The sequence below is a fragment of the Camelus dromedarius genome, chromosome 4 (genome assembly GCF_036321535.1).
Source record: "Camelus dromedarius isolate mCamDro1 chromosome 4, mCamDro1.pat, whole genome shotgun sequence".
NCBI lineage: Eukaryota > Metazoa > Chordata > Mammalia > Artiodactyla > Camelidae > Camelus > Camelus dromedarius.
Window position 1 is genome coordinate 41,250,448 of NC_087439.1, and position 216,719 is coordinate 41,467,166.

The following is a 216,719-nucleotide window of genomic DNA, read 5'->3' on the forward strand; positions in this document are numbered from 1 at the left end:
ATGTCCAATATTCTAAAGGTGGCACAGACTTTCCCCAGAAGGGACGATGTGGCTCAGGGAAAAGAATTAAAGCATCATTCAGCATTTTTTTTCCCATCCAAATGTAAAGAAAGGACTATGACTTTTAAGATCATCACATGGTAGTAGCCATTTCTAAATCATAAAATGCCTGTTCATCAGTAATCAGCTTCAGTCTCAAAAAGAGGTCATAGAATGTTCTAACTAGATGAAAAATAAGAGATTAGTTGGTCTATTTTTTTTCTTTGTACAAATGAGGATCCTGAGACCCAGAGGGGTACTGACTTGCCCAAGGCCAAACAATTAATTAGAACTACTAGGACTAAGCTCAGTTTCATTCTTCTGACTTTCTGAAGAGAATTCTTTTGAGCATATTTCCATTAAGAAATATGTACTGAACATTCTTGTAGAAATACGACTGGGAATTTTAGCACAATACTGTAACGGAAATGACTTCTTGAAGATCCCTTGTCTTGTTTCTTGTTTTCCTTTCTCAATGACTATTGCAAAATATTACTTATAATCTGTTGTGTGCGTGTGTAATGCAAATTGTAGTCTGCTAGTTTCTTTTAGATATAACGACTGATAGAAATGTGGTGCCTGTCTTTGGAGGCTTTAGGCAAAGTCACAAGTTCAACTGAGATGCAAGTTAGTACACAGAAGAACCAAATGGGTGTTGCCAGCCTTCCCTATGAGAGTCATCAGTATAAGTAATGGAGGAAATAAGAAATAAACCTTGATGATTGATGGTATGTCATGGCATAAGTGGCAACAGCTCAGGGAAGCCAGGATGTGTAAAGAAAAGGAGTTTGGCTAGACAGGGACAGAAGGGTAAAGAGATTTGGGCAAATAAACAGCTGAGGTAAGGTCAGATCCTCCATTGTGACCTGATTCTCACTTTCAGTATCCAGCACCCTTTCTTCAGTATCCTTCTCTATAGTCGCTGAAGATGTTTAAGTGGAGAAGTGACATTATTGAAGCAGTTCTTTGTGATATGCAGTTTGCCAAACTGTGCTGAGTGTCCAGATATAGGGTGACCAGTTTGGAGGTTAACAGAAGGGTCTAAACCCAAAGTATTGAGGACAGAGGGAAGTCCAACCACAAAATCTGTGAGACTCTGGTGATTGACAGCCCTCTTCTCCAACAGCGAGAGTGGAGCTCCTCCTCCTCTATTCACAGGCCAGTCTCACCGGTATTCTCAATGCCATTTTTTCCCACTTTCTCAGGAACTTTTCTTTTTGTAACTTTCCTCTATCCTCTCTCATTACTTCCCCTCTCATTATTGGTCCCCTCCTTTCAATAGTCTCAAATCACTCTCATCTCAAAAACAAAATTTCCTCTCCACTGTAGCCCTGCCTTTTTTTCTCTACTGCTAAACTTTTTCCAAGTTTCAAAGTTTCAAGGAAGTATCTAGGCTCACTGCTTACATCTTCCCAATTGTATAAAATCAAACAGGTTACTTTGTACTTCCTAACTTTTTAATAAATTAACAGATAACTCCAGTCTGATTTCTACTCTGACTTCTTTCATGCAGTTACTCTGGCTAAAATCAGCAGCACCTCTAGAAGACATAGTCCAGTCACGCTGTTTTCTGTCCTGACTTGCCTGACTGACCTCTGATCCACCTTCAGCATCGTTTACTGCTCATTCTATCTGAAAATATTTTCTTCTTTGGTTTCTATAATCCCACATTATCCTCATTTTCCTCATTCTTGGGTTTTAGTCCTTCATTTTTTGTTAATCTACTCTGTTTATCCAAGCAATCACTTCCTTTCTAACCACTTCAATTACCATCTGTAAATTGGCCCTGAATGTATACCTCCAGCCAGGATCCTCTGTTTCCACTCTAAGAAATGCATATCCATTCGCTTAAGCGACAAGTCCACTTCAACATCTAATAGGACTTCAAACACCTGTTCAAAACTGAACTCGTGATGTTTTCCTGCAGATTTCTTCCTCCCAAGTATTTCAGTAAATTGAGCCACGATAACCCAGTTTTTCATGTTAGAAACCGGAGTAATCACAGATCTTTCTTGACACTCTTCTTTTCTGGCATCCAGTCAGTTACTGACTCAAGCTGATTCTGCTTCCTAAAGATCTTAAATCTCTCCCCTTAACTCCATTTCTGCTGCTGCCACTTTAGTTTAAAAAACCACCTCTCACTTGAGCGATTGATGATCTGCTCACTAGATAACCTCTCTTCCACCCCCAGTCCGTTTTCCACATAAGAGCTGGAGTGTTACATAAAAGCCTGTGACAATCACTAGTAATTAAGAGAATCTGGGTATAATGTGATTCGTGATTGGTTGGTATTCCCCATTCTCGAACAGAGGTGGGGTAGAGTTCTCATCTTTTGTTGGAGAGGCCCAAAGGAGATGGCCCACGGAGGAAATTTCAGGAGCTCTTATTTTAGAAAGTGGATAAGGAACTTCCCACTCCCCCAGTTTTCTCCCAGTCCTGTTTCCCTGGATGGTATCAGCAAAACAAGAGACTTCTGCCATTGCTGCTCCTGTCGTGTAAATCTCATCCATAGCACTCAGAAGCATCCCTACCAATATTTAACCTGGAGTGGACAACCGCCACTAGATGGTGCCAAACCCAGGCTGGGACACAGACCCCGCCCGAATGGAAGGAATTTGGACAGCTCTTCTGGGCTGGGCTCCTGCGACGGCCTGCCTACTGTCTCAGTAGGCCCGTCCAGGTCACTGCATTAACCTAACTGTAACATAACACCACATTTAATAGCAGTGGAAAATTCTGGGCCGCACTTACTGTGTTATGAAAAGGCTTTAGTGTATTTTATAAACTTAAATCAGAATGTGTCACTTCCCTTGTTAAAAATTTTCCACATTTGTTTTTCCTCTTAGAATAAAATCCCTAATCACATGGGTTTTAAGGCCAGATTTCAATCTCCAATACTTAAGGGGAGCAGGTGTTGGTCATGAATGTATGATCCACCTGCCTGTAAGAGTGTAGCGAGTAGTGGGGCCTGGAGGCATCTGTACCTGTATTTCCTGTCTAAAGGCATTCAGATTCAATTAAAAATAGAACAGGGGTGGAAGGCGTAGCTCAGTGGTAGAGTGTGTGTACAAGGTCCTGGGTTCATTCCTAGTGCCCCCGTTAAGGGAAAAAAAAAAAAAAACAAACCAAAAACAAAACAGGAGCAAACTATAAATATGCCAAAGGAGAGGGAAAAACCAGCACTGCATTCTGGCCACGGCTTCATCGTCTTGTCCTCTTGCTTCCCTTGGCCGTGCTGCAGTCTCACGATGTCAAGCTCCTTCCCACCTCAGAGTTGAAGAACTGACCATTCCCTCTCATGGAATGCTTTCCTCCTTCTTTTGACCTGATTAGCGATTTCTTATCTTATAAACATTAGCTTAAAGATGACTTCATCATGGAAGCCTTCCCCTTTTGTACTCCTGACACAAAAATAGATTTCATCCCCCTGGTATACCATACTTATCCCTTAGCCTTTTTTCCTCCCAAATTATGATGATCTAATGTCTGTCTTTCCTTCCCCATCCATCCACTGAATCATCCATTCTGTAAATCTTTACTAAGCATCTACTTTTCATCAGGGATCTTCAACTTATTGTAAGCAAGCTCATGGCAGGGTTCCTAGCATTGACCGGTTGGAAAATAAGTATAGAGGAGAGAGAAAAGGGGATTCAAAAAAAGCTTTGGGGTGGGAAGGCTGGAAAATGTTAAGAATACCCCCAAGAATGTAGGAAGATCAGGACAGAAGCTGGTTTTAGGGCTGGGGGAATTATCTTTCATTTCAGGATTGTGGTGAGACAGTCAAAGATTAGTGTCTAGTTTACAAGAGAAGCTGAAGACCCATTTGAGAATCACCTGCAGAGGTATGATGCATGAAGCTATGAGAATACTTCCAATCTCTGAGGCACAGAATAGGAATAAAGAAAAAAGAAATGGCATATTTGAAGGGCACTCTAGGAAAGTTAGCTCAAAAGGAGTTTTTTCACATTATGTCTCTAATACAAGTTGACAAAAATAGCCTTTTTAAAAAAGGAAATAAATATATTTAGCTCAAGTCAAATAGGACAGTTAAAGTCCATGATGTATACTGTTCCACTAGCAAAGAATGGTGTTAACACTTCTAAAGTGGAAAAAAACCCAGTAAGGTTTAGCTCTGAGCAATAATTGTACAAGTTGGAGCCTTAATTAGCCAATTAAATCTTGCTTTCCTCATCCTTACTATTATCTAAATATATATTTTGTGTTGTTGGAAAAACTCCTCTCTTTGAAACAAGCCCTAGAAATATTATTCGATAGAAACCCATCTGCACAGTGATTGAGTCACAACAAATCCAGATTCCTGGAATCTGTGAGAAAGGCTTGTGCTTGTCACATCATCCTCTTCTAGTTCTACGCCCAGGACCTGGCAGGTTTCTCAGAGAACACATTTTCTGTGCTGCTATGCTCAGTTAACTCGCATGAGGGCAGCAGAGAGGCAGAGTAGACGCTGGCACTGATGAGCAAATTAGAGAAGCCTGAAGCTCTAATTTTGGGCGTAGTGTTTTCAGAAACACCCCTTCCAAAATTAAATTGCATCCTTTACCTTTTTAAACAATTGTCGATTTACCTGCCCTTCTCCTTTAAAAGGACAATCAGACCTGCGTCTAGGAATAGGTAAGTAGTTGTGAATACAGACATATGCAAGCACTGTTTGCTCAGAATACATTTCCTAATTTTTCCCGGGGAGTTACAATTTGACAAAAGATTTACTCAGTAAATACTTACTTGTACTGTCTTACATCCTTAAGAATGATTATTTTGAGCACCGTCCGAGCCCTGTCTCCTGTTTGGAGACATACGGAAGCACATTTTGATTAAATATAGTTTGCATAAAGATTGGTGAAATAGAACAGCTTTTGTGTTAGATTTGTGAACTGTCTCTAGCTGGATCCAAGTTTGCAATGAAAAGTTGTTGAGTTAATTTGACTCGTAACTGAAAACTTACGAATATTAAACTATAAAGATAGAGGTTAATATACTCCCCGGCCTCAGGATCCCTATCTCTTGAGAATGCCTTTGTTCTCTCAGCCAGGTGCCTTTTCCCCACTGCCAACCCACCTCATTTTGCAGGCACTTCATTCTTTTGCCTAAATTCTCCAGGTTCTTCAGGTCCAGGCAGCCTGCCCCACTGCTTCTCGATTTTCTTGGCCATTGTGTGCCTCTCCTATTTCCTTCCATGGAGCCCTGTAAGCGCCTGATTTTATTTCCGGAATCTAGCTCTGTGTACTTAGTAGGGGCCCAACTGAAAAAAAAGAACACTTAGAATCTTTATCAAGGAGGTGGGAGTGAAGGGTAAGAGGAGGAGAGGACTCTTGACACTGTGAAGAAAAGGTTGAAAGGGGATTTGCTACCCTGCTTATTGTAGGGTGGGGTTATGGGGTGTAACTTTGAGGCCATTTGGTGGGTAAGACCAGATAGACCTGAGGCCTATAGCTAGTCAGGTCTTTTGTCACATGAGTCAATACTGATGAGAGCCAGGGACTTAAAAGAAACAAAAGCGTGTTTGTGAAAATGCTTTGTGTGGTGCTAAGAACTGAGGAATGAGCACTCTGTCATCGGTTGTTTAAAAACAAAAGAAGCTTAGACCTTGTAGTGATCTTAGCAAAATTCTTCTCCTGTAGCTTTCTGGTTGTTAAGGTGGTTCTCTCAAGGGCATCAGTTTGTGCTAGAGGTCACTGCAGTGCGGTGGGGAGAGAGAGAGCTCTTTCTGGAGAGGACTCAGCTTGCCTTCTTAGCATCTTGTTGCTAGGCAATGGCTCCTCCGGTGAAAGCTCATCTCCCTCTTTAAAGATGGAGTGAGGTCTTGGTGAGAGAAATGCAGTTTGTATAAATTGGACCATACGCAAACAGTATTTTGCTCTAATCCTCAAAATTGCCTTATCCTATAAGGAAGACAAATAATTCCTACTTAAAATCCTGTTACTTAGCAACCAGATACTATAACTCCTCTCTTTTTGTTGCAGAGCAATATACTTCCTTTTTAATCTTATTGATTTATTTTTACCTTTCTACCCATATGCCTTTCCAAATTGATTTAATGAGATTCAGCAGGGTATTGTTTTGTGATAGTATTTCCCTAGACTGCTGAATTAATTTCCATTTGAAAAATTACTTTGGATCTGCAGCTTTGAGCCAGCACCTAGCAAATTGCTTTTAGTGCATATTACACTATGATAAAGTATAATGAGTTGTCAATTCGAAGGGCCAATATTTAAAGAATATGATTGGTTTATTTAAAAAGCAGTGTAAACAGGCCAGTGCTATTTGTATATATCTAAAAAACTTACACATCTAAAATTTCAAAAATCAATATAGAATAGTTATCTTTCTCGGAACTGCAAAATATCCATCAGACTCTAAGAGCCTTTTGTATTAACCTTTCAATATTTCAAATGGTTGGTCAATTTAGAGAGCAAAATTTGCAATTTGCTTTTATTCTCATCTCACAATAATGTTACAAACTGTTGGAAGCTAGTGGCCAAATTAACATAGCCACATAATATCAGTTTTTTTTTTAAATAAAAAAGTCTGGAAGATTTCTGAGTTCATAAATAGAGAACTTTAACTTAAAAGCAAGAAATTTTAAAATTCTCTTCTAATAGTTATTGTGTGATTTATGTAATAGATCCATGTGTTCATTACAAAGATTTTTTTTTTTTTAAGTTCAATCCTGGAGGTTTTGTTACTGAACCATGTTTGTTTGCCTAACGTGCAGGAAGCCAAACACTGAGATTCCAGGTTTGCAGCAGAGAAAGGGTTTATTCACGAGGCAACCAAACAAGGAGACAGGACAGCAAGTCTCAAATCCACCTCCTGGAAGGCGAGGGGCATGGGATATTTATGGGATGAAGAAGCAAGGTGGCCTGGGGCATGGGGAAAGATATTGGAGATAAGAAAAAGGTGAGGTAATCCTCGTTCTGTGCTGATGCAGCTGAGCTTCATGCTTCTTCATGGGAAGTGTGCTCAGAAAATGGCTGTGTTAATATGTTCTGAAGGTGTAGTTTTTTGCCCTCTGACGTCAAAAGGTCACTGATTGGACCCTTGTGCATGCCCAGTTGCAAGGTCGGTGCTCCCAACCAGTCTTAACTGGTTTAAGCTCACACTAGACAAAGACTGACTCCAAGTTCCTGAAAAACACCTTGGGGAAACGTCTTAAGACTCCAGTGTCAGAGATACTATCTATAGGGGCAGTAAAATGGTCTCGTTACTTACTGTTTAGGCTGTGTGATGCTTGCCAGGTATGCAAGTCTTTGTGTAGACGGTTATAGTGAGCTTGAGCAGTGAGGGCAGGTTAGAGTTTATTGTTTATTAAGCAAATTATAGTTTAATGAATCTGACTGATGACTGCCCTCACTTTCAGTCTGACACATGATTGCCTCCCAACACTAATAATCCTGATTAGAAGTTGGGAACTTGAATCCTCCAGTGAGTTTAGTGAGGTTGAAGGATTTCCTGCACCATTTGACTTTTTAATTTTCTTTCCTTCCTTCCCTTCATTCTTCCTTTATCTGTCATCCCACTTAACATTTATTGATCTTCTTCTCTGTTATCATTTTTTTGGTCCAGCTTGAACCAGCTTAAGCAAAAAAAAAAAAAAAAAAAGGGTTTGTCCATGGTAGAGCTGAACCACCCCACACCAGGGTCTGCAGTGCCTCCAGAATGCTTTCTCTCCCTCTTCAGTTCTGTTTCTCTCATCATGCTTCATCCTCTAAACTAACTTTATCTTGTGTCTGTTCCCATGACTTCTGGTAGCTTCCTGGACCATATGTCCCTAGTTTAAACAGAAAGGAAAGACCTCAAATTTCCAATATTTTTATCTTAGAAAAGGACTCCAGAAGGTAATTTTGAGTCACATATTTCTTCAAAAAGCAAATCCTGTGGCCATAAAAGTAGAGAAATGCAAGAAAATAATAGCTCCAAATATTGGAAAAGGAGGGGTGGGAGGAGAGGAATGGTGGTGCTGTTAATTTCAAGGTGAGGAGCAAAGAAAACTAAAAATGACCACTACCATCATTTGCCATGAATTTCAGGAAAAAAAGATGAGTTAGACCTACTCTTGGCTTATTAAAAAACTCACCATCTAGTGGCACAACAGTTTTAGAAACTGATACCTTGAAGGCAGTGTTCCTCATGCTGTAGTAAAAGCTTCCACACGGTTCTCTAGGATCTTAGAGAAGGTGAGCCAGCTTGCCTAAGAATATGGACATAAGAAGTAAGAAGAGCTATGCTTGGTGAGTTATGGAGATGGTTGTCACCAAGAAAACCTTTGCAGCAATACTTACGTTTACATTGAATCTTGAATCACGTATAGGCATATGCCAGGTTACCAAAGGTAGCAGACGTTTAGGCAGGTGAAACAGCAAAGAAAAAGAACATGGTATGTTTATGAAGTGTTAGCAGTTCAGTATGGATCAAGCAATGAGTAAATGCTGAGACTTGCTGGGAGACGTCTGCAAAGAGAAGCAGGAACAGTATCACAGATGATAAAGCTGTGGTAAGGTGTATCAGTTTATCTCATATGTGAAATGAGAGATTTTAAATTGAATGTAAAAAATCTGGTTGGGCATTTGTACAGGTAAGTAAGCATTATTGTGGATCAATGTTTAACATGAACATGGAGAATACACTGGAGCCCTCATTTTAAACCTGCCTGAGGATATATAGAAGTGGACCCCACAGTCCAAACACCTTAATAATTATTAGTTTAAAGTAGTGCTTCCAGTCTTTTCAGGATGTTGCAGACCTGGAAAATATTAGTATTCATACAGCAAACAGATAACCTTAGGATGGTGTTTCTAGCCGGCTTACCAGCACAGGAGTCCTGGCTGCTCTAGGTCCCTGTCTCTCAGCCATGACAGGTGAAGACATAGCTCCACTTGCTCAGATGGTAACCTGTTTGCTGCACAGTAGTTGAGAAACTCTAGTGTAGAGATCTGAACTAGAGTGGGGACATGATACACCCAGAGTAGCAGTCACTTCTTTTGAGGGGAAGTACAAATAATTATAGAATCATTGATGACAATGAATTAAGATGGGAAGTGTTTGACCCCTTCAAACCTTTCAAAAGGTCACATTAGGTGCTTCTTAACCAACAGGCAATTTCTGCAGAGAAAAACGTTAGTGAAAAATGGGTTGTTCTGTCTTCCTACCCAGAGCTCATGGGTGTTCACTGATGTTTCCTTCTCAAGTGGAAGGCCAGCAGCCTCTTCAGTCACCACAGCAGGAACTAGACTGGGGAGAGCTAGGGCCTTAGGAAAGGTGCCTGGCCGGGCTCTGACCTTGAAGTCAGATGAGGGCTGCACTACGTCCCACTCACAGTGGGGTCCCACTCACAGTGGGATCCCACTCCTGCCCCTCTTGCCCAGCCCTGCTGACACGGCTACTCCTGCTCAGGACCCTAGTTTGGTGCTCAGTCCATGACCCTCTGCTGGGACCACGGTCTGCACCGTGCTCTACCCTGCTAGTGGTAGATGTGGAATCAGGGATCCAGCTTCCTGTTGCGGTAGAGGAAGCCAGTGACCTATAAGTACTTTCAGCCAAAAAAAAAAAAAAGAAGTAAAATATGTGAATAAGACAAATGCATTATTGAAATGGGAACTTTTTATATAATCTTACCTGTTATCATTCCTAGTTTAGGTGTGTACTGTGATTATCTCCCTGCAGTGATTTTATTTTTCATTTTGCCATTATTTTTCAGATTTTCTAAATAGTACACCCATCTTACATATCAAACAGAGATATAGTCAGAGAAATGCTCCAAACAAATAGATCTTTGAACTTAACTCAGATGTTTCCATTGAATATGCTACTTAAAATTCATTTATTCAGTCTCTAAGGCTGTTTAGCGTAGTGGTGCGAATATGAGATTTGTCAGTTTTCTAAAGTGTAGCTAGAAACATTCTGAATTTATGATGTTCATAATACTTTCACTGGCAATAGATATGCACCAGTAAGCATATTATAAAACCCATTAGAATTTTGATTCCATTTATTTATTAGAAAGATTATAGCTCTCCCGACCACAATTAACCCATGAGCCCTTCTCTGTGCTCTTTTTCTTTCTTTCTTTAAAAAAAAAATTACTTATATAACAATCCACTTAATTAAAAGAAAAAAAGAATTAAGACCTTTATCATAGGCTTATTATCATGATTTATGTTGTATTTGTGGTTGATGTACTGGGAGCTCAATTAATGGAAACTTCATGTTAGTGAGATGAGAAGTTAAAGAAAATGCTGCCACCCTCGCCAGGGGAGTACCACCTAAGAATGATATTAGGAAGTAGGGGTCTTTAAATAATGTACCTTAAAACCCTAAGTTAGATGTCTGAACATGATTCCCAAGAAGACGAGATTTCATCAGAGGCCCATTCGAATGGCAGTGTAAAGTGAATTAGCAAAAAGTACAGTTATTTTAGAAGTACGTATAGATTGAATGGTAGGGGATAAAAAGGAAATTACAGTAGTTTTAGCACAGTACCTCCATTTATGATGAACCTTTAAACTGAATTTGTTTTCAAAGCTGCATGTATAATATTACTAATGCAAATGTTTTATCTGTAATGGCAAGGATGAAAATGCCCTGTTAGATCATCTCCTGCCAATGCAAAATAGACTCCTGAAGTCTGCTTATGAGGGCGGGGTCTGTACTGCTTTGACACTGTTGAGTCAAATTTAATAGTGCTGGAAGAATACATTTTAATATAGAAGGTAGTTATTCTGATTTGACTGTCCTATTAAAAGAGAGCAGTAGAATCAAATATCACCATTATGATTTTCAGTAACCCAATTGCATATGAGGTGACTCAGCAGAAGTGTCAAAACCAAAAGCAGCCATGTCTGATAAACTGCCTGTACAACACTCAGAATGCTTCAGAAATCTTTGATGCTATTGAGGTTGATATGTAAATTATCTAGCCCAGCGTGTTCAGAGTCACGATGCAGCAACAGCAAAGATCAAAAGCAGTGTGTGTTGTTATTCTATTGAACTTCAAAGACTAATAGAGAATCATGAAGGAAGTTGAATGCAAAGTATTTTATATTTAATACCAAGAACTCTTAGAAAATATAAGGCATAAAGTCTTGGCTGAACTAAAGATTTTCTAGTGGATTCTTGTTTAAAATTTCTCTAGCTAGTTCTCACTGCAACCTCTCATGACTTCTGAAAACCTACGGAGATGCAGACATAGAGGAATTCTCTCAGTGCCTATAAAGACACAAAGAAGTATTCTAACAATACAATCACAATATGAAACTGAAACTTAACCTATTTGCCAAAATTTGAGAGGAATTTTCAGTGAACCATACAAGAACCATAAAAGCGAATTTAAAGTGCATAAAATAGACTTTTAATCTTATGCTGTTTTACTATGTTTTTATCTGGTTGAAAGGAGTTTAAAAATGTTATTTTTTTCCTCCTTTAGGTCATCACATTACGTTTTCCCTTCACACACACACACTTCAGAAGGTCTGAACCAACAAAAACCTGTAGCAAAACTAAACTATTATTTGGTCTTCCCCCACCCCAAACACACACCTACACATAGTAAGGGCTGTGGAAGGGCTATTAGGCAGAAGGAGCCTGGTGGTGTATCTCCTGGAAGTAGTACATGGCATTATGGCCGCCATGCTCCGCACAAGGCAAGTACTGCAGAGAGGATGCCCAGAGCCACAGTATCCGTCATTTCTGTGCCTTGTAGTGTTCCTGACTTCACTGTGAAGAGGATCAGAGAGCTACTGAGTGAGAGTAGTAGAAGGTGCCACTTCAGTGCAGAGGAACCTCACTAGATGAAAAGCTGCTGGTATATTGAGAGTGGAGGGTAAGAACACGTTTATATTCTTGTCATAACACTGTAGATTGTAGAGAGAGATGGTATCAGAACAAGGTGGACAAAGTTTAAGTTGCTCATTTGCTATCACTAAATGTTTTCTGTCAATAAATGTTGAGAGTCTAGACAGGCATGATTTACTCAGTGTTGAATAATGGAAAAGAAAAAAATCCACCTTGAAGACTATGAAAAATTACCTGGGAAAGAAAGACCTGGGAGTTAAAAAAGTAGTCCATTTAGAAAAATGATTGGCATCCCTGAAACAATGCCAAAAATTTATATATATTGTATCTATATTAGGAGTTGAGATGATAATTCAATATCTGGATGAAAATTCACATTAGAGACAAGATTTGACATTACAGAAAATTGATCAGTAATGTGAACACAATGAGTATTTCTCTCAGAATGTAGAGGAAAGAGGCAAACTAAGGAAAAAGACAAGGAGAACAGTCATAGTTATGAAGAGCCCAAAATGGAAAGTCAGTCTCCAAATTATGCATGTTCTAAGGGAGAGACTAGAATAATTGGATCAAAAGCACCTGTCAAAGATTAATTGATGAAAAATGTCCTAGGTTGATGATGCAGATTGAAAGAGTTTCTCTATGTTCCAGGCAAAAATCAGTAGAAAGGAATGTATAGTTAGGCACATCTTGGTAATTAAAAAAAAGTCAAACAGAGTTATAAAATTTTTCAAAAGCATTGAGGCCATAAAAAATAGCTTCTTTGTAACAGGATAAAAATCATGATGACATCAGATGAGTTCTCTGCTATGTGTACGTAGGAAGAAAGTGAAACAAGCATTTTGTCCTGACTTTCTATAAAATTTTGAGAAAAATATTGTAGTTAAGGATTTTATATAAAACCTGTTCTTTCATAAATAAACACAGCAAGAGTAATTTTTACATAAGCAGATTCTCAGAGAATACATTACCCAAATATTTTTTAAAGTAACATGAAAATGTACAACAGTGAAAAGACAAAAATTAAGAATTCAAGAATGACAGTGGCATATAGAAAGTATTTAGGGTCCCGCCCTTCCTTTTTGTGGACCTCAAATTTTATAATCTCATGGAATTAAGTGTTTACAGGTGGATTTGGAGTCCAGGTTACCACCTCAGCTTTTCCATACTTTCCCCGGCTCTTTTCAGCCCCTTCATGGCACCAGGAAATTTGAAGTTCTTGCCACATTCATTGACAAGTGGTTTAGAAGAGCTACGTTAACAACAGTTTAACAACACTGAAACTGGACTGCCTTGGGTAAGGCCAGTTGCTGAAAACTTGCCTCCATGAAAAAGTTACTTACCCTATCTGTGCCTGGTTTCCTTATCTGTAAAATGGGAGTAATAATAGTACCTTCCTTGTAGAGTTATCAGAATTAATCCACATATATTGATGTTAGCTATTATTATTTCAGATTTTGGAATAACACTTCTCATTATATATTTCACATGTGTAAATTGGAGAAATGAATAAAAAACCAACATAACAATCTTCTTTGGTGGAAAGAGAGTAATAATATACTGTCTGTACTGTGTAATACAGACCAGGTACAACATGAATCCTTCTTTGCCACTTTTTAGTAGTGTGAATTTGCACAAGGCTCCCTGAGCCTCAATTTTGTTTTTTCATCTATTGAATGGGATAAATAATATTGGATGTGGAGGTAGGATGTCCAGCACATCCTGGTTTGCTCTGGATGCTTCCAAGTTCTGAACTTAAAGTTTCACATTCTAAAAACTCAATCCAGACAAACTGGGACCAGTGGTCACTCTATTATAGGGTTGTTGAGATCTCATAAGTGCTTAGAATATGATCTTAAAATATGTGTTCAATAAATGTTTTCCATTATTTATGTTCTCTTTTATAATAAGTCTTCAAGATCCAATGTGTATCTTATACTTACAGCACATAATTTATACTTACCACATTTCAAGAGCTCAATAGTCACAAATGGCTAGTGGCTACCATGTTGAACAGCACGGCTTTAGACTGATGCTGGAATCAAGTGAAGAATATAGGTACCTCCCCCAAATTGATTGTTTTCTCTCTGCCAAGAAGATGATGGTAGTTTCTTATCTAACTTATTTCACATACTCAAAATTTCCAAATTGATGAGTTCTTTTGTGAAGTCAGATACTGTAGTTAATGATGAAGTTAAAGGATATTAGTTTATGTCATATTTGGGATTATCCACAGCATTGATTAAATAACTTGGTGTATGTGTAAGATTTTACCCAACCACTTTCTGAGAGAAACCAGACCAAAATGCATTGAGCCTGGAAAGCCTATGGCTTATTTCATTTTATTGCTCACTTATTTCTACATGGTTTAAACTTAGCCAATATTTACAAATTATTCTGGGCTAGAGAGCAACTTAAATACTTGGTCATTCTTTTTTTCTGAAAATAATTTTTGCCCAAGAAATTATTAATCACAACAAGAAATACAAGACAATGGTAGCTAAAATTTAATGCTTCCAAACTTTTATATCAGTTGTCTACACCCCAGATGACCATGAGTAGGTCATGAGAGATATTTGTTTTGTCATCCTAATGGATATCAGAAACTTGTCAAGCTTTTCCTCAGACATTGCTAAATTTTAGACATTCTGCCTTAGACTTGTGGACCCCACATAAATTATATTGTCAATAATATTATAATTAAAAAATGAAGTGAAGGCAATTGGATTTTATCTTCCACTAGTACTGAGTCTTGGTTAGAAAATGAGAAGATAGCCTTTTAAGAAATTTCTTAATATCATATAACCTCTAATTATGTCCATTAAATGAAACTAGGAGAACTAGCTTAAACTAGACTCAGTCTTTCCTACATAATATTTCTGGACTTGTTCAGTGAAAATCAAATCATATGACCATGCAAAAATCTATTCTCTGGTTATTTTAGATAAAAGCTAGGAGATAGACACTGAGACCATCTGGCCCGGGGTAGCAAGTTCCATCTCAGATGCCAACCATAATTGATTATCAGTGGATGTATGTGAGGCTGTGCTGAGGAGAACTGTGAGGTCTGGTACAGCTCTTGGGAAAAGATGACCAAAGTGGGAGGACATACGGGCATCCTTACCTCTCATTAACAGCAATCTTCACAGAAAGGGAGCTCCTTGCCTAGTAGGGGAAAGGTGAGAGAGGTGCGATCATTATTTCAGCAGACTGTCTAGAGCTGCAGGCAGTATTGCGTGAGAAACTGGGTCAGCCAGATGCTAAGCTTAAGGGAGAATTTTGCTGTTGGAATTCTGCAAAAAGAGGTAGAATCCTGGTGCAAATGCTCACAGGGGCCATTTTTAAGGAAGTAGCTTGCTTGAGCAGACTGTAAGTGCCAGGATGCTTGTTTATGTGATCACCAGTGGGCATTAGCAGAATATAGAATGATGATGCCAAAGAAAATCAATATTAAAAAGTGTAAGTCTCCTCAAATATGTATAAAAACAATATCAAAACAGTCTAAAATCAATTTTGTCAGCATTTTACTGGAGACTAGTTTATATTTGAATCTTCTTACAAAAAGATAATTTTTAAAATGTGCAATGATAGACTATAAGAACTAAAGGTAATTTTGCTTAATCCAACCTCATAAGTTATCACATACATAAATGGTCCAAGGAAGATAGGGCAACTCCAAGGCCCAAGAGTTTGTGTATATCAGAACTGTGTCCAGAATAAGGTCTCCTGGGACAAACAGGGTATTTGATTTCAGTAAGGGATCAGGATCTGAGCATCAGAGGCCTGCTAGGACCCCTCAAAGGTTATTTATTTCATTTTACTTGCCATGGGTAGAAATTTCCTAAAATTATTTCGGACATGTAGCTTTTCTGTTGTCTTTATAGAGTCCTAGGAAATTTTGTTATTTCTATCACCTAAATATAAAAGGGAGGTAATTTTCTTTATCTCTTACCCATCTTCCACTTTACTCCTTTCCTTGAACCACTTTTTTTAGAGAAGATAATTTAGTAACATCTTTCATCCATTACCTCATCTTTTAAAACATATAAGTAGTTTCAATAGACTCATATTTTAGGTAAGGAAAATCCATAACTAGTGAAAATTGTCTATTTGTAGCATATAATTTAGAGCTCTCTTTGTTCTATTGCACTTTATGTTTTGTGACTGGATGACTCAGTGGGGGGAAAAAACAACATTAATTATATGTAAAATTCAATTTTAGGAGTGCTATAAAATGTCTTGTTTTTACCAGAAGATAATATGTTTATTTATCTGCTAAACATTTTGAATACCATGTACTTAGGTACTGGGTACAGTGAAAAGTTGAACATGAAATGCCCATAACATAAGCATATTTTGAGGGTGGGAATGCACAAAGAAAACTTAAAAATGGTATATTTCATATAAAGGATACAGATAAAATGCTATTGGAGTACAGGAAATATAGTCCAAGAAGGCCTCATGGATGAAATGACATTTGAGTCTTTTGAGAATTTCCAGGGCAGACAAGATACTGCAAAAAAAAGGCATAAACAAAAACAAGGAGACAGTGCTATCTGCCACTTTTAAGGAACAGTGAATAGCCCATGTCGATGGGAAAAAAAATCAATAAACAATCAATAATAAGAATAGAGAAGAGTTTAATTTGAGCCAAACTGAGGACTAGCCCAGAAGCCTGCTTCCCAGGTTGCTCTGAGAGACTACTCCAGAGAAGCATGATTTCCAGCAGTTTTATACCTTGTCAGAACAAAGAACATTAAACAAATCAGGGATACAGTTCTTCAAGGTTTCAAAGCAAATAAACAAACAAACAAACTGAGTCCCAAGATGTCAAAGCATCATAAAATAACAGGGGAAAAACCCCCCACAATTAAACTACTATCTCATGAGGTAAATCTTATTATTATGCAAAATTTCAAATGAGCATGGTGGCTTGGAGAGGGTAAGTGACTTTTCCAAGGGAACACAACTAGTAAATGGTCAAGCTGGATTCAAACCAGATAGTATGACATCAGAGACTCAGTTCTTTAGTGTCATACTGTACTTCCCATATCCATGTGGGCAACTATCAAATAAGACCAAAAAACCTAGATAATAAAAGTACACACAGAACCAAATGGCCAAGAGCTGAATTAATGAAACCATGAGTATAAATGCATTTAGTTCAGTGATTAACATTTTGGCGAGAGGTGAATAGGTCTTTAGATCAGGGAGAACTTTTACTTTCTTTTTCCTCTTACAAGGAAGTCTTCACAGATTATGGGGTTTTGTTTTTAAAATGAGAAGAAAGATGGACACAATAAAGGCCATATTTACATCTTCTAAATTACTTACTCTATTGAATTGTGATTTTTTTTTTTAACATGAGTTTCCACATTAGACATTGGCCACGTATGGCAGAGACTTATTTACCTTAGTATATCTGCCCAGTACCTGCCATACAATAGCATTGTACCAGAACGCATTAAATGTGGAGACTCTGATGGTGGAGTAGTTATATGGATAAGTAGGTGATGACATAATGATAGATACACACAGACAGATGGATACAAAGTGCAGGACTTTTGAATGGCCTGACCTGAATTGCTCTGAACTCCATGTTTTACACTCAAATTTCTTCCTTATGTAATAGCTACGGAAGTATTATCGAAGTGAAATAGGCACTTTAGAGAGGCTGAGATTAGCTCCTGATTGCACTTGGGTTATTCAGCAATCCAACATACTCCCCAGATCATTGTTCCCATGGTCTTTATTCATTAGTTATACAACTGGGAGCTAACAGTTAGAGTGGCCCAGCTGTGCTGAGGACAAGCTCAAAGAACACAGAGAGATCATGATGGGAGACAGTTAAATATTTAAAGGTAATAAGAGGAGCAAGGATTAGTATTGCAATAAAATGCCATTAAACTTTTTTTTTAAAAATCAAGTCAGCATATTTCTCCATGTGGTTGGTGGTTCATTTTACATCCTTTGCTCTGTAGGATGAGATTTGTTTCTCTTGGGAGAACACTTCACCAAGCATACTAGAGTTAATTGCATTTAGCTATTTTAGATTGTGAAATGAATGCACATTGAATATTAAACTGTTCATACCACAGTCTTTTGCAGAAAGTGAAAAGCAAAAGGGCATATTCCCACATGTTTGTTTAAATTTTAATTGCATTTTGAAAAAACTCAGAACCTCGTAGCCAAGATTTGCAGATATGAGAATCTAGGTCGTCATAGTAGTACACAGACTCTGTCTCTGGGACTCTACAACATTGTTTACAAGAAGTGATTTAAATAATTTTTTTCCTGTTGCTTAGCAAGTTGATAAAATATTTCAGAGAATTATTATGCTAGATTAATGGATTAATCCTCTTCATCACATTCTATGGATTATTTCTTTTTGGTGCCTGCTTTGGTCCAGGTGGTTTTAAAAGCAGGTTTCATGAATAATTGCTAGAGCTATTAATTTAAAATGTAGACTTTGGACTCGTTTCCCTTATATTACCCTGCAGAAGGCTACAGCTTCTAGCTTCTGCTTTATAATGAGCCAACCCAATTTGATGGATCATCATTTTTATTTTACAAACATCTATGGGGCAAGAAGAGAACAAAATCAAAGATGTTTGTTGCTTTTTGTGATGTATGTTGGACCAAACTACACATAGCCTATTATTTTTATTATTTATTAGTTTTTAATATTTCTTTGCCTGTTTTTATTCATTAGCAATGACTGGGGGATGTGAATTTGCCTGAGTCCCCTGTTTACTGGAAAAATCTTTTCAGGAGGTAAGCTAGAGAAAGTTGCACTATAATTTATTATTTCTTTAAATGATTTGAACTTTTATACTTCTTTTCAATGAAAATTTCAATAAGAAGCAAGACATTATAAATTGGCTAGCTAAATATAATTTAAAGGGATTTTTCAAAAACTTTTCTAATTTATACTAGTAATTTAATTAAAAAACAATTTACTGAGAAGCTACCATGTGACAGTCATGTGCCAAACTGGTACTACTAATCTGAATAACGCAATGCTTCCAAGGAAAGATTGACTGTCATTTATTTTTAGTTATTGAACTTTATAAATGTGAAATATGAGCTCAATAAAAACTAATGATTATAAAAGTTGGAAAACTTCACTTGAGCCACATTCCTAGATCTTTTATTTGAAGGTTTATGTTTACCTAATACTCCTGTTTCTAGAAAATAATAGAAATACCATATAAGAAAAAGTTTTGTAAGATTAACTTCAATCTATAATTTCTAGAGTTTTTTCTTCTGGTTCCACCTTCTGACCTGATAAGCTTTTCATTGTCCTTGAATATGGACTTACTTTAAGGTAAAAGAGAGAGTATTGTTGAGCTGCTTGCTAGGGCCAGATTTTAAAGAAGGCTTATCATATCTCTTGTTGATCAAAGTTATCAAAAGTTGGCTTTGAGCAATAGAAGTACAATCTTGATGTGAAGTTTTACTGTAAAAGTGTTGTAAAAGTGCTGTAAAAGTGTTCTCACTTTTAAGAACAATTACAGCAAACTTTCAATAAGCTCTTCCTAACTTTAAGTCCATTATAACCATCATCATATTTAATATTGACAATACCATAGGAGGTGTGGCACAGTTTAGGGGTTATGGGCACACCCTCTGGAGCTAGTTGGTTGGAGTGTGAATCTACCAGGGTATCCCAATAATATCCCATATACAACATTTTCTAAATGGATCCTGTTGCTTTCACCATAGTAATGCCCCTTCTATATATTTGCTATCTTAAACATTGGTACTGCCATCTTTAGCCAGTCACCAACTCTGAAATCTGAAACTCATCTTCAAGCCTCCACTTCTTTATCTCCCAATTTCTAATACGTATTAACAATGAATCCTTCCTTCTCTTCCAGCCTCTCCCCTCCCCCGCCCCCACTGTTGCATTCATTGCAACTTACAGCATTTTTATGCTGGACTTTCCCATAACCCTTGTCTCCAGTCCTGTCCTTCTCCACAGAACCATCCTACAAATCTAATTAAGCCAGATACTGCTCAAAATCTTTGATTTCCCTTGGCTTTCAGTTCATTTATAGAAAACTTTAGGCGATAGATCTGTATACCAGAAATTAAATCCGGTGCTGGGCCCGTTCACACATCCATAGTTTACTATGATAGACATGTGATAAAATTATAACAATATAATGTGATTAGTGCAATCAAAAGTATGAATAATATACAGAGATAGCATATTGCTTGTCTTTGAAGATATTACACTATGGGAGAATTTTCAGCTGGGTCTTTAAAGATTAGCTGGAGTTTGCCAAGAGAATGGGGTCAGAGGACTCTTTCAAGTATATCCCAGGCAAATGCACTAGGATAGGCAGATAAAATTCCAACCCTCTTCATAGCATTCCAGATCCTTGCCTTTATGATCTCCCGTCTTATTTATTAAGTAGTCTCCCATATAGGCAGAATGAACCAAGTTTTCTCAGATAGGCTGTATTTTCCATTTTTCCTTTTTTTTTTTTTTTACTTTTTCATTAACCATCTAGCTAACTATAAGTCAGCCAGTAGTATTTCTAAACTCAGCAGTTTACTAACTACTCCCTCTCCCCCAGCCCTTACTCCCAGGATAAGTTGTTTTATCTCCTCTCTGTGTGTTGATTTTTGTCCTAGAACTAGTTCTTATGATCCTAAAGAGGATATTTCACATCCAGGTGTGCTACCCAGATAGAACCAAGTCCTCCAGATGAACCTTCAACAGTAGTTCTTGTACAACCTGACTCTGTCCATTCAAATAAGATAATCTCTCTTCTAGAAATGGGGTATTTTGAACTATGGAAGGCAACCAACTTAAAGGGAGATTGCAGATTTCTGCTAAGGAGGTTACTAGGATGTCCTGGTTTCTTTATTTTCTGAAACTTGCTTTTTCAGGCCTTTTGAATTTTATAAGATACTTCACCATGCTTCCAATCAATTCCCCTTTTTTGCTTAAGCTCTCTGAATTTCATTGCCATTACTGACAACCAAAAAACAAAACAAAACCAAAAACAAACAAAAAACCCTTAATTATGAAACTTCAAATATGCTGTGTAAAAACCATTGATTTTCCTTGTGTGAGTCCCTTATTCACTGAAGAATTCAGTGATGCCAGTGATTGACATATAATAGGCCCCCAATAAGAGCTGAATGAACTGCAATGGACTATTTTTGATTCAACTCCATTAGTCTGGGGACACATAATTTAAAATTGAGAACCAAAGTCATCAACAAATTGAAATGTATCTATTACTTGAACCTACTGAGTGGTCAACAAATGCCATGTGAGCACCTCAGTAGCTCCTTCTCTTCGCCGGTATTTTCTTTGAGGGCCTTGGACTGACTGCATGGTGAAGGCAGAGGAAAGCTTGTGTATTGTGGACACAAACACTGCAGAGTCAGGATGGAGGGCTTAGGCTCTAGAGAAAGGATAAGAGGAAGATAATTTACCTGGAACTAAAGTAGGAATGGTAAATTTAAAATAAAACAACAATAATAACAAAAACCCAACAACTAAAAAGTGAAAAACGGTGACAATATTTTTGACAGATAGTAAGCTTTTGTCCATTTTTGGAAGTAGTTTTTGTGATATTGAGTGTTCTTAAACTACCATGTTATTTTTACTTTTGGTGTGATGTTCATAGAGCTGTAAAAGTGTTCTGAAATGTTGTATGTCATTTTAACCAAATATATTTACATGAAATTTATCGTTATTTTAGCTTTGATCTAGTCTTATACATTATCTTCTTACTTCACTCCTCTCACAGCCATTTCCCCAGTGAATCAAGAGCTGACTATGTTACTTTTCTAATTTTTGAGAAACTTTAATTAAAAAATTTGGCAATTTAATTTTCATTAAAATTAATATTTTTAATGAGGAAATTAGTCTTGGGTTTTATTATTTCAAGTGTTACTTCCTTAGATAATCTGAGCCATGTCATTGTTGGAGCTATTTAACATTCCCAGGGAACCAAATTTAATTTCCAATATATATGTGTGTATATATGTGTGAAGGAGTAGATGTGAGGGAAGGAGGGACTAAAACTTACACTGAGCTCAGAGAAACATTAAGGTTATATACAGTAACATTTTTGTCATTAATATCTGGTTCTTTTCAAGCACAAATCTAGTTTGTACTTTCTCATAAACAGCATTCTTCCATTTATGAAAAAGAAAAAGGGAAAACGCTTTTTAAATTACTATAGCTCTTAGCCTAAAGCCTTCAGTTCTTTAAGTAAGTACACATTTGAAACAGAATTGATGATGTAGTCATGGGAACTTTTAAGAAACATAAATTATTTGAAGGTATGTCATTCTCCATATCTGTGAAAGTACCGTTAGTGAGAAATATTCTTTACTTACCAGAGAAGTTAGCAAAACATATATTTAAAATGTTATTTTGTCTGTTTTGGAAACCGGTTGACAATCTTCATGCAATCAGGAAAAAAAAAAAAAAAGATTTGACAACATTTCCTATAAGCTCCTCAGAGAAGGAAGGCATTACTCCAGTAGCATTTGAATTAGCATGCACGTATGCATTTATATTGAATATGCACTTGAGGTGTTAATTCTATTCCCCCTGATTCACACAGAACTAGAGACTGCATCTGTTTGCCACGGCAACACTATCTTGATGAAATGCTCTGGGCTCTTTATTGAAATGAGTCATGCTCTGGTAGTGACAACATGACTCTCTTTCCAGAGCACTGCAGCAACTGATTCTTGTGTTAGGAAAAGAGGGGATGTTTCATGTTCCATGAGTGTGTGGGCTGTAAACAGAACAAAGGGGTTATCTGTAATTCAGACTAAAAATAAATTGCAGAGTTAGCAACAGCATTCTCACCAAGGGCCCTGTTCCAGAAGAGCTTCAAATGAAAAATTTATTTTGAAATTTTCCTACAGAAGAATCCAAGCATAACACAAAATTGCACATTTTCTAATATTTTTCTCTAATTAATTTTTTTTTCATATAGCCTATTACCGGTAGACTTATTCCTGCCACTCGTGTAATAATATTTCCTAAGGATATTATAGAGCATTAAGTGCCTGAACCCAGAGAATAGTAAAATATCTCTACATCCAGGATACTGACAGTGACACTTTTTTAGGAGATATGCTGTCAACCTAAGAATAGTATTGCTGTAAATGTGTTGCAGGGGTTTATTATTCAGCTTTCTTGCTTAGTGACAATAAAACACAACAAAAGATAAAATTTCTGTGTTAATATTTGATAACTCTATGACATAATACTGTATGTTTCTGTGTGTAAATATAAATTGTGAAGTCTTTGTGTATAATTAGTACACATTGTCATCCTTAAATAGCATAGTTAAATGCAACAATAAAAATCACTACTACAGATGTGTCTCTAATATATGACCATCAGGCCATTCTACATTGAATATACTTGTAATTTCTCTTATGATACCATCTGTGGATGATTTTTGATAGACCTGTTTCTGATTCTGGGCCTACTTCTTTACTCCCTGAATCATATGATCTTTTACCTCATAATAAATGCTTAATTAGATCAGTGCTTTTGTGTATGGTATGTGAAGTGATGTTTTATTTTAAAGCAGTGACTCTCAAACTTTTCTTTACATTCTTAAAAAAATTATTGAGAACCCCAGTGAGTTCTGCTGGAATAACAAGCTGCTGGAAAACAAGCCACTGGAAAACAAGCAACTAGAAAACAAGCCGCACCTGAATTTCCATGAGCTTAAAATATTGTATTCACACTTACTTGCTTAAAATGCACATGCTTGCTTTGTTTTAATGTTTTACACAGTAGCTGAAATTTTTGAGGAGAAATCCTGAGATTGACCATAAAGGCATGAAGGAGGGCAGATATTTCCTTAGGGTAAAACAATGGTCGGTCTTGGAAAGCCAGATCATCCATTAACAGAACTTTGTTCTGGCATGAAAGCATGCTGTTGAACCCAGGGGAAGAATCTGCTATCTTGAGATGTCCTGGAGGCAATGACAGGATAGACTCAGAAATTTTGCATACCCTGAGGAGGGTGATTGTTCCTGGAAGGGATAGACCTGAAATTAATCAGTTAACCAGCAAGCAGAATTTAGTGCTTATCGCATGAAATATCTAAAGCCCCACCTCTTTGATCGAATTTTTTTCTAAGCTGTATACTCGTAATAAATATGATGTCCACCAGGCTTTCGGTGCTCTAGATCCACGAGATCTTGAGTCCCCAGGTCCCATCTTTGCTCTCTACTTTGTCTCTTTGTTTCTTAAGTCTTGCGTCGCCCGTCCTCAGACGCGGTCCCAAGCTGTGCTGGATGCAGCATTTTGGTTTATGTGGATTATATGTGTTGCTATTATTGTATTAGAAATTAAAATTGAGAAATTAAAAAATGTATTTGTTAATTTATTTTAAAATAACAATAAGATTATTACATGGTAAAAAATAACATATTTGTGTGTGTGAAAACTCTATTTTCTAAAACAAAGGAAATTTAGTGAGAAGACTGACACTGTTTCAAATTTATGCAAAACTCTTTAATGACTGATTTACTAAAAGATAGCTAGATTTCTGTACCTGCTTCTGCATTCAGTCTGTAGCAATACGTTGTTTTGGATAAAGTATATAAAGAGAATATGGCCTCACGTAGATAGGTAATTGGAAAAGAAAGAAGTATTAAATAGCTTTTCAAATATGTTCAGCTATATTGTGGATATTGTTCTTTGATACTACACTAAAACTCAACATGTGGGTGTTTCTTAAAAGTTAGTTGCAATGTGGAATCTATAATCAAATCAATAAACTTTGAATACTCTGTGACATTTAAAATCTGTTGATCTATCTTGCACTTTGAATGGATCTTAACTCCTATGTGATTTTTTTTAACCATCATAGTTTGGTTAATTGGAAGATAATGCTTCACTGAGCTATGCTGATCTTCCCAATGTTAACACATTTCATTATACAGGGCAAAAAATTACATTTGTTAATATCATCACTGAACTCATCAAAAAAGTTTTTAAGTATTGGGAAGCTGTCAAATTCACTGCAGTGCATACAAGTTTTCCAAATTTTTATTTTTACTTGAAAGTTCAAATTTTATCACTGGCAAAAATAATGTCAGTTGTTTTCCTTGAAGTGACAGGATTATTTCGTTCATTTCCCAGAAAATGCCTGTCAGATACCCAAGTCTGAATAACCATAGCTTGTCAGTCAGTTGTTCTTTCAAGTAAAAGTGCTGTACCATGAAAGATGCAGGTAGTTTGTCTCCAAACTCAATTACCTATTGCTTTTCCTCAAAATAGCAGACAGGAAAAAAAGCAGAAGGATTTTGTGTGTGTGTGTGTGTGTGTGTGTGTGTGTAGTCTCATTTTGTCACACTACTCAAAATACATTTACACAGTACAGGTCATAGTTTTATAAAATTAGTATTTTTTTTTCCTGCTTCATCTAGCATATTTTTAAGTAAAATTGGATTTTTAAAAAATACAATGCCTACTCATACTGTTTGGTGTCACTGCCTTGACTCAGACTGACATCCCCAGTTTTGTCTACCAAAGTTTTTGCACCCTTGGTGTAAGTGTCAACATGATGAAAAAGGCAAATACTGTCTTGTATTATGGGTGACATGGTATTATTATGAAGATAGTAGACCCCCTGCAGAGGTCTTCTATGCTACTATATAAACCCTGGTTCTACCACTTAATAACAATGTTCTCCTTATCTATTGCCATGTAACAAATGACCTAAAAAATTAGTGTCTTAAAACAACAATTTATTATTTCCTCTCATAATTCTGTGAACTCATTAACTTCAAAAGGGTGGCTTTTATTTAAGATTTCTAATGTAGCTGAGGTTAACTGCTAGGGCAGAGTCATCTAAAGGCTTCTACCCTGTATTAGCCAGGTCTCCAGGGAAATCATGAGGATATATATCTATATGTATATGTAAGAGAGGAGATTTATTATAGAAATCGACTCCCATGGCTATGGAGCCTGAGAGTCCCACAATCTGACATCTGCAAACTGATTAACAGCGAAAATTGGAGGGGGCGGGGAGATGATGATATAAGTCCTAGTCCTAGCCCAAAGGGCCAAAAACCAGAAACATTAAAGTCTGAGGGCAGAGAAGATGCCTGTCTAGGCTCAAACAGAGAGAGATAATTCACTTTTCCTTCACCTTTTTGTTCTATTCAAGTCCTTGATGGATTGGATCATGCCCATCCAAATGGGTGAGGGAATCTTCATTACTCTGTCTACTGATTCAAATGCTAACTTACATTCACATAGAGATATAATGTTTTACCAGCTATTTGGTCATCCCTCAGCCCAATCAAGTTGACACATAAAATTAACCATTGCATTCCTTCACACGTCTGCCTGGGGTGATGGGACTGGAACAGCTGAAGGATGACCAAGCATCTTGCTCTCTATGAGGTCTTTCCACTTGGCTAGCTTGGGCTTCTTCACAACATGATGGTCTTGGGGTAAATTGGTTTTCTTACATGGTGGCTGACTTTCGCCAGAGTTTTCGAAGAGGAATGAGAGTCCCAGTTCAGAAACTGGCACAGTATCATTTCTGCTGAAATGTATTCATCAAAGCAGTCACAGATTCAAGGGGAGGGAACAGAGACCCACTTCTCAATGGGAGGAGTGAAAGGAATTTGTCACCATCTTTAATCTGCCACAAACAATGTGATCTTGGAGAAGTCACTTTCTTAGGCTTCTCCTAATCTCATTTTCCCTGATTGTACAATGGAAATCACAGTAGATCCTATCTTACATCGATCGTCTCCATGAGGATTCAGTGACCCAGTTATACTTCCCTTAAATGGTGCCTCCAAACCATAGAGCTCATTAAGTATTAGATAGTTCTATAATCATTATTTTATACTATTATTTCACAGCAGGCAAAAAGTATCCAATATTCCCTGTGGTTTCAGTTCAGCTGATCCTTTTAGAATTTCACCAGTTTGAGCTTCTTGGGAATGAACTTTTTCTTCCTCTGTTTGGCTATCGTATTCACGTCAGTTCTCTGAAGAGGCTATTCCAGTGGAGGTAGAGAGTGCTGCAGTGTCAGAAAACAGGCTTTGCTCCAGGCTGCCCTTCACTGCTGATGAGCTTGCATTATCGTTTAGTTGCAAGTGGATCTCAATCAAAAAACTGCTTGACGAGCTGGATGTGATGCCTAGGTCAAGTCTCAAATCATAAACTCTGTTATCTCTTGGTAGACTGGATGGCCAGAGCTTGTGTATGAGGCCACTTGCTCTCCTGGTACAATCCTCTGAAGAATGCCCTTATCATTATAAATTTTTTTAATCCTAATGTTTACTGTACTCATCAGTACGCCATTTCACCATGTGATGCTAATGGCCACAGCACAGCAGCACCTTTCTGCTCTTTTTTAACTTTTACTGCAGAACTCCAAAATCAGATGTGAAAAAAGTCTTGCACTGCATGTGAATGACAAGTCAGAAGTGATACAATGTTTTCCCCAAACTGATAAAGCATAGGAAATAACTAAAAGTTCTCTGCCAGATAAGTCACTTTTATTACTTTAGTTGGTAAATTTGAGTACTTCATCTCTAAATACAGTAAGTTTGTACCTTTTCTTTCATGAAGACACAAAGGAGGGATATAAAGGCTGAAATTTACAAATTCTGTAATTTGTAAGCAATTAAGAACCTGTGTCAAATAAAAGTATATTGCTATCTTTTAAAAAATATGCCTCTGTGAATACAGGCTTGTGGTTACCAGGGGGGTGGAGGGTGGGAAGGGATAGACTGGGATTTCAAAATTGTAGAATAGATAAACAAGATTACACTGTATAGCACAGGGAAATATACACAAAATGTTATGATAACTCACAGAGAAAAAAAATGTGACAATGAGTGTGTATATGTCCATGAATGACTGAAAAATTGTGCTGAACACTGGAATTTGACACAACATTGTAAAATGATTATGAATCAATAAAAAATGTTAAAAAAATACGCCTCTGTGTATCTTCACTAACCTTGGTCTAAATAGTAAAGATAAGTGTGGTTTAACAAGCACCATCCTCTCCAGATCTCATTTAGTACTTCTAAGGGTAAAGTGTTTGATTTCTTGCCAACTGGCAAGGCAGCACCCAGCCTCTACTGCAAATTTCCTTTCCTGGAATAGAATTTTAATGAAAATGTCATTTGTATGCATTGGTATTATTAGTAATTCTAATTTTCAAATTTGTCCCTGTTTAAGTAGTGAAAGACAACCAAAATTAAAAATTTACAATTTATAATTGTTAATTTACAATTAACAAATTTAACAACAACAAAAAACCCCTTCCCTCAGTTAAATAAAGCACCTTTAAGAATTGTTTCCCAAAAATATAATCTGTTTCCTTTTTAACAGTCTCATCAGTTATAATACTGTCTTCCACTGTTTGAAAAGTAGCTAATAAATCTTTTCCTATTTAGATGCCAACCTTTTGACATTCACAATTAGCCAGAAACCATCTGTAGGTATGTATCCCATTTCTGTTGCTATCTCACACTCTTGGGCATTTAAGTATTACCAAGAGATCCCTCATACTTGGGAAGTTGTTAATTAGGATAATAGGAGTAATGAACTTGAGCAAATGAAAGAGTTCTCTTAGAAGATAGGCTCTACTTCCCTCACAGATTATCTTCTCAACTACCTTCTAAGAATATGGTTTGGTCTCCACTTAATATATAACAGACTTCTGATGACTTCATTCTGCTAAGACTAGATACTTGAAAACAATCAAAGGAAAAATCTTATTTAGTAACTTCATGTATGTACTGTACATACAGGGCAAATCTGATTGAATCAAATTAATCTAATCAGAATTTTAGCCTTTATTTTAAGATGCTAAATTTAATCTTATTTTCCCTTTTAAATTGGATATTTAATTAGCATAATTTTAATATACATTCATTAAAATGCAGAGATAAAAGCAGAAGTTATCTTAGGAGGCATAAACTATGTACTCCCAAGCATAATTTGGTTTACTTTATATATTGTCAAATTTTACAGCATTATGAGGAAGTTGAAAGGTATAGTCTAGTCTTGTGGTTAAAATGATGAGCTCAGGAGTCACCTAGATTTAAATACCTGCCCTCTAGTGGCTGTGTTGCCTTGGTTCTATTTTGAAACCTATGTCTCAGTCTCCACATCCATGAAGTGGGGCTAAATATAGTGTGCCTTGTTCACAGGGTTGCTGGGAAAATGATCTGATATATTATGCAAAGCACCAAGTATATGAATTTAAGGCCTATAAATGTTAGGTATTTATACTTACAAAAATGTTTTAACATTCAGGTATTTTGAAGTTAAATGTGGGATACCTCCAATTATACACTTATCAGAGATAATTTTTTCTTTCTTTTGTACAATTACAATAATCATTGTCAGAACAAGAGGCATTCATATTACTTAATTTAACTAAAACCATAAACTTAAGTGCCCTGAATATGTTTCTTCATTAGCAAATTGTGCATAATGATTTATCAAAATAAGCATGTGTATTTGAATATATATTCTGTATGTGTGTGTCTGTTTCTTGAGGAGCCTTATTAAAGGAATTTCTTAAAAATCAGAAACATGAAATAAACATGAAAAAATAAAATAAAGAAATAACCATTATTAACCTGTGCTAATATTACCAATCTCTTTTAAACTCCTACCCATAAATATCCTCACATGCATGTGAGTTTGTGCTTATGTATATGTTTCTATAATGCAGAGGTATAAATTGTTTGTATACTTGTTTGCCAGACACTGATCATACCATAATATTATTTTATACTTTGCCTTTTCTTAATTAATAGCATATGCTGCCAGGAATTTATCCTACAGATATCCTGCAAAATAACAACATTACATATGTACAAGATTAATCATTATGTCATCGTTTGTAATAGGAGGAAGACAGCTAATTATTTTGAGTTTAAAATATCAAAAGTAGAATTAAAAAATAATCTTTTAGTAGCCTGTCTTCAAACATAAGCTCCTAACACTGGTTTATCTTTCCTTTCTTGGTGGGATTCAAGATTGTCTCCCTCTTCATTCATTCAGTTGGTCAGTTTGGTAAGTCACAAAATGTTTATTGTCTATTCTTTGCTGGGAATCTGCCAGGCTAATGGTATTAGATGGTCCGTTCCGTCAAGTGGCTTATAGCCTTGCTACCTGGTTAATTCCTTTTGTCCCTCAGGTTCACTTAGATATCCTGTTGTACAGGAAACCAGTGAAGACTGGGTTAAGTGCCCACTTTTCTGTCCCCATAGCAGCCTGTATGTCCCCCTTTTCTTACCCTTGACACACAGCATTGACAATGCTTGTTTCTTCTCTGTGCCCGATACTAGTCAGTTAACTCTATGAGCAGAGTGTGTACATTCTTGGCCAATGTTGTTTCCTCAGAAGTTAGCATAGTGCCAGGCATGGTGGGTTATCAATAAATATATTAACTGGATCAATGATCATTTTGCCTGAATTTTGCTTTGACCTCTCTACTGTCCCTATTTATATTCTTTGCTGCATTTTTTAGTGCTTGTGTTTAATTATTTCTTCTATGTGTGTCAGTGCTGCCTGATCCTAATTGGGTAAGACATTGTCTATTTAATCAATCTTTTTCTATATTCAGAACAGAACAGTTCATGTGATCAAGGCTTTAGACTCAAAACAACTTGTTCTGAAATTAAATTATTTTAAGCTCAAGGGCAGGAACTACAGAGTTTACTGTTCTCTCACACCTTCTGATTCTTTACATAAAAAGGATATTAAATAAATATTAAGTAATATAAAATGTGATTTCAAGGAAATATTGACTAAAGATAGCAGTGGAATAGTTAACATGTCTGATAGTCTTAGAGAGGCAATATTCTAAATAGGGCTTGAATTTTGGCAGATTTGGCACCAGCCAGATCTGGATTTGAATATTGGCTCTGCCATTGATTTTGTGGTCCTGAGTCTCACTTTCTCCATTTATAAAAAAGCATTTATAAAACTTGCCTTATTGGGGTCTTATGATGGATAAATAAGATAAAATTATATAAACACCAGGCACATAGTACAGTGGTCTATAATAATTGTTGTACTCTTTTTTTCTGACCTCTTATAGGCTTTATTAAGATTAAACAGGAGATTCTTTACATTTGTATATTATGCCTACATATTTATTGGCTGTTTTCTTCTACAAAAAGGAAATATTTTAAAATGAATGTAAAAGCTTCTGGGTCTTTATAATTCTGGGTACATAGGAGCGCATGCAGTAAACAAATGAATTTTATGTTGCAGCTCCATGGATGGAGAAATTTGGAGACTGGACCAGAGTGTCTCTGCATATAGCCTGCTTTTAATCAGCTGGCTACTAAAAAATTCAAATTTTAAAATGAGCTGTAGAAAGTCCTATTTAAGTTAAGGAGAGTTGGCCGCTTTAAACTGGAATGCAGGATGTGTCATTTTATTTTAAAGGAAATGATTACTCCTATGATATGCTTTCAAAGCACAATATTAAAGTTGAAAAGAAATCTTTTAAAATATGTATTTTTATTTTTTAAAAGCAGTATTGAAATCATGCTATTTGGAGTAGAAACTAGAATTGGGAATGAGTTGTCTTAAAATCTGGTTCTTGAACTCTATCATTACATCTCTATGCAAATGAGGGAATTATAGCTGAAAATAATCTTGCACATAGTAGATGCAAAAACTGTAGCCTAATTCTAGAGATTTCTATGGCATCCTCTGTTTTAGATTTAATTAAAAATAGTATCTGGGAGAGTTGATTAAGTTCTGCTGTTTTGTTCTCTGTATGATAACTACAAATTGAGAAATCATTATATATTTGAAGCTGGGTTAACTTCTTGAAGTAAAATTTCAAGAGTAAGAAAGGGAAAATTACACACACAGGGACACACACACACGCGTATATATTTAAGATTTAGGGAGGCCAGATTTACTTCCCTTAATCATGGGCACAGCTGCACACTCTCAGGTCTTTGCTGGAGCAGAGCTGGCCCACAAGGGTTACTGCTACTCACAGCAAATATGAATATTTGTCTACAGGCAGGAAGACCAAAAAATAGAGCCCAGAAGGTGGAAGCCAAGTTTTCATGGTTCTTTCTACTAAATCCCTTAGCAGGAATATTACTCCTCCTCCCTATGTAAAATAGTTTTCATGTAAATTTATTGTTAATTTTATTATTAACTTTTTCATTTACATACTCCTTTTTCAGGTTTGCATTCTCTGCTAAAAGATACAGGGTGTCAACATAAATTGAAGATGTGACCATAGATTTTCTAGAAAAGTAGCTGTGCTTAGAATTTAATAAGATTGCAGAATAAAGAAATGTCATTTATGTTTGTCCTGACAGTTGAAGAATAAAGAATACTGTTAAATAACACTGACTTACATTTTCACTTTTAATTATAATTTAAAATTCTAGTTGAACTAATTTGCTGTTTTATAATATAAATAGGGCATTTTTATAAAATAGACATTCTTTATAAGTACTAAATAGATTTGTATTTCTATTTGTGCCTGTTTTAGTCATTTTAAATTTTAAAATATTTGTGTTTATCTTTCTATATACATTACTGGTATTAATGAAGGATTCTAGTAACTAAACTGGTATATAACTTTCTTAAAAAATTTATATATTCCAGTTATAATATTTGTTTTTCTTCTCAGTAATAACTACTGTTATTACATAGAAAGACTGAATTTCATTGAAGTAGTAATAGCTATGCCTTTATGAAACATAAGAAGAAATAAACTGCTTTTCTAACAACAGCTCTTTGATCTATTTAAATTTTAGCTAAGTAGATAGGTGATCAAAGAGTATCCTTATTGTCCCTAATATCATTGTGTTGGAATGTGTATTTGTGGGGGAAAGGGGTGGGTTTGCTTGTATTCTTTTTTCTTTTCTCTCTTTCAGTGTACTAGGTCATTGCTTGATGTCCACTGCAAGCAGGAAAAGGCTCACCACTGTGTTCCCAAGCTTGCACCAACCAGCCCTGCTGTTTCTACTCCGAGGACAGAGGAGGAGGCCTCTCCTGTCTCCATGACAACCATGTGTCCTCCGGGAAGCTGCTTGTAGCTAAAGACCTTCTGAGAGCAGGGGGAAGGGCTATTTCTGAGGAAAATCTCACCTCATTTCTCCTCTTTGCAGCACAGAATTCTTAATTGTGTCTTTTTTTTATTGTGTCTCTACATAATGCTGTACCCAAAACCCACACACCCAAAACGTTATTTCATAAACAAAAAACAAATCACAAGGATTTTTCTAGCATCTGGCACTTAGTTTAACAAGCCCCTCCCCCTCTTGTGTTAACTTTAACTTTGTCTCTAATTCTCCAATTCCCTGAAATGATTTAAATATTAACATTCATTGGAAAGCCAAACAAACACTGCCTTAGCCTGGGAGTATTGTTGCTATACATTATGAATATTTGAAAGGACAAAAAAAAAATTTCTTTCTTTGCTTTTTGTTTAAACAGACTTAGTAATATAATTTAAAATTGTAGACCAGACAAAAAACCGTTTTATCATTAGTCAACAAAGATGTGTGCTGTATACATTATGCAAACCTAAATTTACCAGATTAATTCATTGGCGGGGAGTTGAGCATTTGATTTGAATTTGCCACAAATTCTCAGCAATTATTTTACACATACACTTATTCCTTTAAATAAGCTCTGTTCCTAGAAAATATGTATTTTATTTTTTTATTTTGCCCTGTGGCTCTACTTGGTAATGGTGTTGGGCTGGTACAGTAATTTTCCCAATGTTCTCCACATTTTATTTCAAGGCAGTCTCTTCCTGTCTTGTGGCTTCAACAAGCATCCTGAATCCAGTGAGTTACGGTCGTGTCAAGAATGCCTTAGCCCGGAGCCTTCCTTAGCCCGGGATGCTGGCTTCAGGTGGAATGAATTTAGGGAAGCGGGGTGGGGGTTGGGGGTTGGGCGGGGCCCGGCGGAACCCCTAGGTTTCCCAGAATTCCCTTTGCGGTCTGGCTTCAGTTTGGCGGTCTCCACACGCGGAACAGAAGCAACTGCCATATTTGCCGCCTGAGGGAGGCGCGTGGCCCCAAGCAGTGAGGTAAACTGTGCCTGCAGTAACTTGTTTTGTGGGCGCCGGGCAGCCCCGGGGCTTGCGGCTTCTCTAGCTCCCGCCGGAGCTCCTTCCTCACCTCTGGCTCCTGGACCAGGCCGGGTGTGCGGCTTCGCGCTGTCAGGGCCCTCCTCTCCGTCAGGTCGCCCACCCTCTGCATCTTCTCTTGGCTTCTCCGCGTCCTGGGCCAGGTGCGTGCGCAAGAGAAACATGACCAAATCTAAACGTGACAAATCCACAGCTGTGTGGGAGATTTTAACCCACTTTGCTCAGTAACAGAATAAGCAGACAAAAACTCCGTCAACACAGAGGTGATTAAACAGATAATATAGATCACTGTACCTCACGATTGCGGAATAGACATTGTTTACAAATACATGCAGAATATTTCCTCAAAAAGACTATATGCCGTCCTGAAGTAAGTTTCAGCAAGATCTTATTTTTTATTTATTTTTAAAATTTTATTTCATTGTAAGAACGCTTAATAATATCTACCCTCTTAAAATGCTGTGTGTACAGTTCATGTACAGCAGCTCTCTAGAGCTTATTCATCTTGCTTAACTGAAGCTTTATCCCTATTGTAAGTCCCCATTTCCCCCTCCTCCAAACCCCTGGCAGTCACCATTCCCATCTTTGAATCTATGAATTTGGCCACTTTTAGATACCTTGTATAAGTGGAATTATGCAGCATTTGCTTTTCTGTGACTGGAATATTTCACTTAGTATAATGCTCTCTGGGTTCATTCATTTTGTCTCATACTGTAGAACTTCTGTCCTGAATGGTATTCCACTGTATGTGCATGCCACATTTTCTTTATCCATTCATCTGTCAGTGCACATTTAGGTTGTTCCCACATCTTGACTGTTTTGAGTAGTGCTGCAGTGAAAATAGGAGTATGTTTATCTCTTTGAGATCCTGATTTCAATTCTTTTGGATTAAATAAGCAGAAGTGGGATTGATGGATCATACGGTAGTTCTGTTTTTAATTTTTTGAGGAACTTTCATACTGTTTTCCATAGTAGCTGTACTATTTGGCATTCCCACCCATATTGTGCAAGAGTTCCAATTTCTGCACGTGCTTGCTAACATTTTTAATCTTCTTGTATGTGTAGCTTAATGATTTTCATCAAATTTGGGCCGTTATTTCTTCAGTTTTTTTTTTCTTTTCTGTCTCTCTTCCCTCTTTTTCTACTGCCATGACACATGTTGGTGTGCTTAATGGTGTCTCACTTTTCTCTGAGGCTGTTTATTTTTCTTCATTTTTTCCCTTCCCTCTGTTTTTCAACTTGTGTAATCTCTGTTGATCTATCCTCAACTTTGCTGACTTTTTGTTCTGCTAGCTCAAATTCATTATTGAACCCCATAATGACATTTTCACTGTAGTTATTGTGTTTTTCAACTCTGAAATTCCTCATTCCTTCTACCCTTCAAGATGGTGGTTATTATTTTCTTGCTTGTTTTTTTTAACTTTTAATTTTTATTTGTTTAGTGATTTGGCTGAACTAATTGTGTGAAGTCTATTTCCTCTATAGTGTGCAGCTTCTAATTTTCTTGCTAAGATTGTTTTCCTTTCTTTTTCTCTCTTAGCCTGGATACGCTTGGGTCAACATTAATTAGCCACTTAATTGGTTAAAGCTTCTACTTGAGCCCCCTTAGCCAGTTCAGTTTTTACCCCTTGCCACTAGATATGTGTGTGGCTTTAAGACTGTTATCCCAGGCCAGGGACTTTAGGTTTTTCAGCCCCATGTTCAGCCAGGAACTAGTAGCTTAGAGTTGTGCTCTTTGATTGCTCCTGAGGGAGTACAACCTTGGACATGCACACAGTCTTTCAGACTGCCAGGGTTGAGTCTGAACTTATTTTTCATCCTAGCTTCCTAGGAGTTACCCCTTGGGCAGAGTGTTTCTTGTTCAGTCAGTGTTTGGTCAGAGGCTGGATTCAAGCCCTTTATGCAAATGAGCCTTCCATCCTATTTGATGGGTTTACGTGCAATTCAGGGAGTGCTTTCACATCTGCCCCATCTCTTGTTCTGATTTCTCCTGAGTGGATGAAGCCCAGTGCGTATATATAGCTTTCTTGACCAATAGAATTGACTGTGACCTCAACAGGGCTCTTCTGGCTTTCTTGTTCGTTGGTTCATTCTATTGATGTAATGGCTGCTCTGCTGTTCTTGTATCATGGAGCTACTAGCCTCCTCTTAATTAATGTCCACCAAGATTGCTCTTGTTTTCGTTAACACCCTTAGACATGGAGTTCTGCACTTGTTCTTCCAAGTAAAGTTAATCAGAAACATGGTGTACTCCATATGAAATTAGTTCTTTGAAGTTTTTTGACACTTGCTTTTTGATCTATCATTTGATTTATTTTAGTAAGTGCAACATGTACACTTGAAAAAAAACAGACTTTTTCAAATGTTGCAGAGCTCTTTATGTGTCTAATAGCAAAAGCTAATTGTAATCAAAGATTACATATCCTTATAGGTCTTTCTGTCCACTTGAATTATCAGTTATTCAGGAAATATGTTAAAATCTTTCATTGTATGATATATTGTCTGTTTCTTCTTGTGATTGAATAGCTTTTTGCTTTATATATTTTAAAGATAAGTTCAATAGATGCATCCAGTTTAAAATTTTCTTAGAGTTATAAAATTAATTTGTCACTAATAATATAAATATGTGAGTATTCGTTATATTAGTATTTGCCTGATAATTTTCCAATCCTGTTACTTTTAACCTTTCTGCATTTTTGTATTTTAGGTTTATTTATTTTAAGTAACTAGATTATAAAAATCAACTTGATATTCTTTGCTTTTTAATTGGATAGTTTAATGTATTTACTGGTAATTACTAACATATTACTGACATATTACTGTAGATATCACCAATGCCATGATGTTATGTTCTGTGTTGGAGCTGTTCTCCAGAGTATACCTTTTTTATGGAATATAGTGTGACTTTTATTTCCCTCTAGAGTTGTGTAACATAGTCATCCTGGACAATAAAACAGTATGATGCAGTAATTAAGATATTGGCAGCCTGTTTCTCCTGGGGCTGGGCACTAGGGACAGAGGCAGTCCTGCCTTCTTAGAATGCCCCAGATAAAGTTTCTGTAACATAGAACTGGGGGCCGGAGAAGAGAGTGAGTTGTGGCTCAAATGCCACAGACCCTCATTGTTCTTCCTCATATTTAGTGGATTTTCCTAAAGGAATGTTTCTCCATTTGCTGTATGCCCTTAGGATGATTTCCAGAGATCTTAAATAATAGATCTTAATAATTTTGACCTCTTATATAGTTGTTTTGCTGGTGAGAGAGGATATTGGCTTTACAGCCAGTTTGCCTGGATTACTATCTCTATTGTGGTTCTTCCCAGCAAAGCATCCTTGGGCAAGTTAAGAATATTACTTGTATCTCAATTTCTTCATAATTCTTATCTTTGTAGGGATAATGTGAGCATCACCATGCAGAGTATTTGAAAATGATTAGATTAGAACATAATGAGCACTTGTCCATTACATGCTGACTATTATTAATTTACACCAAGTTGTTTTGTACTTTGCTTTATTTTTTCTGTTTTCTCTTCCCTCTTGTGCTTTTGAATTTATTAAGTATCAAGTTATATCATTTTCCTCCTGTAATGATTTTAACATTTTTATTCCATTTCTTGTCTTTGCATGTATATTCTTGAAATTTTAGTTAGCATTTTAAGCAAAATTTGAAGTTAATGTCTTTATCAAACTCCTGAACAATGCAAAAGACTTTAGAATTCTTTTTTTTTAAATTGAAGTATAGTTGATTTACAGTATTATATTAGTTTCAGGTGTGCAACAGTGATTCAATATGTTTATAGGCTATACTTCATTTAAAGTTACTACAAAATAGCTGTATTTCCCTGTGCTGTACTGTATATCCTTGTAGCTTATGTATTTTATACATAATAGTTTGTAGCTCTTAACCCCATACTGATTCCGTGCCGCCTCTTCCCCCTCCCCAGTGGTAACCAATAGTTTGTTCTCTATATCTGTGAGTCTGTTTCTGTTTTATTATATGTTTTCATTTGTTTTATTTTTTTAGATTTCACATACAAGTGATAACATAGAGTATTTACCTTGGTGGTAGTGTGTAGCTGTGCTGTAGAGCAGGCAGAGCTTGTGTGGGTGCTAGGCATGGGTTGAGGCGTGAGCTGTGACTGGGTGGCTGCAGTCAGAGACCCAGACCAGTTCTGATGTACTGCTTGTCTAAGTGCCAGTAATGTCTGCCTCTGTCCTACTAAGATGCTCTGGGTCTGAGCCACCTTTGTGCCTTACAGCTGAGGTACCCTTCTGCCACAGCAGCCCTAGCCACACTGTGGAGCTGTGTCATGAAGCAAGCAGGGCCTGAGTGGGTGCTCACTTCAGGCCAGGGCATGTACTGGAATAAGTCCAGGTGTGGGGGAGACTGGCAGAGATGCATGCAATTTCAGTGCATGCTCTGCACACTGTTTCAGGAGGGCAGATCTTAAGTCTTCCTTTTTGTTTTAATTTCAGTTATTACCTTTATTTTTATAAATAGCATGATATTCTTCAAGTGTGCCTCATAATTTTTTTTTTTAGGGCAGTATAAAATTCTCCAACTATGTTCTTTTGTGTCAAGATTGTCTTGGCCTTACTTGGTTTTGTTTTTAAATACAAATTTCAGAATCAGGTTGTCAATTTCCATTAAGGAAAAACCTACTGGGATTTAAAGTTTTGTTGAGATTGCATTATACATATCTGAGATAATATATATCTCAGTCTGTGTACATGACTATCTAATAATATTGAATTTTACCATCCATTATATCTCTCCTTTATTTAGGCCTTCCTTAATATCCCTTAGTGATGTTTTTTTACTCATAAATTTATTTACTACATTGTTACTCACAGTTTACTTTTCTAATATTATTAAACATAATTCTATCCTATGTCTGAAGAGTTTGTGAATATGTTTTCCCTTTTTCACTCTGCAGCTTTGTTTTCTCATTGTTTTGTTATTTCTCTTTTTGTTAGTTCATGTTTCTTGGACTTTATTTGTGGGAAGTCTTTAAGGCCTCACCCGAGGTGTGGTCTTTTAGAAAAGATTTCAATTAGTTTCTACCAGAAGCCTGAAACCACCGGCAACTTGTGCGTACTTTAAATTGAATTTTTCGCTTGCAGTATTTTGTACTAGGCATATGGTATAAATTTGGATCATAAATCCAAGTGAATTCTAGGTCTAAGACTATAAATCTTAAGAGAGACTTTTTCTGTAAACCAGAGCTAAGACAAGGCAGAAGAATTTGCTTGCTAAGGTTTCTTTCTATCTGCTTTTGCAAGGTTGATTTTTAAGAATACTTTCATTAAGTTGGTAGATTTTTGTGGGTCTTGAATTTATACGGGATCTGTAACTAATATTCAGTCCAAATCTTCGTCTTCTATTTCTGTATGGAGGCAATTTGAAACCAAGCTATAGGTCACTGGGATCAATAGGTGCCCATAGAATAGCCTCTGACTTCGGTACTTGTTTACGTTTCACTATCAGCCCTAAGGAATTTCCCTTGTTTTCTAGTAAGGCCAACCATATATTAAAATGGTCTTTTAAAAATATTTTGTTCTCTGTGTTTAGATATTTTATGACAGAAAGATTTTACGATAATTGTCTCATTAATGCTGGAACTATGTATTCATCAAGCAAAATCCTAGTTATCAGTGTATTACTAGTGTACCCATGAGTTACTAAGGTGAAGAATATGTACCTGATTAAGGATGTGGAATAAAACCTGAGTATATTGTTACCCATACAACATATTTCTAATTGAGGGTGACTAAATAAAACTATCCTTTCACTGACAAATTAATGAAATGAAATTTTTTGTTAGACATTTACTTGAAAACTCTTGTTACAAGGAATATAGTATTTCTAAGATACTTGTATCTCTTTCAGCTAACTGGATGGTGATTTAGCTGAATTTAGATGCTAATAAATTTGAGAGTCATCCTCAGTAAGGGCTGGAAAAAATTTACTGGTATTATTGTTTGTCATTTAAATATTTTTGTGTGTTCCTGGAAGAATCAATTCTAACAATGTATCTGAAAACTGATAGACACATACCCTGCTAGTCATTGCTGATAAAGGATAGAAGGGTGAGAAAAGTAGTGAGTTTCATCCCATATCTTGGATGTACTACAATCTGTTAGAAGAGATAAATGCAAGGGAGGTAATACAGCACAGTATGGTACATACCATCATAGATGCGCAGTAGGAAGTCTGAGGAGAAATGATTTGGGGAAATCTGAGGAAGTTTCCTACAAGATGATGATACTTGAGTCAGTTCTTCAAAGATGAGCAACAATTTGCCAGGGGAAAAAAGAGAGGGGAAGACATTTCAGGCAAAGACTGTAGCATGTTCTAAGACAGAAGAGATGTAAAAAAAAATTGTGTAATTGGAGATTATGGGGAGAAGGCATGAGTTGTGAAGTGGTAGCCAATGATAGATGATAGTAATGGGATAAGTAAGGGGCAGGTTATGTAGGATTTTTTTTAACTCCATAATAAGAAAGGAAAATGAATTATCTGAATAATAGGGTGCTGTCAGTTTTAGATTTCAGATATGTACTTCAGTATGTCAATTGGCAGAATTATTGGAGACAGATTCTGGGGAGAAGAGCAAAGGAGAAATACTGCAGATGAAAGGACACATAGGAGTCAGTTACAACAAAAGTTTGGTAACATCAAATCATTAATGTCTTTCTTTGTAAAAAGAATAAAACATTTTAGCTGTTATTCTAACATAAGAGAATGATGTACATCATTTACTTTTTTGTAATGAAAATAGTGCTCTAAGGAATACAAGATTTAAGCCCAACTTCTTGAAGTTTTGTGGCGAATGTTAATGACAAGAAGTAAGTACACTTTTGGTTTAAGACAATATTACAAATAACTAATGATTCCTTTGTTTTAATCTCTTTTGTTATTACTAAGTGTTGTCTTTTAGAAAGCTGTAGCATCATAAAAAAGAAACACTAGCCATTCTTTCAATTATTTAAAACATCCTTCAACTTTGTGGTAAAAAAAATATCTTCGTGGACAAGAATACTTTTTCCTTAATGGGGCTAAAGTCAAGATCAAATGTATTTCTGTTTATTTAGTTATCTGAGTAATATTTTAAAAGGTGTATTGACAGTATACATTTTTTATTATTACTCATCTAAAAGGGATTACTCATTTTGAATAGGGAATTTGATTTTGAAGATAAAATCGTTGAGTTAAAGTACTACTAGACAACATCCCTAATCCAGCATTCCCATTCAATTGATGGGAAATCTGAGGGACCAGAATTTGATTTGCCTGGATTACATTGCTAATTTTTTACCAGAACTGAAACTAAAAGCCAGATGTTTGAACTCTCAGTTCAGTTCTTTTTACTTTTTACATTTCCACAAAAATGGTCAACAAGAACTTTATGATTACTACTGAGTGGTTTGAAATACATCAGAATGATTTTCAAGTTATTTTATTGTATTCTAATTATTTGAAAACTAGTTAAACACAGACATTTATATAGCTATAATCTTTTAGTTACATTATTTGAAATGCAGAATACCCATTTTTCTCTCCACACAAATGGTTTTTCTTTACTGAAGGGCAGCCATTTAGTATCACTCATTGGTGAATTTAAGCTTCTTTAATTTCATAGTATTGTTATTTCTATGTCCAGCTTCATTAATTCTGTTTTTAGTAGAATTCTTCATGAGGTTTAATAATAGGTTTTTTCTTGTGAAAGTAATCATTTAAAAAAAATCCATGAAATTACATTAGCAAATCTGTATTCTGAACATTTTCAGAATATCCTTTAGCCAGATATATTTTTTTAAAGTTTTGTTTTTTGTTTTTGTTTTTTTGCAACTGAAGATACTCTTCTGGACATATGATCTTAGATATAATGCATATTAATTCATAGGTTACTTGGCTAATAATTATATAATAGATGCATAAAAAGGCTAAGGACTTTGCAAAGTAAGAACTTTGACTTCTTTATGGTGTTGATCTGAAATTTGATCTGAAAATTGACTTGAACAGAAAGAAGCCAATTAATTCCAATTAAGTCATCTTATACTGTTTACATTGGGGGAAATTATGAAATACACATATTTAGTTCCAATTCATCTTCAAAAATATAAGCATTACAACTGGCATTTTCCACCGAGAATAAACATTTGGTTTTGATCTGACATAAATCCAAGGGACCCTGAAAAAAATTCTCAATCACTGCATCATTAATATTTATGTGTAAATAGGAGTTCATAAAATACATTTAAGTAACAAACTATGTAACATTTATTTACTACCAAGAAATTTGGAAATGGTATTAATTACACTGAAAGGAGTTCAGATTAAAATATTTATAACCAAGGAAATTAATTGAAATTGACAACCATTGTAGATGGCTACTATTATTGTTATTGAACCTGCGAGTTGAAACATGTGGGCTTGAACTTTTGTGCACATAAAAGTTCACAAAAACTGCTTTTAATAGTCTTTATTGTGTATTACTGCTTGGTGCACTATGCACTAGGTTGTTACAAAATTCGTATGAACTTTTATGTATACAAATGTCAGATCAAGTACAAGTTTCATTAATTTTATATATTTTAAACTTCCAACAATAAAAAAACAGAAGCCAAGAAATTAAATACAGTAAAAAAATGAAATATTTATTCTTTTGGCTCAATAATGACATAGCTCACCATTCTTTTTAGTAATAGCAATTCCTTGCATGCAGTTCATCAATACACTACGCGTAAATAGTTTTGTAAAAGGAATTAACAGTAATTTTTTGGTTTGTGCAAAAAACAAAAACTTATATCATGTTAGGTAATTGCACAACTTTGCCACTATGTTCATGGCTAAAAGGGACAGAGCCCAAGTTATATCTCTGATAGCTTTAGTGCAGCAGGAATTAAAAAAATAAGACTAGTCTGCATAAGCAAATACTACAAAAGTTGAGTTAAAAAAAAAACCTTCCATGAATAAAGGGTTATATTGAGGCAACCATAGTTGGTAGAAAATGATCAAGGCTTAAATTTTTGACCAATGTATCTCCTACTGGAATGGTAGAAAATGTAACAAAGAAATCCATAAAACCTATTGTCTAAATTTATTTTAGGAAGTTTCCATTGAAAAGTGTTATGGATTCAAAAGTTTGGTGTTATGATTAAAAATAAAAAGCAAAAGCATAAAATAAAATAAATTGCCATGTCATCAACCTGAAAATAATTTTTTATGTACAAAATGCAACAAATAAAATTGATCATATTTTACATTATTTATATTTAAACAAGTTTTAGACATATTTTTAGCAAAATGTGAAGTATAGGTTTTGACAGTATGCAGTATGCAGTATGTTTCCTTGAAATCTAGAGAGACATGATATGACACTCTAGTTGAATTAAAAATGCAAAAGGAAAGGGGCTTTTAAATAACTGCAAGCTATTCTGCTTAACATACTAGACATAGAGCTGGTTGAATTCACTCTACTACCAACATGTGACTTCTTCTAACCAAGACTTGTGAAGAATGGGTTGAGTAAAATAGAGCAGCATAGGCAATTAACATGCATTAGTGATAGTCTTCAAACTATGTTTAATGAATGATACAGGATACATCCCTGTTGGAAGCTCGCAAAAGACATACACACTGTGGTACATATTTGATTTAATATAAGTTGTTTATAAGAAGATATATTTATATATATATACACACACACGTGTATATATATATATCTGAACATGCACCACAGGATAAAATAACTATTTACATAACAGAGGATGTGTTTAATTGACATAAAATGTCAGCTTTGCTGAGAGCAGAAGATGGCAAAGCAATTCTGCAGCAGAAAGTGGAACAACTATTCTAAAGTGATACTTTAGATATACTTTTCTAGAACAGATTTCTTAGATTACTTTTTTTGGAAAGCATTTAACCAAAATTAAATATAGTGCTCTGGAACTTAGAATAAAATTTGCACTTGCTGAAACAGAATACTTTGCATAAAAATAATCCTTTAAAAATTAGAGGAGACTTTACAGGCACATAACTGTAGATATAAACATAGACTAAAACACTTTCAAAATTAAAGCCGTCTAGAAAATGGAGATACCTGAAATTGTTATTAGAAATTTTTTTCTGGGTTTGAGCAAGAATTTCATCTCTTGGGCAAAACCCTTTTGTCTGATTATTTGAGAGACTTGTGGAGTAGTATCACAGAGCTCTTATATACTATTTTTTCTCAACTTAAACCTCATTTATAAAAATAGTGACATAGTATTATGAATAAACTATGAATTAGCGACCAGGGAAATCCACTAGAACAAATTTTGTAAAAATATGGCAGATATGGAAGTTAAAAATAGAGTGGATGCAAGTACTGTACTAAAAGTGTTTGGTGTAGTTACAACAATCACTTTGCACAACTATCCCTACAGTCTAGGTAGCCATTGAGTTTCTCCTCAGCAGTGTCAGCTGGTAATGAAAACAGCAACCTCTTGTCAGTGTTGATACCCTGACTCACAGAGTTGTAGTGATGAAGAGGTCACTGTCTTGTTATAGGCACTGACCATGAGTATTTGTTAAAACAGTCAGTTTGGCATAGACCTCCTCTGAGAGTCCAGTTGACACACAGACTTTACCTTCTTGGGCTGTAAACAGTTGATCACAAAGATAATTCTTTGTTTCTATTTACTTTTGATTTTCCCTGACCTCTTTCCCTTTGCTTCCTTTTTCTGGTTTGTCTTTCTCAAACTTTTCTTTGTCTGGTTTTGTTACACTGTCATAAGAAGGAGGAGAGGTGGTAGAGGAACTTCCATCTGTTTTTTCTGGGGTGGAGTTCCCATTTAATTTGTCAATAATCATGTCATCTTTTATAGGTAAGTCAATCCTCCCTTTGATTGCCTCTTTATTATATTCATTTAATACCTTTTTTAACCTTTGTTTTAAAAGATAACATCTGAAATTACGCTGAATGATAGCAGCAGACACCTCTTCTTGTTTGCGTTTCAAAGTGGTTGTAATGGGCTCATAAGAGACTTTGGAGGGGTTCGATGCCATGAACCTATCTTCCATCTGTATTCGAAGGGCATCCATCTCTCCACTTTCACCCAAAACACGCTTTGTAAAGGCAAATAAGATGTCAAGGCAGTGAATCCTGTCCCCACTGACCATGGGCAGATCCATGGCAATGAGCTGGACTTTGTTTGGTTTTGCTATGAGAAGCGGAGGATCCAGGGCAGCCGCAAAATCAGAGAGCTTGGAGAACTCTATGAACTGGGTGGCATCTGGGTCAAACTTCTCCCAAACCTCATAGAACATCTCAAAGTCATCCTCACTCAGGGGCTCTGCACTTTCTTCAGTAGCAACACTGAAGTTCTCCAGGATGACAGCGATGTACATGTTCACCACAACCAGAAACGATATGATGATGTAACTGACAAAAAAGAAAATCCCAACAGAGGGGTTCCCACAGTCTCCCTTAACAGAGCTTCCGGGGTGAATTGTGTCTGGGTCACAGTCAGGTGGTGCACTATTGAGAATAGGTGCTAGTAGCCCATCCCAGCCAGCAGAGGTGGTGATCTGGAACAGGCAGATCATGCTGTTGCCGAAGGTCTCAAAGTTGAACATGTCATCGATTCCAGCTTCCTTTTTAACATAGGCAAAGTTGGACATGCCAAAGATGGCGTAGATGAACATGACCAGGAAGAGCAGGAGGCCGATGTTAAACAGCGCAGGAAGGGACATCATCAAAGCAAAGAGCAGCGTGCGGATCCCCTTCGCCCCTTTGATCAGACGCAGGATTCGGCCAATCCTGGCGAGACGGATCACTCGGAACAAGGTAGGGGACACAAAATATTTTTCTATCAGCTCAGCCAGAAACATACCTATGGAAAAATTAGAAAACAGCTAAACAGTGAATATCTTAGACTTATATGAATGTTTTTTCTTTGCAAGGTTAATGAAAACAACAAATTTGTTGTGAATATAAACTTCTGCTAACTATTTGGATCCACTCCCTAATATTACCAATTAAAGATTACAGAGTTTTAGTCAATGATTCTATAATGTCATAAACCAAAATGGACTTTTGCAAAATCCAACAAATTAAATAACCTCACACAGTGGTGTGACAAGATTATATATACCCAATTACTATGAATAGTTATCCTCACATATGAAATGTGCCAATTGCAAACAAAAATTGTTTCTAAAATCTCCAAATATATTTTCTATTTTTGAATACTGACATTCTTCAGTTAGTGAGAAATGAACAAGAGTGTTAAACTTTAGATCTACACACAACATGATTCTCAGATCTAATTTCCATATTACATAGCTGGCAGGCCTTGGAGGACATTTCCTACAACTGCACTTCTTTGTAAACAAACGATTCTTACCTACAATGGAGAGAATCACCACCACAAAATCAAAGATGTTCCAGCCTATGGTGAAGTAGTAGTATCTGAGTGAGAAAAGTTTCAGCACAAATTCTCCAGTGAACAGGACAATGAACACAAGGTTGATCCGAGACAAAACTAGAGTCATATATTTACTTTGGTCATCAGTTTCTACCATCATGGTGACCATATTCAGGCAGATGAGGATCATGATGCTGATATCAAAAACTTGTCTGGTTACAAAATCAAAGACCATTCCTTGGAATTTGTTCTAGAGAGAGAGGAGGGAGAAGGTTAATAGGCATATTTCATAAATAATGATCCAGTAAAATTGCAGATGAAGTCCTTCCACATATGGCTCTGGAGATATGCACCCTTCTCACATTACCCCAAACAAATCTGTTAAAAGAGAAAGAAATGAAAAATGTCATATGACAAAAACAAAACATAATTGTTTTATTTGGGTCCCATGGGAAGACAGAACTGAATTAGACATAAATTGGTGGCAACTGGCTGATAATATGCATGGGCTTTGCTTAATTTTAATAACTATGATAATTTTTATAAAAAATAAGGACAACTAATAATGAAGATTTACAAAGTAGGGTAAAATAGACAGACTTTTAGATGGATGAATATGTCAATTCATTTGTCAACACTTTGGGAATTTTGATTTATATCTTATTTCTGTCTCTCCATCCCTCAAAATATGTCAGTCATTTACTATTTAATTCTGCGTCTTCTAACTATAATATTTAAATGACCATCAGTAAAGCAGATTTACGCCCTTTTGTGTACCCTTCCCTACCTCCTCCCTCCCACCCTCTCCCTGCTCCAATTACTCTTAAAAATGTGTTAAAGTGAAGTTATTTCTAGGATTCATGAGACCTTGTGAAGTCCCAGTTCTAGAGATTACAGGCTTTGTGACTTTGGGTACCATATCTTTGGGCCTCAATTTCCTTTTTCCTTACCCATCTAAGAGGGTAGATGATTTAGAGTACAGCTCTGTGAACATAATCCTCCATTTTTATGTCTTTCCACTATAATGAAGCTCTATAGAGTATGCATTCTGAATGTCTTTTGTGTGAGTGTATTTGGTGAAACAAACTATTTTGATGACACCCTTTTCCTTTCCTCAAAAGGTTAAGAGTATTGTCTAGTAGTCATAAGAATAGAGAAAACCAACAGCATAGAGGGAGGCCATGGGTGTAGAATGGAAGTCTGGAAAACTGCATCTACCTAAAAGGACAAGAGGGTGCCATATAATAAGAGCAGAGGAGCAGGAGCCGGGTGCATTGTTGGCAGCAGTAGGTGGCAGCAGGAGCATGAAGCTTGTTTTGGAAGCAGTTATCGGGAACCCTGACTTGAAGGTTTTCAACGGACAATCTAAAGAACATTGCCTCATTTTTAAGAACTTAATGATTCTTACTGAGAACAGTAGTTGTGAATTGTGTTACACAATATGAACTTTACAATTAGGACATACTATATATTGGTGATATCACCCAATATGTTCTGATCCAGAGCACTGTCTAATTTCATCATACAGAAATAGGTCTTTGGAATGTTAAAGGAGATGAGTAATTCTTACTGCAGGCCGAGGTATGGGTTTCTGAGGTTTCTTGGACCCAAGTTTCTTCATTGCATTGTAATATTTTTTCTGTTCCTCTGTCATAAAGATGTCTTGACCTCCAAAGTAAAGACATAGTATAAAACTGGTTACAATCCAACATGTATTACCACAGTACTTTTACAAAAGTATTTCTGAGTCTTTCCCTTAATCCTTTTTTCAATTTTTAAAGCATATTATCTCATTTTGTATAGATTTATCCTGCCTTTTCTATTTATGTGAAATTCTGAATATTTTAATATTATGTAAAACCCATAATCACATAAAACTTAGATTAGTACAGGATTCTAATTTGATTATATTATGTTTAGGAGAAGGCTTAGGGGTCTCAAATATATTTTCATGAAGGAAAAAGTCTTTTCCTAGCTATTTCAGTGTTGACAGTTTTACTTCTTTATTCAACAATTTTTAAGCACTTCCTGTGTGCTAGACAATGTACCCAGTATTGGAATTACATAGGTATAAGGCACAGTGTCTATATGGGGGACAAAAAAAACACTGCAGAGAAAACAATAAACTACAAGACTCAGAAACAGGCTTTATATAGGGGAGTACCCCTAAGCTAGACCTTAAATAATTATTAAAGGTTTGTTAGGCAAAGCATTTTAGGAAGAGAAAATATCCTATGTAAGGTCATGGAGGGACAAGAGCATGCCTTGTTCAGAAAAGGGCAGAAAATCCATGTAGCTATGTGTGTAGCAAGTGATAGTATTAACGGTGGGTGGGTGGTGACTGCGGAGTAAGGAAGTAGGTATAGAAAATGTGGTGTGGGAGAAGATGAAGCTGAAAAACTGGGTAGAGATAATCCTGAAAGGTTCTGTAAGCAAGGATAAAACATTGAGGCCCACTGGATGTTTTGAAGCAGTGGTCGAATTTTTGAGTCATAAAGACACTACACGAGATCTGCAGAGGATGAACCTGGAGAGGAGCCACCGATAAGAGATTGGAATCTTCTGCAACTGAATTGACCACATAGTGAATGGAAAAGAATCTAAAAATGATCTAAGTCTGTCATGACTATGAGTATCCTGGTTATTTGGATGTATAACAGACAGAACCTCAGAATGGAGAAAGGTGAGAGCTGAGGAATACTTATCTTCTTTTTCTGTTGGTTGAAGTTATCTATGATGACACCAATGAATAGATTCAGAGTGAAGAATGACCCAAAGATGATAAAGATGACAAAGTATAAATACATATACAGATTTTCTTCATATACAGGCTGAAGTTTAACCTAAATAATATTGAAAATATTAAATAATATTTAAAAACACAATAAATACTTGAGCCAAATAACAAATTTGGTGAGTGTTGTTACTTACTATAGAGCTATTTTGCCTTGACCTGAGATATTGTTCTGCAAATGCAGTTCTTTTTTCAAAGTAGTATGGTCTAGTATAATGAAAGTTTGTTATTTTTATGTTTGGTCTTGAATCTGTTTTCCCATTGTGGCTTGCCTGTTCATATTCTTTAGGGTAAATAACAGTGGTATTAACAAGGCAAACATTTTAAACCTATTATTAGTCTTACTATAATTTTTTTGCAGTGTTTTCAACTTGGGTTTGGAAATGCTAGCTCTTGGAGATATGGCTTTAATAATAGAACATCTACTTCTCAGAGGAAAATTCAGCATAAACAGATATGTTCTGAGAAATTATTTTTATTCCTGTTTTCTAACTTGAAAAACTCTGGAACTTGCTTGCTTTTTATCATGATATTTTTGGGAACTGCTTCACAGACTGGTTTATCATACTCTTGAGGAATAAGGAGAGACAGGTTACTTCCCCACTGAGCAGCTTTCCCAATCTTAAAAATCTCATTTACTGGACCAATCTGATTTTTATAATCCGTGCAGTTAGATACCCTTTCATATTAGATATATAATAGGTACGTATTAACCAAAATATCATTTATATTGAAGTGAATTGACTTGAAAAGATAATTTCTACATGCAGTTGTAAATGTTCTGATTGCATTTAACACAAAATTCTGGGCCTTTCAGTTAAATTATCACAAATGTTCACTATGGAAAAATCTAGTAGCTATAAATAGTATTTGAGTGATACTTACATCTCGTGAATCAACAGCTGCATACATAATATCCATCCAGCCTTTAAATGTGGCCTGTAAACAACATATATTTGAATTCTGCATAAAAGCCTAATCCCAAAATATGCATTTTACTATGTGAAAATCTGGTAGTGTTATTAAAAATAATTTTTTGTACAATATTATGAAATATTCTATTGAAATTAATTGAATGAATAGTGAAGTTGAAATAGGACAAGATTTTATTTCAAATCTGGAACTCTTTTTCTTTGTCTTGGAAGATATTCTTGTGTTTTTTCTACACTAAAATTTAACTGGGTGAAATTTATCTCAGTCTGAAATCCCTTTCATACCAAAAGGTAAGCTCTATGATTCAAACCTATGGTGTGTTTAAACACTACTCAATCATTTTCTTTAAATGATTATTGATTAGTTAATATACTGTCAATTAAGTCAAAATTATTAAATATTACACATTTTGATATTCATGCCGTAAGATTTGCATTTCCACACATAGTAGACCCATACTCCTTAAATGTTGGTACAATTATCTAGCTAATAATCCATACACTTAATTAATCACAACAATAGAATGCATTATTTTAATACATAAAATTGCTTATTTGGCAATGATTGCTTCAGAAAACTAAAAACAGTAATAACACAATAGCACTCAATAATATAACAAGAAAAAACAAGCAGAAATATAAAATTGCATTAGAACATACGAACAGCTGAACGCTGGGGAAAATACATTATGAAATCACTGCAAAATATCTTTACAGTCAAGACAAGCTAATAGTAGCAGTATCATCATCAGCTACTTTTGTACTGTCAGATATTAATCACTCAAGCAGAGAAGAAAGAAATGAACTTACTTGAAATATTTTGAAAACATTTTCAGAATGCACACAGTAGGCACTTACCACTTGAAGCAATGCGAGATAGCCAGCACCAACATTATCAAAGTTTACTTTCACATTTTTCCACCGAGCTTGCTTGCCGAGAGCCTGACAATCACTCAGATTGTTAACGTCACTGACATCAAACATGTCACCGGTTGTTGTGTTTACGCAATGGTAGAACTTTCCAGCAAACAAATTCACACCCATGATGCTAAAGATTAGCCAGAAGATGAGACAGACCAACAACACGTTCATGATAGAGGGAATTGCTCCAACAAGAGCATTCACAACCACCTAGAGGAGGAGATGAGGATAAGCCAGCTTACAAATCATTAAAATGGAAAACATTTCTTCCATCATTTATTTAATACTAAAATGGCTGTGATATGAGTTAAATAAAAATCTAGGTGGACATATTGTTTCTTCTGATATTTCCTGGGACATATTCGATACGGGAAAACAAACTGACACAACTAAAATGTTAAAGGATTTAAGGAAATGAAAATATGCCAAAGTGTGAAAAGAAATAAACAAAAACCTGATATAGTAAGATGCAGTCAGAAAATGATTGTATTCTAGGGAGAAAAAAGAAAAAAGAAGATGCATTTACTACCAACAGAAGAAATAATCATTCAGCAATACATTCTGATTTTCAAGAGTGTTAATGAATGAGTGATGATTTGAAAACGTAGTTAAACAAACCTTTTACAAATAAACAAAGTATTAATAATGCCTTAAATTTGTATCCCCAGATCAAGTTAACTTTTTATGACTATGAAGAATAGTATTAGGAATTTACAAGGTTCTTTTTTCCCCTATTACTAATTCTCAATTTTAAAAAGTATATTAAGTTAAGAAATGAGATGGAATTTATATCTGGACATAAAAATACTGAATGTATTCCCATTGTTATTATTCTAGATCTCTTAAATATTCACTTTGGGTCACATGTTACTTCAACAAAGCAGGCCAACCTATTTCATGAAGGAGAAATTCAGTCACCTTTCCTCTAATTAAATTCAAAAGAGATTAATATGTATTTTCAGATCTCTAGTGATTTGTATCTTCCTTTAATTAATCTGGTTCATATTTGGACAATTTTGTTAAGCACTTAAGTGAAACTATTGTTTTATTTTAAAATACTGTAACCATTATTTTAGAAATCAACACCAAAGAATTTTTAAATTAATATCAAAGCCTGAAATCCAAAGTGGTAAAAATTTTATATGCTACTCAAATTTTATTTCTTTTGGAAATTTTCTTATATATTTTACTTAAACCAGTTTTTCCTCCCAAATTTATATAAAATGACCTCCACAAGTTCTTTTATCATCAAATAAATTCATGATACCTTTTACCATATTTTATACCTAGAATGTTAATTCTGCCATATGACTGAATTAAAAATGCCAAACTTAGATTAATTTTCAAATTAGAGCAAACTTACAAGTTTTTTATTTTGTTCAATTGCTATCTCCCCTCAGAAATGAATTACTAATATGAAACTGTGCAACCAGATGAAGGCTTATGTAATGTCAGTAATGGTAAAAGATTGATGTGAAAAAAACGTGAAATTACATAATAAATTTTATTAATTTTATCTTGTGACTTTATTAGGTAGCAATGAGATAAAATTATAATGTAAAACCAAATATTTCTTTGCATACAGTGCATCTGGAGAGTGATTTTATTCTCCCTGGTGAGTGAATCTCAAAGTTAAGGCTGAAGTGTTTTTATTGCTTAAACAAACCACCTCCTAACGTAAAAGCCCTATGGCCTAGAAGAAATTCAATATCCATGTGCATTTGCAAGCTGGATTAAACAAAGCTGGCCTTTGTGCTAAATAATACTTTGAGGGGCGTGGCAAGTGGGTGTGTATATAAGTGTGTACTTTATGTTTCGATGCATAAAATATACACTAAGGAAGCGAGCTGGAGAGGAAAATACAAGTGCTATTGGAAAAAGTGAACCTTATTGAGAATGCTCACTTAAAAGGGAGATCTACAAAACAAACCCCAGGTGTTGCCTGCAATGCTTAGTTAATTATCCTAACCTCTACTTTGGTTGTTTAGGATATATATATTTTGTCAGAGGCTACAATTTAGTGTTGTTTTCTTGTACAACAACTTTTTATTACTGATATTAACTGAAAAAGTAAAACACAAAAACCATTTTACCTTTCATTCATTACTAGTAATTTTTTAAGAAATCAAACTATCTATTGAGAGGAGGAAACTCTCCTAGGATGAATGCCAGTAGTAGTTAGTCATTTTAAAGTATATAAACAATGAAAAGAAATAAATGGCATCACTTTGTTTTTAGATGTTGTGGAAACATCCTTGAGTTGTCATCGGAAGACCTGGATTCTAGTTCTGTTCTGCCACAATTTTTGAGGGCCCTGTTGTAGTTTCATGAATCTAGGCTTAGTGATCTTTAAGTTTTCTGCCCTGAAACTTTGTAATTCTTATGAAATAAGTATCAGAAGCGTATGGCACCCCTCTGTACCTAAGTCATTACTTACGTTTAATTTTGACATGAATCATCAGAACTTTTATTCTTACCCTCATGCCTTCAAACCGGGATAAAGCTCTCAGAGGTCTTAAAGCTCTTAATGTTCGTAGGGATTTGATGGCACCAAGTTCTGAGTAGCCAAGAGCATTGGCTACTAAGCTAACCAAAGAAACCTAAAAAAAGAAAAAAATGTCAATCAGTTCACCAAGAAATAAACTATTGACTAAAGGCATAGGGTGTAATATCTATTCTTTAGTGGCAACCAAGTATAATTTCAGACATACCTTGGCAGCCTTCATTTTCTACATAGTGCGATCATCTTACATTGCCAGTCTCATCTCATATTATTGCTTTTCTTACCAGTGAAACTGGAGACCTTGCCCGTTTATATAAACATCTATAAACCCCTCCAGTTAGATATTTCACCCATGGAGCCCTTTTCAACCTTTGCATATACCACTGATAATTTGGGATTTGATTCAAAAGCCATATCCTCCATGGATCTGTGCTTAATATCATTGATTAGAAATCACTTTTCTCTTCCAAATTTATGTAGTATCTTGGTTATGTGTTTTGGACGTATTTACCATGTAATAGAGTCAATTGGTTGGATATCTTCTTTCCCCTTCCAGGTCACATTAGCTTTTTATGGGCTGAGATGAAACATTCTTTTAACATTTCTAATAATCTCTAGTTGAATATGCTTTAGTCAATATATGTTAGATAAATAAAAAAAGAAGAAAATATTACCTCTAAAAACATTTTATCAGACCGTGTAGTTTCATAATAATGAAAAACTTTTAACTTAAACTATTGAACTTATGATTTAGAATGCAGTACCTCTCAGAGTGATAATACATCTTTCTAATATTTACACACATGTTAAATTTTACTTAAATATATGAAAAGTTAAAGAAGACATGTCTTTGGGAGGAAGAGACTATTTGCTTTGATTTCCTTTCAGTGTAATATTTATTGAAAATTTACCATATGCTGGGTTCTATTCTGAGTGTCTTATATGTATATATCTCAAGAAATAGGTACTATTACTTTTGCCTTTCCACTGATGAGGAAGTTGAGTTCTCTGCTCCCCCAACCCCCAAAAGGGAAAAAAGATGCACAGGCAAAAAGAGAAGAAGTTAGAATCCTAGAGATCTGACTTCAAAACTGTGTCTTAACCTTTTGTACCCATTATCAAAAACTCATTCTTAATCTGAACCACAGAACACAGAATATGACTTGAATGATTATCTTCTCAATTCTTGTGAGGATTGTATATAACTAGTCCATTTCTTGATGCACAGGAGAGAAGTTAAATTATTACAACCACTAGATGGCTTAAGGGCCATAGTATAAAGGATTACATAAAAGACAGAACCAAAGCTTTAAAGGCAAATGGAACCACTGTCCTCTCATTGTTTAATTTAACATGTATGTCACAGAGTTGAACAGAAAAAAAAAAAGACTTGAATGTTAAACTTGACTAGTGGCAGTATAATTTATTGAGCTATTTATTTCTGTCTAGTATCCACTGCTACAGAAGACTGGAAAGGTTATTAGAGAACACACAGGCTTCTATATTCTGGGTTCCTCTGCCTCAGGAAGCATTCACAGCTTCAAGTTTTTGAAGCTGCTTTCTCAAGACTTCACTCATTTAAAGAAGATGGCTGCAAATTTCTCTAGACCCTGGGCATTTAAAGAAAATAGCTGCAGATTTCTCTAGACCCTGAAGTAAGGAAGCTCATGCTTTGAAAGGCAAAAAAAAGGCCAGAACCAGAAGTTCTGGAAGGACAGCAAGTTGTGGGTTGAAAGCTGGGAGGCATCACCTGCATATAACCACCCCATCACACTGGGGGCCCTCTGTGTGTTGCTAGAGAATCTGGGCATTAGTGAACTGCCTGCCTTCTCAATGGTCCTCCTATCATTTTGTGTAGGACAAAAACTCATTTTATTGAGTTAACTATTGTGAAAAACAATATGCTTTAAAGGCAATTTTGAAATAAATAATTTACAAGAGTTGCAATATACTAAAAATTTGAAGATAATACCTTATATTGGTAGAGTGCTTTACAACTTACAGTGATCTTTTTCACTCATTATCTGTGTCTCAGAGTAGTAAATGACTAGTCCAAGAAAAAGTAGCAAGGGGGAAAGCACATAACTGGAATTTCTATTTCCGAGTCCAGTGTGTTTCCCACCTCAGCAACTTTGTCCTCAACCTTTCAATATATAGTATTTTAATCTTCCTCTCTTTTATGCTAAACACAAAAGGCATTCTTGCTAATGTATGCAAAGTGTAACAAAATCTGCCAAAAACTGAATTTTTAGTACAAATTTACATGATTTTAAGTACCTCACTACCCAGAAAATACATGAAACTGACTGTGCTAGAGGCTTCAGGGGCTTAGTTGTCATCCGCACCTTTTCACATTCCTGTGGCAGCCTCTCTTGAGACTGAGAAGGAAAGGAATAATGAGAAGGAATTTTTTTTTCCAGGTTCATAATTTATTGTACAAATTGAGTATCACATGATGAGCTGACATTAGCTTCTTTAAGCATGGGAACTTAACAGATGAGGTACAGTTTAGGATCTGTTTATGTTGCTTTCACAGCTGGAGTTTTTTTAGACCTTAACTTGAAGTATAAGACTATCAAAGCAATGCTTCCATATGTGGCCAGAACACAATTCATTCTCCCTGTGAGAGTGTAAGAGTTGAAATATTTTTTGATGCCAGTGAAATGGAATTGGGCATCAGTTTCTGGACCTGCCATGATTTCAGTCTTCCAAAAGACACCAGCTCTGCAGCCTGTGTCCTTCAATGTACGCAGCTGCCCCTCGGCCCACCCAGAAGAAGCCGCCTCCTTTTTTTTTTTTTTTTTTTTTTTAATTTAGGAACTGGATTTATTTTGCTCCTGGATGAACAATAATTGGATAATCAGTGTTTTGTTTGTTTTACTTATCTAGTGCAAACACCCCGAAATTCCCCCAATTCCCATAGGTTTTTTAGTTTTGAGAATGGAAGAAGACCCTGGAAGTCCTGTGACTGGTTAATGAACCAAGTGATATGAATTTATTTCCCTTAAAAATGGCTAATGATGATTTTTTATGTTTGGTATAAACAGTTAAAAGATTGAAACCATATGGTCACCTGGCTACATTTAGATGATATATTTCAGTGCAAAAGCTTGCATAATTTTTGATGGAGAAATTTAGGAGCATTCCCATTAAAACCAGAAAAAGAAAAATGTGCCCTTTACCAACATTATTACTTAACAAGAAATAAAGCTATAAGAAATAAAAGCTATAAGAATTAGAAAAGTGGAAGTTATTATTTATGCATGTTATTGTTGACCTAAAAGAAAAACAAGGGAATAAAGAGAAAAACTATTATAATAATTATTTTAGGCTCTGACTAATATATTTTTCATATTATTTTTTTTAAAGTTTGTACAGGTATCTTTTGGAACTATACAAACTTAAAAATATTAACAAGGAAAAATAAAAGTATAAGAATAATCTAAACTATTATTGTTTTAATAAAAATAGCAATCAGAAAGGACAGATCCCACATGATATTAAAACCAATTATAAATCTAATGATTACAGCTTTCATATTAGTAGACAAAAAGTGAATGAAGCAAATCCAAATTAGACCGACATACCAAGAGTTAGCATGAAGATAAGGGTAGCATTTTAAATGAGAGGTGAAAGAAACAACTTAAATGAGAAACCATTTGGAGGAAGATAGTATTGGAGCCTCACCTCACACCTTACACCAAAATAAGTTCCGGTGACAAAGGAGGCAAGAATATACAATGGAGAGAAAAGACAGTCTCTTCAGCAAGTGGTGTTGAGAAAACTGGACAGCTGCATGTAAATTTAAAAAGTTAAGACACTCCCTCACACCATACACAAAAATGAACTCCAAATGGACTAAAGACTTAAACATAAGACAAGACACTATAAACCTCCGGGAAGAAAACATAGGCAAACATTTTCTGACATAACTCACAGCAGTGTTCTCCTAGGGCAGTCTACCTAGGCAAGAGAAATAAAAGCAAAAATAAACAAATGGGACTTTATAAATTTTTTCACAGCAAAGGAAACTATTAAAAAAAAGAAAAGACAACCTATGGAATGTGAGAAAATATTTGCAAATGATGAGACTGATAAGGGCTTAATTTCCAGAATATACAAATGGCTCATGCAACTTAATAAGAAAAAACCAAACAACCAATCCAAAAATGGGCAGAAGACCTAAACAAGCAATTCTCCTATGAAGAAATACAAATGGCCAATAGGCACATGAGAAAATACTCAATATTGCTAATTATCAGAAAAATGCAAATCAGAACTACAATGAAGTATCATCTCACAACAGTCAGAATGACCATCATCAAAAAGTCCACAAACAATAAATGCTGAAGAGGGTGTGGAGAAAAGTGAACTCTCTTAGATTGTTGGTGAGAATGTAGTTTGGTACCATTATGGAAAATAGTATGGAGATTCCTCAAAAAACTAAAAATAGAATTACCATATGATCCAGCAATCCCACTCCTGGGCATGTATCCAAAGGGAACTCTAGTTGAAAAGACACATGCACCCTACCCAGTGTTCATAGCAGCACTATGTACAATAGCCAAGACATGGAAACAACCTAAATGTCCATCCACAAATGACTGGATAAGGAAGATATGGTGTATTTATACAACAGAATACTACTCAGCCATAAAAAATAGTAAAATAATGCCATTTGCAGCAACATGGATGGACCTGGAGATCATTATTCTAAGTGAAGTCAGTCAGAAAGAGGAAGAAAAATACCATATGATATCATTTATATATGGAATCTAAAAAAAAAGACAAATGAACTTACAAAATAGAAACAGACTCACAGACATAGAAAACAAACATGGTTATTGAGGGGAAAAGGGGATGGGAAGGGATAAATTGGGAGTTCGAGATTTGCAGATAAATAATATATATAAAATAGATAAACAACAAGTTTCTACTGTATAGCACAGGAAACTATCTTCAATATCTTGTAGTAACCTATAATGAAAAAGAATATGAAAACAAGTATATGTATGACTGAAACGTTATGTTGTACACCAGAAATTGATACAACATTGTAAACCGACTATAATAAAAAAAGTTTCAGATTGATCAGAAATTAAAACATAAAAATGGATGGAGAAACAAATAAAACTCAAATACAAATGGAAAAGAAACATGAGAAAATGTTTAATAATCTTAAAAGGAAATGGTCTTCATAAGCATGAGAAAAACCAAGAAGGGAAAAAAGGACTGATAAATTTGACTAAATCAATTGAAAACATTTTTACATAACAAAAAACTCAAGAGACAAAAGCCCAAATAGGCAAGAGTCATACCACATGTGACAAAACAGTAAATTTCCTTAATATGAAAAGAACTCCTACAAATCAGTAACAAAAAGGTCATTAGCAAACAGTACATACATGCATAGAAATTCCCTCTAAACTTTCATTTTAATGTATTTGTTTGAACAACATAATTATTTATATTCCCTATTAGAATTCAACTAGAAAGAGAATGAAAGAATACAAAGAGAATGTGAAAGGAGACAAGGAAGAGAGTTAAATTCTGGACTGTAAAGCGCACTGGAATGATTACTTTCTCAGCAGAGCAGAAGCAGGATCATGAAACCCAGGTACCTGAAGAAGCAAGTCAGATCGTTTCAATGGACTCTCAAGAGGCTATGGACCTGGAGACACCATGTTTCTCTAAAACAGGTGTAATGGATGGCACTGAAAACAGAGTTGATTGAAATTCTCTATGTAGGAAACTGGACACTTGAGGCCCTTCATCCACCCCTCTCCAGCCCTGTAGGAGAGCAGGATGGAATAATACCTTTACGGCTTACAGAATAAAATCTATATCTGTTACAGAGGTCAGAACGTAGAAACAATAATCCACATTGTGGTTGAGTTTCCCTGTGAGACCAGAAAAGCCTCTTTAATGTATCATGCAATGGAGGGTTTTCCATTAATAGCACCTTAGGGATTAAATGGCATGTGGACTCAGTATTTCTTAGGGCAAGGCACCTAGAGCTTCAGATTGCTAAGCGCACACTTCCTCCCTTCCACTTCAGAACAGTCCTGTTTCCTGTTGTCTAGGCAGCTTCTAAAAAGGGGCTCAGGTAGTGGTGAGGGCTAGGTACAATGCTGCCATGGAGGTGGTGGCAGAGGGATTTTAGTGAAGATGGGAGGTTAGGGATACTGGAGATGGCAGGATTTGATCAGCTGTGATGGGTGTGGTTTACAGTATGTAATGAAGGCTATCCAGTGTCTGAGAAGTGTAGAGCAGTTCTTATCCAACGTCAGTCAGGAATGAGAGTTCTAACACTTTTATATAAGGGGAGTTTGTAAGTCAGGGGTGCCTCTTTGCCTTTGACATTCTGCTTCTGCCTTCGGCTTTTACAGTTTATTTATTTGTCTATAACTTTTGATATGATCAGAAAATTCACAGTGCTCAAAACACATGTGAAAGCAAACATCTTTCGGTCATTATGGTATTGTTTGTGGCGAGGGAAGCTAGATATAATCTAAGTGTTCATTCCTGGGGAACGTATGAGTAAATTCTGCTCGTGCATCACTGTGGACTGCTATGTGGCACATAGAAGCCATGGGTTCAACAGGAATTTCATTTAAATATTCCAAACACCATTTTTCAAAAGTGAGGACTTTGAATCAAATGATTTCTAAGTTTACTTCCTTGCCTGGAATCTATCATTCAGTAATTTCAAGATGATTAAAGCAAAATAACACTACATTATTCATGCTGAAAAGATATAGTATCTTTATTAATGGATGCATCATCTTTAATCAAGTATACTATAGTGAAATACTTCACGTTCTGGTCTGATTGATAGTGAGCATGATTACTTCTGTTTATGGGGTATGTAATTATGAATCTATCCTTAGATTTAATGAGCTGTTTTTGACATTTTACATAATGAACATATGTAGAGCATATATAGTCACTTACTAGCTAAGTAATTACTCTGTACCTCAATTTCCTCATCTACAAAATTGGGATCATAGCAGTGGATGCTTCAGTGGTTGTTGTAAAGATTCAATGAATTAAGACAAATGTTAGTTGTTATTAATATATATGAAAACCCTTATTTGCCTTCACTATTACTTCTTAGAATCTTAGCAGTGATGTACTGGTAAGGTATCCCATGGGAAGGCTTTAAAAAAAAAAAAAGAAAAAGAAAGAGCTGTGTGGATCTTCCTAACGGAGGTGTTTAACGAGGTGATGACTAGAGTCAGGGAGAAAGTTTAGTAAACCATTGCTTGGTCCAGTTAGTCGTTGTGGTGTTGGTGTGATGTTGAAGAGGAGTGTCCAATTCATTTTTTTAGAAGGTAAAATGGAGTAGAATTTGCTGATTGATCGATTGTGAGGGGTGAAGAGAGGGATAAGTTGAAGATAACATTTAGTTTAGCTTCATAGATATACCACCACCAGTTTCAACAGGAAATTCAGGAAGAAATGCATGATTGCAGGGAAAAAGTAATGAGTGTACTCAGACAGGAGGAGTATCAGTAGGTCTTATCTAGGAAGCAATAAGAAATGTTAATGGGAGTTTAAGGAAAGATCAGAATTGTGCTAAAAGTCATAATCTTTTAAAAATGGAACATAGAATTTATGCTGTTAAGTTAATAGGATTATATTTTTAAACCTGGCCAGTGAGAAATTTTTCTTATTAATAAATTGATGATACTGAAAGAGAATTAAATCCTTCCAAAAAAGGAATAATGTGAATCATTCCCACTAGGAAACATTTGTAGAAAAAGCCAAAGCACATACTAGACTGTTTGCATGGAAGTATGTCTTGAGAGAGATCAGAAATTGATATAAAGTGACAATTTATAGCTATTCAGTTCCTTTATCTCAAAATTCTTTTAATTTAATCACATCTTTCCACAAGAGCCCCAGGTAAAATTCAGGGCAGATGTGTACATATTAGCAAGGCATCTCATTGTTTTCATTCACTAGCTCCAAAGGCAACCAACTTCAGAGTGTAATGTAGGAACTCTTTGACTAGTGCAGTATGATATTTCAGATGTATCTGTGCTCTGTTGCAAAATATGGGGGAAAGAGCACAGTGCTAGATAGAGGTAGCTCTGCCACCTAACAGCTGTATGACATCTCTAAACCTCATTTTATCAGTAGCAAAATAGAGATAATAAGAATTACATCACAGGATTGTTAAGAGGATTAATAAATAATCTATAATTAAAAAGCAATATCAATAATGAGGTTTGTAATGTAGGGGTTAGGAAGCACAGTCATTAGAGCCAGATTCCTTGGGTAAGAAATCCAACTTAACCTCTTATTAGCTGTGTTTACTTGAGCGAGTAACAACCTTTCTTTGCCTTAAGTTTCCCTATGAGAATAATTATGGTTTATAACTCAAGAGTTCTGAAGATTAGATGAGTTAACATATACAAAGTAATTTTAGCAGCAGCTGTACACAGTAAGCATTAAATCAGGGTTACTAATTTTCTTTATTATCAATTAGGTCAGGCTCTTAATTAGTACCATTCCCACAGTAAGTGCTCAGAAAGTGCTAGGCATCTTATTGTGGCTGCTAAAACTAACAACAATTCTGGCTTCATTACTTGAGAATGCCAGTATGTCAAGAATGGAATGTCAAGAACTAAGGCAGGGGCCACCAGATTCTAGAGGTTGATGGCAATTTGAAATACATATTAGAATCAGAAAATGTCCCTATTCTGCTTTTGTTCACCTCAACAGAGCAGCTGATGAGTGCTGTAAAGAGCCCTTAAGCAAGAAGGAAAAGAGTTTCTGAGTAGCAAACATCAAGCATCTCATTTCAACCACATCAGCAACTTGTGCTGTCTGTAAAGTGGAAATCACTTGTGGGCAATAACTATTTCATGATGGTTGACTCTTTACCAAGAGTGTGTTTTGCACACCTTAGCACTTTGGATAATTTAGAACCAAATTTGAAGTTTTCATGATAGTTGCTCAATGAATTTTCTTAGGGATGACATTTATGCAAAAATCCATAAGGACCCCAAAAATGTGAACTTTTTTCAATAAATTATGATTGTATGTTTAGTTCATTTTGTGGCTAAAAATAGCATCTATAGTATAGTCTGTATAGTTATAGTATAGGATAGTTTGGTTTTTATATGAAGATAGTATCTTTTTGACCTTTAGATAGGAGAAAAAAATGTTTTACAGAATCAGAAAAAGTGGTCCATCTAGTATAGTATTCTGGCAAACAAAATCATGGGTTAAGTTGTTCTACTTGATTCCAGCCTGAATTATCATACTTGCTGTCTCTATCTCCATCTCCATTCTTTCCTAAATCTTTCCAGTATTTCCTGTACTTTATCCCCATCACTTCTATGAGACATCTCTTAAAAATGACACCAATGATGTCCATTTTATCCAATCTGTCATTTCTCAGTACTCATGTCACTTGACTTCCTTGTAGCATCTGACAAAATTGATCACCCCTCCTTTGGAAAAACCCAACCATCTCCTCTGGGCTTCTGTGACACTATCTATATTCTTGTTTTCTTTTTCCTTCTGACTGCTACTTCTCTATCTAATTTACTGGTTACTTCTCTTTTGCTCAACTTCTAAATGTTGAAATGTCCCCAGAGTTTGGTCTAGGCCCCCTTGTCAACTTGCATTCTTTGCCTAGGTGAGCAAATCCAGGTTCATGGCTTCAAATGTCATCTGTTTCTTGACTCCTAAACTCATAATCAGGTCTTGGCAACTCTCCAAAATTGAGACTTGCATAAAATTCAACATCTTATCTTAAATGTCTAATAGGTATCTCAAACTTAGTACATCCCTCTCTCACCTACCATCTGCTTGCCCTGTCAAACCTGTTTTTTGATCTTCCCCATTCCAGTTAATGATTTCATTCTCTACCTGTTTGTTCAGGTTGAAAGAAAATCTATTTGTTGAATCCTCCCTTTTCTTCTATACCACATTTCTAGTTCTTCAGTAAGTTTCATCACCTTAATCTTGTCTTTCCGAGATTATTAGTCCCTAATTGATCTCCTGGCTTTGACTTTTTGCCATTCCTTCCCCATAGCCAGATGTGATCATTTAAAAACAGTAGATCAGATCCCTGCTCACCCTCCCTTCCCTGAGCTTCCCATTGTAACTCCAATCAATATATAATAAATTACATAATATATGCAATACATAATAAATTACAATAAAACATGAACTTCTTACCATGGCCTCTAGGTACCTCTCTAAATTCAGTTTCTATTACTCTTGCCCATGTTTCATCATACACAAGCACAACAGCTTTCCTTCTGTCTCTTGAGTGTCCTGAGCTCATACTCACTTCACAGCCTTCAGATTGTTCTTTTCTGTTCCCTCAGGTCTTCGATGGCTGACCCATTGTTATAAACTGAATGTTTATGTCCGCCCAAAATTCATATGTTGAAATCTAACGCTCAGTGTGAAGGTATTTGGAGGTGGGGACTTTGGGAGGGGATTAGGTCATGAGGGCAGAGCCCACATGAATGGGATTAGTGCCCTTATAAACACCCTAGAGAGCTCGCTTGCCCCTTCCTTCATGTGAGGACACAGCAAAAAGGCTGCTGCCTCTGAACTAGGAAGTGGGCTCTTGCCAGACTCTGAATCTGCTGGCACTTTATTCTGGGACTTTGCAGCCTCCAGAACTGTGAAAAATAAATTTCTGTTGTTTATAAGTCACTAAATCTATGGCAGTCTTGTTACAGCAGCCCAAATGGACTGAGACACTCTTTCTCATCATTTACCTCCCCAAAGACACCATCCCTAGACTCTTGCTAACACTCTCCTGCTGCTCCCCATTCTGCAGTCATTCTCTATCCCATTCCCTTGCTTTATTTCATAGCAGTAATCACCATCTGCCTTTATCTTATTTTTCGATTTTATTTGTTTAGATCTTTACTGTCTGTTCTGCTCTCCCATAGATCAAACAGGGCTTGATCTGTCTTGTTCATATATCCTTTATCTAAAGAACATGTGGCCCTTATTAGGTATTCAAAATACTTATCAGGTAAATGAATGAATGTTAACAGAGGTTGGACAGATAGTCCACTACTTTTACTTTCAGGTAGGGAATTGAAGAGATTACATTTTTATATAGATACATTTCTCAAGATTTAGAAGCATATTTCTTCAGGTTTGAAGTACTTCACTAATACTTCATTTTTTGGGGTATGGTTTTGTTTTGTTTTTAGCTTTTCTGCGGCTGTTGTTTACAGCAATATACCTGATAGACTGTGAAACCCTTGTACTTTGAAAAACAGTTTTAACTCTACATTTACTTTAGCTTACTGGACCCAGTGGTCTGAGAACAAGTTGTTAGTTGAGGTTACATTAATTCATGCATTTCAGTCCCTGCTTTGGGAAAAAGAAGAAAATAGAACCATTGAAGATTACATAACTGCCCAAAGGTAGAAGGCTTTAAGTAACCAGTTCCATTCTATTAATTTAGACCCACTAAAGGGGAATTAATTTTGGGAGTGCCATTCTTTGTCATTAGTTTATTCATTTTGACATTATTCAGTAGATAACTGTTTGTATTAGGTGTCTAAAGATTCAAACATTATACAAAACCTTGAGAGATTTTTGCATTATGTTTATTTCTCCTATATGAGGGAAATACATGGAAATACTTAAAGTACAATGTAGAAAGTATTTCAGTGAATGTAAATTTTTCAGTAAATGAAAATGTTTCAGTAAATTTCAGAATTTTCTGGAGAAGTTGTATCACATTTGTAAGCAATCTTCATACATGATAAAATCTTTTTGAACCAGGGAAGATTCTTATGTATTCTGTGTTCCATCATTTCAGGGAGAAGCTGGAGATTATAAATGCTAAATTCCAAAGCCAGTATGAAAATGTAACATTTGTACCAGTTAGATAATAAATCTAAGGTGTAAAGGAGCACTAAATTGAGAGTTACAGAATTAGGACACTAATCTCAACTTTGTTACTAACTATGCTATCTTTGGAAAATTCCTTAAACTGAGGCTTTAGTTTACAATCAACTGTTTAGAAAATGGTCTAGGATAAAGTTTAGATATTCTTTAAGGTCCATTTCAGCTGCAGAATATAAGAATATTAAACTTCCCTGTTTGGAAGCTTTTCAGGACAGTATTGAGATTCATCTCTATTATTCATTAAAGACCAGTCATGGAAATTGCAAGTCATTTCTAATCTATTAATAGTGACTTGGCAGCAGATTTCTTCTCAACTCAAAGGGTTAAACACATTTTGGTTATAGAATTATGAGTGTGTATGTGTAGGAGAAAGGGGTGTAGATTTAGATAGGCCCACACTTGTCAAAGATGATATAAGGAATGAATGCACACATATGGCAATCATTGATTCATAGTGGCAAGTGTTAAAGCTAAAAATGAAGTGCTTTATGATTGTGGGAAAACAGTTAGAGATAGTGCTTAAAGCACTTTTTTTTTTTTTTTTTTTTTTTTTTTGGTTGGGAGGCTGAGAAGCCTTGTGCAATGGAATATCACAGACTACAAAGGACCAGCTGACTGTCATTTTGCCCCAGTGCCTCTCCATTGCTTGGAATAAAAAAAAAAACAAAAAAACAAAAAACCAAAAAAAAAACCAAAAAAAAACCAGACTGTAAGTCAGACAGATCTCAATATTGGCAGTGTTTCCTATGACTGCTCACCTCAGGGTAATCAGATTCAGAACAGCTTTACACCTAACTCTGCATGGTAAATATCTGATTAGCTACTGAGATATCTAACTAGTGATTTAAGAATGGTAATGCATTTTATTGTCTCTGTGGGTATGTGGCTGAATGAGTACAGTAAATAGGTTATTTTAACATTATTTAGTAACATGTACTCTAATAAGGGTTTAGAATGCAATTCTGACAACTCCTGGAACCAAATCTGTCTTGATTTTACCTCCTAGAGATTTTTTTTTTTTATTGAGCTGTTAATAAGCTAAGTGCTTAGATCTGTCAATTAACAGATTTTTGACTATTCCTTACCCTGAGGTCCTTAACTTTCAGAAAAAGAAGAGATGTCTGCTTGTGGCATAGAACAACTCTCTCTCTCTGTTTTCTCTTACCACTGTCCATATTTTTAGGACCTCTTCTATTGTTTTCCCATGGGACTTTCCTTGTTTTTGCATTTATTGTAGGTTTCAAAAAGATAATTGCATAACTGTGTCAGCATTAGTGAAACTAGGTTCTCCAAAGTCAAGGTTTTAATTATTGAAATACATGAAATGTCAAAAAATAATTTCATAAAAATCACTCAGGATACTTACATCGACGATCAAGAAATCTAGCCAGCACCAGGCATTAGTGAAGTATGTTTGAAATCCATAAGCTACCCATTTGAGAAGCATTTCCAGAATGAATATATAAGTGAAGACCTTGTCAGCGTATTCTAGCATGGTTTTTATAGTCTTTCGCTGTTCAATGTATATATCTTCAAAAGCCTGTGAATCAAGAATGCTTTTATTTTACTTGAATGGCTTGCCGCCACCAAATACTTTATAAAATTGCTTAGTATAATACTTGGCACAAAGCAATAATTAGATAAATATTGGCAAATATCAGACAAATAAACATGAAACTAGACAAAATCTAAAGACTAAAACTAATGAAAAATGTTGATAAGAAAATGTCAATATCTTTACTGATTTAGTATGTCCTTTCTTCCCTGCCACTCACCCCCAAATCTCTATCTCAATTACTGCTATAAAGACATGCTTTTGGAGAAATAATGTGAACTCAGAAAATAACTAGAAATTCTCTTAGTGTGGGATAGACTTGACCTATTCCAACCTTACTTTTAACGATTCTCTGAATGATCTGGCTCATTTTGAAAGAATAAATGGATTATGCATAAAGAAAACAAAATACACTTTTGGTCCATAAATGTTATTCTGATTATTAGGGAGGACTGGGTGGGATTTGACAGGGAAGGTAAGGAAGTTACAGAATGTCCCTGTAAATATTTGTCTCAGTGAGGAAAAACATCTGCTAGAAAAACACGAGATGAGAAATTCCATCTGGCTACTCATGGTTCTGAACTCATAGTTTTTCTGAATTTTGCATAGTTAAACCCTAGGCGCTAAGCTCTGCAAGACACAAATATACCTCCAGTTTTTCCTCCTTAATCTAAATGTGTACTTTTGGTGTTTTCAGAGAATAAGCTGAAAACTTAGGTTTCACTAGAACCTGATTCTTGCCAATATGCATTTCACTTACCAAAGCGCCACTACTGAGAAGGATCATGAAGACAATGAAAGTCTCAAACCAGTTGTGTTCAACAATGCTGTAGCAGGTTTTACGGAGATTCCACCAGATCTTTCCTTTGCCTTCTTCTATACTTACTTGACAGAATGGAAACTTTTTAATACATCCTAAAAGTAATATTAAATATAATTAATTAGAAAAATTTATTTCAGTCTTAAATAGGAAGAAATAAACTTTCTTGCTCCCTCCCCATCCTAGTCTCAGATCATCATTTTATAGAGCAACTGGCTACTACATTCCCTAGTTATTTTCAGCATCTCTCCTTGTATAATGCATCATTCTCAGACTTAATATCAGCCAGCTACCTAGAATTCAAGGAATTACTTTACCAATAGTTGCTTGAGTATAAATGGTTTCATTCTTTAACACTGTTTAAGATCTCTCTTTGCCTTAAGGCCAATGATAGACAGGAACACCTCTCAGGTTTGGTGAAAAACTACATGTTCAAATTGTTCATTTTTTCATGTGATCCTGGATTTGTGCTCACTTCTTTTCACACAGAAAATACCCCTGTCTTCCTAGGTATCATCCACTGTCAGTTTTCCCAAGCTAATTTATTTTCAGCCTCCGTGCTTTTCTTAGTCACATCTATGACTCATCTTGTCAGTCAGTATCTCTCTTCCTGTGTCCTCCTCCTCTTAGCTTTCACGTTATTTCTAACTTCCATCTAATCTTCTGCTCTATCTGTTACTACTTATCAGATTCAATGCAATCACATTGAATCAGCAAATCTTTATTGATTTGTGTGTTAGACACTGTACTGGTCTCTGTGAGAATAATTACTGTTCTCCCTGCCAAGGCTCTTAAACACATCATAGCACAAATTAACCACATTTGAAACTGTAAGGGATGGGGTGTAATTATTGCAGCATCTATAAATCAAATCACAACATTGCCAGTGAGGTCTGAGGGGATTGCTTTATCAATAATGAGATGATGTTCCAGAGTTCCATTTATCTCCTAAAGTTAACTTCTCCACATTCTGAAGGATGAAAAAAAGGACATATCAAATTATCTTAATTGTCCAGGCATAGTAACTGCTATAGTAAAGTCAGGAAATACAGATAAATTAACTTTTTAGAAGAAAAGAGGAAAACAGATAAATATGCCCTCACCACTTCTTTGAAATATTTCTTTCAAATGAGGTATATTTAGTCTCTGGAATGGAAGAGGGGAGATTGCATTTAACTGTATTAGAGCTCGTTTACCTTCAGTAAAACAAGCTTCTGGTTTAAGGTCTTCCTCGGGTTCAGTTTCAGCTTGTTCACCTTCTCGGGGTGGAGCAACATCGACTGTACTTCCTTCAGATGAGCTGGTTGCATTTAGTTTCTGGAAACAAAACCCCATTGCAAAGATGTGATTTTTCTCCCCTTTTATTCAGCTAATTTGGAAATGCTCTGTCATGGTGTGAAAAAATGGTAGTAGTAGTGATAGTATTTGACTCTATTAACATTACTGATAATTATATACTAATAATTTAACATAATTAAAAGTTCTACAATGTAACTACTGACTTGATTCAGACAAAAAAAGGTTAGACAGCATTCAACTTTGGTGATTTGGGAATGATGGATTATATCGATTAACTTGTTTATAATCTCCATTTGTTTATGGATGCCATATGAAAATAATTTAATACATTAATACTTAGGCCAAATCAAGAATGGTTTGATGCAAGTTTGGTATACTGACATTCATTATGGATTACAGTAATTAAAATGCTTCAGATCAAATTGTAATTTCTACTTTTCCAATGGAAATTTTCAGAGGGCAAAGAACATTACCAGTTGTCTGTAACTACTGTCCATGTTTCTGTAATTTTAGAAAGGAAGAATGGCACATTAACATTAGTCACAGTCATTATATTTTAACTTTGAGCTATATTTTTCTCTGGCTTACATAATTTCCCTCTCACTTTACTAGCAGAAAAATGATGGCTCTATTTCTCCCCATTTCTGAGCTGCTTAAATGAATCCAATACTTGCCAAAGAATTCTAAACGAAATGGAAATTTCTTCATAAATGACATTGTCCAGAATCTGCAGACTTTCATTAGGAGCACATTCTGAATTCAACATGTGATCAGGCTGTGAATTTTTCCTTTAAATAAATCATTGTGACATGCCACATGGCTAGGAAGAGCCACTTCAATGTTGCAAAAATAAATATCTAGTAAGTACTCTGATATTACTTGGGAAGACACTATAGATGTGCAATGTTTTATGAAAAGTGATGCAGAGACATGACAAACAGCACAACCCAGGCAATGTAAAGCTTTTAGAATGAAAGAACATGGACACATTAATGGTTTCCAAGGCCCCATTAACTTTAGTAGCTAAGTAGTTGGGTCACTCTGCCCTAGCCCCTGAAAGAGTAAATGTGTTATTGAACAGTGCCTAGATGACTCCCTAAATGTAGGTTGTATTGGAGGAAACTTGGCTCAAAATTCTTGATTTATTGAAATCATAATGCAAATGTAGTTTAGTACTTTATAATGTGAACTGTTTGAAGAATTGTATCCAGATGATACTTTCTGTGGTATTACCTTGAGGGTGAGATTAACCATGTCCAACTAAATATATTATGAAAGTTACCTCAAGTCAAAATATAATATTATAATAAAATATCTTCTAGTCTGGAGTATACTAAAGAGAGGCATGAGGCCAAAATTTCTGGCTGATGGTTCTTAGGATCATTATAGTACGAGAATTTTTACCACTAAATTCTGCTGTTTTTTGGAGAGGTGGAAGACCAAGACATACTTTTCTCTCTCAGGATTTTTCTGTTTCTTACAGCCAGAATATCTTTATTCTTTTAAGAAAATCCCAGGAAAGCTACTGCTGGATACAATTGTAGCAGCTTTGATATAACCAAGAAAATACTAGATAATTGTTTGGACTCGGCAATGAACTCTTCCCTTCTAATTTCACTGGTGGTTTATGGGTTAGACACTATGACATTTGATAAGTGGCAGCAATAATATCCACTGCATAAAGAAAACCAGTGAGAAACCAAATTATTTTGAAATTAGTTATAAAAAGCTTCATATTTCTTCTTCCTTTTGGCCGATCCAAGCTGAATAACTTTTTTTGAGCCTTGTCATGATCCACTCCTTCATGAAACCTTTCTTTCCTGCATGATTTCTCCATGCTTAATTTTATAGAACATTTAGTCCATAATACTTGTTTGTGTTGACCAAATATTCTCATAAATATATTTATAAATTATATATGTACATAAAGTTATATGTTTATGTACATGTAGATATATAAAAATGTACACACATACACATATATTATACACCAAAAGATCCAAGCACAGAATAGACACTAAATAGTTATGTGATTTTATGAAAAGTGAATAAATGAATGGTTGAATGCATTTTGTTATTACTGTTATAGAGAGAATTATAGTGTTTAGATAATTTGATCTTTTAATTTTGATACATAACTCAACTGTGGTCTTTACAGAAGTCTGTTTAATTGTATTAGAAAATGCATTTTCTTAACTAATAAGAATTATTTAATTAATAATATTTTAGTGATAAAAAAACATATTTCCAAAATGTTTCTCTAAAATATTGGCAGACAGTCAATAAAGAAATCTGAAGGAAGAAAGTAATAAGTGTATATGTATATAGGGCGAATACACATATACTTTTCCATTTGAAAACTTTAGAAAGTATACTCACCCTTCCCTTCTTATTTTACCACTGCTAATACAGTTGTGAGATGTTCAATTTTTTTGCATTATAATTCTCTGCCATATATTATACAAATGTCTTATGTTTAAATACAAATACTTATTTAAAGCAAATCTTTCACAGCATAAGTAACAGTAGCCATTAATCTGAATGACACTCTTCACCAAGTATCGACCTCTGGATGTGTTTTTGTACTGTCTTTAGATTATAAACATTTGTGAATGTGGTTAACATGTTTAAAATGAATAATTTCAATTTTCTAAATTGCTATGACTGTCATATACATTGTAAAGCAGAGAGTGTCAGTATGTGAGTTAGTTTGCCTCCATCTGCCTGGCCTTATGAATCATAGTATGTTTTTTGAAAACAGATAAGGAAAAAAACTCTGCATGTTTTCGCTCTTCTCAAATGAGCAGAATCCATTTTACATGGAGAACTGTTTCACTGTTATCCAGGATTTTTTCTGATCATAGGCTAATAAGCTCATTAGTCTTAAGGAAGGTAAGCTCCTTAAGGAATGTTTGGAGACTTGTAGACCCTCATGCACCGAAGCTAAATAATAGTTGGTAAGCTGGTGTTCATGTCACTAAGATGCGTTTTTGGGTGGCTCCTTTCCCTTTAAAGGAGTTTAATACAGTTAATTCTTCCTAGTTGGAGGATTCAGGCTTATTAATGGTATAATCTTCATAGGCCACATTTTTGTCATAGGAAATACGATTTATTTTAATACATTTTATTCTGTGAAGTTATAAAAATATTGTATCCACTACATAATTTTAAAGTTGTGAATTTACCTACATTTATAAATTAAAGTTTAGACTGTGTTCTTATTAAGTTACAGCAACTTACCAATTATGATGTACTGCCTCATAAGCTGTAGTCACTGGATATGTAAAGAATTTTACTGCTGTATTTAAAAATTTTTAAATTTATACCCTAGAAAACTACTTAAGCATTTAAAATTCTATACATAGGTATAATACTATATACATAATTTAAACTTTTGGAAATTAAGTCCAACATTTTGGCATTCATATTCTGATAGAGGGTAGTTTGTGATACATTTTATCATAGCCATACCAAAATGACTTCCAAATTTATTTAAAAGCATGTAACTGATTTAAAAGCAGGTGACTGGTGATAAATACAAAGAATAACTTACTTTCTTTAAATTGCCATAGCTGTGATACTACAACGATAAAAAAAAAAAAAGCAAAGAAACTTGAAATGAAATTTTCCACATTAAGGAACTTGATGACTATGCTAAATAACTAAAAATAATACTTGTTCTGAAGTAGTTAGAAAAATATAATTAGGTATATAGGCATAACAATAGAAAGATTGCATATAAAATCACATAGTACAAGCTCATCACTTATCTTCTTGTACTGTTTTCTCCCTATACCTCAATATTTTATGGCACTTAAGGCTAAAATCTTCCATCCCTTGTAGAGATTATTGAGTCTACAGAGGGATGATGGCTTATGCTGTACAAATGCATATTGGAAAGCAGGTTTGAAGATGCAACATTCTCCAGGCCTAATTCAGCCACAGAAAACATGCCTGGCTGTAGCAGAAGCCCGGCGCAATGCTGTGGAAGCCGCACGTTGATCCAAGAACCATGTTCTCAATGACATGGTACCTGAATACGAAGTTTTCAAGAATGTCAGCTGCAAATACCACTCATAGGAAATGAGAGAATCAGTACCCCAAAGACCATTTTCCCCCTAATAACATGGACTTATATAGAAATTCCCCCTTATGATGAACGTGGCTATTGATTTTTATCCAATTAAATAGTGAAATTTAACTTTCAGAGTCAGAAGAGAATGTTAGCAACTGGCCTACTTCCACTGAAATGCGCTCACATTTCATTTATTTTCAATCAGCTATCAAATGTTTGACTCTCACAAAGTGCTGTATGATTCAAAAGGCAAAAATAAAAGATTCAGCCATTACAGATTGCCTTTAAAATCTAGCCATTTCTTTCAGAGCTTCTGGGTTTTGTCTTGCAAGTAGAAGACGAAAATCTTTTGGTCACATATTCTATCAGGGCCTTAGTCTGATCTTTTGGATATGTCTATCCATATCTTGACTTCAAGATATTTTACTTCAAGACTAGGTAGCTGCATAGTGAGTCCATTGGGCTGCCTGTCCAAAGCAGGAAGAACAGGACTAAAACCAATAGCTCTTTTTTCTGAACCACATATTAAATGGTTAAACACATAAGCCATTTCTATTCGGTTTGACTTCAACATACTTTAAATATGTAACAGCCCTGGTGCTCCTTTTATTTTAAAAGAGCCTTATTGAGAATGCAATATATGAAACTGAAAATAATTAGATGGTAGTTGAAGAATAAGCTTAAGGAGCATCCAGCAGGTAAAAGAAAAAGTTATCTTAAGACACACAAAAATTTCTATCTACACTTGCCTTAATTGAGTTTTATTTCAACAGAAGTACACTAAAGCAGCAAAACAGTTCTCTAAAGGTTGAGATGGGTTTAAAATGGCTACTCACACACCCATCTGGGTCTGGAAGAGTTGTCTCACATTCAGTTTCAAAAGAGCATTTGGAAGATACTGAGAATGTAACAGAAATTAGAAGCTAGAGGTATTCTCCCATTGCTCTCTAGATCCTGAAAACACAGCACAGGGCCTTTTCTACAGAGGGGTGAGCTTGGGACCGTAGTCAAGCATCAGTTTCAAAGTTTCCGTAAAGGCTTTGAAAAGGAGGGAATCCTGTTGTAAACATTAAATGAAAATTTTCCAGCACCGTTTATTTCTATCTTGCTTGTGAAAAAAAAAGTCATATTTTCTTCAATGACTAATAATATTGTTTTACTCCTAAAACTAAAAAGTCATTGGTAAGTTAATTACATAAATCACCAGGACTGTATTTTTTCTATTTTTATTAGTAATTTTATGTCTGAATTTGTTGCATTCTACAACTAATTCTCACTTATCCGTAAGAAGAAGAGAGTATGTATAAATTAAACCTAGAAACAAACCTCAGACTCTAATCAGGCATTTTTTTTTCACCAAAAGCCTTGAAAACTGCCAATACTCATGAACTTTTCACTTTTGCTTTATAATTTCCCTTCAAGAACTCTCAGTCTGGCTGAGATTCCAATAAGCAATGATATCAGATAGGAGAAAGTTGTGTCAAGAGAATAAAGATTTATTTAATCTACAAACCTATAATAATTTTGGATATATCCTTAACTCCTCATAAAACTATAATTAATAATTGATAATCAAAAGTAGGGAATTCTCCAAGTCCCTTTTTTGCCTGCTCAGTTTTGGGTAGAACATTTAGGGAGAAATTCATAGATCAGGGATATAAAAATAGTAGGTACACTGAATGAGTTACTTAATAATGAAGATGCAGTGAACTTTTCCTATCTCATTTCAAGATGCTTTTCATCTTTTAATTACTTTACAATGATCATTTAGGGTTTTGCAGACACATGACTTAACAACTTTCCCAAACTACGTGAAAATCCAAGCTATGTGGTGCCCAAATGCATACAGACTATGGCCCTTCATATCCAAAAACTCATGATCACGTTACTCTTTTTTTTTTTTTTTAACAGAGGCTTTATCCCAAAACTTTAAAGCAAACATTTCCATCTGGAGCACATAAATTGGATGGATTGAAAATTATATTCATATATCTGAATATAATGGTCTGAAAATGGCAGCACTGTGAAAAAAAAAAAAACCCTGTGAGGCTCATTTTGGTAATACGACTTATAAGGGCTGAATCAACAACAACAAAAATTTGTGGTCTTATTTTAATGAAAGTAAAAGCAGAAAAGTAACAAAAAAGCATGCTCTCAAGTTCTTGACTATATTGAACTTTAAACATTTCTGTCATGTTTTAAAATAGATATAAGCCCTATAGAGCATGCAATGATTACTTTTAAAAGCCTAAAAAGGCTAAACTGGAAAATCATTAGCAGAATCAAATATGGTGTTGGGGCTGCCCGTCTTGCCTGACCATGCTGTGATGTGTCACACGATTCAGCAGAGAGCAGCTGGGCACGTCTAGCACTTCCTTGCCATGGCAGGGGAAGGAATATAGCTGAGAAGCATGCAGGCCAGTCAAAATTTATTTAGAAAGTGATTGTACATGTACAACTTGCTTGGGTAACCTGGGTAAAAGTGGTGGCACGAGCCTCTGGCTGGTTAAAAAACACCAGAATTGCATTCTTGATGGCGCCAGCTTGATTTTACTCCTGTGAGAAGTAAGAATGGTAAGCAGTGAAGGTCACAGTATGATATTGCTAGATTGTGCTTTGGAATTCAACTTCAAAAATGATTCTTAAGAGCATTTATTCTATGTCTTTCACCTAGGAAGACCATGAAACCTTCTAAGAATTAAATTATAAAAATCCATAGTTATATAAAAAGGTCAAGAAATCATGTTTATGTGAGCTTGAAATATATAAAAGCAGACAAAATTCTGCCTTATGTCTTTTCACAAGATATGTATAATTCCAAGTTTTTCCAGAATATAAAGATCATTATCTTGAAATCCATACCTTCAATTTTCTTATTTTTTCATGCAAAGTTTTATATTTATTTCCAAACCAATCTGTTTATGTTAGTGGTCCATATAATAGATATGTATATATTATATAATGTATATAATAACAGCAATTCATATTTTTAGCTCTAAAAACTTCTAGAGATCATTTTCCCCAACTGTGCTATAGCTAAATATATTTTATTATGAAAATAACTGGAAGCAATAGAGTAGCTAGAGTTTTCAGATATCATCTAAATTAATGATTAATTTACTGCCTCTTCTTAAAGCAGAAATGTGTTGCAAATTTTTTTTTCTTTTCTTTCTTCCTTCCTTTTTTCGAAATGTATCATTCTGTTAGGTTTAGCTTGTATGATTTTTCACTTTGTCAGCAAAGAGAAAGGCTATTCTGTGGGCTCCTCAAAGACCAACCCAATGTTCTTTTTTTACTTGTGTTCAAAAAGCTAAGAAGCATGACCCAAAATGTCACTTTATGGATATATTATTTTTAATTTGTGTGTGTGCAATGGCTATTAAAAAAGAATAACCCAGCTAACATAAATGTGAATCTGAAGTGTGACCTGTGTTCAACACCAGCTGTTTTCAGCTCTAAACTGAACTTTGCTGGAATTTACCTAAATTTGCTCTATAGTGCTGTATTTTGCTTTTATTTTTAAAATCAGTGTACAGTTGACCCTTGGACAACACAGGTTTGAACTACACAGGTCCACATCCACACAGACTTTTTTCAGTAGTAAATAATACAGTACTACACAAACCTCAGTTGGCTGAATCTGCAGATGTGGAACTCTAGGTATGGAACCATGTATGTGGAAGGCTAACTGTGAATTATACTCAGATTTTCAACTAGGCACAGGGTCAGCTCCCCTAACTCTCATGTTCAAAGGTCAACTGTACTTTTAATCTTTGTGTGAGCATATATGAGAATTGCCCTATTACTCTTTCAAGGTTTTTTGGGTACTAATTTAAAAAATCATCCACGGAAAACTTACTGTTGAATTTAATTTTACTGTGTAAAATAATTTGAAATTTTGTTCTAGCTTCATAGAGGTATTAATTTTATATTTACTTTGATGTATTTTCCCTCTAATATATCTGTACATTTTAAACAAGTTTATTGCATTCTGTAATTGGTTTCTACGTATCCAAAACTAGTTTGGAAGACAACAGAATGGCTATAAAAATTTAAAAAAAAAGGAATTTTTGTTCAGATAATAAAGTGTTTTCCAGGGCTTGAAAATGAAGACATTGTAACTCATTATTCCAAATTTATGATTTTTTAGCTATTAAAAAGACATGACAACAAGGCAGTGTTCATCTAAAACAATAATTTGAAATATTTGTGCTCATTATAGAGTTTTTGAAGTATTCTGGAAACCAACTGTTTGGTAAAAAGAAATTAAGCTATGTAATTTCCTTAAGTCCAATGTGATAAAACCTACGCTACTAATGTAACAAAAGTTTCTCTACCTCTTTGGCTTTTCTGTCTCTTCTTGACCCCAGGCTAGTCTTGTCCTTAGTCTTCCCTTATTTTCCCTTTGTGATTAATTCCTTGGTGATCTGTATTTTCAAGGAATCAGATGATTATGAAATCTGTGTAATCAAATCTACTTTTAAACCCTGACTGCTCATCCAGGCTCTGGTTCCCATTATATCCCACTTCAAATTCAGTATGTCCCAACCGAATTCCTTCTCTTCCCCCATAAACCTGGTAACCTTCCTAAAAAGGCCATTTCAGACAGTTGCATTACCATTTTCCCAATTTCCCAGATTATTTCCTGGGCTTTTCAAATTACCTGTTAGTCTCAGTTACCAGACTTGTTACCCTAGCCTGGAATTTCATCACCTCATTATTATCAAATGATTGTTACCACAATCCATAAGATAACCCTTATACCTCATTCTAAACTGTTTTACTCATTGATATCAAGTAAATTTTCCTAAAACATCACTTTCCCTGGGCTTTTCCCCTGCTTCAGAACAAATAGCTCCTTATTGACTGTGCAGCCAATTCCAAGCTCTTTGACTTACTTCAAAATCTATATAATCTGAAATTGCCTTACTCACCCAAACATATTTTCCACTGTCTTCTCAACCAATACTTTATTCATGCTGATTATTACACTCTAATACTAAGCTCACTGTCACCTCTGGCTCTTGTTTAGTAGGTTTCTGCTTTTTGCTTTCTGTTCATGTATTTGACCTAAACTTTGAGGCCTACTTCAGTTTTATCTTTTCCATTTAGCAACTTGCTATGTTCTCGTGTTCTCAATATCTATAAACTTATTTATATTCAGTCCTGCAGGATTAAACTTTTAAATACATCTTTAATGATTTTGTGAGTTAGTGTTAGCTTCCTCAAAGGTGTTGAGATTTCCCTGAAGAGGGGTTATGTTATGAATGTCTCCTTTAACTCTTTCTTACCCTTAGTATCCAGCAGACTGCTGAGTTCACAGAAGTGCTCAATAAATGCTTATTAATTAGTTGATGATTTTCTTAAATAAATCTACATCAAGTGGTGGAAAATAAAATTACAATTGAATTCTTATTTTACCAGAATGAACAACACATAAATTAGAATTGAACTCATTAAGATGACTTTGAGTGGAATTTTAGAGAAAGAATGTTATACCTCATTTTGTATGTATTTTTGACTTTTTAAAATTATTTTAAAATTTACTATTATAATATATCTTGGAAGTTCTGAAATGCCTGAAAAAAGGATCATGAAGCTATGAGTTGTGACAATGTCAGCTGCTTACTACTTATACAAATTCTGTTGATACTGTTACTAAAGAAAGAGGGTTCCAAAATATGCTCACAGAATCAGACATCATTTGTCTGATTTCTATGGTGTCAATATTATACCCTCAAGCTAAAACTTGTCTTTTATAATTCTGTGCTATACTTACTTCCTCATGGTATATTAGAAGTTCATAAATAAGTAATAGTAAAAAAAAAATTAGTCCTATTCTCCATAACACAGAATTGCAGAATTAATACCATGGAGCTACTATCATAGGATCCTAAGAATTCTAATCATACAGTAAGAACAGTTTCCTTCCTTCTTTATTTTAAATAAGTAGTAATATAATAGTAAGAACAGCTTTTCAGACTACAGATTAACTATAATCCTCAAGTGGAGCTTTTCTAAGTAGTTCTTAGTGTTTTCAAGTTAATCTGGAAGACTATAAATTTGCTCATCCTTGACTGGGCTAAATGTAATCAGTGCTACTTTTACTTAATATGTGTAACATTTTCATAAATGAATAACACTCTTATCATAATCAATAAAACTTTTAGAGGTAAACAAAAACTACACAAAACTTTCATATTAAAAAATCATAGCAAAACTTAGTATGTTATAGAAAGTAAGGAGATGACACTTTCACACTGATCAATAAAACGTGGCTCATTGATTTTTCCAGAAAGCACAATGTAATGAAGAATAGAGTGTTTAAATAACATCTCTTTTTTGGAAGACCACCTTTTAAATCAGACTTTCAAACTATCAAGAAGATAAATATACTAATTATTCAGAATGATGACGTCCTGTGGAAAGCTGGAATTTCAATGCATGGAATTCCCAATAAAGAATATGTCATAATTTCTCAACATTACCATATATATATATATATATATATATATGAACTTCAATTCACCATTAAATAATGCATGTAAACACTGTAAAATATCAGATAACTGTAGTGCAGGGTATTATAGGAAATGCAACAAAAACTTTAAAAGCATTCTTACCTCTTTGCTTTCTTCTAGTTCTGACTCACTGCTGAACTCTTCAGTATTTAAGTTTTCAAAGTCAGACTCTCCAACAGCAATTGGCACTGTTACAGTGAGGCTCGGATTGTTTATGAATGACATATAATCATTTTCATCGATTACATATTTTTCAACACTGCTTCCGGTACCCACACCACTGGTGGTTCCATTCCCATCTTTAAGATAATTAAGCTCTTTGCTTATTTCAATTCCAGTATTATTGGACACACAGCTGTCTATTTTGTTGCCTTCATGGATTTCTAGAACTTTCGGCTTTCTGAAAAAAGTTTTTTGGAAACACTCTCGTATCTTATTTTTCACATAATCAATTCCCTTTTGCATCCTTCCTACAGCAATCTGGAGATTGTTCATTTCATTATCATCATCAGTAGCAGCAAGATTGTCTGAGCTAAATGAACTCAACAATAAGGCCAGAAAGAGGTTCAGAACCTAAAAGAAGAAAAGAAAATACGATGCATTAATATTGAAGTATGTAAAAACATAATAGCTTAAACAGGGAACTCATAAGTCTTTGTTAAAATTAATTCAACAAATGCTTCTTGAATACTTACTACATTTCAGACACCTTGTCTCAATCATACACTATTTAAAGGACCTGATATCCTCTACCTGCTGTAAGGGCAAAATGGTAAAACAAGCACCTTTTCTTTCGAACTGAGGACAGCAGGAAAACAGAGCTTCTAAGATTTAAATTGTGTCTTCTCAGGGTTGCCAGTGAAAAGACAAAATCCCATTTTTGTGGTTTTGGCCAATGAGAAAAAAAGAAGTATTTTCATTTTAGTCATTTTACTTCATTTTATCAGTTTGTCTATGGAATGTCTAGCTTCATGTATGTAAATAATAACTTTATTTATTTAATAGCCTGGTGGGTAAGTGTTAAAACAATATACTAGAAATATAAGTTTCATTGTCCAATGGCCACAAACTTTTATAGCAGAAATTTCTAAATGCAAATTATATAAAGTTTAACACATTTCCCATCAATAGACTGTGAAATGTATTTGTCCAAATAGTTTAACAGATAGAGAAATATCTAAAATTACTCCCGGATTTAGGCTGGACCCGAATAATGTAAATTACTTTTCTTTTTCCTTTTTAATTTTCACAGAAAATATGAATAAATCTCAGGGTATCATTGAGATACATGGGGAAAGTATTACCCAATTATCTGATAAAATATGATTAATACAAGAATAATTCGTAATAGCTGACTCAAAATAATATTTATAGGACTATAAGCTTCAAGTGTAGTTACTGAGTTTCAAAACATGCTACATGGTAGGAAGGCACATACTAAACCAGAAGCCCAGTTTGTTTTCTTATTTTTATATCAGATTTGTTCAGAATCTAGAGCTTCCTAATTTACTGTTCTGAAAAAATACTGCCTGTCCGCAATATACCACAAGCCTCTAAGCAATCTCATTTGAAATGTACTTCTCTAAGGAAGGTTCAGTATGACAGCATAAACACTTTGTCCATACATAATTGAGAAATTTATGTATTAAAACATGTAAACGTATAAATTGTGCTTTTACATTACTGCTTTTAAGTCAGAGCTAGAAGTAAGTCTTTTAAATCTGGTCAATGTCCATACCTGTGAATAACTTAAACTGCAATAATTTATTTTCCTTTAATAAAACAAATTCAGGGAAGAATATATTTAGTCCCCTTCCAAGTCATTTGGATACTTACAATACATAGCTAAAATAGAGTGCTCTATTTCATCGAAATTTGTCTTCAAAATTTGGTAATATGAGACATGTCTCTGTGTAAGCAAACAGTATGAACTATGAATGTGTAAAGAACAATTTCAGTACAGAGTAGTATTTTTTTTAGAATTAGTGGAGATTATTATCTTATCAAAATAATATTAGGACAAAAAATAATGCAGGCCATAAAAATAATGTTAGGACAAAGTTAATCTTGATGATAAAAACATTTCTTTGAAGAAGGAAACCAAAAAACTAATATTTTTGTTCCCAGACTTTCACAGATACATCTCATTTAATCCTCACATAAATCATAAGACTTTAGTTTTGTTATTCCAGTATCATAGCTGGGGAACTTGAGCCTGAGAGAAGTTAAGTAACTTGCCTATGCTCAGAGTGCTAGTGTTGGGATTTGAGTCTAGGTTGTTGATAAAACCACACGTGTCTGCTGTATCAGGCCACCTTCCTAGGTACTGTTTGATCTTGTTCTTAATTATGAGTGTTTGCAATACATACGTACCACAAGGTTTCCAATGACCATGACCAACATGAAAACAATAAGGCACATGGTTTGGCCAGCGACTTCCATGCAGTCCCACATGGTCTCTATCCACTCTCCACACAGCACTCGGAACACAATGAGGAAGGAGTGGAAGAAGTCATTCATGTGCCAACGTGGAAGTTGACAGTCACTAGAGATTTTGCAGACACATTCTTTGTAGCTCTTACCAAAGAGCTGCATGCCGACCACGGCAAAAATGAAGACAATGATGGCCAACACCAAGGTGAGGTTACCCAGAGCTCCCACAGAATTGCCAATGATCTTAATTAGCATATTCAGGGTGGGCCAGGATTTTGCCAACTTGAAAACTCGAAGCTGTAATCAAGTGAAAACATACTCTTAGTAGTAATCACAATATAATTTTAAAAGTTAGTTAGACATTGTTTTATCAGTATGCTATATTGTAAACCCACCTCTGAGCAATATAAAAATCTCAAACCATACTAAACAAATTCAGATCCAGAAAAAAAGTGTTGATAATACTGGAATTGTAAATCAAATCACATCTATCTATCTGTCTGTCTATCTATCTATCTATCTATCTATCTATTTATTTTAGGTATTAGATTTTTCATCTCTAAAGTCCTGTTTGGTTTTTTTTATTTTTAAATTTTTTGTGGAGGTTCTGGGGATTGAACCCAGGACATCGTGCATGGTAATCATGCACTCTACCACTGAGCTATACCCTCCAATATCATTTAAATGAAAAAATAAAAGAGATTAAAATATGTCAGAGGTGATAAATAAAACATTTCTGATTCATCACCAGATATAACCATGAAAACAAATTAATATTTTAATTAGAGACATTTGTGAATTTAGTAAACTAATGTCACCTTCAGACTGTATTTTAGAGAGTAGAAAGAAATATTAAAAGTATGAGTTGTATATTTTTAAAGGACATTTATAATTTAAAAGTAAAATGAACTAATCTGGCAAACTTATAGAGATGCTTCCTTTCAATTAGAAAAATACACATTTTACTTAATTTCCAGTAAAATTTTACATATTTTAAAATATTTTTTCACTAAGTTAAAAAAATTGTTATATCATTGTTTAAGGTGCTAATAGGATCAAATATTTTCCCACATGTTCCTTTAAAGTAGATCCCACTTATATGAGTAAGGCTGAGAAAAAGCTAAGATTAATTGGTTGTAAAGTTTTTATTTGCATTTCTTTACAGACTTTAAAGCAAAAAATTTTTAAAGTAAATTTAAAACATAATTTTAGAAGCACAAGTGTGTTTTTAAATGTGCCTTATATAGGTAATTATTTGAAGTGTTTCAACCGTTTTTATCATTCTTGAAAAATAGTCACATTCAGCTTTAAAGAGAATATATATTTTCTTTGAAATACCTCACATATTGGTGTAAGTTTAAAATATATAAAAACTATAAAAGTGCACATTGATTCATTTTCAAAATATTATGCCAATGAAAGATAGAATATAAACATGGTCTGTGCAGATACCAGTCTGAACGATCTCAGTACAGACAGTCCCTCCACATTTGCCAGGCCAAGCTCCATCAAACTAAGGCTGACAATAATTCCATCAAAGATATTCCATCCCTCTTGGAAATAATAATATGGATCCATGGCAATGATCTTGAGGACCATTTCTGCTGTGAAGATCCCAGTGAAGACCTAAAGTAAAATAGAGATCAGTACTTCACAAGTATTGGAAAACTTTTGGTTCTGTAAGAATCTGTAAGGAATATTAAACACTTATGAGTAAAAATATCTAAAATTTAAAGTGAAGAAATGTGACAAATTGATATAAGTTTAGCATTTTTTTCCAGGGGAGTATTTTAAATGGATTTGTATTATTTAATGAATCTGCTAGATTTCTAAGACAATGCTGACTTTAAAACCTTTTATTTTTTCACATTTGAAATCTGATACTAAATGATAGCTACTGAATTATTGCCCTTTTTGGTACATTATGCTTCCAACATAATCACAACCAACTTTTTAAAAGTATTGCATTAGGAACAAATCTATATGTTATTGGAAGTCACTCAAAAGTTACTTCAAATTGGTTAAAAAAAACATTTTGTTCTTGATTTTTGTGTGTGTGTGTTTTTTAAAGGCACACCATCTTCTATAGTTTTATAAACATTCCTGAAACAAGAGTGAGTTTGCCACAAATGTTTTGTAATGATCATTTCTGGATTCATGCCTCAGAATTAAGGTTAATGGATAAATAGAGCAAGGACTGCAGATTTAATTGAAAGCAGCAGGAGAACATTCTCAGTATGCATGCACCCATAATTAGTATTAATAAATTATTTGAGTGGCTGGGTAAATGTCTGTTTGACAATAGAAAGGAAATGGTTTTGTTTTTAAACTCAGAACCACAGGCTAAGAGACCCAAGGACATGAAGAACTATGAAATTACTCTTGCAAAAAATCACTTCAAGTAATTATCTTAATTAATTATAGGCAAAAGCTGCATATTATGACTGTAACGTCAAGCTTACCACTTACCAAAGTAAATCAGCCTTTACCTTGAAGGAACTTTGTCAAAATAACAGTATCAAAATTATTTGGTTTCTTAAATATGTTAATTAAACAAAATCTTGATTCATTCTTACAAATGAGTAAATGCAGCTAATATCTCATTTCCTAATCACAGAAAGGGAAATATCCATCTCAGAAAAAATGGCTTAACTTCAGTTCATCATTCATTCACTCAAAGAGAAATAAAATGCATTTCAAGAAAGCCTAGTACATGAAAATCCACATATATGGTGGAATGCACATTAAAAGGTGAATTTTTTCATTTTATAAAAGGACTCACCATGGAGTCCTTTCCCCTGGTGAGTGTAAAATAAGTTCTTACTCATACAAATTGTATTTCTCATATAGTTTCAGGAGAAGCTACTATTTGAAATAAGCAGCCTTATTATAGAAAATATTAGTTAAATTGAGTAGAAATGATTGAGGTAAATGATCTACAAGTATCTTTTCCTACAGAAAATCATAAGATGAACTTTTCAGTTCTTCTGAAATGACTAGAAAATGTCCTGCATTATAAAAACCTATGCCTTCAATTTATATTCTTTTATCTAAAATTTAATCCCAGCATGAAACTTCTCTTTAAAAATAACATTTTAATTACAATTTGCAATTTAATATCATAGCTATTTATCTCTTTAAATGTTTTCAATTCAGGCCTTAAAAATCACTGGTACTGTTTTTGGTACATTTTGATCTAGTTTATCATTGTCAATGATTAAGAGTTTTTAGAGTCTTCCTCATTCTACCAAAGGTCAACCCAGGATATTGATTATGATGCCTATGTTTACATAACTTTAAAACTTCATCAAAAATGGCAGCCTCTGGATATGTACACAATTTTGTACAAAAAGCCCATGCATGGTTTATAAACAATGCTAATGTGTGGTTTATAAACATACATTCTGCTGCCATTGAATTTCTGTATCACAAAGAGTTTTTAAGATTCAGACAATTAATAAAAACATATTACAAGTTTATTGTTTGGATTTAGCCTAATTATATTTTGTCTTCTGCAGAGGCATTTTGTTTTTTGAAACTTTGAATTATATGCTAAAGTAACCATTCATTCATTCATAAGACATTTTTGAGCACTTACTAGACATTGTACTAGGCTTTAAAAATACAATACTAATTAGGAAATACAAACCTGAGATTGCATAAACCTAGTTCATTTAGGCTGATAAATTTCTTATGGACAACAGATAGCTTTCCTAAGCCAGCTGCTTTAATGAGGAGATAAATTCAGTGAAAAGTTCCTAGCCTATCGTACGTGATGACAGAAGACAACTAGTAAAAGTATAAATGCTAAAGGTATTGATTAGAATCATCTTGGGAATCTGGACCAAGAGTAAACAAATTTTGAGTATTTTGAGTTGTTTTGGGGAGTACAGGACTTGGCATGATCAAATGTTAGAGTTTAAGGTCTCAATTTAGGACTGGGGAAGTTTCTTTATTGAGAACTTATAGGAAAGTTCTGTTGATACATTAAAAAGGTATAAATGTTTGTTCTGAAGGCTGAAGTTTGAATGTTGGGTCTTTGACCTGTACTTGCCCAGACTGACATTCCATTTCTTTGTAGTGAACTTAATGTAACTATAGCCTCCTTTTGCTCCATTACTATTAGCTTCTTGTTTTAATAGTTATATTTTTATCATCCTCATGCCTTTTGGATTTGTGTTTTTAACTATTTGTTGTTGATTTTTTGGAGGATGAAATTTAAATATACTTAGAGAAAAATCGTGGGAAATTGTTTAACATTTATGATTTTCTTTTCCCTCATCAAATGAGGATATTGAGATGATTCATCAGGTCTGTGTCTAATATTCTTGGCTTTCTATCAATATTGTATTGTTTAGCAATTTTTATTAGAAATTTTGGTGTAAATATAATAATTGTTACACAAGAGCCTTTTTAGTAGTTGTTAGAGGGAGACAACAAAGGCAGTTTTGCATTACACTAGGAAAGGCCAAATAGCACTCTTTCATTGGTGCAAGAGGCCTCTTAGATGAGTTATTGGATTTGGTTCCCAAGTGTTTTATCTTTCAATAAACAAGAGCCATTTTTTTTTTCTTTCAAGGAGTTATCATGTCCCTTTCCTAAGATTTTGAGTTCATATCCTACACCACACCATTTAATTAAAATAATTTTGCTAATTGTGTTTCTTTAGGCTTTTATTTGCAAATAGCCTGTAGCATCCTTAGAACATGTACTTTTCTAAGTTTCCCTCTGGGTCTACCAGAATAAAGGGATATCATGAATCTTTAATTACTGGTTACAAGAGTTATAATGAGGAAAGTAATCAGTGTAGGAGCTACAAATCTCTATCGATATTTCCTGAAGAAAAAATTGCAAGTTAGTTGGAAATATTTGTATGATGAAGATATTATCTAACCTACTATGATTGATGTAAGATTTCTTGCTTACAGAATCCCTATGGTGGGTGCATGGATTTTATAACGGTTAAAGCAAAATTAAACAAAACAAAACAGAGCATCTTCAAAAAACTCAATAGAGATTTGAGGTCTCATTACTCAAATTTGATCAATCTAATCAACAGGGAAGTGATATAATTTTATATGCTCCAGAAACAGGATACAAAAGGGTACTCTGATCTAAGTAATGACTGAAAGTTCCATAACTCTTTTATGGTACATTCTTTTGTTATCAGTTTAACCAAAACCTCGATGTCCTTATTTATAAGGCAATATGCAATCATGTGAGCAGTAATAAACTAGTCCACAGAAAATTTAAATTTATTTTAATGAGCAAACTATAAACTCCCCACAAAATATGCAATGCAACATCCATCCATGGTGTATAATATAAATTCAAAGTCAGCTGTGTACCTTATAGGAATTCCTTATAGTATTTTATAAGGAATATATTCTCTCTCTGTGTATATGTATATATATTATTTTTCATGTATAAATATTATAAAGCTTGTTATGGGTATAAAATAAGATATAAGAAACTATGAGATGCCTTACACATATAGAACATTATCACTACTGCTAATAATGAGCTTTTAGCCAACAGAAACAGCCAGTTTACACATTCTCCTATTCTTATGGTTAGAAATAGTTAACTCAAGTCAACTCTGTCATCTATTCTCTTTGTCTTGATGAGTCTTGTTTCCCCAATACTACTTACCTCATTGTTCTATAACAAACAATCTATCAGTGATCAGTCTTTCACACCACTTCCCTACCTCATTATCTCCATTGCTACTCAAAGTTATAGAATTTTAGAAGTGGGAGGGCCATGAGATCATCTAGTTCAACACATTGTACTCTTGAGAAAAGAAGATCTGTGACTTTTTCAAGACGACCCAGACATGGACAACTGGACTTGGACCCAGATTTAGTGCTTTAGTCTAGTGTTTTTCCATTTGATCATCCTATAATCTAAACTCTCTTATCCTGTGCTACCATACTCAATTGCTTAAACTTTGAAATTCTATAAAACCTCAATTTCCTGCTTCACTTTGACAAATTTCCAAAAATTCTTCCTAACTATTTAACTTCCTTCACTGTCCAATATCCTGGAAAAAATACAACAGTTAGAGCAGAACTATTTTCCACCAGTATTTCAAAGAAAGGTTAATAGCAATATATAAGAGGAAGGAAATTGTTTATTGAGCACATGCTAGATGCTAGGCACAGTGCTAAGTGTTTTCATATTACCTCATTAGACCTTCACAACAACTCTAGGAGATGAGTATTATTATATCCGTTTCAATAATAGAAACAAAGACTCAGATTTTTTATCAGACTTATCCAGATGCTACATTATTAGTAAGTACTGGCAATAAGGTCAAACCTAGTTCCACCTGACTTCAAAGCCCATGTTCTTTCATGAAACCATGCTACATGATGCAGCCCTTTGGGTAAGAAACAACCGGATGGTTATTTATTGGGCTACAACCATGTAAACACTATGGGAGATACAAAAGAAAAATGGGATGTGATCTCTGCTATGGAGTAATTTATGGTTGATTTGAAAAGCAAGAATTATGATACAATAAGACAATGTTTAATAAATTCAATGATGTTTTATTCACAAATGCATTAGGAGTTAAGAAAAGGGTGTTCAGTATGGACTGAGTACCATATTAGAGGAGATGAGGCTGGACTTAGACCTTGAAGAGTATGAAGAATTGAGATGGAGTGATCTGAGCCAGAACACTTTAAATCTGAATGTAGAAAACATTTTCCCGTATGTAAACATATAAACATTTGTGTGGTACAGTAAAAAGGCTGTTCTGATGCGACTAGTGGTGGCTGATTAGGAAACAATGGAAAATAAGATGGTATAGGAGGGATGGAATCAGATGGGGAGTCTTGAAAACCAGATAAGAGTGCTGAACCACAAATATAGACAATAGATACTTTAGCAAGGTGAAAGCATACTGAGTGCAGAGTACTAAAAATATAATTTTAATAGTAATAGGATTAAAAAATTGATACCTGGAAAAAAGAAATAATGGGTCTTTGTGTAAAATTGTACATAAGAAATAAAGGGAAAGCAAATCAAATGGCTATAGAATTTCTATCTTTGAAGCTAGAAGGCTCTTTGAAGCTAGAAAGCTACTACTAGAGGTAACATAAGACTGAACTGAGATTTTTTAGGACTTTTAATAAACCATGAGAAAGGTAATCTTTCAGATGTGACATACTGTGTTTAAAGTTATCCTGGAGCAATGATGTGTAACAGTTAGAAACACATGAATGGAACACAGCTTATACCATAAGAGTAGATAATTCCTAGAGTTGTTGAACTACATAGAAATATTGAGTGAAAAACATAATCTTAATGGGCAAAAGAAGAAAAGTCCAGAAAAGGAGGCAGATGGAGTGATTGGAAAGATCAAGGAACAAATGCAAAAAAAAAAAGAATCAGTATCATAGGTGCCAAAAAATGAAGAAAATCTCAAGAATCTGGTGGGTGTTCTACTGAGTCAAATAATGGAGCAAAGTGGAAGTAATTTATAGGGGTAGACATTTATGCAATTGTTTGCCCAGTATTCTCTTTTCTTTTTCTGTTAGGACTTGCTCCTCTATGTGTATAATTCCTCAAGTTTGCCATTTTCACATGACTCCACCCTCTGCCAAAGTTGTTTAAACCAGAGATGAGCAAGCATCAAGCTATGTATGCCAAATAGAGTCCTTCATGAGAGTTTTTGAACTGGAACTGAAAAAGCGATCGAGTCTTTTTCCAGTGCAGAGGTTACAAAATTTAAAACCAGTGAGCTATGGCTGAGCATGTTTCCTGACCTACAAATAAAAGATGCAGTGAATGTTTGTGCTACATCCGAGCCCTTGGTTAAAGCATTTCCTGAAGCCCAATTGGAAAATTACTCTTCATATGGTTTGGTAGTTCATCTTTTTCTTTCCATTCCATGAGTCAGTCTTTTATTTTCCTCTTAAGCTAGTTCTGTTTGAGTTTGAGTTCTTTTCTGTCTTGTGCCAAAAAGGAAAGTCTTGATTAATAAACTACATAAATTCTTTTCTTACTTGTTCATCCATTTCAATTTCTTCATATAGACTTAGGAACTAAACATGTCAGCATACACATACATAGATGTCTGCTCAAGTTATTTGAAGTAAAAATGTGGCTAAATTACAAATGCATTTTTACCCCCTATTTATTCTCTTGTGTGAATTCTACTGAAGCATTTGATTAGGCAGTTCAATACTATGCCCTCTTTTGTACAGAAATCAGTCTTTGTGTATACCCTTCGAAAGACATGATTTCTTCAGAAGCTGTGTATTTTCTTTGTTAAAACTGCATGCTTGTAGAGCTAGAATTAGATCTCATGGTTTTTCTGAACCTATATTTCCAGCAAGAATTACAATAAAAATTTTAACAAGTTTACAAAGTTTTAGACACCATGATCAATCAGCACGGGTGTTGGTTTCAACAATTAGCATTCATACCAGTTGAATTCTAGAACTTATCACTGAGATTCTCTGTAATAACCCTCTAAGTATTTCTTCTTATGAAGAAAGAGGGTATAATTTGGGGGTTCCACACAGCACAGATGGATTTCTTCTTTGGTCTATCTGTCCCATCTCTGACAAAAGAAATAAGAAAACTTCAAATGAACTCACCAGGTTTCCTACAGTCAACACACTACTGAATTGATCAGTCATTGGGTAGTGCTCCATGGCCATGAAGAGGGTATTTAAGACAATGCAGATGGTGATGGCTAGGTCAACAAATGGATCCATAACAATTAAATTCACAAGATGCTTTACTTTTAACCATGTATCACAGCAGTCCCAGATCAAGAACATATTAGCAAATCTGTACCAGCATGGTGGACATTTCTGCCTAGATTCTTCAAGTTCTGGGGGAGCAATAAAGAGTAGGAGTAGTAAATAACAAAAACAAATTATTTGTTGTTTACATTATACATTATTTGATAAAATTGATGCTTCTACTTAGGGATGGAAATTTTATTAAATATTTTCACAAAATATTCATAAAAACGTCAAGTAAATAAACTTTCTCCTTTAATCAAGCAGAAAATAAATACTTTGGATTTAATATTTTGCCTCAAACTAACTTCATTACCTAATAACTAGCTAATTGGTCATTAAATTGCTATATTTTCTTTATCAAAACAGAATTTTAAAGTAAGCTTTACAGAATTATTAAATGTATCAATTATTATTTCTTTTGAAATCATCTTTTTAAGAAAACTGTCTAAAGCTGTGATCCTTATTAATGTGTGATGCATTCTTTCCTCTCCCTGTCTCCACATATACATTGATCTTGCACACAACAAGAATCTAGTGTGTCCTTCGTCTCAGTATATATTCAGACCTAAATCTAGTTCTGTTATTCATGCTTACTCATATCTTTAAGAATTTTATGCCTAACATATAAAAAAGATATTAGTAATTTAATGGGTGAAGCCTGTTATAAAGTAATTATTATGTGACTGTTTGGATATCCAGTACACCAACAGGATAAAATACAAAATGTAATTGAAGTTTTCCAAAGAACTAATGTTAGAAATGATTTATAATTGATTTATCAAACTGCAGTGCTGGTATAACATTCCTCCAAACTTTGAAGAAGTGGGGACTTATTTAATGAATGAACAAGGGAGTAACAGTTGCTGCCCATTCCTGTGTGTCAAAATCTACAAGCAGTTGTGTGAACTGTCCTTTGGAGGAATGTAATGGTTTCTGTGTATGCGGAAGATGGAGGGAAGATTTTTTTTTTTAGGGTCCTTGTTGAAGTAGAGCACAGGTTTTGATTTCTCCAACTCATTCATATGCCTCCCAACCTATCACCACCTCCATGCCTGGAGAACAAATTAAAGCTTGAAAGAGATGTTTCCTTGTGCTTCTACACAACAAAACTTAAAAAAAGAAAATGTTTAATTGCTTTAGGATAATATAATATAAGGATAAATCCTCACTGATGAGACATCGAGTGGTGAAATATTACTCTGCAGATAAAAACCTGCAGATTGATATTGAGAATGGACTCAAAAAGAAATTAGGACAATATTGGTTTCTGTAATCAATGTGATGATAATGCATTCCATACATCATCTACTTAGGTCTATTATACAGTTCTAATCTTGGGTAACTGACTTTGGTAATTCTTTGGGAAGAAGGAATAGTTCCACAAAGTATATAATCATCATAGGAAGCTGACTATCCCATGGCCTTCTTACCCTCCATTGTGTTAGTCAGGATGCTGGCTATGCTCACGGCTCTTTGCCTTCCAGAGGAATCCTCTAGCATCTCCATTGAAATCTGATAAGAACTTAGTCTTCTCTTTCTGACTTCTGTTTCAGTGGTGGTGCCCTGCAAACCAAATACTGATGGCTCAAACCACCCTTTTCAATGAATAATACAACATTACATAGCATTTCTTTGGAAAATCATGCTACATGCAATTTTTTCAAGTAACAATTTTCAAGTAATAATAAAATACTGAATTTATTATTAAGTTATAAATGCTTAAAAAAATCACAGGTGATACTCTAAAGAATTGAAACAAAAATTCACCAGTTCGATGCAATTGTATAGGGCAATTATTTGCAGAAATATTTTAATTTACCTGTTCAAGTTTTCAGGGAAAATTTTCATAAACATGCTAAAGTCATACATTGTTTTATTTCATTCAAATGCAAAGTATTTTTAACTTATCTCAATGATTAATAATCAATCTTCCCCCAAAGCAAATAATAGTATTATATAGTCTCAAGGCTGAATTATTTTCTTTGAGGCTATATTGAAAATATTGACATATATGGGCCAATTATTTTCCATGCACAAACACAGATGTACAATGAAATGTGTGTGCTTTCCTGAGATTTCTTTAATTATTTCTATATGCTATCCTATAAGAAATCAAAACATTTTAGAGTCACTGTAATACTGACAGTTGTATGAAAACTGCCCATTATCAATATATTGGTCATTACAATATATAGTTTTAAGCATATGAAATCTTCAGAATATGAATATATACTTATACAATTCTGAGTGAACATACATCTATAATAGCAATTTGGTTGTAGTGTCCATAATTTTCTGTTGATAGGTCTACTGAATTTGCAAATACGAGTTTCACCCAAGACTCTAAAAACTGGGCTCTTTTAACCTAAAGCATTTGAAAGTTAATGGTCCCAAACAATAAAATTGGTTCTAAAGATTCTGTTGTTTTCCATTCAATAGTATATTGTTTTTAAGGACTTTCATTTTGGGGAAATAGGATGATATAAGAGGCTAAATCGCCCAGGCCTTGATGATTTCAAATTGGTGTAGAATGTTATTAGTAGCTAATTTATTATCTATTATTATCTATTATCACCTCTGGCAGAAGTTGTCCAGTAGGTGAGGTTAGAGCTGATGGTCCACCCACCAAGGAAACCACACCATTGCAATCCACAGTGCTGTGCATCTTCCCATTTGCTGGAAGCCCTGGCACCATCCTGGATGACATACTGGCCTGACTAACGTTACTGTTGCGTCGCTCTCCATGTCTGTGTGGCACAAACAGTGAGTCTCTCCTGCTCTCGCTGTCTTCAAATGTACTGTGTTCATCATCAGCAAAGTCGTTTTCAGAACCAATATCCTTTACCCGACCTCTGAAGCTGAAAATGCTTGTTTTGCTATTGCGTCGTGGGGAAAACAGGGAGCCACGGATACTTAACAGAGACTGAGGAGAGAGCAAGGAAGGAAAGAATGGGGATGGGGGACACAACTATTTAGTAAAAGTCTTAATATTGCAGAATCTATTTGCTTTTGGGTTAGAATAGTCTTGCTCTTAAACACAGGTAATCAAGTTTATAGAGAACATGTATGTTTTGATATTTTTATTAAAAACCACAATGCAAATTTAAACATAAAAGAGTGTTTTTCTGACTAAGAATCCTGATATGAAATTTACTAAGTGTACTACCACTGTATTTAATCTTTAGTTCTGTGAGGTAGATTTTGTTATCATAATGTTACAAGTGCAGAACCTGATGCTGGAGAGGTCAAAGGATTCTTTTTGTAGGTGGCTTTCACTCCTAAGTCCTATTATCTGAAAGGGCATGCAACGTGGAAAATAAGTTTTGGTTCAAGTGAGACTACTAACTTAAATTTAAAATATTTGTACCAATATTTCACTTCGGGATAATGATTTAAAAACAAAACCATTATCTCTCCATTCTCTGTTTCTGAATTCTAAAAGGAAAGTACTGTTTTTTTCTGGACCTGCTTGTCTCTATCCACATGGGCATAATAAGTCATGAAATTTAACTATGATGCTGTCTTCTAAATTTGCTAACAGTTTCCCAAATGGCTACTAATGATTCACCTTGTTTGAGAGAATATATGTCATAGCAAACACAACAGAGAGAATTCTTAAACTGCTATGTAAATTACTATTGTTTAAAATTTAACACTTGCTTAAAAAAGTAAGATGATTTATACATGACTTTACCAATAAGAGTGATGTGGAAGACAGCTTATTCTTCTGATCTCACTTTAATTTTATTGAAAAAACTGGATGATTCAAAACTTTAAAATTTACGTACATTTATGAATAAACCAAGTAAACAGCTTCTGCTACTGGAAAATGAGGATTTAGCATGCAGTCCCTTCTTTCACTTTTTGAACGGATTTTAAATTAGCAGCACCAAATAATTCTGTGTTTATTCTAGCCTTGGTGATAATTTTCAAAAACATCTCTATTCACCTGCCGAACCTTTGTTTACTCCCCTTCTCATTAGCAATGACATTCCCTGTCTCCCCTGCTTACTTCCTCTCTCATGGCCTGTTCTACCTCTCTGCACAGCCAGGGTAATGTATCTGCATATATACACATACATATGCATACAAATCTATATGCCAGCAGTAAACATGCCTCAGCCTTCCCTTTCTTCCTCCAAGCTTCAATATAAAACTAAAGAAAAAAAAAAAAACTAAAGAAAATAATTTTAGTGGAAAAAAAAAAACAGGAAAGGCAGACTCCCTCAAATTTATTTTTGGTCCCTCTGCCTAATAGGTCATGTTGATTTTCTTATGCCCCATTTTTAGCTTTATTTTTGTGGCTTTTTCCAGACTGCAAAGCACTAGAATAATCTTTGTTGCCCTCTGCCTCAGTGATGTTCTCAAAGGATATTATTCATTGAGAAATGTGCTGTTGCTTTGGATTTGGTTAGAAATATTCACAGGAATTACTGAACTGCCCAGCTTATCCAGCCTGAGACTGTGTCTGTGTGACACTCAGTTCGTGCAGTAGGTTTGTCTACCCAATGTTACACAGTAGTTAGACTAATTTTCCAGTCATCAAAGTGATCAAGAAATTAGACATTGTGAAGACATTCAATCCTCATTATAAAGAATCATATTGTTTTCAATCTCCTCGGGCTCAATTTAAATTATAAGTATAATATTGGTATGTTCAGTCTTGTGTTTTGAGACTTTAGTGTGTATTTTTAGGTCCCAGATTTTTGGAATTGGGATTTAGTAAGCAGGGTGGAGGACTCTGGAATCTGAATATTCAACACAGATTCCAGGTAATTTTAATGCAAGTGGACCTCATCTTAACACTCAGAGGAGAACTAATTTTGTTTTATATTAATTCCTAGGATAGTTTAATATAATCAACTTAATATACCTGTGTTAGGATACTGTCTTTAGAAACTGAAAATCTATCTACACAATATTGGTTGGGAGTATGTGGCATGTGTGTACATCCATAATGTGTCTGGTACATGCCTTTAATTTGCATGTTTTTATGTTGGGGTGTTTTTAAAGACGTTCCAGATCCTTAAGCTTATTTGAAACTTCTGTTCACTCTTTGGAAAGTATAATAATGGGTGTGAGCATAGCTTTCAAGGCAACAGAGACTAAAAAAGAAGATAGCAAAAATAGTATTGAGAGAAAATAAACCAAAAATAACACACTAGAAGATGCAGCAGAGTGGAGGGAATACCCACAGCTCTGACAGCCCTTCCTCTAAGGAAAATAAGCTTTTATGTTTTAAGGACCAAAAGGCCATCTTTCTTCGCCTCAGACATGCCAAAACATAAATTCCAGGTATCTTTTTTTTTCTTTTTTGCCTTGTTCCAAGAAGGTAAATCTGAACTCTTTTTCGTAATTTTTAGTAACAAAAGGGAAAATAGAAGAATTTAGGAATGTAAGACACAATCCTACATGTAGGGACTGAACTTGAAGTGGATTGAGAAGTCAAAATGGAAGACGATGCAGAGAATTTGAAAATGTTCTAGTTCAAGCATGTAAAGTGAGTATTTGTTGGAAATAATAGCATAAGTTTAATGTATGTAACTTATCAATGTTTTCAATAAGTCAACAACTATGCTTGGTTCTAGCTACAAAGCTTCTGGTTTAAAATACATTGTCTCTTTGTGTCCAAACAATCTAGATAAAATCTTTATGGGGGATTCACTTTCCACTGTACATCTTTAAGTACTTTTTCATATTGTACCATGGACATATATTATCTATTTAAAATAAAATAGTGTAATAAATGTAAAATAACATCTAAAAAGTTCATGTTAGTAGAGGACAGGATACGCATAATTTATGGCTTCTTGGCCTTGACATTTTTAGAAGATGTATTTGTTTTGAACATTATGCGATGCCCATCTTATGCTTCCTATCCCCACCGCGTCCACAGATTCTCTTACCTTTCAGAGAGTCCTTTTTTGTTTATACAATCAGAAATTGTAAACTTCTTGCCTGTGAGTTGTGTTAATACTGTCTGCCTGTCTTTATTGAGATATGTAAATATCAATGCTAATAGGCTATTCCTTTTACTTTTGAAAATCTACTATCTATCTAGTTTATCTGTCAATCTTTCCCTTTCTCTCTACCTACTTACCTACTTACCTATCTACCTATCCTGCTATCTCTGTATCTACAAATATAAAATGAACTACATATAACATATGTGTATACTGATCCTGTTTTTAGTATTTAAACTCTGGCTGTCAGCTAACTTCCCTTTGCTCTTGCCTCTCTGCGGTTCACTTAACACAGGCCTCCCCGCTGCTTCTTAAGCATTCCAGGCTGAAGGCCTTACGCTTGCTCTTCAGTGAGCCTGAAATGCTCTTCGATAAGATAGCTTCTTCCCTTGCCTCCTCTAAATCTTTGCTGAAATGTCTCCTTTACAGTGAGGGCCACTCAAGACACTCTATTTAAAATTTTTACCTCTGGTTAGTGCTCCTAATCTCCTTTTCCTGCTTATTTTTTTCCCCATAGCACTTATCACTTTCTGACATATTCTATAAGTTATTTATTTATTGTCTGTCTCCTCCTTTAAAGTTTCATGAAGTAAGAGAATTGTTTATTTTTCTTCATTGAGATTTTTTTCTAGAACTATTTCTTCTACGTAGTAGATGATTAATAAGTATTTGTTGATTGGCAGAGTGAACTAATCCACAAGTTTTTCTTTGAGCATTATGATGAAACAATAATGGAAATAATACTATTTTCAAAAACACCTAAATACGTTCATGTAAATATCGCTACTAAGTGTATACATTTGTGAGAACTCAAATTACTCAGACATTTTTAGTTTCTCTCATTTGGAATTCAATCATCCATTTTAACTTAATATGAGCTCCACTCTTTGTCACAGAAAGTTTTTGTATTTTACTTAATACATAGATCTCTTTAAGAATCCACAGCTCTTTAAGGTAGACATTATTACCCCATTTTACAGAAATCTTACAAAGTAGAAATGACTCGAACAAGGTCACGGAACTACTTTGGAGTTGAGATAAGAACAAACTTTTGTGACATCAATCATCATGCTATAGTGTCAAATATTCCTAATCCTAATGACCCTAATTGTCTTAATAATGTTAAAATATCGAGGGAAGTTCAAGTCAAAAAAATCTAATTTGAGAAACTAATTTTCCCTATTGAGCTTCAAGTTAGTCCCAATTGTATTATATTCAGCACCATACTTTATATTTGTACTATGCAAGATAATAGTTGAATCTCCTGATATTGGCATTTTCTGTAGGAAAATGGTTTTAATCTTATAAATTTTTCTGTGTTCATATCTATTTTGTCCTAACATGAGAATTCAAGTTATGTTATTAATATAGAGTTTATTTCTTTTTAAAATTCATACTTACATATTCAATATAAATTATAAAATAAACATCTACTTATACCTAACATATGCCTTCTCCTCCCAATGAAGAGCTAAACACCATAGTGAATTTCATGCTTATCACTCTATTATTCCAAATTTTTTGTTCTTTATAAGATGTATATTATACCCCTTGACTGATGTACAGTTGGTGTTTTTTTGGGCTTTAACTTAATTATATAGCATGTCCCTCAAAGCATTATCTTTAGAGCATAATTCTGACCTAGATTAATATGATTAGAAGAGTTAATAATTCATAGCACATGAAATTCTAATAGACCCAAATAGAGTTCAAAGCCATAACTGTACTTATCATTGATTTCATAACTATTTACTTTTCATTATGCAACTGATAAAGCTTATAAACAAAGAGTTGAAACTATTTTCCCTCCTTGACTTGAAAATATTCTGAAGAATTTTGTATTTGGCATTAAATTAGAGCGAAAATAGACTGCTTTTAATTTAGTTCTCTTCAAGAGCATTTAGGTCATAATTTCATTCTAATGTATCATGGCATGACAGCATATCAGTATAATGGAAACTCATGACAGTACAGTTCTCATATCAAAAGATAAAAGAAAAATTCAAAGACATTTCTTTTCAAAATTCTTGCAGTCACAACCTCAGATAATAAAGGCAGAAACCTATATGCAAAGAAAGTAAGTTCATTTGAGGTCTCAAAATAGAAACGGTAAATAAGAGATTATAAAACGTCTCACTGAAGAGAAAAGTTTGATAGGTTTTACCCCACTCCCCCACCCCCCAAAAAAGCAGATTAAGAAAGGTTGTCTCAAACTAGTGCAATGTTTAAAGCTGATTACTTTAAAGTAAAGGTTAGTAATGATTTAATAAAAGTTCCTTTTAAAGATAATTTATGATATGAATTTAAATAACCATATTAAAAGTTGGTTCCCTGTCCCTCATTTAAATCAGATATTACAGAAATATACCAAAATATAGCAATGAAAAACTGAAGCAATTAGTAGAAAAACCATACCTGATGAGGGGAGTAGAATTTCTTGTCACTAGTCAGTCGGTTTCCATCCATAGAGAAAAGGAAGCTGCTTCTTTTGACACTGTCCTCAGATTCAGATTTGGGGAACCTGTTTCCCTGTCCTTTGTTGTTTCCTTCTAGATGCTCCCTCTGTCTTCTTTTCTTTCTTCGGTTCCTCCATTCTTTAGCACTCTTGGAGCTTAATTTGGATGCTTCTGAAGAACTTTCCAACAGCTCTCCTAACCCACCTATTCCACTGAAATCTCTTGAAGCAGCTGATGCTGCTGCAACTGCCTGTTCAAACAAAACCAGGCACTATTTAGGACACAGAACTTTCAAAACAGTTGGCTCTGGTACACATGTTGCCATTTGAGACTATTAACTATATGTGAAAATGTCTTCTGGTCATTTTGTTGTGTTTTACTACAAGAGAGTTTACTTAATAATGACCAACTTTAAACAGTATAAAGCAAAGTGTTAGTTTATGCATTAAGACTAGAAAATTCTGGTTTGGCACATCTTCTGAGGAATCTGTTTTAAAAACTGTTGAGATTAGCTTCATTTCAAGGAACAGTTACTCTCTTAAAAATATCTTCTACAATTTAAAAGCAAATGTTCTCTTAGTGGTGGTTGCTGGTCTGATTACTATTCCAATTCCATCCATAGGTTTGTTCCTCCCACTTGTAATTGTGACAACTAAGTGGTATTTTTTCCTTCTAAATCTAGGGCAAAAGAATTTTTCTTTTCTTTTTTGAGGGAACTCAAAGCATTTAAAGTGTCTACTATTTTACCTCTAGATGGAGATAGTGGGAATGTATTGGCTAGTTTACCCTACCCTTCATTTGAATCATACTCAGTACTATAGTTCCCATTCCTGGGATCATATTAATCCCAGAGACTAACATGATTAATTTGTACATAATACTTTTAGTTTGAAATTTTTAAATGTTTATATAGTATTTATTATTATAAATAACAACAAATTATTAACATATTAATAAGTGCATGAAATAATCATTCAAGGGATTATGAGTACTTCTTCAAATATTTTCTTTCCATTTTTCAGCACTAAGTACACTTAAGCATTTTGAATTTCTGTACCTACTGAAGAAACACAGAAGCTCTGAGGTGAAACATGGCATGCCAGATGTTTTGTATTTTCATTTATATGAATAGTATTTTTAGACTGGAAATGATCTACCATTACTGGAGAAGATATGAAACTCAAAGCTGAGTTCTCACTAAGTATATTCCTGTTTATAAACATAATAATGGAAGTAGAAATGATTAAATTATGAGGATATTGGTTCAACTCTTTACATACATGATTACTAAATACAAACAACTCAAATTTAGCTACCATTTTATTTTATCTTCTCTACTAGACTATAAGCTAGATAGGAATTTTGTCATTTGTGTGTGTATGTGTATCTGTGTGTACATTGCCTAGTATGTCACTTGACATAAAAAAGGCTTCGTAAATGTTTTGTGAATAAAGGTGAAAAGAGGCCATCAGGCTGTCAGTTGTCTCAGACACTGTGGCAGGAGTGGGGGAAGATCAAGACATGCTTGGGCTTGACTTTTCAAGATCTCATTAAACTATGTGTCAGAATGGTCTGTATAATAGAAACATATTTTAGGAAAGAAGATAAAACCTATATTTAATGCTTTGACAACATGTTGTACTTTATGTTTCCTCCTTCTTGAGGAGAAGCAAACCCTCCTAAGTAGCTTCCACTTCTGAATCTCATCTCAACTAATTTTTTTTAAAAAAGGTTTAAAACTAAAGGTGCTATGATACAAATTCTCTGGGATTAAAATGACCCCAGGGATGGGAACCATAGTATTACATATAGTACTAAGTATACGTGTTGTGCTAAGCAACACATAAAATATAACACAAATATTTGTTTATATTGAATACTATGGAAAACCAGATCTAAGACTTGATAAAAGACAATGCTCAACATTTAAATGAAACATTAATTCAGAAATTAGATATTTATAGAATTACATATAATCAGATAACCCAATTTTTAAATTGAATTCTGGATCATCACTTTTATCATCACTTTTAATATCATCAATAATGAAAGATGAGAAATATTAAGGGCCCTTTATAAATATGAATAAGTTTAATAATATTATGTGTAAATAAGGTAAATAAATGAAATACTAATTTGCACCAAGTTAAATATAGTTGCATAGTGCTTGATAAGTAGGATATACATAATATACACCACTCCTTGAAAGAGTGAATGTATACATATATTCTTTTTTATCCAAATAAAGTTCTTAATCCTCCTTTCCACTTTGTATAGGCAGAAATACAACACACAGTGCTAATCATTTATTGACTTATTTGTCGTTAGAAACAAAGGAAGTGGAAGTGGTAGTAATATTCCCTTGCCATAATTCTGAAACTCATGTTCATTTAAATCACTTCCGGAATTTGTTTTGCATAAGACATGATTTCCCTACTTATTCTGGGTAACAGTTTGAATAACTCAAAGCCAAAACAGATTTCTAAAGCAACAACGGTAACCTCCCGACACAACACATTTTCTGTGTCACTCGTCAGCTCAAATCTGTCATTTGTTCCACTTCCAGGGATTTGCCAGTTCTCTCAAAGGCAGATGTTTCCTGTCACCTCCCATGTCTGTGTACCTGTTTATACCCAGCACTGTGACGTGGACAACGTCCTGCTTGCTTAGACTAATACTGTTACTTTCACAACAGGCTTGCTGTATTTCTCTTGTAACAGATAACAAATATGTACTTAATATTTCCACAGGGAATAACATCTTCTTTTTCTTGTAACATTTGTGTGATTTAAAATAGGCTCTATAACTTACTGTCTCTGTGTGTCCTTAAAAAAATAAAACCACATGACTGTGTGATTATACTTCATTGTAAACATAAAATCCAGTTTTAAAATCCCATTTTAAAATCACAAGACATTAACTATACTTATTACAATTCTACCCCTAATTATATTGGATCTCTTGAATGCCACTATTTCTAATTTTGTTCCAAAGCTTACTCCTAAATTTTTCCTATCAGACCAATATACACTGCTATGGAATATGCTATGCTGGACACTATTAGACATTTAAAGATCACAGATTAAATGCCAAACACAGTTATGATGATATAGGACAAAACTTTCTTTGTTGTTTTCTTTCTCCATCTTTTAAAGTTGCACTTGGTTTGTGAGTCAAAAGAGCTTGAATATGACATTTTTTTCATGTCTGAATAATGACTAGCACTAGAGGGTCCCTCAGCAGATATTCAATAAAAATGGAAATGATGCGGGGCTTCATGAAGTCATTAGCTAGATAGAGCTTTTGAAGAGTCACAGGTGGTTAGGAAGACTCACATTACAGGAGCACCAATGATCTTATGGGTGGACTAAGTCTCCCTCTCTCTTTGCCTTCAGCTCCCTCCTCGCCTTCAACATTGGCTATTTACTGGCCATTGTTACCTGCATTGTCAATAAGGAGTTAAAATAGCTAGCTTAGTTCTGTGCCATCCCAGTCAATATTAAAACACTGGGATAAGTTACCCTGGTATCAGTTTAAATTTTTGTAGGTATGAAGCTAAAGCTGAGTCAAATCATGATTTGATCACTGGAATCTAATAACTGACTTTTTAATGAAAAGAATTGACATTTTTTTAGCTGACCTAATTAGGATATAGATAACTAGGTTCTTTAAACTTCTGTTAGACATAGTGCACTTATACTGCTACATTTAAAACATACTCTTTTAACTGATGCCATATTTTACCCTAAAGTGGCTGGATTTCAGAATACATTCTTACTCTTATACTGTGTGTCTGCTTAGTATTTTCAAGCACATTGCTTTCTCTGTTTTTAATCAATGATAAAAGAATAATCCAATTCTTTAAAATACAACTATACACTATCTATATTTATGTATATATTATTTCCTATAACATTTATTTTAAGCTTTGAAATGAAGAAATTCTTTGCCCTGTAAATAGCTATCTTATCTCATTATCTTATAAATGTATTTTATTTGTAGTGATCTGGGATAAACTCAAATACTTGAAATACAGTAGAAATTTCTGGCAAGCATGAAGTATACATTATGAAATTTTCAAGTATCACCAAATTTGTTTATAGCTTTTCTTATAAAATCAATAAACTATAACCATGATACTGCTCTGTACCCAATGGTAAGATGAAAATAGCAGAACCAGCATGTTCAGCAAATGTTAAGTATATGGTTGGGCTGGGTAACCAGCTAAGGAATTCGTTGTCAAATCCATCTCACACACACAAAAAAGCCTCAACAGAAAGGATCTAATGCTATATGTTTTGCATCTTCAAACTCAGATTTATTAAAAACTTAAATTTTCAACCTACAAATTCCAAGGATATACTGTCATTCAAATAATGCTTCAAATATTTGGAAACATCCATCTGAAAAGAAAATCACCATGCACAAGAGTTATTTGGACTTCTGCTTCCGGTCAGGACATAGTAATGGATCAGATTTGATTTTCCTCCTGAAACAACCAGTAAAACAGACTAAATACATGTAACAGTGGTTTTGAAGACATTATACGAATGGGTCATTGGATAGAGTTTTCAGAAGGATCTTCACTCAGTAGCAGGGAATAATTAGCCTTAGACTAAAGGCTGCTCTGGTTCTACCTATCAAATCTTCAAAGGTTTAAAGATGGAAAAGGATCAAACTGTTTATGAGTAATGAAACTATGTTTCCTAACAAGGATCAAGAATTTTTATAGAAATACAAAATATCCAGCACCCCGAAAGCTAAAGTTACAAGTGTCTAGAATTTAACTACAGTTTGTCAGAAATGCAAAAAATTCAGGAATATATGACCAATAATGAAGAAAAAATTATTAAAATTGACCAAAATCTGACACAGATGTTAGAATCAGCAGACAAGGACTTCAGGATTTTAAACAGTTATTATAACTGTATTGTGTATGTTCAAAATGTTAGCTATGTGGGAGATAAAAAAAGATTCAGATCAAGCATTTAGAGATGAAAACTATTCTGTCTGAGATGAAAATTACACTGGGGATTAATGGCAGAAGAAACGATGATAAACTTGAAGACAGAGCAACAGAAACTATCCAAACTAAAATTGACAAACTGATTCTAACACTCATATGAAGCTATACATTTTTAATATATATTTGACCTAGAATAGTCAAAACAGCCTTAAAAAAGAAAAACAAAGTTGGAGAGCTACTAGATTTCAAGATTTACTGAACAGCTACAGTGATTTAAGAGATTGTGATATTGGTCTAAAAAGAAACCAATCAATCAACTGAATAGAATAGAATCCAGAAATAGACTCACTCACATATGAACAATTGATTTTGACAAAGGTTCAGAGGCTATTTAGTGGAAAAAAGATGTTTTGTTCAACAAATGGCGCTGGAATAATTAGATATCTATATGCAAAAAACCTCAACACATAAATCATACCACCTTATGCAAAAATTAACTTAAAATGGGTCATTGACCTAAATAAAGCTGTAAAACTTCCAGATGGAAAATTAGGAGAAAATATTTGTGATGTTGATTTGGCAAAAATTTCTTAGATGCAATACCAAAAGCATGATCAAACATACAATAAAACTTAAAAAACTTTATTTCATCAAAATTAAAAACTTTTACTTTAAAAAAAAAAACCAGTAAGGAGGATGAAAAGACAAGTTGCAGACCAGGAGAAAATATTTGCCAAGCATAACATAAAGGACCAAAGGACTTATTTCCTTTATATATAAAAAATACTCAAAACACATTAATAAGAAAACAAAACAACTCAGCTAAAAAAATGGGCAAAATATCTGAACATCTACTTTACAACAGAAGCCATACAGATAGAAAATAATAATATGAAGAGATGCTCAGCTTCATTAGTCATTAAGAAAATGCAAAGTAAGACAGCAATGAGATGCTTAGTAGAATCGCAAATAAGACTGACCATACCAAATGTTGGCGAAGACATAGAGCAACTATAACTCTCACTGACATGAATCGGGTTTCACTTTGTCTCCCCATGACTTTCACCTTCAAACTTATGTTTTTTTTTTCCTTTTAATCAAATACTGTTCTCTTTCTTCTCTTCAAGACCCGTTCACTGTGCCCCTACCCCAAGCAGCCTTTAATATTAACGAGAATTTAAAGTCAGAATCTAATAGCAGATGCCTTCCTGATATCCTGATATCCTATTGTGCTATAGAAACCCCAAAGGATGGTTAAGAGTAGGTATTCATAAAGTTTTCTTGTTTACATTTGAGATCAATCAACTACAGAATAAAACTTCAAATGTTATAATTAGGAGTGAAACAGGAATAGTTGGAAATAGCAGTTATGTATCATTTTTACATTAACTGAAAATCAGATTCTCCCAAGATTTCGTGAAACAATTGCATAGTTAACCTTAGTCTGAATATGTTTTCTACCTTGAGTTAATTTCCTTATATATAGTGTCTAAAAAGTTACTTTGACTCCAGCTTAAGACACAATTTTAGGTTTGAATAGTTTTCTCTTTTCTGATGGCAATGCCTGTACACCAAACAAAAAGCCAGTTCCAATTAGATCTCTATGGTACAACAATATTCCTACTTAAAACTAACTAATAGTAATCATATAATAATAATAATAATAATAATAATAATAATAATAATAATAATAATAATAATAAATTTTTCTTGTTTATCACTTAGTACCTGAGCTTCTTCCTGTTGCTTTTTAATCTGTTCGAGCATTTGCTGAAATTCAGCCTCTTTCTGTTCGGCCTCTTCTAAGGTGGCCTGATTCTGTTCCTCATAGGCCATGGCCACCACAGCCAGAATCAAATTCACCAGATAAAAAGAGCCCAAGAAAATCACCAAGACAAAAAATATCATATATGTTTTTCCAGCAGCACGTAACGTCTAGGAAAAAAAAACTATTTTATTAAATGTCTCCAAATAAAGATCTGATTATCATCATCATTAGATAGTCAGAAGACAAATGCTTTTTAGCATGCAATGTATTTTGACAAAGGTTTTTTTTTTTTTGGTGTTAAAATGCACACACACAAAGACATAAAACAAATAATAATTAAGTTATTTGAGGCTTCACTGTAGTGTCATTTGATATAAGTACACACATTTCAAATTATAATACATTGGATATATATTTGAGCACACTAAAATGCTTTTCTTAGAGTCTCTTGGGCAATATTTCAAGTAAGAACATGATCTTTAATTCCTTTCAGTGGAGTTCCTACTCTCCATATCGTCTCTACACATCATCTAGTGATAACATCTTTCTTCTCTCCTCTTCTAGCTCCAGTTAACCTTAGGTTTAATTTGAAATTTTTGTATAATTGAGTTTTAAAATCTTTTCACATGCTTTTGTTATATCCACAGCTTATATTATATGTTCAAAGTCATGGACTTTCTTTGCATCCTCCATATCCCCTAGCAGAATGCTTTTACCAAAGACTCTTAATATATGTGTACTGACTGAACAGTTGAGATCCTAGGCAGATTTCCTTTATGCTGGACCCTTCTCTGTATTCTAGGGTGTTATAAACAAATATCCATACTTGTTATTTAATATATATTCATGCTATTTTGTGCATGTTACTTTGAACCTTACTGCTGTACTTTGAATACTTGTGTCCCACCAAAATTCATATGTTGAAATCCTAATGCCCAATGTGATAGTATTAGAAGTGGCCTCTGGGAGGTGCTTAGGTCATGAGAGTGGAGCCCTCATGAATGGGTTTAGTGCCTAATAAAAAGAGCCTCCAGAGAGAACCCTGGCCCCTTCTCCTCCAGGTGATGACACAGCAAGAAGATGTCAGCTTATGAACCAGGAAGAAGGTTCTTCTCAGAATGTAGTCATGCTGGTGTCTTGACTTCCCAGCCTCCAGAACTGTAAGCAATATATTTCTGTTATTTATAAACTGCCTAATGTGTGGCATTTTGCTATAGCAGCCCAAAGGGACTAAGACACTTACCAGCTGGTAAAGGTTCTCCCAGTAGTCTTGAGTCATGAGTCGAAATAGAGACAAGAAAGCCCAGCTAAAAGTATCAAAGCTTGTATAGCCATAGTTGGGGTTTCGACCAGCCTTCACACAGATGTATCCTTCTGGACACTGGCTGTAAGAGAGAAAAATGGAGCTGGGGTCAGCATAGCAACTATAGCTATTTCAATCCATGTGGATTTATTGAAATTGTCAAAACCCAGAGTTGCTGTCTGTGATGAATTTTCTTGCCTTCATTTCCAGAGCACTTTGAATAATTGCTCACAGTGAAGCTGTTATCAGATGAAATTTATTAGGAAAACCAATAAAAAACTTAAGGTATGAAGGAGTCATATATATAGACATTTAGAATGGCAGAGAGGCAGCAACCACACACTTTTGCCTCTGACACCATCAATATCCCTCTCTTTTCAAAGTGGCAAGAATCAATGATTAAAAATGAAAAGCCAGAAAACAGCCAAAACTTAATTAGCCACTTCTATAGAATTTTCTAAAATAAAACTTATATTTTAGAACAATTTTAGATTTGCAGAAAAATCTCAAAGAGAGGACAGAGACTTCCCATATATACCATGCCCAATTTCCCATATTATTAACATCTTATGTTGGTATGGTACATTTCAATCAATATTGCTGCATTATTATTAACCAAAGTCCATAATTTTATTCAAATTTCCCCAGTTTTTCCCTAATAACTTTTTTTATGTCCCAAGATCCCACCAGGATACCTCATTACATTTAGTCATCTTGTCTCTTTAGGCTCCTCTTGACTGTGACAGTTTATCAGACTTTTCCTTGTTTTTGACTACCTTGACAGTTTTGTGAAGTAATTGTCAGGTATTTTGAAGAATGTTCTTCAACTGAGATTTGTTTGATGTTTTTCTCATTATTAGATATTGAGGTTACGGATTTGGGGGAGGAAGAGCACAGACATAAAGTATTGTTATCCTTACATCATCAAGGGTACATGCTATCAATAGTTCTTATCACTGTTGATGCTAACTTTCATCACCTGATTTGAGATAGTGTTTGTCAGGTTTCTCCACTGTAAATTTATTCTTTTTTTCCTTCTTTTTCCATACTGCACTCTTTGCAATAAAGTCACTATGTGCAGTCTACACATAAGGAGCCAGGAGTTATGACCCACCTCCTTAAGAGTAGAGTATGAACATAAATTATTCAGAATTCTTCTGCATGAGATTTAACTATTATCTCTCATTTAAATAAATGACTATTATCTCTCATATAAATAAATATATATATAGATTCAATAAGTTATTTATATAAGTGTACTCATGGATATTCATTTTTTACTTTGAATTATAATACAATTATATTATGTTTATAATATAATGATTGTAATTTTTTGTTCAAATTGTTCCAGTTTTGGCCATTGGACATTTTTCAGTTGACGCCTGTATCTCTTTGACATGACCCATAGTGGTGTGTGTTCTGTTTGTTTTCAGCACTTTCTTACCTTCTGGCACTAAAAGATGCTCCAGGCTCAACTTTTTCTTTCTTTCTTTTTTAATGGAGGTACTGGGGATTGAACCTAGGACCTCGTGCATGCTAAGCTTGCACTCTACCACTGAGCTACACTCCTCCTTTTTTAAAAGCTACTTTATATCTTGTATATTTCCTGTCCCAGTCCTAGAATCAGCCATTTCTCCAAGGAGCCCTAGCTCTTTTATTGAAGAATCGTATTAGAAATCATGATAAATGTGTGTATGTATTTGTGTCTACATATGTATCTCCTCACTTTGTCAGCTGAGGGCCTAGAAGCAATGTCACTGCCTTGGCAATAAATGCAGCACCCAGATCTGGGTTTCTAATACTGTATATATATTTCTATATGTAGCCATCTGTGCCTAGATTAAGCTAAACATGAGCTCATACTCATTTCTCCAACTTTATTTCATTACTACAGGATCATTCCAGACTCTTCGCTTTGCTTCTCTGTAACCCCTCACTCCAAAGTGAGAAACCTGGCTTCTGTCATCTGCTATATAAATACTTAATTGTTCAGGACAAGTATAAATGCATAGTTGTTTCAGGATTGTTAATCCACACTATCATGGGAAACAACTTTATCAAATAGATTTCCTTTTCACTTTAGTCTTTCAGACTCCACTCATTTCCAAAATTTCTTAGATTAGCGTCTATTCTCCTCCTTCAGTGTGGTTATTTTATACATATAAAATATATTTAGATACCTTTGTCACATTCTGTATTTCAACCTGGGATCCTCTAACCTGACATGATTTAAAACATTTTTAAACACGATTTTAAAAAATTTCACATATACTGTTAAGCCTTCGTGCTGTAAAGTTCTTTGAATTTGACAAATGCTTAACGTTCACCATTTCAGAATCATACAGAATAGTTTCTCCACCCTAAAAAAAAAATCCCCTGTGCATCACCCAGTCAAGCCCCTACCCTGAACTCCTGGAAAACACTGATGTTTTTATCATCTCTGTTTGTCTTATTCAGAATGTCATGTAATTGGAGTTATACAGAATGTAGCTTTTTCAGATTGGCTTTTTTCACTTATTAATGTGCATTTAATGTTCATCAATGTTTTTATAGCTTGATAGCTCATTTCTTTCTATTATTCAGTAATATTTCATTGTATGAGTATACCACAGTTTGTTTATCTATTCACCTCTTGGACATCTTGATTGCTTCCAGTTTCTTGTGAATCTGAATACAGCTGCTATAAACAAATACTCAGATAATGTTTTTGTGTGGATATAAATTTTCATAATAATTGGCTAAATAGTAGGGCAGTTGCTGAATTGTATGGTAATGCTGTGTTTATTTTGTAAGAAACTGACAAATTGTCTTTTAAAGTGGCTGTACTATTTTTACATTCCAACTAGCAGTGAATGAGAATTCCTGTTGTTCTGCATCTTCACTAGCAGTTGGTATTGTCAGATTTTTTTTAATTTTAGTCATTCTAATAGGTATATGATAGTAATTCATTGTTGTTTTACTTTTCAACTCCCTAATGAAAAATGATGTTGAGCATCTTTATATATATATCCATATTAGCCATCTGTGTATATTCTTTTGTAAGGTGTCTGTTCAGATTTTTGTCCATTTTTAAATTGAGTTATTCATTTTCTTTTTGTTGAGTTTTAAGGGTGCTTTGTGTATTTTGGATACAAGTCCTTTATTAGATATGTGTTTTGCAGTTTTTTTTCCCCCATTCTATGGCTTGTCTTTACTCCCTTTAAAGTGTCTTTGCAGAGCAGAAGCTTTTAATTTAAAAATGTCCAATTTATTAATTGTTTTGTTTATGGATTGTGCTATTGGGGTTACATTTAAAAACTCATCACAAAATCCAAAGTCATGTAGCTTTTATTTTGTGTTTTCTTAAAAAAATCTTATAGTTTTGCATTTTACATTTAGGTCTAGGATTGGTTTTGAGTTAATTTTTGTGTAAGGTGTGAAGCTGACTCTAGGTTCATTTCTTTGCATAATGGATCTCCAATTGTTTTAACACCATTTGTTGAAAAAACTTTCCTATCTCTATTGAATTGCATTTTCTCCTTTGCCAAAAATTAGTTGACTACATTTGTGTGGTCTATTTTTTTGGCTCTCTGTTCTGTTTCATTGATCTGTAAATCTCTTCTTTTTTCTAATATCATACTGTCTTGATTACTGTAGCCTTATAGGAAGTCTTGAAATTGTGTAGATTTCTTTAGAATTTATTTGACATTTAACAATAGAGGGACTGTCAGTTTTATTATGTAAATTACCTGACCCATAATAGGTACTCAATAAAGGGAAATGATTATTGTGGTTTAATAGGGATAAAGTATTTATTAACCAATCTTATCCAAAATTTTATCTAGGCTTTTAAATTAACCATAATATTAAAAACAATAGCTAACATGCAATAAATGTTTATGATCGACCAGGTACTAGTACAAGTGCTTTATATGGATTAAGTAATTAATCACCATAACAACCCCATGGGAGAGACAATATTACTCTCCTCGTTTTAGAAATAAACTCAAATGCAGAGAGCTTTGGACACTTCTCCAATGTAAAAAAGTTTGTAAATGGTGGAGTTAGGATTTGAACCCAGGTATATATGAACCATAGAACCTATACTCTTATTCACTACACTCTCCTAACAAAGTTTGGGAAAATTATCAGGAAAAAAAAAATTCCAACTGTGTGTCTGGTGTATGGTTTCAATAAGATCTTGTGGTCTCTTCGATCTTTATGGTCACATTAGTTTCCCATTTTCTAGGATGACTCAAAATATGTTCTGCGTAAGTTTTGTGATCTGAGAGTCAGTTACTATTGCTATCCCTTGGCTTCTAAAAAATTCAGTCTCTACCCTGACTTAAAATTAATTTACAGTACTCTTGGCAAAATATGTTAAGTATGAGAGACCAGCAGAATGACTAAGATATTACAGCATCTCTTATTGTAGAATGTGACAAAAAAGAACTTCAAAATATGCAGACTCAGACTTGCACATGCCTTTGACATTCATCTGCCACGTGGCTTCCTTGCACATAGGGTTTTATGCTATTTCAAGAATACCTAAGTCTCTCAAAGTAGTTTCCCAACTGGGTTTGCACCCTGAAAACCATGTTACAGTCTAGATCTTTTCCAGCCACAGCAAAACTCATCCCATCAACATATCCTCACACCAATCAAAATGTGTCCATCTTATGTTTCCTTCCCTGTAATTCTTAAATGGCTCTGATGGGTTTATAGATAAGACAGACTCTGAGTCTTCACACTTGGAGCGATAATTCAGGTACATTTTTAACTGAAATTCTGGAGAAAAGGTCTTGACCCAAAGGGATAATTTTAATGGCTGTGAGTTAGAGCTGATACCAATCCAATAAGACAGAGAAGGTACTTCCTAAGTAGGCTGCACCACTCTATTATATACATGTAAGGCTACCCATGTATATTTTTTCTATTTGCTTTTTTTCCCAAAGTGTTCTACATCTTTAAAAAAAGTGTTCCTTACCCTGCATCTGAGCCATTTCCACAGAGTAAAGGGTCTTTTTGTCCATCCAAAACATAAAAGTGACCTGTTAATATAAAGAATACATTATTTCATTTTGTATCAATCCTATTGACATTAGGAATAAATGAGAATTTGGCTATCTCAGTTATTTCCAAAGTGGACACCAATAAAGTAATTTATAAAGATGGCTTCAGGCCCACAGCCTCAACTATTTAGTTGAAAACTCTTTCAGCAACACTAAGATTAACCATGGAGTAGTATTTCTTACTGTCATCTTCAATGTAATCCTTCCAGTTAAACGTGCTCATTGTTACATTAACAAATGTCCCATTTGTATTCACTGTGCCATTAAAGAAGGAGGTGGTGTTGGTTTCAAAAGCAGAATCGCTTGGGGGCCATTGCAAGCATTTATTCCGCAGGTTGCCCATGAACAGCTGCAGACCAATTAGAGCAAACACGCTCAGACAGAACACAGTCAAAATCATGACGTCAGAAAGCTTCTTCACAGACTGGATCAGGGCACCCACGATGGTCTTCAAACCTGAGGAGAGAGAATGATAGGTCAGCTGAGGAAGAGTGCCCTAAGCCACAGTGTCTTCTTAATAGTCACACACATTCTTTCCCCGCAAACAACTGCTTGACTGTTTAGACTCCAAAGCTTTATGGACAGCCAGATGGTTTGGGAAATGGGATGAAGAGCAGATTTTATTTATGAACAGTGTACTTCTGGAGTTTCAAAATGAAAGCGTATATATCTGAGCAGGAAGTTTTTTTAATGTATTGTTTTATGTGCTGCCATAAACACATAAAGACAAACCTGAAGTTATTTTCCACTTCAGACTTTGTGTTTCATGAGACTGTTTCTCTCCAATCATTTTTTATACTAGCCTCCAAGTAGCAATGATTTAGAGGAGAAAAGAATCTTGAAATAATAAAAATCCCATGCCATTAATATGCTGTTCAGTAATAATCTTTTCTCCTTTATAAAAGGAGATCCATTTTCAAAATAGATCTGCAGTAAATGGTAAAATCTCAATCAGTTAGTAAAGCCATGTTAGCAAAGCTTTTTTAGAATGTAAAAGAGAATACACTACATAATAAACGCAAAAAAAGTGGGTGAGAAAGAGAGCAAAACTAGTATTTTTTATAGACATCTCATGCAATTCTGTTAAACTCAAAGGCTGACTTTATAAAAAAGCATGTAATTTCATTTGGCATTCTTGAAGATGACAAACAAAAATAATAAGCAACAAGGCTAATGTTACAAGTGTAATTTCAACCTCAGTGTTATTACAGTATATCTAAAATCAGCCTCGGTGTTTAACCTGGCTCTCACCTGGAATGACTGAAATTGTTTTCAGTGCTCGGAGAACTCTGAATGTTCTCAATGCTGAGACATTGCCCAGGTCCACAAACTCTGTCACATATCTGTAATAGGGAGTTCACACACAAACACAATAACACAAAATAGAAGTTTGATATATAAGAGGGGCCTACCATCTTGCACCAGTTTTTTCTTACCTGGAATTACAGAAATAGTTTTCAGAGCTCTTAAGACTCTGAAAGTTCGAAGGGCTGAAACATTGCCTAGGCTTACAAATTCTGTTACATACCTGTAGAATTAAATCAGAGTTACTGATAGTTTTGGCAAAGTTTATACTAAATAAAGAATGAAAGGTGGGTTGGTTTGACATATAGAGCCGTTTGAATTTTATGGAATTGCTATAGACTTCAGGGTATCATGTGCTAAAAGCTGCCTTTAAGGAATAAAATTGTGTTTCTTTATTTCAATGAAATTTTCACTAATATCAACAAGTTTGTTTGCAAAACTAATCAAAGTACAGTTGGTGGTATTAAATTATAGTCAATGAATAACTTCATTTTGATGAAGTGAAAGACTGAATGACATGAAAGTAATTCCAGTTATTGCTCATTTACCAGATATATTTACCTTGCAATATATATTCTAATAGGTATCCTCAGAATATATAAGGCATATGGTTAATTTGGCTAATAAGCAAACTACATTTAAAATATGTCACAACTACTTGGGTTATGCACCGACTGTTTTCATTCCTTTGAGCTTAACATATTTTCAAAAATACTCACGCCATCACAATGACACTGAAATCCAACCAGTTCCATGGATCACGAAGAAATGTAAAATCTTCTAAGCAAAACCCTCTAGCCAAGATTTTTATGAGTGACTCAAAGGTATAGATTCCAGTGAATGTGTACCTAGGAAAAGCATCCAAACAAAAATAACAGTTTTATTTGAACTGTTAAAATATATGTTTTCAAATACAGCAAATCCTATCCTTTGGTGGTTTTTAGTTCATGAAGCTCTTGTTCCTCATTTCTGCTTATAAAAAGCCTACTAGTTTAATTAATCTTATGAGCTTGAGTAAAGGGTTAAATTGAACAGATATTTTCCACAAAGAATCTGATTTTGTTTAAATATTTAGGTTTTAGAATAACAGTTTCATGTGTTTTATAATCATCAGGCTTGATCTTCTAGAGCAACACTGTTTGATTGAAATATAATACAGGCTACATACGTAGTTTTCAAATTTCTAGTAACCAAATAAAAAAGTAAGCAGAAATAAGTAAACTTAATTTGCATATTATGTTTTATTTAAACCAATATATCTGAAGTGTTGTCATTTCAACAGTTAAGATTAGCTAAATTCAAGTTTCAACACATACTTGCGGCTACTGGCTCCCTCACTGGACAGTATAGCTCTAGAGATAACATTTCCTGGATTAATTTACTTATAATAAAATATTTCATTTAAACTTCTTAATGATTAGAGTTATTTTTAGGGATATTTACATGTCTAATCTAGAAAATATACTTCCCCTTTTTATGCTTAAGAATCAGGAACAGAGTTATAAATCTGCTTCTCTCTCTCTTCCTCCCTTCCTCTTTCTCTCCCTAAATATATATATATATATATACACACACCAGAAAACTTTCAGTTCATTAATATTTTATGTTTATGTGTTTACACCGTTACCAAAATTACCAAAACTCCTGGATAACAAAATTCCTCAATCTAACCTTGCCTCAATTACTGTCTCTCTGCAATTGGGCCAAATCGTTTAAACATGCTTAAATCCAAATTTCAGCCTCCAAAATGGTGAAAGACTCTTCCATTTGCTGTTTGGTAGTGCATTTCTAGCCCTCTCTCCTTTCAGTGTTGACAGTATAAGTTATTTCTGTTTCTTCCAAAAATAGTTCGGTGAGAATATTTGTTTTTCAACATTGGATTCTTTTAAAAAGTACAGTCTAAGTTTGTTCTTCAGTTTACTTCACTCAAGCCGCAAAGATTTAATTTACTTTCATTAAAATCCATTATATTTTCCAGCCTACTTGTATTTTATGTGTGAAAAAAGGAAAGTTATTTTTGCTTTTTTTTCCTGTAGAAATTTCTCTCTTTTGAGGGAACAAAGAAATCAGAGGAAACTGTATATAGAAATCCTCACGTCTAGTTTTCCTGATATACCTCCTCCTTTTTACAACAATTAATAGAGAATAGTTTTGTATAGGTATGTCCATTTGGTAACCCCCAAATCATAAATGGCAACTGAGAATTCTGTTGAATGGCTTGCCTCAACATAAGAACTGGATTCTTTACTAAAATGATTTCTAGGGAACATTTTCAATTTACTATCAAAAAAATCTTTATTGTGTTAAAACACTGACAAATGATGGCTTAGAGTGATTCTGTAAATCCTCATAGACATCTATAATAAATAGAAATAAAAGTATTTGTCACAATAACTTATCTCCTGTTAGACATTACTTTAAAAAATATAGCAGTAAGAACGTAATAAAATTTTCTTTTTCACTGAAACAAAATACCTGATCATAGTATTGTACCATACGTAAATAGCCTGTATAACCTAGATACCTTCTGTTTCCCTGAAAAGCATGTTGCTTTGTCACAATCTCATATGTGACTGACAAACTGAGGAATAATGTTGTTATAATGCAGAAATTGTGTTAGTTAAAGCCCAGTTTTCCTCAGCATATTGATGTTTTGAAATAATCAGGGGCACCTTTTCCTATACATTTTCATGGAACATACTTAACAATAAAAGACCTTAATACTAATGAAAAACTTACGAGAAGTTTCTTCTTTAGTGCAAGCAGCGGCTAGTTTAACATGCCCAAGGCTACTGTGCTTAGACCTTTCCCTCTGTATTAAAATATTGAATCAAATGTTTTATTTTGATGACATCATTCAGATGTCCCCAGGGTCTCCGTTTCAAGAGAGAAAGGACAAAGCCCAGGGTCTGAGACTTCAGGGAGGTTGTTGGCTGAGATTTTAGGTACAAATGTCCGTAGAGCTTTAACTAGGCCAATATCTTTTTAGTGGAATTCTTACTGTTTTTATTAGTGTTCTAATTACAAAGTTTTATAAGTTTTGAGGGCTCTGTCTATAATCATGTTTTCCCCTTAGGCCTTGTTATTTTTTCAGCATGGTTTTGCAAAGACATTCTATTTCCTTTAACAGAACATATCTATGGTGTTTTAGCATGCATGCTGTGTCTAAACTATGTATCTAAACATAATTAAACATCAAAATAACTTAAATACCTAAATGTATTTTTCCTAAATGTGGTGATATAACATATGACCGAAATGCCTAATATAATAATATAGAGCTAAACATCTAAATCTATTTTTATCAGAATATAACAGTAATAGTAATATAATAGAATAAAATAATTTATTTATAAAATTACTCAATGGTCATTGTGTTTTATCTAAAATGAAGTTAACTGTGATCAAGTTTTAACTTTTATGCTAAATGATTGTATAGCTTATCAGCTAATGTATAAAATTAATAACCTTTCTTAAACAGATAACTATCATTTGTTGGAAATGTAAGAAAATTCTCCCAAAGAACTTCCCTTATTTTTTTTTCATATTATGGAAATAACTTTTTCTTTGAAGTGTTTAGCCTGACTTTAAAAAGTGGAAACCATAAATCAGACCATAACTGTAAGGAGATTGCTAGAGAATTTGAGTGTGCATTTCTCATTCCAAGAAGTCATTTCTACTTACTCTACATTCTTTGTCCAGTCTGGAGGGTTACTCAAAGTCATAAATACACAGTTGGTCAAGATAGTGCACATGATAAGCATGCTGAATAAAGTAGATTATAGTTAAGGAATAAATGCTAGTACAATATCGTGGCCATTTACAAATGATCCAATACAGAAAAAAAATCATTAATACAAGTTACCTGTAAAATTAATCTTATGTGTTTGTTTAAAAAAAAATGGCAAAACAGTAAGAAACTTCAAAGCATGTAATATAATCTTGGTCCACTCTTTTTTTATTTTACATCATTCCTCACAAAACTGAAGTCAGTAGAAAGAGACCTCTATTTGAAGCAAAATGAAAATTTTGCATTTCAATGAGTTGTGTGAAATTGCACTGCAAGGGAGAATGACCATTCTTCAGTAAGTTTATAGTAGAAATGTAAAAGTTACATTTCAGATGTCATTTAAAATTTTAACTGACAAACAAAAGGTTAATGACTGTGGTATAATAAGCCTGAGAATTTAGCTTCATATATTCAGGGATTACACTGATTGAGAATTCTACTGTAATTGGGAACTCTAGTAGTCTTAGAATGATGTAACTCGTTCCTTTAGTGTTTACAACATGAGTATAAAGGGAGAGACAATCTTTTGCTAATTAGCTAGTATTATTTTCTAACTTTATTTTTACTTTAGACTGTAGGGGAGCTTATCAGGCCATCTAGTTATCCTCCTGTATCTAGTCCACACCATACCTAAACAAACACTGGTTTAAAACCTTCCTAAGAATTAGCTGTAGTAATTTCTCTTAGAATCTCAATCCAGACTTTACTCGAAGAAACTTATGATTACATATTTTGAGGTAAATCTTTTATTTTAAAACATACTTTCCAATATCAAACCATAAAATGGGAGAATTCAAATGCTTCAAAAGTTATCAGTCCTGTTTTCCCTGTCTCTAGGTTAACTCTGTCTCTTAGTTTTTATGTTAGCCTGTTTTGAATCTGTTTGGATAAGATGCCCATTCTTGAACACTGCCTCTGAAGATCAGCTTTCTATTTTATGATCACTTCTTGAGAATTTTCTTGAAATCCACACCTGTTAAGTCATTTTACATGTACTTTTTGACTATTATTGTAAGTAATTTTAAGGTCAATGATTTTTAAATACATATTATCAGATACATAGGCACATAGTAGTTTAATAAATATTTACTGAAGGAAAGAAGGAAGGAGGAAGTGATGAAGATATAGAACCAATTAAGGCACAAAATTTTGAACATTTGGTAACATACATAATAATACTAAGCACAATAGACTATGTTTCTAATAATGGTTATATATGATCTAATTGAGGTTAATGAAAGTTTGCTGTCGTTTCTACAATACATGTTTCATTTAAACATTCACTATTATGGATGCATTTTTACTTTTAGAATCATTATAGTCATTCTACAATAATCTTGTTATAAATAGCAGAAAATCAATGAGTACAACAGATTAAACGTTATCCTTAACCTCAAAGTTATTTTATATATATTTTTAAAAAGTGACATTTTTTATATAATCAACTACTAGAAGCAGTATTTAGACAATCCACATAAAAAGGATATGAATGTACCAAAATCTTAATAGCAATTTTCCTAACAGGGTTTAGCGGAGTTAACATATACAAGGCAGAGGTGGCACTGAATCGGAAAATTGCCTTCCCTTTATTCAATACTATAAAAGTCTGAAAAAGAAAATAGGAGGAAAAAAACTAGATTAGACGTGTTTTATTTGAGGAGCTTACACACATAAAAATCTTTTTACCTGATTTGTTTGAACTTCTTTGTTTAAACCAGTTTGTATATCATGACTATAAACATGTTAGATGTTTCTCCCCTAAATTAACATATAGCTACAAATAAAGATACGATGTACTATTATCTAATCTGTCTCTAAGGTATCAACTTCCTGATACAAATTGATGATCCTACATAAAAATTTTACCAAATTGTAAAATAACTTTCCAGACTCTATTTAAAGCTTACCATTTGTCTTCAGCTTTGTAACTTTTCAGATTACTCGGTACATACTGCCACTAAAATAATCTTTTATACATATTTTAATTACATCAAGTCTTTTAACTACAAAGTTTAGGAAGGTTCTCTATTTTCCCTATGGTAGTTGTCCTACTTTAAAATGTTCAAACAGACTGAATAATCTGTTTTTGCTGATTCTATAGATCTGCTGGTAATACTGAGAAGGAACAGCTGCATTAAGAATTAGGCTGAAGTACATCATTTCAAAGGGCATTCCATAGATAAAATCCTATGACCTGAAACCTATAATCATCAATTTAGTATTTAAGCTGTGCTACCCAGCGATTTACTACTAGGTCTCTCTAGGATCATCTTTCATTTTTCCCAACAAAGCATCTCTGTTTCAGCCAATTCAATTCACTTGTCAGTCCCAGTCACTCTGTCAGCTTCTTCCCCTGATTCTGAAAATAAGTGTCACAGAATCCTACAGGAAGGAGGCACCTGAGATGTCATGTAATGTAAAATTGCTCCCATTTCAGGTCCACAACAGACCTGACAATGAGGTACCCCCTACAATGACCCACTGTTATATCAAAGGTTCTTGGTCCTGTCTGCATGTTAGAATCTCTTGGGGTGATTTTAAAATTGCCAATATATGAGATCCATGTGAGAGCAATTGAATCAGTTTCTGGAGGATTGGCATAGACAATTGTATGTTAAAAATATTTCCTCAGGAGATTCTAATATGCAGCCAAGGTTGAAAATTCCTACTTTCTGGGAATATCCTCAGCTATCAAAATCACCTCTGCTCTCATGTCTTTCCAGATAAATCATACTGCCTTCTGATCACTCCCCTAATTGTTTCCCTTTTTCAATAAGTCTTAGTGTATTAATATACACATACTGGCATGTTGCTTGTAATTATAGTCAAGTAGCAATTTACATGTAGGGTTCATTCCACTGAGGACTAGGCTAGAAGTTGTTCTAAATAATTGTGCATAAAGAGCCTATTAGCTACTTTTTCTACATTTTTTTCACAGTATTTAATAGCATGGCTTACAAATAAATACTTGTTTTAATTAAATGTGGGTTTACCTTTAAGATGACATTTACCTTTAAGACATCTATTCTATATAACCATTTACTTAATAATATGCTTTTATCCATTAACTAAGTGCTATATCCCATATATTCATGTTCACTGACAACATGCTCTGTTTGAATAGGTATATTGTGAGTATAATATTCATATTTTACAAATATAAAATACTTATATTATGAGTATAAAGGGTACAGAAAACAACTTCTCTGCACATTACCTTTTTTGTATTCAAGACCATGGACACAACCATTACCTAACCAACCATTTTCCATGAATTGCACTCTGTAAATTTGACCAATTCTATGAAGAAGGCAAGCAAACTATTCTTTACTAGCATTGAGATTATCCACATGGAACAGTGGACATTGGGAAGACTGCCCTTGAAGCACACATGCATTAAAGGATTTTCTTGAATTCACAGGATTGAATTACTCAGTATTAAAGTTGAATAATCTAGATCCATTTAGACATTCAATGACAGCAGTAACATGTAAAGTTTACCATAATTTAAAGTGCATTTATTCATGCTTTTTTGAAACAATATCCCTGAAAAAGCTGTTGCCACTTGTGACATCAAGAGAGGATTTTATTTTGAAAAATCTCCAAAAACAATGAACAGGAATGAATTGTCCCTTTAAACCTGCAATCCTCTGCTCTTCCCTCAAGATTAGCCTTTGCAGTACTAACGGGATTAAAAGTGACATGCCAAGGGCGTCTTCAGTGAATTTACTGGTTCTGGAACAGAGCAGACCTTTAAGAACACAATCTCAGTTTATTTCTGGAGACCAATCTCTGACACAAAGAAAACCTGAGAAATGAGGAATAAAACATTAATGTCCTGTATGGTGAAAAAATTATAAGAAAGGCATTTGGAATTTGGGGCCCTTCTATTATTGAGAGAGGTGTCTAAACTGAAAATTATTTGAGAGAATGACAAGTAATTAGAAGAGAGAGAAAAACAGTGTCAATTCCAAAATCTGTTCTCCAAGAAATGATAAGTAATAATGTGACTTAAAAAAAATAGTAATAAGTACTATACTGTTACTAAGGTGACGAATGTTGTATCTGGAAGTATGTTAAACTGGATATTACCCACTCTGGAATTCTACTTCTTTTTTCCAGATTCACTAAAATTTTCACTACTTGAGGCAAGAATAAGCTTTACATCTCTGAGTAGAACCACATCCATCAGCGAATTCAAAATTATACAACCAATTTTTAACATTTTGTTTTATTCTATTAATAAACACCATATATAGTTTTGTTTAGTGGCTAAGAGCTCTGGCTCTGGAGCCTGACTGCCTAGGTTCAAATCCTGAATCCACCACTTACGGAATGTGACTTTGGTCAAGTTACTTAACTCCTCTGGGCTTCACTTTCCTATCTACAAAATGAGGTTAACATAGTACCTGCCCCACTGGTTCTTTGAATATTAAGTAAGTTAATACCAGGTAAAGCATTCAAATGTACCTGACAAACTATAAGCATAACATATGTTAGCTATTATTATTATCACTGTCACTATTCTCAAGTTTTTACCTGATCAATTTGAATGCCATTAAAATACATTGTGATGTTGCATATCTGATTAAATTAGGTATGTAAACGTATCATTAATTAATGGAAGCAGAGTTACATAATGCTTTACACTTTTAAAATGCCTTTCACCTGCATTATTTCTTAAGATTAACAAGCTCTCTACCATATTTTAAATATAAGAACTTCTCCATTAGCTTCGTATATTAGGTCCTTCTATCATAAGAACCACAAACTATATAGCACCTCAATTTATCTTTATAGACACTTCATAAAGGAAAGCAGTGTCACCAACAGTAAACAGTCTAGATTTCTCTCAAGATGGGTCACAGCCATTACTGAATAAGTCAGTGTTCAAGTCTGGTTCTCAGACAGGGAGGCAATAAAAACTGACTTTGTTAGTACATAAACAGTCTGTTTCCTAGCAGCAGACTCACGTTAACCAAGCTTGAAAGCCTGACGTAAAATTAGAATGCCAATCTATTTATTTAAAACCAGGTATATCACTGTCACATGGGCTGAAATAATTGCTATAGCATAACCAACACATTCTTTCTTTCTAAGCAGATCAGTGGGAAAACAAATTATAATCAGATATTCTTTACCAAAGGTAGAGTCCAAATAAACTGACTTAATTAAATAATGCAGACATTTGATGACATCTTGGTTAGATAGCCTAGTGTAGCCCCTGTACAATGAAGTGACATTTGGGAGGAAAATGCTTTCAGGGCTACTATTAACTAAAGATCTGTCTTTCTGGGAAAATGCTGTTTGTCTCTATTATTCTCTTTTTTCCCCCTTAATTTTACCAATTCCCTCCTTTCTTCATGTAGTAAATGCTTTTAATCATGTCAAGGTATAAGTCATACCCCCACCTCTTGAAGGTATCTTTGCAAATATGCAGTTTGAATAAATAATTTTTAGAGGGAAATTTTATTCTAGTTTTTTGGGGGATGTCTCACTGTCTTCATTGTATATAATACTACAGTAACTAAATTTCAAATTTTTATCAATTCTTTAGTAAAGTAGTAGAATAAATTACTTTTAGAAATATATGAATACATATTACATAGCATCTTTCATGAAACTACGTTAAAAGGAAAAAGAAAGGACCTGTTTTTTTAATTTGCTTTAATTTGTAACTTTAAATAAAATATTTTAAGGCTCATTGTTCAAAGTGTGGCCATGTACTAGCAACATGAATCTCACCTAAGGGCTTGTTGGAAATGCAGGATCTGTGGTCCCACCCCAGATCTATGGAATCAGAATCTGTATTTTAACAAGATCCTCCCATGATGTGAATGTATATGCAAGTTTGAGAAGCACTTATTTAGAGAAATAGGGCTAGTTCTATGTCTGAGTAGTTACTTGTCAGTTCTTTTAGACATCATTGATCTTATAAGTTGTTTGCTGCTTAAAGAATGCAACTTCTTTAGCCATTCCTTTTTAAAGGGCTGGCTTCAACTAATAAAAGTGATCAATATATCCTTTAATCTGTAAGCCAGTAACTCATGGTGATATTAATTTATCTTTAGTGCCTAAATAGGCTCACTTTTATGCTTGTGAATGTGAAATATAAATTGTGGTTATAAGATGCCAAAATACCCAATTAGAAAGCATAGAATCTATCATCCATTTTTTTATTTCCTATAAAACACTGCACAGCTGGTATCAAAAACTAGCTAATTCTGACAAAATTATGTGGTTATTATTGCATTAGGAAGGCACAGTCATAACAGTTGATTTATGCAATATATTGAAAATTTTGAGGGTTATTTTTTGGCCTTTGTTCTTGATATTTTTTTTCTCAGAGTGATGTTTTAACAAAATGTAGGTGTTCCAGAATCTAGCCTGTTACAAATTAAGGTTAAGAGGAGCTCCCAATCATATTGTAGGTTAGTGGGCCAAAAAATGTATCTTTGAGTAAACTTGCTCCTCAATGTATATCTTCTATAGGAGGAGTCTAAGTAAAAGATTATCTGTTACCTTCTAGAATACAAATCTATTGTGAAGAAACCTCAAGCAAAATAAGAAATAAAAAAATAAGTATATGTGCCCCATAACTCTTCTTTCACTTAGCCATTATTCTGTTGTCTACTGTGTGCTTAGATATGTCAGCAGTAACAGATATTTTGCTTTCTTGATGTCAGTTTTAATTTTGACAATATCAATTACTGTGAAACTGTAGAAATTGTTCATCTCTTTATGTCTCTTCACTGTAGCCACATCTTGACTTCATTTCTTATAAATGTTTCTGCTTGTTACACTGTGCTTAAAAGTAAGAAGAAATAAAAAATATTATAAAATCTTTAACAGTAGAAAAGTTATGGTGCAGTATATATATATGAGCCACAGCAAATTAAAGTTAAGAGTTAAAGACGTATTAGAGCAATAAAATCAACACTCACTTTCTTACTGATATAGTATGGGTCCAGGTCCTCCAACGGCTCTGACACCATCCCTGGAGGGATGTCTCCATAAATAAATGGAAGGTTCTTTCCAGCTTCCAAGTCACTGTTTGGCTTTGGTTTGTTCTCATCATCATTGTCTTGTTCTTTCTTGGGCTTCTTGGCTTTCTCTTCTGCAGCATGTTTTTCAATAGCAGCAAGAGATTCTCTAGTAAAAAGGTGGAAGCTTTCAGGTCCTGGGGGTACCAGTAGTGCCTGTGCCATCTTTTCATCCTGCACATTTAATTATGTTTAGTTTCTTGCATAAGAATTGCCTACAATTAAAAAATGCATGGGGGTTAGGAAAGCAAGTGAATGAGAGGGATTAAGAAAATCAACCAAGATGCCATTTAATATTTCTTCTAGTAATTTTTTAAGTATAAATTTTAAGTAGTGCTTTTCGTGCTGCACTACAAATTTTAACTTAGAAACATCATTCAATCTAATTTTCAATGAGCCAGCTTAATATATCTATCAGAAGTCTGTTCTGAGACCTTTGAGCCAAAGTTTAGTATACTTTTAAAAAAGAATAATGCCAGTGGTGCTTGTCAATAAAATTAACTCATTATTTCTCTCCCTCCTTCTTTTATTATAACTTACTAACTCTCCAAATAAATAAATCCTGGTAACAATGCAGTGATATATCCTCAACTCAAAAAAATCTCAGGATAGGAAAGAAGTGTAGCCTAACTCAGCCATTATTCTGATTACCAGCATCATTGACCACTGGTTCTCCAGACAGTGTCTGACCATCAGCAGTAACAGAGAAGTCAAAATTCTGTTTCTTATAGCTTTTCACCTTGGATCCTTCTGAGGCATCTTCTGAAGCAATGCAGAATATATTTACTTCCTTTTCCAGTCTGTTGCTCTTTAACTATTTTTAAGACAATTTTCGTCTTCTTCCTGAATCTTCCATTTGATGTAGTGTAGTAAAAGCATGGACTATGAAGCTAGACTGTGTTCTAAACCCTGGCTCTGCCACCGGCGAGCTGTATGACTTTGCAAAATGTAACCCCTTGGTGCTTCAGTCTTCATTTGTAAAATGGGGATAATACGAGAACCAACTTCTCAGGTATTGTAAGGCATAAATGAATTAATTTATATTGAATGTTTAGAATAGTTCCCAGAATTAGTAAGCACTATATTAGTGCCAGTTATCATAATCTAAATATCTTCAGTTCGTCCAGCCATTTCTTCTGCTGTGGTTTCAGGCATCCTCACAATTCAAGCCACAATCCTTTAAATAAAGTCTTGTCTTGCTGGAACTATAACTGACCGTGGAGGTCAGGAATGGGCTGGGAAGTGCAGAGTACAGGGACACATTTCACACATGTTTACAACATGGCTGGGAGAGAACGGGAGACAAGGCAGACCTGTGGAGTGGACTTGCTCAATTTCCTAGGGAAGGGAAAAAAGTTCTATCTGCTGGAAATGTGACAGAACTGTCAAAAATACAGGAAGTCAGCTACATAAATTTTGAAACATAAGTTAACAGTTATTTTATTTTGCATTGTGCCAAAAATCTCATTTAAAAAATCAAGATAGAAAATAGAAACAATAAAAACAAAAAACAATGAGTACATCAGTCATCTTGTAGGATGGTCTACAACCATGGCATCAAAATAATCATCAATGTCATCTGTGACATTTTCCCTATCCCCAACCACCCACCTGCCTCTGCCCCCACACTTATTCTAGTCTCCATAGTAGGTTATCCATAAATGGCCTTCTAATTCTTGGCAGTTCATTGCATGGATATACTGAGCTTCTAAACAAGGAGAAACTCTAGATCTTATAGTAACATAAGAAAAATAACATAGTTTAATATATGTTTTTGAGTACATATCTGAATTACTGGTTCCTTGGTCTGGTCCTGTGACAAAAAATATTTTAATAGCTGTCTGTGTCTTTTCATTGAATTCATAGTCATATTATGACATTGTTATTATATTTCCTGCTATTATGCAGGTATATTCTAGATAAATCATAAATTATCAGACTTACCAAAAAACTGTTCTATTTTCCCTACTAGATCTGAAAAAGAATTTCTGATTTGTGGTGGGACAAGGCTCTTTTTTTAAGCTCCATCAAGTGTTATATGAACCAGAAGATTTGGGAACATTTATTCTGTTTTTCTTAAAAATCAATCAACTATCTATTGTGTGACTTCTAAGTTCATGGTAAATGGTACAAAGTAGAGTTAATAGTTTCAGCCATTTTATGTCAATTCAATGGCAACATAGTCAGTTCAACTCTAGGCTGCTATGGAATAATCACAGCTCTTGTACTTTTCAGCGTAGGAAGAGTTTGCCCTTAATTACAAAACTTAAATACCCAGGGATGTGTAATCCACCTTTCTCATCACCTGTCATGAATTGAATGGATAAGATTCTCCCCAAGTGCTAAATGAAAATGACACAGCTTGAAAAAAAAATGTCTTTAGAAATTTCTGTGGAACATAGTTGCTTTCTTAAGGGAGAAGAAAGGTTACTTTTGTATTTGAGCATTTACTTGAACTGATTTTGGTTTCTTTATTGACAATGGAATGAAAACCATGCAGCAATTGGTATCAGAGATCTGGATGAGTATTGAGTCTGTTACTAACAGTTTATAATTTAACCTTCCTCAACCTGTGTCATTGAAATACTTTATCATATATGTGGCAACACTTTGCCATAAAGAAATAACTAATTATATTTCATTTAATTGGTGTCTCTTGGTTCCTAAGTTTTAAAATGAAATTTGTTTAAACATATTTAATGTAGAAATCTCTCAGTAATCTTTCCTGATGACTTTGATTTCTCTGAGGTGACATGGAACAAGTACCATCATAAAATCATGAAAATTTATTTAAAAATAAATAATCCTTTACCTTCTTGTTCACTGATCAAGGGCTAGGATAAAAAATTTGGGTCTTGGTCTAAAGGAAGTAGTCTCTTTGAAATTCCCATGCTGCTGACTCTAAATCCCGAGAAGATAGGCCAGTTCCACTCTCAGCTCTTTATCTGCAAGGGGAATAGGGTTTACTCAATATTTGGATAGGCTGAGACATTAAAGATTACAGTGAACTGAGTTTCTCAGGAGTTCATCTACAGTGTTGCTGTTTAGAAACTTTTCATAGTTCTTTGCCAGTTCTATTTTAATTTTTTTCCTCTCTTTCTTGTTCTCTGTGAGCTTATTATACAGAGTTCTTACATAATTTTATATTCCTATTAGAGCAGGCTTTTAAAAATTAATTCCTACTGATGCCTTGGTGTAGAAAATATATTATTAATGAATATATGTGCATTATAATTTATTAAAACATATCAAATTTAACATACCAAATTTTCTCCAGAACTGTCCTTGCAAGGACCAAAAAGGATTAACGATCTGAGGATATGATCTGTTTGATTAAAAAAGTGTCTGTGTGTGTAAAAGTGTGTGAGTAAAACAAATGCATCCTCTGTTAAGAAAGACTGTGGTTCAAAATATCCAATTATAGGGATGGATGGCAGAATTTCAAACCTGGAAGGGACTTTAGGCTCATTTATTCAGGAAATATTTATTGAGGGACTACTATGTATCAATGCTGTGCTTGGACTAGGTTAGGTACCCATGGTCCCAGCCCTTAAGGAATTGACATTACACTGGGAGAGCCAGATTATTATACAAATAATTATATATCGCTGGTTATCATCTGAGGTCCATAAAAGGTAGCAACTTATTCGGCCCAGGGAGGAGTATGGTTTCAGGAAGTTTTCCTGAGGAAGTAATACTGGGCTAGGTTTTGTAGACTAGTTGGGATTTGGCCGACTAGTTGTGGTGGTGGTAGTTGGAGGAAGGTTGGTAGGAAAACATATCAATAGAGACCTGCTAGGTAGGCAGGGAGGCAGCAATGTATATGGCCTCAGACATGAGAGACAGCATGGATTGTTTGGGAGGAACTATATGCAGTTCATTATGGGTGGAGACCAACCCAACCAAAGGGTGTGGTAGGAGAAAGGAACGGAAACTTCAGCAGGATATAGACCACCAAAGTCTCACTCAGCACTCTAAGGTAATCTGTGGGTGGGGGGTGGAGTGTTTACTTTGGAGATCAGGAAGATGGTGGCAGTATGAAGGACAAGCAGGTAGGGAGTGATCCTAGAGCAATGGTTTGCAAACATTTTTGTTTCAGGATCCCTTAATACTCTTAAAATTTATAGACGACCTCAAAGAGCTTTTGTTTAAGGGAAGACTTTCCTATCCATATTTACCATATTAAAAATTAAAATAGGAAATTTAAAAACATGTTTTAATTAGCTTAAGAATAAACCCCTTTTTGTTTACATATAAAACAGATTTTTAATGAAAATAGCCATATTATCTCAAATGAAAAGAATTGAGTGAGAAGAATGAACTTGTTTTACATTTGGCAAATCTCTTTACTGTCTGGCTTAATGGAATACAGCTAGATTCTCGCATCTGCTTCAGTGTTCAGTCTGTTGAGATACATTGTTTTGATTGAGGTACATAAAGAAAATTCTTACACATATATGTAGCTGGAAAGTAAGGAGTCAGGCAATTGTGAATATTCTTCTTTGATGAAAACCAAAACTCTACAAATGGTAGTTTCTTAAATTAGTTTCAGTGTAAAATCTGAAACTGTATCAGTGAACTTTTGACTTTGCCCTTTGGATGGATTTTGCACCATCATGCATGGATCATTTGTAAAATACCAGCACGTTATTCTGCAGATTTTCCAAATTTTGACAAATTTTATTATATAATATTCAAAAATCACATTTGTTAGTATCACCATTGATCTCTTGAGAAAAGTCGTAATGTACTGGGAGGCTGTCAAGCTCCCAGTGTCAGGTAAGTTTTCCAAAATTCCAATTTCCACTTCAAAGCTCCAGTTTTAACATCGACAACAAATGCTGTCATTTGCTTTTCCTGAAATGACAGGTTTTTCCTTTGTTCATTTTTGAGAAAATATCTGCCAAATACCTGAGTCTGAATAACCATAGTTTGTCAGTTCTTTCTTTCAAGTGGAAATAGTGTTTCATGGGGGAAAAGTGGCATATTCAGCTCCTGATACAATTACACAAGTGCTTTTCCTTGAGACAACCATGGTGCTCAGTATGCAGCAGAAATGCTTTATGTATGTTTCCCCTTTCATCATACAGAATATTAAAAATCACATGTTCTTTAAGGTCAAGATTTAATAAAATTAATAATATATACTGCTTCATCAAAGAACTTCTTAGGTGAACTGGCATTTTTTTCTTACTGTGCTTGGTGGTGAGGAAAATAAGGACTCCTCCTACAGTTTGATGCCACTGCCTTGATTCCCACTCAAGCATTAGCAGTTTTACCCCCATGACTTTAGCACTATCAGTGCAAATGTCAAAATGGTGAAAAAAGGCAAATGACACCTTAGGATTATTAAGAAAATAGTTTAGACCTCACAGCCCCTCTGAAAGGAACTCAGGAACACCCTGTTGTCTGCAAACCACCTTTGAGAACAGCTTTCCTAGAAGGAAGCAGATGGACACCAGTGGTCTGGAGCAGAGGGCAAGAGAATTTGACTATAGCTCTACTATTTAAGGGCACAGACTTGGCAATCAGGACTATATTCAAGCCCTGGCTCTGCCATGTTCTAGCACTGTGACCCTGGACAATTTTTTTTAATCTTTTACAGTTTTCAGGTTCCCTATCTACATAATGAAGATAATGATAGCAATGATAACATATACTTCATTAGAGTTAATGTGACCTTTAATGAGGAAACGCATCTAGAGGTAAGCTAGTGCCTGGAAGAAAATAGGCCATCAATAAGTTAGTGAGCAAACAAACCATGGTCCAAGCACTGTGCTCAGGCACAGTTAGAAGAGGTGTAAGGCCAGTAAGATTCTGGGATGACTTGATATGAAGGGTGAAAAGAGTTAGGGGGTAAGTTAATTTCCAAATTTCTGGTTTGAGCCACTAACCCAACCGAGAAGTGGAGAGGTTTGTAGGGCAAAATAATAAATTCTGTTTGAGTTCTTAGTTTGAGATGCCTTTGAAACAACTGGGTGTATAATTAAGATATGGGTGTGAGACTCAAGAAAGATGTCTGGGCTGTGAATGTATTGATTAAGGAGTCACACTGAAACTGAAGAATATGCATTACATTAATTTAGGAAAAAATAGAAAGATGAAGAGGTGGGACTCTTGTGACCACCAATTTTTAAGGAAAGGGAACATGGAGGATATTAGACAACAGAATCAGAACAGTTACGTAGATGCCAAAAGAGGAATTTCCAGGATGCTAATCAAAACTCATATGTTGGATTTGACAATTAGTCCAATTCCCTGCCTTTAAAATAAATGAGAAACAGGCGCAGAGAAGCTAACTAATCTTCACTGAAGTGTCTATTGACAAATACAGAATGCTGCTCTGAGGCAAAACATTTTCCACAGATTCTATTCTTGACTGACTTTTCCTATTATTGTTGACATTTTTATCTTGAATCTTACTGTTTTGTTATTTAATATTAAAGAGCTAAGCAGCATATAAATAATTACAGAAAAATAGATTTGTGTAGCTCTGTTCAGTTTTCCAGGCTCACATACATGTAACTATGATACTAACATAAGCTGCTGAAACTATATGAAACCAATTAATACAAAACTAATAATTGTTAATGAATCAGAATCTGAGAAAAAAAGGCACAGTAAGTATTTGGGATATGATGTGGCATTACTGCAGCAATGTATTTTTTTTCCCATTAGTCATATAGCCCATGAATTCTCATCTTGCCTAATTTTCCAGAATAGAAGACAGTTTGGTAAATTGTGTTGGTCTACAACCTGTTAGTATCAATACTCTCTGTCTCTCTCTGCAGGGATTTTTATAATTATGTTACAGACAAAGTCAATTAGTTCTGGTCTGTTCCCATGGAAACAAAATTATGTCAGAGGCCGTAAATTTGCCATCTTCAAGAATGAAAAGTTGCTCTGTGTCTTACTACTTGAGAGATCAGGAGAAAAAAAATCCAAATGTATTTTTCATGTTCTTGATGACAAGAGAGCTAGTTGTCACGGAAAGACTGGGTCCATTTCTGAGGAGAAAAGATGCTGTATGTGTTTTCTTGGTATCAAAAAGAGATTATTATGGGAAGGGCATAATCTAAAAGACAAAATGGACCAATTAACTACTGTCCTATTGAAGAAAATTATTAATTTTTTCCAAGGGATTATTCATTTAGGGCTAATGATTGTCTAGTATTTACTACATATCCTCAAGGAACATGTGTGACCAAGAGCATATTTTATCAAAGGCATACACACAGCATTCAGCACATTATAATAATAGCCACTGGACACTCTCCAAGGCAGAATTATGTATTATTGTCTGTATTTTAAAGCAGTTTTGAAATAATACCTTGTTGGTATGCCTACCTAACCAGGTGACTTTGAGGATTAAATAATAATAGTAGATAAAACTCTGCTGAATTATTACTGTCTCAGACACTCTGTCATGTAATTTATGCATACTGACTCATTTAATTGTCATTATAATTTTGTGAGGTTAGTAATATTATTATTCCCATTTTATAGATCCAAAATACCTAGGTGTACGCAGGTTGGATAACTTGTCCAAGTTGCAAAAGTAACAAAGAGCCAGAATTTGAACCCAGATAGTCCAGGAAATAGCCTGGGCCCCAAGCCTACAAAATGGGAAGAATTTTAGTTCATTTTTTTCAGAAACAGAATTAGGATGAGTCAGCTACCTTATTAGGAGGTTATTATGTATAGAGTCCTGTGTTAGGAATGGGGTGGTACAACCTAAGAAATGTAGCAATATAGTCTTCACCTTTGTTTTAATGTAGAAGACAAAACAAATATGAATGAATTAATAGTAAACATAAAACCTACTCTAATAAATACCTGCTCACATGTATGTTAAGCATGGAGTTACTTAAAGGTAAGTTAAGCATTGGACTTATTTAAAGGTAAATTAAAAGCCTAGGCTAGCTGCTTCTTCTGTGTACCTCTTGTTATTAGTGTGATGTCAAGGAATTCAGCATTACTATTGGTTTGGACAAACATATTGAGAAAGCAACTCTATAGTATTGGTATCACTATGCCATGGCCAAATACAAATGAAATCAGACTTTCTCTACCATTGTTCTTTTCCCGTTATCTAAACACATGATTGTCCATACACAAATGTTGTTATTGATTATTAATTTACAGTTTAATAAAAGAATCTATTTTTGCCTTTCTCTCCCTGGACTCAATATCTCTGGAAACAATAGCTGAGTATGAAAGTACAAGTTCATCTCTGTCTTCAGAACAATTTTATCTCGGAAATAATAAGTCTCTTCTAGGAGATGATGTTTCCTATGATTTTGTCTTTCTTTATCAGACAGCTATAAGCTCAGAGAGACACCTGCTAACTAATAACAACTTGGCCAACACTGTAATAGACAAATCAGCATCAATGGTTTTATTAGCTCCTGAGTTTTTCTACTATTTGTTTGCAAACTAAAGTAAGTTTTGCAACAGCCATTCCACTTCGACACCTCCTCCAAACCCCTTGCCAATCATTGGTTAAAGGAATAGGCATTTGGTCCAATTGTGGCCAATTAAAGTTGAGGGGAAGTCTGCAAGTGGGTCTAAAAAAGATTTCTTCTCTCATAAGAAAGAGGCTGAGGAGGAGACAGAATTCTGTGTCCTCTGGACCTTATTGCATCAGGATATGATACATCACACTACTGCAGTCACTTATAACCAGAAGGGATGCCACTGTGAGGGCAAAGCTGACACACGGAGGGTGGCAGATCACAGAGACAGATCTACCCTAGGCTCTTGATGGCTCACTCATCTCTTGGACCCAAACAACCTCTGCACTGCTTGTTACGTTCAATAAACATCCTTCTTGACTTAGATCATTTTAGACAGCTTTTCTAGTTAGTTGCAGCTGATACACCAAACAAATAAATACCCCTCAGTAGGTTCAAAAACTTAGCCAGTCCAAAAGCTGGCTGACAACCAAATACTGACCACGTATTTGGATGTCCTTTACCCTGTACAAACAGGTGAGTTACGGATCCAGTTACCAAATAAATATAATAAAATTCAAGTAAATACAATCCTGGGTAATTCACTAAATACACAGGATGAATGTCACTCTTGAAATAAAAATAAATAAAAAGCTGGGTTAGTTTCTCTTTCTTACATTAATAGCCTTTGTCATTCTACTTCCTGAGGTCATCTCTGCCATGTCTCTAAATGTTTGCCTCCTTGGAGGAACAAACCAGCAAAGAGGCAGGAAGTCACTCTTCTGCCTTCTTTTTGTCTTGAAATAGCTGCTGTTGTTAGCTAATAAAGATTTTAGTTCACTTTCCACAAACACAAATTTATACCCACTAGCAGTTTAGGCACCTTATATAGTCACAGCACCTTTTTCCGGAAAAGCTCCAGGCCGTTTCTGGGAGCTAACTCATTTGTCCTTATGCTATCCTTATAAGAGATTCTGTGTTTTTATTCCAGTAAGCCACTCTACCACACATCCTTGACAGGTATCTCATCCTTGATGAACTCTGATGTGGCTTGGCATCAGCTTTCTTTCTCCATGATCTGTGTGGAAAGAGAACACAGATGAAGTGAGTCCAGCATCTTTGGCATTTAGATTGCTGTGGGTGCTATGGTCTGGGTCTCCGCTTTTGTGCTTTGTATACTTATAGTCCTAGGTCAAGAAAGCAGAACCAATGCAGAGCAGGTTGTTTGACCCTTATAAGCATCATGCCCTTGTGCCCTTATAAGCTCATGGAAGGATGGGGCCAGGAACCACTTTCAGGATTCTGGGAGTGGGGGTGAGGGCCCCACTTTCTTCTTTGACAGCCTTGATTCAGTCACTCCTTCTGAAGGCAGGTTGGAGTTCTAGAGCATCTTCCTGTTCTTCACTCCTACTCCTTTCCCCCCTTTCCCTTCTTTACTTCCTCTTTGTTTCTTTTCTTGAAATATCAGAAAGACTGAAAAGGTAGACCAGTGGACCATGTGGTCAGCATTGATGTTGTGGGTTATTTTTCTAGTTCCTTTTCAGTCTCTTTTCCTCTCCATCTAAAGCTGATTTGATTGATTGACTAAGAACAATAAATCTTATTCAGTAGCTTCTAAGAGTAAATGTTAAGAGGATGAGGCCAAGATGGCGGAGTAGTAGGATGCTTGTAGCTCACCCTCTCCCATAGATACACCAAGACTCATATCCATGGACCCACTCAGCCAACCAGAGCACCTGCAGAACTCCGACAGAACACTGTCCGCTTCAAAAGACAAAAATGCCAAAAATCTGTTTTATTCCTACATAGGCATTAGATAAATAAATAAACTCCTTTAAGGACCACAACAGATAACTGATACTCTATAAGCCACAGTGCCAGAAAGATATGAGCAAGATGAAGAAGCAGAGAAACCATTCCCAATTAAAAGTACAAGAGAAATCCCCTGAAAGAATGATCAATGAAATAGACATTGACAGCCTACTAGATCAAGATTTCAAAAAAAGGAGTGATCAAAGTATTGAAGGAACTAAAAGAGATAGTGTTTAGAGATATAAAATATGTCAAAAATTAAATCAAAGCTATAAAGAAGAGCCAAGTAGAACTGGTAAACTCATTGGCTGAGATGAGAACGGATCTAAAGGCTGTGCAAAGCAGACTAGATAATGCAGAGGAACGGATTAGTGACCTAGAAAACAGGACGACAGAAAGCATCCAATCAGAACAACTGCAAGATAAACAAATAAAGACAAGTGAAAGCAACATAAGGGACCTATGGGATAATATAAAGCATGCCAATCTTCGCATAATAGGAGTCCCAGAAGGGGAAGAAAGATCAAAGGGGATCGAAAAGGTTTTTGAAGAAATCATGACTGAAAACTTCCCAAACGTAAAGAAGGAATCAGATATCCAAGTAGAGGAAGCTCAGAGGGTCCCAAACAGGAAGAACCCAAACAGACCCACACCAAGACATATAATCAAGATGGCCAGAGTCAAGGATAAAGAAATGATTCTAAAGGCAGCAAGAGAAAAGCAAAGAGTGAGTTACAAGGGAACCCCCATAAGGCTCTCAACTGATTTCTCTACACAAACACTACAGGCCAGAAGGGAGTGGCAAGATAGATTCAAAGTCCTGAAAAAAAAAAAAAAGATGCAGCCTAGGATACTTTTTCCAGCAAGGCTATCCTTTAGGATAGAAGGAGAGAGAAAGAATTCCACAGATAAGCAAAAACTAAAAGAGTTTAGCAACACTAAACCCATGCTAAAATAAATATTGAAAGGTCTACGCTAAATAGAAAAGCAGCAGGATGCTACAGATATGAGACTCATAACTGGAAAGGTGATAACTCATGAATTACAAATAAAATAAACACAAAATTGTAAAAGAAGACATCTAAATCATTAAGAGTGGGAGAGGGAAGCAAGAAAATACAGGGTTTTTTTCCTTTCTTTTTTAAATTTTTTGTTTTCGGTAGGATGGGTTCGAGATATAGTAATGGGCTAATAGACTTATAGAAAAGGGTAACCACAAGCCAGAAACTTACAAGGGAGTCACAAAAACTAAATAAAATCCATGATAATACAAAGGAAAATTACCAAACCACAAAAGGAAGAAGAAAGGAACAAAGAGTAAATACCACATCAACTGCAAAGATAAGTTCAAAATGGCAATAAACACACATCTATCATTAATTATTGTAAATGTTAATGGACTAAATGTTTCAGTCAAAAGACATAGAGTGGCAGACTGGATAATAAAGCAAGAACCTTCAATATGCTGCATACAAGAGACCCACTTTAGGGAGAAGGACACATATAGATTGAGAGTGAAAGTATGGAAAAGGATATTCCATACAAATGGAAAAGCCAAAAAAGCAGGTGTTGTAGTACTGATTTCAGACAAAATAGACTTTAAAACAAAGGCCATAAAGAAAGATAAAGAAGGACATTTTATAATGATTAAAGGAGTGATACAAGATGAGGATATTACACTCAATATATATGCACCCAATATAGGAGCACCTAAATACATAAATCAATTACTAACAGAGATAAAGGGGGATATTGATGGGAATACAATCATAGTTGGATATTTTAACACCACATTAACATCACTAGACATATCTTCCAGACAGAAAATAAATATGGCAACAGAGAAACTAAATAATACAATAGAAAAATTAGATTTGGTGGATATTTCAGAGCAGTACACCCCCCAAAAATAGGATACACATTCTTTTCAAGTGCACATGGAACATTTTCTAGGATTTATCATGTACTTGGGCACAAAAGAAACCTCAACAATTTTAAGAAGATAGAAATTATCTCAAGCATCTTTACTGACCACAATGCCATGAAACTAGAAATCAACAACAGAGAAACAAAGGAGAAAAAAAGGAAAGCATAGAGATTAAACAATATGCTATTAAAAAACCAATGGGTCAATGAGGAAATCAAAGCTGAAATTAAAAAATACCTTGAGACAAATGAAATGAAAGCACAACCACACAAAATTTATGGGACACAGCAAAGGCAGTGCTAAGGGGGAAGTTTATAGCAATACAGGCCTTCCTCAAAAAAGAAGAAAATCTCAAATAAATAATTTAACCCACCAACTAAAATAACAAGAAAAAGAAGAACAAAAATCCCCAAAAGGCAGCAGAAGAAAGGAAATTATAAAGATCAGGGAGGAAATAAATAAAATAGAGATTTAAAAAACCATAGAAAAAATCAATCAAACCAAAAGCTGGTTTTTTGAAAAAGTAAATAAAATCAACAAACCTCTGGCCAAACTCACAAAGAAGAATAAAGAGCACAAATTACCAAAATAAGAAAGGAAAATGGAGAAATTACAACAAATAAAATAAATAGAAATACAGAATATCATATGAGAATATTATGAAAAATTATGTGGAACCAAACTGTATAACCGAGAGGAGATGGACAAGTTTCTGGAAACATACAGTCCACCAAGACTGAATCAAGAAGAAACTGACCACTTGAACAAACCGATCACTAGAAATGAAATCAAAATAGCAATAAAAAAATCTCCCTACAAATAAAAGTCCAGGACCTGATGGCTTCACTGGGGAATTCTACCAAACATACAAAGAAGAACTCATACCAGTCCTTCTCAAACTCTTCCAGAAGATTGAAAAGGAGGGAATACTCCCAAACTCATTCTATGAAGCCACCATCACCCTGATACCAAAACCAGGCAAAGACACTACCAAAAAAGAGAATTATAGGCCAATATCACTGATGAACATAGATGCCAAAATCCTCACAGATTATTAGCAAATAGAATCCAACAATACATAAAAAAGATTATACATCATGACCAAGTGAGGTTCATCCCAGGGACACAAGGGTGGTTCAACATATGCAAATCAATCAGTGTAATACATCACATCAACAAGAGAAAGGACAAAAACCACATGATCATCTCAATAGATGCAGAAAAAGCATTTGGTAAAATTCAACACCCATTTGTGATAAAAACTCTCACCAAAGTGGGTATAGAGGGAACATATCTCAACATAATAAAAGCTATATATGACAAACCTACAGCCAGCATAGTACTCAACGGTGAAAAACTCAAAAGCTTCCCACTAAAGTCTGGGACAAGACAAGGATGCACACTATCACCACTCCTATTCAACATAGTCTTGGAAGTCCTAGCCACAGAAATCAGGCAAGAGAGAGAAATAAAAGGGATCCAAATTGGAAAAGAAGAGGTAAAAGTGTCACTATATGCTGATGACATGTTACTATATATAGAAAACCCTAAAAGGTCCACACAAAAACTACTAGAGCTGATCGAAGAATTCAGCAAGGTAGCAGGTTACAAGATTAAGTTTCAAAAATCAGTGGCATTTCTTTACACTAATGATGAATCAACAGAAAAAGAAAGTAAAGAAACAATCCCCTTTAAAATAGCACCCAAAGTAATAAAATACCTAGGAATAAATCTCACCAAGGAGGTGAAAGAATTATATACAGAAAACTATAAACCATTGATGAAGGAAATAAAAGAAGACTTTAAACAATGGAAAGATATCCCATGCTCTTGGATTGGAAGAATCAATATTGTTAAAATGGTCACACTGCCCAAGGCAATCTACAGATTTAATGCAATCCCTATCAAATTACCCAGGACGTATTTCACAGAAGTAGAACAAATCATAATAAAATTTATATGGAACCATCAAAGACCTAGAATTGCCAAAGCATTACTGAAGAGAAAGAAAGAGGCTAGAGGAATAACTCTCCCAGACTTCAGACAATACTATAGAGCTATAGTCATCAAGACAGCATGGTATTGGTGCAAAAACAGACATATAGACCAATGGAACAGAATAGAGAGCCCAGAAATGGACCCACAAACTTTTGGTCAACTCATCTTCGACAAAGGAGGCAAGAATATACAATGGAATAAAGACAGTCTCTTCAGCGAATGGTGTTGGGAAAACTGGAGAGCAGCATGTAAAGCAATGAAGCTAGAACACTCCCTTACACCATACACAAAAATAAACTCAAAATGGATCAAAGACTTAAACATAAGACAAGATACAACAAACCTCCTAGAAGAAAATATAGGCAAAACATTATCTGACATACATCTCAAAAATGTTCTCCTAGAACAGTCTACCCAAGCAATAGAAGTAAAAGCAAGAATAAACAACTGGGACCTAATGAAACTTACAAGCTTCTGCACAGCAAAGGAAACCATAAGGAAAACAAAAAGACAACCTATGGAAGGGGAGAAAACTTTTGCAAATGAAAGCGACAAAGGCTTGATCTCCAGAATATATAAGCAGCTCATATGACTTAATAAGAAACAACCAAACAACTCAATCCAAAAATGGCAAAAGACCTAAACAAGCAATTCTTCAAGGAAAACATACAGATTATCAATAGGCACATTAAAAAATGCTCAATATCACTAATTATCAGAGAAATGCAAATCAAAACTACAATGAGGTATCACCTCACACCAATCAGAATGGCCACCATTCAAAAATCCACAAATGACAAATGCTGGAGAGGCTATGGAGCAAGGGGAACCCTCCTACACTGCTGGTGGGAATGCAGTTTGGTGCAGCCACTATGGAAAACAGTATGGAGATTCCTCAAAAGACTAGGAATAGACTTACCATATGACCCAGCAATCCCACTCCTGGGCATATATCCAGAAGGAAATCTACTTCAGGATGACACCTGCACCCCAATGTTCATAGCAGCACTATTTACAATAGCCAAAACATGGAGACAGCCTAAAAGTCCATCAACAGATGACTGGATAAAGAAGAGGTGGTATATTTATACAATGGAATACTACTCAGCCATAAAAACCGACAACATAATGCCATTTGCAGTAACATGGATGCTCCTGGAGAATGTCATTCTAAGTGAAGTAAGCCAGAAAGAGAAAGAAAAACACCATATGAGATCGCTCATATGTGGAGTCTAAAAAAAAAATGAAAACAAAAATAAACAAACAAAGCATAAATACAAAACAGAAACAGACTCATAAACATAGAATACAAACTTGTGGTTGCCAAGGGGGCAGAGGGTGGGAACGATAGACGGGATTTCAAAATTGTAGAATAGGTAAACAAGATTACACTGTATAGCACAGGGAAGTATACACAAGATCTTATGGTAGCTCACAGAGAAAAAAATGTGACAATGAAAATATGTATGTTCACGTATAACTGAAAAATTGTGCTTTACACTGGAATTTGACACAGCATTGTAAAATGATTATAAATCAATAAAAATGTTAAAAAAAGAGTAAATGTTAGATAAGCAGAGGTGAAAAACTAGCATGCTAAAACCAATGTGTAATATATAACAGTCTGATAGCATATTCCTTTCACCTTAGCCCAATTGAACTGAGGATTATTTGAAAGCATAATATATGTAATTTTTAAATTAGCAGTTGGTATTTTTTTTTTTAAATTCCGTTCACTTATACAAAGCTTGTAAGTCAGACTGGTCTGGACTCTCACTAATAAATCTTCCTTTACAATTTACTATGACCAAAAAAATGAACACTAAGTGTCACCTTTTTATTTACTATAGAGTCTTTTAAATTCATTCCTAAGCTACCAGTCTTTTCTCTAATCTGTCATCAGAATGATTTTTATAAACTGTATATCTTACCTTTATTAAAATTTGTCAGTGGCTCTCAGTGACTTATAGTCACTTTAGCAAAGTGTACAGGTGCCTTTATGATGTGGCCTCTGCCTCTCCTCTCTTACTTTTCACTCAGTAGCAGCACAGACTTGACTCTGCCATTCAGCAGCTGTGTAACATTGAACATATTACCTAACCAATCCAATACTTAGTTCCCATCTATTAAGGGGGTTATAATTCCCAGTGAAACACAGCTGTTGTTAGAATTGAATGATCTTATCTGTGCACACACACAAACACACATGCATGTAAAGTCACTTGTACAATAGCTGATTTAAAGTAGATTTTCCAAAAAAATAAAAAATAAAGTAGATTTTCCATAAAAGCTGGAGGTTTTAGTAGTAATAGAAGTAGCAATAATAGTAATAATAGCATTATAGTTATTATTACTTAAATAACACCTATCAGATTCAAGCATCAGAGCCTGAAGCATTAAATGGTTAAATACATTTATAGCCCTTAAATAAATGTTACTTCTCTCTACTTTAAAGCCACAGCTTAATAAATACTGCTGCTTCTATCCTTCACAGCACACAAGTAACTGGGTTTTAAATACCTTGGTTTCCAGACCAACATATAATGAACATGATGTTAAATAAGCAAAATATCAATTTAGATATTCCATATTATTTTCAGTCTTTTCTTTGGGGACATGGAGGGGAGATGAGGTAGGGAGGGCTGCATATCAAATGAGACCTAAGAGGTTAAGGAGAAACAAAAGAATGGAGTTTGAGAAAGCATGCCAGAAGGTTCTGATTTGCTTGAGTTCTCTCTTCTCCCTCCCCTTGTGAAAATTACTGATCTATGGATCAGAGAAAATGTATCTCACGGCTTGAGCTCCAAAAGGGAGAGGTTTTTTTCAGTCTCAAGTATGCATGGGAAATAGCAATGATTTCTGCATATGGCCTCATGCTCCAATTTAGGCCTCATACTTTAAGTTGAATTATGTCTTAATAAGATCTCTATCTCACTCATATTTCCAAGTAGACCATGGTTTATAGATTAAATGTAAAATAAAATTAGACTACTTGAGTTAAGATGAGAATAAGGAGTCTTTAAATCAGTTCTGAACTTCAGTGAGCATAAGAATCACTTGGACTGACTCCTTGTTAAAGATGCAGATTTCTGTGTTCAGTCTCTGGAGATTGTGAAAAAGTTGGTCTGCAGCAAGGCCCAGGGATCTGCGTTTTAAACAAGCTCCTTAAATGAATTTGGTGGAGGTGGCACATGGATTACAATTTGAGAAGGTTGCTATGAAGGAAAAGAGTAGAGATAGCTACAAATACAAGAAAGGTGCTTTATACAATCAAGGTTGGAATTTAGCTCTGATGTTCCTGGTAGGTAAGAAAAAGTGAAAGCACACTGGGTCACATGTATTTGATCTTGTTTTAGGAAACAAAACCAAAAACAATTCCTAAAAGCTGTGTATAAAGACGAACTTTCTCTAAGAACTAAACTGAGGGAAGAAATTTTGCTTAGGACCATAGCGTAAAGGACACGAGGTAACATGCTGAACAGATGTCTTAAATTTAATTTCATGAAAGACCCATACAAGGTTTAATCAAATAAGTCTTCTAATAATGGCTAAAATTAGTCAAACTTGGTGATTTCCATTAAGTTGGTGATGAGATAAGATGGTTCAGAAACTGTACTTTCAGATTATTTAATATAAGTATTGGACCTGGAAATACCCCCGAAATGGATAGCCTGCCTTTGAAATTACCTTAATAGAATATCAGCAGTTTGGAAATTAAGGGGAAGTTCTTCATACCATGAATGAAGAAGTGGTAGTTCAAGGAGCATGACAGAAGCTTTACTCTGAAAAGAGTAGTTGTCACCAGCAGAGGAACTTTGGACAAAGTTGCTTTAATTTTATTTTTCTTAATCTATTTCTATTTTTACTACTAATGTTATTATTTGTAATACTAATACCAATAATTGAATTTTCTAGAGACAAGTTTAATTTCATTTGCATTTCCTTTTGTGTTAGTTTACCCTAACAATTTATCCTTTAATACCTTCTAGAGTCCAGTGTTAGTTTAATTATTTTCTTACTCCAGCTACATTGGTTTTAACCATCATTTTGCCTCCTTAGTTTATCCTTTATTTTTAGCCATTTATGCTTTTTTCTTTCCTTTCAATCCATTTTATCTTCCTTTATGCTGACAACATGATGTACCTGCTTCAGAATTTTCCAGATCAAAACTATTTCTGGCAGGCATTAGGCTATAAAACTCTGGGGACTCAGTTAGCTCTTTGTGCAAGGACTGAAGCAAATCCAAAGCTGTTCACTGAGGAACTCACAGATTTTGCCAGCAGGTCCATGGCAGAGTTTCCCCATGGGAAAGAGGTAGCCTTCCATCTGGATGGGATCGCTGGTTGGCTCTTCTGTAATAGCTGTACCCTATGAGTTGCTCATTTGATTTTAAGACTTGAGGCTCTTTATCAAGGATATAACTTCAGTGGTCAAATCACCAAGATATTATGAATTGAAAGAGTGGAAGTTTGTCTAGGAAGCAAACCATACATCTGCTTTTCTGGATACTCCAGAGATTCTCCTGGATCGAATTTGACTATTAGAGGGCTTCATGGGGGTCTGTGTTAACTTAAAATCTGGAATTTCTTTCTTTGAGTTGTATAAAATTCGTTTCTGCCCTTACTCTAAAAATGTTGAGCCCAGGAGGCTCAGAGCTAAATGTATATTCTAAGACAGTAACTGCATTAATCCACCATCTTTAACAGCTTTATCATCTACATTTTCTCCATTTTCTTTGTCTTCAACTAACTATTGCACATGGATTTTGAAAAAAATAATATACCATTTTACATGACTTTTTTATAGAGGTGGGATATAATAAATGTCATATTTCTCTAAATACATGATTTAAAAAATTTATTTCTTCTTAAGCATGTGTATGTTTCTTACAAATAAACCATTTTCTCAAGGACTATATTTTATAATGAAAATAAATGTTAAATGTTGAACTTGGAAGCCCAGTATCCTAAATTGAAAAGGATCTTTCAGGCTATCTTGTTTCATCACTTGAGTTTATAGCAGTGGTCCTTAAAATTTAGCATCAGAAGGACCTGTAAGGCTTTCATTAAAACACAGCTTACCAGGCCTCACCCTAGAGTTGCTGATTCTGTAGATATGAGTGAGAACCCAAATTTTGCATTTCTAATAAGTGTACAGAGGATGCTGATGATGCTGGCCCAGGAATCACATTTTGATAATGACTGGCTTACAGAATTCAGAATTTGATGGGTTTTTTTTTTGAAGATAGAAGCATATATACTAGTCATACTGCTCTCATTTTCATGATTTCTCAAAGATGATAGTCATAACTTCTTCAGTCTCATGTGTTCATTTGTTTAATGTCCTGTGGTGTAATTCTTCTGAGCTTGAAATCTCGAAATTTATGATAGTATTTCACAGATGCCTGCAATAGCTTCCTGTGTCTGTGCGTCCAGCCTGACTCCCATGTAGCCTATTTTCACCCAACAGTCAGAGTGATTAGAAGAAAAGAGAAAGCAAATAATGTCATTCCTCTGTGCAAGAGCCTATAGGAGCTACCCAGAGAAAAGGCCAAATACCTTACAATTGCCTCTAAGACCTTATGACCTGGTGTTCCATTTACCTAGGTGAACGCATATCCTGCTCACCTCCTTTCTGACTCCTGTCTAGCCAGACTGGCTTTTGGCTGTCCTCTGCCCCTACCAAACACATGTATACTGTTCCTCTCCTAGGAGTACTCTTCCTCTAGATAGCTGAATGCCTAGCTCCCCCATGTTCTTTAAGTCTTGGTCAAAAGTTTACCTTCTCAAATAGACCTACTGTTCTTCCCCTCCAGTTCCTTACCTGGCTTTATTGTTCCCAAAGCACTTATATCACCTTATTATGTATTCTATAATTTACTTATTTGCAATGTTTATTATTCATTTTCTGTTTCTCCTAGGTGGAACATAAGACTTGGGAGGCTGGAATTTTTGCCTTTTTTGGTCTGTTTTGTTCACCAATGAATCCCAAGTGCATAGAGCAGTGCATAGCACATAGTGGGTGCTCAACAGACATTTTCTGAATAAATGAATTATTTAATTTTAGTTTCTCAAAAAGATTTAATTTTTTTTTTTACTTAGATTTACTATTTAGAAATTCAACCTACAAGTACTCTTTAGAAAGTCTTGTATTCTATGTAAGGCAGCATATTTTATAATAGCACCTCTAGAAAAAATGTGAAATGTCCACTAATAGGGGATTAGCTAAGTAAATAAAGTAACTTGGTTTTGTATCATATAGCCATTAGGATGCTAAAACATAAAAGAACAACAAAAGCCTAATTCTCTATAGGCACAATATCTCCTAATTATGTAGTCCTATTTAATCTAGATCAAAATACATACATTCAAATCCTGTTTACCTCAGAGATAATGGACTGAGTATGCTAAGTTTATCAGACTCTCCTTAAAAGAAAGCAAATTGGGGACTGAAATGTTTTACTTAAAGAATTCCACACTTCAGAATATCTTAGAGAAGTAATAGTAATGATAATAGAGAATACTTGCTGTGTGCCAGGCACTGAGTAGCTCATTTTATCTTCACGATAACCTTTATAGGGTTACTGTGAACCCTATAAAGGAGATAAAGGTTGTTTTTGTCCTCATTTTGCAGGTAAGGAAACAAGCGGGTTCAAGAGGATAAGTTACATGTCCAAGGCCACATGGCTAGTAAATCATGCCACCAAATCCAGTGTCTTTTTTTCTTTAGAAAAAGTAATGATCAGAGTCTCTTTTTACTCATCTGCTTCTCCAGCTTCATATTACACACTCTCCTACATATGTGCTCACCCCTGGTCAAAGTAATCTATTTGCCATTCCCTGAAAGCCCCCCATCTGGCTTCTGGCTTTCAAAAACATTCCCTCTGCCTGAAATATTATTCACCACCAATTGTTGCCTGTTAAAATCCTACCTGCACTCCAAGGCTCATCATACCCAAATTCTGAGTCAGAAGTAATTTTGCCTTCCTCTGAACCCCAGTAAGCATGCATATATTGTCTTTAAAATTCATATAATTATAAGATTTTAACTTCTGCTTTTACTAAGGATGTACCTTATTGCTTCCACATTTACTATTAAATTCCTTGAGGATAAAGATTTCATTGCCTACCTACCACAATACGCAGGATTATTAGATATCTGTTGAATACAATTACCTAAAACAAATTCTGCAGATACCCTATCCAGTGTTGTAGCCCTGGCCACATGCAGGAACTGAGCACTTGAAATGTAACTAGTGCCAAATTTTGAAATGATAATATTTTGAGTATATTGGCTTAAATAAAAAACAGCATTAGTAACATTAATTTCATTTTTTTTGGGTCTTTTTTGATGTCAGCATCTGAAAATTTTCAAAGTACATATGTGGGTCTCATTCTATTTACTTTAGCTAGTGCTGGTCTAGTATATACCTTTACCCTACTCCATCATCCTCCACCAAGTGATCAAACCCGTAAATGAATGTGTGAATTAAGGAAGGGGGCAATCCCCCATTCTGAGATGCGCTAAAAGGAAGGTAGGCACTCTCTGGATAGATAATTTTTTGGTTTTACTTGATCAGATTGTTGTTTTTGTCCTCAAGTCATAGGATTTTGGACCAAGAAACATAAGTGAATTTTCTGTGTGTGTGTGTGTGTGTTTGTGCGTGTGTGTACACATGCATGTGCTTCTGGAGCAGAAACCATATTTAAATCTGAATATAACAGAATTATAGGAAGCTTTTTATTTTGAAGTAAATTGGTATCACGGAAAATTGAAAGCAAACAGAGTTCTCAGCCCAATAAACAATCCTTGATCCATAATCCTACCATAACACAGTTTTGCTTCAGCCGTAAGAGAGAGCCCTCTGAGTTGCCCTCAGCCATGTCTCTCCTGCTTGCTGGTGCCTTGTGCTTTAGGCAGTTTCTTTCCAGGCAACCACAGACTGTTTACTGACTGTAATCAAAGTGACAGAGCACTGTTTTCACAACCGAGTGTTAAGAGTCGATTGCCTTTTTCACTTGGCAACCTGAGGGAACTTGAGGTACAACTTCAGGATAGTGGTGCTTGCTTCTCCGCACGTTACCTGCACTCCTTTGAGGCTTAAAATACAGAGGATTGAGATTTATCTAGCTTGGAACACAGATGCTGTAAGATCTGCCTTCAGATCACTATTAATAGTAAACTCCACTGGAGCACAGGCTGATTTAGGTGGGGCTGAGGTTCAGCTGTCACATGATTCTTCACCAGCCAGAACTCAGCCACCTGAGTAGCTTCTCTATTAAGCATGCCCCCCAAGAAGATGGTTATGATGCTATGGAGTCTGATTACCCTGAGGTGGTGCTGCAGAAGACAGTGTAACATAATGGAAAAGTATGCCCTGCACCATCTTTTTAGAAACAAGAGTTAATGAAAAGGTAAGGAAGAGAAGGAGGAAAACAGAAAGAGGGGAATGAAATCTGTGATTTGGGTAACCTGTGTTCTAGGCTTGTCTTTGACATCACTTGCTGTGATATATTGAACACTCAATGTTTTTGGCATTCAGTGTCCACATCTTTTATAGAGAGGGAGACGGGAGAAATTGACTAGTTCATTTGCAGTGGCTCTTTAATATCTAAAGCTCTGGGACTCTGGACTCGGTGTATTCCAACATTCATCCCTTCTGAGCGACCTGAGGGTATAGCAGTCACCTTATAGTCTAAACCAAATGGTCATTGAATACTGGACTAATCATGTAATTGGGGTTGGCTGTGTTATACCTGTTAGAGTCTCTCTTCATATTCAGAATATTTTAGTGAACTATGTGCTTGCTCAAATTTAAACCACGTTTTTTGATGAATCAATACTATGAATGCCTTGAGTAGAGCATGGCTGGAAGGTTGGTTACTAAAAAGAACTATCCTTCAAATCCCTTCTAACTTTGCATATTCAATTTTGTGTACATGATTTCATTTCAAACAGAGATTGCAGCAACCAGTCTTCTAATTAGAGCCAAGATGGGCATAGCCTGTCCAGCCCTTCCCAGGATGGACGATCTAGCGAGTAAGACCATGGCTAGAGAGTGCAGCAATCATGAGGAGAAAGGTAAGAGCTGAATGGAGAAGATGCTCAGAAGGACAAAACTGGAATTTGTGGCATTTCTACAATGTTCCATGTGTGCTACCTGAACTAACTCCTCAAGGACATGGATAATTCAGGATTCTGATAAAATTGCCTATGTAAAGTTGGTCATTGAATTCACTCATTCTTCAAGTGTCTTTGAACTTTCTAATCAACTTTTGGTAAACCTGGAACTTTCCTAAAAATAATCTATTAATTTTTTTTAAAAAAGGGAAAAAGATACTTGAAGTTTCCACATCAAGGGCCCCTTTTTACATTTTAAATAATTAGTTTTCAAATTTTGTATTCAGGAAAAAATTAATAGACTAAATAGAAAATATTTTGTCATGCATAAAATTCCCTAAATTCAGCTTTCCTGAGGGATATGGATTGTAGGGGGAAAAAAGAGTATTATTTTATGGTTAAATTGGTCTCATAGATGTTGTTTGAAACATAGCACCACTGTACTGCATTTAATGTATATTTTAAAGAAATGTGTCTTACAATGACAGGAGACACTGAGTAAACAACAAGTCTAACAAATGCACTATTGCAGTTTCCTGGGTGTATCTAAACTCTTGTGCTAATTTGCATAGGGATCTGCATCATGATTTGGATGTGCTCTGCCACTTTTCATTTACTCCCAAGCATTACCTTTTTCCTTTTTAAAATATACTAAATGTTTCTGAATAACAAGTTGGAATGATATTCTCTAACGAGTAAAGTTTGTTCTCACAGTTGTCACTGTACTGGTGGAGGGAATGGTCATATCAGCAGTAAACTTTTTGCTCTCTATACTGACTGCATAATATAAGGTGACCCTTCATCAAAAAACATTCCTTTTCTGATTCAGGTTTTCATTCTTATTAATATTTTACTGGTTGGTTATTTACATTTTCATTGTAGACTACCCAAATACTTTGTGTATAAAGGTAGGATATAATTTTTTCAATGATCCAGTGCCAGTTTGAGAACCCAAGCACTATTTCATAGGCATCCATCATAGACTTAGCCTCAAACATAATATTATATTCCTTCTGTTTACCATGCAAGCATCAGCCTCCTGCTTCAAAATACAAATATTCTCATCCTAATATTTAACATATCTTTTATATAGTGATAATTTTCATGACCTGGTTCAGACTGGTAGAGGTCATGAAGAAAGCATAATTGAATAGTAATATTATAGGATGTTTCTCTAGAGAAAAGACTTTAGAATATAATTTGCTCTGAGGGACATAGAGAATTTTTTTAGTAGGGGCAACCACAATCTGCCCCCAGTTGTGAGTAGGGCTGTGGGAAATCAACAAGGAAAAGCAACTGTGGTGTTAACCCAGCAAATACCTCCTTAAAGAGTTGAAAAGGCTGACTCACCTTGGTAATGGAATTCCTTTTAGGAAATGCAATTCATTATTAATTCCACTTAGCTATTAGGTTAATTCACTTCTTCCTCAGAAATGCCACTTTCTGAAAATGCATTTTAAAATGAATTTTGGCTTTAAAATTTTTGTTGGTTTACGGATCTGCCTTTCCTGTAAATTTGCCACAATTGCAGTTTCAAAAATTAGAAATCAGTGTTTTGTTTCCAGCTGAATGACCTGGACATTCAAAAAGTATCTTTCAGTAGACACTTCCTTGATTATTTAAGACTTAATTTTCAAAGGAGTAATTTATAAGGTACAGATAAAAAGAGGGCAAATCACTGTACAAATTGAAGTTCATGGATTCTTATTTCTGAGTGTGCACAATTGTTTATATTGTTAGTTTGCAAAATATACCACAACCAGCAGCTGGGTCAACTTTCAAATAGAGGTAAAGGTAGGAAATGAACAATTTGAAATATAAAACTGCTTTAAACATATAGAATAAATACTGTCTTTTTCAACCAAGGGAGAAATGGACATGAATGTGTTTTTGTTATTTTAAGTATTTACATAGTCTTTTTATTTAACACAACCCACTTATTGGAATTTTGAAATTATTTTGAAAGTCATTTCTCAGCTGTGTTTCACTTTTCTAGCCAAGCTTTCATTAGTTTCTTTTATTTTTCTCTGACTCCCTTTAGTCAATTGGTTCTCAAACCTGGCTGCATATTTGAACTATACTTGCAGAGCTTTTAAACAAACACTGATAACCAGGATTAGCCCCAGAGAATCTAACTGAACTGGCATAAGGGGAAGCCGGCTTTGCTCATTTTTAAGTTTCCCAGGTGATTCCAATGTGCAGCCAGAGCTGTGGGCCACTCTGTGAATAAACTCATCATGTTTCACCTCTTTTTGTTTTCTCTCAGATGTTGCAGATCCATTTCCCATCAACTATTTTTTTTTCTTCTATCATTTTTTGTGAGGTTTTAATAATTTTATTTTCATTTTTCATTTTGCTTTTTCTTTCTGAGTTTCCATATTCTGGCCAAGAAGTTCTCATTCCAGGCATATGTATTTGATTTGTAGTTTTATCTAATGCTACCAAGTTTTATGTCAATGAATTAAAGTTCAGTGATGTAAATATCAGCAGTAAAAGCAGAAATGTGGGAGGTAATACATAGAATATTCAAAGATTTGAAATGAAAGAGATAGAAAAACGGTGGGCAGTTGCATGAGCCTGAAGGAGCAGACAAGAAATCGAAGTGCCACTGTGGCTATCCCTCCAAATACAGTCAAGCCAGTTTCTCTCCGAAGTTTCTTTTCCCTTACTGGTAAAAATACTGGTTGGATTGGCAAAAGGAAAAAATACCTGCCAAAAATCCCTTGGCCATATCCTGTCTGTAGGTATGTTTTGTTGGATCTATCCCAGTGTTGTAAATAATTTGAAATAGATGACAACACTTAACAAGAGGCATATTTTTCATAAAAATCTGGGTTTTTAAGCTTCTTTGGAAAAATCATTTGATTCAACAATCTCCTAGCCCTAAGGAGCTTCCCCTTTTTATAAGGGGCATGAGCTGTGGAGTTCCTTAGTCCTAGTCTGACTAGCTTTACTCATTTTTCTTACCTGCTTTGCCCATGTAGAATTTGGGCTTATTTCCTGATGAATTTATTCTTAAAGTTATTTCCAATCATGATATAAATTCCATGAAAAGAAATTACTCAGAATATCATATCACCCTGAATGTGCCCGATCTCATCAGAATACTTTGTTTAGGTAGAACAAAAGCAACTTATAAAGAGAAAGTGTTACAAGCAAAAACACCAACGACACAGAGAAGCTAAGAAACAGGTGGTAGGTTCCCAAATAGAGGCTTGAGTTCATAAAATGTGTCTTATTAAGCCCTATACAAGAATATCTGGGGTTCTAGTTTAGAAACACAAGGTCACTTAACAGTAAGAATTGGGATTCAGTGAATTATTCCAGTTCCAGCTCTTGGAAAAAGAAAAAGACAAAATGTTCTGTACAACCCAAGTGAGAATAAAGTATCTTCTGAATATTAGGAGATTGAAATTCCCAAAAGTGAGCTTCTTGGCAGAAAATGGTCAAAGTTATTTAAAGAATGACTTCTCATCTTTGAAATCACCCATTGAATAAAACAATATTAAACCACTGTTTAATAATTTAAGGACCATCATTTCTTTCTCTTTCCTCCAGCTCAGAATTTAATCACATGAAGGGCTCCCTGTATGCAGTTTCCAAAATGATGAAAACCTAATTCAGTTATTACAGAAATAACTCCAGACTTTTAAAAGGTTTCTCTGAACTAAAACAACCCCTGAGAATTCCACCTCTAGCCTATATTTACATGCACTGTATTTGTGTATATGTACATTTAATTTGTAAACATGCTTATAAGTTACTTTGCAGTTGTTCTCTAGTTACATATATTGGGCAGAAGTTTCTTTAAAATTCTTTCTATAAAGTCCCTTATCACGTCAAATCCTGGGAAAAAGAGATGGAATATTAAAAGAATCAATCAATAAATATGTGGCACATTAAAACTTGTGGTATCCAGTTGAATGGGTATTCATATAAATTTTAAAAACTTCTGTGGCTAATTATGTGTCTGAATGTAAATTCGAATTTTAGATATCTAAAGAGCTGGTGCCCATCAAGCAGTTCACAGAGCAAAGCCCATCTTTGCTTAGCAGTAGTAAATTTTCTTTATTAATTTATTTTCAAGTAAATGAAAATTAACACTGTTCTGCTCTTAAATAGGTATCTACGCTTGCTGTATCCCATTAAAATGCATCTAAAGACTGTGTTAACTTCACCCCAGTGTGAAAATATTTTCAGGTAAAGCTGAACTAAGAAAAATAGCTTCCTAATCGAAAATAAATATGTGAACTTTCAACAAAGTGACAATATAATTGGCTTTTATCCTTTCCAAATTTTATAACTACCTCAAAGAACAATCTACCTCAAGAACTAGTAGTTCAGATACTAGGTTCTACATTGGATTGCCATTAAAGGTGTTTATGGGGTAAAATTCAAGTGGAAGTAATGATCATTTAGAATTGAAGTTAGTCAAAATTTAAGAATAGATCCTAAGTACAGAAGTGTACTGTTAATATCTTAAATTATATTTCAGGGGTGAGTGGGTAAATTAATCCTCATAGTTTTGGAAAACTGGTAAAACAACCATCAATATTAAGGTGGAATGCATAATATGTTTAGATTACAAATTAAACATTAATTACCAACCTTCAGTGAGTTCACAATGTTCCTATAATGAATGATAATGAGAAAAAAATAATTTGCACAGCAACCCATGTGAAGAAATTTCACTATTTAGTCACATATTCATTCCTTGATGAAAAAGAAGCACTTGTCTTTGTATGCTTACTATCTGGGTACTTTCAGCTAATCCCTAAAAATAAGGAATCACAAGATCTAGGAGTGAGCTGGAGTCAGGGAGATGGACTAGCAACAAATTCCAATCAGAGCACTGTCTGAGAAAACTTCCCCTCATGTCTTTAAGCCTTTCAAACTCAAGGCCATCTCAGATCTGTCTAATCATGAGCCCATTAAGTCATCTTGGCTGCCATGAAGATGAAACTGACAGCACAGCTATCTGAGTCAGATTAAAGAGGCCCGAAGTGGTTGAAGGGAAGGATTAGGAGGCCTGGAGTGTTAAAAGGACATCCCAGCTCTAGTTCCCCAAGAACCCAGTAGCACACGGCTGTCAAGAGTACAAAGCTACATGTAGAGAAAAATCTTCGGAGGGAAGCAGGGATTTTGCAGTTTGTCAACAAGGTCATCGGGCACAATTTGACTTTCCACCTTTTATTGTACCATCAATATGATTTAAGCAGTAGATAGTTTGTGAATTGATCAAATAGCCAACACATACAATCATTTCTGGGACTCAGGTCACAGTAGAAATTATTTGGCATATAAATGTGGTGTTTGGTGAAAACCACATTTTCTTTGTGAATCTTCACAGAGCCTTTTGTCTAATAGGTATATCTAATAAGACACAAGTAAAATAAAGATTCTTGCCCCTATTTTGTTAAAAAGAAGAAAGCCTTTGAAGTGGAGTTTGTGGTAATATATCACTGGGTTAAAGAGTAGTCTTCTCAAAAGTATTATAAGAGTTCTATAAACAATCTAGGAAATGCCCAAGATGTTAATACAAATTGATATTATTATAGGGCACACATTTTTAGTTATTGTTTCAGCAAAGGCACTCTTTCAGGATGAGAATTATTCACTTTTCAACTACAGAATTTCTTGGCAGTTTCATTCGTCCTTCCTGTTGTGGTGGGAGATATATTACCATCACCAGTATTAACAATGATACCTGTTCCTTTTGGCAGGGGTTGGGAAACGGGAGGAGGGGAGGGTGAGCGCTTAATCATGTCCCAGGACATGTAATAAACACTGGACAGACATTATTTATTTACACAATCCTGCAACATAGGTATTATCATTCCTATTTTATAGGTAATGATAGAGGCTCAGAAAGTTTAGATCTTTGCCAATTAATAGTGGAGCTAGGATTCGTTCTGCCAGCCCTTGCTTTTAGCCACTTCTCCATATTGCTTTCTGGTTGTTTCCACCACAGAAGAAGCTGGCCAAGAACCTTCAAAACATCTCTATTTCTCTATCCCCATGTTAAGCACACAATTCATGATAAAATACAACTCAGTAAAAGTCAAAGATGTATCAGATTACAATTAAGCTGAGAAATCAATTGGTGAAAATCCAGATACATTGGAATCATAGAATTTTAAGAATGAAAAGCATCCTTATATATTCTTGATTCCAGTTCTCATCTCTTATAGGTGTCTTTTCTGAGGTGACAGAGCTCATTAGTAGCAGAACTTGAATCAGAAGTCAGGACTTCCGCTCAGAGCTCAACCTATTTTTCTCTACTATACCAATAAATAGTATTATTCTTGACCTTAAAAATGAAGTCACTATTAGATTCTCCAAAAGAATAAGGTACCAAACTTATTTGAGTTATCATTTAATCAAAACATGTTGACTTCTAGAAATTTTGAAAGAGCACGTTTTGTGAAGAACTCTGTATACATTTGCTCTTCACATTGTGACTACATATATAGTCAGAAATGAACAGATTCTTGCAACTATGCTGATAAATTACTAATATTCAGGGCCAACATATAAGTATCCATTCATAAATGTAAAACTGTTTAGAAAGACCAGCTCTGGTGTTTACACAGAACTAAGTTACATTTACCTGTAGAGAAGCATGGCGTGTAAAATAGGCTCATTAACATCCATTTCTGGGAACCCTTTTCAAAGAAACAGTTTTCTTTATATCCTATGGTAGGAGTTCTTCTGAAATATATAAGACCCAGGACTTTTCTCTGAGGGAAATGCTATTTTGTAATGTTTTTAGGGGTAGTATTATTGCTACTCAAGGTAAAATCTTAAATGAAAATCAGTATGTTTTACCATGTCATTAGTGATTATAGTTGTTTTTAAAGCAGAGGCCTCAAGTTCTATTTTCAGGCCAATTTGACCAGTACTGACTGGAAACCCAGGTTGAAATCAGAGGTCTTTATTCCACACAGAGCACTCACTACTTGGACTGATTGTGATGAAATATTTTCATGCAAATTCCTATAGGTACTTATACCTTTATCTTTGTTCTCATATGCTACATTACACCACCTGTTTTATTAAAAAAAAAAAAACCTTTATGATTTTTAAAACTCTTCTTTCAATTAATACTATTGATTTTTCTGCCAGTAATTTTCTGTTCTAATTATATGACTGCTAATTAAATAAAACATTTATGATTATGCTATAAAATTTTTTAAAGAAAGGTACAGAAAATATAGATTATAGATAAAGTAAATAATTATTTTTTGTCTAAGTGGCTCTTCCTGGTAATTGATAATAATGATAATAACCAGTTATTAAATATACACAGAAAAATACAGAAATATATGAAGCTTATGAGACAATTCATCAAGAAGATATATAATACCCTTTAAATCAATAAATTCAATGGTAAATATTTAATATAAAATGATAATATTAAAATAAAGAAATAACGTAATGGAGCATATAGGGATCATTTTATTATTAGAAGGTGAAATCTCTTTTTAATGGTTAGTATTGGTGAGAATAGATGATTTTAGAGACAAATGATAATGTTTTTTAGACAGCTAAATACCTCTATATTGTTATCACTCCCTATATGCATGGCATCTTCAAAGCTGTTTAATAAAAGACTAAAGCACAAGAATGATAGTTCCAATTTCACTACACATGTATGTTTAAAAAATACTTGACACACTGGACATTTAAATAGATAATTTACAGCCACAAAATCAATTAAGTTAGCTTTGTGTAATAAAAAATATTTTCTCTGACTACAATGAATCATAAGTATCTACATGTTTCAAAAATACAAGCTCAGTAATGCCTAGTCTGTACCATAAGTCACCATTTCCAGACAGAGCCTCTATTTCCTTTGAGATAAAGGAATGGTAAGCAGTTTACACATCAAATGAAGCCTTTGGTTCCTATAATTTACATTATAACAACATTAGGCTAAAAATAGCAGCATGAAGATGATTTTAAAATAAGAAAAATGATCTGATGGCTAGATTCTATGGTTCAGATAATTAAATGTTTCGCCAGCTTACCTGATACAACAGAGCCTTATGGATCACAGCATAACAAAGCCCACATCCAAGATGGTTAGAGTATGAGTCTTCCCCTGCAGTTGTTCAGATTTTTGGCCACAGAGGTTTACATATTAACTACAATGTTTGTTTTCTTTTCTTTGCTTTCTCTGTGAACAAGAAAACAAAGAGACCTTTCCAGAATCCTCTCTGCTTATGTCTCCGCTTCCTGTTCTGAGATTCACTCTATGGTACCCAACATATATCAGAAAACAGCTTTGAGGGGGGGAAAAAAAAAAAAAAAGCTGACAGCACTCAACATGGTACCGCCATCTACTGGCAGACACAGAAAATTGAACAAAGGGAAAAACATCCCCATTAGTGTTTATCATAAAGTAAAATGTAACCTATCTTCAGCATATGAGTATGTATAAAAATATTCTTTTGTGTGCTAAATTACTTGAGTATGCAGATTTTTTCTAATATTTTATATTTTTCTAAGTTTTTTTAAGTTTACAGAGTTGATGCAACCATAAACGACTGCAATTAAAAACCTTACAAATTTCTGTTTGAAAATTAGGTTTTTAGATTACCTTACACCTTACATGTAGAGTTTTACAAAATCTCTCTTGTGGTCTGCTCTTGTCTTCTAAAAACTTTTTCTTTTCACGGGAGAATTCTTTTCTGTGAGTAATCTGACTCCTTAAAGAACAGTGTAATAGGCATTCACTGATAGTCATTTTGTGTTGCTTTTTGGTAAAATATTTATAAGAAATAATATCTGAATGTGGAAAAATATTTTAAACTTCAATGATGCCTAGCTAATTTAGATCTATGGAGTATTTAGTGTATGACACAAGGAACAGTTGAAATTCATCTTACATGAGATAATTCAATCATCGGTTATATATTATATCTATATCTTTAAACTACTTAAGAAAACATGATTTATAAGGATATTGAAGCACACAAGACATAAGCAAAATGAAAATTACTTTTATCAGTTTATTAGAAGAGATTTCTTAACTAATCAAAGTGCTATTCATTTTATTTGACTTTTCAATTTACTTTAGAGTGAACAACTATAATTTTATTAGTTTATCGTTAGTTAATTAAATATGTTAATGTTGATGGAACACCTCAATATATGTCAGGCACTGTATGAGCTTTGAAAAGACAGATAAAACCACACAGTACCGTCATCAGGGAGTTTATGTATAAAGAACAGAGAAATATAGCAGATACCATATTTTTATGGCATATGCTCAAGAAGTGTTATTTACTTATTAAATTCCAGCCCCATTTTGCCTAATGGAAGGAAAATAAATCCGGGTGAGTCACTTGAGGCTTTTTGCAATGATTTCAGGTTTACACTCTTCTCATGGAGACTGATCTAAGTCCAAGCATGCTTACATACATGGAGAAAACAGAGTAGGATCCCCAGCCTCCCATGGTTTTATGTGGGCATCCAGTGAGATGTAGAATCCTGTATGATCCTTGGGCATCATCATCTCTCCACGCAGACATCTACCAATGTGCCTACATTCCCATTTAGCCCCAGAAACACTATCGATTCAGTTTTGCATGGCAGTATCCCCTTTTCATGACCATTTGTTACCTCAGGTTTTGTCTGCTCTTTCTCTCGAGTAAGTAACTTTTGTTCCTGTGCTTAGCGGAGGAGGGAAGAAAAACAAGTAGCAGCTTTACATGGTTGCTCTGGGCTGTAATTGGCTGACTTAAGTCTCACGTCCCAAGCATCCCACATGGGCAGCTCTGTTCTACTGTTTCCTTTGCATGGGGTATAATGTGTTCTTTGGGCTTCAGACAAGTGAGGCACAATCCCTGCTACTTTAGAATATTTCAACTTCTCTTCTTTATTCCTTTTTAGCTACTCCTGGGAAGACAGGATATGTGGGGAGCCCTTATCAGAGGCATCAGTTGGGTTGGGTTCCCTTGCTTCCTTACAAACTTTATTCCATTCCCCAAAGAGTTTAGCTTGGATCTCTTCCTTCTATGTCAGTAGTAAACTGGATCCACAAGTTTTCCTCTGAAATCTTTCTGCCTTATATCTAATGTGTTAGTTTGCTTGGGCTGCTGTAACAAAGTGTCATACTGAGTGGCTCAGACAGACAAATTTTATTGTCTCACAGTTCTGGAGGTTAGAAGTCCTAAATCAAGGTGTCAGCAAGGTCATGACCCTTCTGAAACCTCTAGGGATCCTTCCTTATCTCTTTCAGCTTCAGGTAGCCCAGACATTCCTTAGCTTGTGGCAGGCAGTATAACTCCAACCTCTGTCTCCATCTTTCTATAGTGATATCCCTGCATCACTTCACATTGTCTTCCTTATGTGCATATGTGTCTCTATGTCCAAATTTCCTCTTTCTATAAGGACACCAGTCATTTTGGATTAGGGTAAGCCCTAATGACTTCATTTTAACTTACTTGCCTATGTAAAAGCCCTATTTCCAAATAAAAGCATATTCTGAGACACTGGAGATTAGGACTTCAATATATTTTTTTTCCCTGAAGGGGAGTGGACACAATTCACCTCATACACTTAAGTTAAAGCCTTTTAAATTTAAAATACAAGAATCTGATTATTCTTTTATCTGTTCCCCATGACAATTCCACTTCGGAAATAACAGCCTTAAAATCTGGCCGGAATTTGAGGGGAGTGGCTGGGGGAAGAGCCTCAAGTAATAGTGAAGAATTTAATAACAATAACAAAAACCAACATTTATTTAGTATTATGTGCCACACATTGTTCTATGCATTTTGTATATATTCATTTAACCCTCACCTATAGAAGAGATTATTATATATATTTTATAGACAAAATAATGAGATATAGAGGAAGTAAAAGCACATTTTCACATATCTTACCACACAGGCAATTATAATACAGTAAAATAACTGCTGTGCTACAAATATGCACCAAGTGCTGGAGGAGCATAAGGGAAATGAGCTTCCACTAACTTAGACCACTGCTACTCACACATTAAGTGAAAATTCAAGACAATTTACTGTTTTGTTGTGTAAGTTTCCCATCAGAGATATTTCTATTTTCTAGAAACTTTTTTTCCCTAGTCACAGCCGGATTATCCATTCACTAAATGTTCGTTAATTCTGGAAGTCCCTAGTAATCCATACTAATTCCTCCACTAGTAGTGATACTTAGAACTATATTCCTTCTAATGCCCACTTTTGAGTATCCAAATACTCAGAAGAGTTCCTGGTGGTGTTTTTCTGGGGAACTGATTGTTTTAGGTGATTCTAGGCTGTGTGTGTGTGTGTGTGTGTGTGTGTGTGTGTGTGTGTGTGTGTGTGTGTGTGTTTTAAAGTATAAACTCTATTCTGAGGACAATGAGGGGGAATTATCATGAGATAAAATTTGGGGAAGAAAAAGAAAACAATGAAGTTCTATAACAAATCAACGGGCAGAACTATAGCAAATATAACAGAATTATATAATTATAATAAGTGAATATAAATTAAAATATAAATTATAAACAAATTTTACCAAATTTAACAGAATTCACATCATCATGAAAATATTAGTCTTATTTGATTCAAATATTCATTGCTAATATTTTTAATTGTTCCACTAGATCTGTCAGTGAGTAATTATGATTTCAGATATCCAAACCTGATTTACCAATTCTCTTTTAAATTTTCCTAGATATCTCCCTCTCATTGCCTCTCCTACCCACCCACTTACAATTTGGAATGGTGGTTCCCTTGGCCTATTCCAAACACAAAAATAGTAAATCTGAAAAATCAAGACAATATCTTGAGCTAAGACGAATATATAAATACTATATTTAATATCCTAGCTGCATCTATGAAGTGAGAGTAGGACACCTTGGGGAAATAAAATGTAATACAGAGCTCTCATAAGTTATATATATCATAGATACAGCAGTGAAAATTCATTAGACAGTTTGGGAGGAAAAACTGAAGGCATCTTTTATTTATTTATTTTATAATTATTTTTTATTGAAGTACATTCAATTACAATATGTCAATTTCTGGTGTACAGCACAGTGTCTCAGTCATGCATATACATACATATACTCATTTTCGTATTTTTTTATTAAAGGCTATTACAAGATATTGAACACAGTTCCCTGTGCTATACAGAAGAAATTTTTTAAAATCTATTTTTATATATAGTGGCTAACATTTGTAAATCTCAAACTCCCAAATTTATCCCTTCCCACCCCCTTTCCCCGGTAACCATAAGATTGTTTACTACATCTACAGTCTGTTTCTGTTTTGTAGATGAATTCATAATGTCCTTTTTTTTTTTCAGATTCCACATATAAGTGATACCATATGGTATTTTTCTTTCTCTTTCTGGCTTACTTCACTTAGATTGACAATCTCCATCCAGGTCCATCCATGTTGCTGAAATGGCATTATCTTATCTTTTTAATGGCTGAGTAGTATTTCATATTATTTCATAGTATTTCTGTATAAATATACCAGAACTTCTTTATCCAGTCATCTGTCAATGAACATTTAAGTTGCTTCCATGTCTTGGCTACTGTATATAGTGCTGCTATGAACACTGGGGTGCATGCATCTTTTCAAATTAGAGTTCTCTCCAGATAAATACCCAGAAGTACGATTGCTGGATCATATAGTAAGTCTATTTTTTAGTTTCTTAAGTGTTCTCCATACTGTTTTCCACAATGGCTGCACCAAACTGCATTCCCACCAGCAGTGTAGAAGGGTTCCTTTTCTCCACACCCTCTCCAGCGTTTATTGTTCATGGACTTTTGAATCATGGCCATTCTGACTGGTGTGAGGTGATACTTCATTGTAGTTTTGATTTGCATTTCTCTGATAATTAAGCGATATTGAGCATTTTTCCATGTGCCTATTTGTTTTGTTTTGTTTTTCCTAAAAGTGAGCTCACAGGGAAGAGTCTTTTTTTTAAACATTTTTTATTGAGTTATAGTCATTTTACAGTGTTGTGTCAAATTCCAGTGTGGAGCACAATTTTTCATATATTATATATTAATTGTCACATTTTTTTCACTGTGAGCTACCACAAGATCTTGTATATATTTCCCTGTGCTATATAGTATAATCTTGTTTATCTATCTTACATATGCCTGTCAATATCTACAAATTTTGAACTCCCAGTCTATCCCTTCTTACCCCACTCCCCCTTGGCAACCACAAGTTTGTATTCTATGTCTATGAGTCTGTTTTGTCTGTTTCTGTTTTGTATTTATGTTTTTTTTTGTTTTTGTTTTTGTTTTTTAGAGTCCACATATGAGTGATCTCATATGGTATTTTTCTTTCTCTTTCTGGCTTACTTCACTTAGAATGACATTCTCCAGAAGCATCCATGTTGCTGCAAATGGCATTATGTTGTTGGTTTTTTATGGCTGAATAGTATTCCATTGTATAAATATACCACCTCTTCTTTATCCAGTCATCTGTTGATGGACCTTTAGGCTGTTTCCATGTCTTGGCTATTGTAAATAGTGCTGCTATGAACATTGGGGTGCAGGTGTCTTTCTGAAGTAGACTTCCTTCTGGATATATGCCCAGGAGAGGGATTCCTGGGTCATATGGTAAGTATATTCCTAGTCTTTTGAGGAATCTCCACACTGTTCTCCACAGTGGCTGCACCAAACTGCTTTCCCACCAGCAGTGTAGGAGGGTTCCCTTTTCTGCACAACCTCTCCAGCATTTGTCATTTGTGGACTTTTGAATGATGACCATTCTGACTGGTGTGAGGTGATACCTCATTGTAGTTTTGATTTGCATTACTCTGATAATTAGTGATTTTGAGAATTTTCCCATGTGCCTATTTGTGAAGACATCTTTTAGAAAGTTGAATAAAACCCAATATATAAAAATGTGATGTGATAGAAAAAAAAAAAAGAACATCAATCTCTAAAGTAAATACCAAGTAGATACAGTACAAGACAAATTTCCAGAAGTGAAAAGGCTCAACACATGTTCACTTGATGAAGAAGAACACACATTAAGATGCATTATAAAATTTCAGAACATCAAAGATGAAAGAACAAACAAGAATCAGATCACTATCAGAATAATAAGTGTTGGTAGATAGCAAGGAAGAAAGGCCATCAATAGGTGTGGGAACATAGTTTCAGTTTTATTCCCAGCCAAGTTGGAAAATCAAATACATCTTGTATGAGAAGCAAAAAAAAAAAAAGATATTTCAGATTATCTAAACTCTGAACTTTTAACTCCCCTATTTACTTTTTCAAAGAGTCATTTGAGCATATATTCCAGTCAAGAAAGAAAGAGAGAGGTAAGGAGGGAGGGAAGGAGGAAGGAAGAAGGAAGAAGGAAGAAAGGAAAGAAGGTAGGAAGGAAAGAAGGAAGGAAAGAAGGTAGGAAGGAAGGTAGGAAGGAAGGAAGGGAGGAAGGAGGGGAGGAAGGAAGCTAGGTAGGAAAATCAAGGCAGAGAAAGACATGACATCCAGATTCATCCATGAATCTGCCTAGTTGTGGAGTAATATCCTACCCCAGATAATTTTTTTTCTGGAGTCTGAAAATGCAATCAGCCCACATTGTAAGATGGAAATAAAGGACATCCACAAAGGAAATCTGATGTAAGGACCAAAAATAAATGGGATGATTAATTCCTTTTTGTTAGTCTGTTGATGTGATGAATTGCATTAATTGATTTTTGAATGTTGAACCAATCTGGACCACATTTCAATGACTGATTTGAACAAAACAAGAAAAATAAATGATGATTACTTGGCAATATACCTCAGAGCAAAAAGAAAAATAAATAAATGTCCACAAAGAACCTTTATCCTTTGTTACTAAAGAAATTCATTCTTATGTTGTCAGGGTTTATCATTTTAAATACAAAAAAGAAAAAGAAAAAGAGACTAGAAGGGTGATATCATTTTCTACAATTCTAGCTTCACTGTAGCCTTTGCAGATAGAATGATAGATGATCTTCAGGTCTTCAGGAAGTGGATCCTGAAGTTTAGGTTAAATAGACACTAGCTACAAATGTAGGGCTTCTGGGACTTCAGTGGTATCTGGCCATACTTTGTAAGCATATTAACTGGGTATAAATCACAAAAATTCAGAGTAGAATAGAGCTATAACCTCCAGTTAGGAGTTTTGAGTTAGTCTCTTCATTCCTTCAGTCTCTGGTTCCTCAAGATCTTCAGAAACTTTGTTGGTAGAGCTATAACTTTAGTTGGCTCTATTTTGATTTCATAAGCATCATAGCCAAATAATGCTTTTTCATAAACTTCAAGAAAAAGTTCCCAGACGCAGGCCCCATTTTCCTGTTTCCAAGACTATTATTTCCAATGCAGTGTTTAGAGGAACAGTCTTGTCCTACTGGGCTAATGAGGTACCACTCTACACCCATCAGAATGGCTAAATTTTAAAAGGCTGGTAATACTAGTGTTGGTGAGGGTCTGGCTACAGAAACTCTCATATACTGTTATTGGAATGTAAATTAGTATAGCCACTTTGAAAACCTGTTTGGCATTATCAACTTAAGTGGAACATAAGCAGACCCTATGCACAAATGAGCTCTGCTCTTAGGTATATACTTGATAGATATGTATGCTGATATATAACAGTGTCCATAGCAACATGAGTGGAAACAGTTTAAATGAGAAAGAACCCAAAGATCCATCATCAAGAGAATGGATAAAAGAATTATGCTATGTTCTTGATCTGTAATATTGCACAGAGATGAAAATGAAAGAACTACAGCTGCTCTCTGATGCTACATAATGAATTTCACAAATATAAGGCTGAGCAGAAAGAAGATGAACACACAAAAAACAAAACATTATGATTCTTATTATTACATTTAAAAGCAGGTAAAATGAATGCTAATATTCAAAGTAAGGATAGTGAATCCTCTTGAGATAATGTGATGTTTGGCAAGGATTAATTGAGACTGAGGCCATTCTGGGGGCTGGAAGATTCTGTTTCTTGACCTGGGTGGCAGTAGAACAGGAATTCACTTCATGATAATTCATTGAGCCAGATATTTATGTTTTGGACACTTTTTAATATGTGCATTATACTAACATTTTTAAAAAGACACATTAAGGTTTTGACAGTTATTTCTCAGAGGAGGAAGGGAATGAAGGGCAAATGTGTGGAAATTTTAGGATTTGCTCTGTATATTTCTGTTCTGTTTGAACCTTGTACAATTATGTATGTATGTATTATTAGTGTAATTAAAAAATATATTTAAGTTATTAAAAATACATTTAATATGTACCTTTATACTGCTTATATTTATTTGTTCCTCAGTTGTTCGCTTCTAAAGTTGAGTTTAGAATAGATCCCTTCTGCTATTCGAAAAGACCTTGGAATTTGTCTTCTTCCAAAAGACCTCGTTCATGATGATACTCAGCTTCCATGCTTCTGTCTTTAGTCACCTTAATGGTAAAGTTACCTACCACTGTGCTTGCATTTACTTTTATTAATTATTATTACTTTATGAAAACTTAAATTAATTTACATTATGTTTTCTGTTCCTTTACACCTCTGTAGTCCATACTCCTGCTGTTAAATATTGACACTAGCTTACTTTCACCCAGTGCTTGATATATAAGGTGTGGTAAATTATAAAAAGGAATAAATGGTCTTTTTCTGAAAGAAGATAATGAAATACTTTTACATCTATTACATCTTTTTTTCTTTGCAACATCTCTAAAAGTTGAGAAGTGTAGATATTTTTCACATTTTTTAGCTGAGAAAAATTGGTACAGAAAAGCAAAAATTACATGGTGATAAAAGTCAGTCTAAAAAACAGGATAATTGTCAGTTTAAAGTCTGTTCTGTAGACAATGTGATTTTATATCAAGGGCTCAAATATTCCAAATATAACAACTGTCAAAATATTATTTAGGTGTGCTTCAACTCAGTAATACTAAATTATTTTTATCTTTATTATAAAAGAATAATACAATAAAAATACTCCATTTCTCAGTGGTTTCCAACATACACTACCCTCCATGTTTTTACTATACAGCTATGTAATTACAGTTTTCTAAAGGTATCTTGGGCAACTATGCCTTTTTAATTGCTCCTTTCTCAGTTTGAAATTACTTTCTTTTATTGACTTTTTCATTCCTATTTCCCTCCAACACCTAACCAACAGCTATTTATCCTTGAAGACTCAGTTTGGATAATGGACTTGATATCCTGTCCTGCTCTCCTCATAAATGGCTTAAACACCCTCTTCTGCATTCCCCAGATGGTTGTATTATATCATATTATATGGTAGTGTTTTTCATATTATATTACATTGTAAATGTTAGCTTATTTGTCTCCAACTATCCTCTTCAACACTTTCCCACACAAGACCATGAGTTCCTTGAGAGTAAGTACTCTACTTTTTAATTTCCTATTCTTTGTTACTTATCACAATGCCTGGCACATAGTAGGTATCCAAAATGTATCTGTTATATGTAGAATGATATTGTGTCACTATGTATATATTGGTATATTATTTACCTCTTTAATTGAGAAAGCCAGTTATGAGAAAAACTTTGCTATCTAATACCAGAGAACAAGATTTTACTCTACTCTATTTTTAAAAAGGTAGGAAAATTTACTTCACCTCACCACTAGTAACAAGTTGTGAGAACCTATACCTAAGTGCAAAGAATTAACTGTAGCCTTTCAGTGTTACCTTTCATACTACTGTACACATTGTCAAAAGTGAGAATGTTATCTATTAAAATGACTAAATGTTCTTAGGTGCTTGTAAATGCCATTATTACCATGGGGTTTCATTAGGAAAGGACAGATAGGAAGCAGATAAGGTCAGATATTGGAGATATGCTTCTCTGCTTCTTGCAGAAAAGATCGCTGGATAATCTGTTTACCCATATGCACACACACTTTCTGCTCTAGGGCTTTGTGACTAAGTAACAGACCTTTTTTTTCCTACACAAACTTTGTTGGTGTGACACTGTCAGGCTGTGGGATCAGCTAAGATAAAGGGAAAAATACATTGTTGTTTTTTCCAGAAGTCCTTAGCCTCTACTGTTAATTGTAAGCAAGCATTTAGAAATTCACTTATACAATTTCTCATTCTGTCTTCTAAAATTTGATGCATGCAAATAACTATGCCTAAATCTATGCATGATTAGGTCAATACAAGAAGAATTAAATTTTTAAATTTAACATACACTCTTATTTTTTGAAAATACTTATTTGAATTTACATTAAATTTTTGCTGTTTGTCTAGCATTATTTAGTGCTAACAATAAGATAGAAAGGCATACGTAGACTATATGTCCAAGTCTAGAGGGTGTAATCCTTTGAAAAGCTTGTTTTATGTAAGATGTATTTTTATGTAATTTATCGACTTTAAGAGATGAATTTAGCTGGGAAAAAAGTTCCTCACAGTTTGAAAGTTCACTTTATTAGTGGAGAAAAGAAACTAAAAGAATTATTTTTAATCAGATTAATCACAATTGAAATTACTATGTATTTATATTTCAGGAAATAACTACTTTGTTTTAATTTTACAAAGATAAATAGATTAATGAAACTTTCCAATGTGCTGTGAGCAGAAAGAGGGATGTGTGTTGAGAAAATTGTGAAGATCAGGGATGTAGGAGGAATTGGGAGATGCTGATGAAGGAAAAGCTGGAAAGGAAGCAAGGGATTGCATTCTTAAGGGGCTCTATCTACTAAAAGGGGGCCAAGAAGAAAGGCAGGGAGAGACATGGATGTTACTCTTGTAAACCTGAGAGAAAGATGATAGTATGTGTAAGGTGATGGACTTGGAGATAGATACAAGTATATGGTTTTGAAATATAGAATTTATGTTGTATATATGAATTTCAGTCTATATCTAGGTGTGTGAAAAATTATATATTAATAGTGACTTCAATTTCAGTAATTATCAGGGCACCTCCACCCATCATCTTAAAGTTCCAAAGTCTTGTATAGGACCAAGGCGTGAAGGTAGAGGTGAGCAAGTCAAGGATTCATTTATTCAACAAATATTATTGAGCATCTACTGTTTGCCGGAAATTTTCTTGATGCTTAGAACATATCAATCAGTAAACAAGACAAAGATCTCCACTTTCATGAAGCTTATGTTTTAGGGATGGAGAAGTTATAGGCAATAAATAATAATCATAACAAATTAGTAAATTATATTATATGTTAGAAGATGATGAGATTTAAGTAAAGAAGTTAAAATTGAAACATAGAAGGAATTAAAATGTTCATGGGATGGTTGCCTGTTGTTTTAAGTTGGGTTATCATACAAAAGATTTATTAAGATAATAATATTTAAGTAATGACATGTCTTTGGAAAATTTTGTCAGAATCTTTTGTGAGGCTGGGAATCTTGGTATCAGGGTTCACATCTTTTGGATGTAAAATTCAGCCATTCCTTTTTTTTTTTTTTAATTGAAGTACTGTCAATTATAGCGTGTCAATTTCTGATATACAGCACAATGTTCCAGTCATACATATACATACATATATTTGTTTTCATATTCTTTTTCACTAAAGGTTATTACGAGATACTGAATATAGTTCCCTGGGCTATACAGAAGAAACTTTAAAAAAATCTTTTTTTATAGTCAGCCATTCCTTTTTAAGGTTTTGGTCTCTCTGCTACTAAAGAGGAGAACTCATATTCCTGCTTCAATCTCTTCACCATTTCAAGGGGTTACTCCAGAAATCTCTCACTGTTTCTTGCTTCTTTAACTTTCTCTTGATTCCTCAAACTCTAACCTCCTTTTTGTTTCTTCACACTGTACTTCTATAACCTACTGTTTTCTATTCAGTTTTCCAGCTTCAGTAGTTAGGACAGGTTTTGGGGTGCATTTACTGTAAACCTGTGTGTTTTCTCAGAGTCCCTTGCACATCCCCTTCTTTCTCTTGCCTGATGTCTGCCTGGACCAGGTTTCTCTCCTTTGGACTTAGAAACAAACACTACAATATTCAAGGTAGGAGAATCTGCTTTCCTGAGTGGCTGCTGAGTGGCTAGATGATGCAACTCAGAAATGCTCTCAGTTAGCTCTCCATGACATCAACCTTGACTATATGTAGTAAGTCTAATTGAGAGCCCACAACCTAGGCAGTTAGGAAATACCACATTTCCTTGCACTCTACAAACCTACTTGGATTTTGATGCCCCATCTCACTGAAGTGGCAGGAAATCCTGTTATTTTCAGGACTTATTTCCTCTCTCCTCCATTACCAGAAGTGAAGTTTCCAAGGTCTTACCCAAAATCATTAGCCTTCTATCCAAACAATTTGCTTCTCAGTTTTTCATTGATTTGTCTATCATCCTTTCACCTTTCTGATATTTTGGCATACGGATATATAACAATAAGAATATAATGGCTTGTATTTCATGGGCACAGTGATTGGTACTGTATTGTGCTTCAAGTGGATTTTTTAAATTTAATTTTCACAACTCTATGAGTTAAGTGTTGGCGTTGTTTTCATTTTAAAGATATAGTAATTGAGGTTTCAAGAGGTCAAGTAACTTGACCAAGATCATATGCCTGGTGAATCTGGAATAGGAGTGTCAGTGGAATATTACTGAGCTTTCAATCTTACAGTAAAGGATTTAGGGGAAGAACTGGTTTGCTCTCTTTTAGCATTTACAATGTGTAGACATGTAGCATAATTATTAAAAATCTTAGATCACCTAGTAGATTGTAAGTTTCATGAAAGCTTAGATATTTTGCTTATCCTTGTAATCTCTAAATTTTCTAATGTAGTCTCTTATACATAATAGTTCATGTTTTACATTATTATAGAAACAAATTGGACAGAACCATTAAATAAATTACAATAAAATATCTCAGAGAAATGATTATCTCTTTGATAACAAAAGAGTTACACGTTTTGTAATGCTGCAGCATTTCTAATCTGAGACCTAATTAAGCAACTTGAAAAAAAAAGTGCTAAAATTAAGAACCATAGACAAGAGGAGTGCTTATATCAGAAATTTTTAATTGCTGAGTGTGGAGACAAATAATTGAAAATGGAGGATACAGAACTTATGAATAATGATTCTCAAAATTGACCCAAATGAAAAGGAGAGTAATAGTACAATTGTTAAGAGAGTATAAATCCCATAGGCAAATGTTAATTGTGTCATAGTGTTTAAGCCTGGAGAATGGAAAGACAGAGAAGTAACTTTAAACATACAAAGTTTGATTCTGTGGAGAAAAACTATAATTTACCACAGATCTACTCAGTTGTACGGATAGAGCTAAACAATTCTTATCTCCCCTTTGATAACTAACACTGCATATTCTTTTCTAAAAAAATTTTATTGAGGTATAGTTGATATACAATATTTTATAAGTTTCAGGTGTACAACATAGTGATTCACAATTTTTAAAGGTTATATTTCATTTATAGTTATTGTAAAATATTGGCTATATTCCCTGTGTTGTGCAATAAATACTTGTAGCTTATTTAATTTATACATAGTAGTTTGTGTCTCTTAATCCCCTACCCCTCTCTTGTCCCTCACCTCTTCCTTCTCCCCACTGGTAACTACAGGTTTGCTCTGTCTGTGAGTCTGTTTCTTGTTTTGTTATATTTACTAGTTTGTTTTATTTTTTAGATGCCACATATAAGTGATATCATACAGTATTTGTCTCTCTCTGTTTGACTTATTTTACTTAGCGTAATACCCTTCAGCTTCTTCCATGTTGGTGGCATATATATATATATACATATATATATATATATACCACATCTTCTTAACCATTTCATCTGTTGGTGGACACTTAGGTTGCTTCCATATTTTGGCAATTGTTAATAATGCTGTTCTATTTTTAGTTTTTTGAGAAACCCCTATACTGTTTTCCACATTGGCTGCATCAGATTACATTCCCACCAACAACGTATGAGGTTTCCTTTTTCTCCACATCCTCGCCAACAATTTATTTGTGATCTTTTTGAAGATGGCCATTCTGAATTTGATTTGCATATTTCTTGATGATTAACAAAGCTGAGCATCTTTTCATGTGTCTGTTGACCATTTGTATATCTTCTTTGGAAAAATGTATATTAAGGTCTTCTGGCCATTTTTTAATCAGGTTGTTTCTTTTTTTGCTGTTGAATTATATGAGCTATTTATATATTTTGGATGTGGGCCCCTTATTGGTCATATCATTTGCAAATATTTCCTCCCATTTAATAGGTTGTCTTTTCATTTTGTCTATAGTTTCCTTTGCTATGCAAAAGCTTTTAAGTTAAATAGATCCCTTTTATTTATTTTTGCTTTTATTTCTTTTGCTTTAGGAGACAGATCCAAAAATATTGTTACCATTGATGTCAAAGAGTGTTCCACCTATGTTTTCTTCTAGTAGTGTTATGGTTTCTGGTCTTCTATTTAGGCCTTTAATCCATTTTGAGTTTATTTTTGTATATGGTGGATAACTAAGTATCTTTTTGCTCAATTTTATTTTTTATTGAAGTGTAGTTGATTTACAATGTTAGTTTCAGGTGTACACCAAAGCAATTCAGTTATATGTATACACACATATTTTTTCTTTTCAAATTCTTTTCCATCATGTGTTATTACAAGAAATTGAATGTAGTTCCCGTGTTATACAGTAGTTCCTTGCTGTTCATCTATTTTATATGTAAGTAAGTATATCTTGAAGTCTTTTGGAAAGCAACTCCATTATTTTTCTTGCAATAAGTTATCTCTAGCAACACAAGTTGCTGTTGTTGTTTTTAATCTCTAACTGGAAAAGAATAGTACCCTTACTTCCCTTGCAAAGCATTGCTCTAGCTAGGGATACTAATTTGCCCTAAATAGGCAATGTGTAGTCTTCTAGAAAAATCTTTCTCTCTGCTACCCAGCAAGACAGGTGGCCCTGGCTTTAGTCCCCTGTTGCTATGGGTCACTGCACACCTGGACCCATTTGTTCAGCTTCAAGTGGAGCAGGTGTGATGAGGGTGGGGTGTCCTGCGGGACATAAATGGACTTCACACAGTGCTTTGCTCCTGTGCCAGGCAGCCTTGCTGAGTGAGTGGGCGGGAACGGGCTATGGTAAGCTCAGGAGGGAGCCAAATAGAAGGGCTGATAATGCAAACACAGACTTTAGAATCTAAAATAATTCGTAGCAGTAAGTAGAACCTGGCAGCCGCTCACACAGTAGTTAAGTGCTGGTTAACACCAAGGCAGGTGCTCTGCATAGGCTGGACAATTATAAGCACTTGGATAAATATTGGTTGTTGATTTATTCTCACTGTTTTAAGAGTGTCAATTTCCTAGCCTCCAGGTAGATACTACTAATTTACTTCATCTAGCCATTTATTTATTTATTTACCTACCTACTTACTTACTTACTTATTTAAAGAACACAGTGGAAAAAAATAGTCATGTTAAAGCAAAGTTGCAGGTCACTTGATCTGGGTAGGTTTGTAAACATAAATAAACCTGTACAGCCTGATTAGTTATATCTCTTAAGAGTAGAAGCTTCAAGGTAAGAAATGTGTCATTCATCGTGCTAAATGTGTAATTCATCGTGCTTATTATGAGAGGCCAGAGACTTGCTTCATGTGTTTTATGAGAAAAATAATGTAATATCACTGTTAGAGGATATGTTGAGACAAGGAACTTCATTTTCCAAGTTCAGGGAATTATTTATGACAGTAATTTTGATGTTATAAAATGTTGAAGCTTGAGTTATTTGTCTGTTCAACAAGTATTCACTGAAAGCTAGATAGTGGGACACAAGGAAGATGAAAACAGAGTCCCTTACCTTAAGGAAGGAATTTATGGACTAGGGAGGGAAACTGCCAGCCCAGCAGGTTCAACACAATGCACATCTGAAGATGGAGGTACGTACAGGTGCTATGGAACACCTGACTGAAACTGCTAGTCAGAGAACAATTAGTACTTTGAAATAAGATATCATACTTGTGAGCCCTGGATAGTCTGTAAACAAATTGCTAGTCCAATATTTACATGGTCACAATGTGCATGAGGATACTTATTCCTCAGGCTTCTGAATAAGAGTTGTTGCACATAATTTGTCCAGGCATTTTAGTAGCCACTAAGCTATGAACGAAATGGTTATCTTATTTCAAAGGCTTCCAAACAATCAAATAAGTATGGCTAACATATAGGCGACTAACAAATAAGCAATGAAAGCCACGGGAAGAGTATAGAGGAGTACGAAAAATCCAAGTCTTAATTTTCTTGAAAGCACAGGAGGCCAAATTATCTCATTGGATGTTAATTTTCTAAAGTTTTTATGTGTATATAGCAGATAGAAATAATATAGTGGAAAGAAATCTTTATACAAAGTCAAATAAAAATATGTGTTTCAAAAATAGACTTTGTGAAGAGGTGTAGTAGTATGTTACAGTTTAAAAACCATATTGTCATTTTATTTATCTTGCGAAGAATCCTGTGAGAGAGGTAAGTCTACAGAAATACTACTTTTACAGAAGACAAGACAGAGCCTGAAAAAGTTCAAGTGTTCTGCTTAATACCACACAGATTTTTACTAGCAAAAGCAGCTTATTAGATTTTATTGTGTGCTAGGCCTGATTAAATGCTGGGGACCTGTTTTAAGCTTCATGACTAATGCCATTGAAAACCCTATTACTATGCTTGAGGTGAAGATGGAGACTACACCTTCAGTCTTCTCTCTTGGTGGAAGGTGTTTTGAAGACTAATTAGTGGAAGTTTCAAAACAATTCCTCTTCAAAAATCCCCTCTAATTTCCACAGACCAAGGTTTGTCCCCTTGAGGTGAACATAGGGCTATGAGAATCATGAAACTTCGTTCAACTATGCACGTCTGGAACTTTCTTTGGAATACAGCATTGCACTTACTAATTCTTGGTTCTTTGGTTGAAATGTCCAATTTAAACATCCTGATTCACCTGCTGTTTAACCCATACTCATTTCATCTCTCCAAATCCTTTGTAGTGTGGTGTTGCATCTGTATAAAGCCCCACTGATTCATTTACTTTGCAATATCTCTGTAAACTACTGAATTTTCTACGAGCAGAATTGATCAGGCACTACAATGATTTTGTCCTTGCTAGGTTCCTCTGTTTCAAGAGTGTCCTTGTAGATTAACTGGACTAACATTGTTTATATCATCATTGACAAGCAGTATAATGATAACTGTCAATAATGCAGTTCAGTTTTTTGAGAGGTATGAACAGTTTTTCTTCACTAATTCAAACTTTGTTCTACAAATTCCTAAACTTTTGGTAGTAACTTTAAGAACAAATGAAGATTAAGGAAGTAGTTTTACTTCTTAAATTAGCTGCTAATTACTAGTACCTGAGTGGTAAAGAGCCTTGAACAACAAATAGGCAACTCAGCAAGCAAGAAACAGCCATCATAATGAACCAGAATTTTCATTTCCTAAAGTACCAGTCCCAGAATCTAGAGTCTGACATAACTAAAACTACAAAATCAACTAAATTCTTGATTATCACCCTCAAGGATCTAGACAAAAATGATCTGCCAGAAAAAAAAGTCTATTCTGATTATGATAGGTTGGTGTGATGGAGAAAGATTAAAGATTCAAGTTGTAAATAATCTCTGATTACACACACACACACACACACAAACACAATTTTAACTAGAGAGGAATACTTAAATAATCTCTAGAAACTTCAGTCCTACAAGTCTATGTGTTATAACACAATAACAATCTCTAGCTACTGAAGAAGAAAACATTGAAAAACTCCATTCTCTAGATCATAAACTTGGAGGAAGTAAATGAGGTGACAAACAAGGTTGTTTGCCATATCTCTTTTATAAGTTGGAAGCACTGCACTTAGGGTAACATGCTATATCTATTGGATAATCTTCATGCAATTTTTAATATGGAGATCAATTGCAAGAAGCATTGAAGGCATTTTCCTGAGGGCTTAATTCACAGGGTGTGTCCTAAGCATTAGCAAAACAAAGTCCAGTGCGTGCTAAGAACAAATAAAATGAGACCATTTAATAAAACAAATTTGTAATTGAATACAAGAATTTCAAGTGCTAGAACTAAAACTGCTTTCTGAGAGCTGCTATCACATATCTGATGTTTTCCCTGAGCACTTGCAAATAAAAAGATTTCTTTAATATAGTGCTGTTCCATTTATGTGTTTTACACAGACTTAGATCAATCACATTAATAATCATTTGGAAAGAAAAGATGTCTGCTAAGCTAGCCTCAATTTGTGATTTATTTTTATTTAGGAAGAGCCTTAGCCAGCTATGAAAAAGACTACCCAGTTTTCTTTTGCCTGCCATGAAGCAGGCATTTTAGAAGTAGTGATGTAAAAATTAGTTGGGATTATTCGGCTTCAAGTAACAGAACATTCATCCATAATTGGCTTAAGTGTGAAGAGAATTTATTGGCTTATAGAATTGGAAAGTCCAGAAGATGATATGGCTTTAGGCAGGCCTGCAACCAGGAATCTAATGAAATCACCTGGACCTAATCTCTCTTCTAGCTGTTGCCTTTTCTTTTCTCACTATTGGCTTTATTCATAGATATGCTCTTTCCCCTTATGCCAAGATGGCCTCCAGGAATTATATGTTTGTAATCTCACAACCCTAGTCCAATTCCAAAGTTTTGGTATTTTAATCAGTTGGCTCTGATTGAGACTAATGTCTGATCTTGAACCAGGCTTGGTGTCCATAGGAATACATATCTATACCAGAAACTGAAAGTGGTGACAGTATCACATGTACTAACAGTACCAAGAGTTTGGGCAAGAAAGATCTCTAGAGAGAAACTGGGGTGAGTGCATAAAAAGATGAGGAGATGTATGCAGAGTTGCAGGTACAGCAAGTATCTACTATGGATTTTTTCCCGCTGGTCACTTCCAGAAGAGGATGGTGAAGCAAAAGGAGAGTGTCGTGGTGACATCTAAAAGCCACTAAAATTACATTCCCCAGAAATGTTTCCTTGAAAGATTCTGTCTTGTAGGGAATATGGTTGTGTCAGCTGAACACCCAAACAAGCAGGCAATCCTTCTCTCTGGCCCAAATTCAGATAAATGTTAGCTGGACACTCACTCATAGACATTCTCACTGTTAAGCAATGTTTTCCCATATTTTGCTATTCATCTTAATGACTCTTCTTTTACCTTGACAGTCCTTGGTTTCAGTCTTCAGTCTTCCAAACCAGAAACTGATAACCTAAACTTACACTATATGTGCGTGCGTGTGTGTGTGTGTGTGTGTGTGTGTGTGTTTATGTATTCCTTTCCCAAGCATTTAATTTTTAAGCCACTTTATTGAGAAATAATTCGCATGTTATACAGTTCACTCATTTAAAGTATACAATGCACTGAGTTTTAGTATATTCACGGAATTGTGCAGCTATCACTACTATCAATTTTAGAACATTTTAATCATCCCAACAAGAAGCCCCATATTCATTAACAGTCACTTTACATTTCCCCCAGCTCTCCACCCCTGCATCTCCAGCCCTAGACAACTACTGATCTACATTCTGTCTCTATCAATTTACCTATTCTGGATGTTTCATATACTATAACCATACGTTATGTGGTCTTTTGTGAACTGGCTTCTTTCACTTGGCATAATGATTTCAAGATTCATCCATCATGGGGCATGTATCTGGATTTTATTTATTTTAATTGTCACATACTATTTCATTGTAGAGATAAACCACATTTTATTTATCCATTAAATAGTTGATAGTCATTTGTTGTTCCTACTTTTTGGCTATTCTGGATAATACTGCTATGAGCATTCATGTACAAGGTTATGTGTTAATGTACTTCTTTTTTCTTCTCTTCAATATAGATTTAGGAATGGAATTGCTGAGTCATATGGTAACTCTATTTTTAACTTTTTGTGGGACTGCCAAACTGTTTTCCAAAATGGCTGAACCATTTTACATTCCCATTAGCCTGTAGAAGGTTACAATTTCTCCATATCCTCACCAACACTTGCCTTTTTTATCTGTTGTTGTTTTTGTCATTATTGTCTTCCTAGTGGGTGTGAAGTAGTATCTCAGTGTGATTTTTGATTTGCATTTCCTCATTGATGTTAATGATGTTGAGCATCTTTTCCTGTACTTACTGGCGAATTGTGTATTTTCTTTAAAGAAATATCTATTGAAACCTTTTGCCCATTTTTAAAATTAGGTTGGATATTTTATTTATTGACTTGTAAAAATCCTTTATATATGCTAGATACAAATTCCTTTTAGATCTGTGATTCTCAAATATTTTCTCCCTTCTGTGAATTGCATTTTCATTTTCTTGATGGTGGTCTTTGAAGGACAAAAGTTTTTAACTTTGATAAATTTGAATTTACTTATATTTCTTTGTCACATACGCTTTTTTTGTGTTGTGTCTAAGAAATTATTGCATAACTCAAGGTAATGAAGGTTTACTTCTATTTTTTTCTGAAAGTTTTATAGTTTTAGATCTTAAATTTAGATTTATAATCCATTTTGTCTTGATTTTTCTGTATGGTGTAAGGAAGGGGTCCAACCTCATTCTTTTGTATGTGGATATCCAATAGACCCAGCATCATTTGTTGAAAAGACCAATGAATTTTCTTGGCTCCTTTATCTTGTTTTTAACTATTGTACATTATAAAATTTTAATATCTCTCTCTTCTATTTTTCTTTCCATTCTGTTGCCTCTGCCTTATTTAGGACTTTATTAGTTCTCATTGGGATTAAGAAATATATATATATATATATATATATATATATATATATATAGTTTAAGTGTTTGTATGTGTGTGTATGTAACTTCATCCATGTATATATTTTTGTGTGGCCCTAAATTTTTTATTCATGAAATAGACAACTTTATTCCATAAAGATTTACTTGTTAAAAAAGAATAAATCTGAAGTACAGTTCTTTAGTTGTTCACAAACTTCCAGACTGAATTCTTAGAAACCATTTCTTTGATTTGTTCTTTAGGAAGCAAGTAAATGATGAGGAGAGGACTGAGTACCTGAAATGAGGGAAATGATCCTATTAAAGGGAAAGAGAAAGTCTGGAACATAGAAATGAAGTTGTATGGAGCAAAGAAGAATGAGGGTATGGTGAACTTTGACTTTCTTGTATGTATTTTGTTTTTGTATTCAAACACTAGATAGTCTTTAAATAGAGACAACTACAGTTCACCCTTGAATAGCACAGGGTGGGGAGGTAGGAGGGTTGCAGATCCTCCCTGCAGTCAAAAAATTCTCACTTAACTTTACAGTTGGTCCTCCTGCCCTCCATATTGTATTCCCAGTTCCACATTCGTGGATTCAACCAACAAGGGATTGTGCAGTATTGCTGTACATATTTATTGAAAAACTCCACTTATAAGTGGACCTGTGCAGTTCAAACCCATGTTGTTCAAGGGTCAACTGTAAATAAAATCTGTTAATATCTCAGAAGGGCCTATTCAGGAGTATGTAGGATTTAGTCTAGCTGGAAGATACAGAAATGAATAGATTTTGACTCCCAGTTATATTAAAAATGTATTTCATTGTCTAGCCAAAAGTATAGTTAACATGAATAAACCTTCTTATCATAGTCTATCATATCATTTTTATAAATACCATAATAACATTTATGGAATGTCTACCCTGTTCTAGGCATGCTACCTTTTTTTTAACTTAATACTCACAACCTTACCAGATAGTTACAGTGGGCTATCACAAAGGAGTTAAACAATAGTAGAAAGGTTAATTAAATATTCAAACTGAGATTTCACCCAAGGATTGTCTTGTACCAAAGCCCACATTTTTCCTAGCCCAGGCATACAGCAAAATAGTGACTGTATTCTTATTCTATTATTGTGTCAGAGTTCATGCAAAAAATTGCACTGTTTAGAGAAGAGAGGCAGTGTGGGCCAGGGTAGTCAGGACAGGTTCTGAAAGAGGAGACTCTGGACCTGAACTTTAGGAGAATGATGGAGGAGCAAAAATTAAAGAGACATGGTGAAAGTATTCTACCATAACGAATAGCATGGCATAAGGAACTCATCTCTTAAAACGTTTACTATGGGATTTATAAAAAATTTCTTTTTGGTTCATCTCTTTGGGACATATATTCTTGCCTGACTTAATAGAAATGGTATTTTCTCTGCAGATACCTTTGAGCCATACTCTGATATGTAGAGATATTTCTTGTTGGAACCAGCTCTGCCAGCATGCTTGAATGAGCAGAATTATTCCTCTAAGCTATCTGAAATGGAGCTGAGATACCAATAAGCAAATTATAACACACAAGAATGGAAAAGACAAACATTTATTCCATCCAACTAGTGCTTACATTAATCTGATTAATTAAAGCATGAATGAGAACTATTTACTTGTGCTTGTTGTAAAAGAGCAGCATTAAATTAGCTCTTTACCCTTGGAGACACACTGCGATTGCTGGCTTTCATTCTGTTTTTAGCCTCATTGCTTTCTTCTTTAAAAGCAATGGTGTACTGTGTTTTCTCATGTTTCTTACTATTGGAAGCAGAGCCAGTGCGTAGCCAAAAAGCTTTTGCTCCTTTCCTGATGACCAGACTCAAACAAAAGCAGGGTTTTAATATTGAAATTAATCATGAAATTTGTCATCAGATAACCTCATGTGCATGCACATAAGACAACTACCCAAATGGAAGCAACAGTACAAGGGTCATCCTGTACCTTTTTGAGGATTTTTTCAGGGGATCTTAGTTTCCATTTAGGTTTTCTCTCATCAACTTTCCTCTTAAATTTGTTATAAGCACCAGGTTTATTTTCAATTTTCTATCTTTTGCATTTACCATGGAGTTCAGTGGAGATGCATCATTTTCATTTGTAAAGGAGGATGCTTCAGGATTCCTAAAATATATAAGAAGCTCAAGAATCTAGTCAAAATTGCTCATAAAATAGCCTTTTGCTCAAGGTCTGATCCTGGCTTAGTTCTGGGTTTAACCTTGCAATGTCTTATCTGAAACAGCCTTACTGATTATATGAATGGAACTTAACATGATCTTCTTTTTGCATAAGTGAGTCTCTAATCTGTTCAAAGGACTAGAAAATATCAATAGTTTCATAAATTCAGAAATGAAAGTAATAGAGTATAGAAGTAACTTAAAATTGAAGTCAGCTGAAAATAAAATTTAACTTGTAAAAAATTATGATATTGAATATTGAGTACCAAAAAATTGAAAGTATTTGACTAGAAAAGAATTCCTTACTAGGAAAACAAATATGCAGAGTAATAGTTTAAATATAACATCAAGTTACACTTAAATAAATGTCAGGTTTATCCAAAATTCAGACTAGATGGAAGGCAAGAAAGGAAAGTACCTCAACTAGTAATTCAAAATGTAGGTTATAACATTTTTCCAAATTTAGAAGATATTCAAGTAAGTGATAAATTCATAGAATATATGCTCGGAAGGGCTGGGCAAAAAACCAAAATAGGTTTTAGTGGAAAGTTGTGTAAGTACACTGGTAAATACTCTTTCGTTGTTTTTTCACCTGGGAAATCTCTTTTGATCTCCCTCTTGCTTCCCACCTGGGAAGATTTTAGCTCTGTCATTTGCTATACTTGCCTGTATTATGAAATGTATCCCACTTTATGCTAATTTTGATTTCATTTTTCTCTTATCTTTTAGAAGGTGAGGTACTTGAAACAGAGATTCTGCCTTGTTCATCTTTGCATCCCTAGCACTGAACCTGGGGCCTGCTAATAAATGTTTATCCAGTTGAGTGGATGTACACAACAGTCGATATTCTCAGACATTTGGGATTGCCTTTATTTAAAGAGACAGGGTAGGTTTGAATTTTTGGTCCTATCTTTTTAAGTCCACATGACTAACACGTAGAGGTGCAAATGAGGTGGAGGAGTGCCCAGGAGCTATTTCTAGGAAGAAAGCATTTTTCTGATCCTTTGCTTCTGCCCACAGTGTTAATAACACTTTGTTCAGCACCCACACTGTCAGTTTCATTCCAGCTGGGACTCTTCTGATTAGCAGTCTGCTCTTTGTGTTCCCAGAGGCAGACTGAAAAAAGGAGGGGCCGAAAGGTCTAAATTAAATAAATATGATAGTACAGTGTGAGGGACCCTTACGTCAATGCCAAGGGAGAAAAGCAAGGATGCTCAAAGTTCTCTTGGGATTGTTATCCAGCCCTGCCTACTGATCATTTCAAAGTAATTTTGTAGCAATTTATTGTTTCAGAAATAATTTTCCAATTTCATTTGATTGATCCTTATAAGAACCATGTGAATATGGGTGATAGAGCTATAACACTGTATCTAAGACAAGGGAGAAGGGAGTAATGAATCTGCTTTAGATGGTTGACCAGGTCTGCACAAGACCTGAGGTTTATAAGATTTGTAGACTACCAGGCAGATGATGGAAAACAAAGAAGGTTCTCAGTGGAGGTAACAATGTACAGGAAGGAACAGAGACATGAAAATGTGTATTGTTACTGGGAATATCCAGTAGTGTAAAAGCTAATGGCCACAAACATAGAAAACAAATTACGGTTACCAGAGGGGGAAGGGAGTGGGAAGGGATAAATTGGGGGTTCAAGATTTGCAGATACTAACTAATATATATAAAATAGATAAACAACAAATTTCTACTGTATAGCACAGGAAACGATATTCAATATCTTATAGTAACCTATAATGAAAAAGAATGTGAAAACAAATACACGTGCATATATGTATGACTGAAACATTATGTTGTACACCAAAAACTGGCACAACATTGTAAACTGACTATACTTCAATTTAAAAAAAAAAAAAGATGGAGGCAGAAATAGAAACTGTAGTCAGAGGGTCAGAAAAAAAAAGAAGCTAATGGTACATAATAGAGAAGGGGTAGAGGTAAACTTGCAGAGGTAAGGCAGGCAGAAATCACATCATAAAAGGATCTTTCTTGTTATCCTTAGAGGCTGGGACTCACCCCTGGAGAGTAGTGAGCCATTGAATGTTTTCTATCAGGGGACAGTGATGAATAGTTCTGTGCTTAGTAAAAATTATTCAGAAAGAACTATTGCTCATGGTTAGAACAGAGGCATTCCGTACTTTTCTGCTTCAAAATAATGCTGTTCACACTTAAGAGCCAATCTCATGGTTCTACCTGAGGTGAAGTGCTATTACAACACATTAACTGTAAATCTAACTTTCTTCCAATTTGACACAACATTGTAAAATGACTATAACTCAATAAAAAATGTTTAAAAAAAAAGCCTCACTGAATGAAAGTTAATGGGATTTCTGCTATTATAGGGACAATCTCAGATTCACCTTAAATTATATAAACAAGTAATCATTTGTGACTTTTAGGCCATTATCATTATTAACAAATTAAACATGATGCTCTTACAATGAAAACACTATGTCTGATCAGACAGAAATGATAGTAGAAGTAGGAAAGGAAAAGAGCAATCAGAGTGCTAAATGGGGAACCAGGAGAGAGTCCTGAGATTGTTGGCACATGGCAGAAAACCTGAGCTTTGTTACTGTAACCATGACTGCCATTAAATTTGTCCTGACAGCAAAACTCCCACTCCTATATTTTAAGCCTCTGTACTGGTACTCTATTCTAAACTTACAAGGCTAGATGACTCCTAACTAAAAGGTGTTAAAAATACTAACAGATACACCCATAAATAATGTTCAATCTGGGCTTCTCATGGCCAGCTAAACTGACACATAAAATTAACCTCCACACTTGCTTTAAACCCTAAACTTTAAAGTAATTTTGAAAATCAAGCTGCTAAAATAAAACTGTAGATTTTATGATTAAAACAGTGCCAGAGACATTTATCATTGAGAAATTATGTTATTGGTTTGTTATTGTCAACTCAAGTTGATTTAAGAATATGTATTTATTCTCTCCATAGATAGATAGATATAGATACACACACACTATGGGAAATATTGCTTATATTTTTACACCTTATTTTTAAACAGTTAAAATATTCTAGATGAGAATAAACTTAAAATAAAAATAAAGTTATAATAGCCTTTTCAAAGTCTGTTTAAAGTCTCCTTCAAAGTCTGGCAAAACATGCTAATATGAAGTAAGAGTTGTTCAATGATATTTTACCAAGGTTTTTTCTGAACTGTATTGAAAATAATTCAAAAGCTTGGTGGTTTAATTTCAACATTTATATAATTAACTCAATTTATTTATTGAACACTCACTATATATACCACTTTGTGTTTAGATAATGATTTTAATCAAAAAACATGCTGTTTATCTCATTGATTTCACACCCTATGACAGACATATTCATAAGAACATAGGAATTCACACATAAATATAAATAACATTTCCATGATGTACTAATAAAAATGCATATTCTATGTCTAAGAAATATTCTATGTCATTCATTATTTGGACAGCTTTTATGTTCCAGGTTTTCTTTTATCAACCAAATTTATAGCAGTGACTGAAGCAAACAAACATCTCTGCCTTCATGGAGTTCATATTTTCCTTAGAGAAGGCAGACAGTAAACAAAATGTATAGTATGTTGGCTACATATAAGTACTACAGGGAAAAATAAAAATAGGGGAAGGGTTAGGGCATAGTGTTAGCAGTCAGGACTAGCCTCACTGAGGAAGTAGCTCTGAGCCATGACCCAGAGTGAGAGAGAAAGTGAGCCATGAGGAGTTCATGTAAGAGCATTCCATATAAGGAGATCAAAAAATGGGAATTTCCTGAAGAAGGAGAATTGCTATCACTTTTGAGTAATTGCAAAGAAACCAGAATGGTTGGAGTAGAATGAGTGAGGGCAAGGGTAACTAGGGAATAAATCAGAGAAACAAAGAGGTCCAGATAGTTCATAATTTGTTAGCATTTAGACAGCCTTTGGCTTTATTCTGAGGAAGATGGGTCTCCACTGGAAAATTTTGAGAAGAGTACATTACATGACTTAGAGTTTAATAGGATTACTCTAGTTGCTGTGCTAGGAATAGATTGTAGCAAAGGCAAAAGAAGTAGAGAAGGGAACTAGTTGAGAAGAATTCCAAAAATACAAATTAGAAATGATTCTGGCTTATGCCAAGATAAACTAGTGACATAGTGAATTAGATTCTAGATAATTTTGAAGAAGTTAACAGTAATCACAAAGTGATAAGATGTGGAGTATGAAAGTAAGAGTCAAAAGTGACAAAGTTTTGGTCTAAGTAATTGACAAGATGGAATTGCTGTTAACTAGAGATGAAGAAGCTCATTTTAATAGGGTATGAAAATGTTGAATGGCATTTGAATATACTAAATCTGGAGTTCAGGGGAGAGGGCCAAGCTAGAACAACAGTTTGGGAGTTGTCAAAGATTGTTTTCTGGAGAATGTCAGTGTTCGAAGGTAGGAAAATGGAGGGGAAAACCAGCAAAGGACAATGAGAAGCAGCTGTGTACAGAAGAATTAGACTATAGGATGGTGCCAAGCAAAGGCAAGGGAAGAAAGTATCTCAAGAAGGAACAAGGAAGCGAATGTTCAAATGCTTTTTAACATTATGATTTAAAATGCACCATTTGACTGAACATGAAGAAATTGGATCGAATGCCAACAAACATTTAGTTAGTTCATGATTCTTTTGGTTTGGCTGATCCTGGCTAGACTCAGCTGGATCTTAGCAGGATTTACTCATTCACTCGCATTAGCTGCCAGGTCAGCTTGGGGCTACCTGTTCCTAGAAATTCACAACTGGGAAACCTGTCTGTGCTCCATGTGGTCTCATGTCCTCCACCAGGTAGGCTCAGACTTGTTCATATGGTGGACAGAGAGGGTTCCAAGAGAGGAAGAGAAGCATGGAAGAAATTTTGAGGACTAGACCGGGACAATATCACTTTCATTACATTTTATTGCCAAGTAACAAGGTCACCCAGATAAAAGATGGAAAAATAGTCTCCATCTCTTAATGGTAGTCACATTCAAAAGACATGAATATGAAGAGGAGAAAAGGATTGTGACAATATTAACAATTTATTACAATGACTTTTACAGAGCATGCTAAAAATGAAGAATACAAATACATTTTATAACTTTTTGAGTGTATCACTCATTAATATTGAACTCCTAGTTTTGTGATTAGTCAAAACTGAAGTTATATGCTAGAGAGGAATACATGAAGAAAAGTCTTAAGTAATTACCTATTTGCTGAGAGAAGACTATTTTATGTCATATAATCTCATAGTCCTCAAACTGAGATATTGTGTTCCCAGGAGATGTGGTGGCATGCCTGGAGGTATATAAAGTCCAGGATAAGTTAAACTCATCTTCTTAAAGGATAACATTTACACTCAAAATAATGGGAAATTAGTGTTTTAAGAAAAATATTTAAATTTTCTATAAATTATTATAAAGTTTCCTTAATTTTAAAGATAAGGCAAGGTTTCAATGATATTTCATGTTTGTGGCATCTCAGGTTCTAATCTTATGAGTTTACTCCTTTTGACTATTAGGAGAGCTATGCTGAAAAATTTAAGAGAAATTATCATAATTTATGTGCCCTGAGAGTTTATAACTGTATCCTGTTTGTGCAGGAAACTTAGAAGATGAAATAGCTGAGTGTGCATGTTCAAATAATTTGATCTGCTAAGTCACTTTAATTATTTATTTTTGCAATTAACATTGTATTTTTAAAATCATACAAATATATCCTATTGATATTGTAGAAATAGGAGTAAGGTAAAATTTAAAGATCCTGGTTTGTTCTTCTGATTTGCTTATTAACTCTGAACAAGTAACTGAAGAGTAGACTTAAGTATCCTCCTCTATTCAATGGGGGAACAATCTGCATAATATAACCTCATCAATAATAAGTAAAATACTATATAAAACATACAAAGGAAGTGTGACTGATAGTCATAATTTTATTGACTAGATATCTGCATTATGGCGTCTGGTCAATATGTAATACTATATATTCTGTGGATAAAATGTTACTTAGATATATGTATCTTAGATACTGTCACTTATCCTGGATTATGTAGGACTTTTGAAAATAAAATAAAATTTATATTAAATATTGCAAAGACAACATTTCAGACCAGTTTAAGATCTAGAACCTTTGAATTCTGAAATTGGTTTTCAGCACCGCGGACAGCGTCACAGTGTTTCTGTGGTAGCAGCGAATGACTGGAATATCAAAAGACTTTGGTAGGGAGAACTTTAGTTCATATACCTGTCCTCAAATTTAAATAGTATTGTGAAAAAGAGGAAGGAAAACCATCTATATTTTTATTTCAAAATTTAAAAATTAACCAGGGCATCACAACCATGGAAAAAATAAATAAATACATATTGATCAAATAATATGCTCATATAACTGATGTAACTGACTAAATGCATTCTCATAGTAATTTAACTTTTCTCTTATCCTTCTAATAAGATATAACTACACACTGTAGTATACTATAATTATCAAATCTCATATAGCATGTAATTTAATATTTGTATATTTTGAAATATCTTTAAAAGCTTGAGTTGATTAAAGATTTTCCAGTTTGTATTTTATTAATTTTATTGTCCTGCATTAACTTTACTCCTCCAACACCCCTCCAAATAACATTAATAACAATAACATAGTGCAGAATTTCTCTAGTAACAAAAAACGTATACATTTCCACAAAGAGATGTTCAATAAAGATAAATTTGACAACTAAAATTATTTTGTAGGCGATACATATTGTTTTCACAGGTGGTAAATAAAGTTAAGCAGTAAGTTTTTAATAATGCTATGACAAGCTTCCATTTAGTTTAAAAATCATGTAAGTAAATTTAACTAAATCCCAAAATTAGGATTTCAAATTTTAAAAATTCATACTCTAGTGATTCTTAAATGTTTACTTTACAATCAATTAAGGCAGTTGATTTCAAATACAGTGGAATTATGAGCTATACACCACATCAAACTTGCTAGATGCAGCATTGCCAAAGGATCTTTAATAAAAATGATTCCACTTTTGGCCAGGAGATGGAGCTGTCATGTAAGATGCTGCCTTACGGTTATTTATTTATTTTTCAATTTAGCATGCTGCTTTCTAACAGACAGTGGATACCATCGAGTGAATGTCAGAACAGAAAGCCAAGGCAGAAGCAGAGAGGATGCTGCAGTCGTCCTTTCTTGTTGTTTCTTTTTCAGTGAGGATAGAAAACATATGAGATTTTACTTTCTGCTCCAGTCAAAATTCTGAGGAACTGCATTGGAGAATATTATATTTAACCCATATATGGATTCTGAGCAGTGATTTACAATTCTCTTTATTTCTGGTAAGTGAACATGATTCTGTTCCTATCAATGACTTATTATTTGTGTTAAGGATAACATTTGAAGTGTGTGCTTTGTGAGCTCGGAATCAGATCTAAAAGAATCAGAAGCTCTAATTCTAGCTGTTCTGCATCCTTAAATGTTCCTAGACTGAAATGGGCTCTGACTCTGACATGCTGCATTTTAATATTTCTTTGGCTTTCTGGCCTTTAGTGTCCATCTGTGGCCATGTTTGTGTACCTTTTGAGAGCGAAGCTTTCAAAGTGAAGGATGGATCTTCCTTTCAAAAGGGAAATATTGCTTCTTAATGCGGTGAACAAATTGTAGAAATGTAATGAAGCAGATTAACATGGCAGTGGCTTTGCCAAAGCCCTGGGCTGAGCCTTCTGATAGCAGCCTCTGGGGCATGCCAGCATCCTGAACCTGAAGGCCTTCTGAACAATTCCTGACAGTGTTGATCATATGGATTATTTATGCTTTTTTCCCCTTTTAGGAAAAATATGTAAGTCATTTTTCCCACCTGAATGCAAGATTTATGTAATGTATTTAATAGACTTGTAATGATGGTATAGACCCTGCCTCCTCCTCCAGTATGGATGTGAGGAATAAGCTGAAAACAAATTAGTTGCTGAGAAAATGGATTTTTCTTTTATTTTGGTGGATTAGTGATGATAGGATGTGGCCATTTAAAATAGTTGATATTGTATAAGACGCTCATATTTAAAATTATTTTTGATCATGTGACATTAGCTATGCTAAAGAGTGGAATGACTCAGGAGCTGGGAATTGAATGCAACAGCTTTGCTATTCTGCTGCTTCTCATGCTTTTCCCTAAATTCTATTTTTATTATTATCAAATTAATAGGAAGAAAGCAATGTAGAAATCTTTCATTTAAAAGTCCCAGTTATCATTTAGATGAATTTATAATGAAATTTTGAAATATTTTAAAATTATTTTTGGAAGATTTTATTTTGAAATATCTCATTCCCCCTCTTTTGAAAGAGCAGTGTGTGTGTGTGTGTGTGTGTGTGTGTGTGTGTGTGTGAGAGAGAGAGAGAGAGAGAGAGAGAGATGCTGGTGGTGGAGGTGGCAGGTGGTGGGGGTGCATCAGGATGTTTCTGTCTTACTCATCATTTTCCTGTAAAGAGGTAGTTGTGCTGTGTCAGAGGTTGTGAAGGCAATGGAGAATGATTTTACAAAATGGTTCAAACCACGGAGGAAAAAATATCATTCTTTTGACATATGGGATCTATAAAGAGATTTAAGTTCCACTTGATTCTATATACATGAAATTTTTTTAGGGAGACAGATTTTTAGCATTTATCTATCTCATTATTTAAAGAAAAACAATTGTGGCTGAGAGAGTAAGTGAAATTCCCAGAGCCACATAATTAGAATCAGAGGCAAGACTAGAACACTGATTGACAGTTTTCAATCTTTCATAGTGGTAACACAGTTTACTTGTAGTGTGAACATATCCAAATGGCATATACCAGGTGTGCTGCTATTGACTCTGTGTATGTGTGTATATGTGTGCTTGTGTGTGTGTCTGGGTAAATTTTATGAAATAGTTTCTTTCAGTGTACATGTTACTCAATAACATATTATATACAGGGTTCAGTTTTCTCAGGCTCTTAACAAGGCATCTAAGAAAACTGAAACAACTATGGAGATTCCCTGTTTCTTAGTATACTCCTTTCCCCATTTGATGAAGTATGTTATTCCACCCTATGCCTGTTAATGATATGGATGGTCACATACTAGCTCACAACTCTATTCCTCCTACTTGATAGAACAGACTATACATATAGTCTATTGTTCCCTACAAGAGCATCCTCTCATGTCCTGGCCTTCCCTTTTTTTCACTTACTGAGCACAGGCCACACCCTACATCTTCAATATCTCAAGGGGAATAAAGAGATTAAAGTGTGTCACTTCTACATATAATATTTTATGGAGTACTACGCATCTACCAAGGACCATCCATGGTAGGGATTGAGATATAAACAAAGACACATAGTTTGCCTCATAGAGTTTAACATAGAAATGTGCATGTACAGATATTACTGTAGCTCAAAATAATATAAACATCAAAATGAAGAATGAAGAAAGGTGAGAAAGTGAATGGGACAGGTATATGACCACCTACCTAGCGCCAGGCACTGTGTTACATCCTGAGATTCAGAATAAGCCAACAGCCACAATTTCTGTCCATGAGGAACTCAGAGCCCAGAGAAAATGATTTTAAGGGGATATGATAGTTAAGGAGATAAATTAGACCTTTAAGAGTGAATTGGGTATGAATAAATAAAAATGCAAAGTTGCTCATTCCAGGCACAAAGGTGAGGCACCTGAATACAAAATAATAGTGAACTCTTGGACATTGTATAGGGAGATTATAAAGTATGGTAATTAATCCAATCTGTTTGAAGCCTACTGGTGTTGTATTCTTTTCCCCTGGGGCAGCAAAAATAAGGGTAATGAATTTGGCTTTTGATGTTGTGCATTTGACATACTAACACATACTCTCACATACAGATTCTCTGTAAGGAGGTGAAAATTTTATATCCAAATATCAGATTAGAAGGTAAAGCTAAATACATGAATGTGTACGAAGCTGTGGCAAGAAATAGGTCACACATAAATGAACATCCATTGGGAATAAAAATGAGTGAAGATGATTGGGATATAACTTTAATATTAGGTGGAGTAAGACAAGTTTGAAAAGGAAATTAATTGATTGTGGAAAAGTAATGGGAAAAATTAGAGTAATAACTGTCAAAGGAGACAAAGCGGGTAAATTGACTATCAATAGCAAACCTATAAAGTGCTTAATAAGAGAATAGGGTAGGAGCTGATGGATTTTATTATTATTAGGTCATGGATAGAATTGAAGAGAAAAGGTTTAGTAGATTCTCAGATATCGGGGCTTGAACTGAGGACTAAATGGGAAATGAGAAAACTGAAAAGTAATTTTAGATTTTAAGATATTCATTTGTGAAAAGACAGAGAGAGAACTTTTTTTTTTGTTTGTTTGTTTTTTTGTTTTTTTGTCTTCAGGGGTAAGGTACTGTTGAGGGAAATTCGATTTTAATTAGAATTGGTGAAACCTCAGCCCCTTCATAAAGTAAGGATATAAAGTCAATAGAGAGAAAGTGAGGAAAGAAGAAACAAAATAAATTAAAATCCTGCAGGAGACGAGAGAGGGAAGGTTCAAGAATATTTTTTCTTTGAGATTGGAAGAAAGAGTAGGAGATGATATGAAGGAAAGCTAATATAACTCACTATAGGTGCCCCATTCTTGGGAATTAACAATTTAATTTCAAATGCATACAAAAACTACCCTTTTACTCTGCCTTCATGTTTTTAGTATCACAATATACCTCTTTTCATATTGTATATTCATTAACAAATTATAGTAGCTATAATTATTTTTAAAATATCCTTGTCCTTTGACCTTTTCTCATAGTTAAATGGTTAACACAACATTATATTACAGTATTAGAATATTCTGAATTTGATTATACGTTTACATTTACTAGTGTGTTGTACATTTTCATGTTACTAATTTGCGAGCTTTCATTTCAGATTAAAGAACTTCTTTTAGTATTTCTTATAAGGCAGGTCTAGTGAATGATCTATCTCAGCTTTTCTTTTTCTGGGCAAGTTTTTATTTCTCCTTAATTTCTGAAGGATAATTTTGCTGAATAGAGAATTATTTGTTGCCATGTTTATTTCAGCACTTTGAATATGTCATTCCATCCTTTCCTGGACTGTATGATTTCTGCTGAGAAATCCACTGATTGCCTAATGGGGGTGCCTTTGTAGGTTACAATCTTCTTTTCTTTAACTGTTTTTAGTAATCTGTCCTTGTCTTTAATTTTTGACAGTTTTATTTTAATGTGTCTTAAGGAAGGTTATTTGGGATTGAAATTATGGGATGATCTGTTAGCTTCCTGAAATTGAATGTCCAGATCTCTCCCCTGGTTTGGGAAGTTCTCAGCCATTATTTCTTTAAATAAGTTTTCTCCCCCCTTCTCCCTCTCTTTTTCTTCTGGAACTCCAATAATTCACATGTTGTTTCTTTTTATAGTACCCCATAGATCACATAAACTCTCTTCACACTTTCATTCTCTTTTCTTTATTCTCCTCTAACTGGAAATTTCAAGGTTCCTATCTTCTAACTCACAGATTCTTTCTTCTCTTTGGTCTGTTCTAATGTTGATACTCTCTATTGTGTTTTTTATTTCATTTCATTGAAATCTTCAGTTCTAGAATTTCTGTTTGATTCTTTTGTGTGTACTCTCTAACCATCTACAAAAGCTCCCTCATGCTACTGCCTTCAGAAGCCTGCACAAGGAGCTGATTGCAGAGTAGGAACAGCGTATGAGTGAGGAACTCAGGCAAGTTGCAGGAATTCACGGATGATGCTTTCCCAGCAGCTCATAGGTGAATTTCTTGATAGAGTCCACAATGTAATCATCAGGGACCATGTGGATGACTGCCCAAGTCACTGTTCTTTACGTGCTCATAGACTGTGGCTGAGAGGGGCTGGAACTAGTTCATAGGCTTCTATAGGGCCCACAGCTAGTACTAAGGTGTGTTTGCCTATTACCTGATGCACAGGTGCATGAGACAACTCCTGAATCCCTTAGCATATGGTGCTGGATCCATGATTCCCACAGAGTTACTTTTGTTTATAGAAAGATGCCACATTTTTGTTGTTGTGGGAGAACACAAGAAACATTTATGGTGTTGAGATGCTGATGTCATTTCATTAAATCACTAGGATTTCATTAAAATTACCCAGTTTAGCTCTCCTAAAGAGTCTTCATGCATGTCTTCTTCTAAATCTCAGTTTAGATATTTTTTCTTTGCTAAATGCTTAATGTATATCTTTATTACTTTATTTATAGAAAGTCCTGTCTAACATAAGTGCACCAACTTGCTATTAGAAAATGTATCACTTTTCAATTGATCATATACTGAAAAGAATTTCCATTAAATATACTTGTCTTCAATAGGTCCCATGATTCCAGTGAAAAAAATTTTACAATAGTCCATGCTTCAGGAGATATATGTGAACTTTTGTCCTAGTTATATCTAACTCAAATGTCACGTCCTTCATAATGCTCTCTCTGATGTTTTCATATGCAATGTCACATTTTTTCTGTACTTCCATCCTGCAGCTATGTACACTTGTCATAATGTGGACTAGCCAGATATATGTGCACCTGGGTCATCTCTCATGTAAAATTGTGTATTACATAAGGACAGATGTGTCTATAGATCTACCAAGCTATCCAGTACCTACATATGCATAGGAAGTCTTCCATAGGAAGTGAGCCATCTGCTGAGCTCTAGTCATTTAAAACTTCAGTCAAGATACTATTTGAAATTTCTTACTTTCACAACATAACTATGTCCTACTTCAAGTGACTTGTTACAATAGCTCTTAATAGTCTGCTATAATATAATGAGCTTAAATAGCTTTAAAATTTTGTGTTTTAGTAGTACTACCTGGTGATTTATAAAAGGACATGGATGCAGTATATACAAAATTTTCAAAGAAAACTTAAATAGTAAATATAATAGTAGTATATATAAAATAGTAAATATAATTGTAGGGAGATCTCTACACACAGACACACACGCTCGCACATGTAATCTCTATTTCCAAATATCATTCATAAGGAATTCTCTTACTCCATGAGTAAATAAGGTTTATAATCAATAACAGAATTAATCAACAGTAGTCACACAAACACATGTGCCTACACAGACACACACACAGACAAATACCCACACAGTCTTTTCCCTCTAGTCATTATTATCTATCTTTAAAAATGCAATCTAAAAAGTAAAATGACCAAGCTTCTAGAGGAAGTAGTGAAATGTAGCTTGCAGTTCTCTTCTGAAATATCATAATAGTGATGAACACGTATTTTATAGGATGTATCAAATCTTTAATTATAGAATTGTTTGAGACAATACTTTACTCAGCCAGTAAATTTAATCTCTGGTTCTATGTGGTTAATCATTTTTCCCTCAGCTTCTGGTTTCTCAGATTCCTGACACTGGAAAAATTTTGCTCATTATTAAAGACCAGAAAGGGTTATAAATGAAATAAAATATGATTTAATAAATCAGTATAATGCATTTTACAACTCAAAACATTCTAAGAAGATATGAGTTTATTTTAGCTATATTTAAGTATATAATATCTTAGTTTTTGTAAGCAAATCAAGTATTCTTTACAAGTAACAGAAAAGGGCTAACAAAATTGTCAGCAAGGGAAAAAAAATGGAATGTGTTGGTAGGGTATAGGGTAGCTCAAGACATAGCATAAGAAGGGACACATACTGGGATGTTCCAATATATAGGTAGTAAGAACCAGTGGAACATTAGTGATTCTGAAAGTGGGTAACAGAAAACAAAACAAAAAAACTATAACAATAATAATAATAAAAGAAAAAAGTCATTGGGATATATTTTTTACATTTAGTCTTTCAGAGAAAGCATAACAATGCTTTATATCAGGAATTTTATGCGAAGTGCTGCATGTGTTGAAATGTTTGGTGTCTTTTGCCCCAGTGATTCTCTTTCCTTGCATAGCATAAATTTCTTCATGCCCTCATAGCTTAGCAGTGAGAATTGATCTGAGAAGCCTTAATTTTCCTTTAGACTAGCCACTGGTAACTCTGTCAGATTGAATAGAGAGATTAACTTCTCTACTGCATTTCTTTTGAGTTATAGTATAAATTAATGTGTTAGTTTTATACTTAGTGGTTCCTGGAAGGAAGGGGACAGATTAAAGGAGAGGGTGACAGGCAACTTCAAAGTACATGGATTATAGTATGTAATTTTCAGTTTGTAAGCTAAGAGCTTTCATGGCCTTTGATGGTAGGCTAAATAATGGCTCCAAAGATATCCATGCCCTAATTTCTGGATATTGTAAATGTTACCTTTTATGGCAAAAGAGACTGCAAATGTGATTAAGTTAAGAATTTTGAGATGGGAAGATTATCCTGAGTTTTCTGGATAGGCCCCAAGTATAATCACAAGAGTTCTTATAAGACAGAGCACCTTATAAGACGGAGCGTCTTATTAAGATTTGTGTGCAAAAGAAGTAGATGTGATGACAGAAGCCAAGAGGTTGGAATAACGCAAGGTAGAGTTCACAGAACCAGGAATGTAAGCAGCCTCTAAGAACTACAAGAGCCTCTGGAGAAAGTATGGCCCTCCCAATACCTGGATGTCAGCCAAGTAAAACTCATCTAACTTCTGACCTCTAGTCCCGTAGAAGAATAAATGTATGTTGTTTCAAGCCACCAAGTTTGTAGTAATTTGCTATAGCAGCCATAGAAAACTAATACACTTTGTTATTAAGTATGAAATGACTAGGGCATTCAGTAAATTAAAATCCTTAATGTCAATAACCTGTATTTTTTTCTATGTGAGCCAATTTTTGGTGATTTAAAGGAAGAGAATACATTAAATATTACCAGTGAGCATCTGCTATTTATTCTTTGGGGGCTAACTTGAGAAGCATGCTGTCTACTTTATAGTCAAAAGAAGACTAATTTTCAACATTATCAGTGGCTATCAGGTGAACTTAAGGCATAGTTAGGTTATTCATATTCAACTCATATTTATTATCATTGTCAAATAAATTTGGGTCATTTGTGGTTTGGAGTGGCAAATAGACATGGCAATGAAAGGCCATAGTCACACTTCTGAACAAAATAGGTGGCTTGCAAAATGACGATGGAATACTAGCTGTGCTGGATACACATCATTTGTTCCTCTGCTCTTCTACACCATGCTGTGAGACCTGGGAGGTTCTTTGTTGGCACTGTATCAAGAGGCACCCTTGGCCTGTGGCTTCTGGCTGAGATGGCCAAAGGAAGGTGCTAGCAGGGATTGGAGAGTTGAAAGACAATGAAGTTAGGGTATTTATTTCTCACAGCCCTCCCAGCCAGATTGCTGTAGCCAAGAAGCCCCTAATTCCTCTTGATTGCAGGAATCACTTCCTTCTCTTGCTTCCTACTGCCACTAGCCCTGGCATAGTGTACCATTGCTTTGTTGGTTTTCCTTAACCTTAACGTGCCTTTGTGGAGTCAGTTTTTGTTTTTATCTCTTCAATTAAATTCTCTTGTATCATCTATTTTTTTTGCCAAGAACATAAGCAGACCTCGGAGGTGTTGTGGGTTTGGTTCCACACCAAATGCAGCTTAAAGTCACCAGCTGCATTACCACAATAAAGTGAACAAGCAATAAGCAAGTCATACGAATTTTTTGGTTTCCCAGTGCACTTAAAAGTTATGTTTACACTACATTGCAGTCTACTAAGAATACAATAGCACTATGTCTTAAAATTTACATAATTTAATTAAAAGATATTTCATTGCTAAAAAATGCTAATCATGATCTGAACTTTCAATAAGTCATAACCTTTTTGCTGGTGGAGGGTCTTACTTTGATGTTGATGACTGCTGACTGATAAAATAGTGTTTGCTGAAGGATGGGGTGGCTGTGGCAATTTTGAAAAATAAGACAACAGTGAAGTTTACCACATTGATTGACCCTTCCTTTCACAAGTAATTTCTCTGTAGCATGCAATGCTGTTTGATAGGTTTTTACTCAACTTCTTTCAAAATTGGGGTCAGTCCTTTCAAACTTTGTTGCTGCTTTATCAATTAAATTTATGCAATATTCTAAATCTTTTTTTGTCATTTCAATAATTATCACAACATCTTTACCAGGAATATCTTCCATCTCCATAACCACTTTCTTTGCTCATCCGTAAGAAACAACTCCTCATCCATGAAAGTTTTACCATGAGATTGCAGCAATTCAGTCACATCTTCAGATTCTACTTCTAATTCTAGGCCTCTTCCTATTTCCACCACATCTGCAGTAGTTTCCTCTGCTGAAGTTTTGAACCTCTCAAAGTTATTCATGAAGAGTGGAATTAACTTCTTCCAAACTGTAATGCTGATATTTTGACCTCTTTCCAAGATTCAGGAATGTTCTTAATGGCAGCTAGAATGGTGAATCCTTTCCAAGTTTTTAGTTTACTTTGCCCAGATTCATCAGTGGAATCACTATTTATGGCAGCTAAAGCCTTACAAAGTGTATTTCTTAAATAATAAGACTTGCAAGTCTGGATTACTCCATGACCCATGGGCTGCAGAATGGATTTGGTGTTAGTAGATGTGAAAACAACATGAATCTCATTGTCCATCTTCATCGGAGCTCCTGGGTGACCAGGTGCATTGTCAAAGAGCAGTAATACCTTGAAAGGAATCTTTTTTTCTGAACAGTAGCTCTCAAAAGTGGATTTAAAATATTCAATAAACCATGTTGTAATCAGATGTGCTGTCATCCAGGCTTTGTTGTTCCATTTCTAGAGCACAGAGTAAATTTAGCATAATTCTTAAGGACCCTTGAATTTTTCAATATGATGAATGAGCATTGGCTTCAACTTAAAGTCACCAGCTGCATTACCCCAAAGAAATTCAGCCTGTCCTTTGAAGCTCTGAAGCCAGACATTGACTTCTCTTCTCTAGCTATGAAAGTCCTAGATGGCACCTTTTTCTTCAGTAGAAGTCTATTTCAATCTACACTGAAAATCTGTTGATTATTATAGCTACTTTCATTAATATGTAATTTTTAATGTAATATTTTGTGCTTATACAATATTCACTAGTGCCTATATTACAATTCACAAAAATCAGATGATTTGATCCTCAAAATGACCCTGAGTTAAATACTCTTATGATGACATTGAAAAGATGAGGCTTCTGAAAAACATAAAGTTTAAATAACTTTATGGTCACATAGCTAGGAAATGTCTAAGCCAAAATTGAATCTAGGGAGTTTGACTACAGAACTGAACTTAGAATTGGTAATAAATTAATTAATGAGCTTTTAAAGATAATCTTGTATTTTTGGTGTCTATATAAGTCCCATAAATAAGACTAAGTATAGACAAAAATAGAATAAGTGGAAACAAGACAGGAAAATTTATTTCATAGGTAATAAAACTAAATAAATAGGACACAGAGATCTGGATTTGGAAATAGTCTGTACATGCATTATGCATACCTAAATGCTTCAGGGAGTCATTCAGTATCTTTTTTTTTTTTAACATTTTTTATTGATTTATAATCATTTTACAATGTTGTGTCAAATTCCAGTGTTCAGCACAATTTTTCAGTTATTCATGGACACATACACACTCATTGTCAACATTTTTTTCTCTGTGAGTTATCATAACATTTTGTGTATATTTCCCTGTGCTATACAGTGTAGTCTATTCTACAATTTTGAAATCCCAGTCTATCCCTTCCCACCCTCCACCCCCCTGGTAACCACAAGTCTGTATTCTCTGTCTGTGAGTCTATTTCTGTCCTTTATTTATGCTTTGTTTTTGTTTGTTTGTTTCTTTTTGTTTTTGTTTTTTAGATTCCACATATGAGCGATCTCATATGGTATTTTTCTTTCTCTTTCTGGCTTACTTCACTTAGAATGACATTCTCCAGGAGCATCCATGTTGCTGCAAATGGCATTATGTTGTCGGTTTTTATGGCTGAGTAGTATTCCATTGTATAAATATACCACCTCTTCTTTATCCAGTCACCTGTTGATGGACATTTAGGCTGTTTCCATGTTTTGGCTATTGTAAATAGTGCTGCTATGAACATTGGGGTGCAGGTGTCATCCTGAAGTAGATTTCCTTCTGGATACAAGCCCAGGAGTGGGATTCCTCGGTCATATGGTAAGTCTATTCCTAGTCTTTTGAGGAATCTCCACACTGTTTTCCATAGTGGCTGCACCAAACTGCATTCCCACCAGCAGTGTAGGAGGGTTCCCCTTTCTCCACAGCCTCTCCAGAATTTGTCATTTGTGGATTTTTGAATGACGGCCATTCTGACTGGTGTGAGGTGATACCTCATTGTAGTTTTGATTTGCATTTCTCTGATAATTAGTGATATTGAGCATTTTTTCATGTGCTTTTTGATCATTTGTATGTCTTCCTTGGAGAATTGCTTGTTTAGGTCTTCTGCCCATTTTTGGATTGGGTTGTTTATTTTTTTCTTATTGAGTCGTATGAGCTGCTTATATATTCTGGAGATCAAGCCTTTGTCGGTTTCACTTGCAAAAATTTTCTCCCATTCCGTAGGTTTTCTTCTTGTTTTACTTCTGGTTTCCTTTGCTGTGCAGAAGCTTGTAAGTTTCATTAGGTCCCATTTGTTTATTCTTGCTTTTATTTCTTCTAGGAGAAAATTTTTGAGGTGTATGTCAGATAATGTTTTGCCTATGTTTTCCTCTAGGAGGTTTATTGTATCTTGTCTTATGTTTAAGTCTTTAATCCATTTTGAGTTGATTTTTGTATATGGTGTAAGGGAGTGTTCTAGCTTCATTGTTTTACATGCTGCTGTCCAGTTTTCCCAACACCATTTGCTGAAGAGACTGTCTTTATTCCAATGTATATTCTTGCCTCCTTTGTCAAAGATGAGTTGACCAAAAGTTTGTGGGTTCATTTCTGGGCTCTCTATTCTGTTCCATTGGTCTATATGTCTGTTTTGGTACCAATACCGTGCTGTCTTGATGACTGTAGCTCTATAGTATTGTCTGAAGTCTGGGAGAGTTATTCCTCTAGCCTCTTTCTTTCTCTTCAGTAATGCTTTGGCAATTCTAGGTCTTTGATGGTTCCATATGAATTTTATTATGATTTGTTCTAGTTCTGTGAAATATGTCCTGGGTAATTGGATAGGGATTGCATTAAATCTGTAGATTGCCTTGGGCAGTGTGACCATTTTAACAATATTGATTCTTCCAATCCAAGAGCATGGAATATCTTTCCATTTTTTAAAGTCTTCTTTAATTTCCTTCATCAATGGTTTATAGTTTTCTGTGTATAATTCTTTCACCTCCTTGGTTAGATTTATTCCCAGATATTTTATTACTTTGGGTGCTATTTTAAAGGGGATTGTTTCTTTACTTTCTTTTTTCTGTTGATTTATCGTTAGTGTAAAGAAATGCAACTGATTTTTGAACGTTAATTTTGTAACCTGCTACCTTGCTGAATTCTTCAATCAGCTCTAGTAGCTTTTGTGTGGACCTTTTAGGGTTTTCTATATATAGTAACATGTCATCAGCATATAATGACACTTTTACCTCTTCTTTTCCAATTTGGATCCCTTTTATTTCTTTCTCTTGCCTGACTGCTGTGGCTAGGACTTCCAGGACTATGTTGAATAGGAGTGGTGATAGTGGGCATCCTTGTCTTGTCCCAGACTTTAGTGGGAAGCTTTTGAGTTTTTCACCGTTGAGTACTATGCTGGCTGTAGGTTTGTCATATATAGCTTTTATGATGTTGAGATATGTTCCCTCTATACCCACTTTGGCGAGAGTTTTTATCATAAATGGGTGTTGAATTTTACCAAATGCTTTTTCTGCATCTATTGAGATGATCATGTGGTTTTTGTCCTTTCTCTTGTTGATGTGATGTATTACACTGATTGATTTGCATATGTTGAACCAGCCTTGTGTCCCTGGGATGAACCCCACTTGGTCATGATGTATAATCTTTTTTATGTGTTGTTGGATTCTATTTGCTAAAATTTTGGTGAGGATTTTGGCGTCTATGTTCATCAGTGATATTGGCCTATAATTCTCTTTTTTTGTGGTGTCTTTGCCTGGTTTTGGAATCAGGGTGATGGTGGCTTCATAGAATGAGTTTGGGAGTATTCCCTCCTTTTCAATCACCTGGAAGAGTTTGAGAAGGACTGGTATGAGTTCTTCTTTGTATGTTTGCTAGAATTCCCCGGTGAAGCCGTCCGGTTTATTTGTAGGGAGGTTTTTAATTGCTATTTCTATTTCCTTTCTAGTGATCGGATTGTTCAAGTGTTCAGATTCTTCTTGATTCAGTTTTGGTGGACAGTATGTTTCCAGAAACTTGTCCATCTCCTCTAGGTTATCCAGTTTGGTTCCATATAGTTTTTCATAATATTCTCGTATGATATTCTGGATTTCTATTTTGTTTGTTGTAATTTCTCCATTTTCCTTTCTTATTTTGCTAATTTGTGCTCTCTCTTTTTTCTTCTCTGTGAGTTTGGCCAGAGGTTTGTCGATTTTATTTACTTTTTTCAAAAAACCAGCTTTAGGTTTGGTTGATTTTTTCTATGGTCTTGTTAATCTCTATTGTATTTAATTCCTCTCTGATCTTTATTATTTCCTTCCTTCTGCTGCTTTTTGGGGCTTTTTGTTCTTCTTTTTCTAATTCATTCAGGTGGTGGGTTAAATTGTTTCTTTGAGATTGTTCTTTTTTGAGGAAGGCCTGTATCGCTATAAACTTCCCTCTTAGCACTGCCTTTGCTGTGTCCCATAGGTTTTGAGTGGTTGTGCTTTCATTATCATTTGTCTCAAGGTATTTTTTAATTTCAACTTTGATTTCCTCATTGATCCATTGTTTTTTCAATAACATATTGTTTAATCTCCATGCTTTCCTTTTTTTCTCCTTTGTTTCTCTGTTGTTGATTTCCAGTTTCATGGCATTGTGGTCAGTAAAGATGCTTGAGATAATTTCTATCTTCTTAAAATTGTTGAGGTTTCTTTTGTGCCCAAGTACATGATCGATCCTGGAAAATGTTCCATGTGCACTTGAAAAGAATGTATATCCTATTTTTGGGGGGTGTAATGCTCTGAAAATATCCACCAAATCTAGTTTTTCTATTGTAGTATTTAATTTCTCTCTTGCCTTGTTTATTTTCTGTCTGGAAGATCTGTCTAGTGATGTTAATGCAGTGTTAAAATCTCCAACTATGATTGTATTCCCATCAATATCCCCCTTTATCTCTGTTAGTAATTCTTGTATGTACTTAGGTGCTCCTATATTGGGTGCATATATATTAACGAGTGTAATATCCTCATCTTGTATCACTCCTTTAATCATTATAAAATGTCCTTCTTTATCTTTCTTTATGGCCTTTGTTTTAAAGTCTATTTTGTCTGAAATCAGTACTGCAACACCTGCTTTTTTGGCTTTTCCATTTGTATGGAATATCCTTTTCCATCCTTTCACTCTCAATCTATATGTGTCCTTCTCCCTAAAGTGGGTCTCTTGTATGCAGCATATTGAAGGTTCTTGCTTTATTATCCAGCCTGCCACTCTGTGTCTTTTGACTGGAGCATTTAGTCCATTAACATTTACAATAATTAATGATAGATGTGTGTTTATTGCCATTTTGAACTTATCTTTGCAGTTGAATTGGTATATCCTCTTTGTTCCTTTCTTCTTCCTTTTGTGGCTTGGTAATTTTCCTTTGTATTATCATGGATTTTATTTAATTTTTGTGACTCCTTTGTAAATTTTTGGCTTGTGGTTACCCTTTTTTGTAAATCTGTCAACCCATTACTATAACTGTTTTTGTTAAACTGATAGTAACATGATCTCAAACCCCATCCTACTGTTAAAAAAATTTAAAAAAGAAAGAAAAAAATATTCTATATTTCCCTGCTTCCCTCTCCCACTCTCAGTGATTTGTATGTCTTCTTTTATAATTTCATGTTTACTTTATTTGTAATTCATGAGTTATCACCTTTCCAGTTGTGTGTTTCTCATTTCTGTAGCATCCTGCTGCTTTTCTATTTAGAATAGCCCTTTCAATATTTCTTTTAGCATGGGTTTAGTGTTGCTAAACTCCTGCAGCTTTTTTTTTGTCTGTGAAACTCTTTATTTCTCCTTCTATCCTCAAGGATAGCCTTGCTGGATAAAGGATCCTAGGCTGCATCTTTTTTTCATTCAGGGCTTTGAATATATCTTGCCACTCCCTTCTGGCCTGTAGTGTTTGTGTAGAGAAATCAGCTGAGAGCCTTATGGGGGTTCCCTTGTAACTTACTCTTTGCTCTTCTCTTGCTGCCTTTAGAATCATTTCTTTATCCTTGACTCTGGCCATCTTGATTATGATATGTCTTGGTGTGGGTCTATTTGGGTTCTTCCTGTTTGGGACCCTCTGAGCTTCCTGTACTTGGATATCTGATTCCTTCTTTAAGTTTGGGAAGTTTTCAGTCATGATTTCTTCAAAAACCTTTTCAATCCCCTTTGATCTTTCTTCTCCTTCTGGGACCCCTATTATGCGAAGATTGGGACACTTTATATTATCCCATAGGTCCCTTATGCTATTTTCATTATTTTTTATTTGCTTCTCTTGTAGTTCTTCTGAATGGGTGCTTTCTAATGCCCTGTCTTCTAGGTCACTAATTCGTTCCTCTGCATTATCTAGTCGGCTTTGCACAGCTATTAGATCATTCCTCATCTCTGTCAATGAGTTTACCCATTCTACTTGGCTCTTCTTTATAGCTTCAGTTTCATTTTTGACATATTTTATATCTCTAAACACTATCTCTTTTAATTCCTTCAGCAATTCGATCACTCCTTTTTTGAAATCTTGATCTAGTAGGCTATCGATGTCTATTTCGTTGATCTTTCTTTCAGGGGATTTCTCTTGTTCTTTTAATTGGGAAAGGTTTTTCTGCTTCTTCATCTTGCTCATACCTCTTTGGCACTGTGGTTTATGGAGTATCAGTTGTTTATTTTGGTCCTTAAGGATTTTATCTATCTGATGCCTATTTAGGAATAAAACTTAAGAAAAAAAAATAAGAGAGAAAGAGAAAGAATTTTAAAAGAAGGGAGAAAGAGGGTTTGAAAACAGTGTATAATGAATAATAGAAGAGTGAGTTGAAGCAGAGTATTAATCGGGTTGAGACGTCCTTTTAAAACCTTTACAAAAAAAGGGGGGGGGGATGAATAGATGTATTTGAAACCTGTGTCTAATTAATAGCAGGACATCAAAACCCAAGAGAAATAGAAATGAATTAAGAAGTAAAGATTAAGAGAGTAATAGAAAATAGAACAGGTAAAAACAGATTTTAAAAAAAAAGGGGGGGGGTTGTCGGTGTTCTCCTGGAGTCTGTGTGCTTTTAATGTGAAGTCTTTCTGTCTTCGTCCTGTTTTGGAAGTTCAGCTTGCTGTTTTCAGAGGCCCTCCGTTGGCGCCCTCTTCTGTGCTGCTCCCAGCACCTGTCGGCAAGCAGATCGCGCCTCCTCCTAACACTGGGTCAGGTGCAGCTCTCTGCTGTGGGCGGGCGGGTCGCTGCCCCTCCGGATGCCGCAGTCAGATGTTGCAGACTGGCCAGGTAGGAGGGTGGGTCGTGCCCCCTCCCAGCACCTCGGTCAGGGGCTGTGTTCCTGCCCGAAAGGCGGGGGCCGCTCTCCCTCTACCTGCACCGCCGGTAGTTCCGCTCTCTGTGCGGCTGCGCGCTCCGCCCTGGTCGGCGCTCCGCAGGTGGGCTCGGGGAAGACCGAGGGACAGCCCTGTCCCTGCTCAGAGCCAAAACCCAGCTCCTTGTTTGTCTTTGTGGAGCAAGTCTCTGAGGGACCAGGATGGAAGGATCCTATCTGCCCCGGGCTGCAGGCCAGTCTCAGTCTGGCCTTTGAGGCTGCTAAGCCCTTCGGTGCGGATGCAGGTTTCACCCCCGCCCCCGCCTGAGTGCTCAGCGCGGAGGATATGGCGGCTGTGCCTGAGCCCCGCCTCTCTTCCCCCGAAAACTTTCCCCGGGTTTTCAGAGATGGGGGTGTGCACCCTTCCACCGAGAGCACATCAACCTTGCTGTTTTATGGAGGGCCCAGGTTGTTCTGCCCTGTGCACCCACAGCCACGGCGCGCAGCCCCTTGCGTTCCCCCAGGGCTGCCTCCGTGCAGCCACTTCCATCCTCCGCCCGGCTTGTGCAGCCTGGCCCTGCCCGCGGCTGCCGGCCCGCACCTCAGGCTGGGTGTCGGGGGGACGCTCTGTGCCCGTTTAACTTAATTCTGTTAGTCAAGGGCTGCTCTGTACAGATCCGAGCCTCGGAAGCTCCCCCTCCATCCCGCTGGCCTCTCAGTTGGAGAGGGGAGACCCAGCGAGCGAGCGCCAGTCCTCCTTTGCCGCTCCCTCCCCGCGGGACCCGTCCCGTGCTGCTTTGCCTTTTGTTCTTTCTTTTTTCCTTTTCTCCTACCAGATTTTTGGCGTCTTTATCTTTTGAAGAGGGCGATGTTCTGTCGGAGTTCCACAGGTGCTCTGGTTGGCTGAGTGGGTCTGTAGATGTGGGTCTTGGCGTATTTGTGGGAGAGGGTGACCTGCGAGCGTCCTTCTACTCCGCCATCTTCTCCGTCTCTCCCTCTTCTGTCCAGTATCTTAATTCTTATGAAAAATTGAACTGAGGACAGCCTTTTTTTCAATACACAAAGAAAACCTTTTATTAATATAAATATATCATATAAATTAATTGAAATAATGTATTTGCTGTCTGATTATTTTTTCAGTGATCAAAAATGGATGAATTAAAGATGAAAAAACTACTTAAATTTCTAAATATCTGTAAATGTAATATCAATAAATGCATTTAACTTATTAATTATCTCCCTGAAAGTACACAATCTTTTTTAATTGACTTTTTTTAATTTAAAAAAGCATCATGCTTTTAAAACAAAAAGATAATTTTATCTGGGAATTTCTTGCTGATCTTCACTTAGGGATGTGTGAGAATTTATTGTTATTCTATCTATACAAATTGGAGAAGAAAATTACAGCCATTTTTAAATAACCCCTTAGTGTCTCCTATCTGCCCTTCCTAACCTTTATACTCAAAATTCTCTTCCCACTTATATCTGGTAATAAAAAGTCTTTCTTCCATGAAATTTATGAAATTCTTTATGACATGACATAGACTCTGACAATGCTGTCTGATCTGCGTAATACTTATTGGACTGATGTGTGATAACATCACTGAGTACTCTGTATCAAGGGTCAGCAAACTATGGTCTTTCATAGCCTCTTTTATTTAAAATAATTGGGAAATAACGAAAAATACTTTGTGATATGCAAAAATGACATGAAATTTGAAGTTTAGTGTCCATAAATAAAATTTTATTGGAGTGTCTATGCTTATTTCTTTATATATTGTCCATGCTACAGAGACAGAGTTGCATAGTTGGAACAGAGACCACACACCCCACGAAGCCTGAAGCATTTACTAAATGGCCCTTTTACGATCTGAGTTGCAGACCTCTTGGCATATATACTCATGGTGCACTATAATTGCAAAGTACAGATGTTTGACAGTATTTAAACTTCTTGATGAATGATCTTATACAGTGAAATGTGCCGGTATATGTACCTTATAGATATAATCTACTAATTTTACCATTTTTAGTTGATTCTTTTAGCTTTTCTAGGTGTATAATTTTGTCTGTAAATAATTATGGTAATTATATCTACTTTTTTCCAATACTTCTAACCAGTGCTTCCTCTATTTACTTCTAACTGTTGTTTTCTTGTAATTGCTATTAGCAGATTATCCTGGAAAAAATTAATAGTGAAACTTTCTGGCTTTTTCCTTACCTTGATAAAAATATTTTAATATTTCATCACTAAAATAGATTTATATCAGTATCCATAGTGATATAATTGTCTTGATGTAATTTTGATTCGAGACAGACATTATCATGTAAGGAGGCTTCTTTTATTTCTCTGACAAAAAGCATTTATAATAATTTATGAGTAAATGTGAAATTTATTAAATGCCTTTTTAACATCTGGGTATAGTTCATATTCTTTATTGATCTATTGATATAATGTATGTCATGAATATACTTTCTAATATTATACCATTTTTGCATTGCTATTTTGGATGTTGTTTGGTGTGTTATTAAGTAGCTAATGAATTTTATTTAAGATTTTTATATCTGTATTCATTGGTGGCATTGGTTGTTGATTCCATTTTTTTTAAATTAAAGTATAGTCAGTTTACCATGTGTCAATTTCTGGTGTACAGCATAATACATACATATACATACATATATTCATTTTCATATTCCTTTGTCATTATAGGTAACTACAAGATGTTGAGTAGAGCTCTCAGTGCTATACAGAAGAAACTTGTTTATCTATTCAATTCCATTTTTGATAGTTTTACTATCAAGTTTATACTTGTTATTTAAGTTTTTGAGTAATTTAGTATTTTTCTATGCTTTGAGTTAGTTTAAAGATGTGGAAATAAAGTATTTCTAGAAAATGTCAGTATTTATTTTCTAGAAGACATAAATAACTCATCTGTAAAAAAACACCTTGTTATTTTAAAGCAGTTTTACATATTTTTCAACTCATTGTCTTATAATTTGCTTAGTCAAGTTTTCTACTTATAGCATTTTGACAATTTCACTTTCATACAAGTTATCCATTTCACAGAGAATTTCAAAGATTTACAAATCTTGAAGTAAGTTGTATAAGTTTAATATATTGTAATCAAAGAATGTGGGTTAGGTCTACAAATTCTACCTTCTAGAGGTCATTGAGAAGGACTTTTTGTTTATTTAATTGCTTATTTATTGCTTGTTTCTTTGTTACTGTGCAATTGATCAGTTTAAGAAATTATAAAACACGTTTTTCTCTGTATAGTACAAGGTTTTGTACCTAGTTATTAAAATAACGGTAATAATTATTTTATTCAAATCTTCAATGCCTTTACCTTGACTTTATACTTAATCTGTTAAAACTGAGAGAAATGAATTGATGTCTTTTACAACTGTGTTGAATTATGTTGAATTTCTAGCAGTTTTGCATAATGATGTACTACTGTTAACTTCACAAATTTATGACTAGTATAACTTTATTGAAGGATTTACCTTTATAAATATACAATTACCTTATTCATCCTTTTAAGTTATTTTTGCCTTGAAATATATTTTATCTCAGACAACACTGCAAAACCTACGTTTTTATTTGTATTTGCGCAATATATTTTTGCCCATTTTTTATTTTTAATTTTGGCAATTTGTTCCATGCTTCTTTTAAATAAACAGCATCTTTTCAACTTTTGCTTTATTATCTAATTTGGTACTTTTTGTTGTTTAATATGAATAAACCAGTTCACAATTTATTAGCATAAATTTTAGGTATATTTGGTCTTTTTTCTGTTAACTTGTTTTGTGGTTTCTACTTTTATTCTTTATTATTTTTCCTGATTTACTTATTGGACTATATCAACTAAAGTTTTTTACTTCTTTCTTTTTTTCTCCCTCTTTTTTTTTTCAGTTATTTGGAATGCATATACAGCCTGTTTTTATTCCATTATATTAAAAGAAATTATCAGCATCATGAATGAAACAGTACCTATTAACTATTCCCCCATAAGATAAAAATATTAAATTTCCTTCTCTGTCCAACTATTTCCAAGTTTTTAAAAAACATATAATCTGGTATTTTACACAAATTTAAATAAATGTTCTTAATAAGTATGTTGTTTTATATCTATGTTAACAACAGTGATTTAATCATAGTCCTATGGTTTAATTCTGTGTCCTGAGAGTTCTTTCATATTACAATTTCCCCCATTTTTTCCATCAGTTTTCTGTAGAACTGAAGTTATCTTAAAACTGTCTTTTCATGAAGGATACATTGTTGATATATTTTCTTACCTCTTGATGTGTGAGACTGTTTTCTCTAATGCCCTCATATAGGAATGACAGTTTCAGTTGGTATGCAAATATTTTTCTATATAAAGTCTTATTCTTTTATTCTCTGACATTTAATAAGAGTAAGGTAAGATAGAGCTAGAACTTTGCTGATGTCTTCCCCTCATTGGAAACTAACCATTTTTTTTCCTACTAGAAATTTGAAAGATTTATATCTTTATCTTTTAACCTTCTTGAGCTTAACAGGTTATATCCAAATTTGGGTTTATTTTCATTAATGTACATGTTATTTGCTGTTCCCTTCTGATATACAGACTTTTGATATAAAGATTCCATTCTTTCTTGAAATTAGAAATTGTCACAAGTGCCATATTTGCTTTAGTTTCTCCTGAAATTGCTATCTTTAATTATAACACCTTGTGGGCTTTTGCCTCATACATTTTTAATATTTTTAATGATCATTTCTATCTCATTTTCTTTTCCTCTTAAATCTGTAGACATTCTTGAGTTTGTCTTCTATTTAAGGGATTTAATTTTCAGCATTTTCAAATCTGCTGTTTATTGTTTATATTGTATTTATGAACTTAGCTATTTTTGGAAGTATCCTTGCAGTTACCAGTTGGCCTCTCTTGTTGTCAGCTTTACTTTCATATTTAAGTTGTCCTGTTAATCTTAATCAGAGTATAGCATTAGCATGTTCTCTTAAGCTTCTTGAAGTAATTCTGTAAGGAGATATATGCACCACTTATTACAAACATACACCTTATTTTTAACAATATGTCTGGTGATTTTTCTCTGCTATTCATCCTTACAAAGAAAATTCTGTGCTGTATGATATTGGGATTTGTGATGGTTCTATCAAGTATTGTTGGTTTCCTGTATGTATCTAAAAATATTTTAGGCAGAAGAGAAAGTTTTAAATTCCCAGTTGTTATAACTTTTCCATTAGAAAGGTCCAGTGGCCCCCCAAAATAAGTGCTAATTACAGCAGGTACTTGTAGGTTTGGCAACAAGGACAGAACTTGGGGAAGTAAGGCATTGTGTCCTGAATTCAGTTGTCTTCATGGGGAGCAGCATTCCTTCCTGTTCTTTGTCTGCAACTGTTGTCAGCTACACACAGATTTTGCCATCTAATGAGCGTCTCAGAAATATTGGTGAAATCTGTAGTGTCCTATGATTGCTGCAAAACCTACTCTTCCTCCAACCTTTGCCACAGGTTGCAACAGTGATTAAGCTGTTCTACAGGTACATCTTTCATTTATTTCTGAGTGAAAACTGATCTTCCTTATGCCCACAGTGCTGCATATGTTTGGCTTTCCTTCGTTCTGCTGCTGCTGGACTGTGTCTAGAAAAAGACACTCAATGACATATGAAGATCTGTCTTCCTAGTTTCCAGCAATAATACATATTTTCCCTCCTCAGCTCATTTCAAAGTATGCAATGCTCTTTTCACTTATATCTGGCAGATGAGAGGGTGGTGAATAGGAAAGAGAGGAATTAGATGTCTGTGATTGAGAGACTATTTCACCCAAAGTAAATGCCTTCAAATCCTAAGATTATTCATGAATAAAGGAAAGAGATACAATAGAAGTATTCACTGAATTTAATAAATATGTAGTTTTATTTACTTAACAGAAAACAATTCCTATTTTTATCATTCAGTTCAAATACCTCTTGTTCCCTTTCTTTTAAAAAACCTCATAGTCTTTTCTATTCTTTAGTGATAATAAATCATTACCAGTGAAAAGAGGACTGGACTGGGAGTTAGAAAAACAGAGCTCTGGTCCCAGATCTGGTACTAACTACCTATTCTCTTAAGTTCTATAAGCTTCAATTTTATCAACATTAAAATGAAAAATGAAAGGGCTACATTTTCTCTGAAGTGCTGTATAATTCTTCTAGTCCACATTAATAGAACCATTAATGATGATGTGTTTAAAATACTATAGAGTAAACAAAAAGGATGGGCGAGGTTATTTCCTTGTTTAGAAGATGAGAGGTTGCTCAGCACTCCAGATCTGGAATACTAGTGAAACAGAGAAGTTATGCAGTAGGTAAACAATGTGCTGTAAATGATTTATCCTTGGCTGTGCCCTGCTTTCTCTGTGCTATTGATTTTGTATTGTTTGCAGAAATAAAATATTTATTATTTTATATTTTAATATATTTATATTTAAAATAAAATAAAATAAAATACCTCAAGTTGGGGTACATCTATTAGATGAGAGTGATTCGGGGAATGCCTCACGTGAACCTCTTTTGGCTGCAAATGATCTCTAACAGAGAATATTGCTGTGGTTCCATTACCTCATCGCATACCTTGCCTGAGCATCCCATCACTTTATCACTTTGCCTCATTGTATGTAATGTTGAATGTGTTTTAGTTGTTTGAAAAAGAGAAAAGGGATGATCTTTCAGTCTTACTAAAGTGTTGATTTGTAACAAATAGTAATTTACTACCACTATGACTGCTTCTCTGGATATTGCTTATTCTGTACAATGAAAAGTGGCTTTTGAGTACTTTGGTTATCTCTCAAATGGAATGGCCTGTATTTTTTTAACTGTTAATTAATGAAGAATATTGCAAGTGAAAAAAAAAGTTGCAACTCAAAATCTTAAAGACAACTAGTGTTTTATCCAGATGTCTATCCTGTTTTTGGAAATGGTAAAAAGATACATACTGTGGTTTGTAAAATACCAATGTCTGGACATTTTGCTTTTCTATGTATGTGTTTTATGTCCATGTCCAAATGATTGGGACTCTTTTAGCATGCTCTTCCACCTTATCCCTTAGTAATAAAGCTGCCTTTTGTAGAATTTTAAATTATTAGTGGCTTTTAAAAAATATTATTGGCCTCTTTGGTGAAGCTTTAATTCAACTTTCCTTTGAACAAAAATTCCATTATTTACTTTTTACATTGATTAATTGTTTAAAATATCAGAATATTCTTTCTTAATACTGTTTTCATTTTCTGCCAGGGTAACAAAATTTAAATAAAGGAAAAAAGTTATTTTTTCTTACATTTCTTTTTACTATAAATTTTTTATATTTCATTTTAGTTAAAAATGAATCTAATTTTTCAATTCCCTTTTCTGGAAGATTATGATTTTATTTCTTATTATAGGAAAAACAGTTTATAATAGTCTAATGAACTGTGGAAATATTCACCTACTCTTGAAAAGCATATATATTTTGTATTAACAAAGGTTATTAATAAGCCATTCAAACTTCACTCGCTTTTTTCCTTTACAAAATACTAAGAAATATTCATTCTTCCCTGCCCTACCCTCACCTTGCAGTTCAATTTCCAGCTGACTTGGCTTTCTTCTTGCAAAAGATTCCTTGCTAATATCCTTGATTTTAGACTTCCTCTTCTCCAACATCTCAAGGCTGAATAATTTTTCTTTAATACAACTTTCATTCTTTTTTTCACTGTAAATTTCGGATGGTTTCCCATGCAATTAGACTTCAAAGAAGATGAAGATTAGTGAGGGCTGGGAAAACCAGAGAAAGTGTCTACCCCCTGTGCATTAAGTCCTCCAGACGAGAACCTTGGAGTCATCTTCAGCTTCTGCAGCTCTCTTTCACTGCTGTGAAAACTTCAGGTTTTACTGAGGCAACCTCAAAAATGGTCAAATCATCCCTCCTTATCCCATTGCTTCTGCATCATTTTGGTATTCATTGTCTTTCATCTGGGCTCTTACAATTGCCTTTTATCTTATCTCCTGCCCTAAAAGGCTTCACACTCCAGACCTCTTCCATAGTATCAGAGAAATATTTAAGAAATAAACCTGGTTGGGTTTCTTTTCTGAATAATGTTCCCCAAGGATTCCTTTTTTCTTAGTGTAAAATCCAAATTGCTTAACTTGCACATGAACTTCACCCATGGACTTTTTTTCCCTCTTTTTTTAATTGAAGTATGGTCAGTTTACAATGTTGTGTCTATTTCTGGTATAGAGCATAATGTTTCAGTCATACATGTATATATTCCTTTTAATATTCTTTTTCTTTATAGGTTGCTACAAGATATTGAATATAGTTCCCTGTGCTATATAGTATAAACTTACTGTTTATCTATTTTATATATAGTAGTTAGTATTTGTAAATCTCAAACTCCTGATTTTCCCTTCCTGTCCCTTCTCCCGTTGGTAAGTTTGTTTTCCATGTCTGTAAGTCTGTTTCTGTTTTGTAAATAAGTTCATTTGTGTCTTTTTTTTTTTAACCACATGTCAGTGATATCATATAGTATTTTTCTTTCTCTTTCTGGCTTACTTCACTTACAGTGACAATCTCCAGGTCCATCCATGTTGCTGCAAATGGCATTATCTTATTCTTTTTTAATGGCTGAGTAGTATTTCATTGTATAAATATACCAGAACTTCTTTATCCAGTCATCTGTTGATGGACATTTAGATTGTTTCCCTGTCTTGGCTATTGTAAATAATGCTGCTGTGAACATTGTGGTGCATGTATCTTCTCAAATTAGGGTTCCCTCCAAATATATGCCCAGGAGTAGGACTACTGGATCATATGGTAAGTCTAGTTTTAGTGTTTTAAGGAATCTCCATACTGTTTTCCATAATGGCTGCAGCAAACTACATTCCCACCAACAGTGTAGGAGGGTTCCCTTTTCTTCACACCCTCTCCAGCACTGATCATTTGTGGACTTTTTTAATGACGACCATTCTGATTGGTGTGAGGTGGTACTTCATTGTAGTTTTGATTTGCATTTCTCTGATAATTAGCCATAGTTAGCATTTTTTTCATGTGCCTGTTGGCTATTTGTCTTCATTGGAGAATAGATGTTTAGGTCTTCTGTCCATTTTTGGATTGGGTTGGGTTGTTTAGGTCTTCTGTCCATTTTTGGATTGGGTTGGGTTTTTGGCTTTTCTGTTAATAAGTTATCTGAGCTGTTTGTATAGTATAGTCTAGAAATTAAGCTCTTGTCAGTCAGTCTCATCATTTGCAAATATTTTCTCCCATTTCATAGGTTGTCTTTTGTTTTGTTTATAGTTTCCTTTGCTGTGTAAAAGTTTGTAAGTTTAATTGGGTCCCATTTTTTTTCTTTTATTCCTGTTGCCTGGTAGAATGCCCTAGGAGAATATTCCTGAGATTTATATCAGAGGTTGTTTTGCCTAGGCAGTTTTTAGTGTTTGTCTTATGTTTAAGTCTTTAAGCCGTTTTGAGTTTATTTTTGCTTATGATGTGAGGGATGGGTCTAACTTCATTGATTTACATGCAGCTGTCTAGCTTTCCCAACACGACTTGCTGAAAAGACTGTCTTTTTTTTTTTTTAATTGAAGTATAGTCAGTTACAATGTGTCAATTTCTGGTGTACAGCATAATGTCCCAGTCATACATATACATACATATATTTGTTTTCATATTCTTTTTCATTAAAGGTTATTACAAGATATTGGATATAGTTCCCTGTGCTATACAGAAGAAATTTGTTTTTTATCTGTTTTTATATATAGCTAATATTTGCAAATCTTGAACTCCCAAATTTATCCCTTTGCATTGCCTTTCCCACAGTAACCATAAGATTGTTTAATATGTCTGCAAGTCTGTTTCTGTTTTGTAGATGAGTTCATTAGTATCTTCTCTTTTCTTTTTTTAGATTCCACATGTGAGTGATATCATATGGTATTTCTCTTTCTGGCTTATTCACTTAGAATGACAATCTCCAGGTCCATCCATGTTGCTGCAAATGGCATTATTTTTTTTTTGGCTGAGTAGTAGTCCATTGTACAAATATACCACAACTTCTTTATCCAGTCATCTGTCAATGGACATTTAGGTTGCTTCCATGTCTTGGCTATCATATATAGTGCTTACTCTGTCTTTTCTCCATTGTATATTCTTACCTCCTTTGTTGAAGATTATTTTGACAGTAAGACTGTATTTATTTCTGGGCTCTCTATTGTGTTCCATTGAACCATATGTTTTTGTGCCAGTATCACACTGTTTTTGTTACTGTAGCTCTGTAGTATTGTCTGAAGTCTTTGGAAGGTTATTCTTCCAGCTTCATTCTTTTTCTTCTGTATTGCTTTGGGAATTCCATATAAATTTTAGGATTATTTGTTCTAGTTCTGTGAAAAATGTCCTGGGTAATTTGATAGGGGTACCATTAAATCTATAGATTGCTTTGGGTAGTATGGCCATTTTATCAGTATTAAATTCTTTCAATCCAAGAGCATGGGATATCTCTTCATTTCTTTAAATGATCTTTCATTTCCTTAATCAGTGTTTTATAGTTCTCTACATATAAGTCTTTCACCTCCTTGGTCAGATTTATTCCTAAGTATTTTATTTTATTTTTTGATGCAACTTTAAAAGGGATTTTTTTTTTTTTAGTTTCCTTTTCTGATAGTTCATTATTAGTGTAAAGAAATTCAACTTATTTCTGTATGTTAATCTTGTATCCTGCTACCTTGCCGATTTCTTTTATCAAGCTCTAGTAGTTTTTGTGTAGAAACTTTGGGGTTTTATATATATAGTATCATGTCAGCCACATATAGTGACAATTTTACCTCTTTGGATCCCTTTTATTTCTTTTTCTTATCTGATTACCATGGCTAGGACTTCCAATAGAAGTGGTGAGAGTGGGCATCCTTGTCTTATTCCAGATTTTAGCAGGAAGACTTTCAACTTTTTACCATTAAGTATTTTGTTGGCACCCCATGAACTTTATACTCCAGCATGAGGTTCTACTGGGTATAAAGCCTGGGGAGATGACAGTAGTCACAGTCTGACCTGGTCATAGCAGACCTAAAATAAAATTTTGAAATCTTAACGCTGTAGAAGGAAATTGATTCGTAACTCGCATTTTACAGTTTACATAGATGATTTTAGTGAACATGCATAGTTAAGAACTTGGACTCAGACATTAGGTTGCCCCAAACAAATTCTGGCTTTTCTAGTTACTAATCTGTCCTTGAGTGAGAAATAAATCTCTGGGTTTCCTTGTGTAAAATAAGGTTACTAATTATTACTATCCCATAGGTTATTATGAAGATTGAATTAAATAATAAAGTGTACATGTGAAACATTTAGAACAATACTTGGCCTTAGTAAGATTTCAACAAGTATTAGCTTTTGTTGACTATCCAAAAAAATGTTGGTTATTTTGATGTTCCATTGTGTACATTTTCGGAGAATTCAGATAAAAATTTTTTCCTAATTTTAAGCCTCATTTGACCTCACACAAAGACATCATATTCTCTTTTATGTAAGTGGGAAAAGAATTTCTAATAGTGAGAAATATTATATGTATATGAATTATTACCTAAATTTAAATGTTACTTAAAATTGTCTCCATAATTTCTCTATTTTTATTATTGTAGTATCTTATTTCTTTTGTAAACAACCCACAAAATCCATTTCTTATCAGTGATAATTTAAATTACCTTATTATTCTGTCCTAAATTTTCCAGTCCAAACTCTTTTCTTCTTTTTTTTTTTTTTTTAACAATATCTGGCATAGGACGTAACTCAAAAGATTGAGGTAATCAGGCGAATTTGATCTCTGTTGTTAACCTTAATTTAACTGTATTTTCATCCATTTACTCTGACTTTTCCCCATACTTAATGTTATTCTTCTTGATTTCAAGGCTTAATGATATCTTCTTTGTTCTTGACCCCATACTATCCTCATATTCACAGAGAAAGTCCCCTTAAGCAAGTACTCTCTCCATCTCTGTAATTTCTTCCTCGTCATTAACTACTTTTGTTCTGCCTTCAAGCAAGCATAGCTCTCTCTTATAGTGAAAGATGAGCTCCTTAGTTCTATTTTGTCACTGTTTTTCTTCCCTTAAAGTGAATTTCTTAAACAAGTTTTGTGCACCAAATTCCTTTATTTATTTATAACCTACTTGTTGCTATTCACTCTTAACTACCATACTATAATTGTCATCTTAAGTATGTATTAACATTTTTGTATTAATATTTTATAATACATATTTTTCTTCTTGACATTTTATTTTCCTTCTTAAAAGCTTCATCAAATTGCACTGACCTTTGGCATTCTATTTGACACTATCTCTACTTTCACCTCTATTATCCTTCTCCTTCCCTGATTAGATCTGCAAGTTGATCTAGGCAAGAACTTACACTCCAGCCCAACTGATCTTCTCATTTGCTATTGCCCTGAGCTGCCTTGTTTTCACTTGAAAGTCAGAATCAAGCCCTGCTTGGCACTGGACCTTTGATTATGATTTCCCTCCCAACAGGAATATCCTCTTCTTCTGGCCCAGCCTTTAAAGCTCAGCCTAAATTCTACCTCATTTAAGAAGCTTTTGTTTATCACTTCAGCCCTCAATTCCTTTAACCTTTTTATGAACAGCAAGGGATATAAAATAAATTCTTTTGTGGGGAGAGTGAAAATACTTGCACTCTTGCATCTTTTGTGTATTTGCTGTGGCCAGTGACATAGGCTTACTCAAAACTTACCTTCTTCATCTATAAGATGAAGTAGTCATACTTTCCTGATCTACCTCTTAGGGTTGTTGTAAGTGATAAATAAAATAATGTATATAAAAACTTTTTATAAAATTTTAAAAACAAGTGTCACAAACAAATAATATACTGCCTTGTTAGTTGTATTGTTTTTGTACATTGTCCTCTTATGCTGTTAATGTATTCAGTGTTGTCATTTAAATTTCTGTGTGTTTATTTGGACTACCTAATTAAGTTCTGAATTCTTTGAGAGGCAAGGAGTATTAGTAGTGATATGAGCAAAGGCCCCAAAAGAGCCAACTCCCAGTTGTCTTAGAGCTACTTATCTTAGATGCATCATTGGGCTTGTACTCCCCGCTAAAGTGTGAATCTATATCAGAGGAACTATATTCTTATCTTGGCCACATGGAGATAGTAAATTGAAGATACCGGATAAGAACTCTCTATCAACTGAAAGAGGGTCAGCAAGACAGCGAACAAGATGGTTGGCTTGTTTCAGCTTACCCAGATCTGGATAGGTGTAGTTACACAGACTTGTTGGAAAACAGGAAATAGAGGAAAAGCACCAGGGCTTGAGCTCATCTAATTTTCTTTAGTTGAAATATAATTTGCACAAAATAAAATATAAATTAGTTTGAGTCTTGACAAAATTATTCCCTGAGTAACCACTGTCTTCATCAAGATGTAGAACATCTCTGTCTCCCCAGTGCCTCTTCCCAGTCAGTTCCTTCTGCTGCCAGAGACAAGCACTGTTCTAATTTCTGTCACCATAGCTTAGTTTTGCCTGATCAAAAACTTTACATAAATGAAATCATAAAGTATGTAGTGTTTTTTTCTTGGCTTCTTTCACTCAATGCAATTTTTTGGGGTATATTCAGCCATTTTGTTGCATATATATAAGCAGCTTATAACGTTTTGTTGTTAAGTAATACTCCATTAGATAAAAACATCTTTACTTTTCATTAGCCTACTGATGGACACTTGAGTTGTTTCTGGGTTTTAGCTATTATGAAAGAGGTGTTATGAACATTCTCATGTAGATCTTTTTGTGAGTATATATTTTCACACTCTTGAGATTATCAGCAGACTGGATAAAAAATAAGATCCAATGATATGATGTTTTTAAGAGACATATTTTAAGTATAGTAATACAGACAAATTGAAAGTAAAAGAATAGCAAAAGATATAGCATGTAAACACTAAGCAAAAGAAAGCTGATATGTCTATATTGATATCAGTTAAGTAGACTTCAAGACAAGGAATAAAAATGGTTCTTCAATAACAGATAAAAATGGTCATTTCATTGGTATAAAAGGTCAGATTTGTAACAAGACATAACAATCTGAAATAGAAGAAAAAAGTGACAGAACTAAAGTGAGAAATAGACAAATGCACAATTATTGTTAGAGGGTTTTAACAGTTTCCCTCAGTAGTTGATAAAACAAGTAGAAAAAACTTACAAGTATATAGGAGACTTGAACAGTATCATCAATTATCAAACACGAGGATCCAATTGACACAAAGAATATTAACACTCAACTACAGAATATACATTTTTTTTAATTGCACATGGAGCTTTCACCAAAGACTATATGCTGGGCCATAAAATAAGTCTCAATCTATTTGATAATTTG

At 34.6% G+C, this 216,719-nt stretch overlaps 2 protein-coding genes across 8 annotated transcripts; both read right to left on the bottom strand.

The window, feature by feature from the left end:
- Positions 1–42,664: 42,664 nt before the first annotated feature.
- SCN3A (sodium voltage-gated channel alpha subunit 3) lies at positions 42,665–156,169 on the bottom strand. 7 transcript variants are annotated; one of them, XM_031451569.2, is made up of 29 exons: positions 155,909–156,169; positions 133,923–134,099; positions 127,381–127,513; positions 124,470–124,783; positions 119,013–119,131; positions 117,420–117,509; positions 114,455–114,583; positions 113,682–113,773; positions 112,614–112,886; positions 112,346–112,409; positions 107,320–107,461; positions 106,037–106,243; positions 99,302–99,592; positions 93,646–93,846; positions 92,354–92,486; positions 90,771–91,009; positions 83,611–83,784; positions 82,099–82,455; positions 79,828–80,298; positions 69,027–69,147; positions 67,771–67,925; positions 66,822–66,995; positions 53,526–53,648; positions 50,986–51,258; positions 50,081–50,134; positions 49,107–49,244; positions 47,972–48,076; positions 46,381–46,651; positions 42,665–45,867 (listed from the first exon to the last, which is right to left on the bottom strand). In XM_031451569.2, the coding sequence occupies exons 4-29, from the start codon at positions 124,731–124,733 to the stop codon at positions 44,672–44,674; spliced, it is 5,856 nt and encodes a 1,951-aa protein (XP_031307429.2). In that variant the 5' UTR covers positions 124,734–124,783; positions 127,381–127,513; positions 133,923–134,099; positions 155,909–156,169; the 3' UTR covers positions 42,665–44,671. The 7 variants fall into 7 exon arrangements, with proteins under 7 accessions (XP_031307429.2, XP_064340936.1, XP_010980758.3 ...); XM_064484866.1 differs by having other exon boundaries at positions 93,550–93,846; XM_010982456.3 differs by having other exon boundaries at positions 93,499–93,846.
- LOC116153027 (ATP synthase membrane subunit K, mitochondrial) lies at positions 55,959–56,332 on the bottom strand. The gene has a single exon (XM_031451570.2). It carries the CDS (start codon positions 56,245–56,247, stop codon positions 56,071–56,073), a length of 177 nt encoding a protein of 58 aa, XP_031307430.1. The 5' UTR covers positions 56,248–56,332; the 3' UTR covers positions 55,959–56,070.
- Positions 156,170–216,719: the final 60,550 nt, after the last annotated feature.

Excerpts from the sequence above, each read along its gene's own strand:
- LOC116153027 (XM_031451570.2), bottom strand. The coding sequence starts at position 56,247 with ATGGCAGGTCCAGAAACTGATGCCCAATTCCATTTCACTGGCATCAAA.
- SCN3A (XM_064484865.1), bottom strand. The coding sequence starts at position 124,733 with ATGGCACAGGCACTACTGGTACCCCCAGGACCTGAAAGCTTCCACCTT. Across the intron at positions 93,847-99,301 it reads AATTCTACTCCCCTCATCAG|TCTCTGTTAAGTATCCGTGG; the intron begins GTATGGTTTTTC and ends CTCTCTCCTCAG. Across the intron at positions 49,245-50,080 it reads CAGCTGTTGATTCACGAGAT|GTTAAACTTCAGCCTGTATA; the intron begins GTAAGTATCACT and ends AATATTATTTAG.